The sequence below is a fragment of the Natrix helvetica genome (genome assembly GCF_964273705.1).
Source record: "Natrix helvetica genome assembly, chromosome: Z".
Lineage (NCBI taxonomy): Eukaryota > Metazoa > Chordata > Lepidosauria > Squamata > Natricidae > Natrix > Natrix helvetica.
In genome coordinates this window covers 139,517,959-139,784,202 of record NC_138554.1, presented here as the reverse complement: position 1 = coordinate 139,784,202, position 266,244 = coordinate 139,517,959, and the positions used below count along the sequence as shown (strand labels likewise).

General features: G+C 44.9%; 2 protein-coding genes across 3 annotated transcripts; one reads left to right on the top strand and one right to left on the bottom strand.

Annotated features, from left to right (window-relative positions):
- Nucleotides 1-24,492: 24,492 nt before the first annotated feature.
- MYL3 (myosin light chain 3) lies at nt 24,493-52,725 on the bottom strand. The gene is made up of 7 exons (XM_081932994.1): nt 52,502-52,725; nt 44,670-44,697; nt 37,249-37,398; nt 36,041-36,214; nt 30,036-30,113; nt 28,706-28,742; nt 24,493-24,832 (listed from the first exon to the last, which is right to left on the bottom strand). The coding sequence occupies exons 1-6, from the start codon at nt 52,628-52,630 to the stop codon at nt 28,714-28,716; spliced, it is 588 nt and encodes a 195-aa protein (XP_081789120.1). The 5' UTR covers nt 52,631-52,725; the 3' UTR covers nt 24,493-24,832; nt 28,706-28,713.
- Nucleotides 52,726-139,785: 87,060 nt separating this feature from the next.
- Nucleotides 139,786-237,988, top strand: PTH1R (parathyroid hormone 1 receptor). 2 transcript variants are annotated; one of them, XM_081971505.1, is made up of 13 exons: nt 139,786-140,236; nt 185,700-185,805; nt 197,502-197,612; nt 199,582-199,700; nt 213,621-213,715; nt 215,502-215,688; nt 216,893-217,070; nt 224,344-224,404; nt 225,945-226,011; nt 229,418-229,512; nt 231,690-231,831; nt 233,160-233,201; nt 234,024-237,988. In XM_081971505.1, exons 1-13 carry the CDS (start codon nt 140,162-140,164, stop codon nt 234,384-234,386), a joined length of 1,641 nt encoding a protein of 546 aa, XP_081827631.1. In that variant the 5' UTR covers nt 139,786-140,161; the 3' UTR covers nt 234,387-237,988. The 2 variants fall into 2 exon arrangements, with proteins under 2 accessions (XP_081827631.1, XP_081827632.1); XM_081971506.1 differs by lacking the exons at nt 139,786-140,236; nt 185,700-185,805 and adding an exon at nt 194,005-194,044.
- The last annotated feature ends 28,256 nt before the right edge of the window (nt 237,989-266,244 follow it).

The following is a 266,244-nucleotide window of genomic DNA, read 5'->3' as shown; positions in this document are numbered from 1 at the left end:
TTCAAAAATGCATTACAAATACCAGTGACCTCCTCCTCCTCCTCCTCCTATTATTATTATATTATTATTATTATTATTATTATTATTATTATTATTATTATTATTATTATTATTATTATTATTATTATTATTATTATTATTATTATTATTATTATTATTATACTTCTTATTCCTCCTCGTCCTCTTCCTACAAACCCCCTTCCTTCCAGCACTGATGATGTTCCCTAGTTGGGTCATGAAACGTCATTGTTCATCACCTCCTCCTCCTCTTCCTTCTCCTCTTCTTCTTCTTCTTCCTCCTCCTCGTCCTCTTCCTACAACCCCCCCTTCCTTCTAGCACTGATGATGTTCCCTAGTTGGGTCATGAAACATCATTGTTCATCATCACCACCATCTCCTCCTCCTCCTCCTCTTCTTCTATTTCTACTTCTACTTCTTACTCCTCCTCCTCCTCCTCCTACAACCCCTCTTCCTTCTAGCACTGATGATGTTCCCTAGTTGGGTCATGAAACATCTGCAAGCTCAGAGAGCAACAAGGACCCCACAGTCCTCCTCCTCCTCTTATTCCTATTCTTATACTTCTTATATTTCTTATTATACTTCTTATTCCTCCTCCTCCTCCTCCAATCCCCCCCACCCTTCTAGCACGGATGACGTTCCCTAGTTGGGTCATGAAACATTTGCAAGAAAACCACCAACCTCAGAGAACACCAAGGACCCAAACAGTTCAGCCCTCCGCTACAAAGGTTCTCTTCTATCCTCACCACAAATTGCATCAGTGGAGAATATCCGAGTGTTCTTGGGAGGGTGGGGGGGAGGAATAAATGAAGGAATCCGTGTCCATTGATGTTTGCTATACATGTTCTGCCCTCTGAAAATAGCCAGCTGCAAATTATGGAAATAAACCACCAGCAGGTTTAACTGGTGATTTTGTGGTCACAAGGAGATTCCACACGGCTCAAAAGGTGAATTGTTTTGAAGACGGTCTGCGGGTTAAACTTTGCAAAGATGGAGGTTGTGCAAACGGAGGACTCGATTGTGAAAACACACCTGCCAAGGCGGAGAGCAGCTCTAATTGCCTTCGTGACCCCCCACCCCCCATCCTGCAGAATTTAGCCACCTCCTAAAGACGCACCTGGTATATCTTGGTGGTACAGGCTGTCCTCGGCTTATGACCATCCTTTTAATGACCGTCTGAAGTTAAAACCACACTGGAAAAACAGATGTGCAACCGGTCCAGCCGTTGCAGCATCCCAGGGTTTTGTGATCAGAATCCAGAGGCTTGGCAACTGGTGTGTATTTGTGACAGTTGCAGCATCTCAGGGTCACAGGATTTGCGACCTTCTCAGCTGCCTTCGGACAAGCAAAGCCAATGAGAGAAGCCAGACTCACTTAACAACCATGTGAGTCACTTAACAGCGGCAGTGATTCATTTAACAGCCGTGGCAAAATCCCGTCAAATCAGGCTTAAGATCGCACTTAACAAAGATCTCTCTTTGCAACGGAAAGTCTGGTCTCAATTCTGGCCATAAGTCGAGGACTATCGGTATACCTCGAAATGCGCTTTGTTTTACTTTGCCTTCTTTTCTTGCGGTTCTGTCCCCTTTTATGGCCTCTCTTGTCACAGTTGTTAAGTCAGGGGTGTCCAAACTTGCTGGCTGGGGAATTCTGGGAGTTAAAGTCCGCAAGTCTTAAAGTTCCCAAGTTTGGACACCCCTGTGTTAAGTGAACCGCTGCTGTTGTTAGGTTGTTAAATGAGTTAAGTTAGATTGTTATGTGCGTTAAGAGAGTAGCCTCTGGCTTTGTCATTTGCTTTGCTGGTCAGAAGGTCGCAAAAGGGGGACCCTGGGACTCTGTGACCATCATAACTATGAATCAGTTGCGGAGGGTCTGAATTTTGATCAAGTGACCACGGGGAGGCTGCAACGGTTAAGTGTGGAAAACGTTTATAAGTCACTTATGAAAAATAGAGAGAGAGAGAGGGGAGGGAGGGAGGGAAGGAAGGAAGGGAAAATGAAAGAAATGACTGGAAAAGGAAAGGAAGATAGAAGAAGGGAAGGGAAGAAACAGTCGTAAGTGTGGAAAAGGTTCACTTTCTTCAGTGCCATTGCAAATTCGAACGGTCACTGAATGAAGCGTTGTAAGTCGAGGACTACCGGTGTCCTATTCTGCATTAAAAGGTAGCCTTGCGATCAGCCCAGAGAGAGTTTGGGGGTTGCCATGCCCGGTGCCAAAATATCTCCCGGCATTTGTGCCAGGATCTTCCTAGAAAAATGACTAATTTATAAAGCCTAATTTATAATGTCCATGAAGGGACTTGGGAAGGTCCTTGGAAGGGCTTCGGAATAACAGTAGAACAGAATAAAAAGGCTTGGAGGGCACCCTGGAGGTCATCTAGTCCAACCCCCTGCTCAAGCAGGAAACCCCATATACTATTCCCAACAAATATCTGTCCAGTCTCTTCTTGAAGGCCTCCAGTGATGAAGCTCCCACAACCTCTGGAGGCTTCGTATTCAAACAGGTGCAGAGGAGAGCAAGGAAGGTGGGGGTGGAACCGTTAAAAAGGGGTCTCTCAACCTCAGAGGCTTGAAGATGCATGGACTGGTGGCTGGGGAATTCTTCCCTTCCCTTTCCTCCCGCCATCTTTCCTTTCCTTTCTTTTCCCTTCCCTTCCTTTCTTTTCCCTCCCCTCCCTTTCCTTTGCCTTCCCTCCTTCCTTCCTGTCTTTCCATCCTATCTTTCCTCCTTCCTTCCTTCCATTCTGCCTGCATTTCTTCCTTCCCTTCCTAACCCTAACCAACTCTTTGAATTGAAAGGTTGTTTCTCAACCTTGTTGGTTAGCAATTCTGGTAGTTGAAGTTCACCCATCTTACAGCTGTCTATGTTCAGGCACATTGAGCAAAAGGAAGTGGAGACACTTGGCTCAAGGGAGAGAATCTGGAATGGGGACAGGCTAATCCCAGTCCAATCCTCAAAGGGTTGTCCAGAAAGGACGGTATAGACTTATCCTCCATGATGCCCCAAGGAAGAACCCAACCCAACCACGAAACTTCAGAGATGGAGATTCAAACACACAATAAGGAGGACAGTCCTGAAAACTACTCAGCATAGGAATAATCTCCATGGTGCTATGGAGAACTCTGTAACTAGAAGGTTGCAAGCCATTTGTCCAGGATGGTCTGAGAATTCTGGGCATGGGGTCAGATTAGATGACCTCCAAGACTAGATCCAGGTTTAGGATTTTAGGTCTGACAACCTGCAATAGAATTTTCCGTTAGAACCCAGAATCCATTGTTCTTTCAGTAATTGCAACTCTCTGAGATAGAATAGAATGTAAATGAGAACAGAATAGAACAGAAAATAGAATCGAACAGAGAACAGAATAGAAATGAATTGAACTGAATTCTGAATAGAATAAGTATAGAGTGTAGAGTAGAATGGAACAGAAAATAGAATAGGATAGGATAGAATAAGAAATAGGAATAGAATGGAATACAATAGAGGTGGAAGGGACCTTGGAGGTCTTCTAGTCCAGCCGCCTTCTCAACCAGGAGACTTGGCCTGTACCATATCAAACAAATGGCTATCCAACATCTTCTTAAAGACTTCCAGTGTTGGGGCATTCACAACTTCTGGAGGCAAATTCTGTTCCACTGATTAATTGTTCTAACTGTCAGGAAAGTTTCTCCTCAGTTCTAAGTTGCTTCTCTCCTTGATTAGTTTCCACCCATTGCTTCTTCTCCTGCCCTCAGGTGCCTTGGAAAATAGTTTGACTCCCTCTTCTTTGTGGCAACCCCTGAGACACTGGAACGCTGCTTTCAAGTCTCCCCTAGTCCTTCTTAAGTTGCAAGTCTGCAAACTCGCTCCAAAGCATGTGCCACGTTTCAGAGCCACGGTTAAGTTCTTCTTTTGAAACAAGAAGTTTTGCTTTCATTCAAGGGTCAACCTCGACGAAACATGGATGGACCATCCTTGGGGGGGGGGGGAATGTGTCGATCCATTCCCAAGGCTCTGCATCCCATGCTGACCCACAGCCCCTGGAGAAGCCCAGAATCAGGACCCCCCCCCCCCCCAAAGGGAGCACCAGCTCCATCTACCAAACCCTGGGAGGACTTCATGAATGAATCCCATGGCTCCTTTGGAGTAGAACTACTCCAGTTTCAACATTCCTCTGAATTACACCCTTATTACTTTTGGATGTTCTTCTTGTGGACGCTGGCATGGGGTGGCTTCCCCCAAACTCAGCAGGACCTTCCAAGAATTTCCTGACCACAGACGGTCTAGCTGAAGAGGTCTTCTTCTGGGACCTCCCCAGTGGGAATCCTTCTCTGGTTTGGTACAACTTTCCCCTGTCAAGATCCAACTGGAAATATTGTTCCAAAGAGACATTGTTGGGAAACTGGTCCGATGGGCTGTGTGGGTAATTGGGGGGGGGTGGGGGGTGACCTTGGAGACAGGGTGAAGAGGGACAGCAAGGCGGACGGTCAGATAAGAGGCAGCTGTGCCCACTGAAGGAAAAGGGGAGTGGGGAGCATCTTGGAAGGGACCATCCCTTGTCTCTTGGGCTGGAAAGATAAGGAGGGAGAAGAGATACAGCTTTCAGACTTGTAAGATTCTTTTAACAACACCTGACAATGGAGTAGAATTAGTTCACGCCCTCTTCCCTTCCTTTTACTGGCCCTCCTTTCCTTTCTCCATCTCTATCTCTCCTTTCCATTCCTACTATCTTTCTTCCCTTCCCTTCTTCTATCGTCCTTTCCCTTCCCTTCCCTTCCCTTCCCTTCTTCTATCTTCCTTCCTTTCCCTTCTTCTATCTTCCTTTCCTTCTATCTTACTTCCCTTCCCTTCTTCTATCTTCCTTCCCTTCAGTCTTCATTTCCTTCCCTTCCCTTCTTCTATCTTCCTTCCCTTCAGTCTTCATTTCCTTCCCTTCCCTTCTTCTATCTTCCTTCCCTTCCCTTCTTCTATCTTTCTTCCCTTCCCTTCTATCTTTCTTCCCTTTCCTTCTATCTTACTTCCCTTCCCTTCTTCTATCTTCCTTTCCTTTCCCTTCCCTTCCTTTCCTTCTATCTTACTTCCCTTCCCTTCTTCTATCTTCCCTTCTTCTATCTTCCTTTCCTTCCCTTCTATCTTCCTTTCCTTCCCTCATTCCCTCTTTCCTTCCCTCTCCTCCTCTCTCCTTTCTTTTCCTTTCCTTCTTTCCTTTTCCTTTCCTTTCCTCCCCTTCCCCTTTCTCCCTTTTTATTTTCCTTTCCTTCCCTTCTATCTTCCTTCCCTTTCTTCTCCCTCAATTTTTTTTTTCTGAATGAAATTGGACTTCGTTCACAAAACAAATTCCTGGCACGCACTTTGGGGTGGGAGAAATAATTCACTAACTTTATTGTTCGATAGTGTGCATCTCCACTTGTTTTCCAAAAATGTGTAACTCTCTCCCCTGTTTTTTTCACCTCGCCTGACCCTGGAAGAATTTCAGCCCTGCCTCTGTGCAGAACATGGGATAACCAACATTTTTCTGCCAGGGAATTATTTTGTCCATCTTTTTAAAAAGCCTGTTTTTCACCGCATCCTGGTCATCAGCCAGCAGCTCTGTTTCTCAGCAATCGGACACAGAGGCACATCCGCCAACCAAGGAGAGCTTATAAATGAAAGGCTGTGCAATGGGACACAACTCGAATGCGTTTCTTTAACATTAATGTTGAGAATCTGTTTTCTTGGGTTGGAGATGAGTCTCTAAAGGGACATCACACTTAGCACAGAGGAGGAGGAAGGACTGTGGGGTCCTTGGTGCTCTCTGAGCTGGGTGGTGTTCTTACAGACGTTTCATGACCCAACTTGGGAACATCGTCAGTGCTAGAAGGGAGTGGGGTTTGTGGAGAGGAGGAGGAGGAAGAGGAAGAAGAGGAGGAGGAGAAAGAGGAGGACTGTGGGGTCCTTGTTGCTTTCTGAGCTTGATGGATTTCTTGCAAACATTTCATGACCCAACTAGGGAACCTCATCAGGGCTAGAAGGGAGTGGGGTTTGTGGAGAGGAGGAGGAGGAAGGAGGAAGAAGAGAAGGAGGAAGGACTGTGAGGTCCTTGGTGCACTCTGAGCTTGGTGGTTTTCTTGCAGACATTTCATGACCCAACTGGGGAACATCATTCTAGAAGTTCTAGAAGAGACTGGGGTTTGTGGAGACGAAGAGGAGGAGGGAGAAAAAGAGGAGGAAGAAGGATGGAGAAGAGAAGGAGGACTGTGGCATCCTTGCCTTTTCCTGACCTTGGTGGTTTTCGTGCAGACATTTCACGACCCAACTAGCTGATGTCATCAATGCAGGGAGTGGGGTTTGTAAGGAGGAAGAGAGGGGGGAGGAGGAGGGGGCGGATCCATAGTCCTCTTCCTCCTCTTCACACTCCCTTCTAGCATTGGTGGCATTGCCTTGTTGGCTTATAGAACAATTGCAAGAAATCCACCAAGCTCAGAGAGCACTAAGGACTCCAGAGCCTTCCTCCTTCTGCTCCACAAATCTCACTCCCTTCTGGCACTGATGACATTCCCTAGTAGGGTCATGAAAAGTCTGCAAGAAAATCCCCAAGCTTAGAGACACCCCCACCCCCAAGGGACCCTCCCCCAGTTCAACTCCGAGCTGTAAAGATTCTCTTCTATATATTTCTTGTCCCTCCTGGGAAGAAAAGGGAGATATACAATTCTTTAAAAAAGGAATACATTAAAAAGCAAAATCCTCTTCTTTCCTAACTTCAGCTCATTTACAGCCCCTCCGGGATTATCTAAAGAGTGGAAAAGTCCTGAGAGGGGAGAGACATGGTGTGTGTGCGTGTGTGTGTGTGTGTGTGTGTGTGTGTGTGTGTGTGAGAATATCTTCAACCCACTGCCCACAGAGGCTATTTTGGCAAAATTAGCAAACAATTTCTTTTTCTTTTTTGCAAAGGAATAGAAAGGCAAAGATTGAAGTAAGTTGATTTGGGATTGCTAGCGCCCGCTCCACACCCCTCCCAAAGCCACACAAGTGTCACCCCAAAATAATCTCGGCGTTTGTGTCTCCATGTGTGTGTGTGTGTGTGTGTGTGGTTGGATGTGTATGAAAAAATGTGTGGGCGCATTTTTTTGTGTTCCTCCCCTCCTTAGCCACAACAAACTGGAAATCGACCCAGGTCAGCAATCGTGAGGCCAACTTCTGCAAAACCATGTCCAAACCATTTAAGAACCGCTCCTCTCCTGCACTGCCCCCCCCCAAACCCTCTAAAAAATAAAAAGGAATCATCAGCCCACTTTCACTTTCTGCACGCTCTCGTTAACCAACACTATTTTGGGGTCTTGTTTGTGCTCTGCTTGATGCCGGCTGCCGTCCGAGTCACTGGGAAAGCCACGGGAAGCCGTCGGCTTCCCGTGGCTTTCCCAGTGACTCGGAAGGCATCCGGCATCAAGCAGAGCACAAACAAGACCCCAAAATAATCTAACTAGAAATCTCAGTTCCTGGGGGTGGGGTGGGGGAATCAGTTTGTGTGAAAGAAATGTAGGGAAGAAGGAAATTTCAGGTCTCTGTCAAAAGGTTGTGTGTGTGTGTGTGTGTGTGTGTGTGAAGGAATTTTTTAAAAACCGCTGCAGGTCTTTCTCAACTTACAACCGTCCGTTTAGTGACTGTTCGGCGCTGCAGCAGCACTGAAACAAGAAATTGATGGGTGTGTGTTTTTTTTAAAATACTTAATGACCATTTCAGGTCACGTGATCAAAATTGGGGCGCTCGGCAACTGATTCGCATTTATGACGGTCCTCCCTGGGGTGGGTGGGTGTCACTTGATCCCCACTTGCGGCCTTCTGACGAGCAAAGTCAGTGGGGGAAGCCAGGTCCGTTTAACAACGGCAGGAATTGCCTTTAAGACGGCGGGCAGGAAGGTTGCAAAATGAGGCAGCACTCACTGAACAAGTGTTTCACTTAGCGGTGGATATTTTGGGCTCCGTTGTGGTTCGTTAGACGAGGACTCCCTGTGTCTGCTCTTCCTCCTTCTCGTCCTAGGATGCATTTACCCCATTGGACTGAGGTTCTCCTCAGCAGATGTGAGAATGCCGGAAACTTCAGTTCTGGATGAACTTTCCAAATCATTAATTTTTATTAATTTTTACAACCTGTGCCCTTTGTCTCTTTGCTGGATGAGTCAGAAACAGACTTAAAATAGAATTTCCCCGGTGCGTCCATCCACAGAAAGCTCCGATAGAGAGTCATAGGAGTGAAGGGACCTTGGAGGTCTTCTAGTCCAACCCACTTCTTGTCCTTTGGGCTGTTTTGTGCCAGTGAAGTCAATGGGTGCAGCTGGATGTCCAGAAAATTAGAGGGGGGGGGGGAATTAAAAATTCTAACAGGCGACAAGAGTAGAGGGAGTCCTCAATTTACAACCATTCATTTAGTGACTACCTGAAGTTACAACGGCACTGAAACAAGGGACTGATTAACTTTTTTCACACTTATGACCATTGCAACATCCTTTCGATCACACGATCAAAATTCAGATGCTTGGCAGCTGACTCATACTTATGACGGTTGCAGTGTCCTGGGGGGTCACTTGATTCCATTTTACGACCTTCTGACAAATAAAAGCCTAATTCACTTAACAACAATGTGATTAACTTTACAACTGCAGTGATTCACTGTTGTCGAGAAAGGTCGTAAAACGGATCCAAACTCTCTCACTGCCATTTAGCAATGGAGTTTTGGGGATAAATCTAAACCAGGACTTGCTTTTTCTCTACTCAAAAATCAGAGTTTGAGCTTCCCTCCAAAAATGTATGTATATTTTTATTTTATTAGAGAAAAAGAATATCTACATTTATGGGTGACAGGAAAAAGCCTCACTGGCTTTTTTTTTTTGCAGGAAACAAAACAAAAAAATAATCACATTTGCTCTTGATGATGAGAGAAAATAGCTTTAGAAAAAGTTAGTTTTTATAATTATGGTCTAGGAGATGTACAGGCTAATAGAAAAAAAACTAATTTTTTCCCCCCCTGTAATTATAAGGAGGTAATTATAAAGTTGTATTTACTCAGGAGAAATTCAGCTTGTTTTAATTGTTTATTTTAGCATTTTGCTGCTTCTTGTTAGCTTTGACCCTATTCGTTTGCATTAATTTTATATATTCTTTGTTAAAAAAAATTAAGTCAAAATGCATATGGTCTCCCCTTCCACCTTTTAAAAAAATATATATATATATATGTTGGAAGGTTTCAAATCTTCCTTTGCTAGGTTCGATTTTCCCGCCGGGAGCGTGAAAGATAATTTGAGCGGAACAGCTGCATGGAAGCCTGGTTTTTTATTTTTCAGGAAGGAGGTACAAGCAGCAAGGACATCGTTCCTGGGCTAGCAACTAAACTGGGATTGACTCGATATTTTATACTCTTTTTACCTTTCGAAGTCTGATACTAATGATTCTGGCTTTTGCGTGATTCCTGTGTTAATGGTTTCATTCCTGCTTTGCTCTTTGATTGGCAAGGAGGTGTTTGCTAGTTTGTGTTTGTAATTTTAACTTTATTTGCCCCAAGTATGTTTCCCAAAACTGATACTATCTTTATAACCTGTCTTCAGCACCTTTTGCTTCCCCCCTTGTCACCTAGCCCGATCTCCTCTTGTATCCGCATTTCCTGTTTTGTTTTCCTCCACTATATTGGAATTTTAATTACTAGTCTACCATCCTAGGAACTGCTTCCTAACATTAGAACACGATAGTATAAAATAATAACAATAACCCAACCCTCATGATAGAAGGATGCGTGTAAATAATAAACCAATATTCATGCCCTGCATTTGCTCTGTGCTAACCAATTTCTTTTGGCCTGCTGAGTCCAGTAAAGAAACTCACCAGTTCATTAACTAAAGATTTCCTTTTTTCCAACTCGTGAAAAGCGCAAAATATTTTCTGTGCATCAGCGACCAAACACAACAGTGCATTGTCACTTATTAAAAAGCACCTCATGGGGCATTGAAATTGGACTTTAAAATAGCTAAATCCAGTTCGGCAGATCAGCAAAAACACACCCATCTTTGTGTTAGAGAGGGGAAAACAGAACGGCTAAAACGTTGCATTTGTTTTGTGCTGACAATCCATAAAACTTGGTGCCAGCTTTTAAAAAGGACATCGCAATGGTCCTGGGGTTACGACCACAGCTGAGCCCAAAATTTCCATTGCTGAGCGAGACATTTAGATGAGATTTTGCCTCATTTACAACTTGTTAAGTGAACCACTGCAGTTGTTAAGTTAGTCACATGGTCGTTAAGCAAATCCGGCTTCCCCCAGTGACTTTGCTGGTCAGAAGGTCGTAAAAAGGGATCCCGTGACCTTGGGACTCTGTGACCGTCATAAATATGAGTCACTTACCAAGCATTTGAATTTTGATGACGGGACTATAATGGTGATGCTGCAACAGTGAGAAGTTTGAAAAATGGTTGCAATATATTTCTTTTCAGTGCCGTTGTAACTTCGAGCTATCACTAAACAAATGGCTATAAAGCGAGGATTACCTGTATTGTTTTCGGGTTACAAAGACGAAAACATTTTTCTGCTTTGGCAAGCAAGCCAGAAAGGAAAGCAAACTGCATTTCTGGCGCACGGTTAAATTCTTAATTTCTTTCCCCTGCATTGAATTACAGGAGATAGCAAATTGGGTAACATTAGCCGAGTTTGCAAATTGCTCATGTATTGTGTATTCCCCCCCACCCCCCATTTCCCTAATCCCCCCCCCTAAATTCAGACAAACAGCTTGCAGGGAAAGGAATTAGCAGCTGTTTTCGGCGATAAATCTCACTTGGAGCTCACATCGAGGGGCTTTTAAAGGCTGATCTATCATGCACCTTAGATGATTTTGGAGTGTTTCCAAATGAGTAATTCTCCCTTTATGCATTTATTGGAAATGAGCATTCCTTAAGCATAGACACTCTGGGTTTTTGGCATGATTAATAGATGCTATAATGAACAGCACTTTTTTTTTTTTTTAGCAGGTGCAACCGAGTTAGGGCATTCTCCAATTAAATGTTTTGGGGATGGCTTTATCAAAAAGAGAGAGAAAGAGAGAAAGAAAGATTTATGATAGCTAGGTAGGTAGGTAGTTAGATAGACAGACAGACAGACAGACAGACAGACAGACAAATGAGAGAGAGAGAGAGAGAAAGAGAGGGAGGGAAGGAGGGAGGAAAAGAAGGGAGGGAGGGAGGGAGGGAGGGAGGGAGGGAGGGAGGAAGGAAGGAAGGAAGGAAGGAAGGAAGGAAGGAAGGAAGGAAGGAAGGAAGGAAGGAAGGAAGGAAGAAGCTCCCAAGGCTGGGAAACCCTGATCTAAGCCAAGAACCTTGCATTGGGGTGTGTGTGTGTGTGTGTGTGTGTGTGTGTGTGTGTGTGTGTGTGTAAAATCTTTCCTGTTCTCAAATCTTGATCCTCCCTGACGTTGTCTCTCACCCGTCACAGGCTGGGAATGTCATGCTGGAGCCCAGGGCATGGGTCATTCCTAGTGGCCTCATGGGAGCCCGCAATGGCAGGAGAAAAAAGGGGGGAAATCACGAAGCAGAATCAGGCTGTAAAGATCAGCCGAGCATATTTTAGATAAAAACCGAGAGTGTTGATCGCAGCTGTCAAACAAGGACGGTGTGAGAGAGAAACCAGATTAGCCATTCTGTAAACTACAAAAGATCCATTTCGATCTTTTCCCAGGCTTTCTTTGGGGCCATTGCTAGCCTGGCTTCTCCAAATCTACACGGATGTCTTGACTTATGACCGTTATTCCCACTTACGCCGGTGGCAGCATCCCCCTATTCACGTGATCGAAATTCACTTGGCAACTGACTCGTATTTATGACGGTTGTGGTGTCCTGGGGTTACTTTTGCGACCTATTGACAAGCAAAGTCTATGGGGCAGCCAGCTTCACTTAAGGAACGTGTAATTCACTTAACAATTCACTTAACAACTTTGACAACAAATGTCGTAAAATGGGGCAAAACTCACTTAACAAATATCTCATTGAACGACAGAAATTTTGGGCAGAATAGTGGTCATAACTCAAGGATTACCTGCGTCTTGATTCATAAATTCAACGCTGGATTTTTTTTCCCCTCCCTGGATTGGTATGACTGTTTCTATTCCTATTTAGTGGCCAAACCATTCAGAAGATCTGCAGTCCTCAATTAAGGACCATTAATTTAGCGACTGTGCACAGTTGCAACAACAATGAAAAAAAGTGATTTTGTCTAGTCCTCATAGTTACGACAATTGCAGCATCATGAGGACAATCACTTGTCTGAAATAGTATAGGATCTTGAGCAGGGGGCTGGACTAGAAGACCTCCAAGGTCCCTTCCAGCTCTATTCTGATCAAAATTTGGAGGCTCGGCAATTGGCCTACGACGGTTGGGGTCACGTGATCCTAATTTACGACTTTCCCAGCTGCCTTCGGATGAGCAAAGTCAAGGAGGGGAACCAGATTCACTTAACGGCCACGTGATTCACTTAACAACCACTGTGATTTGTTTAACAACCGTGCCAAACAAAGGCTGCAAAATCAGGCCACGCTCATTTAACAACCATTTCGCTTAGCGATGAAAATTCAGACCCCAATTGCGGTCGTAAGTCGAGGACTCCCTGCATTCCTGGGCTAAACAATGCAAAAATGTTTTCCTGTAGACGTAAACAGTTTAAAAATCTGCCTTAATACGGAGCAGTTTCTTATGCTTTTAGATTTTCAAGTTGGCAAAGAGTCCCCAAATTCCACAATATCCGTATCCATTTCCCCCATCCACGGCCTCCGTAATTAACCCCAAATATGTATTTAGTTAAGCAAGAGTCTAGCCTACGTTAAACTGCTCGAAAAAGTTTGAATGGCAATCCAGGTAAATTTGGCTTTATTTTTTTTTCCTTTGGGGGAGAGGGGGAGCGGGGGGGGGAGACACTTGGCTGACTTCGGATGCCGGTTCCAAGTTTTCGTCTGATTTTATGCTGGCTTTGCAAAAATTTCTCCTGCCTATTTTTGATTTTAAAATCCGTGCAGCCAAGAATATGACTTTTGTACAGCTTCTATTTTAGGATGTTTCTCCTCCAGGGATTAAGGGAGGAATTTGCAAAATTTCAAGTATTGCGAGATGAGATGCTGGACGGGGCCAATCTGCTTTTGGAAGTTATTTTCAGAAATACCTACCTACCCAAAATGACCAATGCCAAGTCTCCAAGCGATAATGGACTATTTTGTATCACAAGAAGTCCTCTGCTTACAACCATTCATTAAATGACGTTTCAAAGTTATAACAGCATTGGAAAAAAAGGGAAATGACAACCAATCCTCGCATTTACGACTGCCGCAAGGTCTCATGGTCAAAATATGGACACTTCGGATGTATTTATAATGGTTAGTGTGCCCTGTGGTCCCACACAGTTAGTCCTTCACTTATGACCACAACTGAGCTCAAAAACTATGTTGCTAAATGAGTAACAGTTGCCACATGAGTTTTGTTCCATTTTACCTTGTCCCATTTCTCCCAGTTGTTAAGCGAATGACTTCGGTTGTTAAGTGAGTAACATGGTTTTTAAGTGAATCAGGCTTCTCCCGTTGTCTGTTGTCAGAAGGTCACAAAAGGGGATCATATGACCCTGGGACACTACAACCGTCATAAATACGAGACAGTTGCCAAGTGTCTGAATTTTGATCACGTAACTACGGGGAGATTGCAGTGGTCGTAAATGTGAAAAACAGTCACAAGTCCCCTTTTTTTAGTGCTGATGTAACTTCAAACAGTCGCTAAATGGACTGTTGTAAGTTGAGGACTTCCTGTATCATCACTTGTGATCTTCCTGTCTGGCTTCCAACAAGCAAAGTCAACGAAGGAAGCCAGATTCACTTAATGACCACCTAACTGCAATGATTCACTTAACAACCATGGCCAAAACAAGGCCATACACTACTTAACACCAGTAAGTATTTTATGACCTCTGTTGTTAAGTGAATCACGGTAGCCCTATATTTCAGTGTTGTTGTAACTTCAAACGGTCGCTAAACGAATCGTTGTAAGCGGAGGACAACCTGCGTGTCTGTTCTTCAACCAAGACGCACATATTTTAGTGATCTGAACATTTCTTAAAAATGGTAAATTACAGCCATGTTAAGTCCTGAGAAGGAAGCAGGGGATGTGCACTGCAATTATCTCTTTTTATTTTCTCCTTGCAAATCATTCCTAGAAATCCTTTGAAGAGGCTGATTTGACACGAGTCCCTCGCTTCTTCCAAAGATCTGTGTAAATATGGAAAGCGTGGGAGGAATTGTGAGGTGATGGGAGCCTGGGCTGCCTCCTTCTTCCACCCTCTGAAATCGCCAGGTAAGAACTGGGTGGGCTTCTAAAACCGAAGAATTCATGGCGGGCAAAGCATGAATAAATGGAGGAAGGAACAATCAGAATAAAGCCCTTTTTACAGCTAGGTAAAAGAAGCCACAAGAGGGAACCAGGTAGCATTCAGACAACGTACTGAACCGGGCTAGGTAAAAACAGGAAAAATGGCTTAGCCTTAACCTAGTTCCGCATAAGTTAGTCTGTTGTCCATTGTTGTCTCGCCGAGGAGTGGACAGTAAAAAGGGCCCAGCCACAGTCCCCACCTGAGGCACGAAAGCCGGCCGAGTGACTTTGGGCCCATCACTAGGATACGATGAGTTCTAGTCTCGCCTTAGGCATGAAAGCTGCCTGGGTGGCTTTGGGCCAGTTGACATAACAGAAAAGCAGAGTTGGAAGGGACCTCAGAGGTCATCTAGTCCACCCTACTGCTCAAGCAGGAGGCCTCCTATCATTTCAGACAAGTGACTGTCCAGACTCTTCTTAGAAACTTGTGTAAGTGATGGAGGAGCATCCACAATTTCAGGTGGCAAGCAGTTCCCCTGGTTAATTTTCCTTACTGTTAAGGAGGTTTCTCCTTAATTCCAGGCTGCTTCTCTCCTTGATGAGTTTCCATCCCTCGTTTCTTCTCCTGCCTTCAGGTGCTTTGGAAAAATATGTTGACATGCGTTCATCTCTCCTTAAACAGAAAACAGCAACTTTACGCCTCTTTGAACAGCAAAACGACAATTGTTGCCCAAAGCGAAGCACATCACAATTAGGTGGACAATGCCTGCAGTTTACACAATTCCGATAAAGAGACTGTACAAAAACTGCTCCCTCTTTTATTTTTAATTATTATTTTTCTTCTGAGTGTAATTTCACATGAAGTTTACAAATGCAAATATTAAAACAATAACAACAATACAGGGAGCCCTTGACTTCTGTCCATTCATTTAGTGACCATTCAACGTTAAATCAGCACTGAAAAAAGTGACTTAGCACCAGTGTTTCACACTTACGACCACTGCATCCCTGTGGTCACGTGACCAAAATTGGGATGCTTGGCAACCAACTTGTATTTATGACGGTTGCAGTGTCCCGGGGATCCCGTGATCCCCTTTGGCGACCTCCTGATAAGAAACCCATGGGGAAGTCAGATTCACTTAACGACCGTGTGACAACCATAGGGATTGACTTCAACAGGGTGGCAAGAAATGTTGTAAAAGGGGGCAAATTTTATTTAACCCCTGCTTTGTTTAGCCACATAAATTTGGTGCTCAGTTGTGGTCATAAGTCGAGGACTACATGTAAGAACTTGGGTTGACAGTGATTGAAATAGAAATCTATGTCGACTTGTTCTTTCTTTCTTTCTTTCTTTCTTTCCTTCTTTCATCCTTCCTTCTTTCTTTCATCCTTCCTTCCTTCATGCTTTCTCTTTCTTTCTTTCTTTCTTTCTTTCTTTCTTTCTTTCTTTCTTTCATCCTTCCTTCTTTCTTTCATCCTTCCTTCCTTCATGCTTTCTCTTTCTTTCTTTCTTTCTTTCCTTCTTTCATCCTTCCTTCTTTCTTTCATCCTTCCTTCCTTCATGCTTTCTCTTTCTTTCTTTCTTTCTTTCTTTCTTTCATCCTTCCTTCTTTCTTTCATCCTTCCTTCCTTCATGCTTTCTCTTTCTTTCTTTCTTTCTTTCCTTCTTTCATCCTTCCTTCTTTCTTTCATCCTTCCTTCCTTCATGCTTTCTCTTTCTTTCTTTCTTTCTTTCTTTCTTTCTTTCTTTCTTTCTTTCTCTCTCTTTCTCTCTCTCTCTTTCTTTCTCCTCCTCCTTCCTTCCATTAATTCATTCATTCATTCATTCATGGATAGAAAAAAAAAAACAGCTGGAGAAGTATTGCGACTGGACGAACAGATGGCATCCTTCTGCCCAGAGAGATAGATTTGTCACTTGTCACATCCGTTTCTTCCAAAGCTATTTTAGTAACCTTGAAGGCCACTCATGGGGACTTTCCATTCCAGAAATTTCTAGTTTGGAGGCCACCGGCTGGACCACAAGCTGTTGAGATGACATCTAGCCCACCAAGAGAGGTCAACGTGCCTTGCTCAACTCAGTCTCCAAGGCACTTTATGGATAACGGCTCACGTCATCTTCCCATGGCTTCTCTTGATGGTCTACCCAAGCTCTTCCTTCCCACAACCGCTCAAGAAGGCATGGGTGCAACCAGGAAGGAGGAGAAGGGGAGAGGTCAAGCTCAGTGGGAGGCCCACCACCCAAGGACTTCAGTTTCAGGAAATGCTTCTGCTTGGTTTTCCAGTCAGCCAAGCTTCGTAGAAGGACGTTCCTTCTGTTTTTCCAAGCAACAGAGTCCATCATGCCTTGGAGGTTGGTTTTGGGGTCCTCTTGACAAGTCCCCAATTGGTTGTTTATTTTTGTGAAGATGTCTTTATCCACAACAAACATTTAGGGTCTACAAATGGCGGAACAAGGCAGGCAGGACCAGCTGCACTCGACCCCTGTACCATCTGGTCCAGAGGTCTCTTTGACTAGGGGCCCATCAACTGCCCCAGCAAGTCCCTGAGTCTGTCTAGATGACCTTCAGAGGACTGGCAGGAAGAAAAGGAGAAGACAGACAAGGATAATGAGGAGGAAGAGAAGAAGGATAATGAGAAAATAGACCAGGGGAGGGTGGGGGAGGAAGGGAGGAAGGAAGCGAAAGATTGACAGACAGACAGAAAGAATAAGAAAGATTGACAGGGACAGACAAACAGGAAAGAAAGAAAGAAAGAAAGAGAAAGAAAGAATACAATACAATACAATAGTAGAGTTGGAAGGGACCTTGGAGGAGGTCTTCTAGTCCAACCCCCTGCCTAGGCAGGAAACCCTATACCGTTTCAGACAAATAGCTATCCAACATCTTCTTAAAGACTTCCAGTGTTGGGGCATTCACAACTTCTGGAGGCAACTTCTCTTCCACGGATTAATTGTTCTCACTGTCAGGAAGTTTCTCCTCAGTTCTAAGTTGCTTCTCTCCTTGATTAGTTTCCACCCATTGCTTCTTGTTCTACCCTCAAGTGCTTTGGAGAATAGTTTGACTCCCTCTTCTTTGTGGCAACCTCTGAGATATTGGAACACTGCTATCATGTCTCCCCTGGTCCTTCTTTTCATTCAACTAGACCTACCCAGTTCCTGCAACCGTTCTTCATATGTTTTAGCCTCCAGTCCCCTAATCATCTTTGTTGCTCTTCTCTGCACTCTTTCCAGAGTCTCCACATCTTTTCTACATCGTGGCGACCAGAACTGAATGCCGTATTCCAAGTGTGGCCTTACCAAGGCTTTGTAAAGTGGTATTAACACTTCACGTGATCTTGATTCTATCCCTCTGTTGATGCAGCCTAGAACTGTGTTGGCTTTTTTGGCAGCTGCTGCACACGGCTGGCTCCTATTTAAATGGTTGTCCACTAGGACTCCAAGATCCCTTTCACAGTTGCTACTGTTGAGCAAGGTACCACCTATACTGTACAGAAAGAAAGAAAGAAAGAAAGAAAGAAAGAAAGAAAGAAAGAAAGAAAGAAAGAAAGAAAGAAAGAAAGAAAGAAAGAAATGTCCAGAATGGCCAAAAGGCCTTTTGACTTCAAAAAATCAGACCAAACTGATTCGTGAATAGCTACCATCTGAGTTTATGGTCATGAATTCCTAATTTTGATGATATTTCTTCCTTCCAATCATGTCCAGTTCTTAGAGACTTCCTGGACACGTATTGCTTACATATTGTATACAGGTGGTTCTCAGCTTACGACCACAATTGAGCCCAAAATTTGCATCACTAAATCAGACAGTTCTTAAGGGAGTTTTTCCCCATTTTACGACCGTGCTTTCCACAGTTGTTACGCAAATCACTGCCTTGTTATTTACATAGTTGTTAAGTGAATCTGGGATTCCCTGTGGACTTGTGACCACGAGGATGCTGCAATGATCATGTGAAAAATGGCCCTGTCACTTTTTAAATTGTCATCGTAACTTTGAATGGTCACTAAACGAATGACTGTAAGTTGAGGACTAGCTGTACTTAAAATTTCCCTTTGTTTCTCTTGATTTCTCGACCAAAACATTTTTCAAGCACATTCTTTCCTCTAGTCCTCTGACCGTCTTCTAGCTCCACTACAGGTAGTCCTCGACATACGACCATAATGGTTGTGAGTTATGATGGTCATAAAGCAAGACGTTGCATGACTCCAGGGCATTGCAACTGTCGCAAATTCATGCCGGTTTCCAAGCATCTGAATTCTGATCAGGTGACCCTGGGGATGCTGTGACCGTCGTAAGTGGGAGGACCAGCCGTAAAGGGTAATTTACACTTGGGCCCTTTGCAGTTGACTTGTGTTTACAACGGCTGTGTCCCAGGGTCACGTGATCCCCTTTTGCGAACTTCCGACTAGGAAAGTCAATGGGGGAAGCCCAGATTCACTTAATAACCGTGTGGCTAATTTAACGACTGCGGTGATTCACTTAGCAACGGTGGCAAGAAAAATGGGGCGAAACTCACTCAACCCCTGTCTCGCTTAGCAGGAGAAATTTCAGCCTCAGTTGTGGTGGTAAGTTGAGGACTACCTGCATATAACATAGTAAAGGGGGAGGGGGCTTTGGGGGCTGCTAAGCCAGGAATCTTTGCAAGGGGGGTGGGTGGCAGGGAAGTTGAGTGACAGGACAATAGGAGGGACATGGTGGTGACTCCTTATTTGCCCCTGCAAAGGCTCATGAGATGCCTTCAAATATAGACAATGTGGATATCCAAACTTTAAGCTTATTTTTAGCCCCTTCAGAGGACAACGGTCTCTCGGACACAAAACACACTCAGGGGTGGTGTGTAGGAGGTGTGAACTTTACCATCAGGGCATCTGCCTGCTGGGCCCATCACTCCAGAGCTCAGAATATCAGCCCAATGGGGGCCTTCGATGGGACAAGGCAGCGACGCCTCTTGGGATGGAGACGGCCCAGGAGGGGTTGGGATGGGGGAGGGGGGAGAAGGAGATATTTTGGAAGCAGGGGGTGGGGGGATCGCAGGTCAAGGGCCTTGGGGAAGGGGGCAGAGCCGAGCATCCCAAAATAACTCAAGAGGTCAAGAGGGGAACATGATGGAGGCTGGTGGAGTTTGTGGGTGGGGTGTCGAGTTACTGGAATGCGAGGGTCCCTGGGACAAAGGGAGGAGGGGGAGAAGAATTCGGAAGGGCTGCCAAGAATGCAAAATAGGGAAGAGAGGAGAGGGTCTCTCTTGGGGAATTCTTAAGGGGGGTTTGCTTCTCTTTTCCTGTCCCCCCTCTCCCTCTTCTATTCTTTCTTTCTTTCTTCCTTTCTTCCTTCCTTCCTTCCTTCCTTCCTTTTTGTCTGCCTGTCTGTCAATCTTGCTTGTTCTTTCATTGTTTCTTTTTGTCTTTCTCTCACTCTTTCTTTCTCTTTCTTTCTCTTTCTTTCTCTTTCTTTCTGTCTGTGTCAATCTTGCTTGTTTTTTCTTTATTTATTCCTTTCTTTCTTTCTTTGTCTGTCAATTCTTTCTTTCTATCTTTCTTTCATTCTGCCTGTCTGCCTGTGTCAATCTTTCTTATTCTTTCATTCTTTTTGTTTTTCCCTCACTCTTTCTTTCTCTTTCTTTCTGTCTGTGTCAATCTTGCTTGTTCTTTCTTTTTTTATTCCTTTCTTACTTTGTGTGTCAATTCTTTCTTTCTTTCTTTTTGTCTGCCTGCCTGTCTGTCAACCTTGCTTGTTCTTTCTGTCTGTCACTCTTTCTCTCACTCTTTCTTTCTTTCTTTCTCTTTCTTTCTTTCTTTCTTTTTCTTTCTTTCCTGTTTGTTGCTCTGTGTCAATCTTTCTTGTTCTTGCATTCTTTCTTCTTTCTTTCTCTCACTCTTTCTTTCTTCCTTTCTCTTCCTTTCTTTCTTTCTGTATGTCTGTCAATCCTGCTTGTTCTTTCTTTATTCCTTTCTTTCTTTGTCTGTCAATTATTTCTTTCTGTTAGGCCTGCTTTCTTTCTTTCTTTCTTTCTTTCTTTCTTTCTTTCTTTCTTTCTTTCTTTCTTTCTTTCTTTCTTTCCTGTTTGTCTGTGTCAATCTTTCCTGTTCTGTCTGTCTGTCAATATCTTTTTCTGTCTGTCTGTCAATCTTTCTCTTTTTTCTCTCTCTCTCTCTCTCTCTCTTCCTTCCTCCCTCCCTCCCAATTTCCCCACTCACCTTCTTACCTAGAGTGGGAGAATTGGATCTAACTGGCCATCCCTCTCATTCCTGACTTCAGGAAGAAAGCAACAGACCCCCAAAGAACAAGAAGAATCGTGCAATTTCAGCGAAAACCCAAAGCACGAACAGGGCACCCTGGTTCCTTGTGATATGACCAATATTGTGTCATGAAGTCCTTGTTCATTCTGTGGATTCTCTCTGTGAACCATCCATCATTTCCTCTTTTCTCAGGATTTATTGGGGAAAAAACTTGGAACCAGACTTTTCCACCGATAAGCTAAGCGATCGATAAAGGGAGCCCTCCCCACTTTTTAGAAATGGCTTCTTCCTTGTCGTTGAGCCAATCACTGCCGTTGTTAAGTGAGTAACATGGTCATTAAGTGAATTTGGCTTCTCCGTTGACTTTGCTTGTCAGAAGTTTGCAAAAGGGGATCAGGGACTTCCTTAAACGACCGTCATAAATAGGAGTTAGTGACTTTTTCAGTGCAAATGGTCACTAAATGAATTGTTGTAAATTGAGGACTATAGGATGTGGTTTAGAATGGACCCCCTTTAGGAAAGACCTATGAAAAAAAATTGGGAAGGGGAGTTGCAGTCCTTTACAAAATGGAGAAGGAAGGGAGGGAGGGAGGGAGGGAGGGAAAGAGAAGGAAGGAAGGAGAAAGAGAAGGGGAAGAAGGGAGGGAGGAAAAGAAGAGGAAGGAAGGATATACAAAGAAGCAAGGAAAGAAAATAAAGGAAAGTGGAAAAGAGAAAGAAAGGAAGGAGAGGGAAGGAAGGGAAGGAAGGAAGAAAAAAACTAAAGGAAAGGAAATAGTAAAGGAATGTGAGGAAAAGACAAACAGGAAAAAAGGAGAAAGAGAAGGAAAGGGAGAGAAAAGGAGGGAACAGTGACGTGCAGTCAGGTGAGGCAGGTGAGGCACAGCCTCACCACTCTCATCATGAAAAAAAAAAAGTAAAAGGAAAAAGCTGAGCTAGTTACTGCTTCACCGTGGATGACTCTGCTTAACTGTTAAAAAAAGCTGGAAAAGGTACGTGTGGGTTGGAGGGAGGGGGAGGAATTCAAACTTCATCCTCCTGGTGCTGTGCAGGGCTTTGGGCAAAGGCTGGAGGGAAGGACCCTGGCTTGCTTGTGCTCTCCCTCCCCAAGAGTAGTTTGATTGCAGGCAGAGCCACGTTGTGGGGCCAGTGTGTGTGCTACAGCATGGCTCTTTGCCTGGCTTCCTGCCTCTTCCTGTGGTCTCCTCACTGGTGCTCTCCCTCCCCAAGTGTAGTGACTTCCTCCCCAGGCCCCCATTCATTTCTCTCTCTCACACACACAGCTAGATAAAACTATATAAAAATCTAGCCCAGCTTCACTGATTACAAGTTTGAAAAGGCAACGGGGCTCCACCTGCAATCAAACTACACTTGGGGAGGGAGAGCACAAGCGAGCACTGAGGAGACCACAGGAGGAGGCAGGAAGCCAGGCAAAGAGCCATGCTGTAGTACACACACTTCCCCCCAGCCTCTTTCTTTTGGAAGGCTCAGATCGGCTCCCCTCCGGCTTCTCTGCCTCTCCTCTCACCCCAGCCTGCCAGCAGGAGGTGGTGGGTGGGCTTTATTGTGTTCCAGGCATTTCCCACCCAGACAGCAGGCTGCATTTGCAATGGTGGAGGTGTTTGGGAAAGGCAGCAGGGGAATGGGGGGGGGGATGGCAGAGGAGCTGCTTTCAAGCCACTGGAAAAGATATCCAATCCAACTTTTGTGTGTGGGGGGGTTTGTTTGAGAGTGAGTGAGAGAGGGCAGGGGTAGGAGAGATAGTCCAATCCAACTTCTGTGTGTGTGTGTGTGTGTGTGTGTGTGTGTGTGTGTGTGTGTATGTGTGTGTTTGAGAGAGGGGGAGGAAGGGAGAGAGGGAGGAAGGAGGGGAAGGAGAAGAAAAAGAAAAAGAAAGAAGGAGCAAAGGAGAAAAACAAATGCTGTCGCTTTAAATTGGAACTGAGCATGCCTGGCTGTGGAATTCTGGGAGTTGAAGTCCACAAGTCTATAAATATTTGAAACTCAGCACTGTGTCAGTGCCTCACCAGTCATAAACCTCACCGCACGTCACTGGGAGGGAAGGAAGGAAGGAAGGAAGAAGGGGAAAGAGAAAGGAAGGAAGGAGAAAGAGAAGGAAAGGGAGAGAAAAGGAGGGAAGGATATAAAAAGAAGCAAGGAAAGGAAATAAAGGAAAGGGGAAAAGACAAAGAAAGGAAGGAAGGAGAAAGAGAAGGAAAGAGAGAGAAAAGGAGGGAAGGAAAGGAAGGAAGGAAGAAGGGGAAAGAGAAAGGAAGGAAGGAGAAAGAGAAGGAAAGGGAGAGAAAAGGAGGGAAGGAAGGAAAGGAAGGCGGGAGGAAGGAGGGAAGAAAAGGAAGGAAGGAAGGAAGGAAGGAAGGAGGGAAGAAAAGGAAGGAAGGAAGGAAAGGAAGGCAGGCAGGCAGGCAGGAAGGAAGGAAGGAAGGAAGGAAGGAAGGAAGGAAGGAAGGAAGGAAGGAAGGATCCCTATTCGGGGTTTAGCAGTCAGCCACAAGATTTGCAAGCCTTTCTTAAGCCAGGATCTTGCAAAATTCCTCCCCCTGCAAAGAGCCTTAGAGGGAGGTGGGAGTTTTGGGGACGGCTTCTATGTTGGATCGACCAGAAGCAGAAAGACAGAATTATGGCTTATAATTAAGGGAGAAATTAAGAGTTTTTTGTCTCATTAGGCACAGTTGGAGTCTCATGTTGCAATCAGCAGAAGGATTCCCAGGGCAGAAAGGAGCACCCTCACAGTCATGAGTCGTGACGGTTGTAGAACTGACCTGATTTTTATGACTTTTTTGCAGTGGTCATTAAGCGAACACAGCAGGCATAAGTGGGAACACATCATTCACTAGTTCCGTGAAGTGGGGGTGTTTGTGACTGTCAGAAAGCATCTAAGTTGTAAGTCCCCTTTTTAGGTCGGACCTAACTTCAATCGGTCGCTAAGTGAACAGTCATAAATCGAGGACTACTAAATCCGAATAAGCCAAGATGCAAATTGAGTTTTGTGATATGTGTGGTGCAACTTTGAATAGTTACAACCACAACACTCCATCCATCGCCTCATCCATTGCCTTGCACACTGACACACCAACACGCACACACTCACACAAGCGCACACAAAATTTTGCATCCTCCAACATTTACACCACGTTTGCTCAACTTTTCAAAAAGATTTGCAAAAAATATGGAGACAATCTAATCCACTCACCAAACATAGTAGTTACTCACAACGATTGTTACTCATAGTAGTAAACTACTCATTCATTACTACAGTTAGGAGATGCAATCAGCATGTAAGCATATTGCAGTTGAAACCATTAATAGTTACAAGGATTATTACTCATATCAATAAACTAGTCATTTACTACTACTGGTAGTAGATGTAAACATGTAGTTGTAGTTGAAGCTATTAGGATGATTATTGCTCATACTAGTACGGTACTCTTTATTATTACTGGTGGTAGATATAATCAATGTATTGTAGCTAAAATCATTAATAGTTATAAGGCTTATTATTCCTAGTACTACTCCTTTATTACTACAGGAAAATGTAATAGGGATATGGGTGGATCATAGTGAAAACTATTAAGTTACCAGGATTATTTCCTATAGAAGTAAGCTAATCATGTATTAAATGTAATAGATGGAATATGGTTGAAATTATTAATAGAAGAAATGCTACTCGTGGTAGTAAGCTACTCATTTAGTACTATGGGCAGTAGATGTAATAGATATAGGTAGACTTACTATTGTTCATAAATGCAAGGATAATTTCGCAGAATACATTCATTTACTAGTACAGGTAGACCGTGTATAAGTAGATCAGGTAGATACAACAGGGAGGTTGTTTATAGTAATAAAGTGTTCTTTTACTACTAACAGGTAGATTTAATAGATACATGAGAGGGTCATATTCAGCACTTTTAATCATTTCAAGGACCAATTTTCAGAGTAGTAAACAACTCATTCACTACTACAGGTAGTACAGACAATGTAATTGCCAATTGCGTCCTGCAGAGAACTTAGATGTTGCAAGGTTCCCACAAGGAGTAGCGGAATTCTTCCTCAGAGGCTGGGGAAATACAATTTGCAAGTTGATAGCCGTAGAGGAGTCAGGCAGGGAGGACAGGAAAAGATAGTAGGGTTGGAGTGAGGAATAACTAGGTGGAGTTTAAAATCCCATTCCAGAAGGACAGAAGTCCATCCAAAGACATCCAAAACCTCCATCCCGTAAGGAAGTAAACAATCCTGAAAACCAAAAGATGAAGAGTTAGCCAACATACACCAGGTAGACTCTACTTCATCTCTACTCCATACTCTGCAGTTCATGTTTACTCCACTTTCTTCAGTTCATGACTCCATATTTACTATGCTCCCTGAGGTTCCACCACTCTAACTTTACTCACTGGGGTTCCAAGTATTTGCTAATCAACTGTGGCAGAAAAGGTTGTAAAAATAGCCGTGACTCACTTAACAACTGTCTTGCTTAACAAAAGAAATTCTGGCACTAATTGTGATTGAAGCTTGAGGACTAAAAATTGGTATTCATCAGCCAGAAGGGAAGGGAATATGGAAGGGAAGAGGGAAGGAAGGGAAGGAAAAAAGAGAATGAAGGAAGACAAAGGCATAGAGAGGGTTGGAAGGAAGGAAAAGAAAGAAGGGACGGAGGAAGGAAGGAGTGAGCAAAGGAGTGAGCAAAAGAAGGAGGAAGAAAGAAAAAGAAAGAGAAGGAAGAATGAAAGAGAGGGAGCGAAGGACAAAAGTAAGGAAGGAAAAGAAAGAAGGAGGGAAGGAAGAAAGAAAGGAAGGAGGAAGGGAAGGAAGGAAAAGAAACAGAAGAAGGGAAGGAAGGAGGGAAAGAAGGAAGGAAGATGATGGCGAGAGAGAGAGAGACAAGGAAAACAGTAAATTCACATCTTCTTCAAGTTGCTCCCATTCAGTACTTGAAAACCCTTAAAACCTGGGAAAACGGCCAATTTCTCAGCTGGCGCCTTTCCAGATGTGGAGCTGGGTGAGCGCTTGATGGGGGGGGGTTGTCCCAAAAATACATGGAAGGGGGGGGGGAGCCAATTGCTGCCTGTAATTCTGTTGTTATGACCTGTGCACCAAGCAGAATCTGTGGGTGGGCTGAGCATCCCAGAGCTTTCGGTGAAGACACAACAAGGGACCCACAAACAAACAAAAAACACCGACCTTTGCAAAGCAACCGGACGGCCGTGGGTCCAAGACAGAGGAGAGCCCTTAGCCTAGGCAGGATCCCACCCCCACCCCCACCCGGACTTAAATTTCTTACACTACTTTTGATTTTTCACGCTGTCCGAAGAGCTGCAGGAGCAAAAAAAAGCAACAGGAGACAATCAAAAGCAACTGTTGCATGGTTTCAGGGAAGGGGAAGATGTAGGGAAGGAAAGAAGGAAGAAGAAGAAGAGAGAAGGTGGAAGAAAAGGGGATGGGAAAGAAAGGAGGGAAGAAGGGAAAAAAGAGAAAGAAGGATGGAGAAACAGAAGGAAGGAAAGAAGAAGCAGAAGAGGAAGAAAGGGGAAAAGGAAGAAGGGGAAGAGAGAAGCAGAAGAGAAGAAGGGAGGGAGGGACAAAGGAAAAGAAGGGAGGGAGGGTGGGAGAAAGGAAGGAAACAAACAGAGAAGAAGAAGAGAGATGGCAGAAGAAAGAAAAAGGAAAGAAAGGATGAAGAAGGAAGAAAAGAGAGAAGGAAGGAGAGGCAGAAGGAAGGGAGGGAGGCAGGAAGGAAAGAGGGAGGGAAGGAAGGATGGGAGGGAAGGAGGAAAAGAATGGAGGAAAATTGAAAAGAGAAAGACAGGGAAAGGGAAAAAGGAGGGAAAGAAGGAAGGAATGAAAGAAGGAGGGAAGGATGAAAGTAAGGAAAGAGAAGGAGGGAAGAAAGGAAGGAAAGCTTATCCCTGCATTTCATAGCAATGCCTGGCCTGATTTTTCACTTCATTCCTTCACTCCCTGGGACTTTGGGAGAATAGATAAGGACCCCAGTAAAAAAATAAGAACCCATCCCACCAATCTGAGCCCGTCATAACTCGAGTCATTCCAGATTTCACTAAGCAAACAAGATCAGGAACTTGGAGGTGATAAATGAACAAGAACGGACAAACAACAGGAACAGATAAAGCCAGCTGTTTTCTCTCGATTTATCTAGGGAATGTTACCCACACATTTTCATTCTTGCAGAAAAAACCCGGGTCAAACTTTTCCCAAGAGGGGGAAAAAAATAAATCTGTATAATTAACACGGCTTCTGAGTCATCCCAAGACTGGGGCAAAGAGTTGCTGGTTGTTGACTTCCCAAAAAATATAACACAAAACTCATCTTCAGCGTTTGTGATGGAAAGACACAACACTTGCCAATAAGCAAGATTCTGGTTGCAAAAATTCTTTCTCCGTCTTCAAATACCCCCCCCCCTTTTTTTTTTAACGACCGTGTGTTTCTCTTAGCAGCCGCAGTGATTCATGCAACGCCTGTGGTCAAAGAAAGTCACAAAGTGGGACCTGACTCACTTAACAACTGCCTTGCTTAGTGGCAGGCATTCGAACCCTGATTGTGGTCATAACTCAAGGACTAGTCTGTGACCACATCATTGCGTTGAATGTAAATTGTCTTGGGTGCATCTCGCTCAGAGGGCAGGTATTTTGCAATACAGGTAGTCCTCAACTTATAACAGTTCATTTAGTGACCGTTCAAAGTTTAAGTTACAACAGCACTGGAAAAAGGGACTTATGACCATTTTTCACACTTATGACAATTGTAGCATCCCCATGTTCACATCATCAAAATTCGGTCGCTTGGCAACTGACTCATATTTATGACTGTTGCAGTGTCCTAGGAGGGTCATGTGATCCCCTTTTGCAACCTTCTGATGAGCAAAGTTAATGGGGGGGGAGCAGGATTCACTTAATGACTGTGTGACTCACTTAACAACTGTGGTGATTCACTTAACAACTGTGGCAAGAAAGGTCACAAAATGAGGCAAAACTCACTTCATCACTTTCTCGCTTAGCAATGGAAGTTTTGAGCTCAGTCGTGGTCGTAAGTCGAGGAATACCTGCATATGATTTCAGGCTTAGATTCGAATTGCTTGAGGATTTCTCTGAAATTATTCTCTCCAATTATTCATTTGGCTTCAACTCCATTTTTAGCATTTAAATTTGCATCAATAAAGAAGAAATCACTGGAAGGTCATGGAAGCTGCAACGACGGAAAATGAAAACAATGCTCGACTTACGACCACAAGGGAGCCCAAAAGTTTCTGTTGTTAAGCGAGACATTTGTTAAGTGAGTTTTGCTCTGTTTTGCCTTTCTTGCCACCATTATTAAGTGAATCACTGTGGTTGGTAAGTTAATACCGTGGACGTTAAGCAAATCCGGCTTCCACATTGACTTTGCTTGCCCGAAGGTCTCCAAAGGGGATGACGTAACCCTGGGGACAGAGGTGGGTCGCTACCAGTTTGCACAGGTTCAGGCGAACCGATAGTAGAAATCGCGACTGGGTAGGGATGACAGGCTGGCCACGCCCTTGAAACACAATTCTCTGGTCACCACGGCATGTTTGTTTGTTTTTTGCATTTTTAATGTTCTGTCCATGCGCACGGAAGCATCACACCGGCAGTAACGCCGGCAAAAACCTACCCCAGCCCCGGGACACTGCAACCGTCATAAATATGAGTCAGTTGCCAAGCGCCTGAGCCCCTGTGCACAGGGTTGTAGCTGTGAAAAACGGTCGTACGTCACATTTTTCTGCACCGTTCTAACATCCCCTAAACCAGGGGTGTCCAAAGTTGGGAACTTTAAGACTTGTGGACTTCAACTCCCAGAATTCCCCAGCCAGCTGGCTGGGGAATTCTGGGAGTTGAAGTCCACAAGTCTTAAAGTTCCCAACTTTGGACACCCCTGCCCTAAACGAACTGTTGTGAATCGAGGACTTCCTGTATTTCCTTCAGTTTGACGGAAAAAGAAACGGCGGCCACGGTTTCTGAGCTTTGCAGAGCTAAGGAAACAGGAAGCATTATCTGAGACTCAATCAGCTGCCAGGCTGAGACTGAAAAAGAAGTAAACAAAAGCTGCAGAAGGGAAGAATTAAGATAAGGATCCCCTTACCTGCCATTTTAACTCGCCATGATGTGTTTCACGAAGGCTGAAATAAATAGAGGGGGGGGGAAAGGGAGGGTGAGTGATTGCACGAATGTCACTTTTCTGCAGGTAATAAATCCCCAAATCTCCCAGATTTTTTACACCATCTCTAGGAAACATGTTCCCCATTGGGTCGTGGTTTGGGCGATATCTGCTTAACTGAGCAGAGGAATAGAATGACTGGGAGCAACCTCTGAGTTCCTGCTGGCTTCCCCAATGCCTTTCTTTGTGCGAACTGAACGGAATCATCAGAAATTTTTCCTTCCCTCCCTCTCTATCCTTCTCTTTCTTTTTTCCTTCCATCTGTCCATCCTTCCTTCTTTCTTTCCCTCTCTTTCCCTCCTCTCCCTTCCTCCCTCTTTTTCTTCCTTCCTTCCCCTCTCCTCCGTTCCTCTTTTCCTTTCTTTGATTCCTCCTTCCCTATTCCTTTGTTCCTCTCTCCTTTCCATATGTTGATCCTTCCTTCTTTCTGTCTCTTCCTCTCCCCTCCCTTTCTTTCTCATCTGTCCTTTCCTTCCTTTCCTTTTCTCTCCTCCCTTTCCCCCTTCCTTCCTTCCTCCCTTCCCTCCCTCTCTTCGCTGTCTAGCAAACAGGTAAGGAAGTGAGGGATTACTAGACTGACTGGGAAATTGTCACGGAACATTGCAAGTGAAGATCACATGACCACAGAGGCAGCAGCCTATCAGCCAAGAAGCGGTCCGTAGGCCTCATCTTCCCCAAATGTCATTTTCTCTAGAATCCTGGCTCCCAGGCTTTGGATCTATTCTCTAAGTCACCCCTTTGAGGTATCTTAGTTCAAGAACGGTTGTCCTCTGATGCGCCATTTTGCCCAATCAGAGGTCACAACAACAGGAGGGTTTTTTTAGCACACTAAATTCTAATTGTCCTGAAAATCTAATCCTTTAAAAAGATTTGATGATGCCGTTTCACGGTGGGTATTATTCCCCCCCCCAACTCATTACATTTTGATGATTGTGTTTTTCCTCCGAGAAGTGCAAGGAATGATGGTGTGACATCCTCCAGCCCACCCCCTCCTATAAACTGGACTTTAAAATCACTTAGACAGCCCGAATTATTTATATCCCACCGGGACAATTTTTCTGGTCCCCACGTCTGGGCAGGAACTGGCGAGCTATCATTTATTCCATCCTGTCTTCCCTATTGATCTTTCTCATAAAAGCGATTTATAATCTGCCCCCCTCCCCCCCCACCCGTCATTCTTCAAGGAGGTCAAATCCCAAGGAGAACATCAAAGCTCGGCTTGACCCCAACACCACTGCAGAAGGAACCACCTCACCTTCATAATTGATACACCCATTAGAGTCTTCTTGGCCTGCCATTAATTTATCAACTTCTTCCTCGGTTAATCTTTCTCCTGGGGGAAAAAAAACAACAACGGAGGAAAAGAGAAAATAATTCAAAATTTGATGAATGCCCGCAGGTCTTTGAAGTCTTCAGAGGTTCATCTACTCAGAGCAACGACAGGAATTATCTTCTATTGTTGAAATAGGAAAGAGCAGAATCGAAGGTTTAAAACTTCGGGCATTCCTTGACTTACGACCGTTCACTTAGTGACTGTTGGAACTTACAACGGCAATGAAAAAAATGGGCTGATGGCCAGTCGTTGCAAATACAGGTTGTCCTCGACTTAATGGATGCTGCTAAGCGAGACAGTTGTTAGGTGAACTTTGTCCCATTTTGTGACCTTTTTTGTCGCCGTTGTTATGTGAATCACTGCGGTTGTTCAGTTAGTCACACGTTCGTCAGGTGAATCTGGCTTCCCCGCTGACTTTGCTCATTGGGAGGTCGCGAAAATGTCATTAAGGGGGACATTGCAACTGCCATAAGTATGAGACACTTGCCAAGCCTTTGATTTTTTTTCTTGGTAGAGGTTTTTTTTTTTCATTTTCATAACATATAATCACATGTATACTATTACATAGCCATCATCGTATTGTATTATTAAATGTTTACATCAATTCATCTTACCAACAACTCCCAAAACACAATTATTAGCTCTTCTGCTCTCCATACACCATGTTTATACCTTATCCATCACTTTCTTCTCCCTCTCTGTCCTCCCCCTACCTACCTCCTTTCTTCCTTCTGTCATCTTTCCCTTCTCTACTTCCCCTTCCTCTCTCCTTCTCCTCTCTCCCCTTTCCACTCCTCCTTTCTCTCCTCCTTTTCCCCACTTCCTTCCCCTCTCTCCTATCCCTCTCTTCTTCCCTCCTCTCTCCTCTACTTCACACTCTTCATCTCATTTACTTGGTGTGTTTCAGCTTCTGAGTGAGCTCCATTTTATGCTGATGGTATTTATAATTCTTTTTCAGTATACATATTTAATTTTAGCATATATTCTCCTCCTTTCTTTTTTAAAAAAAAGTAGAACAAAAAAGTATGCAAATTAAACAATTACAATTAAACCACCACCATCACCACGCCTAATTTTGGTCGAGATATACACCTGGTTACCATTACCAGCTATTCTCATCCTTATCTTTATATAATTACATACACTCTTACCTGCCCCCGATTTGTGATTCTGTCTTTAAATCTCAATATTTTCCCATTGTAGATATATTTCATGTTCCCTCTTCACTTTTCCATGTCTTGGATTAGATTACCCTTAATTGTCTATAAGTGGCAAAACTCATTGATCAATTCCCTTAATCAATTATATAGACCGATAAGCGGTAAACATCTCACTTTATTCATCATCTTAAAAGTTCTCTATATATCCATGTTTCATATATTTAACCCATGCTTAGTTATCCTCCTATTGTCATTTTCAATCAATTCGCAACTCAGTTTAATTATCATATATACAATATAATACAATACAATAACAGAGTTGGAAGGGACCTTGGAGGTCTTCTACTCCAACCTTCTGCCTAGGCAGGAAACCCTATACCATTTCAGACAAATGGCTATCCAACAACTTCTTAAAGACTTCCAGTGTTGGGGCATTCACAACTTCTGGAGGCAAATTCTGTTCCACTGATTCATTCTTCTCACTGTCAGGAAGTTTCTCCTCAGTTCTAAATTGCTTCTCTCCTTGATTAGTTTCCATCCATTGCTTCTTGTTCTACCCTCAGGTGCTTTGGAGAATAGTTTGACTCCCTCTTACAATACAATAGTAGAGTTGGAAGGGACCTTGGAGGCCTTCTAGTCCAACCCCCCGCCTAGGCAGGAAACCCTATACCGTTTCAGACAAATGGCTATCCAACATCTTCTTAAAGACTTCCAGTGTTGGGGCATTCACAACTTCTGGAGGCAACTTCTGTTCCACTGATTAATTCTTCTAACTGTCAGGAAGTTTCTCCTCAGTTCTAAGTTGCTTCTCTCCTTGATTAGTTTCCACCCATTGCTTCTTGTTCTACCTTCAGGTGCCTTGGAGAATAGCTTGACTCCCTCTTCTTTGAGGCAACCCCTGAGAGTTATTTAGTTTATCTTTCCATTATTATATTCAACCAATTATCAACTCCATTTTATTTTCATATTTAGGGCTAAAACCCTTATCTTGCTTTATATTTTCCCATATCTAGATATCTGATTTTTTTCCTAGTAAGTCTTTTGTCTCACTTCTCTATTCCTGTCTTCTCTCTTTTCTTTCTTTTGACATCGCCACTCACATCAATTTTCCCCAGGCCACCCTTACAAGAATATTTTATATTTATCTTTGCTGGGGCATAACCTCCTACTTCAATTTTCCTTATGCCAGTAACAACCTCCAAACCCACTTTTGTCTGCTTTTTACTCCCTTTTATTGGGACACCTCCTCTTTTTACAGTTTTCCCTATACCACTGCCAAAACCGATGGAGTTTTTTTGTCTGGTTTTTATTTCCCTCCATTTCTCCCCCTTGGTTGTCTTGCCCTCTTCTTCTTTGAGGTCTTCTTTAGATATCTGTTTCTCTGGATTCAGAATTCTATTTAGGCTTGATATTACTAATTTGTGCATTTTTTTTTTAATAATTTCATGTAGTTCTTCTAATTCCAGCTTTCCTTGATGCCCAGTTCCCGGATTGTAGTTAGTTATACAAATCTTATTTCCAAATTCTGGTGCACTTTAAATTTAGTTAATCCAACTACTTTGAAACAAGAAAAGAAGCTGAGGCCATCAATCTTTTCCTGAAGAGAGCAGAGAGAAAAAGAAGAAGAAGAAGAAAGAGGAGGGGAAAAAACTTTCCTATTTGCCTAATCTTGAGTCTGGTATTTATTCTTTCCTTTAATAACTGGCCAAAATAAATCACTTGTAGCAAACTTGCAATCAGCCCAGAAGTTTCTCTTGCCTCCTAGTTTCCCAAATTCTGATTTATGGCAGTTGGTTAATTAAAACTTCCAGCACAGTCAAGGTTAAGTTATCCGTTATCAGTTGGAAGACAGTGCTTTTTTTCTTAATTATATTAGCTGGAAGGAATTCAAACAAAGTGAAAGTAAACCTTTCAGAATGTTGGTTTCTTTTTCAAATCCAAACCAAATTTAAAGTTTATAATTGAGTGGGTTTGTCACTCCTCTGCTTTCTCTCCTTCTGTCCAAAAAACGTTTCAAACAAGGAGCTTCTGGGAGGAGGGGGGGGGGCTGGTGTTACAACCCTCCATTTTCCTTTCTTCCTTTCATTTTGGAAAAAGAAAGTCCCGGTTTGACCCTCAATATTATTCATGTTCTCAAGATTTATTTGCCTTTTCCAGGTTTAATTAAATAAATTTAATTTAATTAATTAATGCTGCGGGTTAGATAGGTTTTCTTACCCAGTCTGTCATCTCTTCCACTCCTGTTCCATTTGCTTGACAAAAAGGCAGCATCTTATCAGCTATGTTGAAGGTTGCTGCCCCGACTCCGATTCATAGGTAAATCTCTGACCTGCAAGCGATCTGTTGCTTCCCTCTGGGTCAGGTAAGATGCTGCCCTTCTTCGCTCCCCGCCTCCTCCAGGGCGGGGTCCTGATGCTAAAGGATCTTGGAGATGGATTGCCAGACGGGTTTCATGTGAGGCTCTTAAGAGCCCAAACCCCACACACACACCTGTCCAGCTGAAGCACTTCCCGCTACTGACCTTCCTGGTTGGCTTTCTAAATTTTAAATTTTGGGGTTTTAAACTGGTTTTAGAATTGTTTTTAATTATTTAATTAGTTTGGGTTGTATATACAGACGGTATGTGTGCGTTGTTGTGTCTGATGTTTTATGTTATGTTTTGTTGTTCATACACGAACGGTCTGTACACCGCCCCGAGTCCCTACGGGGAGAGGGGGAGGTCTAAAAATTTAATAAACCTAAACCTAAACCTGTCCTGTCCAAGCCTCTGAATTTTGATCACCTGACTATTGCAATAGTCGTAAGTGTGAAAAAAAATGTAATTTAGAACAGTCACTAAGCAGACTGCTATAAGTTTTTATAACAGTAATACCTTTTGCATTATAACCTGTAATACCTTTTATAACCTGTAATACCTTTTAACCGTTTTTAATGTCTTTTTAAATGTTTAATTGTAATACCCGTTTCAATGGTGAGCTGCCCAGATTTGATTGCTGGGATGGGCGGCTGTAAAAACCAAATAAATAAAAATGAAAATAAATGAATAAATGGCAACATCCCAATGATCAACTGATCAAAATTTGGGTGCTTGGCCACTGGAATGAACTTATGTCGCTTGCAGCATCCATGGCAGTTCACGGGATCACCATTTTGAGACCTTCCCTGCTGGCCTCTGGCAAGCAAAGTCAATGGGGGAAGCTGGATTCGCTTAACGGCCGTGCTGATTTGTTTTAAAATGGTGGTGCAGTGGTTAGAGTGCCGGCTACTTCAGATGCCTGCCGGCTGCCTGCAATTTAGCAATTCGAATCTCACCAGGCTCCAGGTTGACTCAGCCTCCCGCCCTTCCGAGGTGGGTAAAATGAGGACCCAGATTGTTGGGGGGCAAATAGGCTGACTCTGTAAACTGCTTAGAGAGGGCTGTAAAGCACTGTAAAGCAGTATATAAGTCTAAGGGCTATTGCTATTTTCCTTCCTTCCTTCCTTCCTTCCTTCCTTCCTTCCTTCCTTCCTTCCTTCCTTCCCTCCTTCCTTCCTTCCTTCCTTTCTCCCTCCCTCCCTCCCTCTCTCCCTCCCTCCCTCCTATTGTGCCCAGTGGTTAGAATACAGTATTGCAGGCTAATTCTGCCTACTGCAAACAGTTCGAGTCCCACCAGGCTCCAGGTTGACTCAGACTTCCGTCCTTCCGAGGTGGGTAAAATGAGGACCCGGATTGTTGGGGGGCAAGAAGCTGACTCTATAAACTTCTTAGAGAGGGCTATAAAAGCACTGTGAAGTGGCATATAAGTCTAAGGGCTATTGCTATTTTCCTTCCTTCCTTCCCTCCTTCCTTCCTTCCTTCCTTTCTCCCTCCCTCCCTCTCTCCCTCCTTCCCTCCCTCCCATTGTGCCCAGTGGTTAGAATACAGTATTGCAGGCTAATTCTGCATACTGCAAACAGTTCGAGTCCCACCAGGCTCCAGGTTGACTCAGACTTCCGTCCTTCCGAGGTGGGTAAAATGAGGACCCGGATTGTTGGGGGGCAAGAGGCTGGCTCTGTAAACCGCTTAGAAGGGGCTGTTAAAGCACTATGCAGCAGAGAAGGAAGGAGGTAGGGAGGGGGATGAGAGAGGGTAGAAGAAAGTGAACGCACAAATATAGTGGACGGAGAGCAAAAGGGCCAATAACTGGGGTTTTTCCCTTTTTCTTACGGGGAGTTGATGGTAAGATGAATTGATGTAAACATTTAATAATACAATACGATGTTGGCTATTGTAATAGCATTCATGTGATTATATGTTATGAAAATGAAAAAATGAAAAACTTTATAAAGTACTATGCAGCAGTATATAAGTCTCAGTGTTATTGCTATTTTCCTTTCTTTCCTCCCTCCCTTCTTTTTCCTTCACAGTGGTTAGAATGCAGCACTGCTCACTGCCAGTAGTTCGAATCTCACCAGGCTCAAGGTTGACTCAGCCTTCCAATCCTTTGAAAGTCAGTAAAATGAAGCCCCAAATTGTTGGGGGGGAGGGGGGGCCAATAGGCGGCCTCTGTAAACCGCTTAGAGAGGGCTGTAAAAGCACTGAAGCGGTATATAAGTCTAAGGGCTATTGCTGTTGCTAAAACCCTGGTAATTTTTGTTTTAAAAAGAGCTTAGCAACGGGGATTCTGGTGGGTGGTCGTAAGTCGGGGACTTCCTCTTTGCACGCAAATCTAGGTGAGAAAAAACGGTGCAGGGAAAGTCTGTTTCCCTTCTCATGCTGGAGGCCTCCCGCAGGGCCAGAGGCCTTACCAAGAGTTGCCAAGACGTGGCGGAGTTCGGCTCCCATCACGGTTCCGTTTCCTTCTTTGTCGAAGACACGCAGTCCTTCCACGAAGTCCTCAAAGGTCCCCGTGTCTTTGGTCTTGGCGATGTGCTGGAGCATGGGCAGGAACGTGTCAAAGTCCAACATCTTGCTGTTCATTTCTGCCCGAAAGAGGAGAAAGATGCATTTCACCCACACGGCTCACCACCACACCGGAAAGCAAACTCTTAGCGGAATAACGGCAGAGTTGGAAGGAACATCGGAGGTCCTCTAGTCCAACCCCCTGCTCGAACAGGAGACCCTGGACTATCTTGGACAAAAGGGCTGTCTGGTCTCTTATTGATAACTTCCAGGGATGGAGGCAAGCCATTGCAGTCATTAAGCAAGTGCTGCAGTCATTTAAGCAATTGCTACAGTCGTTAAGCGAATACTGCCATTGTTAAGCAAATGCTGCAGTCATTAAACAAGTACTGCAGTTGTTAAGTGAATGCTGCAGTCATTAAGTGATTGCTACAGTCGTTAAGCAAACACTGCAGTCATTAAGCAAACACTGCAGTTATTAAACAAACACTGCAGTCGTTAAACAAATGCTGCAGTCGTTAAGCGAACACTGCAGTAATTAAATACACTGCAGTCGTTAAGGGAACACTGCAGTCATTAAACAAACACCACAGTCATTAAGTGAACTCTGCAGTTGTTAAGCGAACACTGCCATTGTTAAGCAAACACTGCAGTCATTAAACAAACACCGCAGTTACTGCTGTAGTAACTAAGTGATTGCTACAGTTGCTAAGCAACACTGCAGTTTTTAAACAAACACTGCCGTTGTTAAGCGAATGCTGCAGTCGTTAATTGAACACTGCAGTAATTAAACACCACAGTTGTTAAATGAGCACTGCAGTTGCTAAGCGAACACTGCCATTGTTAAGCAAATACTGCAGTCATTAAACAAACACCGCAGTTGTTAAGTTAGTGCTGCAGGTATTTAGTGATTGCTACAGTTGTTAAGCAAACACTGCAGTCATTAAGTGAACCCTGCAGTTATTAAACAAACCCTGCAGTCATTAAGCGAATGCTGCAGTCGCTAAATGAACACTGGAGTTATTAAACAAACCCTGCAGTCGTTAAGTGATAAACCCTCCAAAAAAACTGCATTTGCCAATTGTCCCACCCCATGGAAAAGGGTCTCACTGACCATCTGGTTTTGGGCGTCCAAGGACTTTATGGACTTCTGCCTGGGTGGGATTCTGGCCACAGGACCTCAGGACGTCCCCGCATTGCCCGTAAGTGATTTTCAGTTCACCCTTCTGAGTCCGGTCGAAGAGTTCAAAAACCTCCCTGAATTCTGAAGAGGGCAAGAAAAACAACAGAACCAGTAGGTCAACATTTTGAATTTCACCACTGACTTAAATGTATGAAGAATGGAGGCTAAGCAGACAAAGAACGGTTGCAAGAATTGGGGATGCCTAGTTTAATGAAAAGAAGAATTAAGGGGTGACAGGAGAGCAGTATTTCAGTATTTGAGGGCTGCCACAAAGAAGAGGGAGTCAAACTATTCTCCAAGGCACCAGAAAAGGAGGACAAGAAGCAATGGGTGGAAACTAATCAAGGAGAGAAGCAACTTAGAACTGAGGAGAAATTTCCCGACAGTTAGAACAATTAATCAGTGGAACAGAAATTGCCTCCAGAAGTTGTGAATGCCCCAACACTGGAAGCCTTTAAGAAGATGTTGGATAGCTATTTGTCTGAAACGGTATAGGGTTTCCTGCCTAGGCAGGGGGTTGGACTAGAAGACCTCCAAGGTCCCTTCCAACTCTACTATTGTATTGTATTGTATTGTATTGTAAAAGATTGGACAGCCATTTATCCATCATGTGTGTTTCCTCTTGTTTAGGGTAGTGGGTTGGACTAGAAGACCTCCGAGGTCTTTTACTTCTGTTCCAACTCTGTTATTCTTTTACACAGGTAGTCCTTAAGTTATGACTAGAGCCCAAAATTTCTGTTGGGACAGCTGTTACGTAAATTTTGCCCCATTTTATGACCTTCCTTGCACATTTTTAAAGTTAATCCTTGCAATTGTTAAGTTAGTAATGCCGTTGTTAAGCGAATCTGGCCACTCCCTTGCCTTGGCTTGTCAGAAAGTCGCAAAAGACTCCGGGATGATACGACCGTCATAAATATAAATCAGTTGCCAAGCATCTGAATTTTGATCATGTGACCGTGAAGATGCTGAAACTGTCGTAAATGTGAAAAACGGTTGTCACTTTTTTCGGTGCCGTCGTGATTTTGAACAGTCACTACATGAATGGTTGCAAATTGAGGACTTCCTGTACTTCGTTTTGTTTGTTGGCGTTTTCCTCTCCAAGGGAGATGGCGATTAATAAATAGGAAATATAAATACATAAGTAAATAAGGGGTTATATATTTCCAATGTGTTTTGAACTGTTTTTATTCCCCTGAATTTTCTCATCTGATTTGCTTTTCGAAAGTTTGAAAAAACTTTGCTGTTGGTCTCATTATTGGCTCTGTTTTCATTCCAGCTCATTTCGATGTCTCCTGGGGGGATGGTTACGATTGAAAGAAAGAAAAGGAAAAATGACAGATCACCCAGTTTACGATAATAATATTTGTCCAGCCCAAGAATGTGGGACTTGAAAAGGGGGGGGGGGGAAACCCATCTTCCTAATTAGCTTAAAGCAGAGCCACGAACTTCTGCAAATCTCAGATACAGAAAAACTTCAAATTTGGGGTATTTAAGCACTGCATTTAAGGGTGGCTCGGGGTGGCTAAGATGCTGAGCTTGTCAATCAGAAGGTCAGCAGTTCAGCGGTTCGAATCCCTAGTGATGCATAATGGAGAGAGCTCCCGTGACTCGTCCCAGCTTCTGCCAACCTAGCAGTTCGAAAGCAGGTAAAAAATGCAAATAGAAAAACAGGAGCCACCTTTGGTGGGAAGGGAACAGCGTTCCGTGCGCCTTTGGCGTTGAGTCATGCCGGCCACATGACCACGGAGACGTCTTCAGACAGCGCTGGCTCTTTGGCTTTGAAACAGAGGTGAGCACCTCCCCCTAGAGTAGAGAACGACTAGAACATATATGCGAGGGGAACCTTTACCTTTACCTAACTATTGCAAAGTTCAAGAGCATTTAAAAAGTCTCAAATTCCCCAATTCTTATTGAGAATTAGATGACTGATAGTTCATGAGTTTTGCCCCATTTTGCGACCTTTCTTGCCACGGTTGTTAAATGAATCACTGCAGATGTTAAGTTAGCAACAACACAGTTGTTAAGGGAATCTGGTTTCCCTATTGACTTTATTTGTCCAAAGGTCGCAAAAGGGGTCATGTGACCCCAGGACACTGCCACCGTCATAAGTACAAGTCAGTTGCCAAGTATCCGAATTTTGATCAGATGGGGGTGCTGCAACGATTGTAAGGGTGAAAAATGGTCATAAGTCCCTATTTTCAGCGCCGTTGGAACTTTAAACGGTCACTAAATGAACGGTTGTAAGTCGAGGGTTCATTGCACATATGTTTCTAGCTGGTTGATTTCTTTCGTTCGTTTTCAATTCGTTCATCGCTTTGCTCTAATTTTTGACATTTACACTCACAACAGATTCTCAGTTGTTGATGGGGCTTGAGCTGCACTAAATAAAATTACAAAACGGTTTTGTCCCAGGTATCTGGCAACCACAGAAGCCAAAGCTTCAAAGGACTCCTGCCTGAGTCTTTGTGGATAAATCGCCCTGGGGTCATATTTGAAATATCATGGCATTCAAAAGCTGTAGAAAAATAAACGAGGGAGACTTTGATAATTAGATGAAGGCCACTGCACAGTGGGCACTGGTTATCCAGCTATGAGAGAGAGAGAGAGAGAGAGAGAGAGAGAGAGAGAGAGAGAGAGAGAGAGAGAGAGAGAGAGAGAGAGAGAGAGAGAGAGAAAGAAAGAAAGAAAGAAAGAAAGAAAGAAAGAAAGAAAGAGAGGGGGGAGGGAAGGAGGAGGAGGAAGAAGAAGAAGAGAGCAAGAGAGAGAGAGAGAGAGAGAGAGAGAAGGAAAGAAAGAAAGTGATTATAGATGGATGGGTAGGTGGATGGATGGATGGATAAAGGAAGGAAGGAAGGAAGAAAGAAGGAGGGAAGGAAGGAAGAGAGGGAGGGAAGGAAGGAAGAGTAGAAGGAAGGAAACTGGTGGAAGGAAGGGAAGAGAGGGAGGGAAGCAAGAAAGGAAGAGGGAGGGAAGGAAGGAAGGAAAAAAGGATGGAAGGATGGAAGGAAAGAAAGATAGGTGGAAGGAAGGAAAGGAAAAGAAGGCGAGAAGGAAGGGAGGAAAGAAAGAAAGAAGCAGGGAGGGAAGGAGGGAAAGAAAGAAAAGAGAAAGAAAGAAAGAAAGAGAGGGGGAGGGAGGGAGGAGGAAGAAGAAGAAGAAGAAGAGGAGAGCAAGAGAGAGAGAGAGAAGGAAAGAGAGAGAAGGAAAGAAAGAAAGTGATTATATATGGGTGGGTGGGTGGGTGGGTGGATGGATAAAGGAAGGAAGGGAAGAAAGAAGGAGGGAAGGAAGGAAGAGAGGGAGGGAAGGAAACTAGTGGAAGGAAGGAAAGAGAGGGAGGGGAGCAAGAAAGGAAGAGGGAGGGAAGGAAGGAAGGAAAAAAGGATGGAAGGAAAGAAAGATAGGTGGAAGGAAGGAAAGGAAAAGAAGGAGAGAAGGAAGGGAGGAAAGAAAGAAGCAGGGAGGGAAGGAGGGAAAGAAAGAAAGAAAGAAAGAAAGAAAGAAAGAAAGAAAGGGAAGGGAAGGAGGCTGGAGTTAGGAAGGAAGAAAGAAGGATAGGGAAGAGATGGGATTGGGGGAAAGGAAGGAAAGGACTTGCAATGGCAATGATTCATTTAACAACTCATGCAAGAAAGGTCACAAAATGGGGCATAGCTCAATTAACAACTGGAAATTTTGGGCTGCATTGTGTTGAGTACTGATTGTAGGGTCTCCTGCTTGAGCTGGGGGGCTGGGCTAGAAGACCTCCAACTTCTGTTATTCTGTTACTCTGTTTTGCTATCCAACAACTTTTTTCAGGCAAGCAAAAATAAAAAAGAGAAAACTCAAAATGACCCCTTTCTACTATTGTTCATCTCAGCATATTGATTTGCGCTCTTTCCTGCTCATCCGGAGATCAATTCACTCCCAGCTTGTCTGCTTGCCTCAATTTCCAATACCGCCAAGCAAGCCATGGCTTCTGTTGATGGATTTTGGGGTGGGGGTGGGGGTGGGGTGGCGCCTGAAACAGTCAGGAAAAGCTGGGCGCATTCGATCAGAGGAAGCCTAGCTGCAGAAGAGTCAAAATAAGGATTCCTTCGACGGAAGTTGAAAAGGAGTTTGCAATATGGAAAATGATGAAGCACTGTTGATAGCTCAGGACTTTCACAGCAGGCATAAATCCTTAATCTTGGGAGCTTTATGAGGGGTGGACTCAGTGGTGGGATTCAATTTTTTTTTACTACATGTTCTGCGGGCGTGGCTTGGTGAGTGTGGCTTGGTGGGGGTGGCAGGGGAAGGATACTGCAAAATCCCCATTTCCTCCCGATCAGTGAAGGGTAGTTTTTGCCGGTTCTCCAAACTACTCAAAATTTCTGCTACCGGTTCTCCAGAACTGGTCAGAACATGTTGAATACCACCTCTGGATGGACTTCAACTCCCATAATCCCATAGCCGGCAGGCTTTAAGCGGGGTGGAGCAACTACAGAATTCTCCCGTCAGCATGATTTAAGGGGGGTGGACTTAAAGTCCTAGAATTTGCCTTCAATGAGTAATATGGAGTTAAAATGGAATCGAGTAGCACAGAATAGAGTAGAATAGAATAGAACAGAATAGAATAGAACGGAATAGAATAGAATGGAATGGAATGGAACGGAACGGAACAGAATAGAACTGAATAGAATGGAATGGAATGGAACGGAACAGAACAGAACAGAATAGAACGGAATAGAATAGAATGGAATGGAACGGAACGGAAGAGAACGGAACAGAACTAAATAGAACAGAATAGAACTGAATAGAATAGAATAAAATAGAATGGAATGGAATGGAACAGAACAGAACAGAACTAAATAGAACAGAATAGAACTGAATAGAATGGAATGGAACGGAACAGAACAGAATAGAACAGAACTGAATAGAATAGAATGCAATGGAACAGAACAGAACAGAATAGAATAGAACGGAATAGAATAGAATGGAATGGAACGGAACGGAAGAGAATGGAACAGAACTAAATAGAACAGAATAGAACTGAATAGAATAGAATAGAATGGAATGGAATGGAACGGAACGGAACGGAACAGGACAGAACAGAACAGAACAGAATAGAATGGAATGGAATGGAACAGAATAGAACAGAACTGAATAGAATAGAATAGAATGGAATGGAACAGAACAGAATAGAACAGAACTGAATAGAATAGAATGGAATGCAATGGAACAGAACAGAACAGAACAGAATAGAACAGAACTGAATAGAATAGAATGGAATGCAATGGAACAGAACAGAACAGAACAGAATAGAATAGAACGGAATAGAATAGAATGAAATGGAACGGAACGGAAGAGAATGGAACAGAACTAAATAGAACAGAATAGAACTGAATAGAATAGAAGGGAAGAGAACGGAATGGAACAGAACAGAATAGAATGCAGCATTGGTCAAAAGGGCCCAGCAGAGATTATACGACCTGAGACTTCTCAGGAAACAACTGATGGGCTGGCTGCTAAAATAAAGCAAGGTCAACAGGAAATATGCACGTGTAAAGCTTGTAGCAATTATGGGTAGCTAGAAAGCTGATAAAAGATAACAAGGATTAGACAACTTGCAGACCTCAGCCAAAAGTTAGCAACGGAGATGGTCTTCAGCAAATGAAATGTCTATTAGAGAACTCCCGGGGCATTCATTAGCCAAGGCTTTGGAATGGGAGAGCTAGAGACCAACAGAACAAATTGTAGAATTATTGCTAAAATGTTTATTAGAGGATATTTCTGATTATTTCACCTTGTCCTGCCTTCTCCTTTAGTGAAAATGTATAAAGCTCTCTTAATCCTTTGTTCTTGGTTTTTCTTGGCCTTTTGACCAGGAATCCTTTTTCCTTGGAGAATTCCAATAAAAAGCAATCAGAAAACCTGCACCTCGTGTCTGGCGCCCATCAGTGGCTTCGGCACCAGGCTCAGACCCCAATTGGGGACAACACAACAACTGAATGAAAAACTGCTGGTGACCTTCTATGCTGCACCATAGAGAGCACTTTAACTTACTACACCTGTGTCTCGTTTGCCAATTGCACAGGGGCAGACAGGACAGTGCTCCAGAGGGTCAACGCCATTGCCCAGAGGATCATGGGTTGCCCTCTCCCCTCTTTGGGAGAGCTTTATAGCTCCCGCTGCCTTAAGAAAGTTCAAAACATCCTTAAAGATCCATCTCATCCTGGGCACCCCTTTTTTTGAACTATTTCCATCTGGCAGACGGTACAGGATAACAAAAATAAGTACAAACAGGCTGAAAAACAGCTTCTATCCCAGGGCAGTGACTATATTGAAGTCTACTGTATAGTGCAATGCTAATGCAATATTGATTACATTGTACAGAAGGCGAAGGATGTGTGTTTGTGTTTTATTTTTATAGTTATATTGTACGCTGAAGACGGCATTTAACTTCGTTGTACGAGGTGCCATGACAATAAACTAAACTTAACTTAACTTAATAGGGAATGGAATAGAGAATATACAGAGCAGAGCAGAACAGAACAGAAGATCAGAGTGGGAAGGGACCTTGGAGGTCTTCCAGTCCAACCCCCTGTTTAGGCAGGAAACCCTACACTGTTCCAGACAAATGGCTATCCAACATCTTCTTAAAGACTTTCAGTGTTGGGGCATTCACAACTTCTGGAGGCAACTTCTGTTCCACTGATTAATTGTTCTCACTGTCAGGAAATTTCTCCTCAGTTCTAAGTTGCTTCTCTCCTTGATTAGTTTCCACCCATTGCTTCTTGTCCTGCATTCAGGTGCCTTGGAGAATAGCTTGACTCCCTCTTCTTTGGGGCAACCCCTGAGATATTGGAAGACTGCTATCATGTCTCCCCTACTCCTTCTTTCTCTTAAGCTAAACATCCCCAGTTCCTGCAACCGTTCTTCATATGTTTTAGTCTCCAGTCCCCTAATCATCTTTGTTGCTCTTCTCTGCACTCTTTCTAGAGTCTCCACATCTTTTCTACATCGTGGCGACCAGAACTGAATGCAGGATTTCCCAAATATGGTTGCAAGTGATTGAATCTGTGACCCCAGAGATGAAGTGACTGTCGTAAGTATGATAACTGGTCATGTCCCCTTTTTCAGTGCCATTTTCGGTCGTTAAATGAGTCATCATAAGTTGAGGTTTACCTGTATTAAGGCCTATGTTTTGATAAACTCCCCTTTTCAATTTTTTTTTTCAGTTCAGGTTTCCCCCCCAGTTTTTCAGTTTCTTTCGTGTAGGATGCTCATGTCAAGTGCCCTTTGGGGCTGAGCTACTGGAAGTAATTAGCAATTAATTAATTAGGAAAACCTCTTAATTACAGGTGGAAAAAGAAAAATAGGCACCCTCTTACCTTCAATTTGATCATGAGTGAATTCCACCTGAAAGGGAAGGGGAGAAAAAGAGGATTATTCACACTTCCAATCAGATGGGAAACCTGGATGCAGGGAAACTTCATGACAAGGTGCAGGGAGTCCTCGCCTTATAACCATTTGTTTAATGACCATCCGAACCATTGTGGCAACAACGTCATAAAAATGGAGCAAAACTGATTTAAAAACCGTCTAGCTTAGCAATAGAAACTTTGTCTTCCATTCTGGTCATACATGAAGGACTTCTTGGGTGCATTTTAACAGTGGCGTGTTATATACAGGTTGTCCTCGACTTACGACCCTCCATTGAGCCCTAAATTTTCATTTGTAAGCCACAAATTTGTTCACTGAATTTTTCCACATTTTACGACCTTTCTTGCCACGGTTGTTAAGTGAATCATTGCAGTTGTTAAGATAGCCACACAGTGGCTTCCCCATTGATTTTGCTTGTCAGACGGTCGGAAAAGAGGATCATCTGATCCCCTTGGGACCCTGCAGCCGTCATAAATATGAGTCAGTTGCCAAGCGCTTGAATTTTGATCCGGTACCCTTGGGGATGTGGCAAAAGTGTGAAAAACATTCCTGAGTCCGTTTTGTTCAATGTCGTCATAACTGAAGGAATGATTGTAAGTCGAGATTATCTGAATGTATTTATTTGTTTACAATATTCTCAATGTTTGCAAGCCTGGTGCTCTTAAATTCTAAATTTCTATTGATTTTATGGCCTTTGATGTTAAATGTCTTTAAAACATCATTGGATATGACATGAATGGCCAATAGATTTCATTAATAAATGAAGAAAGAAGAAAGAAAGAAAGAAAGAAAGAAAGAAAGAAAGAAAGAAAGAAAGAAGGAAAAGAGAAAGAGAGAAATAGAGAGAAAGGGAGAAAGAAAGAAAGAAAGAAAGAAAGAAGAAAGAAAAAACAATGAAGAAAAAGAAAAAGAGAAAGAAAGAGAAAGAAAGGGAGAAAGAGAGAGTGAAGGAAGAGATAAAAGAAAGAAAGAGAGAAAGAAAGAAAGAGAGTTAGAGAAAGAAAAAGAGAAAGAGAGAAAGAGACAGAAAGGGAGAAAGAGAGAGAGTGAAGGAAAGAGAGAGAGAGAGAAAGAAAGTTAGAGAAAGAAAGAGAGAGAAAGAAAAAGAGAGAGAGAGAGAAAGAAAGAAAGAAAGAAAGAAAAAGCGATGAAGAAAAAGAGAAAGGAAGAGAAAGAGAGAAAGAGAGAGAGAGAGAGAAAGAGAAAGAAAGGGAGAAAGAGAGAGAGAGAGAAAGAGAAAGAAAGGGAGAAAGAGAGAGAGAGAAAGAGAAAGAAAGGGAGAAAGAGAGTGAAGGAAGAGATAAAAGAAAGAAAGAGAGAAAGAGAGAAAGAAAGAAAGAGAGAGAAAGAAAAAGAGAAAGAGAGAAAGAGACAGAAAAGGAGAAAGAGAGAGAGTGAAGGAAAGAGAGAGAAAGAAAGTTAGAGAAAGAAAAGAGAAAGAAAGAGAAACAGAGAGAAAGAAAGAAAGAAAGAAAGAAAAAGAAAGAAAGAAAAAGCGATGAAGAAAAAGAAAACGAGAAAGAAAGAGAAAGAAAGAGAAAGAGAGAGAGAGAGAGAAAGAGAAAGAAAGGGAGAAAGAGAGAGTGAAGGAAGAGATAAAAGAAAGAAAGAGAGAAAGAGAGAAAGAAAGAAAGAAAGAAAGAGGGTTAGAGAAAGAAAAAGAGAAAGAGAGAAAGAGACAGAAAGGGAGAAAGAGAGAGAGTGAAGGAAAGAGAGAGAAAGAGAAAGAAAGAAAGTTAGAGAAAGAAAGAGAAAAAGAAAGAGAAAGAGAGAGAGAGAGAGAGAGAAAGAAAGAAAGAAAGAAAGAAAGAAAGAAAAATTTCAATTTGGTGCAAATCTTTGGTCTGTAAGAGGATCCACTCTGTTGTAAGAATTAAATCCCCCCCCCCCCCCCTCTAAGGCTTGGAAAATTTCAATTAAGGAGCAGGAAAGGAAAATTATAGGTAGTCCTCAACTTCTAAAAGCTCACCGTTGAAAGTTACAACAGTACTGACTTCTTACAACCGTTTTTCACACTTACGACCATTGCAGCATCCTCATGGTCAAATGACCAGAATTCAGACGTTTGGCAACTGACTCGTAGTTATGACTGTCGCAGCGTCCCGGAGTCACGTGATCCCCTTTTGCGACCTTCCAACAAGCAAAATCAATGGGGGAAGCCAGATTCACTTAACAACCGAGTGACTAATTTAACAGCTGCAATGATTCATTTAACAACTGTGACAATAAAGGCCATAAAATGGGCAAAATGCACTTAACTGTCTAGCTTAGCAGCAGAAATATGGGGCTGGATTGTAGCTGTAACTCAGGGATTACTGTACAACTGTGCTCAGAAATGTGAACCCTTAGACAAACCGGCTGGGTTATTTTGCTTAATGAAAGCTCAAAAATCTTTTTCTGACCCCTCCCGAGCAGATGTCTATCTCTGCTTTCTCTTCGTTTCTTCTCCGCTGAAACACAACTCCAACTTAGTTTTGTGTCCATGTGTTTTTTCAACAACAATGTTGGCTAAGTTCCTTTTCTGTCTCAAAAAAGGATTTGCTTCCCCCCACCTCATTAAGCATTTGTTAAATTTATATGCCTGGAGTCAGGAATGGGCCATCTGCCCTGATTTAAAATTAGACCTTGCCTTAAGCTGAGGTTGCCCCTTACCCTGTTCAAGAGAGGGAGGGAGGGAGGGAGGGAGGGAGGGAGGGAGAGGGAAAATGAGAGAGAGAGAGAGAGAAAGGGAGCAAAAGAGAGAAAGGGAGATAAAGAAAGAGAGAGGAAGAGGAAGAGAAAAAAAGGAAAAATAGGAAGAAGGGGAAAGGGGGAAAGAGAGAGAAAAATAGAGAGAGGGAGAAAGAATGAGAGAAGTAGAGAAAAAAGAGAAAGGATGAGAGTGAAAGTGAGAGAGAAAATGAGAGATAGAAAGAAAGGAAGAAAAAGAGAAAGAAAGGGAGAGAAAGAGAAAGAGGGAGGAAGAGAAAAAAGGAAAAATAGGGAGAGAGGGAAAGAGACAGAAAAAGAAGAAGAGAAAGAGAGAAAGAAAGAATGAGAGAAGTGGAGAAAAAAGAGAAAGGGAGAAAAAGAGTGAGAAGGAAAGGGAGAAAGAGAAGAAATGAGAAAATAAGAAAGAATGGGAGAAAGAGAAAGAATGAGAGAGAAAATGAGAAAATGAGAAAGAGAAAGAATGAGAGAGAGAGACAGAGAGGAAGAAAGGAACAAAGAGAGAGAGAAAGAGAATTGAAGTCCACCCATCTTCACACATAATAGCTGGGGAATTTTGGAGTTGAAGTCCGATCTCTTCAAATTGTCACACTGATTTAAATGACTCCTCCAAACTTTGCAAATTAGCCTCTCCAATCATTGCTTTTCCAAATTTTTTTTCTTTTTTAAAAAGCCGAGTCTCCAGCCTTCCTCAGCTACGGAGTTATCATCAAAATCTCTCTGAATTAACTGCAGCGAAAGAATGGGAGAAGAGGCCAACTCTATTAGTCACGCCTTAAAACAGGATAAAATTAAATTACCCAGGAATTGTCTCCATCTTTTCTGTCTTGTGAGTTTTTTCCAGGAATCAACACTCAATAAAGAAATCCGTCCGACATGCAAGGAGAGTGTCATAAGAAGTCGCACGGCTGGGAGAAAAACAGAATTTTGATCTCGGCAGTGTCTCCTTTTAAGCTAATTTCTTCTCATTTTTGATTCCAGGCATGTAAATTTTCCCAAATCTGGACTGGTTGCAGTCCCTTTCACAAGTTGGGGTCCACTGCAGGTAAGTCAAATTTAGCAAAAGAAATACAGCTAGTCTCAACCTATGACCGTTCATTTAGTGATGGCTCAAAGTTATTTGGCATAACTTGACACATATTTACAATGGTCGCAGGGTCCCCCGGGATATGTGTGAATCACAAGATCCCTTTTTGCGACCTTCCGACAAGCAGAGTCCACGGGAAGGACAGATTCGCTTAACAACCGTGTGACTAACTTAATGACTGCAGTGATTCACTTAACGACTGTGGCAAGAAAGTCATAAAATGGGTCAAGACTCCCTTAACAACTGACTCGCTTAGCAACAGAAATTTTGGTGTGGTTTTAAATCTAGCACTATCTCCTGAACCAATGTGGTTGTATGTCTTAAATGACAGGCACTTATTTACATTACATTTCAAATTTTTGAGAAATCTCACAGGGACCAGCCAGGGAGAACCGAATACCTCTTCCTGCTCTAGGAGAAGTCTACCTGGACTATTTTTTTTCACGTGGAAATTAAATTAATAAGTTGGAAAAGTTATGAAGAGTTTGCTTTTTTTTGGCGCACCAGAGAAATGAGGTCATTTATTGCAGGAAGATCGAAGGGCGCATTAAATAAAAATACGAATTATTTTATGACATTATGCACTCAGGTTTAATTAGAGCTACACATTCAATAAAAGGGAAACCAGATTGATGTTTGCAAGGCAGGTTGTTGTCCTCCCAAAGAGCTGATGGCAGCTAATTTTTGCTTTAAATGGAGCAATAATTACAGGACATGTTACATGTTTATTCCAACTGAATGAGTATTATCCATGCTCTGCCATCTCCAACTGACTCAGTGGTTTTTTTTTTTGTTTTTTGTTTCTAGGTGCCAGCAAAATTTCTACACAATGACAACCACAACAAGGAGCGAGGTTTCCAGCGAGGTGAAGTAGGAGGCAGGTCAAAAAAGTTTTAAAAAGAAAAAAGTTAGGCTAGACTTGATTCATTGTTTATCCCTTTGTGACGTTTTTGTGGTTGCTTTTTCAGTTTGGGGTAAGTGGGGAATTTAGAGACCAGGTGGCGTGAGTTCCAGTTCTGCCTTAAGCACGAAAGCTGGCTTCGTGGCCTTTAGAGCCAAACCTTTGCATTCGTCTGAGGGACACACAATGCAATGCCCCAGCAAATATTTTCCACTGGGGTTGATAGATAATTGGGAGATTCCTTCCTTCCTTCCTTCCTTCCTTCCTTCCTTCCTTCCTTCCTTCCTTCTTTCGTTCTTTCCCTTTTTTCTTCTCCTCCTTCCCCTTCAGTTCCTTCTCCTTTCCTTTTCTATCTTCTCCTTCCCATCTTTTCTTTTTCCTTCTCCTTCTCTTCTCCTTCTCCTCCTTCTCTTGTTCCTCTTCCTCTTTTTCTTCTCTTTCTCCTTTGTCCTTGTCTATGTTTTTCTCCTTCTCATCTTTTCATTCTTCTTCTCTAGCTCCTCTTTTTCCTCTCCACCTGTTTCGTCCTTCTCCTCCTTCTCATTTTTTCATTCTTCTTCCTCCTCCTTGTCTGATCTTCTCCTTCTCATCTCCTCCTTCTCCTTATCCATCTCCTCCTTCTCTTTCTCATCTTTTCTTTTCCCTCCTCCTCCTCCTTCTCTTGCTCCACCTCACCCTTTCCTCCTCCTTCCTCCTCCTCCTTGTCTATGTTCTTCTCCTTCTCATCTTCTCCTTCTTCTTCTCTAGCTCCTTTTTCCTCCTCCACCTGTTGCCTCCTCCTTCTCATCTTTTCATTCTTCTTCTTCCTCCTTGTCTGTTCTTCTCATCTTCTCCTTCTCCATCTCCATCTCCTCCTTCTCAATTTTCTTCTCCTTGTCTAACTTCTCCTTCCTCCTCCTTTTCATTCTCATTTTCTCCTTCTCTTCCTTATCTATCTCCTCCCCCCCTCCCCCTCCATCTTCCTCACTAAAGCAACTTTCCCCCCACCCTTTTTATCAAGACAAAGAGGGGACAGCTGCGGTAGAGAAACCAGAGACGGGGACCAGTGGTGGAGAAAATGCGCTGATGGCTCTCTTAATAAACCATGGTTCTATTTTGGACAGCGACAAAGGTCAAGGTAAGCCAAGAGGCATCAGGTAATCTGGAAGACAATGCCGCCCCCTCCCCCAGCATTTGTCAGCTGTTAAGAGTCTGTGCCAAATAGCTGCCATTCCCCCCTGCAGGCTGACTGCCAGGGAGTCAAAAAAGTCAGAATGGCAGCCCAAACTGACCAGGGCTCAAATTATGGAATTGTGGCCTCACTTCCTGCAAATATTCTGCTTCTTTGCTCTGGTTGGTTTGAAAAAAAGAGAGGAACAAGAAAGACATTGTGATTATCTCCATCATCTTTAATGTTTTCCTCCTTCCAGGCAAAATAAATGTGATCAATGAAAAGAAATTAAAATAAAATAAAAATGTACATTGTATTTTATACTGTCCTCATTTCATCCCCTTAACACCCCTGCAAGGTAGGCTAGGCTGTGGCACCCAATCAGATACCGGAAAGAATAAGGAGGCGGAGCAAAATCTTCCTCATTTTTTAAGCTCAGGGCTTTAACCGCTACACCGAATTGTCTGTCTGCCTGTCTGCCTGTCTGCCTGTCTGTCTCTCTGTCTGTCTCTCTGTCTCTGTCTCTGTCTCTGTCTCTCTGTCTCTGTCTCTCTCTCTCTCTCTCTCTCTCTCTCTCTCTGTCAATGGGAGGGGTTGAGAAAGCCAGAAGAGGTGAAAGGGCTGGCTTAGAAGGAAGGAGATCCGGATTCAAATCCTGGTGAGATGCGGAATTCGTAATGAACTCACTGCTCTGTCTGCTCAAAAAATATTTACGGGGGAATACAGGCAGTCTCCCACTTACCACCACAACGGACACCAACATTTCTGGTAGAGATGATAGAGACAGATGTGGGGTGGAGGGAAGGATAGAAAGAGAGAAAGACAGAGAGATGAAAGAGAGACAGAGGAATGATGGAGAGAGAGAGAGAGAGAGAGAGAGAGAGAGAGAGAGAGAGAGAGAGAGAGATACACAGAGAGGGATGATAGAGGCAGATAGACAGGGAAAATACAAAGAGAAATACAGAGATGGTAATGATAATAATGAAGAGGTAGGTAGGTATGGAAGTAGATAGATAGATAGATAGATAGATAGATAGATAGATAGATAGATAGATAGATAGATAGATAGATAGATAGATGATAGATAGATAGATAGATAGACAGACAGACAGACAGACAGACAGACAGACAGACAGGACATAGATAGATAGGATAGAGTATAGAGGATGGATAGAGAGACAGACAGACAGAAATGATAGAGAGAAAGAGAGAGAGATGATTTCTCCCTCTCTCTCTTCCTCTCTATCATTTCTGTCTGTCTGTCTCTCTATCCATCCTCTATACTCTATCCTATCTATCTATGTCCTGTCTATATCTATCTATCTATCTATCTATCTATCTATCTATCTATCTATCTATCTATCTATCTATCTATCTATCTATCTATCTATCATCTATCATCTATCTATCTATACACACACACATACACACACACAGGTGTATGTATTGTATATGCATGTGTGTGTGTGTGTGTGTGTGTATTGAGAGATAGACAGAGAAGATAGATAGAGATAGAGAGACGAAGAGAGGAATATAGAGTGATGACAGACAGACAGACAGACAGACAGACAGACAGACAGACAGACGACCATTGACTATGGTTGCTCTGTCACTCCTGGCAAAACCAAAGCTGCCCAGAAAATCTCAGCAGTGGTGAAACTGTGCCGGAAGCTGCTCTGACAATCAGCCGTGGCTCTTAGCAAAGCATCTTAAGAGCCGGATAGTCTCCCCCTCCGAGATCATCCATCCCAACCCACTGCTGCCTGCTTGCCTAGACTCCTGAGCTGAAGTGCACCGGAGGAGGCAGAGACCCCATTGCCCCTGCATCCATCCATCCATCCCTTAAAAACCAAGCCCCTCCCCCTTTCCTGTCCCCAGGTTAACCAGATTTCCTGGTTTATTTCTTTTTTTTTTAAACAAAAAGGCCCCTTACTTTGATGCTGGCTGGATTAAACTCCACTTCCTTGCGCTCCGGCTCAGGTGGAGGAGCCGGTTTCGGGGCAGCCTTGGGTTCCTCCTTTTTGGGCTCGGGTTTTTTCGGCTCAGGTTTTTTGGGGGGCATCGTGCCGGAGACGGGGGGGAAGGGGCTATAGGCAGGCAAAGCTGGTCACCTCGAGGGGCAGAAGGCAGAGCAGCTGAGAGTCCCCTGGCGGGGGTCTTTATTCACCTCCCGGCCCCTGAATGTCACGGCGGGTGTCAATTGGCCTCCAGCCCCTACCCGAAGCCCCCCTCCCTGAAGTGCATCGCACATACCAGGTCGCACAAAAGCAACCTGCCTATAAAAGGAAACGGCAGGCGGTTCGGCTATTTCGGATAAGGGCACCCAATTCGGTCTGGGAAGACAATGCATGCAGAGGAAGAGAGGAGGGGGAGAACTGGAGGGTGATTGCAGACCCCCCGTGCCTTCAGCAATGGGGCTGGGAGACCCCTGTACCCAAGGCCGAGGAGTAACCACAGCCACTCCCTTTTCCCCCCAGTTCCGTTGTAACTTTGGATGGTCACTAAACGAATGGTTGTAAGTCAAGGACTATCTATATGTCTGGGTATTTTTATTTCAGGCATTTATAGGTAGTCCTCGGCTTATGACATCGCAACGGAACCCCAAAACTCTACTGTCCCTAAGCGAGAAAGTTGTTAAGTGAATTTTGCCGGGTTTTACAAACTTTCCAGCAACACAGTTGTTTACGTTAGTCACACGGTCATTAAGCGAATCTGATTTCCCCATTGCTTGCCGGAAGGTCGCAAAAGGGAATCACGTGACCCTGGGACACTGCAACCGTCATATAAGTGAGTCAGTCGCCAAGCACCTGAATTTTGATCACGTGACTGCAGGGATATAGCAAAGGTCGTAAGTGTGAAAAACGGGCATAAGTCACTTTTTCAAGCTGTTGTAACTTCAAACAGTCACTAAATGGATGGTTGTAAGTCAAGGGCTACATGTAGCAGCTAGCAAAGTCACCCCAGAGAAGGAGAATGCAGGTTGTGAAAGCAACTCACAATTAATCAGCAATTGTGGAATTGTGGAAATTGGGCTTTTAGATGACAATCAATCCAACCGGTGCAGAAAAGTGGATTCGACTTACGACCACAGCTCAGCTCAAAATTTCCATGGCTAAGTGAGACAGTTGTTCAGTTCTCCCCCATTTTACGACCTTTCTTGCCACAGTTGTTAAGTCAGTCACCCGGTCGTTAAGTGAATCTGGCTTCCCCATGTACTTCGCTCATCAGAAGGTCACAAAAGTGGATCATGTGATGCCCCCACCCCCACCCAGAACACTTCAACGGTCATAAATACGAGTCAGTTGCCAAGCATCTGAATTTTGATCACATGACCACGGGGAATGCTATGACGGTCGTAATAGTGGAAAAGGATCATAAGTTTGTTTTTTCCACGGCGTTGTAAGTTCAAGCTAAATGAACGTTGGGAAGTCGAGGGTTACCAGTATAGGGGAGTTTGAGGATGGGGTGGTGGTGGAGGAAGAGGCAAAGAATTATACAATACAATACAATACAATAGCAGAGTTGGAAGGGACCTTGAAGGTCTTCTAGTCCAACCCCCTGCCTAGGCAGGAAACCCTATACCGTTTCAGACAAATGGCTATCCAACATCTTCTTAAAGACTTCCAGTGTTGGGGGCTTTCACAACTTCTGGAGGCAACTTCTGTTCCACTGATTAATTGTTCCAACTGTCAGGAAGTTTCTCCTCAGTTCTAAGTTGCTTCTCTCCTTGATTAGTTTCCACCCATTGCTTCTTGTCCTGCCCTCAGGTGCCTTGGAGAATAGCTTGACTCCCTCTTCTTTGGGGAAGCCCCTGAGATATTGGAAGACTTCTCTCATGTCTCCAATTGAAACTTGTTCTTTTGAAGAAGAAAAAAAACCAAATAAATAAATACGTAAATTTCTGGTGCCATTGCAGACGGTCACTAAATGGACGGTTGTAAGTTGAGGACTAGCTGCAGTAAGGCTTCTTTTGGGAGCACAAAGCGTATAGTTCTCTCTGTGGTCCTCCTCCCCTCCCACCCCCTTTTCCAATAGAAGAGACGTAAGCGGCCAAGCATTGTTCTGCCTTCTCTGGGGAGTGAACAATTGGGTCCTATTTCCAGGCAGTATAACGTTTCAACCAATATAAAAGGGCGGTGTATTTTGGGCTGCGGGGTCCCTCCGCAGATGTGACCTCATAGGACAAATCCAGGGCCTGGGCAGTGAAGCAGGGCTTTAAAAAGGCATCCACGGAGGACACACCTGTTTTAAGTCCTTCGGTGCCCCCACGGAAAATACCTGCGGAGGTCACCCCGAAGGTGGAGAGTTGAGCCTCCATAGCTAGAGGCAGCGAAGCTTTGAATTCAAGGCTGCCGAGATATCCCAGAACAGAACAGGAACTTTTTTTTTAAAAAGGGGAAGGGAAGAGAGGAGAGGGGAGGGAAGAGAAAGTGGAGGGGAGGGAAGGAAAGGAAAGGGGGAGGGAGGGAGAAAGGGAGGAAGATAAAGGAAAAGAAAGGAAAAGGAATGGGGGGGGAAGGGAAAGAAAGAGGAAGGGGAGGGGAGGGGAGGAAAGGAGGAGGGAGTGATGGAGAAAGGGAGGAAGAGAAAGGAAAGGAGGAGGGAGCAAAGGAGATGGGGGAGGGAAGGCGCGGGGAGGGGAGGGAGGGATGGAGAAAGGGAGGAAAGGAAAAAAAATAAAGGAAAGGAAATGAAGGGAAAGAAAGGAAAAAGGGAAGAGAAGAGAAAAAAAAACCATATTATAAAGTTAGTCTTTGACTTATGACCACAATTAAGCTGCAAATTTCTGCTGTTAAGCAAGACAATTGCTCAGTGAGCTTTGCCCCATTGGACCTATCTTGCCATAGTCATTAAGCAAATCAGTGCAATTGTCCAAAGTCACATGGTCATTAAGTGAACCTGCCTTCCCTGTTGACTTTGCTTGTCAGAAGGTCACAAAAGGGGATCATGTGACACCCCCCCCCCGCAGGACAGCGCAACCGTCATAAGTACGAGTCACTTGCCAAGCGTCTGAATTTTGATCACGTGAACCCAGGGATGCTACAGCAGCAGTCATAAGCGTGGAAAGTAGTCATAAGTCGCTTTTTTTAGTGCCGTTCTAACTTTTTGTTCCAGGTTTGGTCCTACAGCTGTGGGCATTATTCTGACCTTTGTCCGCTGCTCTTCAGCCTCTGAATCTCTCAATCTTTTTCTTCTCTTTCTGGCCCTTTTTTTTTTCTTTTTACAAAACAGGAGCGAAAAAATGGAGGCTGGAAAAAAAAATCAGCTTTTTTGTAAGAATAAGCCCTGATTGGGGGAAAAGGGAGAAAAGAAACCGACTTGGCATTCAGGGTTCTTGATTGCTGCCAGTTGGAAAGCAAGGAGGAACAAGAGAGAGCCGGGCCTTGATTTTCCAAATTTAAATTTCATTTTTGAAGGGCCTTTTTTAAAGCTGTCCCTATTATTCCCACCAACTGAGTTTTGAACCCAATGCTTTTTTCGTGAAAAAAATTCTCGGAGGGAGGTTGGGGTTACAGCCTTTTGTCCTCCATTCTTCCCCTGAGCTGTGCTGCGGATGCCTCACAGGACATGAGCCCCTACGCCCCCCCATCCCTTAATACCCAGTTCAAAAATTAGGCTGCGGAATCCTGGAATTCAGAAGGTCCCCTTGAGGTCAGCTAGCCCAACCATCCATTGGCTGGGAGCCTTCACCAAGCCTGCTAGATAAATGACACTGCAAGCTCTGTTCAAATGCAATGGGGGGTCCCAGAATCCCCCATGCAGCATGCTTTAAGAAGGGAGAACTCCAACTCCCATAATCCCCCAGCCAGCATCCTTTAAAAAGGGAGGACTCCAACTCCCAGAATCCCCCAGCCAGCATGCTTTAAGAAGGGAGGACTTCAACTCCCATAATCCCCCAGCCAGCATGCTTTAAGAGGGATGGACTCCAATTCCCATAATCCCCCATCCAGCATGCTTTAAGAGGGGAGGATTTCCACTCCCAGAATCCCCAGCCATCATGCTTTAAGAGGGGAGGACTTCCATTCCCAGAATCCCCCAGCCAGCAAAGTCCCCGTCCCCTCTTTTCTTAGATCTGGCCTTACAGAGCTGCGGGCCAAACTGTTGACAAACAGAATGGACAATATTCCCGTTTGATTTTGCCGCCAAATCTCTCTCGGTTTTTAATGATAATGATAATTAATGATAATCATGGAATTCAGAGTTGATTGTTTTTCATTGCAAAAAAAAAAGTCATGTTTCGTTTCCGTGGCAGTTGCTGTTTTACTCCCTTTTTTAAAGGCCCATTTTACCATCTCCTTTTAATTAATCTTTTAAACGCCTAATTGCAAACTGACTTGAAGATATTTTGAACTGAACAACGAACTGGAAAGTTGTGAAATCCGAAACACCATCGACCCATGAATTAAATTGCTCCGACTTCCCACCCAAAAGGGGAAGTTGAGACAAACCCTGGTTTAATGGAGGTTTCCTTTGGCTATTTAGGGTGGTCAGAAGAGTCCAGAAGATGCCATTTGCAACATGGTCAGTATCTTGACTTTTTTTCCCCCATTAGGCTTATTAAACCTGGGTCCCTGTTGACTGCAGAAAGAGGAGAAGGAGATGAGGAGGAGAAGGAAGAAAAGGTGGAGGAGGAGGAAGAGGAGGGTGAGGAGAAGGAGATGAGGAAGAGAAGGAAGAAAAGGTGGAGGAGGAAGAGAAGGAGCAGGTGGAGATGAGGAGGGGATGGGGAGGAGAAGGAAGAAAAGGTAGTGGAAGAGGAGGAAGAGAAGGAGGAGGAGATGAGAAGGAGGAAGAATAAAAGATGGGGGAAGATATGAAAAGGAGGAGGAGAGGAAGAGGAGGAAGAAAAAAGGAGGAGGAGAGGAGAAGGCGGAGGAAGAGACGAGAAAGAAAAAGAAATTGGAAAATAGAGGTAGTCCTTGTTTAGCGACCAATTGTTTGGCATCTCAGTTGTTAAGTCAAGCAGACACCAGATGAAACCATGGCTGTGTTTATGAGCTTCCTTCAGCTTTTCCTTGTTTTATAGAACTATAAGGAGGGTTAATGCGAGGACAACTTGAAAGTGATTTTTCACCACTGTGAGCAAATACTAAAAGAGGGAGGGAGGGAGAGAGGAAGGGAGGAAAGAAGGAGAAAAAGGAAGCAAGGAAGAAGGAAGGAAGCAAGGAAGGAAGGAAGGAGAAAGAGGAAGGAAGGAGGGAAGGAAACTAATCAAGGACTAAGGGAAACATGATAGCAGTCTTCCAATATCTCAGGGGTTGCCCCAAAGAAGAGGGAGTCAAGCTATTCTCCAAGGCACCTGAGGACAGAACAAGAAGCAATGGGTGGAAACTAATCAAGGAGAGAAGCAACTTAGAACTGAGGAGAAATTTCCTGACAGTTAGAACAATTAATCCGTGGAACAGAAGTTGCCTCCAAAAGTTGTGAATGCCCCAACACTGGAAGTCTTTAAGAAGATGTTGGATAGCCATTTGTCTGAAGTGGTATAGCGTCTCCTGCCTAAGCAGGGGGTTGGACTAGAAGACCTCCAAGGTCCCTTCCAACTCTGTTATTCTATCCCTTATTCTATTCCATTCCATTCTGTTTTATTCTAGAGAATATTTCTTGACAGTCAGAACAATTAATAATTAAACAACATACTTCCGGCTGCCGCTCCATTGGTTGAGATTTTCAAAATAGACCAGAAAACTATTTGACGCAGGAAGCAGGGGGTCAGACTAGAGGACCTCTGAGGTCCCTTCCAGCCCTAGGATTCCAAGTCCTCCGCTCAGTGGCTTCTTAGCAGAGACCAAGCCAACTTCCAGCCCTTTCTCAAACAGCTGCCATTCAGCCTGAAGCGACAGGCAAATTTAAAATAAAATAAAATAAATCGTATTAATAAATGGCTCACTATGGAATGTTTACATCCAAGCGCGTGGTTTGGAGCTGAACACGGTTTAGCAGCTGTGTCAAGCCAGGATTGGTGGATGGTAAAGGTTGTAAGTAGAGGACTATCTATATTTTACCATTGTAACTTCAAACGGTCACTAAGCGAAAAGCCGCATGTCAAGGACTTCCTCTGTATTCGCTTTTCTTGCCTGCGTCCAAATGAACATTTGTCAATTGGCCTTTTGTCTGAAATGATAGGTTTTCCTGCTCGAGCAGGGGGCTGATCTAGAAGACCTCCAAGGGCTCACACATCTCAACAGCCTACACCCCAAAATACAATTCACCATGGAAATAGAAGCAAACAACCAACTTCCCTTTCTGGATGTCCTAATCTACAAAAAACCCAATGGCTCCCTAGGACACACCATCTACCAGAAAAAAACACATACCAACCACTACTTAAATGCACAATCCCATCACCACCCTGCACAGATCAACTCTGTAGCCAAGACCCTCATCTCCAGAACCAAACGCCTAGCCGACAAAGACCACCTGAAAACTGAATTACACAAACTCACAAATGTATTAATCTCCAATGGATTCCAAAGAAAAACAATCACCAACCTAATCCAAAAGGAGACTCCCCCAAAAAACCAAGATACAGAACAGGACCATGGCATCGCCCTCCTCCCTTACATCAAAGGCACCACAGATAAAATCAGCAAAATTCTCCACAAGCACAATATCAGGACAGCCTTCACCACTGACCAAAAAATAGCCAACATCTTAAGAAACCCCAAAGACAAAATCCAGCTAGAAAACCAAGGAGTCTACGAAATACCATGCAAAATCTGCCCTGCAACATACATAGGACAAACGAACAGGAGAATAAATGCACGCATCACAGAACACAAAAACGCAGTAAGAAAAAAAGAAAAAACTTCTTCCCTTTTCCAGCACCTTAAAGCTACGGGACATGAAATCAACTTTGAAGGAGCCAGGTTAATCTCCAAAACAGAACACCTCCACAAGAGAATAATCATGGAAGCCATCGAAATAGAGAAACACCCCCACAACATGAATAAACATGATGATACCTCCCGCCTACCAAACATCTGGAAACCAGCCCTAGCCAACAAACGAACACCACCCACCACCCAAGCCGTTACAATACAAAACAACAATGCACACACAGCCTGCACCAATCAGCACCAATCTACCAATCATGATACAACCACACAACCAATCATTCCACTTACTGAAACAAAGCCAGCACCCCATTCCCTCCCACCAAGACTTACAGAAAGACGGCAGCTCCGTTCCCATTTTAAGCCCACATTTTGAGCCCACGCTTGAAGATGGCAGGTGAGATCCTGCCGAAACGTTGCAAAGACAATCTCAACCTTACACGGGAAAAGACCCGAATACAACAAAACCAGCATACCTACACCCGTGAAAATCTACGAATATATATATATATATATATATATGCTGATAAATAAATAAAGGGAGACTAGTATAGATCTATTTCAAGCTATTTAGCTCTCATTAGCTAGCCATACGCACAAATACAACACAAATATAAAAAGGCACTATTAAAAATTTGGTTTACTGCCTGGATGGTCTCCTGCAGTGAGCCGATAGACAGAAAGGGAGAGTAGTGAGCTCCCTCCCATATTTGGGCATACCAGGGGTTGTAACACAAGTACAAAAGATGTACATTTATTTTCTCTCAGATCTCTCTCTCTCTCTATTCTTCCCTCCCTCCCTCTCCATCTCTCCCTCTCTCCCTCCTTCTCTGTCCTTCTCCCCACCCTCTCTCTATCTCCCTCTCCCCCTCCCTCTCTCCCTCCTTCTTCCTCCCTCTCCCTCTTTCTCCCTCCCCCTCCCTCTCTTCCTCCCTCCCTCTCTCCCCTCCCTCTCCCTCTTTCTCCCTCCCCCTCCCTCTCTCTTCCTCCCTCCCTCTTTCCCCTCCCTCTCCCTCTTTCTCCCTCCCCGTCCCTCTCTCGCTATCTCCAGATTTTTTAACTGAGCCCTGGAATGTCTCAACCCAGCTGCCCCCAAAGCCCCTTGGCCATCTGGACATAACTCAGGATTAAAATACAAGTTGTCTTTTTAAGTTTGCTCTGCTTTCTAAAAAGTTCCCAGCGAGACACCAGATCAGCCAGTTCCATGGGCTGATAACAGCGGATAAACAGAGTTAGCGCAGATCAAAAAAGGATGCAGCTATTGAATTCTTTCTTTTTAATGGGAAAAAAGAAAAAAGCAAGCCAGATCTCTCCCCCCCCCCCCTTGACCCACTAACAAAAATCAATCTTGCATTTCCTTATTCGGAGATGGATTTAATGGGATAAGTTCTAGCTTGCAGAGCAAAATTGCAAAAAAAAGGAAAAAGAGAAAAAATGTTTTGGAATCATCCGGCTGTGACTGGCAGAGATGTTTAACCCAAAAATATGTCATTAAATACAGGTAGTCCTCGACTTATGAGCACAACTGACCCCCAACATCTCTGTTGCTAAGTGAGACATTTGTTAAGTGAGCTTTGTCCCATTGTATGACCTTTCCTGCCACAGTTGTTAAGTGAGTCACATGGATGTTAAGTGAATCTGGCTTCCCTGTTGACTTTGCTGTGTCAGAAGGTCGCAAAAGTGGATCACATGACACTCCCCCCTGGACACCGCAACCGTCATAAATGCGAGCCAGTTGCCAAGGTTCCATTTTTTTAATCATGTGACCTGGGGAGGGTGTTGAAATAGATGTAAGTGTGAAAAACGGAGATACGTTTTTTCACAGGGATTGTAACTTTGAACAGTCACTAAACGAACTGTTGTAAGTTGAGGACTATCTATACATTATTAAAAGGACAGGGGAGATGCGAAGATGGACAGAAGCAGCATATGTTTGAGAACTGTTTTTTTTAAGCAGTAACGTAATTTTTTAAAAAAAACTTGGGTGTGTTTTAAAACTTAAATGTTAAGAACTTGGGTGCCTTCATTTCTAAACTAAGTTTTAAACTTAAGTGATAAAAAAATTGAGTGCGGAAAGAGGAATTAAATGGAGGGGAACTCTACCCCAGATGGCAAGATAAAGAAGAAGAAAAAATAAAAGAATTTGTGGATTTAAAGAGAGAAATTTTATTAGCAACATCATTGATAATACCACTGACAATTAAAGATAAGCTGATCAAGGAAACAGAAGAAGGGCATCGAAATTACATGAGAGACTCAATAAGCAATGAGTTACAAAGAGGAGTCCATACAAATTTGATTAAGGGGATGATTAGGGGACTGATACCACAAATGGCAGAAGACATGAGATTCTTTTGCTACTGGAAAGATGCAGGTTGATAGATGGAAGAGTACAATCTAAAACTAGTTAAACTTAGTGAAATTTAGTGACAATAGATATAGTTAAATAAATAATTGATTATGATAATAATGTATACATATGTATTGCTATGATAAGTAATAATTGGATATGAATATTGAATGGTACCTATGAAAGGAGCATTAGAAATTTTTTTGGTTATATATAAAGGTTAATAAAAAAGAACTAAGTTAAATTTAGTTAAGTTTTGTTTATTAGGGGGGAAAATGTTATGATAAAGGACACAGTCAAATAAAGGAGGGATAATGATAACAACATATGTATGTATGTATGTATGTATGTATGTATGTATGTATGTATTTATGTATTTATGTATTTATGTATTTGTGTTACAACCCCTGGTATGCCCAAATATGAGTTGTAACACAAATACATACCTATTTCCCTGGCTTAGCTGATAAGGAGGAGAGCCTGTGGCTTAGTGGCTAATACATCTGCCTAATATGTAATACAGCCCAGGTTTGAATCCCAGTAAGGGTAGGGCTGGCTGATGAGAGCTAATTAGCTCGAAATAGATCTATACTAGTCTCCCTTTATTTATTTATCAGCACAAATACAACACACACACACACACACACACACGCAAATGCATGGGTACAACATAAGGAAAGTGGATGTAAATTATAAACAGTGATTTGGTAAGGAGGATTAAAAAAATTTGTTACTAGATATTATGGATGTTTAGCCAGAATAGGCCGTAAGGATTCAATGTTATTGGAGGATTTTAGAAATAGCAAATGAAATGCCAGTATGTGGTTATGTTTTAAATCTTGATATATTTTATGATGAAGGACGTTTAAACAATTATAGTCAAATGAAAATAGAGGTATGATGATAGTAATATGTATAAATATATCTGAGTTAAAATACTTGACTTAATATGAATTATGGTTGATGACTGTGGGAAGAAATGCACGAAAGTTTTTTGTAATCAACTGATACACTTTCTACAGTATGTAAAAAAGGAGGATTCTTTGTGTTGTGTCTGTTTTGAAAATAAAAAAAAATTATATACATATATAAAAATTGAGTGCATGCTTTTTTTCATCCAATTTTTCAACTTTTTAGAAAAATTTGGTTGCATTCGTTTTTAAAGTAATTTTTAAACTTAACTGTTAAAAGCTTGGATGAAAAAAATGACATGATTGTTTTAACAACTTACAACTGTTGCAGCATCCTCACAGTTTGTTGTTCTTAGTTGTGAAGTCTTGTCCGACCCATCGTGAGCCCATGGACAATATTCCTCCAGGCCTTCCTGTCCTCTACCATCCTCTGGAGTCCATTGAAGCTCACGCCTACTGCTTTGGTGACTCCATCCAGCCACCACATTCTCTGCCGTCCCCTTCTCCTTCTTTTGCCCTCCATCGTTCCCAGCATGAGGCTCTTCTCCAGGAAGTCTTTCTTCCTTCTCATTAGGTGGCCAAAGCCTTTGAGTTTCCTCTTCAGGATCTGGCCTTCTAAAGAGCAGTCAGGCTTGATCTCCTCTAGGACTGACCGGTTGGATGGCCTTGCAGTCCAAGGGACTCATTGCAGGAGTCTTCTTCTCCAGCACCATCCTTCAAAGGCCTCCATTCTTTGGCACTCAGCCTTCCTTATGGTCCAACCTTCACAGCCATCCACTGCAACTGGGAAAACCGTAGCCTTGACTATATGCACTTTTGATTGACAGGGTGATGCCTCTGCTTTTTAGGATGCTGTCTAGATTTTCCATAGCTTCCCTCCCCAGGAACAAGCCACTTTTGATTTCTTGGCTGCAGAAACCTCACAGTTACGAGCTCAAAATTTAGCCCCTGGCAACTGACTCGTATTTACGATGGTCGCAGTGTCCCAGGGTCACGTGATCCCCCTTTTGCGACCTTCCAACAGGCGAAGTCAAATGAGGAAGCCCGATTCGCTTAACAACCATGTACTAACTTAGCAACTGCAATGATTCACTTAACAACTGAGACAAGAAAGGTTGTTAAATGGGCCAAAATTCACTTAACAAATGGCTCACTTAACGACATAAATTTTGGCCTCAATTGTGGTCGTAAGTCGAGAACTATTTGTATAAATATTATATAATATAGAGGTAGTCCTCAATTTGCAACACTTCACCCAGTGACGGCACAGAAAAAAAACCAGACTTACGACGGTTTATCATGTTATGACCATGGCAGTATCCCCATGGTCTTGTCATCAAAAAAATCACATGGTTGGCAACAGACTCGTATTTATGACGGTCGCAGAATCTTGGGGTCACATGATTCCATTTTGCATTCGTCGGACAAGCAAATTCAGTGGGGAAGTGAGATTCGCTTAACAACTGCGATGATTTCCTCAACAACTGTGGCAAAAAAAGTCATAAAATGGACCAAAACTCATTTAAGGAATGGCTCACTTAATGACATAAATTTTGTGCTCAATTGTGGTTGCAAGTTGAGGACCACCTGTATGTATGATTAGATATTTTATATTATATAATATATAAGTAATTTACTATTATTATTTAAAAATAATTTATAATAATATAATAAATAAATGATCAATGATTATAAATAGTTACGTTAATAGCAGTATATAATATATACACAATAATATTACCATCATCTCTGTTGGTAATAGTTGATTATTGATTATCTGTTATTAAAAATAGATGGATAATCAATTATTCGTAATGAAATATGACTAGTTGAAGACAAACCTCCAGCTGTAGGCGGCCCCTAACTCTACTTTCCAAACCCACCCAACAATTTGTTTTCTATTTTGGATAATCTCAAATAAGATCCCCCCAGCAGGAGTTGTTTTTCCCTGTCTGAGGTGGAAATTCAACTCAGGAGTAATTGGGCATCTCTCACGAACTATGGAAGTTTTAGTTTGCAAAATTAGTGTTTGCGATTAAAAGCCACAATGGGCAGCAGGGAAGGGGGAGGTGGTTACCTGAAAATAAACCTTTTGCCTTGCCTCCCCCACCCCTTTTTTTTTACTTGCCTGCCCCCACCCCCATGGGCTCCCAGATGTTTGCACAGCTAGTTCCGTGGGATAAGATTTTTAAAAAATTCAAAAAATGAGGCTATTTCGGTCCTTGTAAGTCTCTTTGCTCCTATGGACTGGAGAACTGGTGTTGGGGTTCCTCCCCCCCCCTTTAATTCCACCTGGCCTTCCATGCAGGAGTTCAACTCCCACTTGTTTTAAATTGAATTTTATTTATTTTATTTATTTATTTATTTTATTTATTTATTTTATTATTTTATTATTTTATTTTGTTCATTTATTTATTTTATTTATTTTGTTTTGTTTATTTCATTTATTTCATTTTTCATTTTTTTATTTTGTTTATTTCATTTGTTTTATTTTAATTTAATTTTTACATTATTATTTTAATTCATTTTTATTTACATTATTACTTTTATTTATTTATTATTTTATTGTTTTACTTTTATTTTTATTTTATTTTTATTTATTTTTATATTAATATTTTTATTTTTTAATTGTATTTTATTTGCATTATTTTATTTTATACTATTTTTGTTTATTTGTTTATTGTTTTTATATTATTATTATTATTTATTTTATTTTATTGACAATATTATTTTTATTTACATCATCATCATTTATTTTTAATTTCTATTATTATTATTATTCTTTTTATTCCCTGAGCATGAAACTCAGTCAACGGAAAAATAAAAAATAATGCAAATAAAAATTATTACTATTATTTAATTTGTATGGTTTTTATTTATGCTTTAAGAGAAGTGGACTTCAATTCCCAGAATTACCTAGCCAGCATGCTTTAAATTGTGTGGACTTCAACTGCCAGGATTCCCTAGCTGGCAAGAGCTGTTCTGGGAGTTGAAGTCCGAGCGTGTGCTGGTCACGGAGTTCTGGGAATTGAAGTCCATTGAAGTCCACCCATCTTAAAACATGCAGTCTGGGGAATTCTGGGAATCAAAGTCCACACCTCTTCAAGCTGCCAACTCTGAGAACAATTGTTCTAGCTGCTCTCTTAGATCCCTTTCACCATTGAAAATTCTTCAATTCCAAGAGAGCAGCTGGTTCATTTCATCTTCTTCTCTTCTCTTTAGTTAAGAGGAGGAACGTGAAAGATTCATGTGGGTCCCTTGGTTAATTTTGGACCATTTCTCCCCAGCCTGCTCACCCAGCCAGTTTGTGATCATCAATTGTGGTTTGTGGGTCGGTTCAGTGCAAGAAGCAGGCTAAACCTGCATCAGTCTCTTTGCCTTTCTTGGAACAAAATAAAAACGGGGAATGGGGACATCACTACAAAGAGACCAAAATAGAGGACCTACATGAGTTCCTTTCCAGTTTTATTTGGAGCAACCTCTGGTTTGTCCAAGCAGGCTTTGTTTTAAAAGAGTAACAGAGTTGGAAATGACCCTGAAGATCATCTAGTCCAACCTCGTGAGGTTCCATTTTGAACCTCACCAAGGATAATTCCTATTATTGAATGGATTTTTTTTTAAAAAAAGAAATTATTATATTTTTCCTAGAAAGGAGGACAAGCCACTTTCTATTTGGTTTAAAAATCAAAATCTGGAGAATCCAGGCAGATATTCAAACAAACAAAAAATATGGATTCGAAGTTTTCTTGCGCTGCTTGAAAGATTCAAGGTCCGAGCTCAAAATTGGTCATCGGGAAGTAACGTCAATTTTTAAAGTTGGCAGTCTCTTCTTTTTTCCAAGCTGAGCTCACGGTGTCATTATTTACATTTAGCGATTTATAACCTGGTGCCTTTCAGACTGGGAACTGTAGGTTAAGGAATTGGCTATTTAAAACAGTCTCAATGCCACGTTTCATCCAAAGGGAGCCCACTGCATTTATATATTTAAAATTGGTGAAAAACCACTTTTCATACAAATAGAATCGCAGTCGATGGAAAGGAAAGCAATGAAAAAATGATTTTTATATCGTGTATGCCTTATACTATAATTTGTACACAATATAGTTTTTAATAGAAATGCTTCTATCCAGAGCCTATTAAAACTCTTTATATATATATATATATATAAATAATCTATATTCCTTTATTTATTTATCAGTACAAATACAACACAAATATAAAAAGGCAACATTAAAAATAAAAATATGGTTTTCTGCCTGCATGGTCTTCTGTGATGAGCCGAAGGACAGAAAGAGGGAGTAGTGACCTTCCTCCCATATTTAGGCATACCAGGGGTTGTAACACAAATACATATACATATACATATACATATACATATACATATACATATACATATACATATACATATACATATACATACATACATACATACATACATACATACATACATACATACATACATATATATATATATATATATATATATATATAATTATTATTTTTGCATTTAAAACAGTGCAGTACCGCAGAGTCGAAGTGACCATACATTCACATTATACACAATTAGTCTCAACCATTAACTATTAGCCTACTTAGTGCATTATCAATCCTTCTGTCCAATCACAATATATACAGTTTGTTCCAGTCTTGTCACCTTGTCTTATACCAATCATAAAATTTGTTCCAGACTTCAAAATATTCTGATTTCCCCATTATTTTTAAGTTCAAGAGTGAGCCTATCTGCTTCCGCACAGGCCAACATTTTTCTGATTATATCTAGCTCTGATGGTCTATTTTATTTTTTTCCAATACTGCGCAAAGGTTACACGTGCTGCAGTTAGTATATGTATAATTAGATAAAGTGTATCTTTTTTAAACCCCTCTGGTATTATACCTAGAAGAAAAATGTCTGGTTTAAACAAAATTTGGTCTCCCACCATTTGTTCCAACCATGATTGAATCATTTTCCAATATCTTTTGGCCTCATTGCATGTCCACCACATATGATAAAAAGTACCTGGTGTTTTTTTTACACTTCCAACAATTTGGGGCCAGATTTTTAAACATTTTGGAAAGCCGTGCTGGGGGGAGATGCCGTCTGTAGAACATCTTATAAAGATTTTCTTTATACGCCGTAGCCAATGTTAGTTTCTGATTAAGTAACCAAAGTTTTTCGCACTTAGCCAATTCCACATTATAACCAAAATTTTTCACCCAGGCGACCTTAGTATTTTTGACATGTTCTTCCTCGAGTTTATATTCCAATAAAAATCTATACAGCACTTTGATCAACTTGTTTTCTGTCTCTATCAAAAGTTTATCTAACACTGTGTAATCTTTAGCAATACCTTCCTTCTTCCTGTCCTGTGCAAACCTTGATTGTATCTGTAAATAACCATTCTACTTGTACCCCTTGTGATGCCAATTCTAATCTAGTTTTGTGTTGAATTTTGTTCCATATTAATAACAGGGACTGTCTGATGTAGTGTCTATTGAAATATTTGTGTGCAGATCCTTTTTCATACCACACGAAGGCATGCCATCTTGCTTGGAGGTCATGGCCTTCCAATTTGAGTAATCTTTTATTTCTCAACATTATCCATTCTTTTAACCATGTTAGGGTGGCCGCAATATAATAAGGTTCCCAATTTGGTACGCCAAATCCTCCTTTTTCCTTAGTATCTTGAATAGCTTTGAGTTTTATTCCTGGTTTTCTTCCCTGCCAAATAAAATTCGAAACCAGTTGATTCAAATCCTTAAAAAACCTTTTTCTAATTTAATTGGAATATTCTGAAATAGGAAAAGAAATTTTGGTAGTACATTCATTTTTATGACTGCTATCCTACCTATCGGGGACAATTGTAGGTTTTTCCACCTTTCTGGGTCTTTCTTAGTTTTGTTGATGAGATTAGTATAGTTATCTTCTTTGATGGATACACACCTCACAGATAAGTGTATACCTAGATATTTCACTTTTTTAACAATTTGGATACCCAATTTGTTCATTAACTCCTCTTTAAATTTGGATGTTATATTTTTAACCAGCATTTTAGTCTTTGTCATATTTATCTTTAAGCCCGCTACTTTCCCATATTCTGTCAATTCCTCGATAAATTTCATACCAGACTTTATAGGATCCTCTAACACAAACACTAGATCGTCCGCAAAAGCCTTTAACTTAAATTGTTCCTTTTTAATTTCTAGTCCCTTTAACTGTTCCTCTTCGCATACATTCCTGGCTAAAACTTCTAAGGTTAATATAAACAGCAGCAGGGATAGGGGACAACCTTGTCTAGTACCTGGATTGCTATATTTTGCGTTAATTCACCATTAATTATTACTTTGGCTTTTTAAATTTGCATATATTGCTCTAATGGGGTTTATAAATTTATCCCCAAATTCCATGTGTTCCAATTGTTGATGCAAGAATTCCCAGTTCACATTGTCGAATACCTTTTGGGCATCGAGAAAAAATAGTGCAACCTGTTTTTCATTATGTACTTTGTTAGATAGGGCAATGGATAGGCAGACACAGACTAACAGTGCAACAGCTCTTTATTAACAGCAACAACAAGTGTGAACAATCCAACAAGGGCTGGGTCTGACAGCAGCCCTTTTATAGGGAGCTGTCAGACTCTCAGCCAATAGAATTGGTCCTCTGTTCCTGCTTGGTGGAAACCATATCTACTGTTGTAGATATCTAACACCCCTCCCTTCTTAGATGGAATAATCCTACTAGTAACGTAGTCACGCAAGTAGGCAGGCTTTTGCGTAGCTCTGCCTGACCTGCGCAGTTCAGTAGGAGGCGTTCCTTTGGACAGGTCAGACGGACCTGTTTGCTCCACAGCTCCGCTTGGTGGAAGCTCCTGGAATCTCCCACAGGCCGTGGCTGGAGCTCCTAGAGCTGGTTTGCTTGGAGCTCGCTGTGAGCCTGCAACATCACCAGATAAGTACTCTGGACAACTCGGGCTTGAGCTAACTGTTGGAGGAGTGAGTGGTTGCTCCGTTTGGTTAGGGCTTTGACTAACTCGAGCAGGAGTTACCGCTGGTGGTCTAAGATTGGAGTTGGAGAGGCAGCCACGGAGTTGGTCAAGGTGCCTTCTCCAATTTCTACCATCCTCGAGCTCAAGAAGGTATGAGCGAGGCTCATCACCTATCACCATGGCAGGAATCCACAGTGTTCCTCCGGCATAGTTGTGGGTGTATACCGAGTCCCCTATGCTAAAATTCCAGATTTTGCTTGTGGAGTCTGGGGGTGAAGTGGCAGAATAGTTTGGGTGTAGCCGGTCTAAGTGGGATCTTAGCCGGCGACCCATGAGAAGCTCAGAGAGGCTTCTCCCAGTGGTGGCACTGGGTGTGATATGTTGAATTAGGAGATAATGGTCAACCTGTGTTTGCCAATCTCCCGGGCCCATCCTAGAGAGGGCATCTTTTGCAGATCGCACCATACGTTCCGCCTGGCCATTGGAAGCTGGATGGAACAGTGCGACCAGGACATACTGAATTCCCTGGGCTGCTAGGAAGATCTCGAAAGGCATGGCTGTGAATTGGGGGCCGTTGTCTGAGACCAAGACATTGGACAGGCCGTGTGTGGAGAAAAGTCTCTGTAGTACCTTGATGACCGCCTCTGCCATTGTGGAGGTCATCAGGACTACCTCTAACCACTTTGAGTAAGCGTCCACAACTACTAAGAACATTTGGCCATGAATTCAGCCAGCAAAGTCTATGTGCACCCTAGACCATGGTGCTTGAGGACACTCCCACTCCTTAGCGGGCACCTCTGGGGGAGCAGGTCTGGACTCCTGGCATGGTGTGCAGGTAGCCATCCATTCTTCTATCTCCCTGTCCATGTTAGGCCACCATACGTAACTCCTTGCCAGGGACTTCATCCTGACAATCCCTGGGTGCCCTACATGTAAGGCTTCCAATACTGCAATGTGCAGTTTGGGTGGAACAACGACCCAGTCCCCCCACAGTAGGCAACCATTCACAACAGACAATTTGTCACGTTTATAAAAATACATTTTGAACTCAGACCCCACAGGGCCCTTGGGCTATCCCCTCCACACCCAGTTCACAACTTGTTTAACAGTGGAGTCTTTGGCGGAGTAGCGAGCCACATCGTTAGAAGAGACAGGACCAGTCTCCAAACAGTCAATCAGTAATAGTGGTGTCTCGGGCGTAGGGTCAGCAAGGATTTATGGCAATGGGCAGCGACTCAACCCGTCTGCATGTCCCAAAGTTGTGCCAGGTCGGTGCACCAGTCGGTAGGAATAAGCTGCCAGGAAAATAGTCCACCTTGTCATGCGTGGTGAAAGTGACACCGGCGTTGGCCTGTCCTCAGCCAGCAAGCCCAAAAGCGGCTTGTGATCAGTAATGAGTTCAAAATCCCACCCATGGAGGTATTCATGAAATATTTTTACCCCAGCCACAGCTGCCAAGGCCTCACAGTCCAACTGGTTATAGTTCCTCTCTGCGGCAGACTGGTCCTGGAATAGAACGCTATGAGGGGTTCAGTCCCGTTAGGTATGCAGTGGCTGAGGACAGCTCCGACGCCAAAAGGTGACGCATCGCAGGTCAACATCAAAGGCAGGGTGTGGCTGTATTGGATGAAGAACGACTTGGCCGACAGGAGTTTTTTGACCGTGGCAAATGCAGCAGCTTCACCTTTTCCTTAGGACCACTTCACGTTCTTTGTCAGGTGAAGGGGTTCAGCAATGGTGACTTTCTGTTGTAGAAAGACGCTGTACTTACTTTACTTTACTTTATTTGCGCTTATAGACCGCCCCCTCTCCCAGAAGGGACTCGGGGCGGTGTACAGTCCATACATAAAAATACATAACATGAATAGTTAAATAATTAAATAGTTAAATAGTTAAATAGTTAGTTATAGAGGAGGTTAAAAGAAGAACTGTACATCTAAGTAAAGTATCTAAAATATAGTTTTAAAAAACCCTTAAAAAATATCCCATAAGTTAAATTTAAAAACAGTTCCCCTAAAATACCAGTTAAAATCTATCTGCCAGGAGGTAGAAGTTATGAATGTGCCAGGCCAGCTAATCGGAACAGGTGAGTCTTCAATTTTTGTCGGAAGGAGCGGAAGTCGGTGGTGGTTCTAATGTCGGGGGGGAGGTCATTCCAGAGGGTTGGGCCCATCACAGAGAAGACTCTACTCCTAGGTGTCGCCCGTTGGCATTGCCTGGTGGACGGCACCAGGAGAAGTCCCTCCCTGTGAGAGCGGATTGGTCGCAGGGATGTGTGTGGCAGGATGCGATCCCGCAGGTAGCTAGGTCCTGTGCCATGGAGCGCTTTGAAGATGGTGATCAAAACCTTGAAACGCACCCAAAAAACCACAGGCAGCCAGTGCAGCTCGCGCAGGAGAGGTGTTACGTGGGAGTACCTAGTACTCCCCATGATAGCCCACGCGGCTGCGTTCTGGACTAGCTGCAGTCTTCGGGCGCGTCCCAAGGGAAGCCCCATGTAGAGAGCATTGCAGTAGTCCAGGCGAGACGTCACCAGTGCGTGAGTGACCGTGCGTAGGGCATCCCGGTCCAGTAGGGGGCGCAATTGGTGCACCAGGCGAACCTGGAGGAACGCCCCCCCCTTGCCACGGCTGCCACATGATCGTCCATTGACAGCCGGGCATCTAGGAGGATGCCCAAATTGCGCGCCCGTTCCACGGGGGGCAATTGTTCGCCCCCTATGGCCAGTGATGGAGTCAACTGGCTGAACCGAGATGCCAGTAACCACAGCCACTCAGTCTTGCAGGGGTTGAGTTTGAGTCTGTTGTCCCCCATCCAGACCCCGACGGCCTCCAAACACCGGGACATCACTTCGACAGCCTCGTTGGGGTGGTTTGGGGTTGAAATGTACAGCTGGGTATCATCAGCGTACAGATGGTACTCAACCCCAAAACCACGGATGATCTCCCCCAGTGGCTTCACATATGCGTTGAACAGAAGGGGCGAGAGGACCGACCCCTGTGGCACCCCACAAGTGAGTGGCCTCAGGGTCGACCTCTGCCCTCCTGTCAACACACATTGCGTCCGGTCGGAGAGGTAGGAGCCGAACCACCGCAAAACGGTGCCTCCGACTCCCATCCCCTCCAGCCGGCGCAATAAGATACCATGGTCGATGGTATCAAAAGCCGCTGACAGATCTAATAGGACCAGGATAGAGGAACAGCCTCTATCTCTGGCCCTCCAGAGATCATCAACCAGCGCGACCAAGGCCGTCTCCGTGCTGTGCCCGGGTCAGAAGCTGGACTGGCGTGGGTCTAGATATTCGGATTCGTCAAGGTGTCGCGGAAATTGCTGCGCCACCACATTCTCAACAACCTTCGCTAGAAAGGGAAGGTTGGAGACTGGACGGTAATTAGCTAGTTCTGTCGGGTGAAGTGAAGGCCTCTTGAGTAAGGGCCTCACCACCGCCTCTTTCAAGGCAGTTGGTAAGGATCCCTCGCCCAACGAGGCGTTCACCAGACCCAGAAGCCAGCCTCGTATCACCTCCCAGGATGCCAGTACCAGCCAGGAGGGACACGGGTCCATTGAACATGTGGTGGGTCGCAGCCGTCCACGTAACCTGTCCAAATCCTCGGGGGCAACAGAGTCAAACTCCTCCCAGAATGGTCTCACAAGACTCACTGTTGACGGCTCCCCTGGTCCACTGAAGGGGGCCCATTAAAAATTAAGGAGCCCAAGGAACACCTGCAGCTCAGTTTGATTGCGAGGTGTGGGGGCGTCCTGAATAGCTTTAATTTTTTGGGAGGTCGGGTGAATTCCAGAGCCATCAATTAGGTACCCCAAGAATTCGACCCTTGGCACATTTATTTTACATTTTTCTTTTTTAAGGCGGAGGCCTTTTTCTCGAATTCTCGCCAAAATTGCGAGTACTCATTTTAAAAGTTGCACCTTATTTGCAGCCGATACCAAGATGTCATTAAAATAGGGGATGACTCCTGGTATCCCCTGCAAAAGCCGTTCCATGACGCTTTGGAACAGTCCCGGAGTGATACTAACGCCAAATTGCAGGCAGTGACATTTGAAGGCACCCCTGTGCGTCACAACGGTTAGGTCCTCTGCTGTAGCGCCATCTACTGGCAATTGCTGATATGCCTGCGCCACGCCTAATTTTGCGAAAATTTTTCCAGGTCCTAGTGAATGGAGAAGGTGCTGTACGATAGGTACAGGGTACACACTTTGTTGTAGCGCCTTATTTATTGCACATTTGTAATCCACACAGATGCGGATTGACCCATCAGATTTGACAAGTGTCACTATCGGGGTCTCCCAGCGTGCGTGATCGACCAGATCTAGAATTCTCTGGCCTATGATCTTGTCAATTTCCCTGTCTATTTTAGGGCGGAGAGCAAAAGGCACTCTCCTGGGTATAAGCCTTATGGGCGCAATGTTGGGGTCCAAATTGAAAGATATTGGGGTCCCCGTATACTTACCCAGGCCTGGGCTGAATACGTCCTCGAACTCCTTAAAGATGGCCTTGGCACCATCGTCTTTCGGAGCGTTCGATGTTGGGACGTTTGCCATGGTGTGGATGCCGGTTACCTCAAGGCCTAGGGCTTGGAACCAATCTAGCCCTAGGAGGCTTTGCAGATTGGCGTTGACCACAGTCACTGGGAGTCTTCTCTTGAATTGGTTGAAGCTCACCCTGAATGTGCCTTGGCCCAGGTTGGGGACTTGGTTCCCCTGGTAGTCTCTCAGGCGGATATCAGGGATCCGAAGGTGCCGCTTCGTAAGGCTAGGGATAGTCTTCTTAAGGGTCGCCCATGGGATGATTGTTAGTGACGACCCTGTGTCTATCTCCATCTCACATGGAGAGTCCTCTATTAGGACAGTGACTCTAAGCTTTTTTGGCTGCCTGGTGCGGACTTGTCCCATCGATGTGTGATAGATGACTCTATTGTCTCCCTCGGGTCGTCTTGGGGACTTCTGCCAGGCACCAGTGTTGGCCTTCAGCCGGCAGTGTGGTGTGTGTCTAGGTTGCCATGCTGCCTTAGGGAATTCGCTCCGGCACACCTTGGCTATGTGCCCTGTCTTCCCACAGCGCTGGCAGGTTGCGTCTCTGAAGCGACAGCTTTGCCTGGCGTGCTCACCATCACAGCTAGCACAGGGAAGTGAAGGCTGTTTAAATTTGCACACTGGGTGGGTGCAGCTACTGCAGATGCGGTAGCTGTCATCGTCATCCCCCTCAGAAATTTCGGCCTCTGCAGCCTCGCGATAAACGCGTGGTGTCTTTCACGCTTCTGGAGCCACGTTCTGGTGCTGCAAGACCTCTGTCGATTTGGGTGATTCTGATGCCCTGGCTTCATCCAAGGCTATCTGCAAGGAGAAGTTTGATTGTGCCAGCAACCTCCTTTGCAGACTAATGTCCTGCACACCGCATATTATGCGGTCCAGAATTAGATCATCCAGGTCTCTAAATTCACAGTACTCAGCAGCCTTGCGAAACGCCGCCACATAATTGTTAATCAATTCGCCCACCTTTTGATTCAGGGTGTTAAATTCGTGGCGTCGAACATATTTGGATGGCTTGGGTGTGTAGTGCGTTTTGAGCGTTTGCTGAAGCACGGACCAAGCAACCAACTGTAGTGGGGTCGGCTTTGAAAAGTTCTTTGCTGTCTCGAACACTTCCCTGCCACAGTACCCGAGGAACATGTTCTTTTTCCGGCCATCCAGTATTCTGGCGAGGTCATTCGCCTCCAGGAAACATTCGAACTGGAGCATATACGACTCCCAGTGCTCAGTGACTAGGACGAACGGAGTCGGTGGGGCATGCATAGCCATTTCTGTACAGAGGGCGATTCGAGTTTGCTGCTCAAAATGGCTGCTTTAGCCGCGTCGAGCTCCGGGCTGGATAACTTGCTAGATTCAGTGCTCTTTTTGTTTTTGCCTAGTTGCCTCCCAATCCCACCTTCTTCGCCAGTGTTAGATAGGGCAATGGATAGGCAGACACAGGCTAACAGTGCAACAGCTTTTTATTAACAGCAGCAACAAGTGTGAACAGTCCAGCAAAGGCTGGGTCTGACAGCAGCCCTTTTATATGGAGCTGTCAGACTTGCAGCCAATAGAATCAAACCTCTGTTCCCGCCAGAAACCATATCTACTGTTGTAGATATCTAACATACTTCATAATATTCGAGAATGTCCAGCATAATTCTCATATTGTTTTTAATTTGTCTTCTGGGGAGGAATCCGTTTTGATCTGTGTGGATAAACGATGTGATGAATTTTGTCAACTGTTCTGCTATTATCAAAGCAAAAACCTTGTAATATGCGTTTAGCAATGAGATTGGTCTGTAATTTTGTATGAACATCTGATCTGAGTCTCCCTTAGGTATTAATACAATGTTAGCCTCCGTCCATGATGGCTGTGTCTTTGCCTCTTTCAACACACCATTATCTCCCTCTCCTCCCTTTCCCCCTCCTTTTCCCTCTTCCTCTACTCAATAATCAATTTTAAGGGGTATTAAGGGGTAGTATGGTCTATATATCAATAGATTCGTATATTATATGAAAAAAACTATCATAGGATAGAAAGAGAATGAGGGAGACTTGTCAATTTATCACTATATATATATATGTATCACACTTATAATATTCCTATATTTCTATCAATCTATTCTCTTAACCTAAGAGTAAATTCTAAGAGTGAATTACTTATAATTGTTGATTATATTGTAATCAAACTATCTCCTTAATTAATCAATACCAATGCCAATAATGTCAAAAATGGTGGAATTAATAATCTTATAGCTGTAACAATACCAAAGATAATAACAATATGATAATAGTCTTTGTAACATTAATTCCTAACCTTCAAGTTCAACCTTACATATGACCCTCCTAAATTAAGTGATTATATAAATATTCTGAGTCCCCTTGAGGCTATTAAAACTCTTGTTCTCATGAGATTTAACTGGGGAAAACAGCGCATTGTAGAGCAAAATGATATGAACCGGTCTACCTCAAATGGACCAACTTAGAGAATGCTCTCTAAATCTATGACTCCTGAAGTAATGAATTGGGAAAAGTTGTGACTGGTTCAGGGCTATTGCCTACTGCTGCTGAAACCACTTGATCTTTACTTTCAATGTTCTGTGACAGTTTCCCAGGCAGTCTAGCACTACCTTACTCCCTCTGTCACCCAGCAGTGGCCACTTACTTGTATGCTGGAAACAAAGGGAAGGAAAAGGAAGGGGAGGGGGGAGGAGGGAAGGGGAGGGGAGAGAAGAGGGGAAGGGATGGAAATGGGGAGGGGAGGAGGGAAAGGAAAGGAAGGGAAGGAAAGGGAAGAGAAGAGAAGAAAAGGGGAGGGAGGGAAGAAGGAAGGAAGAAAGGGAGGGAGGGAGGGAGGAAGAAAGGGGAGAGAGGGAGGGGAGGGAGGAAATTGGGGGGAAGGAAATAAAAGGAGGGAAGATGGAAAGAGGGAGGAGGGAAGGAAGGAAGGAATGGGGAGAGAAAGAGGGAGAGAAGGTGATAATGCAATACAAGTTTGTGATAAATACTCATTTCAGTTCCTACTCTCTTCAATAAAATTCTCAGGGTGGTGGAGATCTTAAAAGAAAATCTAACAGGATAAATTGAAACAATAAAATAGAATAAGCTGGAAAACTCTACAAGTTTTGATTATCCAGTCGCCCAACAGTCAAGGAAAGCAGCCTCCGTCCCACCCCCCATCCCCCACCCCAAGCGAGGGAAAAGTAATTGTAGCTGGAAAACCACTTTTAAATGCCAAAACGGACCCTTGGGAGAAGACCCTCGGAGGCATCTTCAGAAAGGAGAACTTATTTCAGAAAATGCCACCTCGCCCATCGCCTTTCCTGGCCAGGCGTTGAGAAACATAGCGTAAAGCCGCATTTCGTGGCAGTGGAGAATTTTGACCTCATTGCAAACGCTGCTCATAAATAGAAGCTTTCAATCGTCCGGGGTAGTTTTATAAAAATATAAAACCAGCGGCTAATGAAGAGCGCATAGTGTTCGCCCTGCCAGGGTTTAATTAGGTCGGTGGCACGCTGGGTGAAGACGCAACTGTTTATTTAGCTTCCAGATTATTCTGGAATCAGACCCGCCATTCACACCCAGAGCCTTTCGGATGCATAAAGAGCTACAGAGAGCAGAAATAAAACTCTTAATGAAGGCAGAGGCCGCTCTTAATTAGATTGCAGGAAATAACTTTTTTAAGTTATGCAAAAAAAGGACGTCACGGTCCAGAAAAATGCAAATATTTATCCTCGGGAAAAACCGGTCAGGTTGCAAAGTTGCATTAAAGCCCCTGAAAGACACTTTGGCAGCTTTCATAAGGGTGGACTTCGACTCCCATAATTCTCCAACCTGCATGAATAATATTATATAATGTTATAATCATAACTATTGGTAATCATTGATGATTGATTATTTGTTTATGATTATAACTTTCTATAATATCTTTGCAATTCAGGACATCCTCGACTTATGACCACAATTCAGCCCAAAATTTCTATTGCTAAGGGAGACATTTGATAAGTGAGTTAGCCCCATTTTACACCTGTCTTGCCATGGTTGTTAAGTGAATCCCTGCAGTTGTTCACTTAGTAATATAGAATGGAAGGGTGGAAGGGACCTTAGAGGTCTTCTAGTCCAGCCCTCTGCTCAGGCAGGAAATCCTGTACAAGTTATGGGTAAACCTTTTTGCCGTCACATGCTGAAAGCCATAATGCAATGCGTGCGTGACCCTGCACATGTGGCCCGCCCCCCCCCAGCGCATGCACGCATGACACCCCCATGTCCCCCCTTCCCCCATGCATGCATACGTGCCCCCCCCATGCTCCCCCTTTCCCCACGCATGTGTGCGCGATTCCCCACCCCGTTTTGGGCCAAGAAGGTCTACCTGCAGAGACCCAAAAATCAGCTGGCCAGTGGAAAAAGCATGCTGCATGGACGGTGGAGATGAGCTGGGGCGTCAGCTCACATGCCCCCAGAGAGGGTGCTGTGTGTACGCCATAGATTCACCATCACTGCCCTACACCACTTCAGACAAATGGCCGCCCAGTCTCTTCTTAAAAACTTCCAGTGTTGGGGCATTCACAACTTCTGGAGGCAACTTCTGTTCCACTGATGAATTGTTCTCTTTGTCAGGAAGTTTCTCCTCAGTTCTAAGTTGCTTCTCTCCTTGATTAGTTTCCACCCATTGCTTCTTGTTCTACCCTCAGGTGCTTTGGAGAATTTCGAGAATAGTCATTAAGTGAATCCGGCTTCCCCACTGACTTTATTTGTCAGCAGTAAAAAGGGGAATTACTGACCGCAGGAGATTGCGACCGCCATAAGTATGAGTCAGTTGCCAAGCATCATGTGGATCAGCAAAGGTCAAAAGTGTGAAAACTAGTTACAAGCCCCTTTTTTTCAGTGCCGCTGTAAGTTCGGTCACTAAACGAGTGGTCGTTAAGTCGAGGACTCCCTGTACCACAAGGAGAAGGAGAACTGGTGCCGTAGCAAGACCATGCATAATAAATAAATAAATGTATTAAAATAATAGAGTTTATTTGAAATAAATAGTAATCAATAAATTACATTAACAGATGAATAAAATAAGTAAATAAGATTTTCAAACTCTTGTTTCATTCTCCTTGTTTTAAAAAAAAGGAGAATGAAAGGAAACTATCCAGCTGTGGTTGTAATGCTGATTTATATATCTCTATCTCTATACCTCTACCTATACCCCCCCTGTCTATCTCCCCCACTCCATGATCCATCCATACACACACACACACACACACACACACACATATATGCTGCAACAATCAGTAGGGAGAAAAAAAGGCACTAATTAAATTACAAGCCAGCCTAATTAAAGCGCAACGGAATTTTAAATGTAGCCAAGGGAGGAACATTTTGTTTTGATTGTTCCAATCACGTTGATTTCTTTAGAAATATGTTCCTCTTTATGAGGAATATAAACCGCCCTGCTCTCGGTTTTGCTGAAAGCAGAAACGAGCGAGCATCTCGTTTGCAATTTCCAGATGGAAGAAACATTCACATCAAAAATGGGTCTGTGGTCCTTTCCTCCCCGTTCCCTCAGTTGCAGATCCTCAGGAGTCTTAACAATATTGAAGGCAAAACAAAAACAGGGTCTTTTTTGTTAAAAAAAACACAAAAAAAATATCAGGAAACACCCCCCCCCCCCCCCCGTGCTTTTGAAAACCGTAGGTGGCAGAAAAATCACAGCTGGGTGTTTCTCGCTTTTTTAAAAAAAAGGATTTTCGGGTCAATTTAGGTTGTTTTTGAACTATCTCAGGCTGCAGCAGTAGAATCCTAGCTTCTGGTAAATATTTTTTTTTATTTAGTCTACAGGTAGTCCTCTACTTATGACCATCATTGAGCCCAAGATTTCTGACTCCGAGCGAGATGGTGGTTAAGGGGGGGGGCGGTTTGCTCCATTTTATGACCTTCCTGGCCACAGCTGTTAAGAGAACTTGCCGTTGTTAAATTAGCAACACTTTTTAAAAAATGATTTTTATTGATTTTTCAAAATACAAAAAAATAATAATAGAAAACTAAGAAGAGGGGGAGGGAGAAGAAGAGAGATATAGTATATAGGGGGAAGAAGAAAGAAAAAAGGCACCAACTTCCCACTCTCTTTAGCACAGTAGAAGATAACAACAGTAAAACCACAACTTTTTGCTTTTACACAACAGTATGTACCAGCCATTTCTGTAAACCTTGACTCCACACAGCAAAGAGATGCAAGGAGGGTCAGATTGGTTCTTATATCTAACCCTCTTTCTATTCTGAAATTGCTTCTGCATAGATAGATAGATAGATAGATAGATAGATAGATAGATAGATAGATAGATAGATAGATAGATAGATAGATAGATAATAGATAATAGCTAGATGATAACTGGATTAGATGATAGATAGATAGATAGATAGATAGATAGATAGATAGATAGATAGATAGATAGATAGATAGATAGATATAGATAGATAGATGAGAGAGAGAGAGAGAGAGAGAGAGAGAGAGAGAGAGAGAGAGAGAGAATAGATAATAGATAGATGATAACTGGATTAGATGATAGATAGATAGATAGATAGATAGATAGATAGATAGATAGATAGATGATAGATAGATAGATAGATAGATAGATAGATAGATAGATAGATAGATTTGGTTTTGTTAACTAACCAGGATTATTGTTATAGAAGTCATACAGCTGTTAAGTGAATCCAGCTTCCCCCCTTGATTTGGCATGTCAGAAGGTTGCAAAAGGATCATGTTTAGAAAAGAATAAAAGAGTTGGAAGGGACCTTGGAGGTCTTCTAGTCCAGCCCCCTGCTTAGGCAGGAAACCCTACACCACTTCAGACAAATGGCTATCCAACGTCTTCTTCAAAACCTCCAGTGTTGGAGCATTCACAACTTCTGGTGGCAAGTTGTTCCACTGATTAATTGTTCCACTGATTAATTGTTCGTGACCCCGGCACACTTAACAAACATGTTGTCACTAATTCAACAACTGCAGTGCGTCAACAACGGCAGCTGGAAATGTCGTAAAATGGAGCAAGTGTCATTTAACAATGTTCTGACTTAACAAAAGAAATATTGGGCTCTATTGTGGTCGTAACCAGAGGGCTGCCTGTACTTTAGCTTTACACCAAGGTTACCAGCTGGATCAGCAGAAGGAGACTTCTAGTATCTGATCCTGCCATTTTGCCATCTATTGATATTGAAGGGGAATAGTAATAAGAATATACTAAATAATACTATACTAGATGATGCCTTTGTATAGTTAAATGCAGTGAATATTTGTTTCCTGTAACACATATATGTTATGCCTTTTGTTATGCCTGATATGCCCTTTGTGGTTGCAACACAAATATGCCACATTGGACCCTTATGTTTGTATTTAAATAGGAGCCAGCCGTGTGCAGCAGCTGCCAAAAAAGCCAACACAGTTCTAGGCTGCATAAACAGAGGGAGAGAATCAAGATCAGGTGAAGTGTTAATACCACTTTATAAGGCCTTGGTAAGGCCACACTTGGAATATTTGCATTCAGTTTTGGTCTCCACGATGTAAAAAAGATGTGGAGATTCTAGAAAGAGTGCAGAGAAGAGCAACAAAGATGATTAGGGGACTGGAGACTAAAACAAATGGAGAACGGTTGCAGGAACTGGGTATGTCTAGTTTAATGAAGGACCAGGGGAGACATGATAGCATTGTTCCAATATCTCAGGGGCTTCCCCAAAGAAGAGGGAGTCAAGCTGTTTTCCAAGGCACCTGAGGGTAGAACAAGAAGCAATGGGTGGAAACTAATCAAGGAAAGAAGCAACTTAGAACTGAGGAGAAATTTCCTGACAGTGAGAACAATTAATCAGTGGAACAGAAGTTGCCTCCAGAAGTTGTGAATGCTCCAACACTGGAAATCTTTAAGAAGATGTTGGGTAGCCATTTGTCTGAAGTGGTGTAGGATTTCCTGTCTAGGCAGGGGGATGGACTAGAAGACCTCCAAGGTCCCTTCTAACTCTGTTATTCTATTCTATTCTATTTCCTGCAACTAAGGAAAAATGCTGTTATTGGGGTCTGTAAAGTACTTGGCATTTGACAAAATATGTGCCTCCACTTTGATCTGTCCCCCTTCACAACAGGGGGCCAAATGCCCGATCCTGGGGACAGAGGAAAGGGGGAAAGCTGACGAGGCTAGTGAGGAGTATTGTAAAGCCAGGATGTTATAAAGAGGAGCTACGCCTTCTCTGAAGGGGAGTTCTTCCCTGCGTATCCTTGGGGTATGTTGGGAACAACTGACCATCGTGTCTTTAAACTTTGATCAAAGATTAAACGCTGATTGTTATTCAAGCCTCCGTTTAAGTCTCATGTTTGGCTCATTGTGACTTGGGTGTGTTCTCAAACTTCTGTGGGTCTCAACGCATTCTCAAACATTACAATATCGAATTTGTAGTTTTCGTGCTCAGAGTCGGCTAGTTGTCTGTGTGACGTTGCACAAAACCATAAGTGAGTGACAGCCGTAAAACACACCGCCAAACAATAAGAGCATACATCGGAAGCATCATGCTCCAAGCTTGCACACACCAGTTGATAAGATTTCCGTAATAACAGACAAGAGAAGCAAACAAGTCACACACCCCTTACTCAACATCTCCTGGGCTGCTTTGTAATGTTTTCCTTTTTAACCAAATGTTTTGTACTGCAACCTCCAACCCTCTAAGGAAAAGAATTTGCAGCTTTACGTTTCCTTTCCAAAAACTCTGGCATGCAGGGAGATTGTGCCACATCGAGGGTGATGGTGGAGAGGGGGGGGGAGTTAGAGAGAGAGAGAGAGAGGAGGGAGGTAATGGGAGGGGGGAGGAAAGAAAGAGAGAGGGAAGGAGGGAGGGAGGGAAAGAAGAGAGAACAGAGACAGAAAGGAAGAAAGGAGGGAGAAAGAGAAAGAATGGGAAGAGAAGGAACTAAGGAAGAGAGAGGGAAGAAGGAAGGAGGGAAGGTAAGGGAATGGAGGAAGAGAGGGAAGGAGGAAAAGGGAAGAAAGAGAAAGTGGGAAAGAATAGAATAGAACAGAACAGAAGATCAGAGTTGGAAGGGACCTTGGAGGTCTTCTAGCCCAACCCCCTGCCTAGACAGGAAACCCTATACTGTTTCAGACAAATGGCTATCCAACATCTTCTTAAAGACTTCCAGTGTTGGGGCATTCACAACTTCTGAAGGCAAATTGTTCCACTGATTAATTGTTCTAACTGTCAGGAAATTTATCCTCAGTTCTAAGTTGTTTCTCTCCTTGATTAGTTTCCACCCATTGCTTCTTATCCTGCCTTCAGGTGCCTTGGATAATAGTTTGACTCCCTCTTCTTTGGAGTAGCCCCTGAGATATTGGAAGATGCTACCATGTCTCCCCTTAATTCTTCTTTTCATTAAACTAGACATCCCCAGTTCCTGCAACCGTTCTTCATATGTTTTAGTCTCCAGTCCCCTAATCCTCTTTGTTGCTCTTCTCTGCACTGTTTCTAGAGTCTCCACATCTTTTCTACATCGTGGCGACCAAAACTGAATGCAGAATTCCAAGTGGGGCCTCACCAAGGCCTTATAAAGTGGTAAAGGAAGGAAGGAAGGAAGGAAGGAAGGAAGGAAGGAAGGGGAGGGAAGTAAAGAGAAAAAGGAAGATAGAGAAAGAAAGGAGGAAGGAAGAAAAGGGAGGAAGAAAGGGAAAAAGAGAGAGAAGAAAGAAAGAAAGAAAGAAAGAAAGAAAGAAAGAAAGAAAGAAAGAAAGAAAGAAGAGAGAGAAAGGGGAAAGAAGGGAAGGGAAGAGAAGGCAGGGAGAAGAGGGAGGAAGGAAGGAAGAAGAGGGAGGGAGAAAGGGAAGAAGAGAGAGAAGAAAGAGAGAGAAAGGGGAGAGAAGGGAAGGGAAGAGAAGGCAGGGAGGGGAGGAAGAAAGGAAGGAAGGAAGAAGAAGGAGGGAGAATGGGAAGAAAGAAGAGAGCGAAAAAGGGAAGGGAAGGGAAGGAAGGAAAGAAAGAAAGAAAAGGAGGAGAGCAAAGGAGTAGGAGGAACCAGGGCAAACTCTCGGGCGCTCCCCATACTCCGGCAGCCTAATTGTTTCAAGAGCTGCTGAGGTCACGATGGGGCCCTGATTGCCGCCAGAGGAAGAAGCTATTTATAAACTCCCCATTCTGGCCCTTTCTGGGCCTTCAATGGGAAAACAACCGAAAAGAGAATGCAAGTAGAAAAAAAAAATTAAAAGGAAGAAGACTGCATTTTTAAAAAAGGAAAGAAAGAAAGAAGTCAGACTTTTACAATCTTTCTCGCCGCAGCTGTTAAGCGAATCAAGAGTTGTTAAGTTAGTCACAAGGTTGTTAAGTGAAATTGGCTTCCCCATTGTCTTTGCTTGTCTGAAGGTCACAAAAGGGGATCACGTCACACACACACAGAGACACACACACACACACACACACACACACACACACGGGACACTGCAATCGTCATAAATATGAGTCTGTTGCCAAGTGTCCGAATTTTGGTCTTGTGACCACAATTGAATGCCGCAACGGTTGTAAGTGGAAAACGGTTCTTCAGTCCCTTTTTTCAGTGCCGTTGTAAACTTGAACAGTCACTAAATGAACTGTTGTAAGTCGAGGACTATTTATGACTAAAGAGAGATCAATGGGTTTCAAAAAAACAGAAATCGACTAGATAATGAGAAAATCTATTAATAAAATGGGAAAATACCATAATCCCAATAAGTGCAGATTAGTAGATGGTAAACTATTATTAACATTAATAGTCTGTTAAAATATATTCGCCTCCCATGATGGATTGAATATTGTTAATAATTGGTGTTATTAGTAAGCCAACACATTTTTGAACATTGAGGCTATGGTGGAAGAAGGGGTGATTTTCACAATATTGTAGGACAATACCTAGGAAGGGGTAACAAATAGAGAGCGCAAAGAAATGTTACTTATGTTTAAATGAATGAATGGGGAAATGTAAAAAAAAAAAAATGAAATGAGATAAATATTGTTGAAGTTGGAAGATAAGAATTTCACATACTATTTGTATTATTATTGTTAATGTTGTCCAAAAAAGATTTGACTCAGTAAATGCTGTGTCCACAAATTATGTATGTTTGGAATACATAACAAAAACTGGAAAACAAAAACAAAAAAATATGGAAAAAAACCACACAGAAATCGATCAGGGAGATTTTGGAAGTAAGAAAAATGTGCCATTCTCACCACACTAAAGTATTTGGGGTCAGGGGGAGGAAAGAGATTGGAGCTGGGGGGGTCTTGTCAAAGGAAGGATCTTTGGAGACTCCTGGGAAGATCCCGAGCTCAGCCGAGATTGGGGATCTATTTCTGAAAAACATGCCTAAAACAGTGTTTATCAACCTTGGGAACTTTAAGAGGGGAGGACTCCAACTCCCAGAATTCCCAAGCCAGCATGCACCACCTACAGAATTCCGGGAGTGGAAGTCCTCCCCTCTTAAAGCATGAAGGTTGGATGGGGGAGTCTGGGAGTTGGAGTCCTCCCCTCTTAAAGCATGCTGGATGGGGGATTCTGGGAGTTGGAGTCCTCCCCTCTTAAAGCATGATGGCTGGGGGATTCTGGGAGTTGAAGTCCTCCCCTCTTAAAGCATAGTTGGATGGGGGATTCTGGGAGTGGAAGTCCTCCCCTCTTAAAGCATAGCTGATTGGGGGGATTCTGGGAGTTGAAGCCCTCCTCTCTTAAAGCATAGCTGAATGGGGGATTCTGGGAGTGGAAGCCCTCCCCTCTTAAAGCATCCTGGTTGGGGGATTCTGGGAGTGGAGGTCCAAGCAGTGTAAAGCTTGCGAGGTTGAAAAACAATGATCAGAGGGATAAAAGAAATCGGAAGTCAACTAATGCAAGAAAATGTTTCTCCTTCTATTCTGGAGGCAGGGAAATTCAATTTACAGCTTATCTCCTGGCATCTGGCTATTTTTAACCTCTGGCGGTGAGGCTGAAACTTCATTTGAGAAAGTTGTAGTGCCACCTTGTGTGACAGGATGTGTTTTTTTAAAAAAAATCGTTTGTTTTTTAGCCAGGACAATCTCCCCTTCCCCGTTTGGCCTGTTTCAGATGTTCAGAATCCTGGTTTGTTGACTAAATGCCTGTAACAAGTCCTCGAGTTACAACCATTTGTTTAGCAGCTGTTCAAAGTTACTTCAGCACTGAAAAAGTGGCTTATGACCATTTTTCACACTTACGACTGTTGCAGGATCCCCACCAGAGGTAGGTTGCTGCTGGTTTGGCACCAATCAGCAAGTGCGCATGGGAGCATGCCCATATCGGTAGTAAAGAAATTGGCAACCCATCTCTGATCCCCACGGTCATGTGATCAAAATTAAGACACTTGGCAACTGACTCCTATTTATGACGGTCGCAGAGTCCCGGGGGGTTACCTGATCCCCTTTTGGGGCCTTCTAACAAGTCAGGGGAAGCCTTAACAACCATTTGACTCACTTAACAACTGCAGTGATTCACTGAACAAATATGGCAAGAAAGGTTATAAAATGGGCCAAAACTCTCTTAACCACTGCCTGGCTTAGCAATGGAAAGTCTGGTCCCAATTATGGTCATAAGTCGAGGACTTACCCCTATGGGGTAAACTCAATTTAAAATCTGTGAAGAAAAACAATATTACAGTTTTGCTCGGAAATATCTTAGACTTCAGGCAGATATAATGCCCTGGTACATTGATTACCGGAACTTGGATAAATTACTAAATAAATTGGGTAAAAGTGTGGTTATTGTTAGAGGCTTTTTTACTCCTCTGGATAACGGCAATTGAACGTGTTATCCGTCCCAACTGGGAAGATTAAATCAGGATTTTGTGATCAGCCAGTTTCGTGTAATGAGGGGAAAGGTTTCTGAATCATTCTTTCGTGCAATTGCCAGGGGACGTCAATGAAGCAGTTGGACAAATTCCAGCCTTGGGGAGGGGGGGTGTAAATCTTGCAGATCGGTTTCACGGGGGATAATATTCAGCTTTTAGGGTGTCAGAGGCCAGAGAGAGCCACCGACATCACCTGAAAACAGCAGGGGCTACGTTAAGAGAACAAGTCTCTCCCTTAAGGGGCAAAATTCAGAAAGCTTGTAGTAAGCCCATCCAAACGTTACATCAAAAAGGTACACGGAGTGCAGGCTTTGGAGTGGGCAGGGGGTTGGACTAGAGGACCTCTAAGGCCCCTTCCATCCCTATGATTCTTCTGTGCCTCTATAATTTTATGATTCTGACTATGATTCTGCAATTCCATGATTCTGTAACTATGATTCCCTGATTGCACGGTGACTTTATTATTCTGTGATTCTATGATTTTATTCTGTGGATTCTGTGAGTCTATAACTTTATGGTTCTATGATTCTGATTCTAGGATGCTGTTTCTATGATTTTATGATTCTATAACTTTATGATTCTATGATTGCATGATTCTGACTCAGTGATTTCATGATTCTGGTTGATTTCATGATTTTATCATTATGATTCTATCAATATGATTCCATGATTTCATGATTCTGGTTGTTTTTATGATTTTGATTCTGTTTTATGATTCTGACTTTTTGACTGACAGTCTCTAACTATGATTCTATGATTTTGACTGATTTTATGATCTTGATTGTATGATTGTATGATTTTGCGAATATGACTTCATGAGTCTCTAACTTTATGATTCTATGATTCTGACTCTGATTCTATGATTCTAATTCTATCTTTGTTTCTGATTCTATGATTCTATTAGTCTGACTACAACGGTATGACTATGAATCTATGATTTATTTAATTTTATGATTCTGTTTTGGACTCCATGATATTATGATTATGATTGAGTGATTTCTAAATGTCATATATGCCAGTAGACAAATCTCTGAATTTTGATCACATGACCCTAGGGATGATGTGATGATCATAAGTGGATGTACCTGTCATAAGTCGCTTTGTTCAGTGTTCTTGTAACTTTGAACAGTCACTAAACGAATAGTTGTAAGTAGAGCACTCTCTTCAAGAATACACTTTGTTTTTCTTTCTATATATTGGATTGAAAACAACATGTTGCCATGGATCACAACTAGATATTTTATCCTGTGCCTTTGCGAATTATTTCTTTTTTAAAAACCTCTCACCCATTACTTAACGCACTAAGGTAATCCTCAACGTACAACCACAATCCAGCCCAAAATTTCTGTTGTTTACGTGAGACATTTGTTAAGTGAGTTTTGCCCCATTTCACAACATTTGTTGTCAAAGTTGTTAAGTGAATTGCTGTGGTTGCAAAGTGAGTTAAATGGTCGTTAAGTGAAGATGGCTGCCCCATTGACTTTGCTTATCAGAAGATCACAAAAGGGGATCATGTGACACCCCCTCCCCTCCCTGGGACACTGCAACCGTCATAAATACGAGTCAGCTGCCAAGCTTCTGAATTTTGATCATGGGATCGCAGGGAGGCTGCAATGGTTGTAAGTGTGAAAAACGGTCATAAGTCACCTTTTTCAGTGTAATTTCAAACAGTCACTTAACGAACGGTTGTAAGTCGAGGACTACCTCTATTTTTTAAATTTAATATATTAAACAATCTCATATATTGCTTAGTTAATTTTACAGCAGGAATTTCACTATTCCTTCTTAAGGGGAGCTTAGCCTGGTTTCAGGAGCAAGTGAGTTACAAGTTAAGAAACAGCTGGGGGGAAAAAAATCAAAGCCGGTGGCCATTGGGTTCTGCATTTTTTTTGCAGACTCTCCAATCTCATTAAAAAACCCAAACTTTGTGAATCACAAAAGTCCGTAATTGTGTTAGCCAATTTCTTCTTTATTTGGGTAATCATAAACTAGCATGCTTTGTCTCCTGTATCGTTTGCTGGAAGGTTAAAGGCTTTAGAGACTCCAGGAGCTAAAATTTATAACGAAATTGGCTGGTTATCCTGGGGAAAACGAGAAAGAAAATTGTTATTGTTTTGCAGATCCTGTCCACACACCAACCGTGGAAGCAGAAAGATGCTGAGATAATTGGGACATGGATGAGAACTCACTGGAAATCAAGGTGTTTATATCTCCATGGGAGGCAGTTCTAGGACTAATTAGAATGCAGATAGTCCTCAAAATTATGACTGTTCATTTAGTGACCGTTTGAATTGAGAACGGCACTGAAAAAGGGGACTCATGACCGTTTTTCACACTTATGACCGTTGCATGGTCACACGATCAAAATTCAGCTCCTTGGCAACTGACTCACATTTATGACGGTCGCAAGTGTCCCAGGGTCATGCGATCCCCTTTTGCGTCCTTCTGACAAACAATATCAATGGGGAAGCCAGAATCGCTTAACAACCATGTGACTCGGTTAACAACTGCAGTGATTCACTTAACAACCCTAGCAAGAAAGATGGGACATAACCCGCTTAACAACTGTCTCAGGTTGGCATGAGAAATTTTACCCTCAGTTGTGGTTGTAAGTCAAGGACTAGCTGCAAATAGCAACATTGCCCTGGAAAGGAATATTTGCACACCTGCCGTTGCACACCTGTTGTCCAGCCACAGGTGTGCAAAGACAGGTAAAGATAGACTGTGCTTACAGTCCATTTTTTGTCGCCTTTTAATTCTCCCCACTGAAACTGTAAAAACCAGCAACTTCGGGCTGGTTTCTTTTGGGCTGTGAATTATTGAAACATTTTAAGAAACTCTGCCAGATTTCTCTGGAATCCCTTCCACGAATATTTGATTTTTGCGGATTTCTGAGCTTAATTTGTGTCCTGCTTTAATCAGGATGATGCAAACGTGTGTCATAAAGTCTTGTGCTGCTGGTACACAAGTCATGTAAAACACAAGGCTGTTGGCACTATCTGTGTGTTCTTTGGCCGCACTTGTTCCACTTATTGTTATGTACACAACCATGTGAAATCACAGCTGGCAGCTCATTAGCTGGCGTTGGCCTTTATAGACATCAAGAGTGGAGAAATGAGGATGTTGTAATCTATCAGTATAACATATGTGCAGTATTATTATTATTATTATTTTCTGCAGCAGTTTTTTCAAAAGGGATTTCAACCTCTTTTCTTCCCCCTCTCCCTTCCTTCCTTCCTTCCTTCCTTCCTTCCTTCCTGTGTGCCTGTCTATACCTCCCCCTTTCTCCCTCTCACCTTCTGTCCCTCCCATCCTCCCCCCTCCTTCCCTCCTTTCTTCCCCCTTCCCTCGCTCTCTTCCTTTCCTCCCTCCCTCCTTCATTCCATGTCCTCCCTCCCTTTTTTCCTCCCTTCTTTCCTCCCTCCCTCCTTCACTCTCCTTCCTTCTGTCCTTTCCTTTTTTTCGTTCTTTCTTTCCTTCATCATGTCCTCTGTCCTTCCCTCTCCTTCCTTTCTTTCTCCCTCCCTATTTTCTTCCTCGCCCCCTCCCTTCATCCCTCCCTCTCTCCTTCATTCTATGTCTTCCCTCCCTTTTTTCCTCCCTCCTTTTTCGTTCCTTCCTTCTTCACTCCTTCCTTCCTTTCTCCCTATTTTCTTCCTCCCTCCATCCCTTTTTTCCTCCCTCCCTCCTTCCCTCTCTTTCCTTCCATCCTTTCATCTTTCTTTCTTTCCTTCATCGCGTCCTATGCCCTTCTTCCCTCTCCTTCCTTTCCTTCTCCCTCCCTACTTCCTCCCTCCCTCCCTCCCTTATTCCTTTCCCCATCATATTACCTATCATTCTAATGAAGACAGAATCCATTTAGTTCTTCCAAGGCCAATCAATTGATGCCAATTAGCTGGGCTCTGAAGAATTGCACAGACAAGGTTGTCCTTCAACCACCACTGACCATAGATACCCACTTCCCGTCTCTTGCACATGACCGCCAGGTTCCAGTCAGGCCCCCTGCCTCTGGTGATGGCTTGAAACCCTAAAACTCTTTAACTTTAACTTTTATTTAATTTATAAACCGTGCCCTCTCCCAGAAGGGACTCGGGGCGGTGTTCTTGTCCAGGAACATCCTTATGATTGAACTGTGACCTTCCAGAGTTTTGAAGTGGACTCCATCAACACACCATCGGGGAGTTTTCTGCAGGTAGGAGATCCCCTGTAGGTCAGTTGAGGTGGACGCATCCAGAAGGCAGGAGAAGAAGCAACGGATGGAAACTAATTAAGGAGAGAAGCAACCAAGAACTAAGAAGGAATTTCTTGACAGTGAGAACAATTAACCAGTGGAACAGAAGTTGCCTGCAGAAGTTGTGGGTGTTTCAATGCTGGAGGTTTTTAAGAAGTGGTTGGACAACATTTGACCAGGATAGTGTAAAGTCTCCTGCTCGAGCAGAAGACCTACAAGGACCCTCCCATCTCTGTTATTCTGGGACATCTGTTGAGCTACATCCAATACTAGGAGAAGGGGATACCTACCTAAAATGCTTCAGTTCAGTTCACACCTGGGCCTCTTTCAGGAGGGCCCCTTTGTCCCTCCTTCTCCTGTTCCTCAACCCAACTCCCTGGTGCTGCTTCAACTCAACCTCCAATTGCAAATCTGTCCCCTGGAAAAAAATGAAGAAACCCCTGGGCCTCAGACATATTTGACCGCCAGACCACCCAACATCCTGCTGAGAATGCAAGTCTCCACAGTGGCCTTCTTCTCATATTGTTCTTCTCCACAACCTCTGGACTTTCGCCAGGAGGGGAAGCGTTCAGCCGAGGTCTTCTGCAATCGTTAACTTCCCTCCTCACCAAATGGTCAAGAATTAGCCCGTAGAGGGTGACCACACATCCGGCATGGACTTTCAGGGCCAATTCCCTCTGCCTCTTGGTCCACCACTCCATTCTTCCTGAAGTTCACTTGGCCAAGTTAATCTTAACCTGGAAGCTCTAAAACCAGTCAACGGTGAAGGCCAGGGCCTCTTCTTCGGAGATCGGACTTTTATGGGGCAGAAAAACAAACTTCTCTGCATTCCTTTCTTCCAGCTTCTAAATAGCTGGGATAAAGATCAGAGTTCCTTGGTCTTATCTCCTTTGAGTTTCTTCTGGAGACCTCCCTGTATCCATCTCTATAAACATCCTGTGTCCCAAACTTTCTTGGTCTCATAAGTGACTTTCAATTGCACATCTTTGTGGGTGTCATGAAGTCAGGCTAAACTTCTGGTCAAATGTTGGGCAATCAGTTCCTTGGTCTTATTTGCCTTGCGTTCTTTCCAGAGAACTTCTCGTGCCCATCTCCATAAACAACTTGTGTCCTAAAGTTTCTTGATCCCATAAATGACTTTTCATGACTTTATTGCATATCTTGTGGGTGTCATCAAATCAGGCTGGACTTCTGGTCAACATATGGACAACCAGATCATAGTTCCTTGGTCTTGCTTTCCTTCTAGAGAACTTCCCCTATCCATCTCCATAAACACATTGTATCTCAAAAGGAGGGAGGGAGGGAGAGGGAGGGAGGGAGGGAGGGAGAGGGAGGGAGGGAGGGAGGGAGGGAGGAAGGAAGGACAGTAAGGGAGGAAGGGAGGAAAAGAAGGGAGGAAGGAATTTGAAGAAGGGAGAAAAGCAAGGAAGGCGAGGGAGGATGGAAGAGAGGGAGGGAGGAGGGAGTGGAGGGAAGGAAAGAAGGGAGGGAGGGAGGAAAAGAAGGAAGGAAGGAGAGGGTGGGTGGAAATGAAGGAAGGAAGGAAGGGAAGGAGGGAGGAAAAGAAGGAAGAGGGAGGAAAGCAAGGAAGGGTAGGGAGGACAGAGGGAGTGGATGGAGGAGAGGGAGAAAGAAATGAAGAACTGGGAAGGAGGAAAAGAAGGAAGGAATTTGAAGGCGGGAGAAAAGCAAGGAAGGAGAGGGAGGACGGAGGGAGTGGAGGGAAGGAAAGAAGGAAAGAAGGAAGGAGAGGAAGGGTGGAAAGGAAGGAAGGAGAGGGAAAAAATAAAGGACAGGGAGGGAGGAAAGCAAGGAAGGAGAGGGAGGATGGAGGGAGTGGAGGGAGTGGAGGGAAGGAAAGAAGGAAGGAAGGAAGGAAGGAAGGAAGGAAGGAAGGAAGGAAGGAAGGAAGGAAGGAAGGAGAGGGAAAAAATAAAGGACAGGGAGGGAGGAAAAGAAGGAAGGAAGGGAAGGAGGAAGGAAGGCAAGGAAGGATAGGGAGGACGGAAGAGAGGGAGGACTAAAGAAAGGAAGGAAGGAAGCAAGCAAGCTTTCCAACACTCCCGGCCATCTTCCCACACAGAAAGTTAATGGGGAAGCCAGCAGTGTTAGATCTGGGCAACGAGAGAACAGACTGCGGACACGAAGTGACTTAACAGCTCTTTATTAGTAGTGGTAGTGATCCAGCTTGCTCTGTGGCCAGAGGGTTCCCCTTTTATAGGAATTGGGTACGCCTCTCGACCAATCAGAACGATACCTGTTTCCCGCGGTAGCAGCGGACCAGAGAGGAGACTTGCCACGACATATGTTAATATCTAACACCCTTCCACTCTTAGACGGAACGTTGCGGTTAGTTATATAGTCCTTAAGGTATGTTGCCGTTTGTCTTACTCGGGTGGAACGTCGCAGTTCAGGTTGATCGGAAGTAGTTGCAGGATTGGTTGCTTTCTCTGTTACACGTTCGGGAGTCTGTAGGCTTTCGTTATTTTGGCGTTCAGGGATCTGCTGGTTTTCGTTGTGTTGGTGTTGTTCCTCTTGTTCTGTCCTGGGCTCGCAGGTGTCGTAGTTCTCTGTGTTGGGGGTCTCTGGTGGTTGATTCTGTATTGGCAGGTAGCTCTCGCTCTCGGTTCGAAGGTCTGAGTGCGCCAGGCGACTCCGTAGTTGATCGATGTGCCTTTTCCAGTTTCGCCCGTCTTCCAGTTCTAGCAGATACAATCGTGGACCCGTGATGCCAATGACCTTTGCCGGCATCCACAATGTTCCCCCTGCATAATTGTGGGCGTATACTGAATCCCCTATGCTAAAACTCCGAATTTTGCTTGTGGAGTCTGGGGGAGCTGTGGCAGAGTAATTCGGGTGAAGACGGTCCAGGTGAGACCGTAGACGGCGGCCCATGAGTAGTTCAGCGGGGCTCCTACCCGTCGTAGCGCTGGGGGTAATGTGTTGAATCAATAGGTAATGGTCAATGCGTGTTTGCCAATCACCTGGACCCATCCTAGCGAGGGCCTCTTTTGCGGATCGCACCATCCTCTCCGCCTGTCCGTTTGATGCCGGATGGAATGGCGCGACGAGGGCATGCCGAATCCCCTGACTTGCTAAATACGTTTCGAATTGCATGGCCGTGAACTGGGGCCCGTTGTCGGAGACCAGGAGGTCGGGCAAGCCATGAGTGGCGAAAAGTCGCCGTAGAACCTTAATGACTGCCTCTGCCGTGGTTGAAGTCATTAGGACTACTTCTAGCCATTTGGAGTATGCATCCACAACTATGAGGAAGGTCTGACCTTGAACTGGCCCTGCGAAGTCGATGTGTATTCTCGACCAGGGTGCTTTAGGCTTTTCCCATTCTGTGGCGGGCGCTTCCGGGGGTGCAGGCCTCGATTCCTGGCATGGATCGCAAGTGGCCACCCATTCCTCTATCTCTTTGTCCATGTTTGGCCACCAAATGTAACTTCTTGCTAACGCCTTCATCCTAACGATCCCCGGATGACCAACATGTAATGCATCTAGCACATTTCTACATAACGCATAAGGAATAACAACTCGATCCCCCCACAATAAACAACCTTGTAACACTGAGAGTTCATCCCGTTTTGACCAAAACATTTTGAATCCTGGGCCCACGTTTCCCTTCGGCCACCCCCTCCAAACCCAAGTTTGAGCTTGCTTTATTATATTGTCTTTAGAAGAAAACCTTGCAACATCGCAGGAAGAAACCGGTCCTGAGTCCAAACAGTCAATGAGCAGCACCGGTACTTCGGGAGTGGGGTCTGGCAAAAGGTCCGGTAGTGGGCAACGGCTGAGTGCGTCTGCGTGTCCTAGAGTGGAGTCCGGTTGATGAATCAACTTGTAAGAGTACGCAGCCAGGAAAACAGTCCACCTGGTCATACGTGGAGAAAGGGAGACTGGAGTGGGGCGGTTTCCCGCCAAAAGTCCCAACAGCGGTTTGTGATCTGTAATCAGTTCAAAATCGCGGCCGTAGAGGTATTCGTGGAAACGTTTTACTCCAGCTACAGCAGCTAACGCTTCCCTGTCCATCTGGCTGTAATTCCTCTCGGCCGATGAAAGAGTCCTGGAGTAGAAAGCGATGGGTGCTTCGTTCCCGTTTGGCATCCTGTGGCTGAGGACTGCGCCGACTCCAAAAGGTGATGCGTCGCAGGTCAATACCAGCGGTAGCGTCTGGCTGTATTGGACTAACAGCGAGTCAGTGGTGAGCAGGCGCTTTACTGCGGCGAAAGCTGCTGCTTCAGATCGTCCCCATCTCCATGTTGCGTTCCTCTGGAGTAGTCGATGTAATGGCTCAGCAACGGTCGCTTTCTGTCTCAGAAAAACGCTGTAGAAGTTAAGTAGTCCGAGGAAGGCCTGCAACTCGGTCTGATTTCGTGGTGTGGGGGCGTCCTGGATCGCCTTAATTTTCTTTGAAGTGGGGTGTATTCCCTGACCATCGATTCTATATCCCAGGAATTCTACACTAGGCACGTTAATTTGGCATTTCTCCTTTTTTAGGCGGAGGCCCTTTTCTCTGATTCTGGCCAAAACAGTTCTGACTCTTTTTAATAGTTGCTCCTCGTTTGCAGCGGACACCAAGATGTCGTCGAAATAGGGGACGACTCCCGGTATCCCTTGCAAAAGCCGTTCCATGATGCTCTGGAACAGACCTGGAGCAATACTCACACCGAATTGTAGCCGGTTGCATTTGAATGCTCCTCTATGCGTCACTATAGTTTGGGCCTCCGCTGTGGCGCTATCCACGGGCAACTGCTGGTAAGCTTGTGTCATGTCTAACTTAGCAAATATCTTTCCTGGCCCCAACGAATGCAATAGGTGTTGTACTACTGGCACAGGATATGCGCTTTGTTGTAGTGCGACATTAATTGTGCATTTATAGTCCGCACAGATGCGGACTGATCCGTCTGGCTTGACTGGGGTCACAATGGGAGTTTCCCAGCGCGCGTGATCCACCGGCTCAAGGATTCCTTGCTCCACTAACTTATCTATCTCCTTATCTATTTTTGGGCGGAGTGCAAAAGGCACTCGTCTCGGTTTAAGTCGGATTGGTGCCACTTTGGGGTCTAAATTGAATGAGATTGGTTTACCCACATACTTACCAAGACCGGGGCTGAACACATCCTCGAACTCCTTAAAAATCTGCTCAGCGCTGCTGTTCTCCACGGCGTTGATTCCGGTGACTTCTAGCCCCAAGGATTCGAACCAATCCAGTCCTAGGAGGTTTTGTAACGGTGCGCTGGCGATTGTCACGGGCAGCTGGGCTACGATGTCCTTGAAACGGATCTGGAACGTGCCTTGGCCCACGATGGGGACTCGGTTCCCCTGGTAGTCTCGTAGTAGGATGTCTGGAGCGCGTAGTTGGCTCTTTTTAAGGCTAGGGATAGCCTGTTTCATGGATGCCCATGAAATGATCGTCAGGGACGATCCTGTGTCAACTTCCAGCTCGCAAGGTGAGCCCTCCAAGAGGACTGTGACTTTCAGCTTTTTTGGCCGCTTGGTGCGGACCTGACTTATTGTTGTGAGATACGTTCGCAACTCCTCTCTCTGGGTCAACTCTATCTCAGCATCTGTATCCTGAAGATACTCTCGTTGAGCGTCTTGATAGAACGCTCTCTCAGCTCTTGGTGTGTAATCTCTCTGGGAATACGTTCGCTCAGCTCTTTGGGGATTTTCTCTCTGGGTAAACACTTGTGGATTTCTCTCTGGGCGCCCTTTTTGGTTTCGCCAAGCCCCTGGGTTGGGCTTCTGTTGGCGGTACGTAGGTGGCTGCCGTGAGGCAGGGACTCCGCTCTGGCACACTCGTGCGATGTGCCCAAGTTTGTTGCAGAGTGAACAAACAACGTTCCTGAACCGACAGGTAGACCGGGGGTGATTCCCTCCGCAGCTTGCGCAGGGGGGCAAACGGAATCCGGGTCTCCCCCCAGGCCTCATGTGACTGCTCCGCATCAGGTGACTGTCCTCGAACTCGGGATCCTCGTAGTCGGGGTTGGTGTCCTCGTAGTGGACTCTGGTTTGTCTGGGTGCTGGTTGGCTTGTGTTGAACCCGCGTTGTATGCTTTCTGATGATCTTTCCGCTGACTCGGATGCCCTTGCTTCGTTTAGTGCTATTTGTAGGGTTAAATTTGGATTTGCCAACAGCCTTTTTTGTAGCGAAATGTCTCTTAAACCACAAACAAATTGTGCCAGGATATGCTCGTCCAGATCCCTGAACTCGCAGTTAGTTGATGCCTTACGTAGGGCTGCAACGTATTGATTGATTGATCATCCCGCCTTCTGGTTCCTCGTGTTGAATTCCTGGCGGCAAACGTGGCGGGAAGGTTTTGGCGCGTAATGAGTCTGTAGAGTCTGTTGCAACACCGCCCATGATACCGCTTGTATCGGAGTAGGTGCGGTGAGGTCTCTGGCCGTATTGAAGACTTCTTTCCCACAGTAGCCGAGGAAGATATTTTTCTTTCGTGCGTCGGTTATCCCCGTGTATTCGTTCGCTTCGAGAAAACACTCGAACCGAATCATGAATGCCTCCCATTCGTGATTCACTGGGTCGAATGGAGCGGGGGGAGTGTGCATCGCCATTTTCCTCGTTTGAATTTGCCGCGCTGCGGTGTCCTGAGATGGCTGCCGGAATTCCTGCCGAATTCCTGGGCTGGATCAAATCCGGAGATTCTGAAGTAGCGATCTTCGTCCTATCTGTCTCTCGATCCCACCTTCGTCGCCAATGTTAGATCTGGGCAACGAGAGAACAGACTGCGGACACGAAGTGACTTAACAGCTCTTTATTAGTAGTGGTAGTGATCCAGCTTGCTCTGTGGCCAGAGGGTTCCCCTTTTATAGGAATTGGATACGCCTCTCGACCAATCAGAACGATACCTGTTTCCCGCGGTAGCAGCGGACCAGAGAGGAGACTTGCCACGATATATGTTAATATCTAACAAGCAGGAAGTCAAAAGTCTTTCCCACTCATCCTGCATTTTTGCTCACCTATGTTTCTGTTCCTCCCTTTAGGGAAGAAAAGATCTCTGCAAGGATGACCTTACAGGCTACAAGTTGTCCAATTCCTCCTCCAATCTCAAAAATCCAAAACCATAGAGCAGGGGTGTCCAAACTTGGGAACTTTAAGACTTGTGGACTTCAACTCCCAGAATTCCCCAGCCAGCATAGCTGAAGTTGTTAAGCATAGCTGTTAATGAAGTTGTTAAGCATAGCTGGCTGGGGAATTCTGGGAGTTGAAGTCCACAAGTCTTAAAGTTCCCAAGTTTGGACACCCCTGGCATAGAGGAAAGTCTGTCCAACAGCAACCCAGGAATTCTCCACCAGCCACGGATTGGAAAGGAACAGCAAGCTGCCTCGTGTCATCCATAAACCAGCCGAGGCAACAACAACAACAAGTGGCTTCCACCAGATGTAAATTCTCCTTCGGACATTGAAGTCTGCCAAAGACAGCAGGAGCAGGGCCCTTGCAAAGAATCCTTCAAAAATAGATCAGACAATGGGAGGGAATTGAGGCAGGAAATCTCAAATTAATTGGAATCCCATCAAGCATAATCTCTGCATATCATCAGGGGAGGAATTAGCCTCTTTCTCTGTGCAAGGAAAATATGCTTGCATTGAGAGGAGCTTCACCAGCAAAGAAATAACACAAACTGGGGGGAAATTTTAATAAATTAGAATTCTACACACATCGTCCAAGAGGGAAGAGGTGGAGGTGGTGATGGAGGAGGAGGAGGAGGAGGAGGAGGAGGAGGAGGAGGAGGAGGAGGAGGAGGAGGAGGAGGAGGAGGAGGAGGAGGAGGAGGAGGAGGAGGAGGAGGAGGAGGAGGACTGTGGGGTCCTTGGAGCTCTCTGAGCATGGTGGCTTTTCTTGCAGACGTCTCATGACCCACCTAGGGAACACCATCAGTGTTAGAAGGGAGTGGGGTTTGTGGAGAGGAGGAAGAGGAGGAGGAAAAGGACTGTGGGGTCCTTTATGCTCTTTGAGAATGGTGTTTTTCTTGCAGACGTCTCATGACCCAACTAGAGAACATCATCAGTGCCAACTAAGTAATGTGACTGTTAAGTGAATTGCCCTTGATTTAATGAAGTTGTTAAGCAAATCATGTAGTTGCTCGACCAAGCTGGCTTCCCGCATTGTCAGAAGTTGAGAAGGTCACAAACAGGACTCCGTTAAAGCTTCCAGGTTTTTAACTTTTAAAGCATTTTGTCAATGTTTCTAGTCCCCAATAAATACCGAACAATTTTTGGGGGGGGAGCAGGAAAGGGGAAAACTAAACAGAGCCAAACTGACCATTTGCTGTTTTTTCCTCCTGCTTCATCCTTTATATTTTTGTAACCTTTAGGCGTTCTGGAGGCAGGGAAGAGGGAAAAAAGAAAACAGTGTGTATTTGAGGGTTTTTCAAAATATCCCCGAGATATTTCAGCACTTTGAGGGTAATTATAGACTACGATCCAGTGGCCTGATTTTTCTGCTTCCAAGTGCATTTTTCTTGCCTTCTGTCCCTTTTTTCCCCCCTTTTATTATTTTTTCTTTCTTTCTTCTGGACTGTGTTCTATTTTGGAAACTTTGGCTGAATGAATAATTCACCCTTTTGCGGGTTAAAATGATGGGGGGGGAGAGATTGGATTGCAAGGATGGGACCATCTCAGTTTCTCTCCCACCCCCCCAGATCAAAAGAAGTGGTTAAGCCCAGTTTGGACTGTACCACCTCACAGGGAACCGGCCAACCAGAGGGGAGGGGGGGTGTTTCCCGTAAGCCAAAGTAGAAGCCTGCAAAAATTGATTTTAATTTTTTTTAATTAATTTTTTTAAAAAAAAAAGTCATTTTGCTTATACGGGAAACCTTCGAAAACTCCTTCCATCTGTTCTTCCCTTAAACAATCAGAATAGGAGCAGCAGCACCAGTCCATGGAGTCCTCAATTAATGACGGTTGCCTTAGTGAGCTTCTGAAAAGGTAACAGCACAGGGAAAAAAAGGGACTTGCAACCGGTCCTCGCATTTACAACAGTCACCGCATCTCCACGGTCACGGGGAAATTGGATTCATTTAATGACCACATGGTTCACTTAATAGCTGCAATGATTTGTTTTGCAAGTGTGGTAGTAAAAGTTATAAAACCAGGTGTGATTCACTTAATGACCACAATGGAAAGCAAGGGCATCCGTAAGTTGAGGCCTGCCGGAACTGAAACAACCAGGATGATATAAGGTTTCCTGCCTTGAGCAGGAGGTTGGACAGGTGGATTAGAGGACCTTTTAGGTTCCTTCCAGTCCTATGATTCCATACAGGGCGTCCTCAATTTACGACCACAATTGAACCCAAAATTTCCATTGCTAGGCGAGATATCCATTGAGTTTTGCTCCATTTTACATCCTTTCTTGCCACCATTGTTAAGGGAATCACTGCCTTAACTGTTAAGTTAGTCACATGGTCATTAAGTGAAACTAGCTTTCCACTGTCTTCACTGGTCAGAAGGTCGCAAAAGGGGATCACATGATCCTTGGAACACAGCGGCCGTCATAAATGCGAGTCAGTTACCAAGTGTCCGAATTTTGTTCATGTGACCTTGGGATGCTGCAACGGTCGTAAGTGTGAAAAATGGTCGTAAGTCAGGGTTGTTGTAACTTTGAACGGTCACTAAATGAACAGTTGAAAGCTGAGGACTACAAATAGTTAGCCATCCATGTTGTCCTTGACTTACAACTGTTTGGTTTAGCGACCAGTTCAGAATGACGAAGGCACGGGAAAAAGGGACTTGTGACCGATCCTCGCATTTACAACCATCGCTTGATCTAAATCCCAGAGCCTTTAGAACCATGGCAGGATCCTGGGATCAAGTGATCTCCCTTGGCGACCTTCCCAGCTGGATTCCCACAACCCAAGTCAGTGGGGGAGGGAAAGCCAGATTCACTTAACGGCCGTGTGATTCACTTAACAGCGGCACTGATCCGCTTCAGAAGCCTGGCCCCGAAAGGTCGTAAAACCGAAAATGCCCCATTTTAAATAATTTTGCAATGGAGAAGGCAAAACCTCATGGCAGGATCTGGACAGGCAGAAGATTCCTTTGATCGTAGCAGCCAGACCTCACGGGATTTGGCCTTGCCAGAAACAACCCCAAATTTATTGGAGAATCACTGAAGTCCAAAAAAACTGTGACAGACAAACCTTCCCGGTCAAAATAACCCTGGAGAACGACCTCCGGTTGTAATTTAGAAGCCCCCACCCCGTTTTTCCACTGGGCGTCACCCCAAAATGCGGAAGAGGAATAATTTGTCCCATTCCTGAATTGATTTATTAAAACATTATTTTCACCATATGCAGTTCAGTGAAACCTGCAAAAGTGTTGCATTTTGTGGGGTTTTATTTTGCATTCAGCCCAAAGACTCTTTTTGGGTGGGGGGAGAACTGGGAGACCCTTCCCTCCTCCCCCTTATAAAAGCATCACCAACATTGGGGCCCCTTTTTGGCATCTGGGATGAAAAGGGAAAAGAGGCCACAAGGAGATCACCACAAATCTGGAAAGCCTAGGATGAGGGAGATCGGATGGCCCGATCCCCTTTTAATCTTCAAAACTTAAAAATAATAATAAGATTTTCCTGCCACAGATTGATGCAAAAAATTTTTTTATTTTATTTTATTTTTTAAAAGAAGGATAGTTGGAAATTGGAAATTTTAATTCTGGATATATTTTTTTTACTTTTCAAGTTTGTTTTGAGTCTCAGTGATTTCTGATTTCCCATCACATTAGGTAATCCTCGTTTTACACCGCAATTGCGATCTGCATCTTTATTGTTAAGCAAGGCAGCAATTGAGGGAGCCACGCCCACTTTTATAAACCTTTTTTTTTTGCTACAGTTGTTAAGAGAATCCTTGCTGTCATTTAGTGAATCACAGCATCGTTAAATGAATCTGAATTTGCTTGTTGGAAGCTGGCTGGGAAAGTGGCCACCAGGTGATTCCCTGGAGGCTGCAACAGTCATAAATACATACTGGTTGCTGGGTATGCCTGAATTTTGATCCCAATGACGGTCGTAAGTATGAGGACCAGTCCTAAGCCACTTCCTTCTGTACAATTGGAAGTTCAAGCGGTTAGTAAATGAATGCATGTAAGGGAGGGACATGGAAATATCTTGAGCTCACCTAGGCTCAAGCTCTACATTTTCTGTGCTTGTCAGAAGGTCAGAAAAAGGGATCCTCATGTGACCTCCGGACACTGGGACGGTCATAAAAATGAGTCAGTTGCCAAGCATCCAAATTCTGCTCATGTGACCATAAGGATACTATAAGGGCAAAAAAATGGTCATGCAACACTCTTTTCAGTGCCATTGTTACTTTGAATGGTCACTAAATGAATGAATGAATTCCCCAGCCTGGCATATTGGACCAAATCCCAGAATTCCCCAGCCAGCATGGAATTCTGGGAGTGGAAGTCCTCCTGCCTTCCATGGCTAAATTAGAGACGCTCTGGAGGAATCCTCTTCCAATTTAGAAACCTAACCAAAACCAAAACCTACCTGTCGCTTCCAAATCGGGTGTGGCACCCTTAGAGTCTGCCAGGGTTTTATAAATGGCCATCCAGAAATTCAAGATGGTTTTTTTTCGGAATAAAAGAAGAATGGCTCACCTGCGGAGGCCGGTCTGGAGTGCAGCCAGGGGAAAATCCAGCGCTTCGAATTCCTGACCGGTCCTCCTTCCCTGCCAGCTGATTCACCCTCGAGATGCCCAAGCAGGCTGTTCTTTTCATTTTATTATGATGGATTTTTGATGGAGCTTTGCGTAATTTTTTGGGCCGTTCATTGATGTGGTCTGAGCAGCATCGGATTCCGAGGTATATTACAGATTTTCAGCTCGCTTTGAAGGGAAGGAAACGTTTGTGTTGGCCCGGCGTTTTGGAATAATAAATTAAAAAGTCAGCAATTCGTTTCAGACAATATTGGTGGGAATTTGGAGGCAACTTTCTCTTTTTACTCTCTCTCTCTTTCTCTGCTTCTCTCTCTTTCTCTCTGTCCTTTTCTTCATCTCTCTTTCTTTCGCTTCCTTTCTCTCACTGTCTCATTCTCTCTTTCTTTTTATCTTCTTGTCTCTTTCTGTTCCTCTTTGTCTTTCTTTTTCTTCCTCTCTCTTCAGCTCTTTCCCTCTCTTCCTCTGTCTCTTTTTCTTTTTTGTTCTCTTTTTCTCCCCTTCTTTCTCTTTCTCTGTCTCATTCCCTCTTTTCTTTTTCTCCCTTTGTCTCTCTCTCTCTCTCTCTCTCGTTCCTCTTTTTGTCTCTCTTCCTCTCGTTCTGTCTCTCTCTCTCTTCAGCTCTTTCCCTCTCTCTTCCTCTGTCTCTTTTTCTTTTCCTCTCTTTCTTTGTCTTCCTCTTTCTCTGTTTATCTCTTGCTTTCTCTCCCCCCCCTCTCTTTCTCCTTCACTTTCTCTCCCTCTTTCTATTTCACTCTCTCAATTCCTCCCTTCCCCCCCCCCCCTCTCTTATGTGGGTCATCCAAAAATTTAATGAATTTAGTCAGAGACCGAATTGAGTTTGGGAGGGTAATTTTGCAATCTCTTTTCCTCTTTTTTGGCTTAAAAAAGAAACTGTAAGAGGGAAGACTGGCAATCAGCCATCACTGTGATTAAACCTGTTCTGGAGATAGGAAGTAGTCCTCGACTTACAACCACAACTGGGACCTCAATCTCCGTTGCTAAGCAAGGTGTCTGTTAAGTGAGCCATGCCCGATTTTATGATGTTTTTTGCCATGGTTGCTAAGTGAATCACTGCAGTTAAGCAATTCATGTGGTCATTAAGTGAATTGGGTTTCTCTCATTGACTCTGCTTCTCGGAAGCAGGCTGGGAACATGGCAAAAAGGAATCATGTGATCCCAGGATGGTGCAACTGTCGTAAGTCCATGCCAGTTGTCCAGCTTCTGAAATTTGATCATGAGATCACGGAGTTGCCACAATGGTCATAAGTGCAAGGACAACTCACTTTTCTCAGGGCAGTCGTAATTTTGGATGGTCACTAAATGAATGGTTGTAAGTCAAGGACTGCCTGAATCCAATTTCCAGAGTCAGAGAGAAGTTTAGCAAAAGCCTGGCTGGGGAATTCTGGGAGTTGAAGTCCAGAAGCCTTCAAATTGCAAGGTTAAGTAACACTGATGCAGATGTTTAAAATAGCTAGAGAGTGTAAATTTCCAGAGTTTGTACGCAAATAAAACTCTCTCTCGTTTGTGCGCTTACAAAAGACCTGAAATGTTGTTATTACAGAGAATTTTCCGTGTTTCCTCATTTGCTAACCAATCATAAATGTACACCAGGAAAAATTTGGTCAGAAATAGAAAGTCTGTATAAGCAGCCTTTATATTAAGAGAAAGTGTTTGCCCCAAAAAAAAAATTCCCCTGCGCGAATTAAAATAAAATAAAAATAGACCCTTGAGAAGCATCATACATCCAGCTGCTTTCCTGACAATGTAATGCATTTGTTTTTGGAGAATTTCTTTTTTTAAAAAGTCATAATAAACCACCTTAAATTGGTATATTCACACCAAAAAATAGAAATGGGGAAATTCAGGCATCCTTGATAAAAAGACATGATTTTTTTAGAGAGTCCTTGACTTATGACTACAGTTCAGCCCAAAATGTCTGTTGGTAAACAAAAGAGTTGTCCAGTGAATTCTACCCAGTTTTACGGCCTTTCGTACCACAGTCGTTAAATGAATCATTGCAATTATTAAGGGTTGTTAAGGGAATCCAGTTTCCATATCAACTTTATTGTCAGACGGTCGCAAAAGGGCATCATATGACCCCGGGACACTGCAAACCATCATAAATACGTGTCAGTTGCCAAACACACGAATTATATTAGCGTATAACTATGGTGAGCCTGCAATGGTCGTAAGTGGGGAAACGGGCCGTAAGTCCCTTTTTTCAGAGACGTTGTAAGTTTGAACGATCACTAAAAGAACTATTATTAAGTCGAGGTCTATCTGCACTGGACATATAAAAGAGGGATGCGTTAGATGAAGGTAGGCAGATGAGGTGAATATTATTATTTATAATTAATAATTATTACTAGGCCACTGCAAGATTAATCTGACACCATCAATCAAGGTTGAATCAGAATTCTGATGATTAATGGAGAGGATTGTGAGACTGTGCAGAAAATTGGGGGGTGGAATTGATTTATTGAGTTATTTGCCAATTTTATAGCACTTTTTAAGTTAATAGAATTAAACTAATCAAGGATAGAAGCAACTTAGAACTGAGGAGAAATTTCCTGACAGTTAGAATGATTAATCAGTGGAACAGAAGTTGCCTCCAGAAGTTGTGAATTCTCCAACACTGGAAGTTTTAAAGAAGATGTTGGATAGCCATGTGTCTGAAGTTGTGTAGGGTTTCCTGCCTAGGCAGGGGGTTGGTCTAGAAGACCTCTAAGGTCCCTTCCAACCCTGTTATTCTATTCTATTCCTATTCTATTCTATTCCATTCTATTCTATTCTATTCTAAAGCATCTTCAGCCCTGCTTTTGATGTCTGATGATAAGCAAAATATCTTCAAGGAAAAACAAAGAAAATCTAGTTGCAGCTTGAAAAAACACTACTGGGTCCTTTGACCGATGTACTGAAGAAGATATTAGGTAGCACCAGTTCAACAAGCACATTTGATAATGGACCCATTACTCTGTATTTCTTGTTTGTCGGCAATTAATTACATTTATTCCTCCTGATAAGTTCATTTGAGAGGGTGCTGCAATACTTTCCTAGTAATTATATATCAATCATTGTTCTGTCTTCGATAGCGAGACCATGATTCATGCTTACATTTGCTCTACTCTTGAAGTGATGAAATGGAATTTCTGCACATTTGATAAGTTCATCTCTGCTTGCTTCTTTAATTACTTGGGCTCCTACTCGGTGGTGCAAACCTATATTTGCCTATATGTAATGCAGTTAGCCATCTAAACCTATCCCGAATTGCTGCTTAAATTGTCAGTTTCCGAATTCTATCCTAAAACCAAAGGTTGCTAATTCTTTTTTAAATGAGCCGGAAGAAGCCATCTAAGTAAATACAGTTTAAGAGCAATATAGCATCCACAATTCTCGCTATTAAATGTCAGCAGTTTGGTGGAAATGTATCGGCTTCTTTTTTTCAATGCTCTCTCTCCACACACCAAGGCTATTTGTTCTTCTGATGGTATTGTCCAAAGCAAGGTCAATTTAATTTTGCCAAACCAAGCAGGCAGAATCTTCGCCCTGGCTGTGAGCCATCTTATAATGTCAGGTTTCCCTTGAACCATTGTATAATTAATTGAAGGAGCTGATATTTCTTATGGCATGTGTCCTAAGCAATCCCATTTCTCTTTCTTGATGGAATTCTCAATTCTTTCCCAGGGTTTTCTGGGGAGAGAGATCCCCTCATTTTAGATGCATTCAACCCATGAAATTTTAAGTAATCCTCTGCAATTCAGCATTTCAAAGGCTTCTAATTCCCCAATTGTAGTGTGAGACGTTATCCTTTGTCCTCCTTCACAGCACAGATCATACCCATCCACCAAAATACGATATTGTCACTCTCTGTTCTTCTGCAGAACAATGTTTCCTCCCATAGCGATGGTATTACTGGTACAGATCCAGATACACAGGTAGAGCATAGGTCAGTGATGGGTAACCCTTTTGTCATTGCTTGCACATGCCCCAACCCCACATGCATGCGCCCCAACCCCAGGTATGTGTACGCAACCCTCCCACGCTTGTATGTGTGCCCCCCCCCTTTGTTTTGGGCCTGGAAGGCCTCCTGCACCAACACGGGATGCTGGGGCCTGAGCCCCCCCCCCATGCCCCATTTTGGGACTGGAGGCTCTCTTGCACCAACCTGGAAGCCAAACATGGGTGAGGTGGGTGCAGGGCGCATGTGCAAGCTCTCAAAATGCAATGCGAGCATCCCCGTGCATGTGGCCCCATGCATGTGTGCATGCGTCCCTTGCATGCACCCCACCCCCACACATGCATAGCAGAGACCCGAAGATCACCTGGCCGGCGGGACCCACGTCTACATGTATGGTGGAGCTGGGCTGGGGCGACGGCTAGCATGCCTGAAGAGAGGGCTCTACCATAGACTGCCATAGGTTTGCCATCAAGGTATAGGTGGTACCTGGCTCGATAGTTGTAAGTACGAGAGGGATCTTGGAGTCCTCATTTAAATTTGAGCCAGCCGTGTGTAGCAGCTGCCAAAAAAGCCAACACATAAACAGGCTACATAAACAGAGGGATAGAATCAAGATCACGTGAAGTGTTGATGCCGCTTTATAATGCCTTGGTGAGGCCACACTTGGAATACTGCATTCAGTTCTGGACGCCACGATGTAAAAAAGATGTGGAGATTCTAGAAAGAGTGCAGAGAAGAGCAACAAAGAGGATTAGGGGACTGGAGGCTAAAACATACGAAGAACGGTTGCAGGAACTGGGTATGTTTAGCTTAAGAGAAAGAAGGACTAGGGGAGACATGATAGCAGCCTTCCAATATCTCAGGGGCTGCCACAAAGAAAAGAGAGTCAAACTGTTAGATCTGGGCAACGAGAGAACAGACTGCGGACACGATGTGACTTAACAGCTCTTTATTAGTAGTAGTAGTGATCCAGCTTGCTCTGTGGCCGGAGGGTTCCCCTTTTATAGGACTCGGGTACGCCTCTCGACCAATCAGAACGATACCTGTTTCCCGCTGTAGCAGCGGACCAGAGAGGAGACTTCCTACGATATATGTTAATATCTAACACCCCTCCCCTCTTAGATGGAACATTGCGGTTAGTTATGTAGTCCTTAAGGTATGTTGGTGTTTGCCTTACTCGGGTGGAGCGTCGCAGTTCGGGTTGGTCAGAAGTAGTTGCAGGATCGGTTGCTTTCTCAGTTTCGAGTTCGGGGGTTTTCCTGCTTTCGTTGCTTGGGAGTTCGGGGGTCTGCTCGCTCACGTTGCTTGGCGGTTGTTCCGTTTCGTGCTCAGCCTCTTGTTCTGACCTGGGCTCGCAGGTGTCGTAGTTCTCTGTGTTGGGGCTCTCGAGTGGCTGACCTTGTATTGGTAGGTAGCTCTCGTTCTCGGTTCGTAGGTCTGAGTGTGCCAGGCGACCCCGGAGTTGATCGATGTGCCTTTTCCAGTTCCGCCCATCTTCCAGTTCTACTAGGTACGATCGTGGACCCGTGATGCCAATGACCCTTGCCGGCATCCACAATGTCCCCCCTGCATAGTTGTGGGCGTATACTGAATCCCCTATGCTAAAGCTCCGAATTTTGCTTGTGGAGTCTGGGGGTGCTGTGGCAGAGTAATTTGGGTGAAGACGGTTCAGGTGAGACCGTAGACGGCGGCCCATGAGTAGCTCAGCGGGGCTCCTGCCCGTCGTTGCGCTGGGGGTAATGTGTTGGATTAATAGGTAATGGTCAATGCGTGTTTGCCAATCACCTGGACCCATCCTAGCGAGGGCCTCTTTTGCGGATCGCACCATCCTCTCCGCCTGTCCGTTTGATGCCGGATGGAATGGCGCGGCGAGGGCATGCCGAATTCCTTGACCTGCCAAGTATGTTTCGAATTGCATGGCCCTGAACTGGGGCCTGTTATCGGAGACCAGGAGGTCGGGCAGGCCATGAGTGGCGAAAAGTCGCCGTAGAACCTTAATGACTGCCTCTGCCGTGGTTGAAGTCATTAGGACTACTTCTAGCCTTTTGGAGTATGCATCCACAACTATAAGGAACGTCTGACCTTGAACTGGCCCTGCGAAGTCGATGTGTATTCTCGACCAGGGTGCTTTAGGCTTTTCCCATTCTGTGGCGGGCGCTTCCGGGGGTGCTGGTCTCGATTCTTGGCACGGATCGCAAGTGGCCACCCACTCCTCTATCTCTTTGTCCATGTTTGGCCACCAAACGTAACTTCTCGCTAGCGCCTTCATCCTAACGATCCCCAGGTGCCCAACATGTAATGCATCTAACACATTCCTACGTAAAGCATAAGGAATAACAACTCGATCCCCCCACAATAAACAACCCTGTAACACTGAGAGTTCGTCCCTTTTCGACCAAAACACTTTGAATTCCGGGCCCACGTTTCCCTTCGGCCACCCCCTCCAAACCCAAGTTTGAACTTGCTTTATTAAATTGTCTTTAGAGGAGAACCTTGCAACGTCGTAGGAAGAAACCGGTCCAGAGTCCAAACAGTCAATGAGCAACACCGGTACTTCGGGAGTGGGGTCTGGCAAAAGGTCCGGTAGTGGGCAATGGCTGAGCGCGTCTGCGTGTCCTAGAGTGGAGCCCGGTCGATGAATTAACTTGTAGGAGTACGCAGCCAGGAAAACAGTCCACCTGGTCATGCACGGAGAAAGGGAGACCGGAGTGGGGCGGTTTCCCGCCAAAAGTCCCAACAGCGGTTTGTGGTCTGTAATTAGTTCAAAATCTCGGCCGTAGAGGTATTCATGGAAACGTTTTACTCCAGCTACAGCAGCTAACGCTTCCCTGTCCATCTGGGTGTAGTTCCTCTCGGCCGATGAAAGAGTCCTAGAGTAGAAGGCGATGGGTGCTTCTTTTCCGTCTGGCATCCTGTGGCTAAGGACTGCGCCAACTCCAAAAGGTGATGCGTCGCAGGTCAACACCAGCGGTAGCGTCTGGCTGTATTGGACTAACAGCGAGTCAGTGGTGAGCAGGCGCTTTACTGCGGTAAAAGCTGCTGCTTGGGATCGTCCCCATCTCCATGGTGTGTTCCTCTGAAGTAGTCGATGTAGTGGCTCAGCAACAGTCGCCTTCTGTCTCAGAAAAACGCTGTAGAAGTTAAGTAGTCCGAGGAAGGCCTGCAACTCGGTCTGATTTCGTGGTGTGGGGGCATCCTGGATCGCCTTAATTTTCTTTGAAGTGGGGTGTATTCCCTGACCATCGATTCTATATCCCAGGAATTCTACACTAGGCACGTTAATTTGGCATTTCTCCTTTTTGAGGCGGAGGCCCTTTTCTCTGATTCTGGTCAAAACAGTTCTGACTCTTTTTAGTAGTTGCTCCTCGTTTGCAGTGGACACCAAGATGTCGTCAAAATAGGGGACGACTCCCGGTATCCCTTGCAAAAGCCGTTCCATGACGCTCTGGAACAGACCTGGAGCAATACTCACACCGAATTGTAGCCGGTTGCATTTGAATGCTCCTCTATGCGTCACTATGGTTTGGGCCTCCACTGTGGCACTATCTACGGGCAACTGCTGGTAAGCTTGTGCCATGTCTAATTTAGCAAATATCTTTCCTGGCCCCAACGAGTGCAATAAGTGCTGTACTACTGGCACAGGATATGCGCTTTGTTGTAGTGCGACATTAATTGTGCATTTATAGTCTGCGCAGATGCGGACTGACCCGTCTGGCTTGACTGGGGTCACAATGGCGTTTCCCAGCGCGTGTGATCCACCGGCTCAAGGATTCCTTGCTCCACTAACTTATCTATCTCCTTATCTATTTTTGGGCGGAGTGCAAAAGGCACTCGTCTCGGTTTAAGTCGGATTGGCACCACTTTGGGGTCTAAGTTGAATGAGATTGGTTTACCCACATACTTACCAAGACCGGGGCTGAACACATCCTCGAACTCCTTAAATATCTGCTCAGCGCTGCTGTTCTCCACGGCGTTGATTCCTGTGACTTCTAACCCCAATGCTTCAAACCAATCTAGTCCAAGAAGGTTCTGTAACGGTGCGCTGGCGACGGTCACGGGCAGCTGGGCTACGATGTCCTTGAAACGGATCTGGAATGTGCCTTGACCCACGATGGGGACTTGGTTCCCCTGGTAGTCTCGAAGCAGGATGTCCAGAACACGTAGTTGGCTCTTTTTGAGGCTAGGGATAGCCTGTTTCATGGATGCCCATGAAATGATCGTCAGGGACGATCCTGTGTCAACTTCCAGCTCGCAAGGTGAGCCCTCCAAAAGGACTGTGACTTTCAGCTTTTTAGGCCGCTTGGTGCGGACCTGACTTATTGTGGTGAGATACGTTCGCAACTCCTCTCTCTGGGTCAACTCTATCTCAGCATCTGTATCCTGAAGATACTCTCGTTGAGCGTCTTGGTAGAACGCTCTCTCTGCTCTTTGCGTGTAATCTCTCTGGGAATACGCTCGCTCAGCTCTTTGGGAATTTTCTCTCTGGGTAAACACTTGTGGATTTCTCTCTGGGCGCCCTTTTTGATTTCGCCAAGCCCCTGGGTTGGACTTCTGTTGGCGGTACATGGGTGGCTGCCGTGAGGCAGGGACTTCGCTCCGGCACATTCGTGCGATGTGCCCAAGTTTGTTGCAGTGCGAACAAACAACGTTCCTGAACCTACAGGTAGACCGGGGGTGATTCCCTCCGCAGCTTGCGCAGGGCGGCAAGCGGAATCCGGGTCTCCCCCCAGGTCTCACGTGACTGCTCCGCATCAGGTGACTTTCCTCGAGCTCGGGATCCTCGAAGTCTGGGATTGTGTCCTCGTAGTGGACTCTGGTATGTCTTGGCGCTGGCTGGCTTGTGTTGAGCCCGCGTTGTATGGTTTCCGCTGATCTTTCTGCTGATTCTGAAGCTCTTGCCTCGTCGAGTGCAATCTGCAGGCTTAAATTGGTTTTGGCCAGCAGCCGTTTCTGTAGGGAAATGTCTCTCAGCCCGCATATGAGTCGATCCAGGATTTGCTCGTCCAGGTCTCTGAATCCACAATGTGTGGCTGCTTTTCGTAGAGTTGCAACATACTGGTTGATAGATTCTCCCGCCTTCTGGTTCCTCGTGTTGAATCCTTGGCGACAAACGTGGCGGGAAGGTTTTGGCGCGTAATGGGTTTGCAGCGTTTGTTGCAGCGCCGTCCATGATACCGCCTGAATGGGGGTTGGTTCAGAGAGGTCCCTGGCCGTCTCGAAAACTTCTCGGCCGCAGTAACTCAGGAATATATTTTTCTTTCGAGAGTCCGGTATTCCTGTATATTCGTTTGCTTCGAGAAAACACTCGAACCTGAGCATGTATGATTCCCAATGATCAGCGATTGGGTCGAATGGAGCTGGAGGCGTGTGCATCGCCATTTTCCCTCGTTTGAATTTGCCGCGCTGCGGTGTCCTGAGCTGGCTGCCGGAATTTCTGCCGAATTCCTGGCTGGATCAAATCCGGGGATTCTGAAGTAGCGTTCTTCGTCCTATCTGTCTCTCTATCCCACCTTCGTCGCCAATGTTAGATCTGGGCAACGAGAGAACAGACTGCGGACACGATGTGACTTAACAGCTCTTTATTAGTAGTAGTAGTGATCCAGCTTGCTCTGTGGCCGGAGGGTTCCCCTTTTATAGGACTCGGGTACGCCTCTCGACCAATCAGAACGATACCTGTTTCCCGCTGTAGCAGCGGACCAGAGAGGAGACTTCCTATGATATATGTTAATATCTAACACAAACTATTCTCCAAGGCACCTGAGGGTAGGAGATTAAGCAACTTAATTCTTTTGAAAATTGTAATGTAAAGTACATTCTGGCCCTTTCAACCACATGTTTCCCTATTGATCCATCTATGTATTATAACTAAAATCCTTAGTCTATTTTATCACATGCTTTTTAACCTGTTCTTCCACTTCAAATTTCAATAAAAGTTTCATTTAGCAATTTCAAGTTCATCCATTTCACATAATTCAGTTTCTAATTCTACCATGTTCTCCGAGACAATTGTCCTTTCGTCTAGTTTAAAATCTTTCTCTGAACTGCATGCATGAAGAGAATTGAAAACTAAATCCCTCTGCAATCAATTGCTCTTTTGACTCCAACTTATATTCTCCGAGTTCTTGTTCTAACAACTGACCAGATGTTAAACCTTTCTCTTTGCTTGCTGTTTCTTCTCTATAATCCCTTTTTTTTGTGTTGAGGTGGCTTGGCTTAGCCTTGACAAAATTAGGCTGGCTTCTGCCCAACAATTAGTTTAGTCATAGCCTGTTAATAATCAATAACAGGGGTCAGCAACCATAAACACTCAAAGAGCCATTTGGACCCATTTCCCACAGAAAAGAAAACACCGGGATCCACAAACCCTTCCCGTGCCTGACAGTGACGTGCAGTGAGGTTTATGGCTGGTGAGGCTGGTGACGTCATCAGGAAGGCGGGGAACGGGACCACGTGTGCTGGAGGCTGAGGCTGCCTCAGCCTCCAGCACACGTGATCCCATTCCCCGCCTTCCTGAGCGTGCTCCGCCAGCTCGCGCTCCGCAGTCCTCGAAAGTAACTGGGGAACGCCGAGAACCTTCCTGCCTCTGCTGGACTTTGTGCGCTCCTCGCAACTGCATATTGCAGTCGCGAGGAGCGCGCGAAATCCAGCAAAGGCAGGAAGGTTCTCGTCGTTCCCCAGTCGCTTTCGTGGCTTCGTCATCCGGGAGCGCCGACAACATTTCTGCCTCTGCAGCTCCCGGGCGCGGCCGGATGGAGGTAGCCATAGTGCCGCCGAGGCAGTCCGGCGGGCGAGCGACCGAGGATCAGGCAGCCCCGTTCGCTGTTTCGTCTGCCCGGACCGCCTCGGCATCGCTCTGGCTACATCCGTCCGGCCGCGCCCGGGAGCTGCGGAGGGCGGAGGCAGAAATGTTGTCGGCGCTTCCGGATGACGAAGCCACGAAAGTGACTGGGGAATGGAAGTGACTGGGGAAAGTGACTGGGGAACGACGAGAACATTTCTATACTATTATTTCATGAAGAGAGGTGAGGCTCTGCCTCCCCTGCCTCCCCTGACCGCACATCCCTGATTAAGAGCAATATGAGGATGTGACTTTAGACAGGGAGGTTAACATATATTTGTCCTTAAAACTGCTCTGAAGAATAGTGAAGAGCCTGTATCAGAGTGCCTCCATTTTGGCAACTTGAAGAGGGGAGGACTTCCACTCCCAGAATCCCCCATCCAGCATGCTTTAAGACGGGAGCACTCCAACTCCCAGAATCCCCCAGCCAGCATGCTTTAAGACGGGAGCACTCCAACTCCCAGAATCCCCCAGCCAGGATGTTTTAAGTGGGGAGGACTCCAACTCCCAGAATCCCCCAGCCAGGATGCTTTCAGAGGGGAGGACTCCCAGATTTTTTTACGTGCTCAATAAATCCCTTTTATTAGCTGATAGATAGATTTAAATCTTTTTTTTTTTGCAAGGAAACCATCAGCAGACTTTTTGGTACCGATTTCGGTGCTTTTCGTTTTAACAGAACGTTATTTGTCGTTTCGCTTTTCAACGCGAGAACTTAAAATATGGGAGCGCCACATACTACAGCTGCTTTAAATCCGAGTTCTCCTGTTTTGGGCCTTGCATTGTTTTAATCATTAATAATATTATATAAGCAGCCCAGAGTCCATTGGGGTGGGTGGCTAGATTAAATAATAATAATTATTATTATTATCATAATCACTTGCCCTTTGAAACACATATTAATAGGCACGTTGCTGTTTATGTCGATCGGAGGTTGAGGCTTATTTAGTAAATGTGTGAAACGCTCAAGTTCCAGGAAGAAAGTATAGGGCAGTCTTCGCCAGCCTTGGCTTCTGGAATATGTGTGAATCTCTCAGTTCTCAGAACTCCCCAGCCAGCATGTTTTAAGATCGAAGGACTCCAATCCCCATCACCCAGTTGCCAAGGTTGACCAACACTCCTCTAGTCTCGAAGATCAGAAAATATGCCTCTTCATGTTCAGATATAAAAATATACATGTTAGATATTTTTAAAAATACCATTTCTCTCTCCTCTTTCTTTCTTTCGTTCTTTCTTTTGTTCTTTTTTCTTCCTGCTTGCCTGCCTTTCTTCCTTTGTTCCTATCTTCCATTCACTTCCTTCCTTCCTTCCTCTCTTTCTTTATTCTTTTCTTCCTTTCTATCTCCTTCCTTCCTTTCACTTATTTTCTTCTTCTTCCTTCCTTCCCCTTCCTTTCTTCCTATCTTTCCTCCTTCCTTTGTCTCTCTCTCTCTTTATTTATTCTTTTCTTCTTTCTTTTTTCCTTCCTTTCACTTCTTTTCTTCTTCTTCCTTCCTTCCTCTTCCTTTCTTTCACTTTCTTACTTCCTTTCCTCCCGCTCCCTCATTCTTTCTTTCCTTCCTTTCGCTTTCTTTTCCTCCTTTCATCCTCCCTCCCTCTTTCTTTCCTTCCTTCTTTCCTTCCTTCCTTGCTTCTTTCTTCCTTCCTTCCTTCTTTTTTTCTTTCTTAATTTCTTTCTTTCTTCCTTCTTTCTTTCTCCGCCCAGATAACTCTGGGCGGCTAAATCACTTGGATTTCAGAAAGTAGGTTTTTAAGAAGGTGAATGCGACAGACGGAAAGTCTGCCTTTCCCCTGATTCATGCATAGATTTTGCTGAAAATTTGCCTGTGGGAATCTCAGAGGACCAAAGATCCAGGAAGATAAATGCACTTGTCGCTTGGCAGTCTAGGAATCGATCAATCCTTTAAACAAATGTCCTAGAAGTGGAAGAAAAACTTTAAAAAAAAGAGATCACAATATATATTGTGGTTGTAGATATAGACTTACACTCATGACTGAGCCCAAAATTTCTGTCGCTAATTAGAGAACTGTCAAGTGAGTTTTGCCCCATTTTTGCCCCATTGGCCTGTTGTTAAGCGAATCCCTGCTGTTGTGAAGTTAGCCACGTTGTGAAGTGAATCTGGCTTCCTTATTTGACTTTGCTCTTCAAACGGTCGCTAAAGGGGATGACATGACCCCGGGACAATGCAACTTTCATAACTACGAGTCAGTTACCAAGCATCTTATTTTTGATCGTGTGACCATAGGGATGCAACAATGGTTGCAAGGATGAAGAATAGAATGGAATAGAATGGAATAGAATAGAATAGAATAGAATAGAATAGAATAGAATAGAATAGAATGGAATAGAATAGAATAGAAACCCTACACCACTTCAGACAGATGGCTATCCAACATCTTCTTAAAGACTTCCAGTGTTGGGGCATTCACAACTTCTGGAGGCAACTTCTGTTCCACTGATTCATTGTTCTCACTGTCAGGAAATTTCTCCTCAGTTCTAAGTTGTTTCTCTCCTTGATTAGTTTCCACCCATTGCTTCTTGTCCTGCCCTCAGGTGCCTTGGAGAATAGTTTGACTCCCTTTTCTTTGTGGCAACCCCTGAGATATTGGAAGACTGCTATCATGTCTCCCCTAGTCCTTCTTTTCATTAAACTAGACACACCCAGTTCCTGCAACCGTTCTTCATATGTTTTAGTCTCCAGTCCCTAATCATCTCTGTTGCTCTTCTCTTCACTCTTTCTAGAGTCTCCATATCTTTTTTACATCGTGGCGACCAGAACTGAATGCAGTATTCCAAGTGTGGCCTTACCAAGGCATTAAAAAGTGGCATTAACACTTCTCGTGATCTTGATTCTATCCCTCTGTTTATGTAGAACAGTCATAAGTCTCTTTTTTCAACGGGGTTATAACTCTGAACAGTCATTAAATGTATAAGCCATTTTTGCTGCAAATCATCTTAAGAAGGACCAAAGGCTAACTTAGTTTGTTCCTCTCTATTTTTACTGCAAACCACACAACCAACAGGGAGGGGGGGGGGGAGAGAAACTTCACTGTTTAGCAATGTTCTAATTTTATCCCTTTTCCCCCTGTTTTTTCTTCTTCTCTCCTTCTTCTTCTTTTTATACCCTGTATGTTTATGACACCATGATTATAGCTTTCTGCCCTGGGAAAACAAACTGGTTTTATTTAAACTGCAAATGAGAGTTGCAAAGAACAAACTCGGCTTTCAGAGCAGCTGAGACTGAGGGAAGAAACAAGCTTGCTAATTACAACCGAAAGGGAGGAAGATTCTTCTAAATTCACCCCTTCTAATTTTGGGGTGCGGCAGAAACAGCGGTTCAAATTTGGAGATTGTAGCTTGTGGGCCTCCTGTATGTGTTAATGTCCTGGTGTCAAACTGGCAGAAAGTGTGGCCTGTAATCACTAAAATAGATGTCCCCGTTGGCTTAAAAAGGATATTCCTGCCCAACACAGCAATAAAAAAGCCTTGTTGTCTTCACACAGTTGTGAAGGGCCCTTGTGAACTTCCAGGAGTTGTGCACAAGGCTTGGTCCGGGTAGAAGAGAAGCTTTGTAGCTTAAGGGTTGAGCTGTGGAGCCCTCTGAGCTTTTGGGGCTTCCTTACAGGCGTTTTCACGACCCAACTAGGGAATATCATCAGTGTTAGAAGGAAGTGGGGGATTTGCGGAGAGGAGGAGAAGGAGGACTGTGGGGTCCCTGGGGCTTTCTGATCTTGGTGGTTTCATGGAGACCTTTCAGGACCCAACTAGGGAACATCATCAGTGGTAGAAGGGAATGGGGTGCGCAGGGAGGAAGAGGAAGAAGAGGAAGAGGGACTGTGGGGTCCTTGGTGCTCTCTGAGCTTGGTGGTTTTCTTGTTGACGTTTCATGATCCAACTAGGGAACATCATCAGTGTTAGAAGGGAGGAAAAGGAGGAGGAGGATTCTGGGGCCCTTGGTGCTCTCTGAACTTGGTGTTCTTCTTACAGATGTTTGCAGCATTTAGTTCCAATCTCCGGCCAAAAAAACCAACAACAACCCTTGGGACAAATGGTTTCGCTTAACGACCTTAATCTTCGTTTAACTACCATGGTGTTCACTTAACAACAGCCATGTTTGCTTAACAACAGCCATGTTCACTTAACAGCCATTGTCAAAACCGATCGCAACGTCGAATCTGATCCTACGGTGCCTCAACTTACAACCGCCATGACTTATGGCCGTGATTCCGGGCTCCATTGTGGTCGTACGTCGAGGACTCCCTGTACATATCTTTTAAAGAGTTCTTCGCTTCACCTTCTACCTCGTTACTCTCCTGCGCAGTCAGCAAATCTGGTCTCTAGGTTTCTGCCTTGAGTTGTTGGCCAGTTCACACTTCGCTCCTATTACTTTAAGCAATTATTAATCAGACAGACCTGTAAAAAAAAAAAAATACAATAATCTTTCAGCCTCATTCTATCCACAGAGTGAGAAGTCTGTGCTTTATTCCTCTTAATGCCACTTAGGTATATATTTCTAATTTATCAATTTTTGTCCTACAAGAAAACCTTAGGAGAATTAGCACAAAACACACAACCTTTTCCTGCTTGATACACAGGTAGTCCTTGATTTATAACAGTTCAGTTACTTTGACCACTCAAAGTTACAGCTGCATTTTTAAAAAGTGACTTATGACCGCTTTTCACACTTACGACGGTTGTAGCATCCCCGTGGTCACGTGATCAAAATTCAGAGGCTTGGCAACTGACTTGTGTTTCACACTTATTTATTTATTTTATTTATTTATTACTTGAACTTATTAGTCGCCCCCTCTCCCCACAGGGACTCGGGGCGACGTACAAAAGTATTATATAGCGTACAGAGGAGGTAAGAATAAATAAATAAGTTACAATACCTAAAAAAGTTAAAACCCCAGTGAAATTAACCCTTAAAAACTAAAATTACCAATTAAAAATGCCCTGGGCTGGAGAGGTTGTAGAATTATGCCAGGTCAGCTAGTCGAAACAGGTAGGTTTTCAGCTTCATACGGAAGGAGCGAAGGTCGGTTGTAGTCCTGATGTCTGGGGGGAGGTCATTCCAAAGGGTGGGGCCCACTACAGAGAAGGCCCTACTTCTGGGCGCTGCCCTCTGGCACTCTCTGGAGGACGGCACCCGGAGTAGTCCCTCTCTGTGTGAGTGGACGGGTCGCAGGGATGTATGGGGCAGGACGCGATCCCGCAGGTAACTAGGCCCTGTGCCATGGAGCGCTTTGAAGGTGATAACCAGCACCTTGAAGCGCACCCGGTAGGCCACAGGAAGCCAGTGCAGCTCGCGCAGGATAGGTGTTATATGGGAGAACCTCGATCTCCCCATAATTACCCGCGCGGCTGCATTCTGGACCAACTGCAGTCTCCGGGTGCACCTCAAGGGGAGCCCCATGTAGAGAGCATTACAGTAGTCCAGGCGAGACGTCACCAGCGCGTGAGTGACTGTACGCAAGGCCTCCCGGTCCAAAAGGGGCCGCAATTGGCGCACCAGGCGAACCTGGTGGAACGCCCCCCTCGCCACGGCTGCCACATGATCTTCCATAGACAGCCGGGCATCAAGGAGGACGCCCAAATTGCGTGCCCCTTCCACCGGGGCTAATTGATCATCTCCAATGGTCAGCGATGGCATATGCTGGTTGAACCGGGAAGCCGGAAGCCACAGCCACTCTGTCTTGGAGGGGTTGAGCCTGAGCCTGTTGTCATCCATCCAGACCCGTACGGCTTCCAGACACCGGGACATCACTTCAACAGCCATTGCAGCATCCTGGGGTCACGTGATCCCCTTCTGCGACCTTCTGAGAAGCAAAATCAAGGGGGGGGGGCAGCCAGATTCACTTAACAACCATGTTACTCACTTAACCACTAATGTGATTCACTTAACAACAGCAGGTAAGGTTGCAAAAAGAGTCAAAATTCCCTTAATAACTGTCTGGCTAAGAAATGGAAATTTGGGCTCCATTGTGGTCATAAGTCAAGGACTACCTCTACAGAGTTTAGGCCCCTGGCCTCGGTAGGCATTAGCATTGGTTCTAATCAGGGTTTGTGGACAAAGACGAGCTGATTCCACCATGACACTAAACTGTAAACCAAGGTTAGCTTCGTGAAATCGAGCTGCACCAAATCACGTCACTGTTTAATACAACGCAGGAGTTTAACTGATTACAGTGTTGGTAGCATCTGGAGGGGGTCTTTCTCTGTCTACCTGGAGAGGTCAAGGAATGGTCCTGAGACCCTCTGGTTGACTTAAGAGGAAGCTCCAAGGTCATTGAGGATTGAACCTTCTGGTTGAGTTGGATCTTCAAGGCCATCTGTATCTGAGAACTTCTGGTTGACTTGGTTGGATCTTTGCGGTCATCAAGGATTGAAGTTGAGACCTTCTGGGTTATTTGGAAAGAATCTTTGAAGTCATCAAGGACTAAACCTTCTGGTTGATGTGGATCTTTGAAGTCATCAAGGATTGAAGTTGAGACCTTCTGTTGATTTGTATCTCTAAGGTCATGAAAGACCATATCTGAGACCTTCTGGTTGATTTGGAAATAATTTTGGAGGTCATCAAGGACTGAACTGAGTTGACTTAGGTGGGCCTTACATCTTCTGGTTGACCTTGAGAGAATTGTTGAGGTTCTCAAAGACTAAACCTGAGACCTTCCGGTTGACTTGGCAGGGATCTTCAAAGTCATGTAGTCCAACCCATATCCACACAGCAGCGCTCCATAAATCTATCCTGAACCAATGAGGGGGAAACACACACAATCACAACTAAGTTTGGCAGACTGTCCATTACTTAACTGCTCTTCCTATCAAGGTGTCCATTATGAGATTCCACCTACAACATGGATTTGGCTACCAGATGTTCTGATGCAAGGAAGAAATCCTGATTTTACACCTTCCTGGTGTTACTACCACTTTAATCTTTGCTTATCCGTGTGCAATATTTATTCACTCCTGCACATATACACACACACACACACACACAACAAGGAACGGAAGAATTGTGCAGACTAAATAACAATATCGGCTCATGAAATGCATAACAGCTTAATCCTCTTCTTATGACCCACAACTGAGTCCCAAATTTCCATTGCTAAGCAAGACGGTTGTGTGTTTTGCCCCACTTTACAATCTTCGTTGGCACCGTTGTTAAGTGAACCACTGTGGTTGTGAAGTTAGTCACACAGTTGCTAAGAGAATTCAGCTTCCCCCGTTGACTTGGCCTGTCCGGAGGTCGCAAAAGAGGAATCACGTGACACACACACACACACACACACACACACACACACACACACGGGATACTGCGACCGTCATAAATATGAACCGTTTGTCAAGCACCCAAAATTCTGATCACGTGTCCATGGTGATGCTTGCAACGGTCGTAAGTATGAGGACTGCTTGCAAGCCACTTTTTCCAGTACCATTGTGGCTTTGCTTACTAAATGAATGTTTGTTAAATTGAGAGTAGCCATAATTTATGTCAGGGGGAATTCTGGGAGTTTAAGTCCACAAGTCTTAAAGTTCCCAAGTTTGGACACCCCTGATTTATGTGGAGTTTGCTACTGGTATCCGAGTCACAGCAAGCTCTGAAAATCCAGGATAAAATTAGGCATTTTTCAAACGCAAATCTGGGTCCAAATTTCGAAATCATTTCGGTTAATGACTTAACACATTCCTTTTCTTTTTCTTTTCTTTTTCACCAATGTATTTAAAGAAGAAGAAAAAAATAGCTGTTCCGGCTTGCTGCATAGAGGCCAAATTACACATTACACAACAATTTCTTCTTTACCACTTTTCCTGGCTATTTTTTTTTTAAAAGCTTCTTTTTAAATGAAAAGCAGCTGCAGCAAAAGGCAGAAGAGGGACCTAGAAATTAACCCCTTCCCGACCAATTTATTCAAAGTAAATCGAAGTTAAACTCAGGTTTTCTTGCAAAATTGGGATTTGGGAAATCCTGTAAATTGAGATTTCAGAAGGCCCAGCTTCGTACAGGTAGTCCTCGATTTAGGACCACAATGGAGCACTGAATACCTGCTGCTAAGCGAGACATGTGACGACCTTTCTTGCCACAGTTGTTAAGTGAATCGCTGCAATTTTTAAAGTTAGCAACAGGGTTGTTAAGTGAATCCAGCTTCCCCATTGACTTTGCTTGTCAGACGGTCACAAAAAGGGGATCATGTGACCCCCCAGGACACTGCGACCATCATAAATGTGAGTCAGTTGCCAGGCACCTGAGTTTTGCTCATGTGTCTCTGGGGAAGTGTGAAAAATGGTCATAAGTCATTTATTTCAGTACTGTTTTAACTGGGAATGGTCACTAAATGAACCCCCTGTAGTTTGTGGTGGGGATGTTGCCCTCAAAAATCACATTCCCCAGCCTCTCTGCCTTTCTTTTCTCCTCTTTGCCAGTTAGTGGGTCATCCAGCCTGCATTCATTAACCCCGGAGGCTGGTTTTGAACCAAAGGGGAAATATTAATCTGTTTAACTTTCTCCTTTGGGCCATAATTCACACCCTTTCTTGGAAAAGAAACACAGGCCGAAGGTTGCTGCTATCTCCAGCTGAAGGATATCCCTGATCTAGGACTTTGGGTCTCCTTGCAACATCGGTTGACTCCTTTATCTCAACAAGCCTGGAAGACAACTTGTAAAAGAGGAAGCCGAAGTGGAACAGGGGTCTCCAAAGCTGCCCATGTTCTGTCATTCTGTTATTCTGTCTGTCAGTCTGTCTACCTCCATCTACCAGTATATTTATCTCCATCTATCTATTTGTGTCTGTCCATCCATCTATCCAATCTACCCATCTAATCTATATCTCATCTATCTATCTATCTATCTATCTATCTATCTATCTATCTATCTATCTATCTATCTATGTCTGTCTATCTATCTATCCATCCACCCATATCATCTATCCATCCATCCATCATCTACATCTATGCCTAACTCCGTCTATATATTTATATGTCCATCCATCTATCCAACCAATCTACTCAACTATCAAATCTATATCTCTCATCTATCTATCCATCCATCCATTTATCCACCCACCCACCTACCCACCTATCTATCTATCTATCTATCTATCTATCTATCTATCTATCTATCTATCTATCTATCTATCTCTGTCTATCCATCCATCCACCCATATCATCTATCCATCTATATCTAACTCCACCTATATATTTATATGTCCATCCATCTATCCAACCAATCTATTCAACTATCAAATCAATATCTCTCATCTATCTATCCATCCATCCATCCATCCATTTATCCATCCATCCATTTATCCACCCATCTATCTATCTATCTATCTATCTATCTATCTATCTATCTATCTATCTATCTATCTATCTATCTGTCTATCTATCTGTTAGATTCGGGCAAGGAGAGGACAGACTCCAGACGATCGTGACAACAGCTCTTTATTTAGTCAAGTAGATCCGATCCAGCTAGAATACGGGGTCGTGCAGCTCCCCTTTTATGGGGAGCTGGCAGACCTCCCGACCAATCAGAGTAATCCTTTGTTCCCGCCTAAACGGCGGACCTGAGTGAAGACTACAGCAGTTTATGCAAATATCTAACTCTATCTATCTATCTATCTATCTATCTATCTATCTATCTATCTATCTATCTATCTATCTCTGTCTATTCATCCATCCACCCATATCATCTATCCATCTATATCTAATTCCACCTATATATTTATATGTCCATCCATCTATCCATCCAATCTACCCAACTATCTAATCTATCATCTATCCCTCTATCTATCTGTCTGTCTGTCTATCTGTCTATCTGTCTGTCTATCTATATCTGTCCATCCCTCTTTATCCATCCATGCTTCTGTACATCCATTCATCCATCTATCCATCTACCTGCCTGTTCATTTATCCATCTGTATCACTCCATCCATCCATTTCTTCCTTCCAAAACGGTGGCTTCTCCATCTGCCTCCTAGCTTTCCTGAAGAGGCTCCATTAGACTGGCATTAGACACATTCATGGTCTACTCTAGAGAGATTCTGCAGTGGTCATAAATGTGGAAAATGGTCATGTCCCTTTTTTCAAAGCCATGGTAACTTCGAAAAGTCACTAAATGAATGTTTGTAAGTGGAGGACTCCCTGTATTTCAGGCCGCTTTGATCCCTGCCAGAGTTTCCAATTCTTCTACCCCAGGGGTGTCCAAACTTGGGAACTTTAAGACTTGTGGACTTCAACTCCCAGAATTCCCCAGCGGCTGGGGAATTCTGGGAGTTGAAGTCCACAAGTCTTAAAGTTCCCAAGTTTGGACACCCCTGTTCTACCCCAACATTTTTTTTTAGCAGAAACCACAATTGATGGTTTCTTTCAAGCAGTGATCAAAGCCACGCCAGACATCCTTTGAAACAGGATGAATTTCTAAAGAGCATTTGAGACCCAAATCTTTTGGTCTGTTTTCCCGGGGGGACGGTTGAGATTTTTCAGAATATGCAAAAATTTGGAAAACATTCTGGAAGCAAATCCCCTCCCCACTTTAAGGAGCGCCTCCCTCCCCCGCCTCCCCAGCCCCCAACTCATACTTTGAACCTTCCTCAAAAATCCACATTTTCTCCCCAAATTTTGACAGCTGTGTCTATGGCTGAATCGTCGTGCGAATGACACTAATGAGATGCTGACTTCACAGGTAGTCCTTGACTTACAACCACAGCTGAGCCCAGCATTTCCGTTGGTAAACCAGACAGTTGTCAAGTGATTTTTTTTCTCCGTTTGATTAACTTTCTGGGCACTGTTTTTAAGTGAATCGCTGCAGTTGTCAAGTTAGTCACCTGGTCGTTAAGTGAATCTGGTTTAACCAATTGATTTTGCTCATCAGAAGGTCACTAAAGGGGATCACATGACACACACACACCCAGGATGCTACGACTGTCATAAATACGAGTCAGTTGCCGAGTGTCTGAATTTTGATCACGTTCCCATGGGGATGGTGCAGCGGTTGTCAGCGTGAAAAATGGTCATAAATTGCTTTTTCAGTGCCATAACTTCGAATGGCCACTAAACGAGTAGTTGTAAGTTGAGGAGCACTTGTATTGTGCAAAAGCTGTTCAACTCTGGGCGAGATGCACCCAAAGCAATTATTATAAAGCATGATGGGGTCACAGGGAAGTCCTTAGCTTTAGTGCCCTTTCGGCCATGTAGTTACATGACTCACTGTGGTTGTTAAGTGAATCACAGCATCATTCAGAAAACCTGGTTTCCCCCATTGACTTTGATGGATTTCAACCTGTATCTCTCCCTCACCTCTTTTTCCTTTTTCCCTACCTCTCTCTCTTTTCTTCCTTCCTTCCTTTTCTCTCTCCTCCTTCCTCGCTTCCCTTCTTCCTTCCTTCCTTCCTTCTCTTTCTCCTTCCTTCCCTTCTTCCTTCCTTCCCTTCCTCTTTCCCTTCCTCTTTCCCTCCTTCTTTCCCTCCTTCCTTCCTTCCTAATAAAACTGAATTTAGCAACCAACCAAAACCAATAAACAAGATAAGGTCCAATCTTAAAAAAGACAATCATATTAATAAATAATAATAAATAAAAGTGGTAAAATGGGGCAAAGCTTACTTAACAAATGTTTCCCTTAGCAACAAAATTTTGGGCACAATTGTGGTCGTAAATCGAGGACAACCTGTAAATCACAGGAGAGGGAGGATCAAAAGGGTCCCTCAAATATCCCAGCAGGATGCCAGTCGTGTCCCGGAGCGAAATCATTGAAACACAACAACTTTATGTAAGATCAAAAGTAATTTTGGTGAATTTTCCAATGCAATGCAAAGGGGTTTTTTTTTTGCTTCTGATCCTGGCATGAATACACGTTTTGTTCCACGCTTCCTTAAATATAATCACGGCCCAGATTATGCTGCAAAGTATATTTTGGTGAGCAAGGACAAAGATTTGCTGTCAAGCGAAGACAAGCGAGGCAGACCTACGATGAGGGGTGACATTTCATTTTAATCGTCTCATCTCTCACCTTTCCCACCGATGAAACCGAGCGCGATAATCTTCGCTTGACAGCAGATTTTTGAGAAAACGCATCTGATGCCTGACTGACACGGCTTTTCCTCACACTCAAGCGAAGGTGTTGTGGTTATTTTTGTCGATGGCATTGTGATAGCCTCCGGGTAGGGGGAAAAGATTCAATTTTCAGCTTGCCGGAGGCTGAGGCCATCAAGAGAAGGATTGTTCAAACTTGGCAAATATAAGAAGGGAGAATTTCATCTCCCAGAATCCCCCAGCCAGCAGGCTTTAAGAGGGATGGACTCCAACTCCCAGTATCCCCCAGGCAGGATGCTTTAAGAGTAAGGTGACCAACCGTCCTCCTTTAGGGAGGACAGTCCTTCTTTTGTAAGTTCTGTCCTCCCTCGAAAAGTGTCCTCCTACATGTCCTCCTTTTTGATATTTGAAGGCTAATCTGTTGCGCGTTATGTGACGTATTTTATTAAACAGTTTTTAATGGTGTTTTTTTACTTCATCGCAAGTATATTGAACAGATATTGAATCTTGTGTTGAATTTTTATCTAAAGAAATGCTAGACATTAAAATAGACGACAATTGTCTCTTTGAAGAAATTAGAAGACTGAATGTATATTTAAATTCTGAAAAATTAATACAATGGGAAAATCAACATGTTGAAATTGATAAAAGATGGGTGGATATTTTCAGCCATTTCAAAAATGAACATATTCCATGTGAACATTTATTTATACTTGTTCAATTTACGTTGTGCTGCCCTGGAACTAATGCAGCAGTTGAAAGAGTTTTTTTCAATTGCCAATGATTTTTCGACAAGTGAGAAATCGAGATTGAATGTTGATACTCTAGCTGCAGCACTTGCCGTAAAATTCAATATGAAGGATATTTCTTGTTCAGATATTTCCAATATATTGTTAGAAGATGATACATTGACAAAAAATATTAATTCAATGGAAAAGTACTCATTGTTGCAATGAATAAAATATTTCTTTTATTTACGATATATTTTTTCCAATTTATTTGTCCTCCTTTTCATTGTAAGAAAGTTGGTCACCTTATTTAAGAGGGATGGACTCCAACTCCCAGAATCCCCCAGTCAGCTTAATTTAAGACCTTTCTTGCCACGGTTGTTAAGTGAATCACTGTGAGCAGCCGCGCGGGCTATTTTTGGGAGTACTAGGTACTCCCACGTAACATCGCTCCTGCGCGAGCTGCACTGGCTGCCTGTGGTCTTTCGGGTGCGTTTCAAGGTGTTAATCACCATCTTTAAAGCGCTCCATGGCTCAGGACCTAGGTACTTGCGGGATCGCATCCTACCACACACTTCCCTGCGACCGATTCGCTCTCACAGGGAGGGGCTCCTCCGGGTGCCGTCCACTAAGCAATGCCAACGGGCGGCACCTAGGAGTAGAGCCTTCTCTGTGATGGGCCCAACCCTCTGGAATGACCTCCCCCCCGATATCAGAACCACCACCGACTTCCGCTCCTTTCGACGAAAACTGAAGACTCACCTGTTCCGTTTAGCCGGCCTGGACCATTCATAACCTCATTATACCTCTTGGCAGATATATTTTAACTGGGTAATTTTAATTGGGTATTTTTTAGGATTGTTTATATACTGTTTTTATCTGCTTTACCTGTACAATGTTGTATTGCCTCCTCTTCTATGTTTTTATGTTTGCATGTTTGTAGTCCATTTTATCTATTTCATTTGACTGTACACCGCCCCGAGTCCCTTTGGGGAGAGGGGGCGGTATAAAAATCGAAATAAAGGTAAAGGTAAGGTAAAGGATTGTTAACTTAGCAACATGGCTGTTAAGTGAATCTGGCTTCCTCACTGACTTTGCTTGTTAGAAGGTCGCAAAAGTGGATCATGTGACCTCCCCGGGACACTGCGACCGTCTTAAGTATGAGTCATTGGTCAAGTGTCAAAATGTTGATCAAACGACTCTGGGGAATGCCACAATGGTCATAAGTGTGCAAAGAGTCCCAGGTTCCTTTTTCCAGTGCCGTTGTAACCTCAAACAGCCACTAAATGAAAGCTTGTAAGTCAAGGACTCGCTGTATTCTCCATTTTCCCTATTCTAACCCAATTGGAATTCCTTCAGTGTTGAAAACCTCCCTTCTTGTTTTACAATGTTCGATTTTTAACATGTGAAAAGGTCCAGGAGATTTTAGATCTCGGATCTTGTTGGTTTGCAGAGAAACTATGCTTGGCTTGTTCCCGCAGTGCAGCCATACAAAGTTTACCTTTTACAATACAGGGTTTTTTTAATCCACTTTTTGGTTGCCAGATTACAAAAAAGATGTGGAGACTCTAGAAAGAGTGCAGAGAAGAGCAACAAGGAGGATTAGGGGACTGGAGACTAAAACATATGAAGATCGGTTGCAGGAACTGGGTATGTCTAGTTTGATGTAAAGAAGGACTAGGGGAGACATGATAGCAGTCTTCCAATATCTCAGGGGTTGCCACAAAGAAGAGGGAGTCAAGCTATTCTCTGGTAGAACAAGAGGCAATGGGTGGAAACTAATCAAGGAGAGAAGCAACCTGGAACTGAGGAGAAACTTCCTGACAGTTGGAACAATTAATCAGTGGAACAGAAGTTGCCTCCAGAAGTTGTGAATGCCCCAACACTGGAAGTCTTTAAGAAGATGTTGGATAGCCATCTGTCTGAAACGGTATAGGGTTTCCTGCCTAGGCAGGGGGTTGGACTAGAGGACCTCCAAGGTCCCTTCCACCTCTGTTATTCTATTCGAAATAAATGAATATTTATTTAGTTGCAGGAACTGGGTATGTCTAGTTTAATGGAAAAAACAAAAACAAGGGGAGGCTTGATAGCAGTCTTCCAATACAGGTAGTCCTCAATTTACAAAACTTCATTTAGTGACCATTTCAACTTACAATGGCACTGAAAAAAGTGACTTATGACCCCTTTTCACACCTAAAAAGTGACATGACACTTTTTCACACTTTTTCATCCTTTCACACTTTTCACCTTCCTTCAAGGAAACAAGGAAAGGGAGGGAGGGAGGGAGGGAGGGAGGGAGGAAGGAAGGAACATTTTGTAAAGCTTCCTTCCTCCTTTCCTCCCTTCCTTTCCTTCTTTCCTTGTTTTTTCTTCCTTCCCTTCTTTTTTCCTTCCTTCCTCTCTTCCATGCTTCCTCTCCTTCTCCTCACCCCCTTCCTTCCTTCCACCCTGCTTTCCTTTCCTCTTCCCACTTCTTCCTTCCCTCTTTCTTCTTTCCTTCACTTCTTGTTTTTTATTTCCTTCCTCTCACCTGTTACCTTTGCAGTTATGTGATTTACATTTGGATGCTTGACAACTGACTCACATTTATGATGTTCGCAGTGTCCCCTTTTGGGACCTTCTGTCAAGTCAATGGGGAAGCCGGATTCACTTAACAACCGTGTGACTAACTGCAGTGATTCACATAACAACTGTGGCAAGAAAGGGTGCAGAATGGGGCCAATGGGGACCACCAAATCAGAGTTCCTTGGTCTTATCTCCTTTGAGTTTCTTCTGGAGACCTCCCTGTATCCATCTCTATAAACATCCTGTGTCCCAAACTTTCTTGGTCTCATAAGTGACTTTCAATTGCACATCTTTGTGGGTGTCATGAAATCAGGCTAAACTTCTGGTCAAATGTTGGTCAACCAGTTCCTTGGTCTTATTTCCCTTGCGTTCTTTCCAGAGATCTTCTCGTGCCCATCTCCATAAACAACTTGTGTCCTAAAGTTTCCTGATCCTATAAGTGACTTTTCATTGCACATCCTTGTGGGTGTCATCAGGTCAGGCTGAACGTCTGGCTAGCATGTGGAAAACCAGATCATAGTTCCTTGGTCTTGATTTCCTTCTAGTAAACTTCCCCCATCCATCTCCATAAGCGTATTGCATCTCAAAAGGAGGGAGGGAGGAAAAGAACGAAGGGAGGATGGAAGGAAGGAAGGACGGGGAGAGAGGGTGGGAAGGAAGGAGAGGGAGAAAGAAATGAAGGAGAGGGAGGGAGGAAAGGAGGGAAGAAGGGAGGGAGGACAGAGGGAGTGGAGGGAAGAAAAGAAGGAAGCGGGGGGAGGAGGACAGGGAGGGAGGGTTGGAAAGATGTATGTCTCAGTTAGCAGGAGAAATGTCAGGGTCAATTGCGGTCATAAGGTAGGGACTACCTGTACTTGAAGGGGTGGCAGAAAGAGGAGGGGGTCAACCTATTTTCCAAATCACCCGAAGGCAGGAGAAGAGCCAACGGATGGAAACCAATCCAAGAGAGAAGGAACCTAGAATTAAGAAGAAACTTCCTAACAGTGAGAACCATTAACCAGCGGAACTCCTTGCCAGCAGAAGTTGTGGGTGCTCCTCCATCGCTCGAAGGCTTTTAAGAAGAGTCTGGACAGTCACTTGTCTGAACGGTATATAGGATCTCCTGCTTGAGCAGGGGGTTGGACTACAAGACCTCCAAGGTCCCTTCCAACTCTCCTATCGCGTTATTCAGCGCCAACAGCGAGGCGTGCCAACTCAGAAGCTGAAGAATAAGCAAACCGTGGGCAGGGAGCTGATAAGGGCTTTTATCTGGGCACGGCAAGTGAGACCTTCCTGGGTTCTCCTGTGTGCCAATCCAGGCAGGAGAGTGTCAAGTCGATCAGGGACCAGGAACTTTGCACAGCTAAATGATTTTATTCACCGGCTGTAACTGATCTTCTCTCTGCTCAATCAGGAGTGGAGGAGGAGATAAAATGAAGGACAGCCAGAGAGATTGCAGGGCTGGAAAGAAAGCGAGAGAGAGACAAAATGGAAGGGAAGGAGGGAGGGGAAGGGAGGAAGGAAGGAAGGAAGGAAGGAAGGAAGGAAGGAAGGAAGGAAGGAAGGAAGGAAGGAAGGAACATTTTGCAAAGCTTCCTTCCTTCCTCCTTTCCTCCCTTCCTTTCCTCGCTTCCTTTCCTTCTCCTTCTTTCTTCCTTCCCTTTTTTCTTTCCTCCCTTCCATGCTTCCACTCCTTCTCCTCGCTCCTTCCTTCCTCCCTGCCTTCCTTTCTTCTTCCTTCCCTCTTCCTTCCTTTGCTTCTTGTTTCTTTGTTTCCTTCCTCACTTTCTCTCATCCTTTCCTTTTCCTCCCTTCTCCTTCCTTCTGTCCTTCTTTCCATCCTTCCTTCTTCTCGCTTCTTTCTTCCTTCCATGACTTTTTTCTTTCCTCCCTTCCTCTCATCCTTTCCCTTCCTCCCCTTCTCCTCCCTTCCTTCCTCCCTTTCTTCTCATTTCTTCCTTCCCTCTTCCTCCCTTCCTCTCATCCTTTCTTTTTCTACCCTTTCCTTCCTTTCTTTCTCGTTTCCTTCCTTCCCTCTTCCTTCCTTCCCTTCTTTTTTCTTTTTTTCCTTCCTCCCCTCCTTTTATCCTATTTTCTTCTCTTGTCCTTCTTCCTTCTTTCTTTCTTTCTTTCTTTCTTTCTTTCTTTCTTTCTTTCTTTCTTTCTTTCTTTCTTCCCTTTAACATAAATACGTTCCTTTTCCACAACTGGCAATCCCTTCCATTCTGGCGGCTGGGAGCAGGGAACAGGGGCGTTTCTTGAAAGAACCACAAATGTGTCTATTTCAGGCTGGGGCAACCTAAATAAATATGTACTTAAGAATCGTGGTCTGTTTAAGATGAGAGAGCTCCGTAGAAAACCCATCCAAACCACTTGCTCCAGAGAAGTCCTATTGACGTCAATGTTGCCAGCGATGGATCAAATCTCCAGATTCCTTCATAATCACTGCAAAGGGTTATAATTTCCCATAAATTCAAGATTGCAAAGGTACTGTAGGGGCTGAATCCCATTGGAGATGCAGAGAGTTTGGGGGCTGAATTTTAGGACTTGACCCATAATGTGTTGCTTGTTGGCTTACAACAACCCTCCCCCCCCCACTGCCTCCCTCCCTCACACACACACACACACACATACACACACACACACACACCGGTCTTTACCAAACCAGGTTTTTTTAAAAAAATATATGCATGTAGAGAATGTCCTCAACTTGCAACAGTTTGGTTAGTGGCTGTTGAAAGATGCAAAAGCACTGGGGGGGGGAAGTGACTCATGACCGTTTTTCACACTTACGACCGTCACAGCATCCTACAGGAATATGATCAAAATTCGGACGCTTGGCGACTGACTTGTATTTATGACGGTTGCAGAGCCCCGGGGTCACGTGATCTGCTTTTGCGACTATGTTGACAAGCAACGTCAGAAGGGGAAGCCAGATTCACTTAACAACCGTGTGACTAACTTATCCACTGCAGTGATTCCCTTCACAACGGTGGCAGGAATGGTTATTAAATGGGGGAAAACTCACTTAACGACTGTCTCGCTTACCAATGGAAATTGTGAGCTCCGTTGTGGTCATAAGTCAAGAGCTGCCTCTATTTGCTTTTTATGTATGTATGTATGAGTCTCTGTGTGTGTGTGTGTGTGTTTGTGTGTGTTGTATTTGTGCTGATAAATAAATAAAGGGAGACTAGTATAGATCTATTTCGAGCTAATTAGCTCTCATCAGCTAGCCATACCCTTACTGGGATTTGAACCTGGGCTGTATTATATATTAGGCAGGAGTCTTAGCCACTAAGCCACAGGCTCTCCTCCTTATCAGTTGAGCCAGGGAAATAGGTATGTATTTGTGTTACAACCCTTGGTATGCCTAAATATGGGAGGAAGCTCACTACTCCCTCTTTCTGTCCTTTGGCTCATCACAGAAGACCATGCAGGCAGAAAACCATATTTTTATTTTTAATGTTGCCTTTTTATATTTGTGTTGTATTTGTACTGATAAATAAATAAAGGGAGACTAGTATAGATCTATTTCGAGCTAATTAGCTCTCATCAGCTAGCCATACCCTTACTGGGATTTGAACCTGGGCTGTATATATAATACACACACACACACACACACACACATACACACACACACACATATTAAAGCATTGATCTACCATTTTTTGTAAAAGCTCATTTGAATCACTCCTCAGTTAAAATAAAAATTACAGGTAGTCCTCGACTTATGACCAAATTGAGCCCAACATTTCAGTTGCTAATCAAGACAGCTGTCAAATGAATTTTGCCCCATTTTGCCACCTTACCTTCTACTGTTAAGTGAATCCCTTCAGTTATTAAGTTAGTCACACGGTCGTTAAGCAAATCCGGTTTCCCTATTGACTTTGCTGGTCGGAAGTTCACAAGAGGAGATCCCAATACCCCGGGAGTCTGCAACCGTCATAAATATGAGTCATTTGCTAGACATCCAAATTTTGATCACCTGGCCCTGGGGATTCTGCACCGGTTGTAAGTGTGAAAAAGAGGCAGACGCCGCATTTTTCAGTGCCATTGTAACTTCAAACGGTCATGTAAATCGAGGACTATCTATAGTAAAGTATAAAAACAGTAACTAAATATATATATATATATATATTAGAAGGAAAACAAAAAAACGTGATTCTGGGATGCTGCGTCTGTCATACACACATGGCCGGTTGCCAAGCAACCAAATGTGGATCGCATGACCAGTCTGGATGCAGCAACGGTCGTAAGTGCGAGGACCTATCATAAATCACTTTCTTCGGTGCGGTTTTAACTTTGAACGGTGGTTGTAAGTCGAGGACTATTTAATTTGAAGGCTAAGTAAGGACCTGCCGAATGTCAGTTATAACCCTACATTTGCACGAAAGGAAACCAGTTTGGTGGCTTCGATGTTGGTTTAGTGCAATCCTTAAGTAAGCTAATAGTTTTATTAAGCAGTAAACTATTATCGGTCTTCGTTCTTAGGGACTCTAAGAGGGAAGTCCACCTGCCTGCTGTTCCAAAGCAAAGGTTGCTTTGTCAAGTGCGGCCATAACACACTGTGTTACACAACCACAACAACCTGGTAAATAGTTAATTTTTCCAAGATCTGCTGATTGACAATTTTTCTCCGTTTGCAGATGAAAGTTGAAGAAAGGAGCAAATCTATTTCTGGAGGAGGTCAAAGATCTGACATCCATCGACCTAGCAGCAAACCAACACCCTCCATCACATGTTCCCAGGTTCTTCTTTCAGATTTTGTGCGGGGTTTATGGTTTTTACTCTTTTAATCCACAGACAGTCCTCGACCTTACAACTACAATTGAGCCCCAGATTTCAGTTGCTAAGGGAGACAATTGATAAGTGAGCTTTGCCCCATTTTACGACCTTTCTTGCCACAGTTAAGTGAATCCCTGCAGTTGTTCACCTAGTCACACGGTTGTTAAATGAATCTGGCTTTCCCTTTCTGACCTTGCCAGATGGTCGCAAAAGCGGATCATGTGAATCTGGGACACAGCGGCCGTCATAAATACAAGTCAGTTGTGCCAAGCGCCTGAATTTTGACTACAGGGGAATGCTGTAATGGTCGTAAATCGAAAATGTCATTTTCGTGAAAAGCATATTTTCCGGTGCTGTTGTAACTTTGAACAGTCACTAAATGAACTGTTGTAAGCCGAGAACTACCAGTATTGGCTTTCGTATTCTTTTGTAAGCTGCCTAGAGTCACTGATAGTGTGGGGGGAAACCATATAAATTCTCTAAAATGAGTTTATCAAATAATTCACTTGATAAATATTTAATTCACTGGTTTGTTTGGCTGAATCTGAACCCATGTCTTAAGGAGAAGAAATGGTGCTTGGTGTGCATTTGTATTATTCAGTGGAATAATGCTAAACTCTTTCCCTGAAAGTTTGAAATAAGGAAAGAAAATGTTCAATTTATCCTCAAAACGACCCCCGGTTTTGGGGATTTGAGTGGGAGAGGGTGTCATATAAATTTACCAAATTGTTATTAAAATTCCAGAGATGATTGAGGCCTTAGATTTTGCTTTTCAAAAAATATTTACAATTGTAAATATTTGTAAATACAAATATTTACAAATACAATTGTATATTGTATACATAGACAAATATGTATACCACCCATCACGAGAGTCCACAAATCTTCAAATGGCCTAGGGTGTGAAAAATACTGTCTAGGACTGTGATGGCAAACTCTATGGCATGCGTGCCAGAGGGGGCACGCTGAGCCTTCTCTGCTGGCACATGCGCCATCGACCCAGGTCCGAACTCCGTGGTGTTTGTTTCGTGAGCTTCTGTTTCCTTGCAAACGACCAAACAGAAGCTCACGAAAGAAAAAAGACCTTACCTCTTGCTGCGCTACAGGGCCGTATGCCAAGAATTAAAATGACAATTGGGCTTAATTATTATTATTTTGGATAGATAATGTTCAGCAATAGAAGCACCAGGTCTGCAGAATTTATCAATTTCAGCTGGAAAATTAGTCTGGAGTCTGGAAAGCTGGTCAGTTGCAAGAATTTGTTCCTGCAGAGCTTGTCAATGGAACGTTGAGGAAACTCAAGGTTCAAGAAGTCTTCGTTCGTTGGGGGTGTTATTTGGAACCCCCACATTGCACACCTGTGCACGCTCATGGGTGTGTGGTCTAGGACTGATAGTGAACCTTTTAGACACGGAGTGCTCAAACTGTGCACACGCGCATGCCCAAACTGAAAGGTGCATGTATGTGCACACAAGCAGGGGCATGTGTGGGTGCATGCACAGACATGTACGCATGCGCAGCAGAGATCTGAAGACTGGCTGGCTGGAAGGAGGTGGGGCATCCCAACACCGACAGCGTGGCAAGGGGCAAGATCTTGAAATTGACCAATTCTGCAGACCTGGTAAGCCGGCTCTGCAGGCCGAACCCTTGTAACTGACCAACTTTCCAAACTTGCCACCTGAAACTGACTAATTTTCCAGCTGAAATTTATAAACTCTGGAAGTCTGGTGCTTCTATTGCTGAACCTCTATCCAAAATGATAATAATTAAGCCCAATTGTCATTTTAATTATACAATAGCAGAGTTGGAAGGGACCTTGGAGGTCTTCTAGTCCAACTCCCTGCAAATGGCTATCCAACATCTTCTTAAAGACTTCCAGTGTTGGGGCATTCACAACTTCTGGAGGCAAGCTGTTCCACTGATTAATTGTTCTAACTATCAGGAAGTTCCTTCTCTCCTTGATTAGTTTCCATCCATTGCTTCTTCTCCTGCCCTCAGGTGCTTTGGAGAATAGCTTGACTCCCTCTTCTTTGTGGCAACCTCTGAGATATTGGAACACTGCTATCATGTCTCCCCTAGTCCTTCTTTCTCTTAAGCTAGACATATTCCCAGTTCCTGCAACCGTTCTTCATATGTTTTAGTCCCCAGTCCCCTAATCCTCTTTGTTGCTCTTCTCTGCACTCTTTCTAGAGTCTCCACATCTTTTCTACATCGTGGAGACCAAAACTGAATGCAGAATTCCAAGTGTGGCCTTACCAAGGCATTAAAAAGTGGCATTAACACTTCTCGTGATCTTGATTCTATCTAATTCTTGGCACATGGGCTGTAGTGCAGCAAGAGGTGATCTTTTTCTTTCATTAGCTTCTCTTTGGTCGTTTGCAGGGAAACAGAAGCTCACAAAAGAAACACCACAGAGTTCTGACCTGGGGCAATGGCACATGTGCCAGCAGAGAAGACTTCTGTCACACGTGCCATAGAGTTCGCCATCACGGGATGTTCCATATTACCCCTGAAAATTAAATTCTCAACTGCCAGAAAAACCTCCATTTTCCTAAAATGCATTCAATACATTCTCACTGGAAAGCAACAGAGATTTATTTAGGAATAATCAATCTAACCTGGCTTGGATAAAATAAAACCCTTTAAATCCTGCAGAGAACGAGAGGGGTAAAACCATATTTTTAATCCGTATTTGGCTTCCTGCATTTCAACCATCGGTGTTGGCTTTTCTTGCAGTCAGTGTTTTATTCCCAAGGTTTCGGTGTTTCTTTTCTCTTGATTTATTCATAGAGAGAAAAACGTCTTACTGAGAAGATTAAAAACATGAGAAATATAAGAGAATGAATCTCACAAATTGGGTGGTTCATGGCAAGAGCTTTGAGCTCTTTAATTGGTCTTGCCAGAAAACTTTTTAGATTCTGAATATTCACTTCTTCCAAACACCTGCCGGTTTCTTGCTACAAAAAGTTGCTGGGATATGCTTCCATATCTTGCACTGCTTTTGCCATCTTAGAAACAGATTAATCGGACTGAGAAGTGGATTTATAAAGCGGATATTATTAGCCCACCAGTTACCCAAGCGAGGCTGGGACCTGGCTACAGCCAATCGGCCAAGAATTAAAATGACAATTGGGCTTAATTATTAATATTATTATTTTTGATAGAGGTTCAGCAATAGAAGCACCAGACGTGCAGAGTTTATCAATTTCAGCTGGAAAATTAGTCAGTTTCAGGTGGCAAGTCTGGAAAGCTGGTCAGTTGCAAGAGTTTCACCTCCAGAGCTGGCCAATTTCAGGTCTACCAGGTCTGCCGAATTGGTCAATTTCAAACACTATGTTTGCAGAGAGGGTCAACTTCAGGCATTCCATTTGCAGAACTGGTGAGTTTCGATGCAGCAATCAATATCATGCCACAGGTCGGGTCAATTTCAACATCGGATCCCCAAAGCTGGTCAATGTTAACTGCCAGATCTGCAGATCCAGTTAATTGCAGTGCTGGGTCTGCAGATCTGGTCAATTTCAGGCACAGTCTGGAGAATGGGTCAATTTCAAATCCCACAGATCTGCAGAGCTGGTCAGTTTCAGTGTTGGGTTTGCAGAAGTAATCCATTTCAGACATGAAGTCCACAGAGTGCTTCTGCATCAACTGCAAGTCTGCAGAGCTGGTCAATTTCAGAGCCAATCAATTTCAATGGAGGGGCTGGAGATCAGGCCAATATAAGCTCCTGGTCTGCAGATCTGGTCAATTTCAGACATTGAGTCTGCGGAGTTGGTCAATTTTAAATGTTGTGTCTGTAGATCCAGTCTATTTCAATATCTGGGAAACACACCTAGTCAATTTCAGAAACTGTGTCCAAAGAGTAGTTCAGTATCAAGTCCCGGGTCTGTGAATCCAGTCAATTTCAGACGGAAAATCTGATTGCAGAATTAGTCAATTTCAGACAGAAAGTCTGGTCAATAACAGTTCCTGTTTTGCTTATCTGGTCAATTTCAAGTGCCAGGTCTGCAGAATTAGACAATTTCAGACACTGTATCTACAGAACTGGTCAATTTCAGGTACTCTACTCAATCTGCATAATGGGTCAATTTCAGGTACTCAGTCTGCATAATGGGTCAATTTCAGATGCCGAATCTGCATAATTGGTCAATTTCAAGCAGTGGGTCTGCAGAACTGGTCAGTATGAAGTCCTGGGCCTGCAGATATATTCAATTTCACCCTCCCCCCCCCAAGCTGCAGAATTAGTCAATTTCACACAAAGAATGGGTCAATATCAAACTGTGTGTCAGCAGAGCTGGTCAAGCACTGGATCTACAGAGCCAGGTCTGCAGAGCTGGTCAATTTTAAGTGTTTTGTTGCAGATCCAGTCAATTTCAGCTTGGAGTCTGCAGAAATAGTCAATTTCAAAGAAATAATCAAAGAGTGGTCAATATCAACTGGTCTGCAGAACTGGACAATTTCAGACACGGAGTCGCGAGAGTCATTATCAAGTCCAGGGTATCCAGATCCAGTCAATGTCAACTCGGGGTTTGCAAAATTAGTCAATTTCACACACGGAGTCTACGGAGAGGGTCACTGTCCGCTGCGGCGCACCCGAGAGCCGGCTATGCCTCTCGGGCTCTCGGGACGGGTTACCGCGCGGACAACGCGAGGCTAAAAGGCGGCGATTGAGCTACGGCCAAGCGGCGGAGGCCAGCTGGAGGCTCCAGAGATGCGACCGGGGGACGGCAGTACCGGACAGAGGGCGCCTCGCCTCTTTTTCTCGTCCTCCCTGTAAGAAGAATGGGAAAAAGGATATAAAGCTGATTTTCTGGGCCGACTTGGGAGGCTTCCGCAGCGACTGGAAGAGCAGCAGCGAGGCCGGGAGCTCCGGCTGCCTCCGGCCACTTTTCCCCCGGTCCCTCACGGCCTTCGCCCGGCAGGCGATGCTGGCGAGACAGCCGAGCGAGTGGCGGGCGGGCTTGGCGGAGCGGATCGGTCGACTTCGGAGTTGTTTTCCTCCCCGCCGCCGCCGCCTCCGCCGCCTCCTCTTCCCCGGCGCCTTCGGGCAGGCAAAAGTGCCAGGTCTCCGCTTCTCCTCCCTCTGAGCCGAGCTCGGAAGCGGCCGGAGGGAGAGAGAGAAGGAGAGAAGGGAAGAAAGAAGAAAAGGAGAAGAAAGGAAAGAGAAGGGAAGGAGGGAAGGAAGGAATTTGGGATTGGGAGCGATTGGCCGCCACGCGCTGTCCCAGGGCGCCCCGCTGGCCCCGCCGGACTGCTCGCCTTCCGCAGAGCAGAGGGTGTGAAGAGGGTACGTAGAATGTGTTGGGGTTGTGGATCGCCGGGGACTTGCGGTGAGCCTCTCCCGGCCATTTGGAAAGCTACTTCCCGCTCGGAGGACGGGAAATATCCAACTTGCAGACGTTGAGAGTTCTTGGGAAAACCCAGCCGCTTTCCTTCCTTCCTTCCTTCCTTCCTTCTCTTTCTCTCCCTCCCTCTCCCTCCCTCTGTCCCTTCTTCCTTTCCTCTTCTTCTCTCCCTTTCCTTGCTTCCTTTCTTTTTCTTTCTTCCTATCTCCTTTCCTTCCCCCCTTCCTCTCCCTCCCCCTCTCTTTCTTCTTTCTTCCTCTTTCTTCCTCTTTCTTCCTCCTTGCTTTCTTCTTTTCTTTCCATTCTCTCCCCCTTCCTTTCTTCCTCCTCCCTCTCTCCCTCCCTCTCTCCTTTCTTGTTTGGTGCAAATCGTCCAAGAAGGGTTCTCCCTCCCTCCCTCCTTCCCCCCTTTCTTAATTGAATCGCCCAACGACCAACTTTCTGCAGCTAAAAATAAATCCGGTGGTTTTCCAGCGCTTTCTCCCCACCTTCTCTTGCCGGGCCCTCCCCTTTCGCTTTTCCCCACCTTCCCCGGGGCTTGACAAATAAATTATCCGAACTCCCCCCCCCCCACTTGCCTCATTAAAAAAGAAAGAGAGGGAGAGAGAGGGAAGGGAACAGAAGGGGGGGTGAGAAAACCCATTTGGAGATTTGACACATGGGTTTCATTTTTCGGCTGCGGGGCAGATGCGCGGCTCTAAGCGAAGCTACCAGCAGGATCTGATGCTCCTTCCGATCTTCGGGGATCGCCCTGCCCCGGGAATATCTTCCTTTTCGGGTTTAATTCAGCTCCCCCCCCCCCACACACACACTTCATCGCTGCAGTTTTTAAAACTCTCTGGACTTTAGGTCGTGTGACCGTGGCCGCAGACTTTGTCTTCTCTTCCCCCTTTGGGCTAATCTAACTTTGACAGCGAAGAAGTGCAAGAAGGATCCACTGGATTACAGGGTCGAATCCCTCCCTCCGCTTGCGATCTTTGGATATTTCCAGAACCCCCCTCGGCTATGGGATCCCACTTGATCTGTCACGGTCTGAGATTCCTCCTGTGCTGCTCCGCTTTAACGTCCGTCTTCGCGCTGGTAAGTCAGGCAGCTTTTCCCCCTCTTCTCTTGCCTTGTCTCTCTGGTTTTGTTTTCTTTTTGGTTAAGTATTGTGAGGAAGGGTCTTTAATCTGTATCTCTGAGTTTAGCCCATGCGTGGAATCAGCCCGGGAGCCGTCCCGTGACTTGCGTGATGGGTTTAAACTTGGTTAAGTTTACTACTGGGAGCTGGAGTGCGGGTGAATTCAATCGGTTCGCTATACGTGTTTCTTCAGTTTTTTCTAATCCAGGCATAGGCAAAAAGTACATGGTGCAAAACTGATCCTGCCTGGAGTAAAAAAAAATATATGGCTGTATCAAGATTATATACAGATTTTTAAAATTGCTGTCAAATGCCTTTTTTGTTGGTGCTGATTGGTGTTAACAAATGTTCGGTCGCTGTTGCACTTTTGCTAAGAAATCACGTTTATTTATTTTTTCTAGTTTTCCACCTATCATTCCTCCCTCCCTCCCTCCCTATCTACCTCTATTCCTTCCTTCCACCCTCCCTCTCTCTTTTCTTTCTTTCTTTCTTTCTTCTTTCTTTCTTTTAGACTTCAACAACAGGTTGCAACCTCCAATCAATCCACCTTTAATTCCTGCAAATATACCCTATTTTTCTCTCTATATATATATACTGGTTTTGTTGTATTCGAGTCTTTTCCCGTGTAAGGTTGAGATTGTCTTTGCTATAGATCTATTTCGAGCTAATTAGCTCTCATCAGCTAGCCATACCCTTACTGGGATTTGAACCCAGGTTCAACCTTACACGGGAAAAGACCCGAATACAACAAAACCAGCATACCTACACCCGTGAAAATCTACGAAAACATATATATATATATCCAAATATACCATATTTCAAAAGATTGTGTATTACTATTTTTGCTAACTTTGTCATACTTTAAGACTATGGCCACAAATCCGTTATGTGTGCTTCTGTTTGTGTGTGTGTGTGTGTGTGTGCACTTTTACAACTCCGCTTCCTTGCTAGAGAAGAGTCATAAAAGAATTTAAAAAAAAACTTTTATTGAGTTTTCAAAGTCACGCTAGGATTTGAACTTAGCTCCTCTCATTTAGCACTGATTGTCCTCTGATAAACTCGTGACTGTTCTAAAATCAGAAATAAATGAGGATATATTCTGAAAGTCAACTAAAACCATCGCCCTTCATAAATTCATTTTGAAAGATAAATTGGTAAGATACCAATTGCAAGCGACAGACCTCTTAAAAGTCCTATTTATGGATTGGGGTCTGGGCACAAAAGGACAAAATAATGAAAAGCCCCAAATTTCTGCATTTTTGCATCCGTAATGTCCCCTCCAATAAGTCTATTTTCCCAACAACATTGCAAAATCGTGCATGCCTTACGTGAAAGCCGCAACCTTAAACACGTACATGTTTTAGGGAATGCTGTAAGAGCCAGAATAAAACTGTGGTATGGCTTCTGTCTTCCAGGATTAACCTGATTAAAAGAATTTAGCATCAGGTGGTTAAAGGAAGCCAGATGTTCTGCATATCTAAGAGAACCTGGTTTGCAGAAAACCAAGTTCCTCAGATCGTGTACGTAATTGTTTATTGAAACAGATCAAAAAGTATTTGTTGTCTTGGAAAAGGATTACAAGGTCCTTTTCCTAAATATGGAGCTGGCCACACACCAGGGAGCTTCTCCAAGGATGAGGTCTATGCGGTTGGACATCCATGTCTTCCTTCAGTTGGCCAAACCACTCGAGTGTACCTCACGATTCTCGGAAAAGTGTCATCTTGAATTCACTGTATTCACGAATCCCTTAGTTGTTTAGCAAAATTGCACAGTGCATGTGAAAATGCTCTCTGCCTCACTTTGGCTGGCTTGGCTGAGTCTTTTCCAGTCTGGTGGTCTTCCGGAGACCCCCAACATATTCAAATTGAGAGATGGCTTTGTGTCACTGGAATAACAGGCTGTGACAATACTCCGTGTTTCTAGTAGAGAATAAAGTTGGTTGGGTAAGTTGGGAAGAATTGGACCTCTGTTTCTATCTGATGATATTCCTCAACTTCGACAACTTGAAGATGTGTGGACTTCAAATTCCAGCTCTTGCGGACAGAGTAACAGAAGGACAAAGTTGGAAGGGAACTTGGAGGCCTTCTAGTCCAACTTCCCGCTCAAGTAGGAGACCCTATACCATTCCAGACAAATCCTATCTTTTCTTTAAAACCTCCAGTGATGGAGCCACCCACAACTTCTATAGACAGTTCAAGACTTGAGGTGTCTTCTCCTTGGTCTTTAAGATGGGGTGACAATATGAGGATTCTATGTGTGCATTGAACAAGCATACAACCTCTTGCTCTTTTCAATCTGCTGGGATCCAGAACAGAAATGAAACATTAAGAGGTCTTGAGGAAAAGGGCTTGAGATGACATGATAGCAGTCTTCCAATATCTCATGGTTTGCCACAAAGAAGAGGGTGTCAACTTACTTTCCATAGCACCTGAGGGTAGAACAAGAAGCAACGGATGGAAACTCATCAAGGAGAGAAGCAAACTGGAATTAAGGAGAAACTTCCTAACAGTGAGTGACAATTCACCAGTGGAACAGAAGTTGCCTCCAGAAGTTGTGGATGCTTCATCCCTGGAGGCTTTCAAGGTCCCTTCCAGCTCTATTCTGATTGATTGATTGTCTGAGGAGACCAAGTAGATCCTGCCAGTTTGGCCAACATTTGTGGGACCCCAAAACAAGGACAAACATCAAACATCAACCCAAAAGCACTAGTTGAGTTCACCTCTCAATTTAGGACTTTGAATCTAATAACAGTGAGCTGATCCTAGTTTCTTTACCAACCTCCGTCGAGATGCGAGCAAAACCTTTGTTTTCTTGCTGTGTTTCTTCTGACGACAGCAATCGGATATTCAAACTATCTTGAAAAACATTTTAAATTTGTGTTTCAGTTGAGTTAATGGAATGCTATTGATAGAGCTTGAAAGATACTCCTCAACGTGGAGCCCAAAATTGATGTTGCTAAGTGAGGTTCCCCCCCCCCCAATTTTATGATATTTCTTGCCACAAATCCTTGCAGTTGTTAAGTTAGTAACGTGGTCGTTAAGTGAATCTGGCTTCCCTGCTGACTTTGCTCATCGCGACCACAGGACACTGCAACCGTCATAAATATGAGCCAGTTAACAAGCGCCTGGATTTTGATCGTGTGACCATAGGGATGCTGCAATGGTCGTAAGTGTGAAAAAAAATCACTTTTTTCAGAGATGTTGTAACTTTGAATGGTCACTAAATGAACCGTTTTAAAGTAGAGGGCTACCTGTATTTTACAATAAAATAGTCACTTATTTTATAGACAGGTATTTTCTTGAGCTCGCTGAGCAAAAATTTCCTTGCAGAGTCTGTGTCTTGTTTTTTTTTTTAATTTATATTTCAATTGAGTTAACAGAATGGCATTGACAGCTTTATTTTACAATAAAATACTCGCTTATTTTGCGAGAGCTATTTCCTCGACCTCGGTGGAGATGTGAGTGAAACTTTCCTTCCTGGGTCTTGATTTTTCATTTGTATTTCGGTTGACTTCGGGGAATGGCCGGGACAAAGATTTATTTTATTTTATGCTTTCCTCCGTGTTTTCTAAGAGACTTCGAAAACATTTCTAAGTGAAATGAGAAAAATAGCCTGCTTTCTTGACGGGAAGGTCTTTTTCCCACCTGAAATTTTGTTTGTACATCGCCCAGACTTGGTCTGTAAGGAAGAAAAGTGTTTTTTTCAATGTGATAAATAAAAATAACAATAAAAGAAAAATAATAAAACAAAACAAAAACATAAATTGACATTTCAAAAGCATCTTTTTGCCAGTTTTGGTAGCTATAGATCCTGTTTGTCAAGCAGCACCAGTTCAGACTGAACTGTAGCATCTATATCTATATCTATGTCTGTCTGTCTATCTATCTACCTATCTACCTATCTGTATCTACCTATCATCTATCTATCCTATATCAATCATCTATCTATCTATCTATCTATCTATCTATCTATCTATCTATCTATCTATCTATCTATCTATCTATCATCTATCTAATCTTTCTACCATCCATCCATCCATCCATCCATCCATCCATCCATCCATCCATCCATCTATCTATCTATCTATCTATCTATCTATCTATCTATCTATCTATCAGTTCTCTTTCATCTATCATCTTTCTCTGTCTATTTGTCTGTTTATCTATCTATTTCAGCTTTTTCTCTCATGTATATATCATTTCTATCTCATTTGTCTGTCTGTCTGTTACTCTCATTCTCTTTTTCATCTATCTCTCTATTTGTCTGTCTGTCTGTCTGTCTGTCTGTCTGTCTGTCTCTCTCTGTATCTACCGGTATCTATCTAATTATCTCTATCTTCTCATAATTTTATACAGCATGTTGATTCTTCCTGTCGTTCTTCCATCTCTAGTCTAAAACTATTTTAGGCTGCCAAATACCAGCCGTGGTACAGACGCATCTTCCTCATTGTGCCGAAGTGAACCTCTGAGCAGGCTTCAGGGTAGGAACTTAGCAACTGTTTCTGGGAGATGTGCAAACGATGTGCAAAGTGTACGTAAGCAAGGAGGACTTAGATCTTCACCAACCTTACTTCCAGTTTTGGAAGCCCAAGAGAGAGGAAACCTCACCCGTTCTTTCTCGTCAATAAATGGAGACATCTCGTGAGGAACCATCCAAGGTTAAGGTCAACCAACTCAAAATTTATTATTATTATTATTTTAACCTAAATCCCTCTCTTTCATTAATTCCCAACTCCGGTGTTTTGCCTGAAAGCTGAATCTAAAAATGTGACACTTTTGAAAGCGTGAAAAAATTGTGAAAAAACACACAGAGATAATCCTCGACTTACAACAGTCCGTTTACTGGCCATTTGAAGTTACAGCAGCGTGGAGGGGTGGGTGGGAAATTGACTTACAACCGTTTTTCACACTTATGACCATTGTAGCGTCCCTGTGATCACTTAATCAAAATTCAGATGTTTGGCAACAGACTCATATTTATGACGGTTGGAGTTATATGATCTCCTTTCCGACAAGCAAACCCAATGGAGAAGCAAGATTCACTTAACGACCGTGTAACAACCATAATAATTCAATTAATTTTGGGCTCAGTCATGGTCATAAGTCGAGGACTCTCTGTGTGTTTTTTTGTAGTGACGTAACAGGAAAGACACCAAACTTACAAAGATAATTGTGTACACCCACGCACTGGTTTTTCAGCCTTTCTTATCAGAGTCTCCAGAGCCTTAAAAGTTGGAACAAAATTCCCATCATTCTGACACAAGAACTTCCTGACCACGCATCAAAGTTGTCAGAGTCCTAAACAAGACTTTCGTTAAGTGAGATGTGCCCCATTTTATGACCTTTCTTGCCACAGTTCTTAAGTGACTCCCTGCAGTTGTTAAATAAGTAACCCAGTTTTTTAAGTGAATCTGGCTTCCCCGTTGACTTTCCTTGTCAGAAGGTCGCAAAAGGGGATCACGTGACACCACCACCCCCGGGACACTGACCGTCATAAATACGAGTCAGTTGCCAAATTGTCTGAATTGTGATCATGTAACCATAGAATAGAATATAGAATATAGCAGAATAGAATAAAGAACAGGGGTAAGGGTAGGAGTAGGAGTAGGAGTAGGAGTAGGATAGGATAGGATAGGATAGGACAGGACACAGTAGGGTAGGGTAGGGTAGAGTGGAATGGAATAGAATAGAATAGAATAGAATAGAATAGAATAGAATAGAATAGAATAGAATAGAATAGAATAGAATAGAATATAGAATGGAATGGAATGGAATGGAATGGAATGGAATAGAATAGAATATGGAATGGAATAGAATGGAATGGAATGGAATGGAATGGAATAGAATAGAATATGGAATGGAATAGAATAGAATAGAATATGGAATGGAATGGAATAGAATAGAATAGAATAGAATAGAATAGAATAGAATAGAATAGAATAGAATATGGAATGGAATGGAATGGAACAGAATGGAATAGAATAGAATATGGAATGGAATAGAGAACAGAACAGAACAGAACAATAATAAAAAGTGATGCTAACAGGAGATCCTGGCTGGAAACCCTAAACTGGCAAATTCAAATTTGGATATTAAGGCTAAAAAATAAAATAAAAAAGCAACAGAAAAGATTAAATGGCTCCTTCTTGACCCTGCTTTGCAGAGAGAGAGAGAGGAGAAGAGGGGGAGGAAAAGAAAGAAAGAAGGGACAGATTTTGTTCTATGGATTTCTTTGGAGACCGAGAGACGCTTTGAACTTTGCAAATATCTCCCTGGAACATGAGGGGAAAAGATTTTAAAAGCCGGCTGGTGGCAAAGAAAGAAAGGCAAATGGATCTCTGTACTCCAAAGCTGTTCAGTCTTCAATCTCTATTTATTGATTTACCTGGAGCGCAAATGGGGGGGGGGGGGAATCAATGATGATCACGGACAAGAAATTCATTTGTTCCTGATTTTCCCCCAAGCAGGAGAAAATCTCCCCTGGATATTTTTCTTCTGAAGCGCTGATCATCAAAGGAAGAAAAACAGCAATTGAGTTACAACCATTAGTTGTAAATTCTATTCTATTCTATCCTATCCTATCCTTTCTATTCTATTCTCTATTCTATTCTATTCTCTATTCTATTCTCTATTCTATTCTGAATTCTATTCTTTTTTCTTTTCTATTCCATTCCATTCCATTCTATTCTACATATTGTATATTCTGTTCTTTCTAGCTTCACTTTATTCTACTTTATTATTCTATTTTATTATCTTACTTTATTTTTATTTACAGGTGGTCCTTCACTTATGACCACAGTTGAGCCCGAAATTTCTGCTGCTAAGCGAAATATTTATTGGAAGTGAATTGTGCTCCATTTTATGACCTTCTTTGCTGCAGTTGTTAAGTTGGTGACCCAGTGGATCTAAGTGAATCTGGCATCCCCATTGATTCTGCTCATCAGATGGCCTTAAAAGGGGATCACAATTGCCCTCAAAACTGAGAGAGTTGCCAAACATCCGGATTTTGGTCAAGTGACCATGGAGATGCTGCAACAGTGATAAGTGTGAAAATAGGCCATTTTTTTCAGTGCCCTTGTAGTCTTGAATAATCACTGGACTCTGGTAAATCAAAGAGCACCTGTAGCTTTTCTGATTCTTTATATTTTTGCAAGGGAAAAAAACACCATCTTTAGGAACAGGAATGGCTAGAAATCGTTCTTTCTTGCCCTGGGGGTTCTGCTTAACCTGGGTTTTAAGGGTGTTGTGTGAATGCAGCCTCCGAGCATCCAAACCAGAGGCAGTGATGCAAATGTTGCATCCACCAGCCTAGCAAATAAGAGTGGATGAATTAAATAACCAGAGGAATTTTCTGCTGAAAATTCAGGATCATCTGTTTGTGTCAGAGTTGTTGATGAGACTTTGCTGTTTTCTTTATATATAAAAAAATATATCCTGGATAAAAGTCAATTCTAGCAGCTGTATTTATTACTATTGTCTCTGGAAAAACTCCACCTGTTTTCTGCAATTTTGGCAGCGGGGAAAAAATGTAGAGCAAAAACGAAGGTGCTAAACTCTGCATCCGTGTGTAAGATGTTGTAGCGTGCACCAAACACGACTTTTGCACTGCGACGTTTGTGACCCCTGTGGAAATTTCTCTACTATCGTCCCTGGCTCCAGCGCTTTGAAAGCTGCCATGCTGGGAAATGCACATTGTCAGACAAAAGACGCTCAAAAATATTTTGGGAAGGCTGTTGTAGAAACCAGGTGGTCCTCGACTTAGGACCATCGTTGGGTTAGGGTTCGTGACGGGTGAGGTTGTAAAGTAAGATATCACCTGACATGACCTGATTTTTTTTAAAAAAAACAGCTGTTATGTGAATGCTGGTGAACGTTAAGCGGATTACACGGTTGTTAAGTGAATCACATGGCTGTTGAGCGAATCACATGGTCATTGAGCAAATCACATGGTTGTTAAGCGAATCACATGGTTGTTAGGCAAATCACATGATCATTAAGCGAGTCACGTGGTTGTTAAGCAAATTGCATGGTTGTTAAGTGAATCACATGGCTGTTAAACAAATCCAACTTCCCCCATTGATTCTTTGCTGGTCAGAAGCTCATTAGGAAGGTCACATATGAGAGATGCTGGCAATGCCATGGGCAATGGGGGAACCAGTTCAGGGGCGGGGCCAGCCTGCTATCCCTTCCAGTTTGACGACTCAGTCCCAATTTCCACTAAATCGGTGGATTCGCCCAAAACGGTGTGAACTGGTAGCAACCCACCTCTGGTTGCCATGTGTCCAAATTGTGGCTCTCTGATTGTGTGACATCATCGTGCTGACGATGGGTCATTAGTTACATTTTCCGAGGCCTTTGTAACTTTTAACACATCGTTAGGCAAACGGTTGTAAGTTGAGGACTGCCTGTATAGTCACCCATCCCACATGAAAATGAACGGAGAGGTGTGTTCCTTCTTGAAACCCTTCAGGTAGTCCTTGACTTACAACCGTTCATTTAATGACCGTTCAAAATTACAAAGGCACTGGAAAAAGGGACTTATGACCGCTTTTCACACTTATGACCGTTGCAGCATCCCCAGGGTCACGCGATCGAAATTCAGACGCTTGGCAACTGACTCGTATTTATGACGGTTGCAGTGTCCTGGAGATCCCCTGATCCCCTTTTGTGAGCAAAATCCATGGGGGAAGCCAGATTCACTTAACAACCGTGTGATTCACTTAATGACTGCATGGATTCACTTAACCGCTTAAATGGCGAGAAAGGTCATAAAATGGGACAAAGCATACTTAATGACTGTCTTCCTTAGCAATAGAAATTTTGGGCGGTCGTAAGTCGAGGACTGCCTGTACCTTCATGTGATCTGTAATGCTGGAGATTAAGGCAGTACTTGAACTCAGAAAAAATATTCATATATAATCAAGACTTTCTCACAATCATATAAAATCCAGACATTCAGAACAGGGAACAGGGGGGGAAATTGAGTAAAAAGCAATAAAACAGTATAAAACTCCTGATTGCTGGTTTTCTCCATCAATTTCCCCTCCATTTCAGAAGGGGGAGAGAGAGGCTTCACAAATGTCTCGTTACCTCAAATAATCTTTTCTAAGAAAAGAAAAACAAAAGTCAAAGTTGAGAAAAAAAGTCAATAAAAGGTCATAAAAGTCAAAATGGCCACTGCAAAAGATCGGATGGCACATTTGCAGCCGCCATTTTGACTATTTTGACCAGCCTCCTATTCTCTTATTCTTCTGTACATCCAAATTTTGACCCAGTAACTAGTCATGCTTGGATCCTGGTTTAGCATCGGTGCAAGGGACAAGCGTGCGAATCTCAGTTTCGTGCAATTGCACACTCTCAAATATTGTTGCTCTTTTGCACAACAGTTGCAGCCACCTTATATTTACAGAACATAAGAGATTTCTTTTTTCTGCCTTGTTTAGGGATTAACAAAGATTTCCCTACTGTAAATATCCACTCGCTGCGGCTAACCAGTGGGGCTGCTGAACGGCTCTGATCTCTGTGTGTGTGTGTGTTTCTGCATTGTGATGTGTGGTCCCGTCTGAGTTTTTGCTGTCTTCAAATTAACCCCCTTGAAAAATCCCCCACATCTGATATTTGGAGTAATAAAAAGATAATAAAGCCATCCCACCTCGCAGGAGTGTTGCAAAGACAGGAGAGCAAACGCAAGGTGGCAGGTGAAGCCCTGCCCCTTTTAGTCACCAGGAGACGGGGAGTTCTAGTCCCGCTTTAGGCACGAAAGCCGGTGGGTGATTTTGGGCCAATTGTTCTGTCTCAGCCCAACCTACTTCACACGGTTGTTGCTACAGCTGAAATAGCAAGTGGGGAAGAATATTAGTAACGTTTGCTGGTTTGAGTTATTTACAAAAATAATAAAGACAGACAGAAAGAAAGAGAGGGAGGGAGGAAGAAAAGAGAAAGAAAGAAAAAAAAGGGAGAGAGGGAGGAGCAAGGGAGGGAAAAAGAAGGAAGGAAGGAAAGAAGGAAGGAAGGAAGGACAGGAGGGTGGCAAGGAAGGAGAGGGAGGGAGGAAAAGAAAGAAAGAAAGAAAGAAAGAAAGAAAGAAAGAAAGAAAGAAAGAAAGAAAGAAAGAAAGAAGTGGGGGAGGGAGGGGGAGGGAGAAGTGAGGGAGGGAAAGAGGAAAATGAAATAAAGAAAAAGAAGGAAGGCTGGGTGGATGGATGGAAGGAAGAAGAGTAGGAGGAAGAGAGGAAAGAAGGGAGGGAGGGAGGGAGGGAGGAATGATAGAAAGTGAAAGAAAGAGAAAGAGAAGGAAGGAAGGACCAGAAGGTGGAAAGGAAAGAGAGGGAGGGAGGAAAGAAAGAGAAGGGAGTAAAGAGAGTAGGAGGGAGGAAAGAAAGAAAGTAAAAAAAAAGAGAAAGAAGGAAGGGAAGAAGGAAGGAAGGAAGTCTGTGGAATGAGAGGCTGAGCATCAGGGGCAAACAGCCCCAGTTGGAGGGAGAATATTCAGCTCAAACTAGTGCCATAACCCGACACCCATGTCCTTCTTGCCACCCTGACATCACATCACATGCCGGCTGGTTGTGTTGACAAAACAAATGAGCCGCCACCAAACTCCGGTGTTGTTAGTTCACACAGTTTCTGTGGCTAAGGCCCGCATCATGCGCTGCAGGTGTGCAATGGTCCAGATTCTCCCCCCAAAACCGGTTTCCCAGGACTGGGAGGTCGGATTCTAAAAAATGGTTTTAAAAAATGCAGGTACTCCTCGACTTATAACAGTTTGTTTAGTGACCGTTCAAAGTTACGAAGGTCCTTAAAAAAAGTAATCTAGGACTGTTTATCACACATTGCACCATCCCCACCGTCACTTGATCCAATGCTTGGAAACTGACTCGTATTTATGACGGTTGCAGAGTCCCTGGGGGGGTGACGTGATCCCCTTTTGTGACCTTCTGACACGCAAAGTCAATGGGGAAGCCAGGTTCACTTAACAACCATGTAACAACTGCATGGATTCACTTAACCACTGAAGCAAGAATGGTCGTAATATGAGGCAAATATCTCTCTTAGCAACATAAATTTTGGGCTCAATTGTGGTCATAAGTTAAGGATTATCTGAGAATGATGTCTTCATGTAAAGTGGGAGAGAGATGATAGAGGATGATAGAGAGATAAACAGAGGATGGATGGATGGATGGATGGATAGATGATAGATAGATAGATAGATAGATAGATAGATAGATAGATAGATAGATAGATAGATAGATAGATGATAGATAGATGATAGATAGATGATAGATAGATGATAAATAGATAGATGATAGATAGATAGATAGATAGATGATAGATAGAAGGCAGGCAGGCAGGTAGGTAGGTAGGTAGCCAGACAGACATGGATGGATGGATGGATGGAGAGAGAGAGAGAGAAAAGGAGACAGAGAAGATACATAGAGAGACAGACAGAGACAAACATGGATGGATGGATGGATGGATGGATGGATGGATGGATGGATGGATAGATAGATAGATAGATAGAAGATAGGTAGATAGATAGATAGAGATAGATAGATAGAAGAAGATAGATACATTGATAGATTGATAGATAAATAGAAGATTAGATACATTGATGATAGATGATAGATAGATAGATAGATAGATAGATAGATAGATAGATAGATGATAGATAGATAGAAGATTAGATAGATAGATAATATAGATAGAAGGAGGAGGAGGAGGAGGAGGAGGAGATATTGATGTTATGATCACAATTAACTTTGACCAAAACTGAGCCCAATGACCACTAAACGAATGGTTGTACGTCAAGGACTACATATCTATCTATGTAATCCTTGACTTAAAACAGTTTGTTTAGCGTCCATTGTGGTCATAAATTGAGGAGTAACCATAACCGTCTCAATTTGCACATGTTTAGCTTGTGCATCTAGATGACCTCTCAGTTTTCTCTCTCTGTCCCCGAGAACCCGAAGAGGCGCCTCGATCCGTTGCCAGCCTCTCTGTCTGCATCCGATGCCCTGGATCTCATGACGCAGCGCATGAATGAGCATAATTATTTCCATCATGTGACTCCTAGCAATGCGCCCAGCCTTGTTTCCGGTTATTATTTCGTCTTTTTTGGCCAATTAATTTTGTTTGTGTCTCTTCTGTCTTGTGTTTTCTCTCTCTCTCTCTCGTCTGAAAAGTTGGAGTTTTTGTTCAAAACCCACAAAGCAGCTGCTTTACAGGACATTGATGGACTGTCCCATAGATGCATCCCAGTTTGCAAACTGGGAGCGGCATCCCCAAACCAGTGGGGCCCAGTATCCCTCATTCTGGCCTGTTTTGCAGCAGATTAAAAAAAAAGATTTCAGAGTTTACAAACTTTAAAAATCTCCCCACCTCTTTTAATAATTTCAAGGGATCCAGTCGTTTACCCCACCCCCCAAAAAATTACAGGTAGTCTTCAACATACGACTGGTATGGACTCCAAACTTTTTGTTGCTAAGCAAGACAGTTGTGAAGTGAATTTTGCCTCCCTTTACGACTTTTCTTGCCCCCATTGTTAAGTGAATCCCTGCAGTCGTGCAGTTAGTCACCTGGTTGTTAAGTGAATCTGGGCTTCCCCATGGACTTTCCTTCTCGGAAGGTCGCAAAAGGGGATCATGTGATCCCAGGACATTGCAACCGTCATACATTTGAGTCATTTGCCAAGCATTTGAATTTTGATTGTGTCATGATGCTCCAATGGTCGTAAGTGTGAAAAACAGCCCTTTTCCCCCAGTGGCATTGTAACTTTCAAATGGTCACTAAACTAATGGCTGGAAGTTGAGAATTACCTGAAACATGCCTCGGCTCTGCAACAGACTGGTGTAGATGTCCTCTAGGGCCCCAGCAGTTCCTCCTTCTTTCTCCTTTGGGACCTCGAGCCCAGCCTTATGGAAATGAAGTATTTAGGGCAGGTGTCTCCAAACTTGGCCACTTTAAGACTTGTGGACTTCAATTCCCAGAATTCCTCAGCCAGCAAAGCTGAGGAATTCTGGGAGTTGAAGTCCACAAGTCTTAAAGTGGCCAAGTTTGGAGACCCCCTGCTTTAGGGTGTGGGCAAGAGATCTTCCATAAATGGGAACGGTTGAGTTTCTTCGATCGATTGGGAAATGAGCAACATGGTCTGGCCAGATTTTTAAAACACTTGGCTGTCTCTCGGTGGCAGGTTTAAAGTCCAGGTGGCACCAGGTAGGGGAGGAAGACTGGCAGGTAACCACAGTTCAGGACACTAAGGAGAAGGGTATCTTTTCACCCGGAGGCTGAATCAGCATTTTGCAAAGTGAGAAGCGATAAGAAGAGATTAAAAAAAATTAGCAGATCAGCAAAATCGGTTCTAAAAAGAAACTACATCAGTATAATTTAGCCGTCCTGATGAGTTTGCATTGGGTTTTTATTTCATTTTAATGCATGGCATTGCACTCCTGTTTCGTTTTATTTCACTGCACGGCATGCATTGCTATTTATTTTATTCTGCTTTTTTGTTTTTATTTATTTTATTATTTTCCTTTCTTTGATTTTAATTTATCTGAATTATATACTTTTTACCTTATGATGTATTTCATTTCCTTTTTGTTTTCCGTTTTTTTTAAAAAAAAATTATTTTGTATAATTTCATTTCATTTTATTACCTTCTTTCATTATTTTATTTTATGGTTTAATTTCATCTCATTTCATTTCATCACTTTTTATTATTTTATTTCATAGTGTTAATTATTTCAGTTCACTTCAATTTATCATTTATTGTTTTCTTTATTATTTTAATTTATTTTGACTATTAATTTGATTTGTTAAAGCAGCTTGCCTCTATCAAATCTCAAAGACCCAATGGCATTTTGGGGTTTCTTCTGTGCCATAAACCCCTGCTTTGCATAGTCTATCTAACCTTCGCAACTTTAAGGGGAGAGGACTTGACCTCCCAGAATCCCCCAGCCAGCCTGCTTTAAACGGAGTGAGCTTTAACTCCCAGAATCCCTCAGCCAGCTATGCTTTAAGAGGGGAGGACTTCCACTCTCAGAATCCCCCATCCAGCTATGCTTTAAGAGGGGAGGACTTCCACTCCCAGAATCCCCCATCCAGGATGCTTTAAGAGGGGAGGACTTTCACTCCCAGAATCCCCCATCCAGCTATGCTTTAAGAGGGGAGGACTTCCACTCCCAGAATCCCCCATCCAGCATGCTTTAAGAGGGGAGGACTCCCACTCTCAGAATCCCCCATCCAGCTATGCTTTAAGAGGGGAGGACTTCCACTCCCAGAATCCCCCATCCAGCTATGCTTTAAGAGGGGAGGACTTCCACTCCCAGAATCCCCCATCCAGCTATGCTTTAAGAGGGGAGGACTTCCACTCCCAGAATCCCCCATCCAGCATGCTTTAAGAGGGGATGACTCCCACTCCCAGAATCCCCCATACAGCTATGCTTTAAGAGGGGAGGACTTCCACTCCCAGAATCCCCCAGTCAGAAGGCATTAAGAAGGGAGGGCTTCCACTCCCAGAATTCCCCATCCAGCTATGCTTTAAGAGGGGAGGGCTTCCACTCTCAGAATCCCCCATCCAGCATGCTTTAAGAGAGGAGGACTTCCACTCCCAGAATCCCCCATCCAACTATGCTTTAAGAGGGGAGGACTTCCACTCCCAGAATCCCCCGGCCAGCTATGCTTTAAGAGGGGAGGACTTCCACTCCCAGAATCCCCCAGCCAGCTATGCTTTAAGAGGGGAGGACTTCCACTCTCAGAATCCCCCATCCAGCTATGCTTTAAGAGGGGAGGACTTCCACTCCCAGAATCCCCCATCCAACTATGCTTTAAGAGGGGAGGACTTCCACTCCCAGAATCCCCCGGCCAGCTATGCTTTAAGAGGGGAGGACTTCCACTCCCAGAATCCCCCAGCCAGCTATGCTTTAAGAGGGGAGGACTTCCACTCTCAGAATCCCCCATCCAGCTATGCTTTAAGAGGGGAGGACTTCCACTCCCAGAAGCCCCCATCCAGCTATGCTTTAAGAGGGGAGGACTTCCACTCCCAGAATCCCCCGGCCAGCTATGCTTTAAGAGGGGAGGACTTCCACTCCCAGAATCCCCCATCCAGCTATGCTTTAAGAGGAGTGGACTTCCATTCCCATAATCCCCCACCTATCATGCTTTAAATTGGATAGATCAACTCCCAGAATCCCCCAATCAGCATGCTTTAATAGGGGAGGACTTCCACTCCCAGAATCCCCCAGCCAACATTAACAAGCGCAGTGCTTCACTTAACAACCTTCACAAAACTATTGTACAATCAGTCCCAGTGAACCGTCAGCTCGCTTAGCAACAGAAATTCCGCTCCCTGTTGTGGTCGTAAGTCGAGGATCAAGTACATTTTGCTTATTCTATAGATCTCCTCCCTGGATTTATCGTGATTTCTGATCAGGTAGAGCCGTGAGAACAAGAATAATTGAAGTATTTCTCCCCAGCAGAGTCTAGCAGGCAGCCAATATATAAATCTTTTTGTTGCTATGACATCACAAAAGTGGCTACGATCCAGGAGTTTTACGCCTGGGAAATTTAATGCTTGAAAGTCTTTGGGGGGAAAATCTAGTTTGGGGTTGCAGAGGGTGTCCCATTTTCAGCCATTTCTAGCAATTTTTGCTAGAATTTTTGGTGAATTTTTGACAATTGCTGAGTTTTTTTTTTAAAAAAAAGCTCTTGAGATAAAGCACTCACCCATTATCCGAGAGAACTTTAAAATTAAAAAAAAAACAGCAATCCTGAAAGAAAGATAAATAAAATGTAAAAAGAACCATTATTCTCATTTACAAATTTAATTTTTTTAAAAAAAAAACCTGAAATAAAAATAAGTAAAATGTAAAAAAGGGTGTCATCCTGCGACAGAAATTTAAAGTTAAAAAAAATGAAATAAAAATAAATAAAATATAATGATCATTGATAATAGTTAAATGAATTCAAAAGAAACAAATAAAATAAATTCAAGGAGCAAATTCCATGGGCCACTAAAATCTTTTTTCCTGTCGTCGGTTTTCTATCTTTCTATTGCTTAAAGTCAAAGTGGCAAACCAGAAAACACTAAATTGCAATCACTTTTTCATAAATACAGGTGCTCCTCGACGTACGCACTTGGGAGCAGAATTCCCATTGCTAAAGGGAAGCACCTGTGAAGTGAGCCTCATCCAATTTTTACCATCTTCTTTTTTTTTCTTTGCCACGAGGGCTAAGGGAATCCCTGCAGTTGTTAAGTGAATCACAGGGTCGTTAAGCGAATGCCCCCCCCCATTGACTCTGCTCAATCAGGAACTAACTGGGCAGCTCACCTATGGCGATCACGTGACCTCAGGATAGGTACTATGGTTGCAAATCCATGAGGTGGCAGAGTACCTGAATTCTGATCCTGCTACTGTGAGGATGTTGTCGTGGTCGTAACAGTGAGGAGCGGTCGTAAGTCCCATTTTTCACTCTGCACGGTCACTAAATGAATGGCCGTAAGTTGAGGACTGCCTGTATGGTGGGTAGGCAATGGGCCTCTCTGGGAGCTAAGCATTTTTGCTTGATTCTTCCTTTCATCTCTAAAATAAATTAGGGAATAAGAATATGCTATATAGAAGAGAAGAGGACAGAAGAGAAGAGAGAAGAAAAGAGAGAAGAGAAGAGGAGAAGAGAGAAGACAAGAGAGAAGAGGATAGGATAGAATAGAATAGAACAGAACAGAACAGAACAGAATAGAATAGAATAGAATAGAATAGAATAGAGTAACAGAGTTGGAAGGGACCTTGGAGGTCTTCTAGTCCAACCCCCTGCTCAGGCATGAAACCCTACTCCACCACTTCAGACAAAGGGTTATCCAACCTCTTCTTTAAAACTTCCAGGGTTTTTAAGCATTCACAACTTCTGGAGGCAAGTTATTCTGGCAAATTATGCTGGCACAGCCTTGAAGCACGAGGAATGTGGCATGGCAGACGTCCCCCAGCGACATAACTCCGAAACCTGACCCCGCGCGGAAAGTTGACGGAATTCGAATCACTCCAGGCCTTCACAACCTGGCCTGTCTCACCGCCAGAACAAATAAATGCTTCTTCTGATGGCTGGAACTGTTTTCCCTCTCCAAAGACGGCTGGAAGCGCCAGGAGACATCCACAGCACGTTGAGAATGCGCCAATGTTCTCAGCCAGGAGGGGAATCCGCTGTGCAGATTTGGGGGGGGTTGGGGGTCCTGCAAGGTGGGTAGACAATGGGGAAGGATTCCTGGGCAGGTCCTGAGGGCAGTGCTGGGTATATTCAGCGGTTCTCGGTTTACGACCGTTCGTTTAGCGACGGTTCGAAGTTGCAACCATACTGAAAAACTTAAGAACGGGCCCTCACACTTAATGACTGTTTCAACGTCCTTGCAGTTATGACCGTTGCAATATCCTTGCAGCTTGAGACAGTCCTCGACTTACAACTATTCGCTTAGTGACCGTTTGAAGTTGAAACACCCACCCAAAAAAGGGACGTGACTGTTTCGCATTCTTACGGCTGTTGGCGTTATCGTCCTGGTCACTTATAAACAGAAATTCAGACGGTTATGAGCAACTGACTCGTATTTATGACGGTTGCAGTGTCCCGGGGCTTAAGCGAACCCCTTTTGCGACATTCTGATGAGCAAAGTCAAATGCGAAAGCCAGATTTGCTTAATGGCTGCTTGGTTGGTTTAACAACTGCAGGGATTCACTTAATAACCATGGCAAACAAGGTCGTGAAATCAGGCACGACTCGCTTAAGAGCCGCCTTGCTTATCCATGGAAATTCTGGCCCCGATTGTAGTCGTAAGTTGAGGACTAACTATAATTCCTGTGGTAAAGGACTGGAAACCTTTTATGGATCTTTGGCTGATAATGGTGTGTGTGTGTGTGTGTGTGTGAGTGTGTGTGTGTGTGTGTGTGAATAGGTGATTTATGGGTTTGCTGATTAAAAAGAGTACAATAAGACGAGAGGAAGTGTGACATAGACGGAGGGGAAATAAGATATGTGGATTTCAGTACCCAGAATTCCCAGCCAGCATGCTTGGACTTAAACACTCCATTGACACATTCCCCAGTTAATATGAGTGTACTTCAGTTCCCAGAATTCCTCAGTCAGCATGAGTGGACTTCAACTCCCAGAATTCCTCAGTCAGCATGAGTGGACTTTAATTCCCAGAATTCCTCAGTCAGCATGAGTGGACTTCAACTCCCAGAATTCCTCAGTCAGAAAGCATGGACTTCAACTCCCAGAATTCCTCAGTCAGCATGAGTGGACTTCAACTCCCAGAATTCCTCGGTCAGCATGAGTGGACTTTAATTCCCAGAATTCCTCAGTCAGCATGAGTGGACTTCAACTCCCAGAATTCCTCAGTCAGAAAGCATGGACTTCAACTCCCAGAATTCCTCAGTCAGCATGAGTGGACTTCAACTCCCAGAATTCCTCAGTCAGAAAGCATGGACTTTAATTCCCAGAATTCCTCAGTCAGCATGAGTGGACTTCAACTCCCAGAATTCCTCAGTCAGCATGAGTGGACTTCAACTCTCAGAATTCCTCGGTCAGCATCCATGGAGTTCAACTCCCAGAATTCCTTAGTCAGAAAGCATGGACTTTAATTCCCAGAATTCCTCAGTCAGCATGAGTGGACTTCAACTCCCAGAATTCCTTAGTCAGAAAGCATGGACTTTAATTCCCAGAATTCCTCAGTCAGCATGAGTGGACTTCAACTCCCAGAATTCCTCAGTCAGCATGAGTGGACTTCAACTCCCAGAATTCCTCAGTCAGCATGAGTGGACTTCAACTCTCAGAATTCCTCGGTCAGCATCCATGGAGTTCAACTCCCAGAATTCCTCAGTCAGAAAGCATGGACTTCAACTCCCAGAATTCCTCAGTCAGCATGAGTGGACTTCAACTCCCAGAATTCCTCAGTCAGAAAGCATGGACTTTAATTCCCAGAATTCCTCAGTCAGCATGAGTGGACTTCAACTCCCAGAATTCCTCAGTCAGCATGAGTGGACTTCAACTCCCAGAATTCCTCAGTCAGCATGAGTGGACTTCAACTCCCAGAATTCCTCGGTCAGCATGCATGGAGTTCAACTCCCAGAATTCCTTAGTCAGAAAGCATGGACTTTAATTCCCAGAATTCCTCAGTCAGCATGAGTGGACTTCAACTCCCAGAATTCCTCAGTCAGCATGAGTGGACTTCAACTCCCAGAATTCCTCAGTCAGCATGAGTGGACTTCAACTCTCAGAATTCCTCGGTCAGCATGCATGGAGTTCAACTCCCAGAATTCCTCAGTCAGCATGAGTGGACTTCAACTCCCAGAATTCCTCAGTCAGCATGCATGGAGTTCAACACCTAGAACTAACCCTGCTGCAAGGAGGATTCTGGGAGTTGAAGTCCACTCATCTTAAAGTAGCCAAGCTTAAGAACCCTTGATCCAGACTGTCCTGCCTCAGTGACGGACACTACCTAGGAGATGACAACCTCAGAAGCTCTTCAAGATGATCTTGTGGGGCCTTCCAGAGTCACTCCTGGTTCAGTGGTGGTTTCCTACCGATTCGGACCGGTTCAGCTGAACCAGTAATGGTTTGTCGGCCTGGGTGCCTGCACATGTGCCTGGCCGTGTGTCACCCCCAAAGAATGCATCCTCTTCCCCTTCGGCCCCGCAGAAAGGACCAGCTTTTTCTGCTCCGCCAGAGCAAAATCCTTCCCTTGGAATGGGTACATATCAGTGGTGGATTCCAGATCACGGTGCAATTGGTACGGTGCAACGTGGCCAAGCGTCCACCACGTGAATGCATGCAGCACACATGCACATATGCACAGTGCATGCATGCGTCCTTACCTCCTATGATGCTCTGCGACGCCTCCGCGACGCTCCAGCTGCTCCATGCGCGGAAGCGGAAGCACTGAAGAGCTCAAATACAGGTAAGGATGGGGGGGGCGGCACCGTACCGTACCGGTACCCAGTGCTCCCGGCAGGCACCGGTATGCCCCTACTTGGGCATACTGCCTGCAACACACGACTGGTGCATGGATCTTCTCAATAACCCCCCCCCCCCACCTCCTGTTCTGGGCCTGAGCATCTGCTGTTCCCCTGGGGTTCCATCAGAATAGAGCTGGAAGGAACCTTGGAGGTCTTCTAGTCCAACCCCCTGTTCAGGCAGGAGACCCTTACAGAATCACGGAATGACAGAGTTGGAAAGGACCTTGGAGGTCATCTAGTCCAACCCCTGCCAAAGCAGGAGGCCTACTGGTGTACAGAATCATGGGATAATAGAGGTGGAAGGGGGATCAGAGCTGGGTTTCACATAGGCCTACCACCGATTTGTGCCATGCGGGCACTCTAGCTTTGTGAGCTTACGCGCTTTCTGCTTATGAGCGCGCCTTAGAAAACGTGGCTAAATAGGACGGCATAGAGCCAGGGCGGGCGGGCAGGGGGACGGACGGACGACCCGTTGGTCACCACTACCGATCCACCTGAACCGCTCCATACCGGCTGAATAACACTTCTGTTGGTGATCATCCAGTCCAACCCCCTCCTCAAGCAGGAGACCCTATATTTGTGATGGTGGACACCTATGGGAGAGGTGGCACGCGGAGCCATATCTGTGGGCACACGAGCAATTGCACAAGGGTCAGCTCCAGTGCACATGTACGTGCTGGCCAGCTGATTTTTGGCCTTCCGGAGGGCTGTGAGAGGCCGTTTCCACCCTCCCCAGGCTTCAGGAAAGCCTCCGGAGTCTGCTAGGCCCAAAACAGGGCAGCGGTAAGGTTGTGTGCGCATGGGCGCGGGCAGGGGGTGGGGAGAGACAGCACAGGGGTTATGTGCGGATGTGCGGGGGGCGCTCCAGGGGGGCATTAAATTATGGGTGCGGCATGCGTGTGCACGCTCTCGCATGCACACGCACACTTTGGGCACCCAAGCCAAAAAAAGGTTAGCCATCCCTGGGGTCAATACCATTTCAAATAAGTGAGTTTCCAGTCTTTTCTTAAAACGTCCAGTGATGGACAACTTCTGAAGATTAGCAAAAATGACTTTTAAATTATGGGAGAGCCAGAGGGTCTCCATATGGTTTCAATGAGCATAGAGGATATGTATGCGCTCACGTACACACATGTGAAATAAATAGACATGCACGTGTGTTTTGTCTCTCTCGTTGCACTGGGGGGGAAAAAAAACCATCCGTTGCGTGAACATCGTTAAAATTTCCCAGCAGGGTAATTAAAGAACGTTTTCCAGTCTGGAGCAGCCAGAGTAAGTACATATAGTTCTCCACTTATAACTTATAATTCATTTAGTGACCATCTGAAGTTACATCGGCAGTGAAAACATTTCACACTTACGACCGTTGCAGCATCCTCCATGGTCACATGATCGAAATTCAGAGCAGCTGACTCATACTTATGACGGTCGCGGTTCCCTGGAGTCCCCTTTAGTGACATTCTGACAAGCAGGAAGCCAGATTCACTTAACAACCATGTGACTCACTTAGCAACTGCAGGGAACTGTGGGAAGACAGGTCACTTAGCGACCATCTCGCTTAGCAATGGAAATTTTGGGCTCCGCTGTGGGTCGTAAGTCGAGGACTTCCCTGGATGTTATATAGCTGAATCTATCAATGCAAAGAGGCTGTGTTTCTGATGTCCCTGTTGTGGAGACACACCCCAACCAGAAAGCAACGTAATAAATATTTTTCTGGCATTATCTCCATCCATGCCTGATCCCAAATCCATCTTGTTCTCCTCCGACATTGTCAGTGAAAGAATGAAAAGTGCCTGGAACTGTGAAATCCTCTTTTTGTTAATTCTCTCTGCCGATTCTGACAAAGAGGCGGGTTTTTCACTCAGCATCCAATTTAAACTATCCTGAGGTCACAGGGACAATTCTAAGTTCTCGTCTTCCACGAAAATCTATTGCAGCGAGTCCTCAGCCTACTACCGGCTTCCCTGCCCTTGTGCTTTTCAAGTGGTCAGGTGTAAAATTCACACCGGACACCAGGGAGGAATAAATGCACTGCAGTGATTCACTTAACACAGGGGTGTCCAAACTTGGGAACTTTAAGACTTGTGGACTTCAACTTCCAGAATTCCCCAGCCAGCATAGCTGGCTGGGGAATTCTGGGAGTTGAAATCCACAAGTCTTAAAGTTCTCAAGTTTGGACACCCCTGACTTAACAACTGTGGCCAGAAAGGTCGTAAAATTATTAAGTGATCTGGGGGACCATCTCTTGCGGGTCATATCTACCCAATCCATCAGAGTGGGAATGCAGGGAACGTTGCAGGTCCCATCCCCGAGGGAGACACACCTGGTGGGACCCAGAAGAAGGGCCTTCTTTGTGGTGGCTCCCTCTCTCTGGAACATCTCCCCCCCCCCCCCCCCAAGATTAGAACAGCCTCCATTCTGACACGCATCCAGAAGGCGCTGAAGAGCTGGTTCTGCCAGTGGGCCTGGGGGACGCAGAGTGGGAAGGAGCCCATTCAATGACACGTATGATCTGCGGTCACCGGGGCGGGTGGTGGTTTTATTATATTAATTTATTTGATTCATTTTGGTTAGTTTCATTCTTTTAACTGAGGTTTTATATTCTGTAAGCCACCTTGAGTCACCATGGGCGAACAGGCAGCAATATAAATTCAATAAATAAATAGAATCAAGATCACGTGAAGGGTTAATGCCACTTTATAATGCCTTGGTAAGGCCACACTTGGAATTCTGCATCCAGTTTTGGTCGCCACGATGTAGAAAAGATGTGGAGACTCTAGAAAGAGTGCAGAGAAGAGCAACAAAGAGGATTAGGGGACTGGAGACTAAAACATAGGAAGAATGGTTGCAGGAACTGGGCATGTCTAGTTTAATGAAAAGAAGGACTAGGGTAGACATGATAGCATTGTTCCAATATCTCAGGGGTTGCCACAAAGAAGAGGGAGTCAAGCTATTCTCCAAGGCACCTGAGGGCAGGACAAGAAGCAATGGGTGGAAACTAATCAAGGAGAGAAGCAACTTAGAACTGAGGAGAAATTTCCTGACAGTTGGAACAATTAATCAGTGGAACAGCTTGCATCCAGAAGTTGTGAATGCCCCAACACTGGAAGTCTTTAAGAAGATGTTGGATAGCCATTTGTCTGGAACGGTATAGGGTTTCCTGCCTAGGCAGGGGGTTGGACTAGAAGACCTCCAAGGTCCCTTCCACCTCTGTTATTCTATTCTAAATAAAAATAAATAAAATAAATAAATGGGGCAAAGCTCACTTAACCAAGGTCTCACCTAGCAAAAAATAAAATTGGGTTCCGTTGTGGTCGTAAGTTGAGGACTACCTGTAGCAATTTCCTTCTTCCCATTTCAAACAGAACACACACACACTGTTAGATCTGGGCAACGAGAGACAGACTGCGGACACGACGTGACTTAACAGCTCTTTATTAGTAATAGTAGTGATCCAGCTTACTCTGTGGTCGGAGGGTTCCCCTTTTATAGGGATGAGGCACGCCCATTGACCAATCAGAGGAATACCTGTTTCCCGCTGTAGGAGCGGACCTGAGGGAAGACTTATCCCGATATATGCTAATATCTAACACCCCTCCCCTCCTAGATGGGACGTTGCGGTAGGTGACATAGTCCTTTAGGTAGGTGGGTGTTTGTCTTGCTCGGGAGGAACGTCGGAGTTCAGGTTGTGTTGAAGTACTTGCAGGATTGGTTTCCTGTTGGGTTGAAGTAGTTGCAGGATCGGGTGCTTTTTCTGTTTCTGGAGGTCTTGCGTTTTCGATGCTCTTTTCCCTGGTATCTTGTTCGGCTGCGATGACGGGGGTTTGCTCAGCGGCTGTGATGACGGGGGGTTGCTCAGCTGCGTGCGTGATGTCCTGTCCCCCGCTTAGCTCGCCGGTGTCGTCGTTTCCTGGGATGAAGTTTCCCTGCGGTTGTCTTTCTGTGGACAGGAAACTTTCGCCCTCATCCCTTAAGTTGGAGTGTGCTAGGCGACCTCGAAGCTGATCGATGTGCCTTCTCCAATTCCGCCCATCTTCAAGCTCTAACAAATACGATCGAGGGCCCATGATGCCAATGACCCTTGCCGGTATCCACAATGTCCCCCCTGTGTAATTTTGAGCATAAACAGTGTCTCCTTCTCTAAAAGATCTGACCTTACTTGTAGAGTCTGGGGGAGCCGAGGTAGAATAATTCGGGTGGAGCCTGTCCAGGTGAGATCGTAGGCGGCGACCCATTAGTAGTTCAGCGGGGCTTCTACCCGTCGTTGCGCTCGGGGTAATGTGTTGAATGAGGAGGTAATGGTCAATGCGTGTTTGCCAATCCCCCGGGCCCATCCTGGCGAGGGCCTCTTTCGCGAACCGCACCATTCTTTCTGCCTGACCATTGGACGCTGGATGGAATGGCGCGATGAGGGCGTGTCTGATTCCCAACCCTGCTAAAAATGTTTCGAACTGCATGGCCGTGAATTGGGGCCCGTTGTCCGATACTAACAGATCTGGTAGACCATGGGTGGCGAAAAGCCGCCTAAGAACCTTTATAACTGCCTCTGCCGTGGTTGATGTCATTAGGACTACATCCAACCATTTAGAATAAGCATCTACAACTATGAGGAAGGTTTGACCCTGGAATGGCCCTGCAAAATCAATATGAATGCGTGACCAGGGTGCCTTGGGTTTCTCCCATTCTGTGGCGGGCGCTTCCGGGGGTGCTGGTCTCGACTCCTGGCATGGATCGCAAGTGGCCACCCACTCCTCTATTTCTTTGTCCATATTGGGCCACCACACATAACTTCTCGCTAACGCTTTCATTCTCACGATCCCCGGATGCCCCATATGTAAAGCATTCAATACCTTTTTTCGTAGCGCAAAAGGAATAACAACTCGATCCCCCCACAACAAACATCCCTGTAACACGGAGAGTTCGTCCCGTTTAGACCAAAACATTTTGAATTCCGGGCCCACATTTCCCTTTGGCCACCCCCTCCATACCCAAGTTTGCACTTGTTTTATTAAATTGTCCTTCGAGGAGAACCTTGCAACGTCGTAAGAAGAAACCGGTCCCGAATCCAAACAGTCAATGAGCAATACCGGTACTTCTGGAGTGGGGTCTGGCAAAATGTCTGGTAATGGGCAACGGCTGAGCGCATCTGCGTGCCCTAGAGTGGAGCCCGGTCGATGAATTAACTTGTAAGAGTACGCAGCCAGGAAAACAGTCCACCTGGTCATACGTGGAGAAAGGGAGACCGGAGTGGGGCGATTTCCCGCCAAAAGTCCTAACAGCGGTTTGTGATCAGTAATGAGTTCAAAATCGCGGCCGTAGAGGTATTCATGGAAACGTTTCACACCTGCAACGGCAGCCAATGCTTCTCTGTCCATTTGGCTGTAGTTCCTTTCGGCCGATGAAAGAGTTCTGGAGTAGAAAGCAATGGGTGCTTCTTTCCCGTCGGGCATCCTGTGGCTGAGGACTGCTCCAACCCCGAACGGCGATGCGTCGCAGGTCAATACCAGCGGGAGGGTCTGACTGTATTGTACAAGTAGTGAGTCAGTGGTGAGCAGGCGCTTTACCCCGGCGAATGCTGCAGCTTCTGCTCGTCCCCATCTCCATGGTGCGTTCCTCTGGAGTAGACGGTGTAGTGGCTCAGCAACGGTCGCCTTCTGCCTCAGAAAAACGCTGTAGAAATTAAGTAGTCCGAGGAAGGCCTGCAACTCGGTTTGATTTCGTGGTGTGGGGGCGTCCTGGATCGCCTTAATTTTCTTTTCAGTGGGGTGAATTCCCTGACCATCAATTCTATAACCCAGGAATTCTACGCTAGGCACGTTAATTTGGCATTTTTCTTTTTTCAGGCGGAGACCCTTCTCTCTGATTCTGGCCAAAACCGATCTGACTCTTTTGTTTAGTTGCTCCTCGTTTGCAGCGGACACCAAGATATCGTCAAAATATGGGACGACTCCCGGTATCCCTTGCAACAGTCGTTCCATGACGCTCTGGAACAATCCTGGAGCAATACTTACGCCGAATTGTAGCCGGTTGCATTTAAACGCTCCTCTGTGCGTCACTATAGTCTGGGCCTCCGCTGTGGCGCTATCTACTGGCAGTTGCTGGTAAGCTTGTGCCATATCTAATTTAGCGAAAACTTTTCCTGGCCCCAATGAGTGCAATAGGTGCTGTACTACGGGCACCGGATATGCGCTCTGTTGTAGCGCGACATTAATTGTGCATTTATAGTCTGCGCACAAGCGGACTGATCCGTCTGACTTAACTGGGGTCACGATAGGTGTCTCCCAACGCGCGTGATCTACCGGCTCCAGGATTCCTTGTTCCACTAACTTATCTATCTCTTTATCTATTTTTGGGCGGAGTGCAAAAGGCACTCGTCTCGGTTTAAGCCGGATTGGCGCCACATTTGGATCTAAATTGAACGATATTGGTTTGCCCACATACTTACCAAGACCGGAGCTGAACACATCCTCGAACTCCTTAAAGATCTTTTCAGCGCTGCTGTTTCTCACGGCGTTGATTCCGGTGACTTCTAATCCCAGGGCTTCAAACCAATCAAGCCCCAGGAGGTTCTGCAATGGCGCGCTGGAGATGGTCACGGGCAGCTGGGCTTCGATGTCCTTAAACTGGATGTGGAATGTGCCTTGGCCCACGATGGGGACTTGGTTCCCCTGGTAGTCTCGTAGCAGGACGTCAGGAGCGCGCAGTTGGCTCTTTCTGAGGCTGGGAATGGCCTGTTTCATGGATGCCCATGAAATGATCGTCAGGGTTGATCCTGTGTCAACCTCCAGCTCGCAGGGTGAGCCCTCCAAGAGGACTGTGACTTTCAGCCTTTTGGGCCGCTTAGGGCGGACCTGATGTATCGTGGTGAGATACGTTCGCAACTCCTCTCTCTGGGTCAACTCTATCTCATCGTCTATATCCTGAAAATACTCTCGTTGAGCGTCTTGGTAGAACGCTCTTTCGGCTCTCTGTGTGAATTCTCTCTGGGGATACGCTCGCTCACTTTCTTGTGAGTAATCTCTCTGGGAATACGCTCGTTCAGCTCTTTGGGGAGTTTCTCTCTGGGTAAACACTTGTGGATTTTTCTCTGGGCGCCCTTTTTGATTTCGCCAAGCCCCTGGGTTGGGCTTCTGTTGGCGGTACATGGGTGGCTGCCGTGAGGCAGGGACTCCGCTCCGGCACACTCGTGCGATGTGCCCAAGTTTGTTGCAGTGCGAACAAACAACGTTCCTGAACCTGCAAGTAGACCTGGGGTGATTCCCTCCGCAGCTTGCGCAGGGCGGCAAACGGGATCCGGGTTTCCCCCCAGGCCTCCAGTGACTGCTCTGCATTAGGTGACTGTCCTCGAACTCGGGATCCACGTAGTCGGGGCTTGCGTCTTCGTAGTGGACTCTGGTTTGTCTCGGTGCTGGCTGGGTTTCGTTGACCCTTCGTTGTATGGTCACTGCTGATTTCTCCGCTGATTCCGACGCTCTTGCTTTGTTCAATGCTGACTGTAGGGTTAGATTCGGGTTGGCTAACAGTTTCTTTTGCAACGAAATGTCTCTTACCCCACAGATGAATTGCTCTAAGATATGCTCTTCCAAATCCCTGTATTCACAGTGGGCTGCTATTCTTCGTAGAGCTGCAACAAATTGGTTAATGGATTCTCCCGCCTTTTGAGTCCTCATGTTGAACTCTTTGCGGCTGACATGGCGGGACGGTTTTGGCGCGTAATGTGTTTCCAAGGCTTGTTTCAGCGTCGCCCATGGTACTGCTTGTATTGGAGTAGGCGCGGTGAGGTCTCTGGCCGTATTGAAGACTTCCTTTCCGCAGTAGCCGAGGAAGATATTTTTCTTTCTTGCATCGGTGATCCCCGTGTACTCATTTGCTTCGAGGAAACACTCGAAGCGAATCATGAAGGCTTCCCATTCGTCGGTTGCTGGGTCGAAAGGAGCGGGGGGAGCATGCATCGCCATCTTCTCAGTTTGAATTTGCCGCGCTGCGGTGATCTGAGATGGCTGCCGGAATTTCTGCCGAATTCCTGGGCTGGATCAAATCCGGAGATTCTTGAAGTAGCGTTCTTCGTCCTATCTGTCTCTCAATCCCACCTTCGTCGCCAATGTTAGATCTGGGCAACGAGAGACAGACTGCGGACACGACGTGACTTAACAGCTCTTTATTAGTAATAGTAGTGATCCAGCTTACTCTGTGGTCGGAGGGTTCCCCTTTTATAGGGATGAGGCACGCCCATTGACCAATCAGAGGAATACCTGTTTCCCGCTGTAGGAGCGGACCTGAGGGAAGACTTATCCCGATATATGCTAATATCTAACACACACCCTCCTAAAATGGGAAATCTTTTCACCCTAAACATCGGGTTTCTTTTTCATTTTTCGTTAATGAAAGCCCAAATGGAAAATGGTGAAAAATGAGCCAGAGCTGGGAAAAGTAGAGGGTGAGAAATGTGAAGCGGTAAATTTATTTGCAGCAAAAATCTATTTTTCAAAAAAAAAAAAAAGGGGGGGGGAGGATATGGGAGCCGGGGTTTTAAACGCCTGTGGCCAGAAGGTGTTGGGTGAATTTTAAACAGGGATGCGGCACAAAATGAGGGGATTTGGGGGCGAATTACAAGAGTGCTTTTATTTATTTTTCTACTTGGAAAATCGAAGAGGTACAGGAGGTTTTTCAGATTTGGTCATTCTGACTCCCGGAATTCCCCAGAAGGGATGTTTTGAGAGTGGTAAAATTCAAATGTTTTTACTACCTGTTCTGTGGGCGTGGCTTGGTGGGCGTGGCAAGGGAAGGATACTGCAAAATCCCCAGTCCCATCCCACTCTGGAGCCAGCCAGAGGTGGCATTTGCCGGTTCTCCGAACTACTCAAAATTTCCACTACCGGTCCTCCAGAACCTACTGGATTTTACCCCTGGGTGGATTTCAACTCCCAGAATTGAGACTGCTGGCAGAAGAATTCTGGGAAGTGAAGTCCCTTTCTCCTTACCCACCCACCCTCCCTTCCTTCTTTCCTTCCTTCTCCCTCCCTTTCTCCTTCCCCTACTCCTTCCTTTTTCTTTCTCTCTCTCCATTTTCCATTCTTTCCTTCTCCTTCTCTTTCTCCTTCTCTTTCTTCCCCTTCCTTCCTTTTTCTTTCTTTCTCTCCCTTTTCCTTTCCTTTCAGTTCCTTTCATTTCCTTTTTGCCTTTCCTTTCCTTTCCATTCCTTCCATCACCTTCCTCCCTCATTCCTTCTTTCCTTTCTTTCTTATCCCATCTGTAATCCTTCCTTCCATCCTTCCATCCATCCATCCATCCGTCATCTTCCCTCCTTCCTTCCTTTTTCCCTCCCTCTTTTTCTTTCTTCGTTCCTTCTTTCCTTCCCTCCTTATTCTATCTGTAATCCTCCCTCCCTCCCTCCCTCCTTCTTCCTTCCTTCCTTCTTTCCTCCCTCCCTCCCTCCTCTTCCTTTCCTTCCTTCCTTTCTTCCCCTAACCCTTCAAAACTTGTTTCTCAACCCTGCTGCTTAGGGATGCTGGCTGAGGAATTCAGGGAAGTCCAGACTTCTTAAAATTCCCACGGCTGAGTCTATGTGATGAGTTTGCTTTCTTACTTTCCTTTCGAAGATTCTGGGAAGACAATATGAGAAGATTAATTTAACAATCCCTTTGTTTAATAACCAAACACCTGTCCCAAATTGGGTCGTATGCCAGGGACTGCCCGGGCCTGTAAATTCCAACCACATTTTAAAAAAAACCTATCAAAATTGACACAGGAGATTGTGCAAAATGGTTTTTGTTGACTGGTGTGTCAGGCAGTTGTGACTCCGGAGAGCTGTGTGAAAATACGAACTGGCTGAGAGTCTCCTCCCGTTGCTGGTGTGTGTGTGTGTGTGTGTGTGTGTGAGAGAGAGAGAGAGAGAGAGAGAGAGAGAAAGAGAAAGAGAGAGAGAAAGAGAGAGAGAGAGAGAAAGAGAGAGGGAAAGAGAGAGAGAGAGAGAGAGAAAGAAAGAGAGAGAGAGAGAGAGAAAGAGAGGGAGAGAGGGAGGGAGAGAGAGAGAAAGAGAAAGAGAGAAAGAGAGAGAGAGAAAGAGAGAAAGAGAAAGAGAGAGAGAGAAAGAGAGAGAGAAAGAGAAAGAGAGAAAGAGAGAGAGAGAGAGAGAAAGAGAGAGAGAGAGAAAGAGAGAAAGAGAAAGAGAGAGAGAGAGAGAAAGAGAAAGAGAGAGAGAGAAAGAGAGAGAGAGAGAAAGAGAAAGAGAGAGAGAGAGAAAGAGAAAGAGAGAGAGAGAAAGAAAGAGAGAGAGTGAAAGAGAGAGAGAGAGAAGAGAGAGAGAGAGAGAGAGAGAGAGAGAGAGAGAGAGATTTTGTGTGTTGGATCTTGGGGCTGAGAAAGCCTCTTTTTGCTCCAAAGCTGGAAAGTTTTGTCACCTGGAAACAATTTGCTAGTTGTGATTTTGTTCCTTAATGTGGCCTTTGTGGGTTCAGCTGCCCTCTGTGGCAAGGAAGGGCCAAAGTCCCCTTTTGGGTCCTCAAATTAAAGACTTCCTGGTGTCTTTTGTTTTTTTTTGGCTTTCTCAAACTAATTGAATGCAGAGTTACTCCAGCCTGGCAGCTTTAAGAGGAGAGGACTCCAACTCCCAGAATCCCCCAGCTGGTCAATGCAATGATTTGCTTAATGACTGTGTAAAAAAAGTTTCTAAAATCAGCCCCAACTCAGTGGAGACTGCAACGGTCATAAGGGCGAGGATCAGTCTTAAGTCATTTTTTCATCACCGCCATAACTTCAAATGGTGGTGAAACAAATTGGTTGTTAAGTCGGGGACCCGCTGTAGGAAAAAGATTCTCCAACAGTGGAGAGGTTTGGCTTCAAAGCCTTGTGAGTCACTTAATGACTGCAGTGGCTCTCTTTAACAACCGTGGGAAAAACAGACATGAAATTCGGCACGACTCACTTAAGAACTGCCTGGCCTAGAAGCAGAATGTCCGGTGCCAAGTGTGGTTGTAAGTCAAGGACTGCTTGCAGTGCACAGGTGAGGAGAACTGTCTGCAAAATGCTGCTAATTCCATGATGCAACCTTTAAATTTTTACAAAGGGGGAACTGAGTTAAAGAAACGGATGGGAGTTCAGAATGAGTTTGCACCGGAGCAGAGTTCACTGCGAGGCCAGTAAGGTTAAAAATTAATTGATTATTAAACTATCGTAGGAATTGTGCCCCATCAATTAAAACACCCACAGACTTGCCTTCTCAGAAGGTCAAAATTGCAGGAGTCCTCGACTTACGACAGAGCCCAAAATGTCTGCTTCTAAGGGAGACAGTGGCTCAGTGAGTTGTGCCGCAATTTTATGACCTTTCTTGCCACCGTTGTTAAGTGAATCCCTGCAGTTGCTAAGCTAGGAACATGGTTGTTAAACGAACCCGGCTTCCCCCATTGACTTTGCTTGGCAGAAGGTCGCAAAAGGAGTCACGCGACCCCAGGACACTGCGACCGTCATAAATTGGAGTCGGTTGCCAAGCGTCTGAATTTTGATCGGGTGACCACGGGAAGGCTGCTGTGATCAAGTGTGAAAAACAGTCATAAGTCAGTTTTTTTCAGTGCCGTTGTATCTTTGAACGGTCACTAAATGAATCACTGTAAGTCAAGGACTAAGAAAGAAAGAAAGAAAGGGGGAGAGAAGAGGAAGGAGGTGGAGAAGGAGGAGAGGGAAAGAAAGAGAATAAAGAAATAAAGAAAGAGAGAGAGAGAGAGAGAAAGAAAGAAGAAAGAAAGAAAGAAAGAAAAAGAAAGAAAGAAAGAAAGAAAGAAAGAAAGAAAGAAAGAAAGAGAAAGAAAGCAGTGAGGGAGAGAGGAAAAAGAAAGAGAGAAAGAAAGAGAGAGAAAGAAAGAAAGAAAGAAAGAAAGAAAGAAAGAAAGAAAGAAAGAAAGAAAGAAAGAAAGAAAGGAGTCACCCCTCTTTCCACTACTTTGAACAGTCACTAAATGAATTGTGTTAAGTAGAGAACTTGCCTGTACATTAACTGGTGGGTTTAGTTTTAATTTTTTTTTCCTGATGTTGACATCATTTTTGGCTCTGGACTGTGAAAAAAGTATCCCAAAGTTGTGCAACTGGCTGGATTATTTTATTTATTTATGTCGGTGTTGCCATCCTTTGGGTCCAGAATATGAAAAATAAACCATTTTCCCGTAGCTGAAAGGTTTATCCACTTTATATGCCCCAAATAAAACAGGACAAGGCATTAGCGAATTAAATAAATAATCTCCCCAAAGTACTTTCATTCGCAGAAAAAGCCGAAAAATGTGTTAATGAGAATCTCAACGATATACAAATTCTGTATTGTGCCGGAAAATGTATAATTGGATTTTACTACAACAATGGGTGAATAACCTGTCCTTCTAATCTCCTGTAGCTTTTCCAGCGATAATATGATGGAGTTGCCTAAAATTTTTATTTTCCCGTGTCTACCTGGTCTAATAACTCAGAATAATTTATTCCTCCAAGCCTGTAGCCATATCTCATAGCTGTCGCAATTTCAATAAAACATGGTAAAAGTCTAAATCTCAGAGTTCTTTTTTGAGATTTAAAAATGCAGGAAGGGAGAAAAATTGTATCTTTGACATGTGACCACAGTAAAAACCAAACGCTACCTGTAATCAGCCAGCTGTGCACCGTTCTAAGGAGCCCCGGGCTGGATCCAGCCGGAAGGGACAATGGAGGCAGCCTCAAAACAGACTGCCAGATCTCAGGAATGCTCACCCTGAGGTCACGGGTTCAATTCCTACTGGGGAGGGGACTGAAAGCCATTGTCCTTTAAGCAGCTGCATGGCTCTGGGGCCCAGTTCGTTTGCTCCCAGCCTAAAAATGGATCTGTAACGCCACCTTGCAAGAATTCAAACCTCGAGGGGAGCTTCTTAAATTCCTCACTGACTGGTAAAATGGATTTATTTTATTTTACTGCTTTCGCTTCATGGTACAGGTAGTTCTCGATTTATGACAGCAATGAAGCGCGGAATTTCCGTTGCTCAGCAAGGCAGTGGTAAAGCGAGCTTTCCCCCATTGTATGACCTTTCTTGCCATGGTTGTTAAGTGAATCACTGCAGCTTTTAAGTTAGCAACACGGTTGTCAATCCCTTAAGTGAATTCCTGCAGGTTTTTTTTAACAGATTAACAAGTGTTGGAAGGGACCTTCTAGGATCTAGGTCATCTAGTCCAACCCCCCAATCCAAGCAGGAGACAATTCACCATTTCTGATAATTTACAGTCCAATCTCTTCTTGAAAGTCTCCAGTGATGAAGCTCCTACAACTTCTGAAAGCAACTAATGTTCCATGGGTTGATGATTCTCAATTTGCTAACAGTTAGTCACGGTCATTAAATGAATCTGGCTTCCCCGTTGTCTTTGCTTGTGAGAAGGTCGCAAAAGGGGATCGCACGATTGTGGGACATTGCAACCGTCATAAGTAGGAGTCAGCTGCAAGCATCCAAATTTTGTTCGCATGGGGATGCTACAGTGTGAAAAACGGTCATACGTCTGGGACATTTCCTTCTCATTGTTTTATTCTGTTTTTCTGGTGTATCCTGCCCTCCTGTGATGTCCTTGTGGTCTTTGCACCATGTGATTCACTTAACGTCTGAAATGATTCCCTTAACAACCGTGTGAAAAAAGGTCATAAAATCGGGCACGACTCACTTAACAGCTGCCTTCCTTAGCAAGAAAAATTCTGATCCCAATTGTGGTCGTAAGGCGAGGACTACTTCCCGCTGTTTTTTTCTTTCCTTCCACCTTCCCCAGTACTATAAACTTCTCCAGAAGGTCTTCTCGCAATGCCTTTGGTCTACTATTGATAGTTAAGACACCGGGCTAAAACTAGGAGACAGAGAGTTCTAGTCACATCCTAGGCATGAAAGCCAGCTGGGTGACTTTGGGCCTGTCCTCCTCTCTCTCAGCCCAGTAAAACCTCACAGAGTTGTTGTTGTGGGGGAAAAGAAGACCAGGAAGGAATATCAGACTTATTTGCCATCTTGAGTTATTAATAAAAATAATAAAATCAGGGTACAAACACACAAATCAAAGTTCCAAATAGAATTCTTGTTGCCAAACATGGCCATTTATTGTCATAAAATGAGTACAATTTTTGAAATCCTCAAGAATTACAACAGCTCCCTTTGTGCTCCTAAAGTTCCAGCAAGGACTACTTTCATCACCCCAACATCATGTGTTTTATCATCAATCCCCCCGAGACCCCCTTAAAAAGTGTCATTTGTCACCCTAGTTGGCAAATCTCCCGTGAAATGTTGGGGAGCTGTTCTCCTCAGGTTTTGCACCCCATAATTCTTCGATTGAGACAAAAGGGGGATGAAAAAAAAGAAAGAAAATAAGAGGATAAAACTCATTTTCATCCAAAGGAGCCCGGTGTTTATGTCTCCATGTCAAAAACTCCACCACTGCTTTGAGGAGAACATCTCAAGATGTTTAGATCTCAACACATGAGGAAGTTGGAAAGAGAAACACTAGAGGAAACTGGTCCATAAAGCTAGTCATACCCATAAAACGTCCCCTTATTACAGGGCTCCCCAAACTTTAAGACTTGTGGACTTCAACTCCCAGAATTCTTCAGCCAGCATGTAGTCCTCAGCTTATGACCCAATTGAGCCCAAATTTCCATCGCTAAGCGAGGTCTTTGTTAAGTGGGTCTTGCTCCATTTTACGACCTTTCCTGGCACCGTTGCTATTTCAAAGGCCCTTGAAATGGAGATGAGCAACCCCTGGTGGAGTTAAATCTGCACGGACTCCTCGCCAAAGTTGTTAACTGAGTCACAAAGTTGTTAAGTGAATCTGGCTTCCCCCTTGACTTTGCTCATCAGAAGGAGATTACATGACCCCCACATACTACAACCGTCATAAACATAAGTCAGTTGCCAAGGGTCTGAATTTTAAACACATGGCCAGGGTGTGTGTGCATGGGCTGTAACAGTCGTAAGTGTGAAAAACAGTCGCTTTTTTCAATACCATTGTAACTATGAATTGTCATTGAATGAATGGTTGTAAGTTGAGGATTATGTTTGCAGTGAGGGGGAGGGAGACAGAGAGAGAGGGGAAGGAAGGAAGGAAGGAAGGAAGGAAGGAAGGAAGGAAGGAAGGAAGGAAGGAAGGAAGGAAGGAAGGAAGGAATTTCGAATTGGGAGCAATTGGGCACCATGCGCTGTCCTAGGGGGTTCTGCAGGAAGTGAGGGAGTGTGGGAAGGAAGAGAGAGAGAGAGAGAAAGGAAGGAAGGAAAGAAAGAAAGAAAGAAAGAAAGAAAGAAAGAAAGATAGGAGTCACCTCTTTTTTGCTAAATGAATCCAGCTTCTCCACTGCTTGTCAGAAGGTCGCAAAAGGGGATCACGTGACACCCCCCCCCCCCCACACACACGGGTACATTGCGACCGTCATGAATGCGAGTCATTTGGCAAGCATCTGAATTTTAACCCGTGATCTCAGGGAGGTTGCAACGGTCGTTAAGTGTGAAAAACGCTCATCTGTCCCTTTTTCCAGGGCCATTGCAATTTCGAACGGCCACGTTCAGTGAGGACCGAGAGGCGGGGGCCCCTAGGTTGAAACTTAGCAACCCCTTTGTTGGTTTTCAGAAGTCAACACAAGAGCCCATGTGTGCAACTGTGCCTGTGTGTTTGGGGAGATACGAGTCCTTCCTAAGTGATTCCAGATTTGGTTTTCGTGAAATTTCTCAGGGCCAAAAGCGTGTTTGGGACACGAGCCCAGATTCTGCCTTCTGTGATGTTGTTTCTCCCCTCTGAGGACGGCTGTTGTCAATTTCGATGTGTGGCATTCCTTTTTGAGATTCGTGTTGGGAACGACTGCAAGCCCAGTCACCATAACGGGAGGCAGACCTAAACATTACAGAAGGTGCACAGATTTATTCCTATCCTTGCATAGAAATAAATTCAGCGACCGTTCCAAGATACGACAACACTGAAAAAAGTGAGCGTTTTTCACACTTAACGACCGCTGCAACATCCCCACATTCATGTTCCCCCCCTGGCCACTGACTCGTATTTATGACTGGCTTGCAGCGTCCCTGGGTCACGCGATCTCCCTTTTGCGACCCGACGAGAAAAATCAATGCGGAAGTTGGAGTTACTTAACGACCATGTGACTAACTTAACAACAATTCCCTAATTCACTGTCTCGTAGAAATGTTGGGCTCAGTTGTTGTCATAAGTCAACGATTACTTATATATACTGATAAATATAACAGCCCCATGCCCCCTCCCCAATTTTTAAACAACTAGCACTGAGATTATTAACCTGTCATCTCTCTTTTAATGGCAATGCAGTTAACGGATAAAACAATAATTTTTAAAAAAGCAAGATAAAAATTCCTATTAAGGAACTATTATCGTTAAGGATGACTGAATGGGCTTCAAAGCACAGAATTAACGTGAATTTAAGCCTTGGAATCAAATTGTGGGCAGACATAATCACCCCGTGTGCCTGGCTCTGTTGGAGCCACTGAGTCAGATGGAGATGATGGATCAAATTCAGCTGGGGATCCAAATCAGATCAGAATTGATCTGGATGCACCTGGCATTTAGCTTCTCATTCATTTTATATACACGGCTTTCTTTTTCCATTGTGCTTTATGTAACACTGCTAATACTGACACAGATAATGGGAGTTGGAGGGGGGAAAGGAGAAGGTGGAGGAGGAGGAGGAGGAGGAGGAGGAGGAGGAGGAGGAGGAGGAGGAGGACGACAACAGAGGGGTCCTTGGTGCTCTGCAAATTTAGTAGTTTTCTTGCAGACATTTCATGACCCAACTAGGTAACAGGAACAGTGCTAAAAGGGAGTGGGGTTTGCAGAGAGGAGGAGGAGGACTATGGAATCCTTGGTGCGCTCTGAGCCTGGAAGTTTCCTTGCAGACATTTCATGACCCAACTAGATAACATCATCAGTGCTAGAAGGAAGGAGGGAGGGCTGTGGGATCCTTGGTGCTATTTTGAAATTGCTTCTTTTCTTGCAGATGTTTCATTACCACACTAGGTAATATCATCAGGAGGAGAGAGGCATCTATGGCTTGGAGGAGGAGGAGGACTTGATGCTCTCTGAGTTCAGTTGCTTTCTTTCAGACATTTTCATTACCCTATTACTAAATAACATCATCAGTGCTAGATGTGGGGTTCGCTCAGTCAGTGTTGGACTGATGATGTTATCGAGCTTGGAAACGAGATGTCTGCAAAAAAAACAACTGAGCTCAGAAAGCACCAAGCTTGGACTTCTGTAATCAACAACATTTTCAACTCAGTGTTCCCACCAATTTATCATTCTTGGCATACGATGATTTTGACAGATGTTACCGCAGTGCATTTCGACAACTGTTTTAGGTCCTATTATTATGGCTGGTCGCAAAAACCAACCAGATGTTCAGGCTGGATTTGGCAATTTTGTCCACCTCCCGAGTCCTTCCCAAGGACCTGGACCAGACAGATGTGGTTGTTAAAGATTTTGTCGCAGGATGTCAGTGTCCGTGAGTAAACCTGCCTTTTGCAATTGCCTGAGCCCAAAATTTATGTTGCTAAGCGAGACAGTTGTTAAATGAGTTGTGTCCCATTTTAGGATCTATCTTGTCACTGTTGTTAAGTGAATCACTGATATTTGTTCAGTTAGTAACACGGTTGTTAAGCGAATCTGTCTTCCGGATTGACTTTGCTTGCCAAAAGGGGATCCTGTGATTCTTGTGCACTGCGACCGTCATAAATATGAGTCAATTGCCAAGCGGCTGGATTTTGATCACATGACCACGGGGATGATGCAACAGTCATAAGCGTGAGAGCAGCCCCCAAGTTGGGTTTTTTTTTTTCATTTTAGTAAATTCGAACATTCACAAAACAAATGGTTTTAAGTCCACTACATAATAGCTGTGTATTATGAGCTTTGAAACACCCTTTCTAAGACCCTTCATAACTTTGAGTAGTTATTTAGCCATTAGTTGCAAACTCTCTGTCGGTGGCTGGTTGTTGTTGGGTTTTTTGCAAAAACTCCAGCTGAGTGCAGCCAATTAGGCCAATCCCAAATCGTCTTTCAGAGTTACACAAAGACACACAAAAATAAGATGTTTTCCAGGGACGAAAAAACGGTAGAAGGCTGGGATGAATCAGAAAGAAACACACAGGAGAAAGAATAACTAAATTTGCACCCATTTGAGACAAACCTTCACCAGTTTTTAACCCCTGTTTAAGGTGAAGTGACAAAACTCATCCCATTTTTTCCAGCAAACGTTGTGTTGCAATTCCCCATCCTCAGTCAGGATTGACTTCACTTCCCCGCCGTGATTTAGCCACAATTATTGGCTGGGTCTTACAATCCGAGGTTAGTTTTAGGATAGCTAGCATGCGTCATGAAGGCACGGGTGGGGGGGGGACCCAGAATAAACATGGTGACCCGTTGATTCATTTCTCCATTTAATCACACACACACACACACACACACACATACACACACACCCAAAAATCTGAAGACTTTACCCAGAAAGTGTTTGACTAAAAGAATATTTGGCATTGCTCGCCCTAAGCAAACACGGACATTTTTCTCCGAAGATTTGAATTGCATTTTGCTGGGAAACTTGGAGAGCATTCAAGTCCCTGCTCTTCTACGATTTAAAAAAAGAAATGAAGAGATATTATTTTTGTAATTGGTGGGGAGGTGGGGGAGCCGTCGTCTGTGGTTTTGCAGCCGCTGATTTCCTGTAAAAGTTAAGGCTGGAAAAACGTTAAAATAAATACATCTTTGTCAGCCAGCTGGACATACTGGGGTTATAATAGTAAAACAGTAGCAGGATTTACCCGGGAACTAGAGAATTACTTGGCATGAATGTCATACCAGAAAAGCTTCCAGACAGAAGATGAAAAGAAAGACCTAGAAGAGGATCTAAAAACAGAATTTTTCAACCTCGTCATTGTTGAGGTGAATGGGCTTCAATTCCCAGAATTCTCCAACCAGATGTTGAAATCTACACCTCCTGGTAGGGGTACTGTGAAAGTTGAAATCCACACATATTGGCAGAGGTGGAAGGGACTTCCGATTTCCTGCCGGCTTCCCCAATGCCTTTCCTTAGGGGAAGCCGGCTGGGAACCTTGGAAAATATGCTCACATGGTTGACTATGACAGCATAATGGCCCAGAAAATTTTGCAAATTTCAAATGGGAGTCACAGGTTCTGCATTTGTGATACGTTTTGTACATTCTCCCATTTTGAGATACATTTGTTCAAAAAACGTTGCCTTGTGAGGCACCGTTTTGCCCGACGGTTACAAATAGAAGTACGTGCCCCATAATTGAGGGCAAATCTCTAATCCCTTGGTCTTTCTTCGCAGTCATCAAAATTGCAATGCCAGGAACAGACCCCAGGCCAGTCATGGCAAATCTTTTTGGCAATTGAGTACCCAAACTGGAATGTGCATGCGCCAGGGGTGGGTTGCTACCGGCATTACTGCTGGTTCGGCGCATGTGCGCATTTGCAGCTTAAAAGGGTCTGTGCATGCACAGAATGTTAGGAAAGGGAAAAAAATATTTTTTTGCAATGAAGATTGTTTTGCACATGCCCAGAACCAAAAAACAAGATGGCGTTGCTGACAATACAATACAATACAATAGCAGAGTCGGAAGGGACCTTGGAGGTCTTCTAGTCCAACCCCCTGCCTAGGCAGGAAACCCTATACTGTTTCAGACAGATGGCTATCCAACATCTTCATAAAGACTTCCAGTGTTGGGGCATTCACAACTTCTGGAGGCAACTTCTGTTCCACTGATTAATTGTTCTAACAGTCAGGAAGTTTCTCCTCAGTTCTAAGTTGCTTCTCTCCTTGATTAGTTTCCACCCATTGCTTCTTGTCCTGCCCTCAGGTGCCTTGGAGAATAGCTTGACTCCCTCTTCTTTGTGGCAACCCCTGAGATATTGGAACACTGCTATCATGTCTCCCCTAGTCCTTCTTTCTCTTAAACTAAACATTCCCAGTTCCTGCAACCGTTCTTCATATGTTTTAGTCTCCAGTCCCCTAATCCTCTTTGTTGCTCTTCTCTGCAATCTTTCTAGAGTCTCCACATCTTTTTTACATCATGGAGACCAAAACTGGATGCCGTATTCCAAGTGTGGCCTTACCAAGGCCTTATAAAGTGGTATTAACCCTTCACGTGATCTTGATTCTCTCCCTCTGTTGATGCAGCCTAGAACTGTGTTGGCTTTTTTGGCAGCTGCTGCACACGGCTGGCTCCTATTTAAATGGTTGTCCACTAGGACTCCAAGATCCCTTCTCACAGTTACTACTATTGAGCAAGCTACCACCTATACTGTACCTGTGCATTCCGTTTTTCTTGCCTAAAGGTAGAACCTGACTCTTTTCACCAATAGAACCAGTTCGTGGGCGTGGCAGGCCAAGTTACTACCTACTTGGGCCAAACCAGTCCTGAACCGGTAGGAACCTACCTCTGATGTGAGCAGTGCCAGAGCACCAGAAACAGTGGTGGGTTTCTACCGGTTTTACCACCGTTCCACTGATGCGTGCATGCGCAATGCTTGTGAGCATGCACAGAAGCGTCCAGGCAGGTGGGCGGAGCCTCCCATCACTACCAGTTTGGCCGAATCGAGAGCAACGCACCTCTGGCTGGAAACACAAAGAGCAGCTGGCAACAGCAAAGGTGCCCACAGAGAGTTGCCGCATCAGAGGAGAACGAAGGAAAAGGGAACATCATTTGTATTTACAAGAGCTGATTTCTTCCCTTCTCCCCTCTGTGTGTTTCTGTCGCATCATAAACCACGGATGATCCAAACGTTAAGCAGTCAGGTTCAGAGCAATGATGCACATCAGGGAGAGGAGGAGGAAGGGCAAAAAGGTCGGAGGTGGGGAGTGGGAATCGGAAAACACCAAACGCCGTTGTGCGAAAGGAGCGAAATCAGAAGTCCAGACACTCTTTCCGCCAAACCATTGAGGGTTTTTTTTTTTTTGCGCAAGGAGCGATCAGAGCTTCCTGATGAATTCAAACTTGCACCCTTCCCCCCCACCAACACCCCACGGTTTCTTGCAAGCCTGGTCTGTCAATCTTTGTCAGCAGCCTCATCTCTAGGGGCAAGGCAAGGGCGATGCTTGAAATCCAGGCGCCTGGATTGCAGTGGGGGGGACGGGGGGACGGACGACACGCTCTCAGAATGGGAGGGAGTGGTTATGGTTCGCCCAAGGGGTTGTTAGTCCTCTTTGGGGGGGGGATTTTGCTGGGGTGGGGTGAGGGTGGGGGAGTGGAAATGCTACGTGAGAAGCAGAATGATGGGTAGCTGTGGGGTTATGGCAAGGGGTGTGGAAGGTGGGGGGGTGTTTCCTCACATTTCTAACCTCATGGATTTTGGGGGAAGAGCAGGGAACAAGAAGCTTCCGGAAGCTTCCTTTCTAGAGGTCAGTGTTTCCCAGCCTTGGCAAATTTAAGATGGGAATCACCGAACTGGCTTTTCTGCCTGAGGCGGAACTAGAACTCCCAGTCTCCTGGTGATTGGCCCAAACTCACCCAGTTAGCTGTCCTGACTAAGGTGGGACTAGAACTCACCATCTCCTGGTGATTGGTCCAAGATCACCTGGTCAGCTTTGATGCCTGAGGCGGGACTAGAACTCACTGTCTCCTGATGATTGGTCCAAGATCACCTGGTCAGCTTTGATGCCTGAGGCGGGACTAGAACTCACTGTCTCCTGATGATTGGTCCAAGATCACCTGGTCAGCTTTGATGCCTGAGGCGGGACTAGAACTCACTGTCTCCTGATGATTGGTCCAAGATCACCTGGTCAGATTTTTTGCCGGAGGCGGGACTAGAACTCACTGTCTCCTGGTGATTGGCCAAGATCACGTGGTCACCTTTTATGCATAAGGCAGAACTAGAACTCACCATCTCCTGGTTTCTAGCCCGGTACCTTAACTACTAGACTGCTAGATCTTGCCTTTCGTAGCACATTCTCTCCCTTCCTGCTCTTAAGGGTTGATTGGCAGGCAGTCCCCGATCCTTGCATGCCCCAAAATAAATTGGGTAAAAGAATTGGCTGTAACCAAGGCTTTCTTTTTCAAAGCACGTCGTGACCTATGACTCTCTTCTCCATATTGAAAGTTGTAGCCCAGGAAGACAAAAGGGAGTTTTCTCCCTTATTATTATAATTTACTGCTTCATTAGCAGCCGCCAATGGGGCGAGGTGACAGCTTCTCTGCCCTCCAACTAATTAATGCAGCCGGGTGCAGGGAAATGCGATGCTTCCTGTCCCCACCCCACCTCCCGCTTAAGAAAAAGCCTTTGTGAATCATGGGAGAAAGCGGGGTAGGATGATCTTGCCACCTTATAGAAAAGGCTTTTTAAGTTTGGAAGGCAAAACCTGTTTTCATCCTGCTGCAGCTACCCTGAAGAAATCCAGTGAAAGCAAAGCAGGACTACGAGGGATCCTCGACTTAGGAAAAATATTTGCCAATGGACAAGATGGACAATGGGATGGGGTGGAGTGGAGTGGAGTGAAGTAGAGTAGAGTAGAGTAGAGTAGAGTAGAGTAGAGTAGAGTAGAGTAGAGTAGAAGAGAAAAGAAGAGAAGAGAAATCAGAAGAGAAGAGAAAACATGGAAGAGAAGAGAAATCAGAAGAGAATTCAGAAGAGAAGAGAAATCAGAAGAGAAGAGAAATCAGAAGAGAAGAGAAAATATGGAAGAGAAGAGAAATCAGAAGAGAAGAGAAAATATGGAAGAGAAGAGAAATCAGAAGAGAAGAGAAAATATGGAATAGGAATAGAAGAGGAGAAGAGAAATCAGAAGAGAAGAGAAAATATGGAAGAGAAGAGAAATCAGAAGAGAAGAGAAAATATGGAATAGGAATAGAAGAGGAGAAGAGAAATCAGAAGAGAAGAGAAAATATGGAAGAGAAGAGAAATCAGAAGAGAAGAGAAAATATGGAATAGGAATAGAAGAGGAGAAGAGAAATCAGAAGAGAAGAGAAAATATGGAAGAGAAGAGAAATCAGAAGAGAATTCAGAAGAGAAGAGAAAATATGGAATAGGAATAGAAGAGGAGAAGAGAAATCAGAAGAGGAGAGAAATCAGAAGAGGAGAAAATGTGGAATGGGATAGAACAGAACAGAGAATAGAATAGGAGGAGAACAGGAACAGAACAAGAAGAGGAGAAGAAGAGGAGAAAAGGGAAAAGAGAAACAACATTAGTGCCAGTTGATGATATTCATGATATCTTTTTAAATGTTCAGTTGACTGAGTTTCATGTTTAATGAACAAATGAGTATAATAATAATACCAAGAAGAGGAGGCAATAAAGAAGATAATAAAAAAAGATAATGATGATACTACAGCCCTGCAACATGGGTAAATATATTTGGCATTAGAGACAGTGCTGTTGGGATTAGGTGTTCAGCAGAGGGATAGCATGGGGGAAAATAGCTGTCTTTGTGTCCAGTTGTTTTGGCATGCAGTGTCCTACAGTGGAGGAGTTCAAATAGGTTATGTCCAGGGGTCTGTAAATATTTTCTCAGCCCTCCTTCTGACCCAGGCAATATACAGATCCTCCATTGAAGGCAGGCTGGCGGCCACTGTTTTTTTCCTGCTGTCCTAACTATCGGTCGGAGTCTGTGTCTGTCCTGTTTGGTTGCTGGGCCAAACCCGACAGATGACAGATTCAATAATACTAACTGGGGAATTCTGGGAATTGAAGTCCACACTTCTTCAAGGGTGTCCAGCTTTGTCCTTAGGCTATTGGGGGTCTCGGGGGACCAGTGAGATATGGAGTGGCTTCGTTGTTGATCAAATCTCCTGTGAGGTTTTTTTTTAAAAAATTGACCATGTTCTACTTATTGAAAAAAAGCTCATTATAGCACGCTCAGCGGTGGGACATCGTAGCATGAAACGGACAGCTTGTTCATGTAATGGATAATTTGACTTAAACTTCAGGGAGTATCTCCCCCCCCCCCCCATCGTGCATATATTTTTGTTGTTTCCTTTTAACAATTTATTTACGGCTCTGGATGGAGTTTTATAATCTAGGTTTAAAGCCATCTGGGTGATTTTTCTATGGAAAACTAGACAGGCAGGCAGCCAGGTGTGTGTGTGTGAGAGAGAGAGAGAGAAAATATGTGATGGATGGATGATGAATGAAGAGATAGATTAACAATGGATGGATTCATTATTGATAAGGGATACAGAGATAAATTAGAGGGAGAGCGATGGATGACAGGAATACAAGGGGAAGGGAAGAGAGAAATATGGATGAGTGGAGAGAGGGCAGTAGAAATTGAGAGAGGGAGAAAAAATAAGGATGGATGGATGGAGAGAGAGATGGAGAGATGAATGAGATGATGGACAGACAGGAAGGCAGATGCATGGGTAGAAAGAGATGGATGGATGGATGGATGGATCAGAAAGGGAGACAGAGCGAAAAGAAAATTGATAAGACGAGAGTTAGGTAGACAGAAACATAATTAAATAAGCAAGTCTGTTACAGTTTTCATGCAGTGTGAAGTATTGAGAATTCTGTATGAAGGCAATTAGTTGGAAGCTTAAATTATTTTAATAGATATAGAGATTCCCGCTAACATTCTGGAAAGTAACATTATTAATGTCTAATAAATCATCACTATAGTGAAAACTATTATCTTCCAGCATCTCTCCAGACTCTTAAAATTGCCCTGGGTAGACATCAAATACTTTTCACATGAAAGTTATGGAAAATACTTTGGCAAAACATTAAGGGGTAATGAATAGTGATTTTAATTCACGCAGTTCGGAGCTACAGCAGGTGACCGGGAGCAAAAGTGGAAACAGGCTTTTAAAAGGGATTTTATTGAAACCCTTGGTTTTTTTTTAATTTTATCCAATTTATTCTGTTTTTGAACAGCCAAGCAGGAAGGAAGGAAGGAAGGAAGGAAGGAAGGAAGGAAGGAAGGAAGGAAGGAAGGAAGGAAGGAAGGAAGGAAGAAGAGGAGGGAGGGAGGGAAGGAAGATGGGAGGAAGGAAGGAAGGAAAGAAGGGAAGAAGGGAAGAAGGAAAAAAGGAATATAGAGGAAGGAAGGAAAGAGGAAGAGGGAGGAAGGGAGGGAGGAAAAAAGAGGAATTTAATGGAAGGAAGGAAAGAGAAAGGCAAAGAAAGAAAGGAAGGAAGGAAAAAGGAATATAATGGAAGGAAGGAAAGAGAAAGAGGAAGGAAAGAAGAGAGGAAGAAAAAAGAAAGGAATGTAATGGAAGGATGGAAGGAAGGCAAAAAAGGAAGGGGGAAGGAGGAAGGAAAATGCGAGGGAGGGAAGGAAGGAAGGAAAGAAGGAATAGCATATTTCCTACACACAAACAGACACTAAGAAAAGGCTCCCAACCACTTTATAAAGCAGGTAGCCAGAAATTGTTGTGCAGTTGGGATCTCATGCGCTGCTTTCTCTCCTCTCCCCCCACAGGTGGATCCTGATGACGTCGTAACGAAGGAGGAGCAGATGATGTACCTGTTGGAAGCCAAAGTCCAGTGTGAAAGAAATGTGCAAGAGAAGGGACCCCAAGTGCCAGGTGAGTTTGCATCTGGTTGCACCTTCCTGTCAAGGGCAACTTTTAAAGCCTTGAAAAAAAATCATTAAAAAATGAATGAATCTCTGATTTGGACGATTGGCTGGAATAGATTGTAGCAGAGATGCCCAACTTTGGCCAATGGAAGACTAGAAGACTTCAACTCCCAGAATCCTCAGCCATGGCTATGCTGCCTGTGGAACTATGGGAGTTGAAGTCTGTAGACCCCCCCCCCTCACACACACACCAAAATGCCAACCTTGGAAAGTCCTGTAGGATAAAAAGGAGAAGGAAGGACTGCGGTTTTCTTGCAGACGTTTCATGACCCCACTAGGGAACATCATCAGTGTTAGAAGGGAGGGGGAGTTGAGGAGAGAATGAGGAGGAGGGCGATGACAACTGTGGGGTATTTGGGGGTCTCTGAGCTTAGTGGTTTCATGACCCAAGTAGGTAAAATAATTAGTGCAATATTTCCCTTCCTTCTTTCCTTCCTACCCTCCCTCTATCCCTCCCTCCTTCCTTCCTCCCTTTCCTTTCTCCTTCCTTCTTTGTTTCTCTCTCTCTCTCTTTCTTCCTTTCTTAATTTCTCTCCTTCCTTTTTTGTCTTTCGTTTTTTCTTTCTTTTTCATTTCTTTCCTTCCTTTCCTCACTCCCTCCTTCCTCCCATCTTCCTTCTTTCTTTTCTCCCTCCTTCCTCCTCTGTTTTTTCTCTCTCTCTTTCTCTCCTTCCTTTTTGTCTTATCTTTGTTTCTTTTTTCCCTTCCTTTCTCCCTTCTTTCCACCTTCCTTCCTCTCTTCTTCCTACCTCCCTTTCTTCCTTCTTTTCTTTCTCCCTCCCTCTCTTTCTTTCTTTCTCTCCTTCCTTTCTGTCTTGTCTTTCTTTCTTTTTCATTTCCTTCCTTCCTTCCCTCCTTTTCTTTCTCCTCCTTCCTTCCTCCTCTTTCTCTCTCTCTTTGTTTCTCTCCTTCCTTTCTGTCTTGTCTTTCTTTCTTTCTTTTTCATTTCCTTCCTTCCTCTGTTCTCCCTCCCTCCCTCCTTCCTTCCTTCCTCCCTTCCTCCATGCAAAATGTATCCCCCCCCCCCCTCAGACTGGCACCTTGAAGGCCACGGCTTCTGAATTAATCCTCCCTCTCCTTCGTTCTTGAGCCTCTGAATGGCTCAGTCATTGTTTCAGTCTTCTGTCCTCTCATTTCTATACATCCATTCCTGCCACCTAGCAGAATAGAGGCAGTCCTCGACTTACAACCAACCATTTAGTGACGATTCGAAGTTACAACAGCACGGAAAAAGCAACGTGCCTGTTTTTCCCACTTATGACAGTTGTGGCTATGGGATCAAAATCCAGACAGCTGACTCGTATTTATGACGGTGTTGCAGTGCTTCAGGGGGTGGGTGTGTCACCCGATCCCTTCTTGTGACCTTTTGATGACAAAGTCGATAGAGGAAGCCGGATTCACTTATGAACAGCGGGTGATTCGCTTAACAACATTGGCAAAAAAAAGTCAGTCGTTAAGTGACCTGCGTCCCATTTTACAAACTTTGTTGTTAAGAGAATCACTGCAGTCAGTCACGCGGTCGTTAAGCGAATCTGGCTTCCCCATTGACTTTGCTCCTCAGAAGGGTCGCCCGAGGGTTAGGATCACATGACACACACCGTCATAAGTACGAGTCAGCTGCCAAGCACCCGAATTTTGATCACGTGACCGCAGGGATGCTGAAACGGAAAAGCAAAGGCCGTAAGTCCCTTTGTTTGGTGGCGTCGTAACTTCAAGCGGTCACTAAATGAACTGTTGTAAGTCAAGACTAGCTGGAACGAGGCAGCGGCCGGAGGAACCTTGTCCACCCCATCAGTTGGGGGGTCCCTCACAGTGTGTGACTCCGTGCTAGCCAAGCGTTCCTCCATCTCGGCCCCCTCCCCCAAGCCAAGAGGCTGCTAGAAGTTTTGTTTTCTTTTCTATTTTGGGAGCTCCTTAATTGGTGCCAGATGAGTTGAGTTGACAAAGAGCGAGAGGCAGAGCTGGATTAGTGAGTGTGCTGAGCATGCGAGCGGGAAGGGGGATGCGTGTGCGAGACACCCTCGGCCCGGCTGGATTCTGCAGCTGTTCTTGCTTCGAACAATAGGACGCATTTTAGGCAAGAATTTCCCCCTTTCACGCCCTCTTGGAAGTTTGGGGTTTCTCTCTTGCTAGCCAAACATCCCTGGAAAAACAAACACGCTTAGTTCAAACCACGTGAAATTCTGCTTTTCCCACGCTCTGATTCCCACCCCCCTCGCCCCCTGTCTAAAGGAAGACCCTGGGGGTTTCTCCTTAAATCAATGTATTGGTCTGCAAGATTCATATGCAAGGGTTTTTTTCTCCAGCTATATTTAATGTGATGTGATGTGATATAATAATACAATATAACATAATGCAATGCAATGCAATATAATACAATGCAGAGTAATATAGTATAGTAGTATAGTATAGCATAGTATAGCATGGTATAATATAGTATAATAATGGGACACGGTGGCTCAGTGGCTAAGATCCTGAGCTTGTTGATCGAACAGTTCGGTGGTTTGAATCCCGAGCGCCGCATAACGGATTGAGCTCCCGTGACTTGTCCCAGCTTCTGCCAACCTAGCAGTTCGAAAGCACGTGAAAAAATGCAAGTAGAAAAATAGGAACCACCTTTGGTGGGAAGGAAACAGTGTTCCGTGCGCCTTCAGCGTTGAGTCATGCCGGCCACATGACCACGGAGACGTCTTCGGACAGCGCCGGCTCTTCGGCTTTGAACACTGCCCCCTAGAGTCGGGAACGACAAGCACATATGTGTCTTTACCTAATATAATAATATAATACATAAACAACACAGTACAAGATAACATAACACAACCCAATTCAATACAGTACAGCGCAATGCAATACAACACAATATAATAAAATACAATACAGTACATTACCGTACAATATAATGCAACACAATATAAGATAGGATAGGATAGGACACTGCAACATAGTACAACACAACAGTACAACACAACACAGTACAGTACAAGACAGTACACTACAACACAAGACAATACAATGCAGTGCAACACACCCTAATAAGGTACAGTACAATTACAATACATTTGCAATACAATGCAATTACAATACAATAGAATACAATATATAGATACAGAATATAATAATGATTAAAAAACGACCTGCAAGTTGACTGACATCCAGCGACATTGTCCTCTTGCATTTTGAAGCACAGAATTCTGCGTCATTCCCACGATCACGATCACAAAATTTGGATGCTTGGCAACTGGCAGGGATTCATGCTAATTGCAGCGATGTAATCTTCGTTTATCACCCTTCCCAGCAAGATTCACTTAACAACTGAAATGATTCCCTTAACAACCGTGGTAGAAAAGATCATAGAATCAGTCACAATTCACTTAACAACCGGCTCGCTTAGTGATGGAAATTCTGCTCTCCATTGTGGTTGTAAGTCGAGGACTCCTTGTAAAAGGAAAAGGTCTCCTTGAAATCTTCCTTGATGCTCCCCGTGTTCCGATTGGGCGGTCAGGGAAGGACTGAGGTTTCCGATTGGCTGCTGGTCTTCTCTGTGTTTTGATTCTAGCTGGAGTAAAGTTAGAGAAAGTTTTCGCCCAAGGAAAGGTTTTTCGGAGCAAATCTGGCCGAGGAATGGGCCCAGTCACGCCTGCTTGGTCTGGAATTAATTAGCATGAGCTAACGAGATGCTGGGAATGAAGTCAGAATTAATTAGGAGGAAATAAAGACACTGCACAAGAATGCGACAGAAGTGGTTTCAAGGGGAAGGGGAGGGCTGTAGGGTTTTGTGTGTGTTTTTTTAAATGCTACTCCTACAACTGGTCCTAATTCAAACAAAGGGAGCTTTAGGGATCTGTGTCATTTTTTTTGCAGCCAAACAAGCTCATTTGGGTGAGGGTCTCTCATGCTTGAGCAGGGGGTTGGACTAGATGACCTCCAAGGTACCTTCCCAACCCTGTGGTTCTAAGTTAGAGATCCTTGGGTGGCCAGAGTAGATTATAGTAGCAGTGTTGCCCAACCTTGGCTCAATGAAGAAGAGTGGACTGCAATTCCCAGAATCCTCAGCCGTGGCTATGCTGGCTGTGGAATTCTGGGAGTTGGAGTCTGCAGACCAAAATATTGCCAGAGTTGAAAAATGCTGGATTATAGAGGAGGAGGAGGAGGAGGGGGGGGAGGGGGAGGGAAGAAGAAGAAGAAGAAGAAGAAGAAGAAGAAGAAGAAGAAGAAGAAGAAGAAGAAGAAGAAGAAGAAGAAGAAGAAGAAGAAGAAGAAGAAGAAGAAGAAGAAGAAGAAGAAGAAGAAGGTGACTGTGGGGTCCTTGGTGTCCTCTGATCTTGGTGGCTTTTCTTGCAGACCTTTCACGACCCAGCTAGGTAACACCATCAGTGTGAAAGGAAGTACGGTTTGAGGAAAGAAGGAGGAGGAGATATGAGGAGGACTGTGGGGGTGCTGGGCGTTTACTATGGCAGCTCATTTATGGGGCGTCTGAAGATTGGGATCCTCATTGGTAATTGCAATGTTTATAATGGTTTTATTAGGCATAAATGTACTGCTATTGCAATTATTATTATTTTTTAATCTGCCTTTTCCCCACAACAATCACCCAGCAAGGTGGGATGGACTCAGACAGACTCGCCCTAGTCACTCAATTGGTTTTTAAGGCCTAAGATGGGACTAGAACTCACCGTCTCCTGGTGTTTGGCCCAAAGACACCCAGTTGCCTTTCATGCCTAAGGAGGGACTAGAACGCCATGTCTCCCAGTGATTGGCCCAAAATCAGCCAGCCTGTTTTTCATGGCTAAGATGGGACTAGAACTCACTGTCGCCTGGTGTTTGGCCCAAAGTCCAACAGTCCTTCAGATAATCTTTAAAAGCTCCTTTCTTTTTCTTCTTCAACCGGATTCAAATCCATCCTCAGCCGAGGAAATTCTCTGGGTGCCCTCTTTGGATTTCCCAGTAGAGACTGACATCCTGGGATCTCCTTGTGGTCCTCCATCCAAGTATTTATCCTGCTTGCTACAAGGGTGGAACGCTTCCTTTCCAGATCAAAGCTCCTATTTCAATCCTTGCCTTTCCATATGCAAATTCTGTGGTGCCCGATAAGATTTGGTACTGGTGGCCCTCGAGTTATGACCACAATTGAACCCAATGCTTCTATTGCTAAACGAGTCATTTGCTAAGTGAGTTTTGCCCTCAAAATATGGCCACAGTTGTTAGTAACCTGGTTGTTAAGTGAATTTGGCTTCCCCTTTGTCTTTTCTTGTGAGAAGGTCGCAAAAGGAGATCATACAGCTGTCATCCGTCATAAATATGAGTCAGTTGCCAAACATTTGAATTTTGATCATGGGGATGTTGAATGGTTGTTAAGTGTGAAAATGCTGGATTACGGAGGAGGAGAAGGACTGTGGGTCCCTTTGTGCTAAGGTCACTTTTTCCAGGGCCGTTGTAACTTTGAAAAGTCACTTGATGAAACGTTATAAGTCGAGGGATAACCGTACCATTTTATATAACGATCTCCTTTGACATAAAAAGCAGATCTGGATCCAGGAGAAAAAGAGATGCGAAATTTTAAAGCCTGGGCGAATGATGAATCTGTTACGTTTATTTTCTACCTTTTGGCAGCGTGAAAAAAAGAAAATTGCACAGAAATGGAGTTTAACGACAATTAAAACCCTGCATTTATTGTATGGATGCTAGCAGAGTCTTTAAAAAAAGAAAACGTGAGGAAACGGATTTTAAGGGCAGGACATGAATGAGACCTAAATTTTCTCTAAAGCAGGAGTCCTCGATTTATGACCGCAGTAGGGAGCAGAATTTCTGTTGCTAAGCAAGGCCGTTGTTCAGCAAGTTGCACCCAGTTTTATGACCTTCCTGTTGTTAAGCACGTCCCACCCGATTTTACGGTTATTAAGGAATCGCTGCAGTTATTAAGTGAATTGCATGACCATTAAGTGAGTCCAACTTCTCAGAAGGTCACAAATGAAGATCACGTAACCCCAAAACACCACAACTGTTGTAACTACTTGCTGGTTGCCAAGTGGCAAAATTTTGATCATATGAGGGAGAGGATGCTGCGACCGTCGTAAGTTTGAGGATTGGCCATAGGCCACATTTTTCAGTTGTTATGATGGTCACTAAATGGATGGTTGTAAGTCGAGGACTGCCTGTGAAGCACAAGATCCAGGTTGTCCTCAACTTAAGACCATTTGTTTAGTGACCGTTCTCATACAAGGAATCCATCTTGCCTTTCATCAGGGAACGTATGGATCATCCTCTAGTTACGACCATAATGGGGCCTGCCCATCACGGTCATAAATCATAAACCGGATTGGTCATGTGACCAATTTTACAACCTTTTTTTTGTGGTGGTCGTTAAGTAAACACAGTGGTCATTAAGGGAACTCATGGTTTGCTCTAGTTCAGCTGGTTTTGCTGAAAATCAGAAATAAATGTGGGATTTTGGTGAAACCGTTGTAAAACACGACCATGTGATTGAAAAATGGTCATGTTTTCATTTCCTTTCCAACTTCGAACAGTCACTAAATGAGTTGTTGTAAATCGAGGATTATTTGTACCTACAAATCAGTGGTGGGTTTCAAAAATTTTTAGAACCTCTTCTGTAGGTGTGGCCTGCTTTGTGGGAGTGGCTTGTTGGCCATGTGATTGGGTGGGCGTGGCCAATTTGTAAAATGTGGTGAAACTCACTTAACAACGCTCTTGCTTAGCAACCAAGATGTTGGCTCAGAAACTCTGGCATTTGAAGCAGGCAAGTCTTAAAGCTGTCAAGTTACAAGACCCTTCCACCCCTAACCTTTTAGAAAAAAAAAACCCCAGGGGTGTTCAAACTTGACAGCTTTAAGACTTGTGGACTTCAACTCCCAGAATTCCTCCTCTCGCTCTTCATCTTGACAATGTGCGGACTGGGGTGGGTGGGAGGGAGCTGGAACCGGTTATAAATGGTACTGTAGATTTCTGGAACCTCTTCTATAGAAGAGGTCAGAACTGGCAGGAACCCACCCTTCTACAAGTAGGTCTGTCTTGACTTCGAATGGCCGCTAAGTGTGAGGTTGTAGGTCGAAAACTACCAATAACAGCAACCGTCTGCCTCATTCTGGGGTTCCGAATCCTGCAGTTTGCAGGGGGCTGGATTAGATGATCTCTTAGGTCACGGGAGAGCCGATTCCCATCTGGAAAAGCATCCTGTCTCTTCCCAATTTTCTTTCCAGCCCTGAATCCACGAAGAGAAATGTGTAATTGTTTCAGAGTGCCTTTTAATCGGCCACACTCGGCATCTCCCATCTGGAACCGGTTGTGTTCTTCTCAATTTGTCAGTCTTCCTGCACTTAAATTTGTTCCAGTCCATTTCGGCATGTTTATGACAGCTTTTTTTTTTTTTTTAGAAAAAGGAAAATAATAATGTTTGCATAAGAATTCTGAAGGCAAAACAAGCAGAATGCGGGGGGGGGGGATACTTTGGGGTAGTTTTGCAAAATGATGCTTTAAACTAGTGTCAACGATTGCACTGAGAACGGGAAATGTTCAGGCTCAGATTTATTCTCTGTTGTACTTACTCCCTCCCTCCCTGCCTTCTCTACAGCCATTTCTATTTTCTTGCAGATGTTTCATGATCCAGCTAGGGAACCTCATCAGGACTAGAAGGGAGGAGGAGGGCAGGGTTTGAAGAGAGGAGGAGGAGGAGGAGGAGGAGGAGGAGGAGGAGGAGGAGGAGGAGGAGGAGGAATGAGCAGTCCTTGGTGCTCTCTGAACTCTGTGCTTTTCTTACAGACATTTCTTCACTCAACTAGGTAACATCATCAAGGCTAGACTCTAGAACCCCCCCCCTCTCTTCTAGCACTGATAAGGTTCCCTAGCTGGGTCAATGTTTGCACCTAGCTCAGAGACCACCGGGGACCCTAACATTTCTGTTCCTAAGTGTCTGCAACAATGCAGACATTTATGTTTCTATAACAAAGACCACAGTCTCGTCCTCAACATCTAAAATTAGACACACCCCCTCCCTTTTTTTTTCTTTAGGTTTAAGTACAAAATCCAGAAGTGGTTTCCAAAATGGAAACAAAACCAGATAAATTCTTTTCTTTAATTAGCGCAATCTGTTTTAGGATCTCTGCCAGCCCCATCACTTCACCGTCCATTCTTCCATTGTGGGGAAATGAGTGTGAGTTCCCATCTTTGCGCATGTAAGTTTCTCACCAGCTGGTCGTTGTAGCGTTGATTTCCCTGCTTAATTCCAGATGCCTCTTTCTCCCTTTTCCCTCCTCCTCCTTCACCCACCTAATAAATAATGCTTTTATTTGCTGGACCAAACTGCCCTGTCAAAATCGGATAGGTTCAATCGAAACACACGGGTGTGTATTTGCAAAACCTCATGGTGTGGAGCGTCTCCAAGACACACACACACACAATTCACGCTTTGACGTGGCTGGAAGAATTTTCCTGTCTCCAACGCTCAGAATCTCTTGAGCTGTTTTCCTGACTTCAAAAAAAGATGCAAGACCATCTTTGTTCCAGAAATTCTAGGTACAACCCATTCCGTAGAAGGAATATCTAGAACAGTGTTTCACATTCTTGGATACTTTAAGACCGGTGGATCTCAACTCCCAGAATCCCTAGTAAGCCATGGTGAGATGAAGGTCCAGCTTTAGTCCAGCTGGGCTGGAAATGGTGGACATTCTGGGCCTGAAGAGTTCTAAGCTGTAGAAGGAATATCTAGAACAGTGGCTCTCAATCTTGGCCACTTTAATAAGTGTGAACTTCAACATCCAGAAACCCACCATGATGAGATAATCAACTTTCGCTCCAGCTGGTCTGGAATTATGGACATTCTAGATCCAACACCGATACCAAGCCATAGAAGGAACATCTAGAACGTTTTTTTTTTCAACTTTAGCTACTTGAAGACGTGTGGCCTCAACTCTCCAAATCCCCCAGAGATGCAGGGCCAGCTTCTCTCCAGGTGGGCTGGAATGGTGGACATTGAGATGAGGGTTGGCTTAGGAATTGTGGGAGTTGAGGTCCAAAAGTCTTCAAGTGACTTTTTGAGAGGGTTGAGAGGCCCTCATCTAGAGCTCTTCTTCATTGTCCATCCCTCTTTGACTCAACAGAAAAGCTCCAACATGAAAAGGACCTTCTTTTCCTGAACTGTTATTATTATTATTATTATCCCAAATTTCTCCAGTTCCTCCTGGTTTCTCCTTGACTTCTCCTCAAGGATCTCCAACCGACATATTCGGCCAACTTGAAAGGGGCCCTTGGTTGATGTGTGCTGGGAGGAGAATTCCAGTCTGTGTCACCTGGAAATTTTGAGTCGAGATCTCAGATCCTGGAAGGAGGCCATGTCAAACCACGTTGCTCATCCCGGCCAAGAAAATGACAGAGACGTGTTTGTGAAGTCCTACTGGCCTTCACAAGGGAGTCTTTCCCTTAATCGTATTAGCTGGGTTTAATTTATTGACCTTTCTGGTTGAATCATATTTAGTTGGGGGACTGAGGTCCACCCATTTCTCAGGCCTGGCATCTCCTGGTGGTTGGAAGGAGAAGCTCTGATGCCTTCTCCAGATGTGATTTTTGGAGCAGCAAAAGACGGGCAATGCCATGCTGGCCCTGCCAGGGATTCCAGATGTTTCTGCTTTGAGGAACAACACATGGACGTCAATCTGGACGGCATAGGATGGCAGCTGGTTTACGCCTTCATTTTTTTGGCCTTTCCTTGCTGCCTGAGGTCCATCTCTCCATGTTGGCGACTTCTGCACTTGTAGGATTGGGAGAAACACCTCAGTTTTGCAGGCATAAGAACCTGTGAATCTGAGACTCCTTGGTCCTACCTTGATCTTTGGAGCAAAATCTTTGATTTAGGCAGGCAAATCCTGTCTGGGTTTGGTGGGATCTTTGTACGGGAAGATCTGACTTTGGAAGGCCCCTGTGTCCTGGCCCCAGGAGGCTCCTGAGGACAACTTCTCCAGGTCTTACAGATGTGGCAGAGCTCAAGGGGCAAGGCAGACTGTCCTATGTGGGTCTCTTATTGGTGGCCAAGGCTGTGGGTTCTTTCTTTCTTTCTTTCTTTCTTTCTTTCTTTCTTTCTTTCTTTCTTTCTTTCTTTCTTTCTTTCCTTGCTTACTTTTTCCTTTATTCTTTCTTTTACATGTTTTACTCTTCCTTCCTCTCTGTCGCCATTCCTTCCATTTATTCTCCCTCTTTCTCTCTTTTGCTTTCTTGCTTTTCTGCCCCTTCCTTCCTTCTGTCTCTCTCCTTCCTTTTTCTTTCTTTCTTATTTACTCATTTCTTTCCTTCCTTTTATTTTCCCTTGCCTTTCTCTCTCCCTTCCTCTTCCTCTCCCTCCTTCTCCCTTACTTGCCCTCCATCCTCTACCTCCCTCCCTCCCTCCTCTTCTCCATTATTCTTTTTCCTCTCCCCTCCCCTCCCCCCCCCACATCTTTCTCTGGTACTCTTGAGGTTTCTGCGTCCCATTTCTTTCCAAGCACGGCTCGTCCTTCCCGTAATAGATTCACCACAAGGGCATACCAAACCCAGCCTGCCTGTGGTTGCCATTGCCCCATTCAGAGTGCCAGTCTAACCTAGGGGTGATTTATATTCTATCCTGCTATGCAAACACCTTGGGAACTGGGTTGGCGTCTCTTTTGTTACCAAGATGCAGGTGGTAGCTGTGGGCTTCACGTGTGGAGCAGATGTTCGAGAGAGAGAGAGAGAGAGAGAGAGAGAGAGAGAGAGAGAGAGAGAGAGAGAGAGAGAGAGAGAGAGAGAGAGAGAGAAGGAAAAACAGGGGAAAAAGAAAGAAACAAAAAGGGAAGAAAGGGGGAAATAAGAAGGAGGGAGGGAGGGAAAGGCAGAAGAAAAGGGAAGGGGAAGGGAGGGAGGGAAGAAGGAGAAGGGAGGAGGGAAGAATGGAAGGAAGGAGGAGAGAGAGGGTGGGAGAGAAGAAAGAAATACAGAAGAAAAAGAAAGAAAGGTGAAGGAAGGAGGAAGGAAAAGAGAGAGGAGGGAGGGAAGGAAGGAGGAAGGGATGGGAGATAGGAAGGGAGGAATAATTGGGAAAGGGAGGAAGGAAGGACTCCCAGAATTTATGGCATAATTTCAGCTTTGATAAAGGCAGACAGACAAGCCACAGTCCTCTGTTCTAATGTGTCAAAGAGAGAAATACATCCCAGGAAGAAAAAGGAAGTATTGTTAAGTTACACAATTGTGTTGAATGTTTCTGTATATGTACAGTTGCACCTGATTTTGCCAGTGGCTTTGCCACAGTCGTTAAGTGAATCACATGCCTTTAAGCGAATCCAGCTTCCCCCATTGACTATGATTTTCGGAAGCTGCTAGGAAGTTTGCAAAAGGGGATCACGTGACACTCCCCCCCCCCCTGGAACATTGCGACCGTCATTAATACGAGCCAGTTGCCAATTGTCCCAATTTTGATCACGTGATCCTGGGGATGCTGCAACGGTCGTAAGTGTGAAAAAAACGGTCATAGGTCACTTCAAATGGCTGCAGAATGTGTGGTTGTATTTCAAGGATCCACCTGGATCTGCAGAAGAATGGCTTCCCACCTGACAAGCCCCTCTTCTGTGCGGTGACCTTGCGCCTGGCCTCCCATTGCTCTTCAGCCTCCTTGTTTGTGTCTTGCAGATGGGTTTTGTGCCCCCGAGTGGGACAGCATCATTTGCTGGCCGGAAGGGACCCCAGGAAAGGTGGTCTCCATACGCTGCCCAGAGTACATCCATGACTTCAACCACGAGGGTGAGTGTCTCTGTCTCTCTGTCTGTCTCCTTCCTTCTCTCCCTCTATCTCTCTATCTACACACACACACACACACACACACACACACACACACACTTATCAGAGGTGTTATTCAGCAGGTTCTGACCAGTTCTGGAGAACCGATAGCGGAAATTTTGAGTAGTTCAGAGAACCAGCAAATACCACCTCTGGCTGGCCTCGCCCCCCACCTATTCTCCAACTCTGGATTCCCAGCTGATTGGGAGGGAATTGGGGATTTTGCAGTATCCTTCCCCTGCCACGCCCACCACGCCATGCCCACAGAACCAGTAGTAAAAACTGTTGAATCCTACCACTGACACACACACACACACAAACACAGATAAATATATATTGAGATAGATAGATAGATAGATAGATAGATAGATAGATAGATAGATAGATAGATAGATAGATGATAGATAGATATCCATCTATCATCTATCTATCATCTATCTTATCTATGTCTTCTATCTTTATCTATCTATCTATCTTTTATCTATTCAATCATTTATCTCTTTCTCACCAACTCTCTCTTCCTATGTATCTCTTTTTATCAGTCCATCCACTCTCTCTAAAATAGTCAGTCATAAAAAACATATCTATCTATCCATCCATTTGCCCACTTATCAATTCACCCATTCTTTCATCTATGCTCTATCCCTTTCTCTCTCTGTATCTATCCATCTATTATCTATCTTATCTATTTTATCCATCCATATCTATCTATCTATCATATATCTATCTATCTATCATTTATCTATCATCTATCCTCTTAGCCAGGGGTGTCCAAACTTGGGAACTTTAAGACTTGTGGACTTCAACTCCCAGAATTCTGGGAGTTGAAGTCCACAAGTCTTAAAGTTCCCAAGTTTGGACACCCCTGCTCTTAGCTATCTATCATTCCATTTATCCATTTATCTATCATCTCTTCTCTGTCTCACTCCTTCTCTCTCTCTCTCCCTCCCTCCCTCCCTCCCTCCCTCCCTCCCTCTCTCTCTCTCTCTCTCTCTCTCTCTCTCTCACACACACATCCACTTCAGCAAAAGGTATTGGAAAAATAAACTTACAATCAGGGTGGGGGTGGGGGGTGGGATTAGCATTTGGCAGGTAAACAACGGAGAAGCTGCAACTCATATTGTTAACGTTTTCATGCTGATCCCAGCTGTCTCCCCTATCAATCCTTTGCAGAAAATGTCTCAAAAATCTTTCAGTGTGATGAAGGATAATTTGCTTTAAATTCAATTTAATTCAATCCCTGGATTTGGAAGCATAACAAAGGATCCTTGCTCTTTAAATTTCAAGTGGCAAGCTGTTCCGCAGGATGGCCACTGATGGCAGTGTTTCTCAGTCTCGGCCATCTTAAGATGAGTGGACTTTAATTCCCAGAACTCCCTAGCTGCCTGTGGGATTCTGTCCAGCCATGCCTCCAAAACCTCTTAAAACCAGCCGAGATAATTCCAAGGGAAATTCTAAATCTTCCAGAGAAGAAAGTGGAAAAACAGAAGCCTCCTTTGTCAGTCTCAGCCAAACCTTCCATAAATTGAGAATCGTGGTTTATTGACCCACTAGCTGAAACAGTTCAGGTTCTCTGACCATCCCAGCACACCTCCTGACCGACTGACCAGGAGTGAAATCCAAGCAGGTTCTGACAGGTTCTGGAGAACCTGTAGTGGAAATTTTGAGTAGTTCAGAGAACTGGCAAATGCCACCTCTGGCTGGCCCCAGAGTGTGGTGGGAATGGAGATTTTGCAGTATCCTTCCCCTGCCACGCCCACCAAACCACAACCACAGAACTGGTAGTAAATGTTTTTGAATTTCACCACTGCCACCTACAACCCCTGTTCCTGCCCGCTTGATGTGGGTACAACTGAGGCACAACCTTGGGGTACCAAGTGATCATCGAAGGCAATTTCTTCCCTGTTTCACGGCGTCTCTGCTCTTTTGCCAGGTTACGCCCATCGGCAGTGCGACTTGAATGGCAGCTGGGCGTTGGTGCCCAACCAGAATCTTACCTGGGCAAATTACACCGAGTGTCTCAAGGGTCTCGTCCTTGAAACGAAACAAAACGTGAGTTGCGGTCCGGATAACACAAATAGGCCTGAGTTTCATCTATAAATTCATCAATCCATCTTTATTTATTTACTCATAAAGTATTTATAATCTTTAGTTATTTTACTCATAAATTACTTGCTTACAACCTTTATTTATTTCTTAAATCATTTCTTTATCGTCTTTATCTGTTTATTCAATAATTATTTTACTTGTAACCTTTTGTTTCTTTATTCATAAAGTATTTATTCACAATCTTTATGCATTCGTTTGTAAATCGGCCTCCAGAAGTGATGGGTACTCTTTATCACTGGAGGTTTTCAGGAAGAGATTGGACAACTGTTCCTCTGAAACGGTACGGAACCTCCTGCTTGAGCAGTGGGTTGGACTAGAAGACCTCCAAGGTCCCTTCCAACTCTCTTATTCTGTTATGTGTTTACAATCTATATTAATAAGTTATTTTTATTTGATTCTCCCATCTTTATTATTTTCATAAATAACTCAAGAGAACAAGCACGCACGATGCTCCGTCTCCTTCCGTCTCTTATTTTCTCCACAACAACATCGCTGTGAAGTGGGCTAAGAGAGAAGGACTGGCCCAAAGTCACCCAGTCAGCTGTCATTCCCAAGGCAGCACTAGAACTCCCCGTCTCCTGGTGATTGGCCTAATGTCACCCAGTCAGCTGTCATTCCCAAGGCGGCACTAGAACTCCCCATCTCCTGGTGATTGGCCTAAAATCAGCCAGTCAGCTGTCATTCCCAAGACGGCACTAGAACTCCCCTTCTCCTGGTGATTGGCCTAAAATCACCCAGTCAGCTGTCATTCCCAAGACGGCACTAGAACTCCCCGTCTCCTGGTGATTGGCCTAATGTCACCCAGTCAGCTGTCATTCCCAAGGCGGGACTAGAACTCCCCATCTCCTGGTGATTGGCCTAAAGTCACCCAGTCAGCTATCATTCCTAAGGTGGGACTAGAACTCCCCTTCTCCTGGTGATTGGCCTAAAATCAGCCAGTCAGCTATCATTCCCAAGACAGCACTAGAACTCCCCTTCTCCTGGTGATTGGCCTAAAGTCACCCAGTCAGCTATCATTCCTAAGGCAGGACTAGAACTCCCCGTCTCCTGGTGATTGGCCTAAAATCAGCCAGTCAGCTGTCATTCCCAAGACGGCACTAGAACTCCCCGTCTCCTGGTGATTGGCCTAATGTCACCCAGTCAGCTGTCATTCCCAAGGCGGGACTAGAACTCCCCATCTCCTGGTGATTGGCCTAAAATCACCCAGTCAGCTGTCATTCCCAAGACGGCACTAGAACTCCCCGTCTCCTGGTGATTGGCCTAATGTCACCCAGTCAGCTGTCATTCCCAAGGCGGGACTAGAACTCCCCATCTCCTGGTGATTGGCCTAAAGTCACCCAGTCAGCTATCATTCCTAAGGTGGGACTAGAACTCCCCTTCTCCTGGTGATTGAACTAAAATCAGCCAGTCAGCTATCATTCCCAAGACAGCACTAGAACTCCCCTTCTCCTGGTGATTGGCCTAAAGTCACCCAGTCAGCTATCATTCCTAAGGCAGGACTAGAACTCCCCGTCTCCTGGTGATTGGCCTAAAATCAGCCAGTCAGCTGTCATTCCCAAGACGGCACTAGAACTCCCCGTCTCCTGGTGATTGGTCTAAAGTCACCCAGTCAGCTGTCATTCCCAAGACGGCACTAGAACTCCCCTTCTCCTGGTGATTGGCCTAATGTCACCCAGTCAGCTGTCATTCCCAAGGCGGGACTAGAACTCCCCGTCTCCTGGTGATTGGCCTAAAGTCACCCAGCCAGCTGTCATTCCCAAGACGGCACTAGAACTCCCCTTCTCCTGGTGATTGGTCTAAAGTCACCCAGTCAGCTGTCATTCCCAAGACGGCACTAGAACTCCCCTTCTCCTGGTGATTGGCCTAAAATCAGCCAGTCAGCTATCATTCCCAAGACAGCACTAGAACTCCCCTTCTCCTGGTGATTGGCCTAAAGTCACCCAGTCAGCTATCATTCCTAAGGCAGGACTAGAACTCCCCTTCTCCTGGTGATTGGCCTAAAATCAGCCAGTCAGCTATCATTCCCAAGACAGCACTAGAACTCCCCTTCTCCTGGTGATTGGCCTAAAGTCACCCAGTCAGCTATCATTCCTAAGGTGGGACTAGAACTCCCCGTCTCCTGGTGATTGGCCTAAAGTCACCCAGCCAGCTGTCATTCCCAAGACGGCACTAGAACTCCCCTTCTCCTGGTGATTGGTCTAAAGTCACCCAGTCAGCTGTCATTCCCAAGACGGCACTAGAACTCCCCTTCTCCTGGTGATTGGCCTAAAATCAGCCAGTCAGCTATCATTCCCAAGACAGCACTAGAACTCCCCTTCTCCTGGTGATTGGCCTAAAGTCACCCAGTCAGCTATCATTCCTAAGGCAGGACTAGAACTCCACGTCTCCTGGTGATTGACCTAAAATCAGCCAGTCAGTTATCATTCCCAAGACAGCACTAGAACTCCCCTTCTCCTGGTGATTGGCCTAAAGTCACCCAGTCAGCTATCATTCCTAAGGTGGGACTAGAACTCCCCTTCTCCTGGTGATTGGCCTAAAATCAGCCAGTCAGCTATCATTCCCAAGACAGCACTAGAACTCCCCTTCTCCTGGTGATTGCCCTAAAGTCACCCAGTCAGCTGTCATTCCCAAGGCGGCACTAGAACTCCCCATCTCCTGGTGATTGGCCTAAAGTCATCTAGTCAGCTATCATTCCTAAGATGGGACTAGAACTCCCCATCTCCTGGTGATTGGCCTAAAATCACCCAGTCAGCTGTCATTCCCAAGACGGCACTAGAACTCCCCGTCTCCTGGTGATTGGCCTAATGTCACCCAGTCAGCTGTCATTCCCAAGGCGGGACTAGAACTCCCCATCTCCTGGTGATTGGCCTAAAGTCACCCAGCCAGCTGTCATTCCCAAGATGGCACTAGAACTCCCCATCTCTTGGTGATTGGCCTAAAGTCACCCAGTCAGCTATCATTCCTAAGACGGGACTAGAACTCCCCGTCTCCTGGTGATTGGCCTAAAGTCACCCAGTCAGCTATCATTCCTAAGGTGGGACTAGAACTCCCCTTCTCCTGGTGATTGAACTAAAATCAGCCAGTCAGCTATCATTCCCAAGACAGCACTAGAACTCCCCTTCTCCTGGTGATTGGCCTAAAGTCACCCAGTCAGCTATCATTCCTAAGGCAGGACTAGAACTCCCCGTCTCCTGGTGATTGGCCTAAAATCAGCCAGTCAGCTGTCATTCCCAAGACGGCACTAGAACTCCCCGTCTCCTGGTGATTGGTCTAAAGTCACCCAGTCAGCTGTCATTCCCAAGACGGCACTAGAACTCCCCTTCTCCTGGTGATTGGCCTAATGTCACCCAGTCAGCTGTCATTCCCAAGGCGGGACTAGAACTCCCCGTCTCCTGGTGATTGGCCTAAAGTCACCCAGCCAGCTGTCATTCCCAAGACGACACTAGAACTCCCCTTCTCCTGGTGATTGGTCTAAAGTCACCCAGTCAACTGTCATTCCCAAGATGGCACTAGAACTCCCCTTCTCCTGGTGATTGGCCTAAAATCAGCCAGTCAGCTATCATTCCCAAGACAGCACTAGAACTCCCCTTCTCCTGGTGATTGGCCTAAAGTCACCCAGTCAGCTATCATTCCTAAGGCAGGACTAGAACTCCCCTTCTCCTGGTGATTGGCCTAAAATCAGCCAGTCAGCTATCATTCCCAAGACAGCACTAGAACTCCCCTTCTCCTGGTGATTGGCCTAAAGTCACCCAGTCAGCTATCATTCCTAAGGTGGGACTAGAACTCCCCGTCTCCTGGTGATTGGCCTAAAGTCACCCAGCCAGCTGTCATTCCCAAGACGGCACTAGAACTCCCCTTCTCCTGGTGATTGGTCTAAAGTCACCCAGTCAGCTATCATTCCCAAGACAGCACTAGAACTCCCCTTCTCCTGGTGATTGGCCTAAAGTCACCCAGTCAGCTATCATTCCTAAGGCAGGACTAGAACTCCACGTCTCCTGGTGATTGGCCTAAAATCAGCCAGTCAGTTATCATTCCCAAGACAGCACTAGAACTCCCCTTCTCCTGGTGATTGGCCTAAAGTCACCCAGTCAGCTATCATTCCTAAGGTGGGACTAGAACTCCCCTTCTCCTGGTGATTGGCCTAAAACCAGCCAGTCAGCTATCATTCCCAAGACAGCACTAGAACTCCCTTTCTCCTGGTGATTGGTCTAAAGTCACCCAGTCAGCTGTCATTCCCAAGGCGGCACTAGAACTCCCCATCTCCTGGTGATTGGCCTAAAGTCACCCAGTCAGCTATCATTCCTAAGACGGGACTAGAACTCCCCATCTCCTGGTGATTGGCCTAAAATCACCCAGTCAGCTGTCATTCCCAAGACGGCACTAGAACTCCCCGTCTCCTGGTGATTGGCCTAATGTCACCCAGTCAGCTGTCATTCCCAAGGCGGGACTAGAACTCCCCATCTCCTGGTGATTGGCCTAAAGTCACCCAGCCAGCTGTCATTCCCAAGATGGCACTAGAACTCCCCATCTCTTGGTGATTGGCCTAAAGTCACCCAGTCAGCTATCATTCCTAAGACGGGACTAGAACTCCCCGTCTCCTGGTGATTGGCCTAAAGTCACCCAGTCAGCTATCATTCCTAAGGTGGGACTAGAACTCCCCTTCTCCTGGTGATTGAACTAAAATCAGCCAGTCAGCTATCATTCCCAAGACAGCACTAGAACTCCCCTTCTCCTGGTGATTGGCCTAAAGTCACCCAGTCAGCTATCATTCCTAAGGCAGGACTAGAACTCCCCGTCTCCTGGTGATTGGCCTAAAATCAGCCAGTCAGCTGTCATTCCCAAGACGGCACTAGAACTCCCCGTCTCCTGGTGATTGGTCTAAAGTCACCCAGTCAGCTGTCATTCCCAAGACGGCACTAGAACTCCCCTTCTCCTGGTGATTGGCCTAATGTCACCCAGTCAGCTGTCATTCCCAAGGCGGGACTAGAACTCCCCGTCTCCTGGTGATTGGCCTAAAGTCACCCAGCCAGCTGTCATTCCCAAGACGACACTAGAACTCCCCTTCTCCTGGTGATTGGTCTAAAGTCACCCAGTCAGATGTCATTCCCAAGACCGCACTAGAACTCCCCTTCTCCTGGTGATTGGCCTAAAATCAGCCAGTCAGCTATCATTCCCAAGACAGCACTAGAACTCCCCTTCTCCTGGTGATTGGCCTAAAGTCACCCAGTCAGCTATCATTCCTAAGGCAGGACTAGAACTCCCCTTCTCCTGGTGATTGGCCTAAAATCAGCCAGTCAGCTATCATTCCCAAGACAGCACTAGAACTCCCCTTCTCCTGGTGATTGGCCTAAAGTCACCCAGTCAGCTATCATTCCTAAGGTGGGACTAGAACTCCCCGTCTCCTGGTGATTGGCCTAAAGTCACCCAGCCAGCTGTCATTCCCAAGACGGCACTAGAACTCTCCTTCTCCTGGTGATTGGTCTAAAGTCACCCAGTCAGCTGTCATTCCCAAGACGGCACTAGAACTCCCCTTCTCCTGGTGATTGGCCTAAAATCAGCCAGTCAGCTATCATTCCCAAGACAGCACTAGAACTCCCCTTCTCCTGGTGATTGGCCTAAAGTCACCCAGTCAGCTATCATTCCTAAGGCAGGACTAGAACTCCACGTCTCCTGGTGATTGGCCTAAAATCAGCCAGTCAGTTATCATTCCCAAGACAGCACTAGAACTCCCCTTCTCCTGGTGATTGGCCTAAAGTCACCCAGTCAGCTATCATTCCTAAGGTGGGACTAGAACTCCCCTTCTCCTGGTGATTGGCCTAAAATCAGCCAGTCAGCTATCATTCCCAAGACAGCACTAGAACTCCCCTTCTCCTGGTGATTGGCCTAAAGTCACCCAGTCAGCTGTCATTCCCAAGGCGGCACTAGAACTCCCCATCTCCTGGTGATTGGCCTAAAGTCACCCAGTCAGCTATCATTCCTAAGACGGGACTAGAACTCCCCATCTCCTGGTGATTGGCCTAAAATCACCCAGTCAGCTGTCATTCCCAAGACGGCACTAGAACTCCCCGTCTCCTGGTGATTGGCCTAATGTCACCCAGTCAGCTGTCATTCCCAAGGCGGGACTAGAACTCCCCATCTCCTGGTGATTGGCCTAAAGTCACCCAGCCAGCTGTCATTCCCAAGATGGCACTAGAACTCCCCATCTCTTGGTGATTGGCCTAAAGTCACCCAGTCAGCTATCATTCCTAAGACGGGACTAGAACTCCCCGTCTCCTGGTGATTGGCCTAAAGTCACCCAGTCAGCTATCATTCCTAAGGTGGGACTAGAACTCCCCTTCTCCTGGTGATTGAACTAAAATCAGCCAGTCAGCTATCATTCCCAAGACAGCACTAGAACTCCCCTTCTCCTGGTGATTGGCCTAAAGTCACCCAGTCAGCTATCATTCCTAAGGCAGGACTAGAACTCCCCGTCTCCTGGTGATTGGCCTAAAATCAGCCAGTCAGCTGTCATTCCCAAGACGGCACTAGAACTCCCCGTCTCCTGGTGATTGGTCTAAAGTCACCCAGTCAGCTGTCATTCCCAAGACGGCACTAGAACTCCCCTTCTCCTGGTGATTGGCCTAATGTCACCCAGTCAGCTGTCATTCCCAAGGCGGGACTAGAACTCCCCGTCTCCTGGTGATTGGCCTAAAGTCACCCAGTCAGCTGTCATTCCCAAGACGACACTAGAACTCCCCTTCTCCTGGTGATTGGTCTAAAGTCACCCAGTCAACTGTCATTCCCAAGACGGCACTAGAACTCCCCTTCTCCTGGTGATTGGCCTAAAATCAGCCAGTCAGCTATCATTCCCAAGACAGCACTAGAACTCCCCTTCTCCTGGTGATTGGCCTAAAGTCACCCAGTCAGCTATCATTCCTAAGGCAGGACTAGAACTCCCCTTCTCCTGGTGATTGGCCTAAAATCAGCCAGTCAGCTATCATTCCCAAGACAGCACTAGAACTCCCCTTCTCCTGGTGATTGGCCTAAAGTCACCCAGTCAGCTATCATTCCTAAGGCAGGACTAGAACTCCCCGTCTCCTGGTGATTGGCCTAAAGTCACCCAGCCAGCTGTCATTCCCAAGACGGCACTAGAACTCCCCTTCTCCTGGTGATTGGTCTAAAGTCACCCAGTCAGCTGTCATTCCCAAGACGGCACTAGAACTCCCCTTCTCCTGGTGATTGGCCTAAAATCAGCCAGTCAGCTATCATTCCCAAGACAGCACTAGAACTCCCCTTCTCCTGGTGATTGGCCTAAAGTCACCCAGTCAGCTATCATTCCTAAGGCAGGACTAGAACTCCACGTCTCCTGGTGATTGGCCTAAAATCAGCCAGTCAGTTATCATTCCCAAGACAGCACTAGAACTCCCCTTCTCCTGGTGATTGGCCTAAAGTCACCCAGTCAGCTATCATTCCTAAGGTGGGACTAGAACTCCCCTTCTCCTGGTGATTGGCCTAAAACCAGCCAGTCAGCTATCATTCCCAAGACAGCACTAGAACTCCCTTTCTCCTGGTGATTGGTCTAAAGTCACCCAGTCAGCTGTCATTCCCAAGGCGGCACTAGAACTCCCCATCTCCTGGTGATTGGCCTAAAGTCACCCAGTCAGCTATCATTCCTAAGACGGGACTAGAACTCCCCATCTCCTGGTGATTGGCCTAAAATCACCCAGTCAGCTGTCATTCCCAAGACGGCACTAGAACTCCCCGTCTCCTGGTGATTGGCCTAATGTCACCCAGTCAGCTGTCATTCCCAAGGCGGGACTAGAACTCCCCATCTCCTGGTGATTGGCCTAAAGTCACCCAGCCAGCTGTCATTCCCAAGATGGCACTAGAACTCCCCATCTCTTGGTGATTGGCCTAAAGTCACCCAGTCAGCTATCATTCCTAAGACGGGACTAGAACTCCCCGTCTCCTGGTGATTGGCCTAAAGTCACCCAGTCAGCTATCATTCCTAAGGTGGGACTAGAACTCCCCTTCTCCTGGTGATTGAACTAAAATCAGCCAGTCAGCTATCATTCCCAAGACAGCACTAGAACTCCCCTTCTCCTGGTGATTGGCCTAAAGTCACCCAGTCAGCTATCATTCCTAAGGCAGGACTAGAACTCCCCGTCTCCTGGTGATTGGCCTAAAATCAGCCAGTCAGCTGTCATTCCCAAGACGGCACTAGAACTCCCCGTCTCCTGGTGATTGGTCTAAAGTCACCCAGTCAGCTGTCATTCCCAAGACGGCACTAGAACTCCCCTTCTCCTGGTGATTGGCCTAATGTCACCCAGTCAGCTGTCATTCCCAAGGCGGGACTAGAACTCCCCGTCTCCTGGTGATTGGCCTAAAGTCACCCAGCCAGCTGTCATTCCCAAGACGACACTAGAACTCCCCTTCTCCTGGTGATTGGTCTAAAGTCACCCAGTCAGCTGTCATTCCCAAGATGGCACTAGAACTCCCCTTCTCCTGGTGATTGGCCTAAAATCAGCCAGTCAGCTATCATTCCCAAGACAGCACTAGAACTCCCCTTCTCCTGGTGATTGGCCTAAAGTCACCCAGTCAGCTATCATTCCTAAGGCAGGACTAGAACTCCCCTTCTCCTGGTGATTGGCCTAAAATCAGCCAGTCAGCTATCATTCCCAAGACAGCACTAGAACTCCCCTTCTCCTGGTGATTGGCCAAAGTCACCCAGTCAGCTATCATTCCTAAGGTGGGACTAGAACTCCCCGTCTCCTGGTGATTGGCCTAAAGTCACCCAGCCAGCTGTCATTCCCAAGACGGCACTAGAACTCCCCTTCTCCTGGTGATTGGTCTAAAGTCACCCAGTCAGCTGTCATTCCTAAGGCAGGACTAGAACTCCACGTCTCCTGGTGATTGGCCTAAAATCAGCCAGTCAGTTATCATTCCCAAGACAGCACTAGAACTCCCCTTCTCCTGGTGATTGGCCTAAAGTCACCCAGTCAGCTATCATTCCTAAGGTGGGACTAGAACTCCCCTTCTCCTGGTGATTGGCCTAAAATCAGCCAGTCAGCTATCATTCCCAAGACAGCACTAGAACTCCCCTTCTCCTGGTGATTGGCCTAAAGTCACCCAGTCAGCTGTCATTCCCAAGGCGGCACTAGAACTCCCCATCTCCTGGTGATTGGCCTAAAGTCACCCAGTCAGCTATCATTCCTAAGACGGGACTAGAACTCCCCATCTCCTGGTGATTGGCCTAAAATCACCCAGTCAGCTGTCATTCCCAAGACGGCACTAGAACTCCCCGTCTCCTGGTGATTGGCCTAATGTCACCCAGTCAGCTGTCATTCCCAAGGCGGGACTAGAACTCCCCATCTCCTGGTGATTGGCCTAAAGTCACCCAGCCAGCTGTCATTCCCAAGATGGCACTAGAACTCCCCATCTCTTGGTGATTGGCCTAAAGTCACCCAGTCAGCTATCATTCCTAAGACGGGACTAGAACTCCCCGTCTCCTGGTGATTGGCCTAAAGTCACCCAGTCAGCTATCATTCCTAAGGTGGGACTAGAACTCCCCTTCTCCTGGTGATTGAACTAAAATCAGCCAGTCAGCTATCATTCCCAAGACAGCACTAGAACTCCCCTTCTCCTGGTGATTGGCCTAAAGTCACCCAGTCAGCTATCATTCCTAAGGCAGGACTAGAACTCCCCGTCTCCTGGTGATTGGCCTAAAATCAGCCAGTCAGCTGTCATTCCCAAGACGGCACTAGAACTCCCCGTCTCCTGGTGATTGGTCTAAAGTCACCCAGTCAGCTGTCATTCCCAAGACGGCACTAGAACTCCCCTTCTCCTGGTGATTGGCCTAATGTCACCCAGTCAGCTGTCATTCTCAAGGCGGGACTAGAACTCCCCGTCTCCTGGTGATTGGCCTAAAGTCACCCAGCCAGCTGTCATTCCCAAGACGACACTAGAACTCCCCTTCTCCTGGTGATTGGCCTAAAATCAGCCAGTCAGCTATCATTCCCAAGACAGCACTAGAACTCCCCTTCTCCTGGTGATTGGCCTAAAGTCACCCAGTCAGCTATCATTCCTAAGGCAGGACTAGAACTCCCCTTCTCCTGGTGATTGGCCTAAAATCAGCCAGTCAGCTATCATTCCCAAGACAGCACTAGAACTCCCCTTCTCCTGGTGATTGGCCTAAAGTCACCCAGTCAGCTATCATTCCTAAGGTGGGACTAGAACTCCCCGTCTCCTGGTGATTGGCCTAAAGTCACCCAGCCAGCTGTCATTCCCAAGACGGCACTAGAACTCCCCTTCTCCTGGTGATTGGTCTAAAGTCACCCAGTCAGCTGTCATTCCCAAGACGGCACTAGAACTCCCCTTCTCCTGGTGATTGGCCTAAAATCAGCCAGTCAGCTATCATTCCCAAGACAGCACTAGAACTCCCCTTCTCCTGGTGATTGGCCTAAAGTCACCCAGTCAGCTATCATTCCTAAGGCATGACTAGAACTCCACGTCTCCTGGTGATTGGCCTAAAATCAGCCAGTCAGTTATCATTCCCAAGACAGCACTAGAACTCCCCTTCTCCTGGTGATTGGCCTAAAGTCACCCAGTCAGCTATCATTCCTAAGGTGGGACTAGAACTCCCCTTCTCCTGGTGATTGGCCTAAAATCAGCCAGCCAGCTATCATTCCCAAGACAGCACTAGAACTCCCCTTCTCCTGGTGATTGGCCTAAAGTCACCCAGTCAGCTGTCATTCCCAAGGCGGCACTAGAACTCCCCATCTCCTGGTGATTGGCCTAAAGTCACCCAGTCAGCTATCATTCCTAAGACGGGACTAGAACTCCCCATCTCCTGGTGATTGGCCTAAAATCACCCAGTCAGCTGTCATTCCCAAGACGGCACTAGAACTCCCCGTCTCCTGGTGATTGGCCTAATGTCACCCAGTCAGCTGTCATTCCCAAGGCGGGACTAGAACTCCCCATCTCCTGGTGATTGGCCTAAAGTCACCCAGCTAGCTGTCATTCCCAAGATGGCACTAGAACTCCCCATCTCTTAGTGATTGGCCTAAAGTCACCCAGTCAGCTATCATTCCTAAGACGGGACTAGAACTCCCCGTCTCCTGGTGATTGGCCTAATGTCACCCAGTCAGCTGTCATTCCCAAGACGGCACTAGAACTCCCCATCTCCTGGTGATTGGCCTAAAGTCACCCAGTCAGCTATCATTCCTAAGGCGGGACTAGAACTCACCGTCTCCTGGTGATTGGCCTAAAGTCACCCAGTCAGCTGTCATTCCCAAGGCGGCACTAGAACTCCCCGTCTCCTGGTGATTGGCCGAAAGTCACCCAGTCAGCTGTCATTCCCAAGGAGGCACTAGAACTCCCCGTCTCCTGGTGATTGGCCTAAAATCAGCCAGTCAGCTATCATTCCCAAGACAGCACTAGAACTCCCCTTCTCCTGGTGATTGGTCTAAAGTCACCCAGTCAGCTGTCATTCCCAAGACGGCACTAGAACTCCCCTTCTCCTGGTGATTGGCCTAAAGTCACCCAGTCAGCTATCATTCCTAAGGCGGCACTAGAACTCCCCGTCTCCTGGTGATTGGCCCAAAGTCACCCAGTCAGCTGTCATTCCCAAGGAGGCACTAGAACTCCCCGTCTCCTGGTGATTGGCCCAAAGTCACCCAGTCAGCTGTCATTCCCAAGGAGGCACTAGAACTCCCCGTCTCCTGGTGATTGGCCTAAAATCACCCAGTCAGCTGTCATTCCTAAAACGGGACTAGAATTCCCCGTCTCCTGGTGATTGGCCTAAAGTCACCCAGTCAGCTATCATTCCTAAGGCGGGACTAGAACTCACCGTCTCCTGGTGATTGGCCTAAAGTCACCCAGTCAGCTGTCATTCCCAAGGAGGCACTAGAACTCCCCGTCTCCTGGTGATTGGCCTAAAATCAGCCAGTCAGCTATCATTCCCAAGACAGCACTAGAACTCCCCTTCTCCTGGTGATTGGTCTAAAGTCACCCAGTCAGCTGTCATTCCCAAGACGGCACTAGAACTCCCCTTCTCCTGGTGATTGGCCTAAAGTCACCCAGTCAGCTATCATTCCTAAGGCGGGACTAGAACTCCCCTTCTCCTGGTGATTGGCCTAAAGTCACCCAGTCAGCTATCATTCCTAAGGCGGGACTAGAACTCCCCATCTCCTGGTGATTGGCCTAAAATCAGCCAGTCAGCTATCATTCCCAAGACAGCACTAGAACTCCCCTTCTCCTGGTGATTGGTCTAAAGTCACCCAGTCAGCTGTCATTCCCAAGGCGGCACTAGAACTCCCCTTCTCCTGGTGATTGGCCTAAAGTCACCCAGTCAGCTATCATTCCTAAGGCGGGACTAGAACTCCCCGTCTCCTGGTGATTGGCCTAATGTCACCCAGTCAGCTGTCATTCCCAAGACAGCACTAGAACTCCCCTTCCCCTGGTGATTGGCCTAAAGTCACCCAGTCAGCTATCATTCCTAAGGCGGGACTAGAACTCCCCGTCTCCTGGTGATTGGCCTAAAGTCACCCAGTCAGCTATCATTCCTAAGGCGGGACTAGAACTCACCGTCTCCTGGTGATTGGCCTAAAGTCACCCAGTCAGCTGTCATTCCCAAGGAGGCACTAGAACTCCCCGTCTCCTGGTGATTGGCCTAAAATCAGCCAGTCAGCTGTCATTCCCAAGACGGCACTAGAACTCCCCTTCTCCTGGTGATTGGCCTAAAGTCACCCAGTCAGCTATCATTCCTAAGGCGGGACTAGAACTCCCCTTCTCCTGGTGATTGGCCTAAAGTCACCCAGTCAGCTATCATTCCTAAGGCGGGACTAGAACTCCCCGTCTCCTGGTGATTGGCCTAAAATCAGCCAGTCAGCTATCATTCCCAAGACAGCACTAGAACTCCCCTTCTCCTGGTGATTGGTCTAAAGTCACCCAGTCAGCTGTCATTCCCAAGACGGCACTAGAACTCCCCTTCTCCTGGTGATTGGCCTAAAGTCACCCAGTCAGCTATCATTCCTAAGGCGGGACTAGAACTCCCCGTCTCCTGGTGATTGGCCTAAAGTCACCCAGTCAGCTGTCATTCCTAAGGCGGCACTAGAATTCCCCGTCTCCTTGTTTCTAGACCATTATACCAAACTGTCTCAGCTCTAGGTGCAGAATCAGCTCTCATTCAGCAGAGCTCCAATGTCACGGCAAACTTTCACACAATATGAAAGTGTGAACAAAACAAAACACTCAGTGTTGTGACTGAGTGTTGGTTGTGGCTTCAGAGCAGCTCATTAACTTCCATAATTGGTTTATTAACACGCCCCCCCTCCGCCCCCCCCCCCGGGGTTCAGAATGCCAGTTAGTAAAAACAGTTCCCCAATTACATTTTGTAAGGCGTCCTTGGTCTGTTGGAGTGGTAGCTATGCATCATGCATTCAATTACAGGTAGTCCTCGATTTACGACCACAGTTGGGAGCGGAATGTGAATGGCTAAGTGAGGTGGTTGTTAAGTGAGTCAAACCTGACTTTGCAACCTTTTTTGCAGCAGTTGTTAAGTTAATCACTTCAGTTGTTAAAACAATCAGGTGCCATTAAGCGAATCTGCTTCCCCCATTGACTTGTGGGAAATAGCTTGAAAGGTTGCAAATGTTGAATATGTGACACCCAGCTGTCTTTCACACTGAAAGTGGGACTAGAATTCACCGTCTCCTGGTGATTGATTCAAAGTCAGCCAGCTGACATTCAAGCCTAAGGCAGGACTAGAACTCACCGTCTCCTGGTGATTGACCCAGTCACCCAGCTGGCTTCATTCAATGCTAGCTGGGGAATTCTGGGAGCTGAAGTCCACCCATCTTAGATTGACCCTTCTGTGTGTTGCAGGAAGTATTTCATCGACTTTATCTGATTTACACCGTCGGTTATTCTGTCTCGCTGGGATCGCTGACGATCGCGGTTATGATCTTAGCATATTTCCGGTAAGTTGATGCCCTAGCTAGCTAGTAGATCCCCTTTCATCTGTGAGGTTTGCAGATTAAGGTCAAAAAAGTCAAAATGGCAGCTAGGGCAATGCCAATCCCCACCCCTTGTGTAGGTCCACCCAGTCACATGTCCGAGCAAAGGGGTGGGGCTTCTATTGCTTTGTATTTACAACCATAGAATCCTACAATCATAAAAACTGGAAGGAACCTCGGAGGTCATCTAGTCCAACCCTTTGCCCAGGACAGGAGATCTTATACCATCCCAATCAAATGAATGTCCAATCTTTTCTTGAAAAGCTCCCTGCCATCTTGACTTATTTGACCCACATACAGGCCAACATTGGCTTTTAAGCAACATTTTAGCCGCCTTAAATTGTTTTACATTGGTTTATGGGGCTCTTAAGCCATTATTTTGTATTTTATGTAATAAAAGGGTGATTGTAGCAGTGTAGAAAATCGTTATTTTTTTTGCTTGCTTTCAATCTATCCATGCTCTGTGTTCTATATCTTAATTCTTTATTTCTGTATGTTTCTAAATTTATATAAGCTGCCGTCTCATAAAACAAGCCCATTTTGTCCTGTTATTTTGGGTTTTATTTTCTTCTCTTCTTTTTATGTTTTGTTGTTATTCTGTTCTATTTTATTCTATTCCCCATTCTATTCCTACTCCTACTCCTTATTCTATTCTATTCCATTCCATTGCATTTTTATTTCATTTTATTATTGTATTTTATTCTGTTTTCACGGACTGATACTCCGCCTACCTCATATACAGGTAGTCCCTGACTAACAATCACAATTGAGCCTAACGTTTCTGTTGCTAAGTGAGACATATGTCAATCGGGTTTTGCCACAGTTTCTTCCCACCGTTGTTAAGTGAATCCCTGCAGTTGTTAAGTTAACCACTTGCTCATTGGGTATCTCTGCTTTCCCCACTGACTTTGCTGAAGGTCGGGATCACGTGACACCCCCCTCCCCCAAGGACACTGCAACCATCATAAATAGGAGTCAGTTGTCATATGTTACATGACCACGGGCGCGCTGCAACGGTCATAAGTGTAAAAAACGATCCTAAGTCTCTTTTTTCAGCACCATTGTAGCTTCAAATGGTGGTTAGACGAATGGCCATATGCCAAGGACTTAAAAGTAAAGGTAAAGATTTCCCTTGCACGTATGTGCTAGTCGTTCCCGGCTCTAGGAGGCGGTGCTCATCTCAGTTTCAAAGCCGAAGAGCCAGCGCTGTCCGAAGACGTCTCCATGGTCATGTGGCCGGCATGGCTCAACGTCGAAGGCGCATGGAACGCTGTTCCCTTCCCACCAAATGTGGTTCCTATTTTTCTACTTGCATTTTTCACCTGCTTTCGAACTGCTAGGTTGGCAGAAGCTGGGATGAGTCACGGGAACTCACTCCGTTACGCGGCGCTAGGGATTCGAACCGCCGAACTGCCGACCTTTCTGATTGACAAGCTGAGCGTCTTAGCCACTGAGCCACCGTGTCCCTCTGCCAAGGACTTACCCGCGCTTAATTTTCATGGCTTATTTATCCCTATTCCATTTACTAATTAAATTCAGATGTCGCCCTGTCTTGCAATCCAGCAACTCCGTGGGTTCGTGTTTTGAGTCCCCTCCAGCCAAATTCATGTCACCGTTCGAATCCCCGCTCCCCAGTGTGTGTGTGTGTGTGTGTGTGTGTGTGTGTGTGCGTGCGTGCGTGCCTGTGAATGAATCCTTTGCAAAAGAGGATCAAAGTATTGAAGTTTATCCTGTTTTTGGTTTGTTCCAGGCGTCTGCACTGTACTCGGAACTATATCCACATGCATCTGTTTGTCTCCTTTATGTTTCGGGCGATAAGTATCTTTGTCAAGGATGCAGTTCTGTATTCGGGTTCTGCTCTGGAAGAGATGGAGTTAATTCCAGAACAGGAGTTCAAATCCATGATGGATACTAGCCCAATGGGTAACTCAACACTGGTTAGTATCTCCCACTGGCAAAACATCCTTCATGTTAAAACGGGGGTCCCCAAACTTGGCAGCTTGTGGACTCTGTTAGATATTAACATATATCGTAGCAAGTCTCCTCTCTGGTCCGCTGCTACAGCGGGAAACAGGTATCGCTCTGATTGGTCGAGAGGCGTACCCGATCCCTATAAAAGGGGAACCCTCCGGCCACAGAGCAAGCTGGATCACTACTACTACTACTACTAATAAAGAGCTGTTAAGTCACTTCATGTCCGCAGTCTGTTCTCTCGTTGCCCAGATCCAACAGACTCCAAGTCCCAGAATTCTCTGGCTGGGGACGTCTGGGAGTTGGAGTCTACAAGTTTTAAAGTTGCCAAGTTTGGGGACCCCTGTCAGTTAAAGTAAAGGAAGAGTCAAAGACTCCATTGACTGGTTTGATATTTTTATTCTGTGTTTATTACTTTATCAATAACTCAGTGGACACGCCTGATAGAGCTTCCTTCCTCCCTCCCATTTTCCCCATAACGATAACCCTGAAAGGTTGAGCGGAGGGAGGGGGAGGGGGGGGACTGACCAAAAATCACTCAACTGGCTTTCGTGTCCAAGGCGGGACTAGAACTTAACATCTCCTGGTTATTGGCCCAAAGTCAGCCAGCTGGAATTCATAGCTAAGGCGGGACTACGTCTCATTGTCTGGTGATTGGCCCAAAGTCACCAATCCAGCTTTCATATCTGAAGGCGGGACTAGAACTCACTGTCTTCTGATGATTGGCCCAAAGTCCCCTGACTAGCTTTCATACTTAAGGCAAGACTAGAACCCAAGTCCCCTAGTGATTGCCCCAAAGTCATCCAGCTAGATTTCATGAATAAAGCAGAACTAGAACTCATCATCTCCTAGTGATTGGCCCAAAGTCACCTAGCCGTCTCTCATGCCTAAGGCAGGACTAGAATTTAGTCTCTCCTGGTGAATGGCTGAAAGTCACCCATCTGGCTTTTGTGCCTAAAGTGGGACTAGAACTCACCATCTCCTGGTGATTGACCCAAAGTTACTCAACTGGCATCCATGCTTCAGGCGGGACTAGAACTCACCATCTCCTAGTTTAAACAACCTGTCTAACATCTTACGATGCCCACAGCAGGACTTATCAATATTGTCAATTAACTTTGCCCTTTCTTTTTTTCTTTCTCTCTCTCCCTCTATCTCTCTGTCTCTTAGTACTTCTCTCAGTACTCTCCCCAGGTGGGCTGCAAATTAGTCGTGACTCTCTTCCTCTACTTCCTCGCCACCAGTTACTACTGGATCTTGGTGGAAGGCCTCTACCTTCATAGCCTCATCTTCATGGCCTTCTTCTCGGAGAAGAAGTACCTCTGTGGGTTCACACTCTTCGGCTGGGGTGAGTTGATCTTCCTGCCAAGGCTTCCTCCAGAGGCTGGAGTATCTCAGGAGCTTCCAAACGTTGGCCTTTTGGCCATGAGGGGGTCTACAAACACCTGTTACAATTCACCCTTGATGAATGTTTTAGGTAAAAATAAAGAAGGAAAGATAAAAGACGGTCCCAAAACGGGACGATCAGAATATCCACTTAGCAGCCCCTGTAGATATTGGTGGAAGGGTGGGATTTTTGGAATGGGTGATATAAATCAAATCATGATTTAAATAACATCTTTGGTCATGCATGATGCTGGAACCATGGGGTCCTTGAGGTTCTCCGAACTTGATTGTTTTCTTGCATTTCATCACCCAACTAGGTAATTCTACCAGTGCAAATGAGTGGGACGTTTCATCACCCAACTAGGTAATTCTATCAGTGCTAATGAGTGGGGGTTCTAGCTTGCAGCATTGATGATGTTACCTAGTTGGGTCATGAAATATCTACAAGAAAACAACCATGCTCAGAGAGTCTCAAGGTCCCCACAGTCCTCTTCCTCCTCCTCCTCTTCCTCCTCCTCCTCCTACTACTACTACTACTACTACTACTACTACTACTACTACTACTACTACTACCACCTTTTTTCTTCCTCCTGCTCTCTGTAAACCCCACTCCATTCCAGCACAAATGATATCCATGAAATGTCCACAAGAAAAGAACCAAGCTCAGAGAGCACCAAGGTCCCTACAGTCCTCCTCCTCCCCCTCCTCCTCCTCCTCCTCCTCCTCCTCCTCCTCCTCCTCCTCTTCCTCCTCTTCTCTGCAAACCTCTAAGTCACTGAAAATGTGACTTAGTAGGGTCATGAAACATCTTCAAAAAAATCAACTCATAGAGCAGCAAAGACCTCAGAGTTCAACTTCAAGCTACAAACATCCTCATCAAGTTTAGTGTCTAGTGGGCCATGGCTAGTTAGATGTTTCTTCAACTGTTTTGAGGACTAGTGATAAGGAGAGGACCCTCAGCTATTGAGGTGGGGAAGAGTTGAACCATATCTGCAAAGAAGTCAGATGTTGTCTTCTTCTCTAGAGGGCAAGTTTCAGATTTGTCCTATTTCTTGGGGAACTATAGATGGCATCAAAAGTCAGCCTGTTCTTCTCCACTTTCTTAAAAAATATCCATCCAGAGAAATCAATCCCTTATTTTTCTCAAGACTTTTCACGTCTGCCCTAGGGATAAATGGGTTCCTCTAAAATTGTTTAGGTGGCGTTGTCCCAAAACAACTTCAACGTCCCTCCAATGTGGCTCAGCAGACTCCAGAAGCCACTTGGGTGGAAATGGTCTTCGTCTATTTGACCTGGAAACATTTGGCTTCACGTTTCCCGTGGCTTTGGAGCTACCAGAGTTAAGCGTCTTACTTTGAGTTCCTCCATCTTAAATCTTTCAACAAGTTATTCTTCAGGAGAAGGTCCGGAGGATGTTTTGGAGGCCCTCAAAGGTCTCCAAGTCCTCCTGAATGTGTCTGTGAGATGGGATGGACCCCTTCAACCTGCTAGATGGGAGAAATGTCTCCATCAACTTTCCTTCTCGTCTTCTTCTTCTCTTCTCTTCTCTCTTCTTCTGAAGCCTCAACTTCAAGGTCAGGTCCCAGAGTTTACCCTGAGTACATTTGTCTGGACACGAGAACGGAAAGCTGCAATTTTAGCTGAAAACAGGATGTGGGACGCAGTGGTGGGCAGATCATTAGCCAAGGTCTGTTTTTGCTTGCAGGCGTCAAGGAAAGAAACATTTAAGATCTCCAAAATAGCTTGGGCTGACCAGGAAGAAGGTGGACATTTTGTAGAAGCATAGATGTGCGTGTGAGAGAGACATTTTAAGAGAGACCCATTCATGTCACAGCCGCTGTCAAATCCATGAAAAGTTTTGGAAAAGAAGTACCACAAAACCATCTAATTTAGGAGGGTCGGTCTCATTGGCTGAGCCTTGGGAATTAGGACCTTTCTGAGTGGGTCACCAGGTTGACCCCAGCTTGTTTCTAGGAGGCCACAAGTTCTCATGAACTTTTACTCCTACAGGTCTTCAGTTTAGGTTGATCCTCCACCATTCTCTTAGAAACGTCATAGTAGGTAATACTATTAGGGTTGGTGGCAGGACCCGCCAGATGTTGAGATTGGATTGGGCCTTTAAGTCCACCTCTGGAGTCCTTCCCATGGAACTCGGAGAGCCAGATGTGGTTGTTTGATGTGGTTAAAGGTCTCGCCACCAAATTTAAGCTCTTCCGAGTCAAGCTGCCTTTCGCAATTGACTGATAGGGATTTTGTCAATGCCAACGGTGCTCCATTCATCCAGATGTTATTATTAGGGCTGGCTGCACAGCTAGCCAGATGTTTGGACTGGATTTGGCCTTTCGATGGACCTCTTGAGTCCTTGCCAAGGACCTGAGGTAGACAGATGTGGTTGTTTGATGGGTTAAAAGTATTGGCACAGCGTGTCGGCTGTTCCGAGTCAAGCTGCCTTTTGCAATTGACCAACGGGGAATTTGTCAATGCGGATAGTGTTCAAGGGATGCTCCAGGTGTCTTTAGATTATAGAATAACAGAGTTGGAAGGGACCTTGGAGGTCTTCTAGTCCAATCCTTTGCTCAGGCAGGAAACCCTATACCGTTTCAGACAAATGGCTATCCAACATCTTCTTAAAGACTTCCAGTGTTGGGGCATTCACAACTTCTGGAGGCAACTTCTGTTCCACTGATTAATTGTTCTAACTGTCAGGAAATTTCTCCTCAGTTCTAAGTTGCTTCTCTCCTTGGTTAGTTTCCACCCATTGCTTCTTGTTCTACCCTCAGGTGCCTTGGAGAATAGTTTGACTCCCTCTTCTTTGTGGCAACCCCTGAGATATTGGAACACTGCTATCATGTCTCCCCTAGTCCTTCTTTCTCTTAAGCTAAACATGCCCAGTTCCTGCAACCGTTCTTCATATGTTTTAGTCTCCAGTCCCCTCATCATCTTTGTTGCTCTTCTCTGCACTCTTTCTAGAGTGGGATAGCACCCAAGGTGCTATTTCTATGTTTTGAGAGGGCACCTAAGACGCTACCATTGGCCCTACCTTCGCTTCCTTTTACCAAACTTATTCAACTTCTATTTGCAAATCTGTTTCGTGACCTTCTCCAGTTCCTTCTCTTCTGCCATCTGCATATGTAGGTAGTCCTCAACTTACGACCACAACAGAGCCCAAAATTGCTGTTGTTAAATGAGACCTTTGTTAAGTGAGCTTTGCCTCATTTTATGACCTTTCCTGCCACAATTGTTAAGCGAACCACTGCAGTTGTTAAGTGAATCTGGCTTCTCCATTGGCTTTGCATGTCAGACAGTCGCAAAAGGGGATCATGTGACCCCCCCGGTCATTACGACCGTCATAAATACACGTCCGTTGATACTCATCTGAATTTTGATCATGTGATCATGGGGATATTGCACCGGTTGTAAGTACAAAAAAGTCCTAAGACACTTTTTCCATTGCCGTTGTAACTTTGAATGGTCATTAAATGAACTGTTGTAAGTCGAGGACTACCTGTACTGTAGACTCCAAACGTTTTTTTGTCTCTCTTATCGACAATTGCTAACTCTGAGATGTTGCATGGCAAATGCTTTTCTAATTAGTATTAATTACTCGTTAATATTAATTTACTGTCTCATTGCACAATCAGCCAGATGTTCAGACTGGAAATTGACAATTTATCCAGCTGTTGATTCCTTCCCAAGACCCTGGGATAGCAGATGTTGGTATTTCGTGGTATTAGAGATATCCGTCACAGGACATAATCACTATTACAGGAAGTCCTCAACTTACGATCACAATTGAGCATAGAATTTCCGTTGCTAAGTGAGACAGTTAAGTGAATTCCCCCTCCGCAATTTACAACCCTTCTTGCCGTCGTTGTTAAGTGAATCCCTGCAGTTGTTAAGTTAGGAACACGGGCGTTAAGCAAATCCAGCTTCCCCATTGACTTTGTGTGGTCAGGAGGTTACAAAAGAGGATTGCGTAACCACGGGATGCTACAACCGTCATAAATACGAGTCAACTGCCAAGCGTCTGAATTTTGATCATGTGACCCTGGGGATGATGGAACGGTTGTTAAGTGTGAAAAGCACTCACTTTTTTTGGGTGCCGTTGTAATTTTGAACGGTCACTAAGTGAACCGTTATAAGTCGAGGACTTCCTGTATTGTTACTGTCCCAAATGAATATCTCAGTCTTTATCAGCTGAGTTTTGATACTGATGATTCTGAGGATAACAGTTCAGGTCTGGCTCAACTAAATGCCCAAAACAATTTATGAAAGTCATTTCAATTCCCCGACTGGAATGGTCGTAAGTCAAAGGACTGCCTGTAAATCAAAGCTGCAAATTTCCTGGCAACAATTCGAGGTTGCGTGTGGCGTTGCGGTTGTCGCTTGCTTTGCTGCGGCGTTTTAGCTTCAGAGTTGCAGGGATATACACCCCAGCAGAGATAAGAAACACCTGCAAAGTTCAGAAATCTTATGCAATGCAACAGCCTCCCACCCCCACCCCAATTCTCTTTCTATCATATCCTTTGATTGACAGCTTGTTTTTCCTCCAAAAACTGAAAACCCTTAGCCCTCACCACGTCCTTCCCCCACCCATCCCACCGGAGTCATAGAACCAAAATTCGGATTATATGCCACAGCTTGGCAAAGGGTTGTTCTTTTTTTTTTTTAACGCAGGACCAAACGAAAAGAGAAACTTTTGCAAAGAAAAAGCAGATTTTTTTTTTAAATCCCTCACCTGCCAAAATCCACCTTGGAAGAGAAATATTCTGTGAAATATTGGCTGGGAACCTGGAACGTCTGATCTGCATTAACGGGCTCATCTACCCTAAAGCAGAAAGGAAAAAAGGCATTGTCTCTCTCAAAAATTAACCAATTTTCTTTTTTATTATCTCATAAGCTGCTGCGTGTTACAGTCCAGCTTGCAACACGACTGTCCTGGTCGAAGAAGGCTGTAAATTACGTGACTTTATGTGACAATAAAATATAATGAGGCTGTGGAGATTTTTATTTTACTTATTTCCCTCTGCCAAAGGCTTGGGAAGTTGGCCTGTATGGGCTGGAAGAAGAAAAAATCCCTCCGTTCGTGCGGATAATGGTTACTCTCAGAGATAGGTGCCATGTTGTCCAGCTTCCGCAGCCAAATCAGAAGGTAGAAATGCTGAAAAAATGTGAGAAAAAGAAGAATTGGCTTCTTAAACAGGATTAAATCCAGCCAGCGAACAGATTTGCAAATTAAATGTTTTACTATCTGGTCTTCCGGAAAAAAAATGTTTGGCTATATTGTCCCTATTCACCAAATGGTGATCACCTGGTGGTCTACTTTCCACTTATATCGTTCTATCGTTATGCATCTAAAGGGATTAGACAGAAGACCACTTGTTTTTTGATTGCCTATTGCTAATAACCCACAAATAATTTCCAAATGGCTTCTCTAAAATGCTGCCTTTTTCTTATAGAGCTGCAGATACTGAGAAAACAAATGTTAATAGCAGGCAGGGAGGCAGGAGAGAAGGGCAAAGGAGAAGGGGAAGGAAGGAAGGAAGGAAGGAAGGAAGGAAGGAAGGAAGGAAGGAAGGAAGGAAGGAAGGAAGGAAGGGCAGAGGAGAAGGGGAAGGAAAAAGGGAAGGAAGGAAAAGGAAGATGGGTAAAAAGGAGAGAAGGGCAGAGGGAAAGGGGAAGGAAAAGAAAAGGGGGAAGGAGGGAGAAAGGAAGGAAAAAGAAGAAAAGGGCAGAGGAAAAGAAAGGAAAGGGAAAAAGTGGGGGAGGGAAGGAAGATAGGAAGGGGAGAAGGAAGAAGGAAAGAAAAAAGGAGAGAAGAGCAGAGGAAAAGGGGAAGAAAAGGAAAAAGGAAGGAAGGAGAGAGGAAGGGAAGGAAGGAAAGAAGGAAACACAAAAGGAGAGTAAAGCAGAGGAAAAGGGGAAGGAAAGAAGGTAGGGGGAAGGAAGAAGGAAAGAAAAGAGAGAAGGGCAGAGAAAGGGGGAAGGAAAGGAAAAGGGGAAGGAAGGGAGAGAGAAGGGAAGGAAAAGGACAGAAGGGCAGAAGGAAAGGAGGAAAAAGTCGGGAGGTAGGAAGGGGAGAAGGAAGACGGAAATAAAAAGGAGAGAAGAGCAGAGGAAAAGGGGAAGGAAGGAAGGAAAAGGAGGAAGGAAAGAAGGAAGCAAAAAGAAAGAAGAGGAATGTAGGTAGCTATGTAGGTAGATGGGAAGGAAGGAAGGAAGGAAGGAAGGAAGGAAGGAAGGAAGGAAGGAAGGAAGGAAGGAAGGAAGGAAGGAAGGAAGGTCTCCTTGCATTATGGACATCTCAAGGGAGCTAAGGGTTCACTTTGATTGACAGATGACATATGTCAGGTTTGACCCTTAGTGGCCTCATAGACCCAATCGGCCTCCTCCTGGGAGGTCTGACCTCATCCTGGCCCTTCAGCTTTTCTAAAAATGCCTCCATCCCCACTTCCGCTTTCTCCTTCTCCTCTTCTCTTCTTCCCTTCCACCCCTCTGCCATCATGGGCCTCTCCAGACAGCCGGCTCTTCCCTTCATCTGTCCAAAATAGTAGTCCTCGACTTACAACGGTTCATTGAGTGACCGGTTTAAGTCACGACGGCACTAAACAAAATGAGTCTTGGCCATGGTTCATACTTATCACCATTGCGGCCTCCCTGTGGCCGTGCGGTCAAAACTCAGGTGCTTAGCAACTGACTCGTATTTATGACCGTTGCTGCGTCCTGGGTTAAACAATCCCCTTTTGCGACCCTCTGACTGGCAAAGCCAATGGGGGGGAGCCAGATTCACTTAGCAACCATGTTACTAATTTAACAACTGTAATGATTCATTTAACAACTGTGGCCCAAAAGGTTGTAAAATAGGGCAAAATTCACTTAACAGCTCCCACACTTAGCAATGGGAATTGTGGTTGTAAGTCAAGGACTACCTGTGATTTGAACCTGTTCAATTGTACCTCAAGTAAAGTGTTAACCAGACTACACAACCCTCCTCACTTCACACACACACACACACACACACACCAGGAAGGCTGCTGTAGACCAGGGGTGTCCAAAGTTGGGAACTTTAAGACTTGTGGACTTCAACTCCCAGAATTCCCCAGCCAGCTGGCTGGGGAATTCTGGGAGTTGAAGTCCACAAGTCTTAAAGTTCCCAACTTTGGACACCCCTGCTGTAGACAAATATGAAATATTGATCCTGATTCTGAGACTCATCTCCACTTTCCGTCTTTCAGGCCTCCCGGCTGTATTTGTCACAATCTGGGCAACCCTTCGAGCAACGTTAGCAGACACAGAGTGAGTCCCGAGTTTGTTCTGTGTGAATTTCTTTCTTCCTTCCATTTTAAGAAATGCTTTAATCTGACTTTGAATCCTGCAGCGAAAGTTTTATTTGCACAAAATCAGAAGTCACAAAAAAATATACCCCTGAGCTTTGAAACACTGTAAACATGAAACAAAGATAATATGGCAAAGATAGATGGAGGTAGAGGATGATAGGTAGGTAGGTAGGCAGGCAGGCAGGTAGGTAGGCAGGTAGGTGGATGGCTAGATAGCTAGACAGCTAGCTAAATCATAGATAGATAGATAGATAGATAGATAGATAGATAGATAGATAGATAGATAGATAGATAGATAGATAGATAGATAGATAGATAGATAGATAGATAGATAGATGATAGATAGATGATAGATAGATGATAGATAGATAGATAGATAGATAGATAGATAGATAGATAGATAGACAGAGAATAGAATAGAAGATAGATAGATGATAGAGAGATAGAGAGATAGAGAGATAGAGAGATAATAGAGGTAGACAGACAGGTAATAGAGATGAATGGATGGATGGAAGGATGGAAGTTAGAAAATATAGATATTTGCCAAATTATTTTATTAATATATATGTATGTATGTGTGTATATGTGTGCATATACGTAGATATATGTGTGTGTGTTTTGTTTATGCATGTAAATATGTTTGTATATATACACAGAGACACAGACACGCATGTAACTAATGGAACTTGCATCTCTAAAGAGTTGTAAACTTGGTTTCTCTTTGATCTTATTTCAAATATTTTTTCTCCTGTGCTGAAATAAGTGTGAATGTGTGTAATAGGCATACATATTGCCTGTCAGACAGGGGGAGGGAGGGGGGGGAGAATTGGCGCATGAGGATATGTTTAATCCCTGAGTGCCATATGATTTGTTTTGCTAATGGCCATAATTTGTATAACCATGACATTTTTATTCCTCAAAAAGCCAGCTGGGCTATTTATTACCTCAACATTCCTTTTATTATTATTTTAAAAGATACATATATATTGAAATACTCACTCAAAACCAATGACTGGGTTATTATTGTTTTTAAAAAACAGCCGAGAGAAGGTTTTAAAACCAGAATGGACAAAAGCTCGTGGTTTTCAAAACTGGCAACTTTCAGGTGTGTGGACTTCAACTCCCAGAATCCCCCAGCCAGCCTTCCACACACCTTAAAGTTGCCAAATTTGTAAAACATCCTTAAAAGCCAACCGGTTTAGATCTGTAGTTCCTGAAATAGACAAACCTACTCTTGTTTATTCCCAGTGGCAACTTCCTTGTTACAATACAAAACAATAGTAGAGTTGGAATGGACCTTGTTGCTTTGAAGAGTAGACTACTCCTTTTCCTGGAGGCTCGACCTCTCAAAAATTTGCTTCCCTGGCTGTGTTGGGTGATGATTTCAACGTCTTTGGATAAATGAAGATTGCAAAGGTCCCTGAAACAGTTCCTAGCGCCAAAAGCTTTACAACAAAATCAGATGTTTTGTAAGCAGTTTTGTCCTCTTTCCTTGGCAGATGCTGGGACTTAAGCGCAAGGTATTTCAAGTGGTTTATCCAGGTGCCCATCCTGACAGCTGTGTTGGTAAGCTGGAGACGAGGAGGGGTCTGGGAAGGGTGGAAAAGAGGAGAAGTCAACAGGCAGGAGCCAAAAAAGCCAAGATGGTGGGCGGGAAGAGCCATGCTTATGCCTATTTTTTACAGACCTTGCCTGTCATTTAAATCAACTTCAGCAATGCTTTAAAAGGGGAGGACTTCCACTCCCAGAATCCCCCAGCCAGCTATGCTTTAAGAGGGGAGGACTTCCTCTCCCAGAATCCCCCATCCAGCATGCTTTAAGAGGGGAGGACTTCCACTCCCAGAATCCCCCATCCAGCTATGCTTTAAGAGGGGAGGACTGCCACTCCCAGAATCCCCCATCCAGCTATGCTTTAAGAGGGGAGGACTCCCACTCCCAGAATCCCCCATCCAGCTATGCTTTAAGAGGGGAGGACTTCCACTCCCAGAATCCCCCATCCAGCTATGCTTTAAGAGGGGAGGACTTCCACTCCCAGAATCCCCCATCCAGCTATGCTTTAAAAAGGGAGGATTTCCACTCCCAGAATCCCCCAGCCAGCAATGCTTTAAGAGGGGAGGACTCCAACTCCCAGAATCCCCCATCCATCATGCTTTAAGAGGGGAGGACTTCCACTCCCAGAATCCCCCAGCCAGGATGCTTTAAGAGGGGAGGACTTCCACTCCCAGAATCCCCCATCCATCATGCTTTAAGAGGGGAGGACTTCCACTCCCAGAATCCCCCATCCATCATGCTTTAAGAGGGGAGGAATTCCACTCCCAAAATCCCCCAGCCAGGATGCTTTAAGAGGGGAGGACTTCCACTCCCAGAATCCCCCATCCAGGATGCTTTAAGAGGGGAGGACTTCATCTCCCAGAATCCCCCATCCAGGATGCTTTAAGAGGGGAGGACTTCCACTCCCAGAATCCCCCATCCAGGATGCTTTAAGAGGGGAGGACTTCCACTCCCAGAATCCCCCATCCAGGATGCTTTAAGAGGGGAGGATTTCAACTCCCAGAATCCCCCATTCAGCTATGCTTTAAGAGGGGAGGACTTCCACTCCCAGAATCCCCCATCCAGCAATGCTTTAAGAGGGGAGGACTTCCACTCCCAGAATCCCCCATCCAGCTATGCTTTAAGAGGGGAGGACTTCCACTCCCAGAATCCCCCATCCAGGATGCTTTAAGAGGGGAGGATTTCAACTCCCAGAATCCCCCAGCCAGCAATGCTTTAAGAGGGGAGGACTTCCACTCCCAGAATCCCCCATCCAGGATGCTTTAAGAGGGGAGGATTTCAACTCCCAGAATCCCCCATCCAGGATGCTTTAAGAGGGGAGGACTTCCACTCCCAGAATCCCCCATCCAGGATGCTTTAAGAGGGGAGGATTTCAACTCCCAGAATCCCCCATCCAGCTATGCTTTAAGAGGGGAGGACTCCCACTCCCAGAATCCCCCATCCAGCTATGCTTTAAGAGGGGAGGACTTCCACTCCCAGAATCCCCCATCCAGCTATGCTTTAAGAGGGGAGGACTTCCACTCCCAGAATCCCCCATCCAGGATGCTTTAAGAGGGGAGGATTTCAACTCCCAGAATCCCCCATCCAGCTATGCTTTAAGAGGGGAGGACTTCATCTCCCAGAATCCCCCATCCAGCTATGCTTTAAGAGGGGAGGATTTCAACTCCCAGAATCCCCCAGCCAGCAATGCTTTAAGAGGGGAGGACTTCCACTCCCAGAATTCCCCATCCAGCTATGCTTTAAGAGGGGAGGACTTCCACTCCCAGAATCCCCCAGCCAGCTATGCTTTAAGAGGGGAGGACTTCCACTCCCAGAATCCCCCATTCAGCTATGCTTTAAGAGGGGAGGACTTCCACTCCCAGAATTCCTCAGGAAGAACATTAAATCCTAGGGCTGGAAGTAACCCGAGAGGTCATCTAGTCGAACCCAAAATTCAAGGCAGGAGACCTTACAGGTAGTCCTCTATTTACCTCCCCCTTTGATCCAAACATCTGTTTGGCTAGGCCAGACCTCAGTTCCCTGAGTTTTTTCCCCCCCATTTTACCACCTTGCTTGCCACAGTGTGTTAAGCGAATCACTGCTGTTATTAAGTGAATAGCAGTGGGTCGTTAAATGAATCTGCCCTCCCCGTTGACGTTCATCGTCAGAAGGACCCCGGGAGGGACTGCGACCATCCTAATTATGAGTCCATTGCCAAGCTTCTGAATTTTGATCCTGGGGGATACTGAAGCGGTCGTTAGTGTGAAAAACGATCGGTTCGGTCACTAAAAAGACGGTTGTATGTCGAGGACTCCCTGTGTACCATCCCGGTCAAATAGAGTTATCCGCTTTATTTTGGAAACTTCCAGCAAAATTCGTGCAATGGGGGGGAAGCGCAGATATTGAGCAGAGGTGTCTTCCTGATCTGCAAGGCACAATTAAGTGCACACACACAGAGAAACACACACACACACAACCAGACACACCACCCCGTGACATGAACGAAGCCACCCCAATCCCTTGGGGCATCTGCAGACCTCAAATCGAAGCCATCCCAGCTTCTTTCGGATGTAGGGAAGACAACATGTGGGAAAACTCAAGCGGGCTTCCCAGCCTGAGAAAGTTTTTAGCCAAACAAACCAACGTCCGTCCTGGGTGAACCATTGTTTTGTGGTCAGTGGGCCGTAAACGGAAAGATTCCTGCAGGGCTGGCACTTCACCTGTCTTCTCCGGCCAGCTTCCTACATCCCCCTCCCTTCAGATTGTCTGGGTGGTCCAATCAAGGGCGGGGGGGGGGGGGAGGGCTGGAGGACACAGGATAACTGGAATAGCCTGCGGTTAGACCTCAAACCAGGTTAGGGAGGGGGAGCGATGTCCCTGGGTTTTGCAATATATACGCACCGCAAGGATTTTTTTTTTGTCTTGGTGCTGAAGCTTTTTGTGGGGGGGTGGCAGGGGGGGTTTAGGGCCCTCCACAAATAGCCCTCTGGGTGGGTTTGATTGGATTGCAATTTGTATTTTTTTCCCCTAGTTGCAATGGGAGGGGGGGCAATGGAAAGGTGTGTAATTTTAAATATATATTTCTAAAAATGTGGTATAAGTTTTGGAGATGCTAATTGCCCAAACGTGCACTTTTATTGATATTAAATTAAACTCCCTTCTCCTTCCTTCCTCCCTTTCCCTCTCTCTCCTCCCTTCTTTTTTCTTATTTACTGCCTTTTCTTTTGCTCTTCTCCTCTTTCTCCTTTTTCTTTTTCTCCTTTTGCTCTTCTCCTCCCTTTGCCCTTTTTCTCCTCTTTCTTCTCCTTCTCTTTCTCCATTCTCCTTCCTTTTCTCCTCCTTCCCCTTCCTTTTCTTCTTTCCTCCCTTTTTCCTCTTCTCCTTCCTTCTTTCTTTCCCCCTTCTCTTTCCCCTCCTTCCCTTCCTCCCTTTTGTCTTTCAGGCAAACTTTATCCTGTTTACCAAAATTATCAAAGTTCTTGCAACAAAACTCCGAGAAACAAACGCTGGGAGATGTGACACCAGACAACAGTATCGGTAAGCAGATAATTATCCCCCCCCCCCTCTTTCCATGAGGGATTCCTCTGGGTCAGAAAGGAGTGACAAAACAGAGAGAAATGAGAGGAGAATTCAGTTTCAGGAAGAGCCCATGGAAGACTGAGGGCCCCCATTATCCAAAGCCAGGAAAAGGAAAGGAAGGCAAAGGTGAAAGGAAAATGAAGGGAAGGAAACAGAGAGGAAGGGAAGGAAAGGAAAGAGGAATGGAGGGAGGGAGGAAAGAAGGATAAGGGGAACAGGAAGAGAAGGAAGGGAAAGAGGGAGAAATGAAAGAAAGAAGGGGAAAGGAATGGGGATAGGAATAAGGTAGGGAGGAAGGAAGGAAGGAGAAGGGGGAAGGAACATGGGAATAGAGGAAAGGAAAGGAGGGAGGGAGAGATGGAGGGGAATGGGAAGAAGGAATGTGAAAAAAGGAAGAAGAAGAAGAAGAAAGGAATGGGTAGAAAAAAGGAAAGTGAAGAGGAAGAGAAGGAAAAAGAGAGGAAGAGGAAAAGGAAAGGGAAGGAGAGAGGTGGGAGGAAAGAAGGGGAAGGAAAAAGCGAAGGAGACCTATGCAACAGCTGTCAAGCATCCCCATGACCCCAAAGAAGTGACATCCTGCATGCAGATAACCACATCTGGCCCCCTTCGCCAGCTGTGCCCCAGAGGGAGCCTCCTCTGGCTGCAAACGAGGCCGACACGGAGGCGGAAGAAACCCATTCGGCCAAGTCTCGCCGAATCTGGAGGCAATTAGCGAAGGGGGCACCAAGGCCTATGTGTGTGTGTGTGGGGGACGACTCCCTCTCCTCTGGCATGGTCTCCCGCCTGGAAAAACACCCTCCAACCTCCAAACCGACATTCGTAGCAACCCTCCAAGAGGGTGAAATAAATCTCGGAGGAAATGATAGGCTGAGAACGAAACTTTGAGGTTTTGCAAAGCCCTGCCAGGCATCCCCGCTGCTCTCGCCTGCTTTAAATTAAAATATTTGCTTTCCAAATTCACATTCCCCCCCTCCTTTCTCCTCCCCCCCCCCCCCGAACTTCGAAGCAAACTGTGCCAGCTTGGAAAAACGCAGCTTTTTTCCTCTGCCAGCCTCACCCGTAGGGTGGCCGACATGCCACGTTCTTCACCGTTTAGGGTCTCCAGGTGTTCCCCTGCAGAGGAGGACGAGCTAAGAAGAGGCTTTACGGACAAGACGTCCTTGACTTGAGATTGGAATTGGGGGCCAGGGTTTCCCTTGTTAGGCCAGCCGTGTCCGATTTTACACCTGCGAAATGCCTGAATTGCTGAAGTCGTTTAGTGAAACATGTTGTTGTTAAGCAAATCCGATTTTGCCCATTGGCTTTGCTTGCCAGAATCTATCTAGGAAGGTTGCTTCATCTTTCCTGCCTGCCTTCCTTCTTTCCTTCCTTTCTTCCCCAAGGACCCCGCAGTTCTCCTCTACCACCACCACCTCCTCCTCCTTCTTCCTGCAAACCCAACTCCCTTCCAGAATTGATGATGTTAGTTAGTGGGGTCATGAAACATCTGCAAGAAAACAACCAAGCTGAGAGAGCAGCAAGGACTCCTCAGTCCTCCTTCTCCTCCTCTTCATCCTCTTATTTTCCTCTCCTTCTTCTTCTTCTCCTCTTCCTCCTCTTCTTTTTCCTCTCCTCCTTCTCCTCCTCTTCTTCCTCTTCTTTTTCCTCCTCCTTCTCCTCCTTTTTCCTCTCCTCCTCCTCCTCTTCCTTTTCTTTTTCCTCTCCTCCTCCTCCTCCTCCTCCTCTTCTTTTCCCCTTTCTCCTTCTTCTCCTCCCCTTCCTCTTCTTTTTCCTTTCCTCCTCTTCCTCCTCTTCTTTTTCCTCTCCTCCTTCTTCTCTTCCCCTTCCTCTTCTTTTTCCTCTCCTCCTCCTCATCCTCCCTTCAAATCCCCCTCCCTTCTAGCACTGATGAAGTTATCTAGTTGAGTCATGAAACATCTTGCAAGTTCAGAGAGCATCCTCAATCTTCTTCTTTCTCCCTCCCCCCCCCTCCTCCTCTCTTCTAACACTGACGATGTTCCCTAGTTGGGTCATGAAATGTCTTTCCGGAAACCCACCCAGCTCAGACAGCACCAAGGAAACCCCAGCTAATCCCTCAGCTACAAAGATTATGTTCCGTCTATTATTATTTAGCATCTTTTTTTCTTTCTCTGCAGGAAACTGTTGAAATCCACGCTGGTCCTCATGCCGTTATTCGGAGTCCATTACATCGTTTTTATGGCCATGCCATACACAGAAATTACCGGAATTATCTGGAAAATTCAGATGCACTATGAAATGCTCTTTAATTCATTCCAGGTTCGTCCAATCTCGTCGCCTCTTTCAGAATATACCAGTTAAGGATTCAGGAAGGGGGTGAAAGTGCAATAAAATGTTTTTTCCAGCCATGATGTCCATCCATGCCTTGGACTTCAACTCCCATAATCCCCACCCGGCTCAGAGGCTTCCGGTTGGATCCTTGCGGGTTCAAGCTTGCAAGCTAGAATGGAACCTTTTCCAGACTTATGGGGAATTCATTATCAATAATATTAAAAAGGAAGTTAAAAATTAAAACCTAATGATTATCGCTTTTATTACATTTAATATTAAATTAATTGTTAAATTTTAATGTACATTATTATTATTATTATCCCTCTCCGAAGTCAATTCAGATTTTATGGGACCCTGTTATAATTTCATTATGGTGGACCACCTGCTCAATCTCAGCAGCATCCCATAATTCCCCCAGAAAAGGTTTTGCCCCATTTTACGACCTTTCTTGCGACCATTGCAGTTGTTAAGTCAGTCACATGGTCGTTAAGTGAATCCGGCTTCCCCATTGACTTTTCTCATCAGAAGGTCGCAAAAGGAGATCACGTGACCCCCCCCCCGGGAGACTGCGACCGTCATAAATACAAGTCAGTTGCCAAACATGTGAATTTTGATCATGTGACCATGGGGAGGCCGCAATGGTCGTAAGTGTGGGAAAACTGTCATAAGTTTGTTTTTTCAGTGCCGTTGTAATTGTAAACGGTCACTAAATGAACTGTTGTAAGTCCAGAACTACTTGGATATTAACCTAAAGTTACCCAGCCCATTTATGGGTTAGGTCAGCCCTAGAGGGCCCCCAAACCGCAGCCTAAAAGCTATTCGATTGAAATCAATCGAAGAAACCAATTTTATAATACAATACAATACAATAGTAGAGTTGGAAGGGACCTTGGAGGTCTTCTAGTCCAACCCCCTGCCTAGGTAGGAAACCCTATATTGTTCCAGACAAATGGCTATCCAACATCTTCTTAAAGACTTCCAGTGTTGGGGCATTCACAACTTCTGGAGGCAACTTCTCTTCCACGGATTAATTGTTCTCACTGTCAGGAAATTCCTCCTCAGTTCTAAGTTGCTTCTCTCCTTGATTAGTTTCCACCCATTGCTTCTTGTTCTGCCCTCAGGTGCCTTGGAGAATAGTTTGACTCCCTCTTCTTTGGGGCAGCCCCTGAGATATTGGAAGACTGCTATCATGTCTCCCCTAGTTCTTCTTTCTCTTAAGCTAGACATACCCAGTTCCTGCAACCGTTCTTTGTATGTTTTAGTCTCCAGTCTTTTATTCAATTTTACTCCAATTTTATTCCTTATTTTCTTCCCAGGGATTTTTCGTCGCAATTATCTACTGCTTTTGTAATGGGGAGGTGAGTATCCCAGTCTCCAGAAACTCTGGGTTCAGAGAAAGGGAAGGGAGGGGAAGAACAAAGGGAGGAGGGAGGGAAGGAAGAAAGGGAGGGAGGGAGGGAGGAGTAAGGGAAACCAGAAGGGTAGGGAGGAAAGTTGGGAAGGGAAGGGAAAGGAAAGTGGAAAGAGAGGGAGAGAGGGAAGGGGGAGGAAATGCGGAAGGGGGAAGGGAGGGAGGAGTAAAGGAAACCAGATGGAGAGGGGAAGAAAGTTTGGAAGGGAAGGGAAGGGAAGGAGAGGGGAGGGGAGGGGAGAGGAAAGGAAAGAGAGGGAGAGAGGGAAGGGGGAGGAAATGCAGAAGGGGGAAGGGAGGGAGGGAGGAGTAAAGGAAACCAGAAGGAGAGGGGAAGAAAGTTTGGAAGGGAAGGGAAGGGAAGGAAAGGAGAGGGGAGGGGAGAGGGAGGGGAGAGGAAAGGAAAGTGGAAAGAGAGGGAGAAAGGGAGGGAGGAGGAAATGCGGAAGGGGGAAGGGAGGGAAGGAGGAGTAAGGGAAACCAGAAGGAGAGGGGAAGAAAGTTTGGAAGGGAAGGGAAGGGAAGGGAAGGTGAAGAGAGGAGAGGAGAGGGGGGAGGGGAGGGGAGAGGAAAGGAAAGTGGAAAGTTCCCAAGTTTGGACACCCCTGTTCTGATGGAACTATCTGAGATCCCTTCAAATTTCTCCAAATCTTTTTGCAAATTCCAATTTACGCGGCTCCAGAATCTCTTCTGTAAGGTCAGAACTTTTCCACCAGTCCCATCCCACAATAACCGTCCTTCTCTCCGCTACCTTTCTCCCCCTCCCCAGGTCCAAGCCGAGATCAAGAAGTCTTGGAGCCGGTGGACGTTAGCGCTGGACTTCCGAAGAAAGGCACGGAGCGGGAGCACCACCTACAGCTACGGACCCATGGTTTCCCACACCAGCGTCACGAACGTCACCGCCAAAGGAGGCATGCCACTCCCTCTCAACGGCAAACCGGTCCCGGGGACCCTCAACGGACACCGGAATTTGCCAGGTTACATCCGGAACGGGTCCCTTTCGGAGAACTCATTGGCATCTTCGGGGCCCGAACACTACAGCAAAGAGGAGGAGTACCTCAACAGCTCCGGACTTTACAATGGCTACCGGCCGGCCACCTTATTAGAAAAAGAAGAAGAATCTGTGATGTAACAAAACAAGATGATGGTTAGAAAGCCCCACTTAGGGGTCTCCAAAGGCACTGAGGGTGGCAAGCAACTTCCATCAATTGACCCCCATCACAGTTTTGGGGAGCGGGCAGTTGACCCACCACCCGATTCTTTGCAGCGAGAAACGCCACCTTGCCGGAGTGAAGGACAGCAACCATTTTTGGCGACCCGGCAGAGATTCCGCATTCTCCTGCCCTAGAAGGCAAGAATGAACCCCATTAGGGGAAAGGGGGCCAGTGGTCCTAGGGCATTCAGAGGTTTTTTTCTCCCTTAGATCATAAAGGATCCGGCCCAACCAATCCCAACCAGGGTCAGTTCAGAACAAAGCTTTCTCGCGGGGTTGCGTTGCTTTTAAGATTTGGTTTAATGGAAACAAAAAAATACTCCAACCAACCTGAATGCATTTTTTTTTTGTATCCAGATGAGACTTTCCCCCCTCCATATCTGTGTCCTAAATTCATGTTTTAAGCGACCAAGGGAAAACAGACCTAAGAAAGGGTCTTGCAATCGAAAATTGAAATTGTTTTCCTGCTCGTCCTGTTACCTCTTTGCTTCTGACTCGCCGCACGAGAAAATCGTATTGTCCCAGGGTCTTATTCCTGGTCACTCATCCCCCTCCCCCAAAGAAAGGCATCAAGAGATTGTCCAGCACTCTTTGCAGGAGGAGAAATTACAATTAGATCAATACTGAGCTTGCTCTGCATAAAGCAGTGAGTCAGTCAAAAAGCAAAACAAGAAGATAATATTGTCTCTCTCTTTCCGGAGACAGATCGTTGATTAAAAATAAGAGGGAAACCAAAGGCTGGATATAGAGTGTGGGAGGAGGAGAGGAGGGGCTGGATGGAGGCAACAGAGCTCTGGGTTCAGGTCCTTTATCCCTGCATCAGGATGATGAGCTCTGGAACACCACCCGGGACTGAGGGCAATCCGCCGAGGATCAGATGAGCAGATTAGAAGGGCCGTAAAGCCCTCTTTGCACTATCTCCAATGGAAAGAAGGGACGAGAGAGATTTGAATAGAGAAACGGTGATTGTCCCTGACCTGTCCAACGAGGGCTGTTTTCCCCTCGCCTCCCAAATGTGGTGTTTTTCTACCTCTCCCATTCGGTGCCGTTTGCAGACAAAACACCAGCTCCTTTCCAAGGGGGGGTGACCTTGGGTCCGTCCCAGAGGGATGGAAGCCCGGATGCTAAACGGTGGGAGGGGGAAGGCAGAAAATATGTGGATTTGCACACGAGCGAGCAATGCCAAAGAGGACTATGTGATGTCTTCCCCAGCCTCGGTGACAGTGGGCCGGGTCACACAGCCCCCAGTCCCCCCCCACTCACCCAAGATAACAGAGGACTGCTCTGTATTCCAAAGATCTGACTAGGAGGAAGCCAAAAATAAGTGGACAATTTTGCTTTTAAGGTTGTGCACGAAAGCAATGTTGTATTAAGATGACAATTTTCAAGCTCATCCTAATGGGCAAACTCTCTCTGGCCAACGGATGGAGTCTTATTCCCACCAGGAACTGCCATTCAATAAACAGACTGAGAATCAGCTAAGAGGGATTTTTTTTTTTTTTAATCTTTACCAAAATCTCACAATTGAGGAAGAAGGAATCGTAAGACGTTTTACCTCCATTGCACAGGGAATTCTCGAACTTACAGGCACAGTTGGGGGCCAGAATTTCCGCTGCTTTGCACGGCGGCCATTAAGTGAGGCGCACTCAATTTTACAAAAAAAATTTGCTGCAGTTGTTGAGGGAGCCGCAATGAATGATGAATGAATGAATCACACAGTTGTTAAATGAATCACACAGTCGTTAAGCAAATCTAGCTTTCACCATTGTCTGTCCAAAGCTGGTAGAGAAATTTGCAAGAGAAAATCATGTGATTCTCACAACACCATAACGGCTGTAAATGTAGATAGTCCTCAACTTACAACAGTTCATTTAGTTACAACAGCACTGAAAAAGTGACTTATGACCATTTTTCACAGTTACGACCTTTGCAGCATCTCCATGGATGGCAACTGACTAGTATTTATGACAATGTGCCCTGGGTGTGTTTGTGTGTGTGTGTGTGTGATGTGACTAACCCTTTTGTGACCTTTTGACAAGCAAAGTCAATCTGGGAAGCCACAGGATTCACTTAACAGCCGGGTTACTTGCTTAACAAGTGCGGTGTTTCTCTTAACAACAGTGGCAAGGAAGTCATAAAAATCAGGCTAAAATACTCGCTGAACAAAGGCCTCACTTAGCAATAGAAATTTTGGGCTCATTTGTGGTCGTACGTCGAGGACTAACCATATATGCCAATTGCTGAGCATAGCTGAATTTTGATCACGTGACCGAGGGGAAGCTGCCAGCGTTGTAAGTGTGAGGAGCATTCATGAGTCACTTTTTTCATTGGTGTAAGTTCGAACGGTCACTAAATGAATGGTTGTAAGCCGAGGGCTCCCCACAGACGAAGCAGTCAGTCCATACCAATTCTGAGACTCTTAACTGAGCTGGGTCTGATAATGCAATTTTGTTTTCTATTCCCCGTTTTTAATTATTACTAACCGATAATCCGGCGTTGTCCGGATACTTATTTATAGGGGGAAAATGTCTGGACCAAATGTAATTTGTAATGTTGGATTTTCCCCCTTACCAGAGGGAGCCCCTCTGTGGAGTACTGTGAAGCCGTTACCATGGCAACTCCACTGTGCTGCACAGTAGAAGCCATTTTACGGCACAACAGGCTCTAACCCTAACCCTAACCAATTTCGTTGTATTTAAGTACAATGACAATAAAGATTATACTTATACTTATCTTAACAGAACACACACCCCGAGGGGTTTTAGGGGTGCCTTACCCCCAGAGTATTTGTCTCCGGAGAGTAAGTCACCTGTGTACCAAGTTTGGTTGAAATTGCTCGAGGCTTTCCCAGAGTTATGCTGGAACACACAAACACACAGCCATTTTTACATATTAAGGCTGCTGCACGTCTCCTATTTTTAAAATAAATGCCCTTTGTTAAAAACTACAGCACCCATAATTCCTTGGAGGGAGCCCTTGACAAAAACCATTGCTGCTTCACTCTCGCTTGGATCGAACCTATTCCCATCTCCCGGCGTCTGAAGGGGGATGTCCAGGAAAAGGAACTCAAAGATTTGATGGCACCAGCCGTAGAAATCGCTTTGACTCTTGTTTTTTCGCCCCAGATGGAGGACGCTCATCAAATCCACCGCTTGCAATAATAAGTGGACCTTGGGAGGAAAATTTTAAAAAATCGCTCTGGAAATTAAGAAAGTTGTGAGAGAGAAAAAAATAACATTAAAAATAATAATAACAAGCTGGATCCTGTCCTCCAAATTTGCACAATGGATGTTAATGTTGTCTTAATAATTTATTCCACTGTGTTTCGTGTAATTTATGCTGCTGTGGTGAATTTTGTAAAGAGGGTGAGAAGCTGCTTTCTCCCATCTCCGATCCATCCCGAGCAAGGAATCCCTTAAATCGCTCTAATTCTTACTCAATCCCCTGCCTTTCCGAAATCTGTACTCTATATGGTCATAGCCATAAGGACTAGGAACTTGCTGGTTTAAAACCAAATAAAAGCTGAACTCTCTAGCTAATGCCGGCATCCTGTGTTTTTTGCTTGTGTGTTTCCATGGGACGCAAGGACACTTTGTCCTTGACTGTCAGGCGCAATGGAGCTCAAAACATCCATTGCTAAGCGGGAAGGTCGTTAAGTGAGTTTTGCCCTGTTTTATGACACACACCCCCACTGTTGTTAAATGAAAGCAAGGCAGTTACGTTCGTAGCATCATTGTTAAATGAATCTGGTTTTCTCCGTTGATTATGGCTTGTCAAAGAGGGGAATCACATGGCCCTAGAACATAGCAACCGTCATAAATGCGAGTCAGCTTGTTCAAATTTTGAACGCGTGACCATAGAGATGATGCAACGGTTGTGTGAAAGATGGTCATACGTCCCTTTTTTTGATGCCGTTGCAATTTTTGAACAGTCACTGAATGGACTGTTATAAAGCAAAAATTACCCCTGGCATTCTCTCTCCTTCCACCAAGGTTAAGTTGTAAAAATTGGAAAAGAAAGAGAAGGGGGACAATAATTGTGGGGTCCAACGTCAGGGATAAAAGAGGGGCGGGTTGCAGAGAGGAGGAGGAGGAAGGACTATGAAGTTCTTGGTACTCTCTGATTTTGATTGTTTTCGTGTACACATTTCATGACCCAACTAGGGAACATCATCAGTGTTAAGTAATTAAGCTCCCTGTTAGAAGAGTGAGTATGCTGAGAAGCGTAATGAGAGTGATATGGAATTACACGCACAAACCAGCATACAGAGCCACTGAATAGTATAAAAATATAGTAGTTTACTATGTAGAAATATAGAAGTATTCAGAGTCCGGCTAACAGTCCAAGTCATACACGCTTCAGTAATTCAGTTATCAAAATAGTGAGTCTAACACACAAAGTATAGCTAAACAGTAGCAAACCACAATACCTCAAGATACACCGACCAGCTTCTAACAAAACAGAGAGCTAACAGCCATTCTAGCTCCCTCTTATGGCTGCTTGAGGTAACAAACCAATTACATCTCTTAAGCATTTAAAGTAACAGTAAAGTAATCATCGCTTATATACATTGCCAAGCCAAGCCTAGGGTTACATCCCTAACATTCAGTGCCAGAAAGGAACAGGGTTTGCAGGGAAGAGGAGGAGGACTGGAGTCAGTGGTGCTCTCTGAACTCAGTGGTTTTCTTACAGACATTTCTTCACCCAGCTAAATGACATCATAAATGCTAGACCCTAGAATCCCACTGCCTTCTAGCACTGATGATGTTCCCTAGCTGAATCATGAAATGTCTGCAGGAAAACCACCAATCCTAGAGACCATGAGAGACCCTCATTTCTATTTCTAAATGTTTCCAGCCAAGAGGAGGAAGGACGGTGAGGTCCCTGGTGCTGAGCCCGGTTGTATTTGCAGAAAGTGGTCAAGAATTGAGGACTAGTTGCATAACTTGATTTTTGATACCTTGGATCTCCCAAACATGGAAAGGAATGGCTAGAATCTGCAGTAAATTTGTCGCAGGAATCCAAACTTCCAAGGGTGGGAATCATCACTAGAGATTTTATTTCGGATTTATCCAAGCAAGAAAACGTTGGCTTCAGCTTGCACCACGTTGTGCACACACACCAACACAAATATGTGCGCACACACATACAACAAGCAACGCTTGGCAGGCAGCTGCCAGTGCCCCACCAACTTTTAATCCAATTGTCATTTTGAAAAGCCAGATGCCCAAAATTTCTTCCCCAAGTTGCAAAATGACGTTCGAAAGGCAGAATGTGGAAAACGATGCTCTGATTGCAATTATCTCATTGCTCAATCCCAGCACATTCCATCAGACATTCATTTATGGGTCCAAAAAGAAAAACGAGTTTCCATTTTTATTTATTTGCATCAGGTTTTTATTTTACATCAACTATTTTATTACTTTATAACTCACTCAAGACAGTGGACACAGGTGGACACAATACTCCTTTCCTCCTCCTATTTTCCCCATCTAGAATTCCCCGTCTCCCGTGAGTGGTCCAAAGTCACCCAGCTGCCTTTTATACCTAAGGCAGGATTACAACTCACAATTTGGTTTCTAGCCCAGAACCTGTTGATTTGGCCTGTTCCACCTCTCTGCATTTCCCTCAAATGTCCAATAGGTATTTCATGATGGAATCTGCACAGATGATCTTTTCTGTTCAGATGAAGGATTTATTTTCTTTCTTTCTTTCCTTCTTTCTTTCTTGCAGGAAACAATAACCTAGGAAAATAAATCACATCTTCAGGGACTTGTAATTATTCTATGCATTCCATGTTAGCCAGGAAAATGCAAAACACATGATGGTAAAGTCAGCACAACATTCCATCTAGGAAAAGGGCGTTTTTACATAATTTTTATTATTATTGTTGTTATTATTGTAAAACTTGAATGGGCGTCTATAAAGGCAAAACAAGGGAATGAAAGAAAAGAACTTTTTTTTTCTTTCAATTTTACGGTTCACGATTTGCAATCAAAACCAGAGCTGAGGGAAGGGTTGAGCAAATGCACAGGAATTGTTTGCAAGACAAAGCGGTCCAAGAATGAACAAATTGTTTCTGCAGCGTCTCTCAACACATTTATTCTTATTAATAACCTTTTGATTCTGGCAGACTGTTCCCTCACTTTAATTCTCACAAGCCTTGTGTAAGTTTGTTCTTTGTTCACGGTTGTGGCTGCCATAGGTTTGGATCAGGCTTCAAAAAGGACAGCAAGTCAGGAGCACAATGGCAGCTAATCGAACTTGTTATCAAGGAGTGAGGGGGAATGGATTGGGAAGGAGGCCACCAGGTGTCCCCTCAAGAAGAAGCAGCATCCAGCCATTTGTTGGTGAACCTTAAAAAATTAGAATTGATTAATAATGGAATGGGCGAACATCAAGAACCAGAAGGGTATAAGTTGAATGATGAAATTAAAGAGTCCCTTTGTGGAGAGGGTGCGGCCTATAAATTGAATTAATAAATAAATATAATCTGGAAGAAGAGAAGGGAAGGTGGAAGGAAGGAAGAGATGGAGGGAGGGAGGGAGGGAGGGAGAAAAGGTAGGAAAGAAGAAGGATTGGATGGATGGATGGATGGATGGATGGATGGATGGATGGATAGATGGAAGGGAGGGAGGGAGCATGGGAGGAAGAAGAAAAGAAAGGAAGGAGAAGAAATGAAGGAATATAAAAGGGAGGGAGAAAAGGAAGGAAGGAGAAGGAAGAAACATAAAAGGGAGGGAGGGAGGGAGAAAAGGAAGGAAGAAAGTTGAATGGATGGATGGATGGGAGGGAGGGAGGAAAGAAGAATGGATGGATGGAAGGAAGGAAGGAAGGAAGGAAGGAAGGAAGGAAGGAAGGAAGGAAGGAAGGAAGGAAGGAAGGAAGGCTCACATTTGCCTCCAATAGAATCTGATGGCTTCTTTTCCTCCAGGGAAAATTTAATTGCAGTCCTGCTCTATCTCAACCCAGCTGAGTGAAGACATCAAAAAACAGGGAGAATAGATTTTCTGCTTTTCCACGGCTGGAGTGAAATCAACCAAAATAGAGTATGCTAAAATGGGCTGGATTACATTATCCTTTTTTTTCCTTTGTCTTTTTTAATGGATGCCCATGTGGCTTCCGTCGTTGAAAATGCAATAAGACACGTAACTCTGTTACTCGAAGTCCTGAAAGCATATTTCAAACCAGGGACAGCATCAGGAACGTAGAGATTTAAATTCTCTGAGCCATGAGGAGTTTTCATTTATTTACAATTACAATTACAATAGCAGAGTTGGAAGGGACCTTGGAGGTCTTCTAGTCCAACCCCCTGCCTAGGCAGGAAACCCTATACCATTCCAGACAAATGGCTATCCAACATCTTCTTAAAGACTTCCAGTGTTGGGGCATTCACAACTTCTGGAGGCAACTTCTGTTCCACTGATTCATTGTTCTAACTGTCAGGAAGTTTCTCCTCAGTTCTAAGTTGCTTCTCTCCTTGGTTAGTTTCCACCCATTACTTCTTGTTCTACCCTCAGGTGCTTTGGAGAATAGCTTGACTCTCTCTTCTTTGGGGAAACCCCTGAGATATTAGAACACTGCTATCATGTCTCCCCTAGTCCTTCTTTTCATTAAACTAGACACACCCAGTTCCTGCAACCGTTCTTCATATGTTTTAGTCTCCAGTCCCCTAATCCTCTTTCTTGCTCTTCTCTGCACTCTTTCTAGAGTCTCCACATCTTTTTTACATCGTGGCGACCAGAACTGAATGCCGTTTTCCAAATGTGGCCTCACCAAGGCTTTGTAAAGTGGTATTAACCCTTCACGTGATCTTGATTCTATCCCTCTGTTGATGCAGCCTAGAACTGTGTTGGCTTTTTTAGCAGCTGCTGCACACGGCTGGCTCCTATTTAAATGGTTGTCCACTAGGACTCCAAGATCCCTTTCACAGTTACTACAGTTGACCAAGGTACCACCTATACTGTACCTGTGCAGTTCGTTTTCCTTGCTTAAATGTAGAACCTTACTCTTTTCACCACTGAATTTCATTTTATTAGACAGTGCCCAATGTTCAAGTTTGTCAAGATCCTTCTGTATCTTAAGCCTATCTTCTGGAGTGTTGGCTATTCCTGCCAGCTTGGTGTCATCTGCAAATTTGATGAATTCCCCATTTATTCCCTCATCCAAATCATTGATGAAGATGTTGAAGAGTACTGGGCCTAAAACAGAGCCTTGGGGTACTCCACTGCATACTTTCCTCCATGTAGATGCAGTTCCATTGAGGACTACACATTGAGTGCGGTTGGTCAGCCAGTTATGAATCCATCTGGTGGTGATGCTGTCTAACCCACATTCTTCTACTTTATCTAGTAGTAGGTTATGGTCGGGGTGAGTTCCTACCAGTTCTCACCTCTTCTATAGAAGAGGTTCCACAAATCTACAGTGCCATTTAGAACTGGTTCCAACTGCCTCCCCCCGCCCATCCGCAATCATCAAGATGAAGAGCGAGAGGAGGAATTCTGGGAGTTGAAGTCCACAAGTCTTAAAGCTGTCAAGTTTGAACACCCCTGGGGTTTTTTTTCTAAAGGGTTAGGGGTGCAAGGGTCTTGTAACTTGACAGCTTTAAGACTTGCATGCTTCAAATGCCAGTTTCTGAGCCAACATTTTGGCAAGAGCGTTGTTAAGTGAGTTTCACCACATTTTACAAGTTGGCCACTCCTACCCGGTCACATGGTTGGCAAGCCACTCCCACACAGTCACATGGCTGGCAAGCCACTCCCACAAAGCAGGCCACACCTACAGAAGAGGTTCTAACAAATTTTGAAACCCACCACTGGTTATGGTCTACCTTATCAAAAGCCTTACTGAAGTCCAAGTAAACTATATCGACGGCATTCCTCTGGCCCACTAATTTTGTCACATTATCAAAGAATGCAATAAGATTAGTCTGGCATGATCTATTTATTTTTATTATTTTTTATTATTCGTATTTATAGACCGCCCCTTCTCCCGAAAGGGACTCGGGGCGGTGTACAGTCACTAAAATGCGTTATAAAATACATACATAAAACAGTTAAATAATTAAATACGTAGGTGGAGGAGGTTGCAAGACTGTATATAGAATAATAAATATAGTACATTAAAAGCTTATTAAAACCCCAAACCCAATTAAAATGAATAAATCCCCGGGAGGTAAAACTAAGAAAGTGCCAGGCCAGCTGATTGAAATAGGTGAGTCTTTAACTTTTGCCGGAAGGAACGGAGGTCGGTGGTAGTTCGAATGTCTGGGGGGAGGTCATTCCAGAGGGTTGGGCCCATCACAGAGAAGGATCTACTCCTAGGTGTCGCCCGCTGGCATTGCCTAGCAGACGGCACCAGGAGGAGTCCCTCTCTGTGTGAGCGGATAGGTCGCAGGGACGTATGTGGAAGGATGCGATCCTGCAGATACCTAGGTCCTATGCCATGGAGCGCTTTAAAGATGGTAATCAGTACCTTGAAACGCACCCGAAAGGCCACAGGTAGCCAGTGCAGCTCGCGCAGGAGAGGTGTTACGTGGGAGTAACGAGTACTTCCCATAATAACCCGCGCAGCTGCGTTCTGAACTAGCTGCAGTCTCCGGATGCGTCCCAAGGGAAGCCCCATGTAGAGAGCATTGCAGTAGTCCAGGCGAGACGTCACCAGCGCATGAGTGACCGTGCGCAGGGCACTCCGGTCAAGTAGGGGGCGCAATTGGCGCACCAGGCGAACCTGGTGGAACGCCCCCCTTGCCACGGCTGCCACATGGTCCTCCATTGACAGCCGGGCATCGAGGAGGACGCCCAAATTGCGCGCCCGCTCCACAGGGGACAGCTGTTCGCCCCCTATGGCCAGCGATGGAGTCAGCTGGCTGAACCGAGGCGCCGGTACCCACAGCCACTCAGTCTTGGAGGGGTTGAGTTTGAGTCTGTTGTCCCCCATCCAGACCCCGAAGGCTTCCAAACACCGGGACATCACTTCGACAGCCTCGTTGGGGTGGTTTGGGGTTGAAATATACAGCTGAGTATCATCAGCGTAAAGATGGTACTCAACCCCAAAACCACGGATGATCTCACCCAGCGGCTTCACATATGCGTTGAACAGGAGAGGCGAGAGGACCGACCCCTGTGGCACCCCACAAGTGAGTGGCCTCAGGGACGACCTCTGCCCCCCTGTCAACACACATTGCTTCCGGTCGGAGAGGTAGGAGCCGAACCACCGCAAAACGGTGCCTCCGACTCCCATCCCCTCCAATCGGCGCAATAGGATACCATGGTCGATGGTATCAAAAGCCGCCGAGAGGTCTAATAGGACCAGGATAGAGGAACAACCCCTATCTCTGGCCCTCCAGAGATCATCAACCAACGCGACCAAGGCTGTCTCAGTGCTGTGCCCGGGTCGGAAGCCGGACTGGCGTGGGTCTAGATAGTCGGATTCGTCTAGGTGTCGTGGAAATTGCTGCGCCACCACATCTGTTTTTGACAAATCCATGTTGGCTTTTGGCTATTACTTTGTTTGCTTCTAGGTGTTCACAAATTCGTTGCTTGATTATTTTTTCCAGAATCTTTCCTGGTATTGAGGTCAGGCTGATAGGTCTGTAGTTTCCTGGATCTATTTTTTTCCCTTTTTTGAAGATGGGATCTCAGCTCTTTTCCAGTCCTCTGGTAGTTCCCTGGTGCTCCAGGATCTCTGAAAGATATAATTCAGTGGTTCTGAGATCTTGTCTGCCAGTTCCTTCAGAACCCTGGGGTGTAATCCATCCGGTCCTGGTGATTTGAACTCATCTAGGGTAGACAGGTGCTCACTTACCATTTTCTTCCCTATTTCAACTTGTGTTCCTAATCTGATTTTTGTGGTGCTGCTTTTGATAGGTTGGACTGTTTTATCCCTTTGTGTAAAGACAGATGCAAAACATGAGTTAAATAATTCTGCTTTCTCCCTGTTGCTTGTCACCTTCTTGCCATTTTCTCCCAGCAATGGACCAATGGTTTCCTTAACTTTTTTCTTGTTTTTAACATGTTGGAAGAAGCTTTTTTTGTTATTTTTTACTTTTGTGGCAAACCTTTCTTCATTGTGAGCCTTAGCTTTCCTCACTTCATCTTTACAGGCTCGCGCTATTTGCTGATATTTTGCCTTAGTTATGTCCCCCTCCTTCCACTTTTTATATTTATCCTTTTTGTCTTTCAGAGAGTTCTTTATGCAGCCATGCTGGTTTCTTTTGGGAGCTGTTATTTTTCTTCTTCATTGGTATTGTGTGAGACTGGGCTTTTATAATCTCGTTTTTCAAAATTTCCCAAGCTTCTTGTTTTCCCCTTGAGGATTCTCATCCATGGAATCCTTCCCAAGCTCTCTCTAAGTTTATTGAAATTAGCTCTCTTAAAGTCCAATACTCTAGTTTGACTTTGTTCTACTACTTGTGTTTGCATAATGTTGAATTCCAATATTGCATGGTCACTTGCCCCCAAGGTTCCTGTGGCTTCAACACCTTCTATCATTTCCTCTCAGTGAGAATTAAGTCCAATATAGATGATCCCCTTGTTCCCTTCTCTACCTTTTGGGAAACAAAGTTGTCTGCTAGGTTTGTTAGGAACCTGTTGGATCTTCCACTTGGTGCAGAGTTTGTTTCCCAGTTGATGTCAGGATAGTTAAAATCCCCCACTACTATTGTGGTGTGCTTCCTACATACCTTAGTTAGCTGACTAGCAAAAAGTTCATCTACTTCCTCTGCTTGGTTGGGTGGCCTGTAGTATAGACCTATGGCAATGTCATTTCCCCCACAATCTTTAATATTGACCCAAATGCATTCAAGATAGTTCTCATCATTGTTGTGCTCTATTTCTGTAGAGATGTAGTTATTTCTTATATATAGTGCCTAAGTGTAGAACCGTACTTTTTTCACCATTGAATTTCATTTTGTTAGATAACACCCAATGTTAAAGTCTGTCAAGATCCTTCTGTATCTTAAACCTATCTTCTGCAAATTTGATGAGTTCCCCATTTATTCCCTCATCCAAATCATTGATGAAGATGTTGAAGAGTACTGGGCCTAAAACAGAGCCTTGGGGTACTCCACTGCATACTTCCCTCCATGTAGATGCAGTTCCATTGAGGACTACCCGTTGAGTGCGGTTGGTCAGCCAGTTACCAATCCATCTGGTGGTGGTGCTGTCTAACCCACATTCTTCTACTTTATCTAGTAGTAGATTATGATGTACCTTATCATAAGCCTTACTGAAGTCCAAGTAAACTATATCGACGGCATTCCTCTGGTCTGTCTATCTGTCTGTAATCTATCTCTTTATATTTATCTATATCTAATTCTATCTATCCATCCATCCATCCATCCATCCATCCATCCATCCATCCATCCATCTATCTATAATCTATGTCTATCTCCAATGTATCTGAAGACATCTATATATTGCCTGATTCCTAAACCACAGAAATTGCTGCTAGCAGCCACCACACTAATTTAGACCTTGTTTACAGTTAGGAGGTTAGACTAGATGATCTCATCTGATCCTTCAGGTCACATGTTCTGTGATTCTTTCATACACTAGATTCAATAACAATCTTCTAAACTTTAGCCTTTTTTTTCCAAATGTGACCACATTAGGATGTGTGGACTTCAGCTCCCAGAATTCCCCAGCCAACCCAGTACTGACTGAGGAATTCTGGGAGTTGCAGTCCACACATCTTAAATGGGCCGGTCCATGCTTGAGAAACTCTGCTTTAAATGTTGTTGGAAACTTTGACAAACAGGCGGACGATAAAAAAAAACAACGATTGTTAAAAGTGTCTGATAGTTAAATTAACGATTCAAGGAGCCAGGATTTCACTTCAAGGAATTACTGGAAAGTAATTAAGTACCAGCAGTTAATTGGGATGCTCCAGAATCCAGATGTCAGGGGGAGCTTAATTTTTACAAACTGCTCGGCATTTGCACAGTCAGCACATTTTTCTTACTACAACTTTTTCTTGCTCAGAATTTGCTATTTTACACCCTCCTGTCAGGTTAAAATAAACATAAAAAATGAAAAAAAAACTTTAAACCTTCGCTTCCATCTAGAAATTATATCCTGCCATCTTTGTGATGTTTGAAGTACAATTGGTCCTCAACAATGAAAATTGCAATTATCATAAATACAACTAACTAACTTTCCCCCTAACTTCCTTCCATCCTTCCACCCATCCTTCTTTCCTCCCTCCCTCCCCCTCAACATTAAGGTGACCAACCGTCCTCCTTTAGGGAGGACAGTCCTTCTTTTGTAAGTTCTGTCCTCCCTTGAAAAGTGTCCTCCTACATGTCCTCCTTTTCGATATTTGAAGGCTAATCTGTTGCGCGTTATGTGACGTATTTTATTAAACAGTTTTTAATGGTGTTTTTTTTTTACTTCATCGCAAGTATATTGAACAGATATTGAATCTTGTGTTGAATTTTTATCTAAAGAAATGCTAGACATTAAAATAGACGACAATTGTCTCTTTGAAGAAATTAGAAGACTGAATGTATATTTAAATTCTGAAAAATTAATAAATCGGGAAAATCAACATGTTGAAATTGATAAAAGATGGGTGGATATGTCAGCCATTTCAAAAATGAACATATTCCATGTGAACATTTATTTATACTTGTTCAATTTACGTTGTGCTGCCTTGGAACTAATGCAGCAGTTGAAAGAGTTTTTTCAATTGCCAATGATTTTTTGACAAGTGAGAAATCGAGATTGAATGTTGATACTCTAGCTGCAGCACTTGCCGTAAAATTCAATATGAAGGATATTTCTTGTTCAGATATTTCCAATATATTGTTAGAAGATAATACATTGACAAAAAATATTAATTCAATGGAAAAGTACTCATTTAAATAATAATTAACAGGCATGTAAGCATAATTACAATATAAAACGTTGCAAATGTTTTCATTATGCATATATCATATTTTAGTGTATTATTGTTGCAATAAATAAAATATTTCTTTTATTTACGATATATTTTTCCCAATTTATCTGTCCTCCTTTTCATTGTAAAAAAGTTGGTCACCTTAGCATGTTGGACAATAGAACGTGTTTTGTCCTCCTTTTCATTGTAAAAAAGTTGGTCACCTTACTCAACATCCCTCCCTCCCTTCCTTTCTTCCTGGCCTCCTTCCCCCCCTTCCTTCCTTCCTTCCTTCCTTTCTTCCCTCCCTCCTTTTCTTCTTCCTTTTGTTCCTGCCTCCCACCCTTCCTTCCTTCCTTCTCTCCCTCCCTCCTTCCTCCCTCCCTCACACCCTTCCTTTCCTTTTCTCCCTCCCTCCTTCCTTTACTCTCTTCCTCACACCCTCCCTTCTTTCCTTTCTTGTTCTCCCTCCTTTCCTCCTTCCTCCCACCCTTCCTTCCTTCCCTCCCTCCCTCCAACCCTTCCTTCCTTTCTTTCTTGCCTCGCAACCCACCTATCCTTCCTTCCTTCTCTCCCTCCTTCCTTTCCTCCCTCCCTCACACCCTTCCCTTCCTTCCTTCCTTCTCTCCCTCCTTCGTTTCCTCCCTTCCTTCCTTCTCTCCTTCCCTCCTTCCTTTCCTCCCTTCCTCACACCCCTCCCTCCCTCCCTCCCTCCCTTTCTTCCTTCCTCCCTTCCTTCCTTCCTTCCTTCCTGGCCTTCTTCCCTCCCCCACACTCTCCCTTCTTTCCTTTCCTCCTCTCTCTCCTTCCTTCCCTCCCTGCCTCCCACCCTCCCTTCCTTTCTTTCTTGCCTCGCAACCCACCTATCCTTCCTTCCTTCTCTCCCTCCTTCCTTTCCTCCCTCCCTCACACCCTTCCCTTCCTTCCTTCCTTCTCTCCCTCCTTCGTTTCCTCCCTTCCTTCCTTCTCTCCTTCCCTCCTTCCTTTCCTCCCTTCCTCACACCCCTCCCTCCCTCCCTCCCTTCCTTCCTTCCTTCCTTCCTTCCTTCCTTCCTTCCTGGCCTTCTTCCCTCCCCCACACTCTCCCTTCTTTCCTTTCCTCCTCTCTCTCCTTCCTTCCCTCCCTGCCTCCCACCCTCCCTTCCTTTCTTTCTTGCCTCGCAACCCACCTATCCTTCCTTCCTTCTCTCCCTCCTTCCTTTCCTCCCTCCCTCACACCCTTCCCTTCCTTCCTTCCTTCTCTCCCTCCTTCGTTTCCTCCCTTCCTTCCTTCTCTCCTTCCCTCCTTCCTTTCCTCCCTTCCTCACACCCCTCCCTCCCTCCCTCCCTTCCTTCCTTCCTTCCTTCCTTCCTTCCTTCCTGGCCTTCTTCCCTCCCCCACACTCTCCCTTCTTTCCTTTCCTCCTCTCTCTCCTTCCTTTCCTCCCTGCCTCCCACCCTCCCTTCCACCCTCCCTTCCTTCCTGGCCTCCCAACCCACCCATCCTTCTTTCTCTCCCTTCCCTGCCTTCCTTCCCTGACCTGTCCAACGTGAACAGAAATAGGAGAATTGCATTCTATAGTTCCTGCCAAAACAATTGCAAAAGTTTATTATTTGCTTAAAATTGGGAAGGTTTGGTATGACCCAGAATGGAGGGATGGTTGATGAAAAAGATGCAACATGTGGAAATGGCTAAATTGACATTTATTATTAAAAAAAGACAAAAAAAGACAATGTCCCCATTTATGTTTGCCTGGAGACCCTTGGTAGTGTTTTTGCGCACGAAACTGAAAACCTTTTTCTATCTTCTTCTTTTGTTTATGCATTCTTATTCACTCATTCCTTCTCTTCCCTTCCCACTCCTCTCCTCTCCTTTCCTCACCCCTTCCCTTCCCTTTTTCTTCCTCCAGCACTTCCTCACTTCCCCTTCTTTCTTTTTTCTTTCCTTTTCTGTTCCTTCTTCCCTCCTATCCTCCTTTCCTCACTCCTCCCTTTTTCTTTCCTTCTGTCATCCCTTTCCCTCCTCCTCCATCAATAACAACAACAAGAACACAGTAGAGACTCTGTTATTAAGCTAAAAGATGTATACCTTTTTTCAGACCATAGAAATGACTCACTCTCCTTGGGTTGGTCTGGTTTATTTTTTATTAATATTATATTGAACATACATTGTGCAGCTTCCGTTCTTCTTTGTCCACTTGTGAATGCAATCCTGTTTCCTTTTGGTGAAAACAGATCTGTTTTATATAAGCAAAAGAGAAATACGAGCTACCAATTTCAAAAAAAATAAATAAAAAGAAAGAAAAAGGACATGATGGCTTGAGGCTTTTATTCTGTTTATGAATTATGTTTTCCTGGACATATTTCCCCCACACACTGGGGAGGCTTAATGACAGTGGAAAATGCGATCAGCCACTATCTAAAGCGAAAGAAATCAATCTAGAGATGAGAACATTCAAACATGATAAAAAAGGATTATTGAACAATTTTGTTTGTTTGTTTATTGGATTTATATTTATAATTTTCCTCTGTGTGTGTCCGTGTGTGTGTGTGTCCATTCTTTCTAGAAGGAAACAGTTTCTGCCAAATGTATTTATTTATTTAGCGTACGGCAAATACATGGACTTATGGCACTTCAAAGGATAATGTCCAGTTCACTCAGCCATTCAAGGACGGGGGGGGGGGTCTATGTTGAAAAAGTGAGGCATTCGACTTGTGTGAGCTCTTGATGGATATCCGGACACCATGTGGTGGACGTTTTGTCTAGGGGCACCTCAGTCACAATGCGGGGTGGAGACAAGACCCCATTTAAACAAGGAGTCCTGGCAGACACCAAGTTAGTTATGGAGCTCTTGTTGTTGTTGCTAGTTGCGAAGTCGTGTCTGACCCATCCTGACCCCATGGACAATATTCCTCCAGACCTTCCTGTCCTCTACCATCCTCTGGAGTCCATTTAAGCTCACGTCTACTGCTTCAGTGACTCCATCCAGCCACCTCCTTCTCTGTTGTCCCCTTCTTCTTCTTTTGCCCTCCATCGTTCCCAGCATGAGGCTCTTTTCCAGGGAGTCCTTCCTTCTCCTTAGGTGGCCAAAGTATTGGACTTTCCTCTTCAGGATCTGGCCTTCTAAAGAGCAGTCAGGGTGGATATCCTCTAGGACTGACCGGTTGGATCGTTTGTCTGAGATGGTAGAGTCTCCTGCTTGAGCAAGGGGCTGGACTATAAGACCTCCAAGGTCCCTTCCAGCTCTATTCGAATTCTAATCTTACAGAGTACCCCTTGTCCTTGTGTGTTCGTGCTCCAGGCAGCCACCCCCCTCCCACCTTATCTATGGGGCAGGATGCTCCTGGGAATTGTCTCCAAGGATGCACCTAGCTCTGAAGCAAGTGACAGAAGCGAGAAACCAAAAGGGTGCAATTCTTTTACAGAATGAATTCCTGATTCCTAACCGCAACAAAATAATACAAGCGACTTATTTAACAGAAGCAAAAAGCAAAGGTTAGACTGATGCCGTGTCAATATGTCCTTTCAGTGGCTACTTTCAAATATGGGTGGACTTCGGCTCCCAGGATTCCCCAGCCAGCATGCATGGACTTGAGAACTGAACCTTCAGGAGGGAGAATGGAAAGAACCGGAAAAGTGACTGATGGAGGGTCCTTGCATTTATGACGGTCGCTATGTTGCATGAACACAATTCAGGAGCTTGGTGACCGGCTGTTTTCTTGCAGACATTTCATTGACCCAGCTAGGTGGCATCATCTGTGCTAGAAGTGTTAACCGCACTTCCTTCAAGTGCCTCCCCCTCCATCCCCCAATCCCCACTTCCTTCGAGCATTGATGATGTTCCCTAGATAGGTCATGAAACATCTGCAAGAAACCCCCCCCCAGCTCAGGGAGCATCAAGGACCCCACAGTTCTCTCCCTCCTCCCCTTCCTTCCTTTCCTCCTTCCTCCTCCTCCCTTCCAGCACTGATGATGTTCCTTAGTTGGGTCATGAAACATCTGCAAGAAAATCATCAAGCTCAGAGAACACACAGGACCCAACACTCCTCCTCCCTTTTTATTTTCTCCTCCTCCTCCCTCTTCTTTCTTCTTTTCTTTTTCTCCTCCTCCTCCTCCTCTTCCTCCTAGCTCCCCCTCCTCTTTACAAACCCCCACTTCCTTCTGCTGATATTCTTTATTTACAATAATACAATACAATACAATACAATAGTAGAGTTGGAAGCGACCTTGGAGGTCTTCTAGTCCAACCCCTTGCCTAGGCAGGAAACCCTATACCGTTCCAGACAAATGGCTATCCAACATCTTCTTAAAGACTTCCAGTGTTGGGGCATTCACAGCTTCTGGAGGCAAGCTGTTCCACTGGTTAATTGTTCTAACTGTCAGGAAATTTCTCCTCAGTTCTAAATTGCTTCTCTCCTTGATTAGTTTCCACCCATTGCTTCTTGTTCTACCCTCAGATGCCTTGGAGAATAGCTTGACTCCCTCTTCTTTGTGGCAACCTCTGAGATATTGGAACAATGCTATCATGTCTCCCCTAGTCCTTCTTTCTCTTAAGCTGGACATACCCAGTTCCTGCAACCGTTCTTCATACGTTTTAGTCTCCAATCCCCTAATCCTCTTTGTTGCTCTTCTCTGCACTCTTTCCAGAGTCTCCACATCTTTTTTACATCGTGGCGACCAGAACTGAATGCAGTATTCCAAGTGTGGCCTTACCAAGGCCTTATAAAGTGGTATTAACACTTCACGTGATCTTGATTCTATCCCTCTGTTGATGCAGCCTAGAACTGTGTTGGCTTTTTGGGCAGCTGCTGCACACGGCTGGCTCCTATTTAAATGGTTGTCCACTAGAACTCCAAGATCCCTCTCACAGTTACTACTACTATTGAGCAAGGTATCACCTATACTGTACCTGTGCATTTCGTTTTTCTTGCCTAAATGTAGAACCTTACTCTTTTCACCATTGAATTTCATTTTATTAGATAGTGCCCAATGTTCAAGTTTGTCAAGATCCTTCTGTATCTTAAGCCTATCTTCTGGAGTGTTGGCTATTCCTGCCAGCTTGGTGTCATCTGCAAATTAGATGAGTTCCCCATTTATTCCCTCATCCAAATCATTGATGAAGATGTTGAAGAGTACTGGGCCCAAAACAGAGCCTTGGGGTACTCCACTGCATACTTCCCTCCATGTAGATGCAGTTCCATTGAGGACTACACGTTGAGTGCGGTTGGTCAGCCAGTTACGAATCCATCTGGTGGTGATGCCCTTCCTTCCTTTCTTGCTTCCTCCTCTTCCTCATCCCTTCTAGCACTGATGATGTTCCCTAGTTGGCTCATGAAACGTCTGCAAGGAAACCCCCCAGCTCACAGATTCCCAAGGACCCTACAGTTCAACCTTAAGCTAGTGTCTCTTCTATCAACAATTTTTCTCAGCTATTCTTTGCGAGCGAAAAACTACTCCAGGTGATTTTCCAACGAAAAATATCCACGCCGTCACAAGACACGGTGGGTGCCAACCTTTTCGGCTTCTGCCAAGCGCCTGGCATCTCCTGAGCCGAAAGGCACACGGCATGCCGCTGTGAATTGGCTCCCCTGATCGGTTTGTGCAAACGGCCCTTGGCATCTCTCTCGGGTAAACCAGGTGCGTTGGTGGGTGAAATGGCACGTCTACCATGCCCGTAAGGAGCTCGGTGCCAGCCAGTCGTGGTGAGGCATTGCTCCTTGTGCCAAAGAGAGGGGTTATTTTGGGGAGGGAGGAGCTGCCTGAGATGGGGCCAAGATGCCCACGGAGTTGGAGAAGTTGATGGTTCTAGTCCTCTGTAGTCCCTTTCTTTTCTCCTCTGTCACCTAAGCTCAGGAGGCCTGTTAAAAGAAGGTGGTAGAAAGAGGGAGAAAATGGAATAATATTAATATACAAATATATGTTCAAAAGAGGACATATGTGGAATTATTATAATGCAATATAAAAGGAGGAAGAGGGAACTTAAGAGTGTTATGTAAATACAGAACCGCCATCCCGAAAATACATCAGACTGAAGAGGAAAATGTGAAAACACAACAACGGAAGGAGGGAAGGGAGAGAGGAGGAGGAGGAAGATGAGAGGAAGAGAGGAAAGGAGAGGGAAAGAAGAAGGGGTAAAGGAGAGGAGGAAAGGGAGGGGTAGTAGTAAGAGTAGGAGAGAGGGCAGGAAGGGGAGGAAGAGGGGAGGAGTAGGGGAGAGGAAGGGAAAGAAGAAAAGAGAAAGGAGAGGAGGAAAGAAGAAAGTAGAGAAGAAGGGAGGGAAGGAGAAAAAGAGAAGGAAGGAGAAGTAGTGTTGTTGAAATACAAGATGGATATACAGGATGGCAGGAAAGGAATCTCGATTATATTATTATATCTTTAGGGGAAGAATAGAATTATAGATGTTAAAGGACAACATATAATATTAACAATATCTAAGAGCAAAGGAGGGTTATCTTCTCCCCCCCCCCCAAACCCTGGTTCATTTCAGACACCGTCCTCTACATACGTGGCTGGTTAAATGCCCTTCCAACACCCCAAGCATTGAGAAGCTCAAACGCAAATGTCGGTTTTGGTCAGTGGGGTCACGGGGGAGTGGGGGGTCTCTTTGGCCAAGTCTGATTTTGGCAACGGGTCTTCTTGGTTTCCCAAAAATCTCCTTTTCTTGGTTGTTCTCAGATCACTGGGGCTTCCCCTTGTATTCCCAATGGGGTCTAACCCCTGGTGGGTCTGATGATGCAACAAGGACCTTCCACAATCTGGATATTCAGAAATCACATTGGAATTTTTTATCTGTAGCATCACGTCGAAGGATCATCTGCAGGTGGAGATTCTTTCTTTCTTTCTTCCTTCCTTCCTTTCTTCCTTCCTTTCTTTCTCTTCCTTCCTTCCTTTGTCCCTTTATTGCTTTCTACTTTCCTCTTTCCTTCCTTCCCTTTTTCTTCCCCTCTCTCTCCTTCCTTCCTTTCTTCTTTTTTCTTTCCTCCCTTTCTTTCTTTCCTTCCTTCCTGTCTGTCTCTGTCTAACTTTTATTCTTTCTTCTATCTTTCTCCTTCCCTTCCTTCCTTTCTTTTTTCTTTCCTTCCTCCCTTCATCCATCCATCCATCCATCCATCCATCTATCTATCTATCTTCTCTTTCCTTCCTCCTTTCTTCATTTTTTCCTTCCTTTATTTCTTTCTCCTTTCTTCCTTACTCTTTCCCTTCCTTTTTCCCTTCCTTCTTTCCTTCCTTCATCTTTCTTCTTCCCCTCTTTTCTTCCATGATGTCCCATTTTCACCTTCTCCATTAGTTATGTGTAACTCACTCTGAGAGATTTTATCTGGAGAAACCTACCCAGCCCTTCCCATGTTCCCTTTATCTATTAAAATTGAGGAAGAGGCTTATCACCTGTCCAGTTCCAATGGGACAATTTTGGATTTTTAGCATGAGAGGGGAGGTATATTCAGGTGGTCCTCAACTTACAACAGTTCATTTAGTGACCAAAGTTACAACAACACTGAAAAAAGGGGCCTGACCGTTTTTCACACTTATGACCATTGCTGCATCCCCATGGTCACATGATCAAAATTCAGATGCTTGGAAACTGACTCATAGTTATGACGGTCGCAGTGACCTGGGCCCATGTGATCCCCTTTTGCGACCTTCTGACAAATCAATGGGGAAGCCAGAGTCGCTTAATAACCACGTTGCTGATTTAACAACAGCAGTGATTCACTTAACAACTGTGGCCAGAATGGTTGTAAAATGGGCCAAAACTCAGTTAACAAATGTCTTCCTTAGCAAAAGACATTTTAATCTCAATTGCGGTTGTAAGTTGAATACTACCTGCAAATGGAATATAACAAATAAATAAATAGAAATATTTTAACGACTGAGCTATTCTCGGGCTTATATATTTCCAAGTCCATTTGGCTATGACAGAAAATAAAACCGAGTCACAGTTGTTGTTGTTTTTTGCCATTTACAAGATCTCTGGAGAGATTCGGAAAGCCCGAATCTAATTTTTATAAATAAAGAAGGCATCACGGGCTGATAAGTTATTTTCTTTTTTTTTAAAAAGTTAAAAAATAAACCCTGCAGCCAAAATGATCTGCAAACAGCTTTTCTGTAACTCATGGAGAATCCGGCAGGACATTTTTTTTAATGGGTGAAATTCAAACCAGGTCATATTTCCCCAGGCTTTCATCGCTGCGATGTCCTTTCGCAAATGAACATGGTTGATAATTTAATAGTTGCTTCGGTTGAAAGAGCTGGAAGAAAAGAGCTTGGCAGCAAAAAAGAAATCCGTCTTTAAACAAGCCAGAAGATTGGAAAGAGACGGAGTTCGGGAACAGCCACAATTTGTTCCTAAAAAAATAATAATAATAATAATAATAATCCAAAATGGAATAAGCGATCCAGAACAAAATCAAGTCCGGTGCCAATAAAACAACCCCAGTCATTTCCCTTGCAAATGTGTCTTTCACACGGATGAAAATCGTGTGTGTGTGTGTGTGTGTGTGTGTGTGTGTGTGTGTGTGTGTATTCACGGGTGTAGGTATGCTGGTCTTGTTGTATTCGGGTCTTTTCCTGTGTAAGATTGAGATTGTCTTTTCGGCGAGGTCTCACTCGCCATCTTCAGGCTGGGGTTTTCGGCTTAAAGTGTGGTCGGAGCTGCCGTCTTTCTATAAATCTTGGTGGGTGGGTGTACTCCACACACCCCCACCAATATTTACAGAAAGACGGCAGCTCCGATCACGCTTTGCTCGCACAAGCACGAAGCCGAAGGCACAAGCCTGAAGATGGCGAGTGGGACCTCGTCGAAACGTCGCCAAGATACTCTCAATTTTACACAGGAAAAGACCCAAATATGCCAAGCAAAAAGTTAAAATTTTTGCAAAATTGACTCGTATTTATGACAGCCACGGTGTCGTAAAAGGGGGCAAAATTTATCAATGCCTTGCTTAGCGATGGAAAGCTGATAATATGGTTGTTAAGCGAATCCAGCTTCCCCGTTGATGTTGCCTGTCAGAAGGTCACAAAAGGGGATTGCGGGACCCCCGTGGCTCTGTGACCATCATAAAAATTCACTCAACAACCGCCTCGCTTAGTGACTGAAATTTGGGGGGGAGGTCCATTGGGGTTGTAAGTCAAACAGTGCCTGTACAAACTCTGCGTTTGTGAAATCAGCAGGAACCAATTAGTCCATTAGAAGGAAATCTCAGGTTTTTTTGCAAGCTGTTTTTTTAAAAAAAATATTCCGAAATATTTTATGAATAAATGGCTGGCTCAGGAGTTGCTAAGAGTTTGCAACTTGACTTCGTCCGAGGTTTGTGCCACCTCGTTTCTCTGCAAACGTTGTGACCACAGATGGACGGACGGAGGGACGAGACGAATTCCACTCGTCTGATCTTTGTTACTTTAGGCCAGGGGTGTCCAAACTTGGGAACTTCAAGACTTGTGGACTTCAACTCCCAGAATTCCCCAGCCAGCTATGCTAGCTGGGGAATTCTGGGAGTTGAAGTCCACAAGTCTTAAAGTTCCCAAGTTTGGACACCCCTGCTTTAGGCGGTTTTATTTTTCCTTTTGCCTTTTAAACAGCTTTCCAATTTGATTTTCCTGGGAAAAGGCAGTGTGGCTTAACATGCACCCCTTCCCAAAGAAATGATGCCACTATGGCCGCTCACACCCAGACGCTCTGCAAATCAATTTTTGTGCTTTCCAAACTTCGATTGACAAACGACAGCAGAGCATATCCGATATAATACAGGCCGTTCTCAACTTACGACCACAATGGAGCCCAAAATGTATGTTGCTAAGCGAGATGGTTAACAAGTGAGTTTTGCACCATTTTACGACCTTTCTCGACATAGTTATTAGGTGAGTCGCTGCAAGTTTTTAAGTTAGCAACACATTTTTTTTAAAGTCACTTTAAAAAGGGGGCATTGCGACCGTCGTAAATATGAGTCAGTTGTCAAGGGTATGAATTTGACCATGGGGATGATGCTTCAATGGTCATAAATGTGAAAAACAGGTCTAAGGCACTTTTCCAATGCTGTTGCAACTTCAGACTGTCATTCAATGAATGGTCGTAAGTCAAGGACTGCCTATATTTGTTGGGTGGGGGTCTTTCACACGCTATGCACGAAACCTGAACTCAGAGCTTAAATCACCTACACCAGGACTGCAAAAGTGAGCCCAGATGTTCAGTTGAAGCAATTATGTTTTTTAAAAAATACATTTTATTTTTATTTTTAAACAAAGTACAGACAAACATAAAACATAAAAACATCTTCCAATTTCGTACAGTGTGTCGATTGGTTACAAAGCTTTTTTGTGCATTCTCACCATAGTCTTCACCTACAATTTATATAGAATCTCATATTGTCAATCTGATATATATGTATACAATTATTATCATTATTATGCATTTATTTGACTATAATTGTCATTAGTTCATTTTATATGAGATATTCTAAATTTTAGGTAAGTTTATATTATGACCTTTCATTACATCATCCCAAATCCATCCAGTAATAATACATTTTTATAAAATTCTTTGTCTAACCATTGATAAGTCCCATGTTTTATAAAATTGTTTATCTTTGGTTACCAAACTTGTAGCCATTCTCCCCATAGTCCTCACTTACAAATTATATAAAATCAATCTAATATATATGTATACAGTTTTATCATTATTAATCATTTATTTGACTATAGCTATTATTACTTCATTTTATACGAACTATTCTAATTTTGAATAAATTCAAATTAATTTTTATTATAACATTTCATTACATCATCCTGTATCCATCCAATAGTAATGCAATCTTTTATTTCTTGTCATTTGTGGTATTTGTATTCTAATTGCTTTTTTAGTAGATCTTGTATGGGCTTCTCTTGGCAGTTTATATTTCACTGCGTATCCTGTGAAGGCTCGAAACCCCTCATCCGTTCCTTCCATCAGCTTCCCTTTAGTTATCACCAATGCTTCTGCCAGAATTTCTATCATTACTTCTGCCAAATTTTCTCCCTTTTCTTCTTCTATATTCTGGAATTTGAGGTGAAATTCTAGTCTGTCGATCTCCCATTCCAATATTCCACTCTTATCTGAGAGTGAGCCCAGATGTTCAGTTGCAGCCATTATGTTTGTCTACATCATACAGGTGGTCCTTGACTTACAACCATTCGTTTAGTGACCATTTGAAATTACAACAGCACTGAAAATAGTGAAAAATAACCCTTTTTCACTCTTACGACCAACGCAGCATCCTACAGTCACATGATAAAAAATCCAGACACTTGGCAACTGACTCATACTTATGACGGTCGCAGCATCCCGGGGTCACGTGATCCCCTTTTGCAATCTTCTGATAAGCAAAGTCGATGGGGAAACCAGATTCACTTAACGACCATCTTCCTAACTTGCCAACTGCAGTGATTCACTTAGCAACAAGGTCGTAAAATGGAGCAAAACTCACCTAACAGATGCCTCACTATAAATTTGGGGTTCATTTGTGGTTGTAAATCGAGGACTAAAAATTTTTATCCCAAAGTTATTGCTAAGGAGGGCAAGGGATCTTAATTGATAATTGATCATAATTGATAGTTGAATAAGCAAAAATTTCTTCCCCTCCCATTTCGGATCAACTCCTGAAAATCCACTGAAATTTTCAAGTTTTATTTTCCTACAGTTGAACAGACATCCGTCTTTCAAGGAGGATCTTTAAAAAATCACAGAGTTTTCTTCCCTGCAGAAAAAAAACATATTTATACAAGCTGCCACCCGTCAATATTTTTTAAAACTTTGCGAGAAATGTGTGCAGCCTTTGAAAGGTTTGTGGGAGGATTTTGGTCACTGCTCTGTTTTTTCAGAGAGGACAAAAAAATGCTGATATTGAGACACCCATTAAATTATTGGGTATTAAACCGTTGCGGTTTTACAACAACCCTCTTCCTGGGAACGCAGGAGTCCAGAAAGGCCTCACAAAATGAGTTGTGCAACTTTTAACCAAAAACGTTTGCAATTTGCTTTTGGGGGGAGTTATATTTTTGTAGAAATCCTTCCCAAAATCATTTTGTTTCTCTCTTTTCCCGCTTTGGGCAATTGTGTGTAGGGCCTTTTCAGTCAGCATTTAAAAATGGGAGAAAGATAGATACAAAGAACATCTGTACTTGAGCATGGAATCCTAGGGCTGCAAGGGACCTCAGAGGGTCATCTAGTCCAACCCCCTGCTCAACTAGGGAACATCCTAAGTGCTTTGGAGTTTGCTCTCTGTTTATATATAGTCTCTTCTAGCACTGATGATTTGCCTGCAAGAAAACCACCAAGCTCAGAGAGCATCAAGGATCTCACAGTACTCCTCCTCCTCCTCCTCCTCCTCCTCCTCCTCCTCCTCCTCCTCCTCCTTTATAGATCTGTGGGAAGAAATGTCCATCTGGTTCAAGCTGGGAGAAAGACACTGTAAACATGGAGGCCGATTGGAAAGATAGTTTATTGATGAAGCAGAACCACCAAGCCCATGGTTCTGGGCAGCTGACCACACGGAGTTGAGAGTGGAGGGTTTTTATACAGTACCTTCTCTTGGGGTTTGAACTTGAGCTTCCTGTTCCTGTGCAAGAACATGTATTCTATTGGCCATGTAGGGGTTATGTAGGGGTCATAACTGGCTCTATAGGCAAGAGGAAATGCAAATCCTAGGTCTGAGGTGGCGAACAGGTGCCACGCAGCGCCATTTGTCAGGACACGCGAGGTGTTGCCCTGTCAGTTGGCCAGCGCGCATGTGCGTGCTGGCCAGCTGACTTCGGCCTTCTTTTGAGGCTATTTTTTGCCCTCCGGAGGCTTGAAGCCTGCGGAGTGTGAAAAAACGCCCCTACTGGCAAAACGGAAGTTCGGGAATGGACTTCCGGGTTGCTCGTAGTCTGTTTTTGTCCTCCGGAGCCTTCAGGGAAGCCTCCTGAAGGCCCCTGAAGGCTCTAGAGGACGAGAAACCAGCCTACAAACAAACCGGAAGTCTGGTTTACCCGAAGGGTCATTTTTACCCTCCCAAGCCTTCAAGAAAGCCTCCTGAAGGCCCCTGAAGACTCCAGAGGGCTGAACCGGCCCTACCATCAAACCGGAAGTCCGTTTCCGAACTAGGGCCAGTTTTTCGCGCTCCAGAGGCTTCAGGGAAGCTCCTGAATCCTCCGGAGGGCCTCAGGGGGAGGGGAGCAGGGGAGGCTGTTTTCGCCCTCCCCAGGCTCCTAAAAAGCCTGGGGAGGGCGAAAAAAGCATGCAAAAAATGGGGGGTGTTAAATTGGCACAAAAGGCGAGCGGTGACGTGAGGCGATTCAACAGGCTTTATTTTAACACAGGCACAGTCAAACGTATTTACAGGAGAGAAGCGCGTTGGGCTAGTCTGACAGCTATTTATGTGAAGCTGTCAGACAAACCAGCCAATCCGCACACCGGATTTTCCCCGCTTTCAGCCAGGTCGCGTCTTATCCAATCAGATGCGACCTGGCTGTTGCTAACGCAGATGCCGGCTGTCAGGGGGAATTCCCTGACGTCATCTGCTCGGATATAACACTCCTTCCCCCCCAGTGAGTGCGGATGTGCGGACGACGCACATACGTACTCACGCAAATAGGCTGGGCGGCGCCGAACCCGCCCAGAACGTCTCAGTTCTACAGGAGACACCGGAGGAGAAGGAGGTGCCCATGGAAGCTCCTCCCGCGAGGGAGTGGAGCTCCGGGCGCCATCTTGAGGGCCTACCATGGGAGGTGAACTACCGGAATCAGGTAGGCAGGGCCGAGGGGGCGCGGCCGAAGGCGGGCTTGAGCGGGGAACAACAGGGTAGGCCTGGCCTGACTCGGGGAAGGCCAAAGGAAAACCGGGAGGAGTTCGCCAAATGGGCGGAACACCCCCAACCATGGACGGCCGGGAGGCGGCGTCCAAAACCGGAACGGCCCAGGACAGCTGGACTAGGTCAACTGGGACCGGTGGAAGGGCACCAGGAAGCGAAGCGTTGGTGGGCTCAGATGGAGCGACAACGACGGCCGACCCTGCAGGGCTGTTGTCGATGTTGAACGGTAGGCGGCGCCTCAATTGATCCAGGTGGCGCCGCCATTCGGTCCCATCATGTAGCTGGACCCTGTAAGAACAGGGGCCGGTTATGGAGGTGACGGTGGCAGGCACCCACCTAACAGCCCCTGAGAAGGCCTGAGCCCACACTAAATCTCCCACTGCGAAGACACGGGAAGGGGGCCCCAGGTTGCCAGGCTGTTCCTTTGAATAGAGCGGGTGCAACCTATCCAAAGTGGTCCGCAGGCGCTGGCCCATCAGTAGCTTGGCTGGAGACTTCCCGGACAGGGGGCAAGGAGTGGCATGCTGTACCAAAAGGTAAGCAGCCACCCTTGATTGCCAGTCCGCCCCCTTCCATCCTGCCTAATGCCTCCTTGGCCGAGCGGACCGCCCGTTCCGCCCGGCCATTACTAGCTGGATGGTATGGGGCGACCGGGGCATGGCGGATGCCCTGAGAGGCCAGGAACAACTGGAAAATGGTGGACGTGAATTGAGGCCCGTTGTCAGAGACAATGACGTCCAGCAAGCCGTGGGTGGCAAAAAGCCTAGTCAGTTCTCTGACCGTGGCCTCGGCTGTGGTGGATCTCATGAGAATGAGCTCCACCCAGCGCGAATAAGCGTCCACCACTATCATGAAGACCTGGCCTCTGAAGGGGCCCGCAAAATTAACGTGTAGGCAGGACTAAGGCCCACGGGGCATTTCCTATTCCCGCGGTGCGGCCGCCGATGGCGCCGGCCGGGAAAGTTGGCAGGGGGAGCAGCCGGCCACCCAAGCGGCTATCTCGTCGTCCATGCGGGGCCACCACACATAACTGCGCGCCAGGCCTTTCATGCGCACTATGCCTGGGTGGCCCTCATGAAGGCGAGACAGCACCTGGTGGCGCAGGCTGGGTGGAATAACCACCCTGTCACCCCACAGGAGGCACCCACTGTGGAGTGACAGCTCCAGCTGCCTGGCCTTGAAAGGGCGAAGGTGCTCAGGCACCGGTCCTTCAGGCCAGCCCCTCTGGACCCAAAGCATGACCTGGGACAGGTCAGGGTCAGCCCTAGATTTTGCGGCCACATCTCCGGAAGAGAGGGGCAGAGCCAAATCTGCTATGGCCAAAACCGACAGGCAGGGCACTGTCGGAGGGTCGGAAACAGGAAGGGGGCAGCGACTTAGGGCATCGGCGTGCCCTATGTGCTTGCCAGGACGGTAGAGCAGAGTGTAGCTGTAAGCAGCTAGGAACTCTGTCCACCTGGTCATGCGAGGTGACAGGATGGGAGGGGTCGGCTTGTTACCAGCCAAAAGCCCAAGGAGTGGCTTATGGTCGGTGAACAAAGTAAAATGCCGCCCATAGAGGTAATCGTGAAACCTCTTAATCCCTGACACTGCAGCCAGAGCCTCCTTGTCAATCTGGCTGTAGTTGCGTTCCGCAGAAGTCAGTGTCCGGGAATAAAAGGCAATGGGGGCCTCCGAGCCATTGGGCAGCACATGGCTCAGGACCGCCCCCAAACCCACGGGGGAGGCGTCACAGGCTAGAGTCAAAGGCAGCTTGTCCGAATATTGGACGAGGACTGCCTCTGACGTCAGCATGTCTTTGACAGCCGCGAACGCATGCGCTTCGCGGCTCTCCCAGCGCCAGGCTGCCGATCGGTCGAGTAACCGATGCAGCGACTCGGCTAGTGACGCATGCGGTAAAAATGGCGCGTAAAAGTTTAGCAAGCCAAGGAACGCCTGCAGCTCAGTCTTGGAGGCAGGCGTGGGGGCGTTCCTGATGGCTGCTACCTCAGAGGGGGTGGGGTGAATTCCCTGGGCATCAATGGTGAAGCCCAGGAAATCCACCCGCGGCACAGCAAACGAACATTTGCTGCGCTTTAATTTTAAGCCCGCGCCCCTGAAACGTTCGAGGACCTTCTCAAGTATTTCGATGAGGCCTGATCGGCTGCCAGCAGCGATCAGGACGTCATTGAAATACGGAACCACGCCAGGGAGCCCATGGAGCAGACGCTCCATAAGGCTCTGGAAGATCCCCGGGGCAACGGAAACGCCGAATTGCAAGCGGCGGCAACGGAAAGCTCCACGGTGGGTGACGATAGTCTGTGCGGCCGCCGCCTCGTCATCCACCGGGAGCTGCTGGTAGGCCTGTGCCATATCCAGTTTCGCAAAGATGCAGCCTTGTCCTAATGAGTGGAGCAAGTGCTGCACTACCGGAACTGGATAGGGGTTCGCCTGGAGGGCAAGGTTAATGGTGGATTTAAAATCAGCGCAGAGACGAATAGAGCCATCCGCCTTGACAGGGATGACCAAAGGGGTCTCCCACTTGGAGTAATCCACAGGCTCCAAGACTCCCTGCGCGATGAGCTTATCCAGCTCCGCATCAACCTTGGCCCTCAAGGCGAAAGGCACCCTACGGGCCTTCAGCCTAATGGGGGCAACCTGGGGATCTAGGTTGAGGGAAATGGGAGTTCCTTTATATGCCCCCAGCTGCCCATCAAAGACGTCAGAGAACCTCGTCAGCACGTCGGCCACGTCGGGAGGCGTGGCCACTACTTGCCGTACCCCGTGCACTGACAACCCTAGTGCCGGGAACCAGTCTAGGCCCAGGAGGGCTGGCAAGGGTTTTTCTACCACCAAAAGGGGAAGGCATCCCGCAAAGTCCCCATACTCCACCCGCACCAGGTGACAACCCAGGGTAGGAATCAGAGTCCCCTGGTAGTCCCGAAGGGTTGCGTCTGGGGAGGAAAGTTGGGTCTTGGGAATGCCTGGGCAGAGGCGAGAGAACTCTGCCCACGAAAGGAGTGATCGGGATGACCCCGAGTCCACTTCCATGGTGCAGGGGGAGCCTTCAATGAGGAGCGACGCCTTGATGCGCTCCGCACCTGCACCAGTGTGGAAGGCCAACTCCGCAGGGCTGGCGTGCTGGTCAGCGTCCACGGCGTAGCAGCCTCCGCGTGATGGCTGCTGCTGCTGCTGCTGCTGTCGTCCGGAGAGGGTCACAGGTCGCGGCTTAGCGGCTGCTGCAGTCGAGGAGTCATCAGGGCGCTGAGGCAAGGGAAACTGCGCTCTGCAAACCTGGGCCAGATGTCCCTTCTTTAGGCAGCGGCGGCACACAGTGGCCTTAAAGGGGCAACCAGAGCGTTCGTGGTTGCCTCCGCAGCCCAGGCAGGCGGTCGCTGCTTCTCGGGCTCGCTGAGGGGCGCGTCTTCGGGTCGACTGGCCGATGCGGGCCACCGCTCCTTCCTCCGGATAGTCGATCGGCAGAGGGACCAGCTCATCCACCAGGCAAGTGCGGCCGGGCGGAGGCGGCAGATTGAACATCTCCGCCATCGACTCGTCAGAGAGTTCAGCCGCCCTTGCCTGTTCAATGGCCCCGGTGAGCGTGATGTCCGCTTGGGACAGAAGCCGCCGGCGCAAGCAAAGGTCTTTGACGCCGCTAACAAACTGTTCAGTGAGGTTGCGGTCCAGATCAGCGAACTTGCACCTCATCGCCGCTGTGCGAAGCGACTGGAGGAACTGGCTCACAGATTCCTCCGGCTTCTGCACACAGCGTCTGAAGGCATAATGCCTCGCTACCCAGGATGGGGTCGGGGCATAGTGGCGCTGAAGGCGCTCTGTTAGAGTGGCCCAGTCCAGCGAGTGGACCGGTTGAGGAGCTGCCAGGGAACGGGCGGCGCTGAACATCGGCGTGCCGCAACAGCTCAGGAAAAAACTGCATTTTTCATCGTCCGGCACATCGCGTCTGCCGTTGGCGATCAGGTAGCACTCGAAACGCTCCAGGAACGCTTCCCAGGTTTCGCCGTCGCAGCCAAAAGGGACGAACGTTGGCATCGCCGACATGGTCTCCTCAGAATTCCGACAGCTAGGCAGGAACGAAGAGAAAAAAAATTGCCCGGGA

Excerpts from the sequence above, each read along its gene's own strand:
- MYL3 (XM_081932994.1), bottom strand. The coding sequence starts at position 52,630 with ATGCCCCCCAAAAAACCTGAGCCGAAAAAACCCGAGCCCAAAAAGGAG. Across the intron at positions 37,399-44,669 it reads CACTCATGATCAAATTGAAG|AATTCAGGGAGGTTTTTGAA; the intron begins GTAAGAGGGTGC and ends TGCCCTCTTCAG. Across the intron at positions 30,114-36,040 it reads CCACGTCTTGGCAACTCTTG|GAGAAAGATTAACCGAGGAA; the intron begins GTAAGGCCTCTG and ends TTTTTCCCCCAG.
- PTH1R (XM_081971505.1), top strand. The coding sequence starts at position 140,162 with ATGGGATCCCACTTGATCTGTCACGGTCTGAGATTCCTCCTGTGCTGC. Across the intron at positions 197,613-199,581 it reads CCATGACTTCAACCACGAGG|GTTACGCCCATCGGCAGTGC; the intron begins GTGAGTGTCTCT and ends CTCTTTTGCCAG. Across the intron at positions 213,716-215,501 it reads ATGATCTTAGCATATTTCCG|GCGTCTGCACTGTACTCGGA; the intron begins GTAAGTTGATGC and ends GGTTTGTTCCAG.